A 288358-nucleotide genomic window follows, 5' to 3' on the forward strand; every position below is an offset into this window, starting at 1 on the left:
AAGCAAAAACTCACAACAGAAAAGCTTTACCTTGCAAGTATACTCTGGAAAGAATTTAAATAAAAATTCTATGTCACATTTGTGGTCCCAAACCTCGAATCATCTGGAAAGTGTAATCCAATACGTAATCACGTGCATCTAACGTCTATTCCCTGCCATCTTTTTGTGGATGGAATTGTGGTTCGTAAGCAAATTATCACAAGCAAACATTTCGTCCTAGCTAGATATCTCATCGTTTTCCACACCTGATTCCCTGAGAAGATATTTCAACAACAAAGAAAATGAAAGCATTGCGAAATATAGTACTATACATGCACCACATTTTTCACGTATACGATCTCGTAGCTAATTTATGACAAGAAAAAATATCTATTTGTACGAATGTGCGGACGATAACGTGCTGCATGTAATTATTGCCATCACATTTTTGTTGACGGAAATCGTGTGCGCGCATGGTAATTATTCGTTTAGCAAATTATCACCATAAAAGCATGCAAACGTTCCTTCAGATATCTCTGAGCGCGCGCGCACATATATATATAATTAGCTTTCCTAGGCCACTTGGAAGTTACAGATCAAGAGTTTTGGGCATATCTTCTATATATAAAAAGTGTGTATGAAACGGAAAATCTTGTTTTTCCGTTAAAGTTAACACCGTTTGTTTTAACGGTTTAATTGGCACATAAAATGAAGACATAAATGTTGAGAGAGATAGCATTTAATGTTGTTATATGATTTATTAATCTCAATAATTATAATATTAATAGTTTATATAATAATAAGTAATTAAAGATTAGTTATTATATTTTTCTCTTTCTCCTTAACATATACACGTGTATTAGGTGCATAAGACGTGAATCCCTAAATATAATATACGTGTATTATACGTTTCATTAACTCAAATTATTGAGTATTTCAAATTTAAAAATCTCATATAATATATAATATAAGTGTGTTTAATCAAAGTGTTTTTTTTTTCCCATGGTAGTAGGGCATAGCTTCCGCTAAGTCATATTCCATACGTGGGCTTGCTATGATAGGCACGTGACAAAAGCCGTGATCCTTGAGCTAATCAAGAAAGAGTAAATTCGGCCAACAATTTCAAAATATATTTTATGATTTATATATATGCTATATATAGAAAATATTATACCACAAATTTTATAGAAAGATTATGTTTTAACTTTATGTTGTCCCTGATCGACTCAACCAACAACAAAATAAGAATTTCAATGTTGTCTCTATTGATTGTCTACAGGATGACATAAATTGATGAAATATAATACAAACATCAAACGACACATATTTTGAACTACCGTTTGTGTTAGACTTTTATTAAATTTTTCATATACATCTTTGCTAAAATTATAGATGTTATAAACATGTATTGGATTATATGATACTTTGAACTAATTTTTTTATTTTCTCCAATATGTCTTAAATTATTAAGTGACATCAATAATTTTTATAAAATATATATTATTTTTTACAAATAATTATTTCATAAAATTAGACAAACGTGCTTTGCACGTTACTCCCACCTAGTATATATTATATATGGCTTGTGAAAAGAGCAAGATTATGATATTAGGAGCCACTGGCCGGTTACCTAGGCAATTTCATGGTGAAGGCCAGCGTTTCTCTCGGCCATCCAACCTTTGCTTACGTCCGCCCATTGCTCAAACCGAATATCAACTCCAACGCCAACCCTCCAAAGCTAGGTCTCCTCAAAGAATACGAGGCTTTGGGAGTCACCATTATCCATGTATTATCTTGATTCAGATCCTTCTAACTCACCATCGGCTCCCACTTTGTTAAGGATATGCTGTTTGATCGTCATTTTAGATTTAATCTACATTCTCAATCACTTACATATCATGATATGTCACATATTTTAAATGAGTCTCATTTAGGTGGCCAACATATGAAATCACTTAAAATATATCACATCAATAAATGTAATTAAAGATGATAAAATTTAAGAAGAAAAATAGTATTATTATTCTTATATTGTATGCATGCAATAAGCTGAAAGCTTACAAAGAAAATTGGTCTTTAATTTGGCCATTGTCAAATGTTTATTAATAGAATTATGGAAAGAGGGGGATCCTAGCTAGCAATTAGCCGAATCGTTATGCCCCACTAATGAGGGTCGATATAGATGGATTGGTTAGAAGAATTCTTTAAAAATCTCCCCATAATTTATCTGCACATGCAGAATTTGCAAATTTAGCATGGTAATTCATTAATGTGAAGTAAAGAGTAGGGCTGGCCTAATGGGATATATGGAGGAATATTTGTGCAATCACAAAGCTAGCTAGCTAGCTGGCCGGCCCCCACCCCCTTGAAAGGCCCTAAGATTACAAGTAATAGTAGTACGTACTACTGGCCGCTCTCCTTGTTCCGTTTTAGCTCATGAAAATGATTTTATTATGAAACAGGGTGAATTGGATGAGTACGGGAAGCTTGTAGCAGCGCTTTGTCATGTGGATGTTGTCATTTCTACGTTGGCTGTTCCTCAACACCTTGATCAACTGAAGATAATCCAAGCCATGAAGGATGCTGGAAATATAAAGGTGAGTGCATGCATATTTCCGAGTCGTATAAGCTGCTCCATACTCCGTATTATTTCTAAATATTTTACGTATTGGTTCCATTAATTATCACGAAGAATATGTCCATGCTCGTACGGAAAATGTTAAAATATAATTAAAATTATTAAATTTTTACATTTACATTTGGACCGGAAGAAGATCTAGAAGCACATGATTTTTTTTTTTTTAATGAATCCTCGAGATCACGAAGTACTGGATCAGAACGTCTTTGATCAGTCTTGGAATTGTTGGTGATGTTGTGTGTCAGAGATTTGTTCCGTCAGAATGTAGCGGTAAAGCCACTTTTATGGACTTTTATGGGTCAAAAATAGTGGCTAGTTGAGCTTGCGTTCACATTTGCTTCTGCCATCTTCCACCGCCAAAGCCACCTTTATGGGTCAAAAATGGTGGCTAGTTGACAACCTACATCAAGATTGCGTTCACATTTGCTTCCGCCATCTTCCACCGCCAAAGCCACTTTTATGGGTCAAAAATGGTGGCTAGTTGACAACCTACATCAAGCTTGCGTTCACATTTGCTTCCGCCATCTTCCACCTCCTTTAACTCCTATAAATACATGTTTTTGCTTTTAAAAACCTATCCCATTTTGAAAGAAAAATTTAGAGAAAGAGAGAGAGTTTTAGAGAGAAAAATAATGAGGTTTCTCCTATATATTGTTTTTCCTTTTATAATAAAGAGTGAGTTTTCTCCTTTTATAAGAGAGGGTATTGTCAATTGTGCTCTCCTTATTCAAGAGAGAAATTCTTGTAATCCTTTTGCTATAAGTGAAATTCTTCTACAATTGGAGTTCCTTATTATTTCTTTTATTCTTTCTCATTTCTACTTCAGTTGTAATTGTATGCCCCGTACCACAAGCGCCTAACAGTGGTATCAGAGCATCAGGTTTATAGCCGGTTTTCGTGCTACAGTTAGATCCAGTTAGTGGAAAGGAGGCATCTTCAATAATGGCGACGAAGTACGAAATAGAGAAGTTCAATGGGAGCAATTTCTCATTGTGGAAAATGAGAATAAAAGCAATTTTGAGGAAAGATAATTGCTTGACGGCAATTGGAGATAGGCCCGATGAGATCACTGACGACGGCAAGTGGAACGAGATGGATGACAATGCTATTGCTAATCTGCACCTAGCACTAGCTGATGGAGTATTGTCAAGTGTGGCGGAGAAAAAGACAGCAAAAGAGATATGGGATACTCTGACAAAATTGTACGAGGCCAAATCACTACACAACAAAATTTTCTTGAGAAGAAAACTCTACACCCTTCGGATGATGGAGTCAACTATGGTGACAGACCACATCAACACCCTTAACACTTTATTTTCACAGCTCACAGCAATGGGGCATAACATAGAGACGGGTGAACGTGCTGAAATTCTACTTCAAAGTCTACCTGATTCGTATGATCAACTCATCATCAACTTAACCAACAACATTGAAGTTCTAGTCTTCGATGATATTGCAGCTGCGGTTCTTGAAGAAGAAAGTCGGCGCAAAAGCAAAGAAGATAGACCAGGAGGTTCACAGCAAGCCGAAGCTTTGGTAATGACGAGAGGAAGATCAACGGAACGTGGCCCTAGTGGGAGTCAAAATCAGAGTAGATCAAAATCTAGAAGTAAGAAGAATGTCAAGTGTCATCACTGTGGCAAGAAAGGGCACTACAAAAGGGAGTGTTGGCATCTCAAGAAGAACGAAGAAGCCAAAGGAAAAGGCCCTGAGTTGTCAAAAGCTTAGGGTTGTGTAGCAAGCACCTCAGATGATGGTGAAATTTTATACAGTGAGGCAACAACAGTTACTGAAGGTAGAAGAAGATTCGCTGATGTTTGGCTTATTGACTCAGGAGCAACATGACATATGACTCCCCAGAGAGAATGGTTCGATCAATATGAACCTATCTCAGGAGGATCTGTGTTCATGGGAGACGATCACGCCTTGGAGATTGCTGGTATTGGTACCATCAAATTGAAGATGTGTGATGGTACAGTTCGCACCATTTAGGAGGTACGACATGTGAAAGGCCTGAAGAAAAATCTATTGTCTCTAGGACAATTAGATAATAGTGGGTGTAAAACCCATATTCAAGATGGGATCATGAAAATAGTTAAAGGCGCACTTGTAATGATGAAAGCGGAAAAGATAGCTGCAAATCTGTACATGCTTAAAGGAGAAACACAACAAGAAGGAGAAGCATCCACTGCGTTGGCAAGTTCGGCAGAAGAATTAACAATGATGTGGCACCGTAAGCTTGGCCACATGTCGGAACGAGATTTGAAGATTCTTGCTGAACAAAAGCTTCTTCCAGGGCTCAAAAAGGTTTCATTACCCTTTTGTGAGCATTGTGTTACTAGTAAGCAGTACAGATTGAAATTCAGTAGTTCCTCTGCTAGAAGTAAAGCTATCTTAGAACTAATCCATTCTGATGTTTGGCAAGCACCAATTTTGTCCCTAGGAGGAGCAAAATACTTTGTGTCATTTATTGACGATTACTCCAGGAGATGTTGGGTGTATCCAATAAAAAATAAAGCAGATGTATTTCCAGTTTTCAAAATATTCAAAGCGCGGGTTGAACTTGAATCTGAAAAGAAAATCAAGTGTTTAAGGACAGACAATGGAGGAGAATATACTGGTATTGAATTTGATAGCTTCTGTCAACAAGAAGGTATCAAAAGGCAGCTCACGGTGGCATACACTCTACAACAAAATGGAGTAGCAGAGCGAATGAACAGAACCTTGTTAGAACGAACAAGAGCGATGTTGAGAACTGCAGGAATGACCAAGTCATTTTGGGTAGAAGCAGTCAAGACTGTCTGTTATGTGATCAATCGGTCACCATCAACCGCAATTGATCTAAAAACGCCGATGGAGATGTGGACTGATAAGCTAGCTGATTATTCTCACTCACATACATTTGGAAGTCCTGTTTATGTTATGTACAACGCCCAAGAAACATCAAAGCTAGATCTAAAATCTAGAAAATGTATTTTCTTAGGGTATGCTGATGGAGTCAAGGGGTATCGCCTGTGGGATCCCACTGCCCGCAAGGTGCTAATTAGCATGGATGTTGTATTTGTAGAAGATAAGGTACAAGAAAAAGAAAATAATAGCGCTTCAAAAGAGAAACCAGAGACTACTACAGTTCAAGTTGAAGAAAGACAAGAATTAGAAGTTCCAGATTCTTTTGAAGCAATATCAGAGCACGAAGAACAAGAACAAGCTGAGTGTGCAATTCCACAAGTTCAACTGTCAACTTGGGAGAGAAGAAAACCAACTTGGCACTCAGAGTACATCATGGAGGGAAATGTCGCATACTGTCTACTAATAGAAGATGGAGAACCGTCAAATTTCCATGAGGCTACAAATAGTCAAGAAGCTTCTCAGTGGATGGTTGCAATGCAAGAAGAAATTGAAACTCTCCATAAAAACAAAACATGGGATCTTGTACCACTACCACAAGGAAGGAAGGCCATCGGAAACAAATGGGTTTACAAGATCAAACAAAATGGCAATGATCAAGTGGAGCGGTATCGTGCTAGATTGGTGGTGAAAGGATTCGCTCAGAAAAAAGGCATAGACTTCAACGAAATATTCTCTCCTGTTGTTCGACTCTCAACGGTTCAAGCAAGTCCTTGCGATGTGTGCTACATTTGACTTGTACTTAGAACAACTGGACGTGAAAACTGCATTTCTTCATGGAGAAATTGAAGAAGAAATTTACATGCTCCAACCAGAAGGTTTTGAAGAAAAAGAAAAAGAAAACTTGGTTTGCAGGTTGAACAAATCTCTATACGGTCTCAAACAAGCGCCGAGATGTTGGTATAAGAGATTTGATTCCTTTATCATGAGCCTTGGATACAACAGACATAGTTCAGATCCTTGTGTTTACTACAAGAGATTTGGTGATTGTAATTTCATTATTCTGTTGTTGTATGTTGACGACATGTTGGTAGCAGGCCCCAACAAAGATCGTATTACAGACTTAAAGGCACAGTTGGCTAGGGAGTTTGAAATGAAGGACTTGGGACCAGCAAACAAGATTCTAGGGATGCAAATTTATCGAGACAGAAATAATAGGAAGATATGGCTTTCTCATAAAAATTATTTGAAGAAAATCTTGCGACGCTTCAACATGCAAGATTGTAAGCCAATTTCTACCCCTCTTCCTATTAATTTCAAGTTATCCTCAAGTATGAGTCCTAACAATGAAGCAGAGAGGATGGAAATGTCTCGAGTACCGTATGCATCAGCAGTGGGTAGCTTAATGTTTGCTATGGTTTGTACAAGACCAGATATTACACAATCAGTGGGAGTGGTTAGTCGATACATGACGAATCCTGGTAAAGAGCATTGGAGTGCTGTAAAGAGGATCCTGAGATATGTCAAGGGTACCTCAAATGTCGCATTATGTTATGAAGGATCAGACTTTACTGTCAGAGGCTATGTTGATTCAGATTATGCAGGTGATCTTGACAAGAGCAAGTCCACCTTAGGTTATGTGTTTACTCTTGCTGGAGGAGCCGTAAGCTGGGTTTCAAAATTGCAGTCTATCGTGGCTACTTCTACAACGGAGGCTGAATATGTCGCAGCTACACAAGCTAGCAAAGAGGCAATATGGTTGCAAATGCTATTGGAAGAGCTCGGACACGTACAAGAGAATGTTGATTTATTTTGTGATAGTCAGAGCGCTTTGCATTTGGCAAAGAATCCAGCATTTCATTCAAGGACAAAGCACATACGAGTTCAGTATCACTTCGTTCGTGAGAAGGTGGAAGAAGGAAGTGTGGATATACAAAAAATCCATACAAAACACGATTTGAAAACGAGAATTTGTTTAGCAGCGATTATGAAATTGCTGCTAAACGAGACAATGTGCCCATACCTTTTTATTTGTTATTTTTTACTGTTTTTAACGGCGAGTCTTCAATCGCCGCCAAAACTTGAGTATCGAATTTTAATAACCCATTATTCTTACTAAGTCTCATAAGACCTAGTAAGAATAATGGGTCTCATTAATAGTTCCCAAGCATGAAAATAGGGAATTTTCATGCTTTCACCCAATTATACCTGATTGACATGGGGGAATAATACAATCCATACATCAACAAAAATTTTTGAGACCATTCTATCAAAGTGTTTAATTTCACACAAGTGTCAATTCAATTAACTATCATTGGGTGGACATTCTTACTGATCATATCTCAAATACAAGCTGAGCTATTAATTACATAATAAACTATCATCTGTATTATATAATTGATTTGGAGATTGTAGTATCACTAAAATAATCTATACCAAGTTACACATTAATCTAACAAGTGAGACCTATGTTTGGGACATTTCCCCCACACTTGGGCACTTTGGTTTTTTGAGAAAGGTGGAGAGCATGAACATTTTAGCAGCGGCCTATTTCATATTGCATGGAAGTCAGTACATGCGTATTTTCCCCTGAGAATGAAAACAGTGAAACCCAATCATAATGTATTCAAGTAATTGGTGTATGAAACCTCAAAACTAATATTTAAAAGAGGAAAATGAACTTGATCATAAAATCAATTTCAATGCAGTAACCTTAGTCTTTGTACATAAATGCATCCCGGGCCCATCATTGCTCCATGGTCGGAGTTAGTACAATTGCTCATTTGCTATGCAGTTGACAGGTCCACCCCTGCATGTCAAATGCTTTAAATCCCCTTAAAGCACTCATCAAAGCAATTCTATCCATTTATTTGGATGCTACGTATGTCTTGGAAACACAAAGCAATTCTATCCATTTAACTTCATATATATACAGGTTGATGTTAAGTACCATGAGTATGACTGAAAAGCAATGGATCTCCAAGTCAAGTTTCCATATTATTGATAAAGGAAAAAAGAACGGATCTATAAGTCAAGTCTACGTATCATTAACAGGTGAAAACTCCATGAGCTTGATTAAAAGATTGTTTATATGTGCTTTTGGTACTACATTGAAATATATGATGTTCACCTTTTCCATCTTGGCAAATTCTTGTTGGAGAATAATATTTCACATTTTGAAAGACATTGGACTTCACTGCAAATATTATAGCGCACACACACACATGCAAGTACGGTTATTGGAGGTATAATAAAAAAAGGTTCCAAGGTTAACGGGGAACAAGTCCAAACATATTTCAGCCAAAACCATGTCAGCCAGGAAGCAAAATTAAATTCAGGATATAAAATGACGCCAGAAACAAAGATATGTTGGGTATCTCATGGGCCACATACCTCATAACCATGTGAAGCTACTTTGACCTTATTCTCAAGGCTTTCTGCCTTGGCTTTATCACCATCCATCTTCTTCTTCACATTTTCAAATTCATTCTGCAAAGCTGCAAGCTTCTCTATGTTTCCAACAACACTTGAGAGACCGTAAGCATTACGGGTAGGAAAGTACATGAGATCATTTAGGCAAGTACTGTGTGCTTCAACATAGATAGAAATTCAACATTTGAATCCATACATAGAAATTCAATATTTGGATAATCATTTTGAATCAGGTATAATGCTTACAGGAGAGAGAAGTTCCTGACGTGGAGTTGCAATAATTTAGGTATGGAATTGGTTGAAAGAAGAAATGGTGTAAAAAGTCAATTTGAGGAGAGTTTCTTTTCCTTTTTCCTGAGGACATTAGCCAATTTTAATACTTACAAAACTCTTAACACCCAAAAAAAAAAAATGTCATTTTATATGATTGATGACGAAATGAATTTCAGTTTAAAAAGGCAAACTATTAAATAATATTAAGGCTTTGACAATCCTGTTTACTAGAATTTGGATGACTCACCAAGCACTTCATTCTGGATTGGAGGGACCATCAGGATGCAATGGTCCAAAAATTGTAGATCATATTGAACTGATCTAGGTCAGCAATTAATACCATTATCTGCAGATGATCCCTGTATGAAAAACTTGAAAACGTTTTGGTTAATTTCTGAACACAGATCAATTATTAATTAATACCTGTCCAGGCAGGCAGAAATTAATTAATTAGAAGGATCAGCCGCCCTTCATCCAAACTACTTTTCCATAAAGAATCATGCATCATGTTAATGGTGCTACATGCATGTATACACATTAATGTTGCAGAAAATATGACATATTCTTCTTGGAAAAAGAGAAAATACATGAGTAGTAGAGATCACTAGCTACTATATGAGAGTTGAGTTGCATCATCGTGATTTGAAGGTTCAGTGCGTCTTTATATGTTGAAAATTTTGTTCTTCTTCCAGGGCGCATCAGCAACTAGCTAGCAGTACCTCTTTTTATGATCCATACATACAGAAAGAATGTATGCTCTTCTAATCTAATTGCCTAGCTCATGAGTACCAAGTCTCCCGGCCGGTACTCATAGCATATATATATAATCCATATGCTTTCTTGTTTGCTTTTTAATGAACTCGTTGTAGATCATCGATTATTTTACTGGGTATCTCATGGGCCAAAACATATTTCAGCCAAAACCATGTCAGCCAGGAAGCAGAATTCATATTCAGGATATATACAGTCGCCAGAAACAAAGATATGTTGGGTATCTCATGGGCCACATACCTCATAACCATGTGAAGCTACTTTGACCTTATTCTCAAGGTTTTCTGCCTTGGCTTTATCACCATCCATCTTCTTCTTCACAATTTCAAATTCATTCTGCAAAGCTGCAAGCTTCTCTATGTTTCCAGCAACACTTGAGAGATCGTAAGCATTACGGGTAGGAAAGTACATGAGATCATTTAGGCAAGTACTGTGTGCTTCAACAAATTCATCAAGGGATTGATTTTCATGCCCCATTGCCAGGCGAAGATACCGAGCCTCTTCCCCTATCAAAGTATCAGCTTACTGACAACGCATAGAAAATTGAATTTTAGTGGCTCAGAGCAACCCTTGTCTAACAAAATCACCTCTCTGTTGGTGATGCATGAGTGTGCAAATACACTAATTAAAGAGGTGGTTATGAACAGCAAAAAATGAGCATTCTTAAATCAGCTGGCTCATGAAAGGGACATGCCTGACTGTCAAAAAATGCAGTAACAGATTAAGTCTATCAACAGTGACAAACCACGTTCAGCAGTTCATGCAGATATTGAATTTATTCTCCTCACTAAACTTTTCCACTGACTGTATCTTTCACTTGTAGATCTGAGATATCTAATCTAGACATATGAGAGACAATAATTCTTTTTCCAGTATGCTAAGAATATAGAAAAGCAGTTTTCTTAATACAGCATTAGAGATATGAAACTAGAGTTAAACCAAGAAGCTTTATCAAAGAAGAAGAGGAATGCAAAGGGAGAAAACTTGCGTTTTCAGTTTCCTACAGTCACGTTCACAGAAAATCTGAAACCTTTGACTTATTTTTCATCTCCCTTCAATCCACCTGAATCTGAGTCACTTGCATTGTAACCTAAATGAGTACCAAATGCTAATCAATTATGGAAGCAAGGCCATACCATACCAATTAATAACCAAGCCGGATAGAGAATAATTTGATGTTTATCGCTTACGTTCCAAACTATAACCCGATGTCATTGAAGCTCTATTACTCCAAGTGTGTCCCTTTAAAACCAATGTATAATATATTAATTCACTTGTCACATGTTAACAACCAACGAATGAAATGGTACAACTTCCTCAATCAAGCAGATAAATAAACACAAGTAAAATTAATCATAGCTCAGTACTCCAACTACAGATTAGAAAAACCAGCCTACGCCAAAATCCACTAGAATTCTAAAGAGCACTGTAGAATGCTGAGGATAATCAACAGAGACCGGAATACTTAAACAAATATATATCTTAAGCAAATTCTGGTTAAGCCCCAATACTGTTGTTCTGGTCAACTCGACCACTTGAAGATTGGTCGTTAGAGAGTACTTACCTATTGGTTTTGAAGTCTTTCGAGTTAGGCATGGCAAAGAGGCAGTGGAACCCTCGGATAAGTTTCCCAGAAATCAATGACCGGAATATATGCTCAAAACACTCCTCCAAAAATACTACATCAGGCCGAGAGTTGCTTATCTCCCCGGTGTTGACATAGTTCGTTTAGTATATATATATAGTAATATATATATATATATATATTGCCCAGCTGTCACCATCGACTACCAAAATACCACCCAAACAGGCAAAAAAAGGACCCCCCCTTATGGGTCGGAGGGCTCATTACACTGAGTCTGTCGATATGACTCAGTGAATGACGGATGATCCTTAAAAAAGGACTGAAGCAATCTATCGGTCGCAAACTGATGCTCCCTAAGAGCCCGCATCTCTGATCTCATTTCTTCCAGCTGACTCTTTTAGTCATCAGCATCTTTCTTGTGTTGTTCAGCATCTTTCTTGTGTCTTTCAATCTCAGAAAGGTAGCATTGCATTTTCACTTGGTCACGTTGTCGCGAGGACTCAGGGATGACCATCTCTCCGAGTCCTCGTGCATATCCAGGTCGATGGCCAAGGACCTCCCTAAAGACACTCGATGCTGCCTCACCACAACGTTGCTCTGGTTCTAGGCCATCCAATCTACCTTGCATCTCCTTCTGCACAATGGTAAAACAATAATTAGGGGAAATCGAGTCATGTGCTATGTATGCAATATATTATTATCAGAAAGAAACGTAGAATGCTGGGACTATAACTGTACTACTCACGTAAGCATCTTCAGTAGCATCTGTCATAAACTTATTCTTCTTCTTCGACTAGCGCGTCTCCTTATAGAAGTCAACCAAATTTCCATTCTTAGCGTGCTACATTTGTGAGCATTAAGTATAAGAAGTCAAGACTTTCTGGTGTGGTGATGTATTGGCAACCACATGTGCATTTTATTCTCAAAATCATTGAAATTAACCACAATCACAAAACACACTTTAAGCTCAGGTAATCATATCACCCAATCACAAAACACACGATAGTGTGTGCATGTTGAGGACAATATTTATTAATACTTAAAAGATACTTAAATGAGTACTGGGAGGAATCCTCATACCTTTTGCTCAAGTATTCGGACGAATGACTTACATCCCAATGTGTGATTAATTGCCTGCTTCTTTTGGTTCTCCCGATTTTGACTTGAAATTTTCTGCCATGCACATAAGTCATGGTAGCTTACTTAAACAACTGGATTTTCCACAACAATATTCAAACATATTAAATGGAAGGATTTATGGTTTAATATGAGAAATAACATATATACCTTGAAGGCGTCACTGCCTCACCTACCACACAACTTGACCCATACAAGGGGGTCCAGTAAGCTTGTCCCATGAGCTAATGCTTCTTCATGGCTTCCAAAGGATTCGTAAATCTTGTGCAAGTCATGATGGAAGCTGTTGAAGCGCTTACAAAGTGCCTTTGTCACCGTCAATCGGCGGTTTTCACGTTCCCAGTCAAGCACGAAGTCAGACTACAAGTCATAGCGAACTAGTATTAATGTTTATGTAATATGACATAAACCACTTCCAACTCTTAATAGCAAATTAACCAACCCGATAACTTACCCGAATGCGGTCAATGAGCTCCTCTTTCATGGCAGCCGGGACATCAGTCCATCGCGCATGACTCATGTCACAAAATTGTTTAACAATCCATGATACTCGTGTCGTGAATATAGAAGCGTGTTCACAACACGGGGCTGTCTCACTATCGTTTATCTTTAAAAGCACTTTACCGTGCTTCCTCACCTTCTCAAACTTGATGCATCTAGCGGGCCCACGAGATCTTCTTCTCTGTTACTGCGTTAGTTCGGGCCTCGTGGGGGCGTCCGCAACTGCGTATCAAAATATGAACTAGATTAGTGTATGTAATCAAAAAATGTATCTTTACACTTATAAGCACATATGGAAGGGTCAAAGCATTCATATTGAAAAAAAACTCACCAGTTTCTGGTATATAGCTTTCTTCCATTCTCGATTCTTCTCTAGGAGGCGATTGTTCCCGCACTTGTAAGGGTTCTCGAATAGGCGCAGGTGTGGGAATTAGATTGGTTGCTGGTGGGGGACTTGGGGGCTGTGTCGAGTCATCCGATGATGATTGATTACCCTCCTCAGGGCTATGATATGAGGAGATTTTTGCTCCCCGTGGTCGGTTGTGGCGAGCCGAGTATGGTACATGTTGCCGAGCACGAATACTTCGAAGTCTCCCTCCACCTCTAGAACTGGGTCCCGCTCGGTCACCTGCGTGTGTATGAGTTAATATCATTGTGTTTAAACATTAGGTCCATTCCACAAAATAATCTCAAAGTCACAGACAACAATAGAAATGAATTGATCACTTATCTACCATTTTCAATTACTTCATGGGTAGCCTAACCCATGAAGTAATTGATTTCATGTGTATTTGAATGACAATAACTTAACCATCTATTTTTTGATACCTTGAGGAGTAATAGTGCTCCTCATGCCTCCAACTTGAAGATGGGATTACATGATAAATTGGTCGAGATATGAGGAAGAAAATCCAACCCAAACTTTGTCCACTTCAACCTTAATGCAATGTAGTAATGTTGCTCCCTCACCTGACACAGTAATAATATGATAGACATTAGAAGTCAATCAAATTTAGAGGAAATGTTCATATATGAAAACATAAATGGAAGAAAGCTACATAAACTTTCAGTCCTAATATTCAATAATTGTACTTAATGGTTTTAATAAATCATTCAAAAAATGTATTTCATACTTAATGGTTTTAAGTATGCTATATGATTGAGTTGAAATATTGCATATTTTAGCTATTTAAAATCAATGTATTTTAAATTCATCATGACATAATTATTGGTTTTAAATGAAAAAATGGTTAATAAGAATAAATACAAGTTGTGATTTAAATTAATTAATAGCATGAGTTTATGCTTAATTTTATAACTTGAGATTTCATTGGATAATGTTTATTCATATACATATTTTATTTAGAAAGCTTGGTATGAGATAAATTTTGTGTGTGATCCATATGTTAAACTTTTTGAATAGATTGAAGTCATTAACGCATGCATGACTCAAAACAATGAATTTTGGCTTGTAGGTCCTATACACATGGCATGGAAAGATATATTGAATTGTTGACCACCTCTAGATTGAAGAGTGCCGTATGCACTTCATCCCACCAACTCAACTCAAGTCACTCTCATCAATCATCCACCACCTCTCAAAGTTTCACTTCAAGATTAGCAATACGTGGGGAGGAAAGCACATTCACATGGACTAAGCAACATGTGGGGACATTGGTATTTTCTATTGACAAAAGATGAAATGGTGGGAAACATATGGACCCATTGTATTAATTCTTTTGGACAATAGAATTGCATTTTCAAGAGGAAAGGCACGCACTAAGCCATTTAGTGTGGGGAGGAAAGTCAATTGTGATGTGTATGATAATCATTAATGAGAAGTGATCCCTTTCCCCACCACCTCTTCCATTCACGCTCCCACTTACTCAACCCAATAAGTGGTCCTTTTCTCCACTCAAATAAATCCACCGATTCCCTTCCAATGGGCCATGAAAAAGCACCTCTTTTGGAAAGAAATTGTCTTCCAAGTGGTTGCATATCACATAGATTTAATCCATTCACACGGCAACAACCTCACATGGCAAGCTGGATCCCACGGAAGAAAAAGAAGGAAAGTGTTCCGATTGTGATGTGCATGGTGATCCAAGTGAAGAGGAAGTTGATGCATATGAATTGGCTGAAACATGTGCAAGGTTGGAAGCTGAGAAATCGGCATGATTAAAGGGAAGTTGTTGGCTGAAACATGATCCCATTAAAGTGAAGAGAACTGGTGCATTTGAGCTGCATAAACATGTGAAAAGCTAGAAAGTGGTCTGGTTATTAAATGAAGAAAAAGATGGTCTATTTGAGCTGCTGTCCACCGAATTGTCTCCACCAAATTTGACATTGAAAAAGTCATTGAAGGCTGCTGTCCACTAAATTTGACATTGAAGAAGTCATCAAAGGCTGCTGCCTTTCCACCGAATTGGACAAGAGCTGTTGGAGAAGAAAGATAGCTGGAATGCAAGTGGATTAATTCGGTTTTTCTTGCTTCTACACATGGAGGGACACTACGGAATCATGGCTACACATTCTGCTTTGAATTTTAAAATACTATAGCAGCACATGGAGAGAGTTACAAGACACAAGAGCTGTTGGAGAAAGAAGATAGCTGGAAAATAAGTTGATTAATTCGGTTTCAGCACATGGAGGGACATAGTGGAAGCATGGCATCATGGCTGTACACATTGCTTTGAATTTTAAAAGAACAAAGCATCACATGGAAAGCTCACAAGACAGCTGGATGGTTGAGACACACGGCTATAAAAAGACCTTAGAAAACAAAGGAAGGGAAGAGGAAGAGGGGGCTGAAATACTACTCATGTTCGGCAGTTTTTGTTTGGCTGAAATCTTTAGTTTTTGTTCGGCAGTTTTTTTTTGTTACAATGCTTTGTTGTTTTAGAGTTTTTATTAAGTGTATTAAAAATTGTTCTAGAATTTTATTTCATTAAGTGTAATACCTTAAATTCTTGCAAGTGTGTTAGTTTGTTTCATGAAACAAAAGAATTATTTTAGAAGTTTTAATTAAGTGTGCTAGTTGGTTTCATGCAACAAAAGAATTGTTTTAGAAGTTTTAATTAAGTGTGCTAGTTGGTTTCATGCAACAAAAGAATTGTTTTAGAAGTTTTCATTAAGTGTGCTAGTTTAATTTATTGCAAGAAGGGTTCGGTTGAGAGCTTTTGTTTTTGATTTTTCTGAAACATCATACGTGGGGAGTAGAGGAGTTGTTCTAAAGTTTTCATTAAAGGTTTGGAGATTAATTTTCAAGAGTGATACATGAGAAGTTGTTTCTTTTTGCTTTAGATTTCAATTGAATGGTGAAGGGGAGTTTTCGTCTAGACTTTTCGTTCTCTATTTTATTTAACTTCAGTTTAAAGTTTATGAAATACTTTTGAGATTTTTTTGGCTTAGAAGTTTGGGTAATTTATTTGCTGTTTACTTATTTCATGTTATTTATTTTTCTCACTTCTTTAAGCCTTCATTTAATAGTGATTACAATTGTTATGTGTTATTTTGAGAATTTGTGATTTAAATACAAAGATGAATTCTAGAATCTTGGTTTTGCACATTTTCAATTTCCAGTTCATGTTTTGTCAATTACTTTTTAATTTAGTTTAATTCTTAATTTAGTTTTATTAATTTCTGAGTTTAATCTATTAGTCCTTTACATTCCAATCCGACAATCAAAATCTAGAAACATGAATCTAGTCCATGACTAGTAACCTCTTCCATCCATTGCACATATCATCCTCTTGTTTTCTCTTTGTGAAGTTTTTCACATTTTTCAACGAGTTTAATTTTAGGTAACTTTCCCTAAGGAGACGATCTAGGAATTTATTCCTAATTATTACACGACATCCTCCTGCACTTGGGATAGCATTAGTGCTACTCATTTTTGAGTGAGTCACTATACCAACAATAACGAGGTTTTTGTTTCTAGCTTGTAATTATAAATCTGACACATATTCTTCGTCTGTGGATAGGTCATCATCATCTGAATATTCCCCCTCACTAGTCGCATCTCCAGAACCAGAAGGAATCATATCATCATTAATAAATCCAGATTCTTCTATGCATTGACCATCCACATGCATGACTTCTCGTGCATCAATATGACTAGGTGGTATATCAATCCTATCCAATGGAGTGGACACTAGATCTGCATTATCGCACTGAACTGGTTCATAATAATATGATGACTCACTTTCTTGATCGGCCTCATTAGTACTTGGAAAACCATTAATATCTTCCTGAATCCTCGGCACGGACGGAATGTTGTATACATTCCTATTTGTATAGTTCTGCATAACATCCCAATTTCCTTTCGCCCTTAAATCTCTTATGTAGAAACATTAATCAGCTTGACTCGCCAACACGAATGGTTCATCCTTATACCAAATCCTGTTCATGTTGACACTAATCATATGGTCATCCACCCGCACCCCTTGTTTTCTATCACCAACGTCAAACCAAGTACATTCAAATAGATACACCCAACGCCACTCCATGTAGCGTAACTCGATGATATTTTTAATTGCATCGTAAAAGTCTGCGTTATTTGTGGCGTCATCCCCGATTACTAACACTCCAAAATTTTGTGTACTCCAACGCGATTCACAATGCTTCGTATGAAACCTTTTTTCATTTATTATGCAAGCATCATATGATGCAATTAACCGGTCAGGGCCGCAAGCCAACGCATACAGATCAGCAGATACATCAAGTGGAGTCTCCGTACGATGTTCCTGGATCTATAAAACAATCGAAGAAAATTGACAATGTATATTTTCATCATTCCAAAACATGTCAGAAAAATCAGAGAGTAAAGTCAACGGATATAAGGATGGAGAAGAACTTACACGGTGCTTGAACCAAGTGGGAAATTCAGTTTGATGCATGCGATCGATGCAACTTGGGTGTTGCACTTTACATTTCTTCTAGTGTTCCCTACATTTGGGTGCATGGAATCGCAAACCAACAATGGCAAGACGTTATTGTTGCATATATAAAAACTGGATAAAATTGAATGTAAGTAGATTTTGTAGGAAACTCATTGATGCTTACTGTATATAGGGTCCAATCTCCAAACAATTGTTGAGCACATACCAGATGGCTGCCTTAAAAAGTTTATCTTCTAATTGCACATTGGAAGCTATACCCAAGGGACGAACTTTCTGGTTAAAAATTCTGAATCCATCTATATTTTCCTCTTCATCAGCATCAATATTGCGGTCTGCTCGAGTGAACTTCGTCTCAACATCTTGGAGGTATATGGAGTAAAATGTCAAGCATTCAGTGTGAATGTAGACCTCGGCTATTAAACCCTCTGGTCAAGCTTTATTCTTAACATACCGTTTAAATTTGCCGAGATATCTCTCAAATGGGTACATCCACCTATTTGTACTGGTCCCCCAAGTATGGCCTCACGGGGCAAATGAACAGCTACGTGGACCATGATATCGAAAAAGGAGGGAGGAAATATCATCTCCAGTTTACAAAGAATTGTGACAATATCTGTTTGGAGCTGGGATAGGCGATTCACATCCAGTGTTCGAGCACACAACTCTTTGAAGAAAGTGTTAAGTTCAGTCAAAACCAATGCAATGTCACTTCTTAAAAAACCCTGAGCAGCGATTGGGAGTAGTCTTTGAAGGAAAACATGATAGTCATGGCTTTTCAACCCAGTGATTTTGCAATCGCGTAGAGAAACACAGTTCGAGATATTGGAAGAGAACCCGTCTGGAAATTTGATATCGGTCAGCCACTCACAAAATTTATTCTTTTCATCTCCGTGTAATGTGTACAGTGCATTTGGCATTGTTACATGATCACCTTCATGCCTCAAATGTAACTCTTTTCTATAGCCCAAAATCTCCAGGTCACGCCTTGAATTGATATTATCTTTAGTTTTTCCTGAAATGTTCATTAAAGTGAATAAGATGTTTTCGGCAATATTCTTCTCAATATGCATAACATCTAAATTATGCCGAAGTCGAAGTGTTGACCAATAAGGTAATGTGAAGAATATGTTGGACTTTGTCCATTCAGCTCTTCTGCAGTACGTTTTCTCTTCCTACGAGATTTGCCAAACATCACCTCCCCAATCATCTGCAATTGAGTTAGAATATCGTATCCTCTTATATCCCTTGGTGGCATGCGATGATCTTCTTTATCATTGAACAACCCTTTTCTCCTTCTCCATATGTGATCTGGCGGTAAGAAACGTCGGTGTCCCATATAACAATGTTTTCGGCCATATTTCAACCAATTGGAGTCTGTGTCAGCATTACAAGTCGGACAAGCTAATTTCCCCTTTGTTGACCAGCCGAAGAGATTCCCGTAGGCAGGAAAGTCATTGATTATCCACAACAATGCAGCATGCAACCTAAACGTCTCCTTAGTTGAGGCATCATAGGTAGGTACCCTATTTTTCCAAAATTCAAGCAATTCATCAACCAACGGCTGCAAGTAAACATCGATATCATTCCCTGGTGACCTTGGGCCTGGAATAATCAAAGATGTTATAAAAAATTGGTCTTTCATGCATGACCACGGCGGCAAGTTATACAGGACAAGGATCACAGGCCAAATGCTATGAGGTTTAGCCAAGTTGTTGAACGGAGTGAAGCCGTCACTTGCTAGTCTGAGCCTAACATTGTGAGAATCCGCAGCGAACCAACTATGATGTTCATCAAATTTTTGCCAACACTCAGAGTCAGCCGGATGTCTCATACTGGTATCTTCTATCAGCCGTTGGTCTTTATGCCATCTCATTTCACCTGCTATCTTTGCAGACATAAAGAGATGCTGCAATCTTGGTTTCAACGGAAAATGGCGCAACACTTTTTGAGGTATAACGCGTGATCCATGCGTATTTGGAATCCACCTCAAAGCCTTACATACAGGGCATTCATTAAGAGCGGCCTTTTCCTTCCAGAATAAAATGCAGTCGTTGGGGCATGCATGGATTTTGTTGTAATTGAATCCCAACCCGTGCTCCAAAGACTTTGACTCCTCATATGATTGTGGCAAAAGCACATCAGGAAAGGAAGACCGCAACAGATCAAGGAGCATGTCAAATGACTTAATTGACCATCCACCGATTGATTTGATATGTAATAACTTGAAAATGAATGACAACTTTGTAAATTTAGTACATCCGTCAAAAAGAGGACGTCGGGCATCCTCCAGTAGCTTCTCAAAAGTAGTTGATGGTGAATCTTCGGGTATTGGTGACCTATTTGGTGCAGTAGTGTTGTCTTCAGGCACATGAACAAAGGTGCTTGACCGGATGTCATCCAACATATGTTGCATGTCATCGATGTAATCATCTTCTGGTAAAACGTTGTCACCAACATCATCATCACTGACGTTCAATGTTGTCTCCTCCTCCCCATGAAATATCCACTCTGTGTAATTTGGATTGATCCCTTTGATAAACAAATAGGATTCCACCTCATTTGTTGGTAGCCACAGATTGTTAAGGCATGTACGGCATGGACACCGAATCTGATCCCATCCGCAAGCATGCCTTCGTGCTTGTGTGAGGAAATTTTTAACCCCTTCGGCATATATAGGCGATAAAAGTCTATCAGCCTCGTTCATCCAACTTTTGTTCATCATTGATGAATGCAGATTTTGCTATTAGCACGGGGAAAATGGGGAATACTAATGTTGCCCCGATGGATAATATGGCAGGGGCAAAATGAAGTATGAACAACAATGTTTCATGCAGAAGATGAAGAATGGTCTCATATTTGTGTATAATTCATCCTTATTGGAGAAGCAAGTGTGACATATTTGCTTTCAGGAAACAACCCTTTCTCATTGATATATGGCGAATTGGGTTGATGGTTAAGCAACCCTTTCTCATTGATATATGACTTGATGTGATTTAATGGTGCTATATAAGAATATTTATGTCAGTTGTTCGCTTTCTTATTGAAGTCTCTGGAACATGGTTTTTTTGTTATGGAGAAAACCAGGTTTACGGTTCTACTTGCTGTCTCGTTGTTGATTTCATATATTTGCTCAATGGAGGCGAATCATTTCTTTGATTCTAGAATGAGACTGTTATATTAACTTCATAAGACAACTTTACTAGGTTTTTTTAACAACCCAGGCTCCTCATAGTTTAAATAGACGTAGTATTGGACTAGGAATATCTCGTGCGAGTCCTTGTACTGAATCTCATTTTAAGCAGGGTAACAGCTAGGACTTTTCTTTAGCTATTTAAATCTGAATTAAGGAAAAGTTTTTATGCACCTTCCTTTTTCCTTTTAGAAATTATAATACCTCTTTTTTTGTTTATTAAGTAAGAAATTATGATATTTGTAAAATTATGGAAGTTTTGATATTACGCAGTAAGAATACTTGAAAGCATGGCCTGCTTTTATTTTCTTTGACAGAAAATTGTTTTTCTGTCCACACTTTTTTTTATCATGTAGTATATTGTCGTTCTTTTCACGCCGTAGGACATAAACTTTTCTAGTTTATGACATGGATTCTGGTTGTGGCAACCTTGCCTTTATGTGCTTTTCCTCCCTAATGTGAATTTGATGTGATTCTTTTGTTATCTTTACTGTGTTTGTTGATGATGAGCATACTTTTTATCTTCCACAATCATTAAGTTAATGGTGATTAACGTGCTTAGAATTTGTGAATATATGTTATCTGTGCACCTACTAATTAAGCTATCTGCTGTCTCTTTTACAGATTGCTTCTGAAGGGATCAAACATAGAGTTATTGAGGTATCAATGGCTGATCTTCAGGATGATGAGGATCATGCATACAGAGAGATCAGATTGAGAGCTGAGGATGTTCAAGGGAAGAATGTCATTTTTCCATTTCTGGGTATGTTTAATCATTTAGTTTCATCTGCGCACAACATGGTTAATGCTATTTTAGGATGAGAAACAAACACGGTTTTTTTTTTTTTTTAACAAGTGTCAAACATTTCAGGGAATGGATTTTACCAAAGACAAGTTGAGGTCTTTGGTAAGGAAATGGCAGACAATGATCGAGGCTCATGTGGATGTGAAGCTACTGACAGTTACAGTTTGAGGATGTTCTGCATTGGATTTACTAAGAGGCGGCAAAACCAAGTTAAGAGGACATGTTATGCCCAGTCCAGCCAAAGTAGACAGGTGATATTAACTAGGTTATCATGAAGGTTAATTAGATACCTATCTAACTATTTATCATCAAACAAAGTGCAAAGATTGCACCTTGGAAGACTTATACTGATTTATTCTGTATTGTTTTTGTGTTTTGCATAATGTTCTAGGTAAAAGATTCTCTTACTTACTGGCTTAAATGATTCTGGTCGTTGGTGAAGTTATTGATAAATGCAATAACAGATAATATAAAAGATAAAGTACACTGCCTTATATCCCAACTAATCCTTCTCCTGACAACCAATCTATTGATTAAGATTGGTTGTTAACTCCATCTGTGTGGTGGTTATTTTGATTGTTATCGTTTTAAGTATTTGTCAGACAACTTATGTATGCACATGAAGGTTAAGATAGACAGATGTGGTGATAATAATTACTGGTATCACCACATTTCAAAGGGTGTCTCTCCATGGTAGCGACTCCAGACAATGGCTGGATTCTCCTTTCCAGATTGTACATCAGAAGGTTTGAAGGTAATTACCTTAGAACATGAATTCCTCAGCCAAAAATAACATTAACACAAGAAATTATAACTCAACATGAAAAGAGTCAGTGCATCAATGTAAATATAAGTAGTACAGTAAGAATGAGATATTAAAACCAATAATTTGTAGGCAGCACTCTAGTTTTGCATCTCATTAATAAACATATTATATATATGGAGATTAGATAGCTATCTAGCTGCTGAAGTTGTGGAGATTCACAGAAAAACAGCAGAAGTTGCAGGATAAAGGATACCAATTCTAATTTCTGTACTGAAAGAGAAAATGGAAAAAGAGACTCATGTATTCAAGGCAATTATTGAGGTACTACATATTATATTTATATAATGAATTTGGACAATATATGACAAAACCAAGAGAAGAGAATGGCAGAAAAAATACTACTGCAAAACTAACACAAAGTAACTAATATGGAGGAGTAACCTTTATATATTTATTCACTCATGTACTGTTCATCATGTACATGCAATATATAAGAAAAGCAGGTAAATTAAGAGATTTTAAGTGGAGCCTGGCCTTTGAGATGCATGGCGGGCCAAAGACCCCACAAAGAGAAAGGAAGGGGGAAAACAGCTTTATAGCTGAAATGGAGGGGAGTTTTTCCAGATTGAACTGAAGTAAACATATACTCTTCCTTTTGCATAATCAATTTTTATTGATTGTGCAAAAATATTGATCTATTTTTATATTTTGTTAACCTAATAGGGTTTTTTAGATGGTTCCTTTTAAGAAAACAAAAAAAGAGATAACCAAGCAAAAAAAGGCAAAGGGCATGAGTATGAAATGACACAAGATCGGGTGCACTTGGGGGCAGTGGAAACCTTAAGCTGTTGAGGGTGTTGGCATGGGAATACAAAAGAGAAGCAAATATATATTATAATCAATATTTATTAAAAAATATATATATAAGTGGATTGCAAGAGAGTTTGTAATCATGGGGGAAGCATATTCTGGAATTATATTCAAGTAATTGGTGAGACATATTATTTTTGGAGGAATTGTGGAGTCTTAGCCCTTTCCATAAAAATATGTTCATCTTAACATATAATAAGTATTATAATGGGATATAATACTGCATAGGAAACATATCTATTACTATGTAGTTAAACTATTGCCTACAGTCATATTAAACAATATATCTAACTTTTATTGTTTAGACTAATTAACCTAAAAATAGACATCTCCATCTGACTATAATAACACAATAGCATATTCCTCCATATGTGTCTACATTTATACCAGATAATTAACAACATGTGACCAAGTCAGCCATTCTGAACTAATAGTGGATTTTGCATAGGAAATAGCATCAAGCTGTGTCAAAACTGAATAAATATAAGTAAGCTACCAAAAAGACAGCCTTAGGAAACAGATCTTACATTAGCATGAGCTTTGTTTGAAAAGCCAAAGTGGTCCCTAAGAATGAAAGGAGAGAAAATACAAGAAGTAAGTCCGTACTCCCTGTTCCCTTGATTTTCAAGTAATATTTTCTTCCTTAGGTGAAATTTATAATTTTTTTCCCTTTCTTTCTAAATACCAAAAACGAAAAAGGCGTTGTTGTTGACAGAATTATTGTGTCTAGAATACACACACATTATATACAGTTTACAATCTTTTCACTTGTACATTTAATTTTGTAACTTGGATGATTTTACTTATAGCCATTGTGAAACTACCAAAATAATTTGCATCTCTATGCTGTTTATATTTCTAGCCATGTTTTAGGCCCCAATAAAAACTTAGCTCCATTCATATATTTTTTGCACTTCAAACTTGGCATTCTTCAAAGCCATATAATAGTAAAGAATACCAGCGAGTGAAAATTCATCCAAGTGTGCCACATGAAGATGGCTGTTTAGACTCATCAATTTTTGTCTTCTATTCCTCTGTTTTCTCAGCAATCAAATTGTGCATGAAGAGAAGCAGATGCATGAGGATATTGAATCACAGTAATGAATGTTTGGAATGAATGAAGTTGGCACTGTACTTTTACCTATTGTCTAGTAAATTGCTTTTGGGATTTTTGCTGTTTGCAGCATTGGAGCCTTATCGCCCACTATTGATGCAATAATGACATTGAGCTCCACCAGCCTTTGACTGAGAACTATTTCAATCAGTTTCAGTAGATTTTGTACTTGTGCTAAGTTTGAATGTGACCTTAAATACTAGTAAATGTATGGTTTTGGTAAGAGTTTTGCAGCATTTGTGTAATCTGGCAAGGGAAGTCTAAATCTTAGATATCAAGCTAGTGGCTTTACCCTCCATTACCTCTTTTTCACTATTTTTGCTATATATGGTCACTTTATATATGCAATTCTGGATGTTGAGTTTATGTAGAAAATTTTATATGATTTTTTTTTCTTTTTTAATCGAATGTGACAACTATAACTTCACATGATTGTCATTTCTTAAGCAAATATCCCAGATCTATTAACCACAATCAAATTTGAAGTAATTGATTGTCAAATGGTGTACAAGTTTAGTTGAGGTGCATGCTTTCATAGGTATTTGCAAATACAATACAAAGAAGCCTTGATTAGAGATCCTTACGAGGTGGTTAATCTTAGAAATTGCTCAAGCCTTCGTGACTTTCCTATTGCCACTATTTCATTTTAAATTTCAGGTGAGAATTTCCTTTTATTATTGTTTGTTCTCTCTGGTATTTTAAGACTTGATTTGGTATTTGCCACTGAAATTAAGAGTTGTTATATGTTTCATATATAGTGTTAAAACTGCCCGAGTTGATTGGTTTGGATTATGGGCAACTCACTCTATTGACCATATCTTTTGGGTTTAGGAATGCTATATATTCCAATATAAATTTATGATTTGCAACAATCATTATCTTCTTAGTGATGGCAGTATGGGTAGTAGTGGTGGGTTGTGTCTATTATGGAATAAGGAGTTGGAAGTGAGCCTCATATAATTATTCTACTTGGCATATTAGTGTGAGTGTGAAGGAACCTGAAGTTAGTTTATCATGGATGTTCACTGGATTCCATGGCCATCCATAAACCTCAAAAAGGGTGTCTAGTTGGGATCTACTGAAACATATTAGGCCAGCAACATATAATGTTCAATGGATTTGTGTTGGGGACTTTAATGAAATTACCTGCCAATCTGAAAAAACACTCAGAGCAGCTTTGAGAAGCTATAAATATATAGAAATGTTTTTCAAAGTTTATTCAGCTTGTGATCTTAGTGGCATTTATACTAAGGGGCCTAAATTTACATGGACCAATAATAGAAGGGATAGTGGCTTTAATAAGGAGAAATTGGGCAGACTAGTAGTAAATATGGAAGCACTCATCAAAGTTTCCCTGATTCTTTATACTTGTAGTAGAACAAAAATAACTCTTGCTATATACTTGTTTTTTGTTTAAAGCCTGCATGTTCATGTTGGAGATATACGGTTACATTTTCCCTAATCAATTATTTCCCAGAATCTAGCCCTAAAACTAACCTCAAATGCACATTGTTAGAATCATAGAGAAATCACAGCAGCAAAAATAACCAAAGTGAAAGACCTAATATATTAGAGGTTATATATGGGGAAATTGCCAACTACCACAACTGATAATCAACCAATGAATCCACAATAGCCACAGCATCGACAGATCACAAAAAAATAAAAATAAATATAAAAAAATGACTAATAGTTTATATAAAATGATTTGTTATAGTCATCCAACAATCCAAGTAACCCCTCAAATGGCGCTATGTTCATGCATGTATGGAGAAAATAATGACTTCCAAATAGAGTTTCTGAGTAGAAAAATACCTTGGACACGCTGAGCAGCACCCGAGCAGTGGAATTTGGCCAACCGAGGGCTTAGAATGGACTATTCATCCTCGCACACAGGATGCTTGGGATAATGGGATTTTCGGGGGATTTCTGGTAGCTCTAATGCACAACAGAGGGCGATTTTGGCAATTCTCGCCGTCTGTCCATATGCATTCAACAGAAGGGGGAATCGATTTTTGGTAGCCGAAGTATTGGGTGGCCGAAGTAGAAGAATGGAAGGGGGTTCATAGAATGCCTAATGGGTAAGCCGTAAGATGGAGGCAAAGCTTGGGTTTTGGAAGGAACGGATGAGAAACCTTCGCCAGCACAAGCTGAGCTATTGTAGTGGAGGCGTATCGATGGGGCTTCGGGAGCGTTTCTGGAATGGGGATTACTACTCTCACTACCACGTATGGCTTCGCCAGAACGGATTTTTGAAATCGCTGATGGGCAATCGATGACAAACACACACGGAGAGCAGAGAGGGTACTGTGTGAATTACTCGCGGGGAGGGAAATAAAACTCAAGTTTGGCGCCTGAGATGAGTTATGACATTTAGCAGCGACATTTTTCGCATCTAAAAGGTTAAAAAATTGCTGGGATACTCCAAGTGACAATTCTCGCCAGCTAAACTGAAGTTTACTCCAACGAGTAAGAAATCGCAGTGATAAGTGATATGTTACGGCGATTTTTAAATCGCTGCTAAAAGTCCAGATTCTTGTAGTGACCAAAGAAGAGCTTGACACTTAAAACTGTTCCTTATGAAAGTGCAAGTGGTGAAGATGAGGAAAATGACGACGAAGATGATGAAGAAGTTGCGATAATAACAAGAAGAATTAAGATTTTCTTAAAGAAAAATAAAACTCTTCCGAGGAAATCATTCAAAAAGTTTTCCAAGAAAGATTCAGGTAAAAATGACACTTTAATTTGTTATAAATGCAATAAGTCTGGTCATATCAAGCCAGATTGTACTTTGCTAAAGAAAGATCGAAACAAGGGTAAGAAAGTAATGAAACTACTTGGGATGATGATTCAAGTAGCTCAGATAGTGAAGACAGCAATGAAGAATCAGCAAATCTTTATCTTCTGGCTAAAGATGATATTGAGGTAACAAATCTTGATAATATTGAAGATCCTTCATATGAAAAATTACAAAATATTTTATAAGAGGTATATGAGGAACTTGAAAAATTGGGTATTAAGTATACTGCTTTGAAAAGGAAAAATTTTTCTTTAACAAACGAAATTGATGTTTTAAGAAAAGAAAACATTGTTTTGAAAAATAAAAATCTTGAGTTGAAGTAGAAGAAAACTGATTTCGAAAATATTGTTGAAAACTTTACGAATAGAAAAAGAAATTTTAAAAAATTTCTTAGTAGTCAAAGATGTGTTTTTGATAAGGCAGTCTTGGGATATATGCCAAAACAAAAATACAAATCTTATAAAAACTTTTTTGATAATCCTTCTACATCAAAGTCTAGTATTCAAAATTCTTTTCATAAAAATAATTTTATCGAAGAAAGATACTTTTATAATCACTCAAATTCTTCATGTATGTCACATGCTATTCGCAATTTTTGTAATAGATATGATCATACAATGACTATTAGAGTCATATGAGTACCTAAAAATTTTGTTTCTTCTAATAATAATAAATGAAGAACTCAAAGAATTTGGGTATCAAGAAAAATTATTTTAATTATTTTTATAGGTATGCATAAAGTACTCCATAAGCAAAAATAAATGGTTTTTAGATAATAGATGTTCAAGACACATGAAGGGAGATAAAATTAAGTTATTTGATCTTAGATATAAAAGAAGAATGACACATAACATTTAGAGACAACTCGAAAGGGAAGATCGTGGGAATATGTCAAATTTGTAATGAATCTTCTCTCATAATTGAAGATGTTCTACTTGTTGAAGTCTAAAACATAACTTTTTGAGCATAAGTCAATTATGTGATAAATGATTTATAGTTACTTTCAAAATGAATAAGTACATTATTTTAAATGATCGATTACAATGTTTGTTTTATTGCTTTTAGAAATAACAATGTTTATGCAATCGATTTTGAAAAAATTACCTTACAAGATACTATTTGTTTTTCAACTCAAAATAAAATTAATTGGCTATGGCATAGAAAACTAGGTCATGCTAATATGAAACTTATTTCCAAACTTTCAAAAAATGATATTGTGAGAGGTTTACCAAAAACAAATTTTGTTAAAGAAAAAATTTGTAATGTATTCCAATTTGGTAAACAAACAAAAACTTCTTTCAAAATCAAGAAACATATTTTCACTACTAGACCACTGCAATTGATACACATAGATCTTTTTGGACCAAATATAGTTGCAAGTCTAAGAGGAAAATATTATGCATTTGTTATTATTAATAATTTCTCTAGATATACTTGGGTAATCTTTTTTACTCATAAATATGAGGCACATAATGTCTTTACCAAGTTATGCAAAAGAATTCAAAATGAAATGGGTTATACTATTTCAAGTATCTGAAATGATAGGGGAAAATAGTTTGTTAATAAAAATATTGAAACTTTTTTTTGATGAAAATGGTTTTGTACATAATTTTTCTGCTTCTCAAACTCCTCAATAAAATGGGGTAGTAGAGAGGATAAATAGATTTTTTCAAGAGATGACAAGAGCAATACTCAATGAAAACAACTTGCCTAGTTACTTTTGGTCTGAAGCGATAAGTACTATGTTACATTATAAATAGAGTTATGTTAAAATCTAAACTAGATAAAACCCCATATAAGTTTTGGAATGAGAAAAAGTCCAATAGTGGTTACTTTCATGTATTTTGATGCAAATATTTTATTTTGAATGATAGGAATAATTCAGGCAAATTTGATGCAAAATCTGATGAACGTATCTTTCTTGAGTATTCTACTAATAGTAAAACTTATAGAGTATTTAATAAAAATATTTTGACTATACAAGAATCTATGCATGTAGTATTTGATGAATCTAATTCTCTAGTCTCTAAGATATCCGTTGATGAAAAAACAAGAAGTATAAATAACACCAAAAGTCTCAATCTCAACAAAAAGAACACAATAGAGGAAGTCCAACATGAAGACATCAGGAAATATCATCAAAATTTAATACAAGATGCAACCAAACAGTGAAAATTTATGAAAAATCATCCAATTGAACAAATTCTGGGAGAACCTTCACGAGGTGTAAGTACTCGGTTATCGCTTAGAAATATTTCTAATTATACTACTTTTCTATCTCAGATTGAACCTAAAAATATTGATGAAGCACTTGATTTCTAACTATGCAAGAAGAGCTGAATCAATTTGAAAGAAATGATTTTGGACACTTGTTTCTAGACCTAAAAATCATACTATTATTGGAACAAAATAGGTTTTTAGAAATAAGAAATATGAGTCCGAAGTTATTATTAGAAATAAGGCTCAACTTGTAACCCAAGATTTCAATCAAGAAGAAGGAATCGATTATGATGAGACATATGCATTAGTCGCAAGATTAGAAACTATTAGAATGCTACTTGCATATGCTTGTTATAAAGATTTCAAACTTTTTCAAATGGATGTTAAAACTACTTTCTTCAATGGTTTTATAAATGAAGATGTATATGTTGAGTAACCTCCAGGTTTTGAAAATCATATTTCTCCAAGTCATATTTTTAAACTCACAAAAGTACTATATGGATTCAAACAAACTCTTAGAGCTTGGTATGAGAGACTTAATAGTTTCTTGATTGAAAAAGGTTTTTCACGAGGAAAAATTGACACAACTCTTTTCATTAAACACGAAAATTGTGACGCTCCCAACTTCCGCATACGGACACATGGAAATCGAGGTGTCGGGATGATGACAACACGGGTTACACATCCCATCGCCAAGTGTCAAGTGTGTATAAACAACACGTGTATAATAAAATTAACACAACGGGTAATAAAGTTTTTTAACTAAGTACCAGGATTTTATTTAAATACAAATTCGCTTAAAACACAGGCATACCAAAATATTACAAGTTTAACATCATTTCAAATCCAAATTTATATAACATAAAAGCAAGTAGAATAATTTTCCAAACGTAAAACAACTCCAAGTCAATATTCTGGCGAAATCACCTCCTCGGGCTTAGCCTTCTCCTTCTAAAACTCTGCATCAAAATCTACGGTACCAAAATGGTGCCGTAGGGAAGTAATAAACCAAACAAATCTCAAGATAAAAATATATCCATGCCACAACAATATGCATGAACATGATGCCATATGCATATGTCCCAAAAATCTACATTTTCCACGCACGTCAAAAATCTCATTTTGGCCCAAGACATTTCCTTTAACATATCCTCACCATTATTCCAAATAATGGCCTTGATTACGCCCAAAGAATAACGCGGTAGTTGTAGCACAGCTTTGGGTATTGATTCCATATGGAGACAAATTAAAAGAATAGCAAGAGGAACAAAGAAACTAAAGAAAAATATTAAATAAGTAATAGAGAACAAAGATTAATTTTAAATGTAAATTCAAGTGAAGCAAAGTGATTAACAGAAAAAGTACTCAAATTTGACAAACAGTAGAGCGTCGTGAATCCCTTACACAAATCTGGTATTTTAATTATTCTTAATTCATTGGATAACTCAATTAGAAACTCAATTCCCGCAATTCCCAATCGGAAAGTATAGATTTATAAACCAGACTTAAATAAAATGTAACCCTTTGAAAAAACCTTCACCACTTTTAAAAAACGTGAATTATTATCCCTATTGATAAAATATAATGACGACAATATACTCAGAAAACGATATTGCAGCAAAAAACTAAATCAATATAAATAAATAATTGATCCAAACATAATCAAAGAACTAATCCATTCAATAGAAAAAACATGACTGAATCCATAAACATAATAAATTCTATGATTATTCGGAGAAGAAAACATTAACGATGAATTGAGAATGATAAAACAAAAGAGTTTTAGTAATTGAAAATCAAATACATGAATTAAGAACAAATAAGAAATACCATCTAATGTGCAAGTTTATTCCTAACCCTACCAGAGAATTTAGTTACCCATAAATATACTGGACAACAAAAATCTCTAGAGAAAATTGAAGCGAACGATGGCCATGGAAGTGATTTTCTCCTCTCTTCAGATCTGCCTCTTGTGCCTCTTCCTCCCCCCTCCATTTCATGCTAATGATATGCTTATATAGGGTAGGAAAGAAACCTTAATGTCCTCTTAATTTTCGCATAAAAAAATCGCCTAAATTTTAGGACTTATCTTAACAGCCATGTATGGCCTTCAGAAATTCGAATTTGGAAATCCTTATTAGAGACAAAGTTATAGCCCTTTAAGATAGCTTTCCAATGTATTAAGAATCGCATCAATCCAATATATGAGTAAAAAGATACAGTCAAAAGACTAAAGTATGTCCAGACTATCTCCTAGCGAATTTCGGACTTGGACTTCTTGTGGTTTCATTTTGTGATTTTTTTCTTTTTCTTTTCTTCCAAATTGCTCTCAAACCCCATGAATGTCCTCCTTTGAATTTGATTGGGCTTGACTTGCTCTTTTATAAACTCTGAAATTAGACATAAAAAAACTGTTTACGAGTATCCCAACGTAAATAGAAATTCAATTTAAGAATACACATTAATTCCTATGATTTCTATTCACATTTTAGCATTTTAGTCCAATAATAGGGTATATAGAGTGCACTTTCGCACACTCATCAGGCCCAAAAACCAATCTCAGAAAATGGCCCATTAACCAAACCATCAGAGCACTGTAGGCAGGAATTGCAGGCAGGACTCTACCACAATCCCTGCTCACCACCATCCCTATGCGTGCACCGTAGGCGGGAATTACATGCGGGATTCTACCACTGTCCTTGCTTACCACCATCCCTACAAATCCGTCTGTAGGTAGGAATCGCAGGCAGGACTTTACCACTATCCTTACTTACCACCATCCCTACGCCGCGTGCACCGTAGGCCCGAATTACAGGTAAGACTCTACCACCATCCCTGTTCACTACCATCCCTACACGTGCCTCTGACTCAGACCAATCAATCCAATCGTTTTCATATACTAAAAAATCATTTCTTACTTGAAAATCTAGTTTTCAAGTTCCAACACATGTACATGCATGCAATGACACGAAAACCCAATTTTCCTTTTTAAACATGAACATGCATGCACTATGCAATGAAAACATCAAGACATAAAATATCTAATAAATCTCAACAAAACATAATTAACTCCATCCTCAAATTCATCCGACCCCTGACTCCTCGGATTTAGTCCGGAATAACCAACCAGTCACAATTTATTGTTAAAACAAAAATATATTTAAATCTAAAAGAAAGTTTGAAAAATACTTACAGCACTATATAATAATTTTTCGAGAATCAAAAAGCTGCAAAAGGCGGAAGAAAGGCAACGTAACAATGCAAAAGCACTGTGGTCGTGAGTTGTAAAATACCCACTTTTGAATGGGGACGATCTAATGCTTGGAATTGATAGAGAATGACTTAGAGGAATTACTCAAGAAGTTTGGGATGTGATGAGTGTGCGAAAGTGCACTCTAAATACCCTATTATTGGACTAAAATGTTAAAATGTGAATAGAAATCATAGGAATTAATGTGTATTCTTTAATTGAATTTCTATTTACATTGGGATACTCCAAAGCAGTTTTTTTTTTTTTTTATGTTTAATTTTAGAGTTTATAAAAGAGCAAGTCAAGTCCAGTCAAATTCAAAGGAGGATATTCATGAGGTTTGAGAGCAATTTGGAAGAAAAGAAAAAGAAAAAAAATCACAAAATGAAACCACAAGAAGCCCAAGTCCGAAATTCACTAGGAAACAGTCTGGACATACTTTAATCTTTTGATTGTATATTTTTATTCACATATTGGATTGATACGATTCTTGATGTATTGGAAATCTATCTTAAAGGGCTATAACTTTGTCTCTAATAAGGATTTCCAAATTCGAACTCCTGAAGGCCGTACGTGACTGTCAAGATAAGTCCTAAAATTTAGGCGATTTTTTTTATGCGAAAATTAAGAGGACATAAGGGTTTCTTTCCTACCCTATATAAGTATATCATTAGCACGAAATGGGGGGAGGAGGCACAAGAGACAGATCTGAAAAGAGGAGAAAATCACTTCCATGGCCACCGTTCGCTTCAGTTTTCTCTGGAGATTTTTGTTGTCCAGTATATTTATGGGTAACTAAATTCTCAAGTAGGGTTCGGGATGAACTTGCACATTAGATTGTATTTCTAATTTATTTTTAATTCATGTATTTGATTTTCAATTGTTAAAACTCTTTTGTTTTATCATTCTCAATTTATCGTTGATGTTTTCTTCTCCGAATAATCATAGAATTTATTCTGTTTATGGATTCAGTCATGCTTTTTCTATTGAATGGATTAGTTCTTTGATTATGTTTGGATCAATTATTTATCTATATTGATTTAATTTTTTGCTGCAATATCGCTCCCTGAGTATATTGTCGTCTTTGAATTTTTTCAATAGGGGTAGTAATTTACGTATTTTAAAAGTGGTGAATGATTTTTCAAATGGTTAAATTTGATTTAATTTTGGTTTATAAATCTATACCTTCCGATTGGGAATTTCGTAAATTGAGTTCCTAATTGAGTTATCCAATGAATTAAGAATAATTAAAATACCGGATTTGTGCAAGAGATTCGCGACGCTCTACTGTTCGTCAAATTTGAGTACTTTTTCCGTTAATCACATTGTTTCACTTAAATTTACATTTAAAATTAATCTTTGTTCTCTATTACTTATTTAATATTTTTCTTTAGTTTCTTTGTTCCTCTTGCTTTTCTTTTAATTTGTCTCCCTGTGGAATCGACACCCCAAAGTTGTGCTACAACTACCGCATTATTCTTTGGGGGTCATCAAATTTTGGCGCCGTTGCCGGGGAGACGGTAGAAGAATTGTGAGATAGTTTTTCTTTTCAACAGTTTGTAAAGGCGGTAACTTCGTTCCCTCTTTTAGCTTGCTGCATCTTTTTTTTATTTTCTTTTTCTTTTTGTAGTTTTTTTAGTGTTGCGTTTTTCTCTACCTTGCATGCACAGGTATAGAGACGCCTTGGGTCAGTTTGCTTGTAGACCTGTGTTAGAGTCAGAGTTTAATTTTTCTGATAATTTGTTTGATAATTCTTCTAATTCTGAGAAAATGAGTGAACACGAAGATCAACCCACTAGGACCCTTCAGGATTACCTCCACCCTACACGCACAACCACACCATCATGCATCATGTTTCCAGCTAATATTCGCCAATTAGATTTTAAAATAGGGATGATACAGTTACTCCCTACTTTTCATGGCTTGGAAAATGAAAATTCATATGTGCACGTTAGGGAGTTTGAGGAAGTAGTTGAGACTTTTCATAGTCAAAATGCAACTGATGACATTGTGAGACTTAAGTTCTTTCCTTTCTCTTTTAAGGATAGAGCTAAGAGTTGGCTATACTCTTTGAGACTACGATCTATTGGGTCATGGAATGAGATGATTCAAGTCTTCTTTAATAAATACTTTTCCCAACATAAGACCAATGCTTTAAAAAGGCAAATCTCTACCTTTGTACAAAAGGACAGTGAGACTTTGTATTAGTCTTGAGAGAGATTTAAGGAGCTATTGAGTATGTGTCCTCACCATGAGTATGAGAATTGGCGCTTAGTGAGCTATTTTTATGAGGGACTTACACCTAGAGAGCGTCAATTTGTAGAGATGATGTGTAATGGTGAGTTCTTACAGAAAGATCCTGATGAGACCATAGAATACCTCAATGAGTTTGCTGAAAAAGCTCACACTTGGACTGGACCTAGTGCTACTGAGAGCACAAATAGGTCACGACCTGCAGGAAACCTAAATGGTGGTGAAATTTACCATCTCATGGAAGAAGATAACCTAAAAGCTAAGGTTGAGATGCTCACTAGGGAGCTAGAGGTGTTGAAGAATAAAGATTTAAAGCCAACACACGTGGCTAATCATGCAGAATCTTTTGGACCATGTTTTGTATGTGGCGGGGTAGATCACCTTGCCCAAGAGTGTCCCACATTTGCTGAGATGAGAGGGATGTATGAGGAACAATGTAATGCCTTAGGTATGTACATAAAGCCTGTTGCACCGTTCTCTAATACCTACAATCCTGAGTGGCGTAATCACCCCAATTTTAGTTAGAAATCTGAAAACCAACCCCCTGCACAACCCCCTAGATCATATCCTGCACCATATCATGCACCTTCATCTTCTAGGAGTCCTTTAAAAGACACTTTGCATGCTTTTATTGATGCACAGAGTAAAACTAATAAAAAATTTGAATCTTTGATTATGCAGGTTGTTGAAGAAAACAAAGAAATAAATAGTCATATATCCAAGATAATGAGCTCCTTGAGTGTGAATGAGCGTGGCATGTTTCCTTCTCAAGCTCAATCCGCATCCCAAGGTCAGCATATGACACAAAAAAATTTAAAAGAAGTCAATGCCATTATGACAAGAAGTGGTAAGTCCTTACACATCCCAACAACTGATAAGCAAAAGGATGTTGAAGAGGAACAAAGCAATAATAGCACCGAGTTCCCCAAGGATGCCGAGGTAATCAAGAGTCCAGTTAAGGTACCATTTCCTTAAGCCATAAAATCTGGTATGCGAACTTTGGATCCTAATAATGAAATCTTAGAGAACCTCAGGCAGGTAAAGACTAACCTTCATCTTTTGCATGTTATTAAACAAGTTCTAACTTATGCAAAAGTTCTTAAAGATTTGTGTACAATTAAGAGGAAGCACCATGTTAAGAAGACAACATTTCTGACAAAGCAAGTTAGTTCTCTAATTGAACAGCGAATTCCTCCTAAGTACAAGGATCCTGGTTGTCCAACCATTGCATGTAATATTGGAAATTATGAGTTTGGGCAAGCCTTGCTAGATCTAGGAGCTAGTGTTAATTTGATGCCTTATTCCATTTATTTGCAGCTTGGTTTGGGTGAAATTAAGCCTACTTCTGTTGTGCTTCAGTTGGCTAATCGTTTAGTTAAGAAACCGAGAGGGATAGTTAAGGATGTTTTGATCCAAATTGACAAGTTTTATTATCCTGTTGATTTCGTAATTTTGGACACTCAATCAGTTGTTGAGTCAAACTCTAAGGTTCCTCTCATATTAGGTAGACCTTTCCTTACTATGGCTAATGCACTTATAAATTGCAAGAATGAGTTGATGAAGCTATCTTTTAGAAACATGACCATGGAGGTCAACATTTTCCATATTGAGAAACAGCCAACAGATGATGATCAGTGCCACCAAATGTACATGATTGACGCACTCATAGACAAGGGAGTTCACACAACTCATAATTCTGATCTCCTTGAATATCCCCTTGTGAATTCTGAGTTTGATACTATTAGTGATTCATCTGATGTTATTGATATTTGTATTGTTTTTTATAAAACTCAGGATTATGACACACAGGCTTGGCAATAGAAATTTGAGGAGTTGCTTAAGAACTGCAAATGGACCATGAACTGCAAGCAATAGTGCATCATGTACTTTTTCTGTTACCACATTAGCACTATCATTTTAACAACAAAGTTATTAGAAACGTCAAACATTAACGATGGTATTAGAGTGATATGAGATGAGATGATATGAGAATTTATTAATAATAAGATAATTATGAATAATAATAAAATATTTTGAATTGAGTATTAGAATTTTAAAAAATAAGAAAGAAAAATTAAATAAAAAAATATTATAAAATTAAAATATCTTTATAATATTATTTTTGTTTAAAAATTTAAATTATTTTTTATTTAAAAGTTTAAAAAAATTATAATGATTAATTTAAAATTTTTATATTTAAATTATGTTTAGAAGAAAAAGATAATTAAGTAGATAACATTAAATGAAATTAAATAAAAATTTAATGTCACATTTGTGGTCCCAAACCTCAAATCATCTAGAAAGCGTAATCCAACACGTAATCACGTGCATCTAACATCTATTCCCTGCCATCTTTTTGTGGATGGAATTGTGGTTAATTCGTTAGCAAATTATCACAAGCAAACATACCGTCGTAGATATTTCAGCATTATAGGAGGTGTATATATATATATATATATATATATATATCTCAGAATAATATATTATATATTAGCTTTCCCAGGCCACTTGGAAGTGAGAGATCAGGAGCGAGCTAGCTAGGCATATATGGCTTGTGAAAAGAGCAAGATTCTGGTATTCGGAGCCACTGGTTACCTCGGCAATTTCATGGTGAAGGCCAGCGTTTCTCTGGGCCATCCAACATTTGCCTATGTCCGCCCATTGCTCAAACCGAATATCAACTCCAACGCCAACCCTCCTAAGCTAGGTCTCCTCAAAGAATACGAGGCTTTGGGAGTCACCATTATCTATGTATTATCTTGATTTAGATTAATGTTCTAATTCACCATCGGTTTTGATCACTTTGTTTAGGGCCCAAGGGATGGAGGAATATTTGTGCAATCACAAAGCTAGCCAGCTAGCTGGCCGGCCCCCACCCCCATGAAAGGCCCTAAGATTACAAGTACTAGTAGTACGTACTACTGGCCGCTCTCCTTGTTCCGTTTTAGCTCATGAAAATGATTTTATTATGAAACAGGGTGAATTGGATGAGTACGGGAAGCTTGTAGCAGCGCTTCGTCATGTGGATGTTGTCATTTCTACGTTGGCTGTTCCTCAACACCTTGATCAACTGAAGATAATCCAAGCCATGAAGGATGCTGGAAATATAAAGGTGAGTGCATGCATATCTCCGAGTCGTATAAGCTGCTCCATAGTACTCCGTATTATTTCTAAATATTTTACGTATTGGTTCCATTAATTATTACGAAGAATATGTACGTCCATGCTCGTACAGAAAATGTTAAAATATAATTAAAATTATTAAATTTTTACATTTACATTTACATTTGGAAGAAGATCTAGAAGCGCATGATTTTTCTTTTTCATGAATCCTCGAGATCACGAAGTACTGGATCAGAACGTCTTTGACCAATCTTGGAATTGTTGGTGATGTTGTGTGTCAGAGATTTGTTCCGTCCGAATTTGGAAACGAAGTTGACAGAGTGAGTGGATTACCGGCTTTTGAGGCTCTGCTTGAGAACAAAAGGAAGATCAGGAGGGCTACGGAAGAGGCCGGAATTGCCTTCACTTACGTCTCTGCGAACTCTTTTGCAGCGTATTTCGTTCACCACTTGCTTCATCCTCACGAAAAACGTGAGGAAGTAGTTGTTTTTGGAAGTGGGGAAGCCAAGGGTATAAAATTTTCCTTTCCTTTCCTTTTCTTTCCTTTAATTCCTTTCTTGTGACGTCTGACCAACTTTTATTTTTGTCATTCTGTAATTTGCACGCAGCCGTGTTAAATTATGAGGAGGATGTTGCAGCCTATACCATAAAAGCAGCCACTGATCCAAGGGTAGCTAATCGGGTCATCGTACTTAGACCACCGGGAAACATTGTATCTGAGATGGACTTGATTTCTTTATGGGAGAAAAAGACAGGACGCACTCTGAAACGAATTTATGTCCCCGAAGAGGAAATAGTAAAGCTCTCTGAGAGTAAGCAATTTTGTTAATAGATTTGTACATCATAAATTTGTATATATATATATAGCATTACTCATCATTAGGTAAATATATAGTATTATCCAAAGGGCCGGATATATCGGATTTTTATTTTAGTGAAGTTATCATGATCACATGCATTTTTCGTTTGTATTTTGTAGCCGCACCATTCCCGGATAACATACGTATGGCTATCCTTCACAACATCTTCATCAAAGGGGACCAGACGAGCTTTGAACTCACTGACGACGACCTAGAGGCCTCCAAATTATTCTACGATCACAACCATACTTCCATCGATGCCCTCCTTGACATTTTCTTGTTTAATCCTCCCAAACCCAAACTGGCATCGTTTTAATTAATGTTTAGTCCAAGAATAATCCACGAGTGCCACTATTCATCCTGTTATATATCGTCATATATATATATATATATGTATTATATACGTGGACAATAAATTAATTGGCTGCTAGCTGTGTCGTCATGGCCTGGTTCATTGCTAACTTCGATCTGCTGCCCTCATGGCGGCCTGACTGCTCTCATGCATGCCTGATTTGTACTGAGAATTATTAATTTATTCATGTCCAGGTTGTTTTACTTGTTAATTTGCGGTCGGTTTGCCAGCAGTAGCGTACGTTTGTAATTTTCATGGCCTGATGTTATATATGCTTGCTAGCTTTTGCTGCATGTTTGGTGCCTGGTTACATCACTCTCATTGGATTAACTAAAGCTAAAAGATATTTTAATGAATATAAGATGAATTTAATTTTTAACTATTTTATTTTCATTTACTCTCACATTAGATTAGCTATTATTTTATTATATAATAATAAAATAATACAAGATAAATTTAACTTTAGCTATTCACATCAAATTCTCATATTGAATTATCTATTTATCTATTATATAATTAAAAATAATTAAAAATTAAAAAATATTTATTTATTTTAATTATTAATTTATTTTATTTTATCATATTTTACCATTTTCCAGCCAACTTAAATAGACATGAAAATGGTTGTGAGAAATAAGAAAGAGAAATAAATCATGAAATATGTATTTGATGTATGTATAGTGACTTCCAAGTTTAGAAATATTTTTGAAAGTTACTATAACTAAAGTCTAAATATTTAAACTTTAGCTAATTCAATATGATGTTATTTAAAGATCTATTAGCTAAATATGAGATAGATTTAACATTAGTTAATCCAATTAGAGTGCTCTTAGACATTATCCTTATCTATATTATTTATCTATATTAAAACAGTGTCAGTCTAGATCATCCATGTAGCAACCCATCAACCAGAACCATTAGCTTCCGGATCGGATACCAGAAGTCAACATAGATTATATATGACAGAAGCAAATTCATTCAAACCAATTAACCCATCCTAAGAGGATGGGTCTCGATGATTTTTATTTTTATTCTTTTATTTAATGATTAAGAAATTATGTTTTAAATAATATTGTGAATTTTAAAAAAAAAAATTAGTTAAGAATGTTAAAAAAATGAATTAAAAAAATTATAACTTGTCGATAGCCACAAATAAAATATCTTTTTCCAAAAATATCTCAATAAGTCAATGCAAAAAAAGACATGTCAAGTCACTACCACATCGTTACATGACATAGAGTGATCCCGTGGTTTCCACGGGAGAAATACTTTGGGACTTAAAAAAGTGTTTCGAAAGATTTTTTTTTTTATTTGGTAATTAAGGATGTAATTTTTAATGATATTATAAATTTAAATATAAAAAAAATTAAAAATAATAATAAATAATGTCTTCTTCGGTTGCAATTCGGGTGCAGGCCGGCTCTTCCCATAGTATCGGAATATCACTAACTAAAAAAAGAGAGAAAAAAAAAAGACAAGTCAAGAGTCGGTACCACATGGACCAGTTAGGGCTGTAAACGAGCCAAGTTCGAGCAAGCCTGGGATGTGCAATCAGGCTTGCTCGAACTCGGCTCGTTCACTACTCGAGTCGAGCTTAGGCTCGGCTCGTTTGTCAGCCAGTCTATGAGCCAGTTTGAGCTCGACTCGTGTAGAAGGGAAATGAGCTCAATCTCGGCTAGAGCTCGATTATGTTAACAAGCCAAGCCCAAGCTCGACTCGAGCTCAGCTTGCTTATGGCAAAATATCACTAATTAAAATTAAAAATATAAATATAAAAAATTATAAAATTAAAATAAATGCATCAGTAAAATAACAAATTAAATACAAATTTACATCAAGAGTATTTGGCTATGGACCTATGGTACAATATTAAATGAAATTTTACATCTTAATGGAACAAGTGAATAACAAAATTAATTACAACAATAAATTATGAAATAATATACATTATATTTCAAAACAAAAAATGGGCTGTTAAATGACTAAGTCCTCAATCTTCATGGAATCATGAATGGACCCAAAAATCTTAACATTGTTGCCCTGCATACACTAATACACTAAAAAATTAGTGTTATTTTTAATCCCTTGTTCAAGTACTATTAACTTAGTAATAGTGTCAAGGGATATCCCACAGAAAATGCAAAACTTAATTTGTTTAAAAAATCAATATCATATCTCTAACAAGTTACACAATACAATTATACAAGTAATATCATAAATAAATATGTGCATTGGAGATTCAGACAAGTTTTGAAATCTGATATCACCATGATAGAGTCACATAAGTCAGCAAGTTCCCAAAATTTGATAGAAAAATGTGCATCAGTGATTCAGCCAAGTTACTAAATGCAGTTATCACATAACAGATCCAAAACAACGACCCAACAATAGGCAATAGGCATAACACATATCAGCCAGACAACAAACTGTGAGGTAGACAAATTGACAACTTCAATAGGCATAGACATACAAAATACTCAATACTCAATACTTTCATACCAGCCACAAAATATCAATACAAAATATATACAAAATGCAGTTAGTAGTTACCAGCCACAGGCCCACAATACTCAATAGGGTCTAATATGTTCTAAACACAAAATCCAAAATATACAATAAGCATATAGACACTGACCAAAAATAAAACAATCTTGTCTTGGTGACTTAAGGTGCCTCCAGAAACAAGGATACGAAAAGATGTTAAAGTCAAAATAATTTGACTTCAACAGTTTTGTTATACAACCCTGCCTTGATGGCTCAATGTGCCTCCAAAAGGCAAGGTTAATATAATTGATTAATATAAACTAAAATAAATGTTAAAGTAAAACTAATTTGACTGGAACAGTTTTAGTATCTCGCCTTAGTGGCTTGATGTGCTTCCAGAAGCAAGGCATTTGGACAACATAAACATAGGACAAAGATAAAATTTATAAAATATATATATATATATATATATATATATATATATATATATATATATATATATATTAAACACAACACCATTTCATACTTGAAATTAGAAAATAAATACAAAACAGATTGAATAAGATTAATCAAGCAAGACATGTTAAAGATAACATAATTAAATACTTAAAACAAGAACCACGTATAAATATTTATAATCAACCAAAATAGATTCAAGAAAGCATATTTAAATACTTGAAATTAGAGCATAAACATAAAACAGATTGGATAAGATTAATCAAGTAAGACATGTTAAAGATGACAACATTAAATACTTAAAGTAATCACCATATATGATCATTTATAATAAACCAAAATAGATTCAAGAAAACATTATTTAAGTCTTGAAATTGAACATTAACACAGTTACACAACTACAAGACAGATTGTAAAAGATGAATCAACCAATACATGTTAAATAAAACATGCACTACTACTTAAGGCCAAAATCACCATAGGATCAGATTAATCAACTCAAACATGAACAATAAAGCATCATTAAATAGTTTAAACAAGAACATAAAGTATCATTAAATAACAAATAACCTGAGAGGCTGAGAGAACTCACAGCAGACTGGAAATTTTTCTTCAAGCACAACTCAGTAGGCAAGCTTAGATATAAAAGTTCAAGCTAGAATACAAGTTTGTAAAATTATAAACAACAGCAAAATAACCAAAACATGAAATTAACACTTAACGGCCTAAGGTCTAATTTCTAACGGGGCATATTCAACTATTACAAAATAAAAAAATAAATAAAATAAATAAAACATAAACTTAACAATCAAAGTGATGGATATTGGATAGTCACAGTCTCAGTATCTCACAGAAGCCTGCATTAGCATGTACTACTGCTGAGTGATCACGATTCATAAATGACAGTGTACTTAGATGATTTCATCTAGATCTACAACTTAAAAATACCATAAATCACAATATAAAAAAGAGTTAGGATAGAACCAGAAAGGGGCATCAAAAATACTTAGATAAAACTATAACTAGATAAGATCAATCAAATCTGCCAACATTCCCAACCAAATGCGTAGAAAAAGGAAAATAACTTGGGTAATCAACTCGTAGATGGACGAATTGATGAACTACAGAACCACAAACCACAAAATCAGGGAAATAATGGTTGGGAGTCATAAATGCATGCATTTAATGACCCATTTGTCGAGGACCGGCTGCTTTCTCAGAGGCTGAGATTACAGCCATGGCTTCCAGAAAAATGGCCGCCGGCTACATCTGTTAGGGTTTCAAGTAGAAGCAATCGTTTTCACTCGAGGCCCCTCGAGAACAAATGAAGGCAGTGCACCAGACAAATCGATTACATTCAAATCGAATGATAGATTATAGGAGATAACTAGTAATCGGTATAACCATGTAAGCATAAGAGGCTAGATGAGAGGCTAGTGTTTCTCGATAGGTCTGAGACTGAGAGAAAGTGAAGCATGAAGGACAATCGAGTGAAATTGTGAAACGGCGCAGGAGTAAAATTCAGAAAGTTACAAGTTTGTAACTTGTTGTAACCCTAGGGTAAACCGTAAAATAGGATTAGGAATCAACGGCTCCAAAGTCCCACGAAAAAGTAATAAAATATCCTACGGTTGAAATTAATCTTGCTTTAATACTATTATACTAACATACCATACTAATTGAAATATTATTCTATTTTAAAAAAATACTATAGTCTATGCATTATAAATTATAATACATGTTAATTTTTATATACTATAATTTTTAAAACTAGTAAGTAGTGACTGTATTGTTGTAAAAAAAAACTATATTTAATTATACTATAAAATTGTCTAACATTATATTTTATCAAGCATTGTCCAAATTGTACTCATAATATAAATTTATAGTTATTTTAATTAGTATATATAATAATACTATATACTAATACCGTATATTAACCCAAACGAGTATTCTATTTTAGAAAATATCATACTCTATAAATTATAATACATGTTAATTGTTATATAAAATAATTTTTAAAACTAGCAAGTAGTGTTGTGAAAAAAGACATATTTAATACTAAACATGTATATTACTATAGTTTATATAATCTTATGAATACTGAATACATTATTATGAGTTTAGTGATTATTGATTAATCATATATAAAGGAATAAAATTAATAACTAGTGATAAGTTATTAATAATACTTTACAGAATGATAGAATCATGAGTACAATGTAAATTCATAGAATATACAATGATATAATCTAAAAATCATTGTTGATAAGTATTAAATAATTATGTTATGATAGATTAATAAAATTATTGTAAAGTCTTCAATAGTACTTCATATATTGATATAATCATGAGTGATAAGTTATAAATTAATAAGTTATGACTATAGCTTATAGCCAATAGCCTAGAGCCTTATTAGCCTATAAGCATAATTTTTTATCAGACAATTCACTATTTGATAAGAATAAGATAAATATATCAATATGATATATTAATATTATAAATTAAATATATAGACTTATAGTATATGTAGAAGAAAGTCTATAACTATAAGTCACTGTAATTCTATATGCATAATGAATAATACATATATAATTATTGGTTATTATATATATATATATATATTATTTTACTATATATGTATAAATATATATAAGTCGAGCTTCATACGAGTATGTCCACGAACATTAATTGAGTCGGTCGAGTTTTATACGAGTTTGTATCATTTAATAATTGAGTCTATTTCTATGTTTATGAACGATCAATTTAATATTTGATTTGAGCTAATTTCAAGTTTAATTGAGTCGAATTCGAACTGCTTATTGAGTGACCTGTTCATTTTACAGCCCTACACATGATTACGTGACATAGAGTCATCTTGTCGTTTCTCACAGTATTGAAAATTAAGATATTTTAACAACAAAGATATTAGAAATGTCGAACATTAAGGATGGTATTTGAGTGATATGGGATGAGAATTTATGAATAATAATATAATTATGAATAATAATAAAATATTTTGAGTTGTGTATTTTTTAAAATAAAATTAAATAAAAAATATTATAAAATTAAAATATTTTAAGATTAATATAGTTTTATAATATTATTTTTATTTAAAAATTTAAAAAAGTTTTAATTATTTTTTATTTGTAAATTTAAAAAACTTATAATGATTAATTTTAAATTTTTATATTTAAATTATGTTTAGAAGAAAAAAAATAAGTAGATAACATTAAATGAAATTAAATAAAAATTTAAGGTCACATTTGTGGTCCCAAACCTCAAATCATCTGGAAAGCGTAATCCAACACGTAATAACGTGCATCTAACATCTATTCCCTACCATCTTTTTGTGGAAGGAATTGTGGTTCGTTAGCAAATTATCACAAGCAAACATTTCGTCGTAGATATGTCAGCATGGGTCCTAGCTAGATATCTCATCGTTTTCCACGCAGAATTGTGGTTGTTAGCAAACAATCACAAGCAAACATTACGTCGTAGATATGTCAGCATGGGTCCTAGCTAGATATCTCATCGTTTTCCACGCCTGATTTCTTGAGAAGAGATTTCAACAACAAAGAAAATGAAAGCATTGCGAAATATAGTGATATGCATGCACCACATTTTTCACGTGTACGATCTCGTAGCTAATTTATGACGACGAAAAATATCTATTTGTACGCATATGCGGACGATCACGTGCTGCATGCAATTATTTCCATCACATTTTTGTTGATGGAAATCGTGTGCATGGTAATTTTTTTTTTTTTTGAAAGAGTGTGCATGGTAATTAGCATGCAAACGTTCATTCACATTTATATATATATATATATATATATATATATATATGTTAGATATATCTGAGCACGCGCGCATATATATCTTTATATATATAAAATGGTTATTTAAAAACTAGTTAGTAGAAATTTTTATTTTTTGTTGTGAATCAATCAAAATAAAGAGAGTTTCAAGAGATTGAGAGAGAGCGAGAGAGGTTAAGAGAGAATGAGAGGAGATTCTCTTATTGATTTGTTATCAAAACTTATCAATTTCTTAAAAAATTCAACTATATATATAGGCGTACAAAGGGAATTATGCTAGCTTACTATGCTAGCACTATGCACTATGCATTTGACGACTAGATAAATGTGGTCATACAATTCAAGATAGTTTATAACACTTCCCCTTTGGATGACCATATTTAAAGAATATGTCTCGTTAAAACCTTGCCAAGGAAAAACCATGTGGGAAAAAAAACCAATGGCGAAGGAAAAAGAGTACAGTATTCATATGTATTGCCGAGTGCTTTAGGATTGCCTCACTAAAACCTTGCAAAGGGAATCCTAGTGGGATAAAACCTTAGCGCAGGAAAAAGATTACAATCAGCACAAGTTTTCAAGACATTACTTCCCCTGAAAAGTGCATGATAACAGGTCTTCAAACCTCCGCATTCCAATGTTCTGCATAATCTTCTTAAATGTTGCAGTTGGTAATGCTTTAGTGAATAAATCTGCCAGATTTTTACTTGACCGTACCTTCTTGATATCAATTTCAACTTTCTTCTCATGAATTGCAATGATCTTCTTGTGTGTATCTGAAAGATAACTCGCATTTGTACATCCAACTAACTGTGGACTTGATCCATGTTGATAAAATAATCACAACTGGATCTTTCTTCTGATCACTACTCTTCTGGAGTTGTACTCTTCTGGAGTTCTTGTAAATAACACAGTTAGTGGAGAATTCATCAACATTAAACTGCTAACCTCATTTTTAATAAAAACGGTGGCCAGCCTTTTAAGATCAGACAAGCACCGCAGATTTTCAACTCCTCTGTAGGTGTCATGCGTGCTGTTAGGTGCTGCAGCTGTCAGGCGTGCTGTCAGGCGCCTCAGCTGTCAGGCGTGCTGTCGGGCGCCGCAGAGCTATGAAGCTATATTTCGTCTCTTTTCTCTTACTTCACGAGAGATGTTATATCATAATTTTCTCTATAAAAGAGATATTCAGCTCATTTTCATTCACATCTCATCTTCTTCACTTTTCTGTAATCATACTGCATTTTTACTCTGCAATCTCTTTCTGCATTTTTACTCTGCAATGGCTCAGCGATCTTCTCATGGCCAATATATGAGGTACTCTGCACCTCGTTCATCAGCTGTTCCTCCTTCTACCACAGGTGCTATCATGCAATATAATGATCTGACTCGTAGGGCAGATAATGAAGCTATCTATGAGCTTGTGAGTCTCGGTACCCGATACTCATCATCCATTGTCGCATTTTCTCAGCGACTGCAATCCAGAACTTGTGGAGTTGACGATCTCCACGAGAATATTACTATACTTCAGCGACTTCTTCTGGAGTCCAACATGAAGATAGAATCAATAAAGCAAGAGAATAGGAATTTAAAATCTTTGCTTAAATCTTCTTTTCAATTGCCCACCGCTTTAAATAGGGATGCCATGCAGATTCTTGAAGAACAAGAGCATTTGAAGAATGAGGCAAAGTGCCTTAAATTTCTGTAATTCTTGCTTCAAGATAATAAAATAATATTTCACAAATATTCATATTTGTGTTTCTATCTTCTGGTAGATGTTCTGTGTGCTTCATTTTATTTCTTCTTTAATAATGCACACTTCTTATCAAACCTATAATATGAATCTGAAATACTAATTGTATTTAAAAGATGGTATTTCATGACTAATAACATCATCCATCTTCCCCTTGAAGCCGCAAAGGTTTCAGATTTATATTTCAAATATGTGCAGTTTCATGAGCTCTTCTGGAGCCTCAATGACATTTAAATCATATATATAAACTGCAATAATAGCTTGTTTGCGTTTGGATTGCTTTAGATCATATAAGGATCTCTGAAACTTGATAGAATACATATTTCCAGATGTATTCATATTAGAAGCTTCAGACATTTTTTATCCTTCAGGGATTTTCATATATATATATATATATATATCATGATCCAATGATCCATATAAATATGCAGTTAATCATGCATATCCAAATTCTCGGTAACTTTCAAGCTAATAAAAATCTCAATATGATTTCAACCACTTTAAAATCATATCAATATTGTTTTTTCGAGAAACTAAGTTGTGATTTCTATATCACATTTTCATATTAAAAGTTTCAGGCTTTTTATATCATGTATATAAATATACACTGATATTTAACAAAAATCACCTCTTTAGGTGTTTGGACTTCAAGTCCATATTTATCACATTTTACTTTGTGATATCAATTCTGTAGGAATTGAGAAACTGATTCGTGATTTATATATCACACTTTTATTTCCTTTCTATAAATACCCACTGACATTCAACAAGCATCACCTCTTTAGGTATAAGTCCCGATGCATCATATTTTACTAGTGAATCAATTCTGCAGGAATTGTTTCTTTCAAATTTGGCCAATATTTTACGTCGTATTCTTCGACGATTCTTGTTTCACTTTCATCATTACTTCTGGTAATGTCAATTGCCATCTCATATGGAAATACGTTGTCGACAACGATTTTATTTCTATCCATAATTTCTCCATTATTCATGAAATGTAACGAGATCTCGTTATTATCAGGTACATGTCCCTCTTCAAGGGAAGACATTTTCATGAAAAACCTCTTCAGGAGGCACTCTTCAAGAGTTTATATAAGAGAATTTTATACAGAGAATTTGGATGGACTTTATTGCTTGTTTTGTGGGAATGACCTCTTCAGGAGCACCAAATTATTTATGCCTTTCTCTTTTGAGATACTCTATCTTTTGTATCGATAAGTCTCACATGCCTTTATACATGTCTTTAGACTGCTGAATTTCTTAATTGTCCTACAGGGACTTCAATCCTCGCTGGGATTTTAGCAGTTAGAATATGAGATATTTTTATCTTATTGCATCCAAAATTTAATTATCATCTGAACTTCTGGTTCACATATGATAATCAAAATAACGTCGAATTATTTCATCTTATTTGCTTCTGGCAAATTTTTCTTTCCACTTCTGGTGGTAAGACTTTATAGTAAAAGAATCTTCTGGTTCTTTTATGGACGTCCATATGAAAATCATTCGACTTATCGTAATTGATTTTGGACGATCAAGATAACCATGAAAAGATACAAATATTTTGAATCATATCACCTTTTGATGCATCATAATATTTGATTCAATAATTTGTATAATATTATCTCAAAGAGAAAGCTTACAGCTTTTCCAATACGAGCTTCTAGCCAGAAAAAATATTCATTATCACGTTCAATCTCTTAGTTTCTTTGAATGAAACGCATCATTCTTTTCACTTCAGGGAATAGAATGATATAAATTCATTATCATTCACTTTAGGGAATAATGTAGATCTAGTAAGACGTGACTAATGATTCTTATCAAAAGCTTATTATTTTTGCTCAGTCACTGAAAGACCTGATACAAATTTAGAATATATTGTGAACGTTTGCATTTCATATTGCTACTTCAGGAGCATACTTGATATTGCTACTTCAGGAGCACATTCGAGACGTTCATTCAAATATATATATATATTTTTTCATAATTTCAATTATACAACTTCAGGTGTATAAAATCATAATGAGCTTTTGATACAAGTATCACTTATATGAGATACTCAATAAAATTATTGATTTAGGGCGATCTTTCAGGGATGCTCCATTTCCATTCTCAAATAAATCATATCATCAATAATTTATAACTAAGTATATAAATAAAACTTGTATAGAATTTATGTGAATAAAAATTAATCACAAATATAATTAAAATGTGAATTATAAAAATTTTAATTCACCAATACTGCTTTAAATATTTCAAATAATATATTAAAAAACTTACTTGAAATAGAAGATTACTATCTTCAGTATCATCAAGACCTTCGTGTACTCTAAAAATTAATGTGATAAAAAAAATCACGATATATAACTCCTGTAAAAAAAAAACAAAAATAAGTAAGTTTTATGTAATGGTGTATAAAGTAAAGCTTCTTTTTCAAACTTCCACGTCTCCTTAGTAACTTTGTCGCATACAGCCAAAATGATAAAGGTTCACTTTTGCAAATTGCATGTGAGATCTATTGTCAGTGAAGTTGGCCAGTCAAATCTTTGTCTCCTTGTCCCATTGTCATCTTTTGATCATGCCTCCTTCTACTGATTAAACTAGGAGCGTTCCTAGCCAGCTAGCGAAGTCAAAATTAGCTGTTGAAATTTGAACAATCAAATAAAAAAAACTTTAAAAGAAAACAAGGAAACAAGGGCATGATACAACCACGAGCAAAACCAATCTCAAACAGTGATTTTCCTGCAGTGATTTAACCCCAACGCAGAGTTATCTTCAAGCCATTCTGTTCCAGATCCGAAGCTGCCGAGAAGACCCATGAAAGAGGAAGCCATCCCGATTGTGGGTCATGGATCTACGAAGTCTATGAGCAGGCACCTCGCACGGTCTGGTCGACTAACAGCAACAGATGTTCCACCATTAGATCCTCACACGCTGGAGGCTACCGAGTTGTATGGCCCAGTTGTTGCCGGCTCCAGACTGCCCGAAGATGAAATTATCGGGCCTAAAGATCTGGCTGAATAGACCGGATTGGACAAAATCCATGGTCCCCGGTTCAAACTTCCGTCGAATGAGCATGGATCCAGTAACAGCCTGCACTCTCCTTCTCTATGCCAAAGAAATCGAGCTCAACGGTTACCGTCGACATGTTGTGTGTCTTTTTCCGGACGAGTTAGCTTCGGATTGTGAGAGGAATGTTGAGGCCGACGAGTAATGTTATTTTACTGTCATTGGATCAACCTGAAAAGAACTTTTCATGTATATGGCGTTGGGTAGATTTCCATGGATTTCTTCTTAAAGGCCTTGATCACGGACTTCCAATGCAACCCAACATGGCTCTCTCGGAACTGAGGAGTCAGCACCGGTTTCTACGTGGGAGAGATACACGAGCTGAAACTGCTGCTCCCTGTGTGGTCCAATTCCGTGGCACATCTCGAACGGGTGTTCCCATTTGCAGCACACATTTCGCAGCGTAAGCCGGTGACGCAATCCCCCACCAACACCACGAAATACTCGTCCCTCTTTTACGACAGCATCGAGTGGGTGATCGGAGCCGATGGAGTAATCTTCTGGTGCTTGAGAGCAAGTGGTGGTACTGCCGGATCTGCTGTCATAGTGAATCTGACGGTGGTGGGAGATCAAAGCCAATGAAGGGTCGGGTTGCAGCCACGTGGCCGGCATAATGTCTGGTTTCCCGTGCAAAAGTTGGAATACAAGTGTAAAACCTGTATCTGCATGGTTGTCTTCTGTTTGTTGGGAGGGACTTTTCAAGTGAGATATATATTAGAAAAAGGATTGGTTTTGCTGGTGGCCTTGTCTGATCATGGTCTTTCTCATGAGAGAGAAACTTAAGAACCATGCGGCAGAAGAAAGATTTTTCACGTATCGTGCTGATAACGTGTTGTGAATCAATCAAAATAAAGAGAGTTTCAAGAGATTGAGAGAGAGCGAGAGAGGTTAAGAAAGAATGAGAGGAGATTCTCTTATTGATTTGTTATCAAAACTTATCAATTTCTTAAAAAATTCAACGATATATATAGGCGTACAAAGGGGACTATGCTAGCTTACTATGCTAGCACTATGCACTATGCATTTGACGACTAGATAAATGTGGTCATACAATTCAAGATAGTCTATAACATTTTTCATCTATTTTTCTTATTTTTTTGTTAATTTTTAACACCATTTGTTTATACACATCAATAGACAGAGAGTTAAGAACAAGACATGCTTTGTGCTTTGAGAGTGTTGAGAGAGAGAGAGAGAGAGAGAGAGAGAGAGAGAGAGAGAGATTAGTGACTCTTCCACTGAGAGAGAAGTTTTGTAAGGGTTGTTAATGGTGATTTGGTCGAAGTTTTGCAGGCAATGAAGTGAGAGTTTGAGGGAATCTGGCACCTCTGGGCTTGGTTTCGTTAATAGCCTAAGAGAGTGTTATTTTCGGGGTTGAAGTTTCTTTGCTGTTGCTTCGACTATCTCGTTGTTTTTACAAAAAGAAGCTTCTGGTGCACTGATATAAAAGGAGAGAAACTACACTGTTCAAGAGAGGTTGTGACGCCCCCAAATCCCACGTACGGATACGTGGAAATCGAGACATCGGGATGATGACAACACGGATCACCACCCGATTGCCAAATGACCAAGTGTGTGTACATGCAACAAGTGTGCAATAAAAACACGCAGTGAATAATAAAAGTCTTATAACTAAGTACCAGAATTTTTGTTTAATACAAACCCGTTTAAAACATACATAATAAAATATTACAAGTCTCAAATACTGGTTCAAAACCAAAATACAAGGCATAAAAGCTAGTAGAGATATTTTTGGAGATAAAAACTCAAAGTCAATATTCTGGCGAAACCACCTCTTCGGGCTCAGCCTCCTTCTCCTCAAACTCTACATTAAAATCTACGGTTCCAAAATAGTACTGCAGGTAAGTAATAAACCAAGCAAACCTCAAGATAGTAAATACATTCATGCCACAACAATATACAAGAAAATGATGCCATATACATATATTCCAAAAGTCCACATTTTCCACGCACGTCAAAAATCTCATTTTGGCCCAAAACATTCCCTTTAAACATAACCTCGCCATTATCCCCAATAATGGCCAAAAACCAAACCATCAGAGCACTGTAGGCGGGAATCGCAAACGGGACTCTACCACCATCCCTGCTCACTACCGTCCCTACGCGTGCACCTTAGGCGAGAATCACAGGCGGGATCTTACCACCGTCCCTGCTTACCACCATCCCTACTCCGCGTGCACCGTAGGCAGAAATCGCAGGCGGGACTCTACCACCATCCCCGCTTACCACTATCCCTATACGTGCCTCTGACTCAAACCAGTCAATCCAATCGTTCACATATATCATAAATAATTTCTCGCTTACAAGCCCAGTTTTCATTTTACAAACTTATGTACATGCATGCAACTACACGAAAACTCAGTTTTCCCTTTTAAAACATGAACATGCATGCACTATACAATGCAAACATCAAGGTACAAAATCTCCAACAAATATCAACATCAACCAAATATAAATAACTCCATCCTCAAATCCATCTGACCCCCGACTCTTCGGACTCAGTCCGGAATAACCAACCAGTCACAATTTATCGTTAAAGCAAAGATACATTTTAATCTAAAAGAAAGCTTGAAAAATATTTATAGCGCTATATAATAATTTTTGAAGGATCAAGGAGTTGCAAACAACGGAGAAAAAGCAACGTAACAGTGTAAAATACACTGTGACCGTGGGTTGTAAAATACCCACTTTCGAACGGGAAAAAAGCAAGACTTGAAATTGATGGGGAATGGCCTAGATATGTTTATGAAATTAATGGAAGTGAGATTTGGTTGTGGGTGGTGGTGGAAGCGAAAAAATAGCAAAAAGGAGTTGAGCTCGTGGGAGCTTCTCTGGCAATGGATCGGGGCCAGAAATGGGTGGTTTAGGACGGAAAGAGGTAGGTGATAAAGTGGTGAAGAGATGGTGTCCGGAGGTGGAACGACGGCGGCGGAAATGCACAAAAACCGTGCGGCTTGGAGGGGCTCTATGATGCAAACGGCGGCTCGGATGGAGGTGAAACTTGATGGGGAGGTTCACCGGTTGGAGGGGAAGAGAATTGGGTGGGTGGTGTAGGCCACGTCGCTGGCGAGCGGCGGTGCTGGGCTGAGAAGGAAAACGCCGATAGTGAGGAGAGAGAAAGGGCGTAGCGCACGGGGGGAGAAACCGGAGAAGAAAAGAAGAAGAAAAAAAAGAAAGAAAAATGAAAGAAAAAGAGAAAAGAAAAAGAAAAGAGAAAAAGAAAAAGAGAAAAAGAAAAGATGGAGAAAAGAAATGAGGTCCAATCCTTACCTCTGGAGTCCAGAAACTGATCCAACGAAAACAATTTTAAAAACTATAAAACGATTAAAATAATTTAAACACCACATCAAGCTAAAATATAATAAATAACTAGTAAAAACTAAGAACTAAATTTTAAATTTAAAAACAAACTAAATTAAATTACATAGCAATTTAAATTCAAAACGATAATTAATATAAAGAAAGCTCCACAAAACAAATATCACAACTAAATAAATCCAATTAAAATACAATAATTTAAAATAAAATAACTAATATTTTAATTAAATTAAAATACTCTTTCAGTGAAAATACACGTAAAAAGGGGATGTCACAGAGGCAATGCTTTAGGAGCTTTTGATCTTCCAGTGCTTTGTTTGTTTTCCTTTTGTTTTTCCTTTGTAATTGAAGGAAGACAAGGATAGAGATGGAGTGGCCCGCTTGTGTGGACGAATACAAGAAGCTTGTGATCTGGATGAACACTCCCAGGTCAATTCCTTTTCCTTCTTTGAATTCCCAGCCTTTGGGTCTGGATCTCGACCTCTTGTTCACACACACACACACACACACACACACACACACACACACACACACACACACACAGAGCTGGGTTTCTAGTTTTGGCATTTAAAAAACTGGTTCAATTGTGCCTGATTTTGCATTTTTCTTCTAGAGCTGGGTTTATGGTTTTGGCATTTAAAAAACTGGTTCAATTGTACCTGATTTTGCATTTTTCTTCTCGGTTTGGCCTTGATATTGAGATTTCATAATAGACAAGTTCTTTCATTCGATGCATATGTTTCCTTTAGGCTATAGACTCCTGAGCTTGCTTTTGATTTGGTCTGAATTATTTTTTACATTATCAAAGTGAATGTCGTAGGAATTCGAACGATTTTATATTTAATTTTTATTTGTGAAATTTATACCTTTGAAAACGTGGTACTCAATTTGAACTTCATACTCTTTGGTTTCCCATCTAGAGAACCCTTTCTTAAGAAACACGCTCGAGATTCAGTTTTCTCCTTAATTAATTTATCTAAATAGAATTCCTTAGTATTCCATCAGTTTAACGTATTTTTAAGACTCATGTTTATCTGTAGTTCCAAAATTTTGGAAAACCAAAAAGTTTGCCTTTGACTTGACCTTTCCACCATTGCCCAGGGTCGTGATCGACAATGCTATCTGCCCAACTGTGAGTTTTGGTCGTGGTGAGCCTTCCGCTAAAACCTCAAAAATCATCTTCCAAAAGAACAAAGAAGCTTCCAAAATAGAGTGACTAAAATCATTGTTTTTCGGTCATGCGTGATTTACAAGTTGATAGCGCTAGAAGACATGGGATTTTACTAGAGGCCGTGTAGGTTTTCACTGCATTTCTTGCAGTGAAAAGCAGATATTAGAATATTTGAAGTAGAAATTAACTATTACATTTCATTCTTTCCTTTTATTTGTGTAATTTTTAATTACACTTGTATCGAAGATTGTTTGCCTCGATGTTGTTAGGTTGATCCAGTGTTGGTAAAAGCGCAAAACCCCAAGGACAAATGCAACTATTTCTATTTTTTTTCTTCCTCACCTTTAGAACTACTCAAGTCTCATAATAACATTGCAATGCCCAGCTACTTAAGCAAATACCCTGAAAAGTTGATTGTTGGTCAAACAATTCTAAAATGTAAATTTAGTTTAAATCTTGTGCCTGAGTTTTGTGAGAATGGTTTAAGCACCTTGGAAGAAATATATATTTTTTTAAGAGGGCTACTACAACCACAAAGGGATCCCACACACTTACTTGGCATAATGCCACATTAGATATATATATATATATATTTTGTAACCTACTGTGTCATCCATCCCGTCCTGTTCAGTCTTGTTCAACATCCTTTCAGTTTCCCAGCCATTCCGTTCAACTTCCTTTCCCACTTGCATCCCGTTTCCAGCCCCTGCGCTGGCCAAAAGCCCCTGCATCCCATTTCCAGCCCCTGCATGAGTATCCCTTTCACTCTCATTCTCACATATGTAGGACCTTCAATAAATGTACCTCTCACAATTCTCTCACTCTTACCATTTATTCTCTCTTTTTCTATTTGTAGGTATTGACGAAATCGTCCCTAACGTCATCGCCGGAAGTTACAGTCCCCGACATCCTCGCATGGCAAGTATACATGAAGCTTTTTATACGCACATGGCTTGCTTTGGTGTATATGCATTTTACGCACATGGCTTTTGGCATTTACGCATATGGGTTTTTTTTTTTTTTTTAACATCTCTAATCTTACACTTTGATTCTGTAATAAAATATTCAACAAAATTTCCTAATTATTCATATAACAAACATAATTTAGAGCAATTTGTTTCTTCTAACTTTAAAACTACGTTTGGGCAGAGCAATGATATTGGTCAACTAGAAAAAAAAATCTTAAGTAATCTTACAAGTACGCAGAAAAAAAAAAATACTTTGATTGGGTTGATGGAGTGTTTGATCTGAAACCCAATAGCGGTATAACTGATTTTTGGATTCCAAGTCAAGCAAAGAAAAAACCTAGTGGGATCCCTTTGTAGGATATTTTATTCCGTAGCTGTACTCATTTGTATAAAACTAGTTTTGAAAGCCATATTTATTTATATATTGTTTTTATTTGGGAGCCATGTCCAAAATATTATTTTTGTTTGGGAGCCACCCAAAACATAGTTGTTTATATATCTATATATATATATATATTCTTTTGTAGGTATAATCAAGATGGAACCGAGTCCATTTATATTTTCTGAGGAAGAACATGGTAGTGATGGTCCTAATACTCCAAGAGGTTAGACTTTTATATTCTACACATTTTAATGGAATTTTTTTATGGACTCTTATAAATATTGATTGTTTTATGGCATTTTTAAAGGATTTTAACTATATCATGGCCTTTTATGTTTTTGTTAATGTAGACCAACAAGAGCAAGTTGGATCTCAGTATATAGAAAATCAAAAGGTTGAAGAATAGAAAGTGTTGTGAAAAAACAATGACAATAAATTGAAAAAGAATATGGAACGAGAAAAATAATCACACACGACACAAGATTTACGTGGTTCGACAAATTGGCTACATTCACAGGAGCTACAGAGGATTTTATTATTGAGGAATATCACACTACAATGATGGATCAATCACTATCGTTCACAGTGTTTCTACGGTACGGCCATATGATATAATAATCATATATATAGTCAAACGGCGAAAAAACCCTAAAAATGCATGTTCACTCGAGCGGCGCTTCGAATGAACTTCCTTCCCGCATCCGGTCGAGCTCACTGTCGAGCTGACATCGAGCATTCAACTCTGCCTGACTTGGCTCGAGCGGAAACTTCCTTCCGCCTCCGCTCGAGCTCACTATCGAGCTAACATCGAGCGTTCGAATCTGTCTGACTTCGCTCGAGCGGCCAATGCCTCCACTCGAGTAGTGTGGACCAGACTTCACAGTACTCAACAATTCTCCCACTTGGAGACTGGTACACTCGTTGTATCACCGTCTTCCTCAAACATGATATCCTCCACCTCTGCAACTCACTGCCCCTGTCTTCATGCTACAAGACTAACTGAAGTTGCGCACAACTTCAGTTTCTCAAGTGTAACACCCTTTGTCAACATATCAGCAGGGTTCTTGCTTCCACAAATCTTCTCAAGTAACAACTGTCCGTCATCTAACAATGATCGTATGAAGTGATACCTGATTTGAATGTGCTTGGTCCTGGAATGAAATGCTGGAGTCTTGGCAAGGAATATGGCACTCTGACTATCACTGTAGAGAGTGCCTTTCTGACTCTTTTTACTCAATTCTTCCAAGAAGCCCTGTAGCCATATCATCTCCTTTGCAGCCTCTGACACTGCAATATACTCAGCTTCTGTAGTAGACAAAGAAATTGTTTTCTGTAGATTAGAACCCATGACACTGCAGTACCACCAAGTGTATAAACAAAGCCCATGGTACTCTTTCTGCTATCAATATCTCCAGCTAGATCAGCATCAACATAACCCGTGGTACTCTTTCTACTCACAACTCCCACTGCATGAGCAATATCCGGTCTTGTAAAAATCATCACATACATAAGTGAACCAATAGCTAAGGCATAAAGAACCTTACTCATGTAATCTTATTCTTCCTCTGATTCAGGTGACTGATTCTTGCTGAGTCTGAAGTGACTGCTCAAGGGTATGCCAACTGGTTTGGCCTTATCCATATTGAATTTGTTGAGTACCTTTTTCACATACTCAGCCTGTGAGAATCTCAACGTACCTGTGACCCTATCTCTAACAATTCTCATGCCAAGGATTTGCTTTACAGCTCCCAAATCCTCCATTGCAAAGTGCTCTGACATCTGCTTCTTCAGATTATTGATCTCATCAATACTAGCCCCTGCAATAAGCATGTAATCCACATACAATAACAGAATAATATAAGAATTGTCAAAGTGCCTGACATAGCAACAGTGATCTGCCTGACATCTAATGTACCCTGCACTGTGCATGAAATTAACAAATTTCTTGTACCACTGTCTAAGAGCTTGCTTCAGATCATACAAGCTCTTCCTCAGTTTGCAAACTAAACCTTCATTTTCCTGTACCACAAACCCCTCAAGCTGGTGCATGTAGATGTCGTCTTCAATGTCTCCATGAAGAAAAGCTGTCTTCACATCTAACTGCTCAAGAAATAAATCTTCAGTAGCAACAATAACCAGTACCATCCTGATGGTTGTGATCTTCACCACAGGAGAAAAGATTTCAGAGTAATCAATACCCTACTTCTGCTGAAAGCCTTTTACAATAAGTCTGGCCTTGTACCTCTTACTGCCATCATGCTCAGTTTTCATCCGATATATCCACTTGTTGTGTAATGCCTTCTTCTCTGATGGAAGTTCTGTCAACTCCCATGTCTAATTCCCTAACAGGGAATCCATCCCATCTTTCATGGTCAGCTTCCACTTGCTAGAATTTTCATCTTACAAGGTTTCTTTGTAACTCTGCAGTTCTCCACCATCTATCAATAGAATGTAATTCAAAGTAGGTGAGAAACGCTGTGGAGGACATATAGTCCTAACTGACCTGCGAACTGCAACTGTAGGAGTGGACGGTTTTGAAACTGCTTGCGGAATAATAGGAATGGGTGCACTGGACCCACTATTGTAACAGCCTGCTAGAAATTCAATTGTGGAATTTCTATTGACTTTAGGAACCTCGTGAAGACTCTATAAGCTTTCACGAATCCATTAATCATATAGGTTTTAGTCTAACTACATAGTGTTATTATTCATTATGGTATAAGAAGTGTGTTATTGATTATTGGAGATAGTTAGAAGTGTCTAAATGTATTATGATTTGTGTCATTAGACTCGGAGGGTTATTTAAGGTCTTATGGCGCAATAACATTTTTTCATATTTTCGGACGAAACGTCTGTTTAAAATTGTGAATATTATTGGATAAAAATATCTTAAACTAATTTTGTAGATATTATTGGATAAAAATATTTTAAGTTAATTTCGTGGATATGATTGGGTAAAAATATCTTGAGTTGATTTTTGTAGATATTATTAGGTAAGAGAGTCCTACACTCCACTCTCACTTCGAGTAAGAGAGTCCTATACTTAACTCTCACTCCAACCTCATCTCTTCCATATCTCATCCATAAGTATCTCCAGCCACCCCTCCCCATGAAATTATCTTCATTTTTACTTTCCATTGAAAGAATATCAAACACTCTCTCTCGGACAGCTTTTAGGTGTTCTTTTACATGCCCATTTTGAAGCTTTTGTAAGTGTTTTATCATAAAGTCTCCTTCATATAAGTTGTTCCTTTTTTAGTCTAGTTTACGTGGATATCTTATTTGTCCCATTTGAAAATCATTTGGTCAGTCAAATATTATGTAAACTATAAAAATGTCATTCTGGGAGATAAACTGAAAAATATGTTATAGTTTGGAGTTTTTGACCAAGCTAATGGATAGATATTGGTCCGAAATTTTTATGGAGTATTTTTAACATGTGTATATGATTATTGTTTGAGGATTTTTGCATGATTAAAGGTTTTGATGAAAGATTTTCTTAGATTTAGAAACTTAAAAACTGGAAGAGCAAAAACAGTTTCTGTTTTGAGAAAGTTTAACTCTTTGATGGTCTAAACCTATTCCAATGACTTTGATAATTTTATTAGAGGATCCTAAGCATCTTATATACATGTTATATTATTATTTTGAAGATATTTGATGTTAGTTTCAAAGATATAAAATTTTATGTAAAGAGATATTCAAATAAGCCAAAGTGTGGATGTTCTTGGCTAAATTTATGTTTTCGTTAATTTTTAACCATGTGATCTTGAATTAGAAGCTTATATATGTTTTAGGACATCTTTTTAAACCATGTGATGGTTTGGTTTGAAAATCACATCTTTATAAGTCATAGATCAAAAGGTTAATCAAAACAAGTTAGAAACAAAAATCAATGGAAATAGCATATGAGAATTTCGGCCCTATGGAGTTTTAATAGTTGTGATTAGTTTTAAATTTTTCTAAATTGATATTTGAGTTGAGGATAAAATTTACATGAGGCATGTAAATTTTGGTGATTTTTGGAGTTAGTATGCAAAATCCTTAAGTTATGGGTAAAACAGTCATTTTCCTACATGTAAAGAGTAAAATGGAAATTTTACTCTTTAAGTTAGTATTTTCCATATTTCAAGTTATTAGTGATTTAGTGCTAACTTTTAGAATCACTAATTACAGTTCCTCGTGATCGCGCTTGAGGTTTTATAAGAAACGCGGAGATTGAGGTAAGTTAGCTTTTAACTTGCTAGCAGTCTACTGTGTATGTGTGCTAAGTAAAGGAACTACAGTGTATGTATGTGTGTTATCATATATGTCATGTCATGCCAAGTTATCACGTAATTGTCTATTATACAGAATTTATTCTGTCATCAATTTTTATCTGTTACATAATATATTCTGTCATGTATTACTGTACCTTACAAGTACGTCATGCTAAGTATGCCATCTATTACATGTATGTCAAGTCATGTAATATTCATTGTTGCAAGTATGTCATGTTAAATATGTTGTCTATTATATGTTATGTCATGTTACGAAATGTTTTTATCTCAAGTTTTTCATGTATTTCAAGTTATGTTCAAGTCACGTTATATTACGTCAGGGCTTCAGTCATTTCGTATTACAATCACGTTTCATCTTGATTACTTATGTATGGGGTTACAGCAATTGTGGCGCATACACTACGTGAGACACAGCCATTGTGACACGTAAAATACATGGGGCCACAACAACTATGGAGTATGTATTTAAGCAGTTAAAGAATAAGTTTCCGTAGAATACATGGAGCCACAACAACTGTGGAGTATGTATTTACATGTAGAATACATTGGACCACAACAACTGTGGAGTATGTATTTTTCATGTTAAGTCAAGTTTGTGTAGAATACATGAGACCACAACAACTGTGGAGTATGTATTTTTCATGTTAAGTCAAGTTTGTGTAGAATACATGAGACCACAACAACTGTGGAGTATGTATTTACACGTAAAATACATGTATTTTTCATGTTAAGTCAAGTTTGTGTAGAATACATGGGACCACAACAACTGTGGAGTATGTATTTTTCATGTTAAGTCAAGTTTGTGTAGAATATATGGGGCCACAACAACTGTGGAGTATGTATTTACACGTAGAATACATGGGGCCACAACAACTGTGGAGTATGTATTTTTCATGTTAAGTCAAGTTTCAGAACAAATTCATGATAAGTCAAGTTTCATATCACGTTCATGTTAAGTCAAGTTTCAGAACAAGTTCATGCTAAGTCAAGTTTCAGATCAAGTTCATGTCAAGTCAAGTTCAGTTCATATTTTAATTTAAGTTATGTCAATTATGTTATGTTGTATGCCAAGTTATGCTTTAATTACTTATGAATTTGATTATGCATTTATACTTTTACTGTCATCCATGCTTCATTAGCTTGTGTGGAAGTTTTTTTGTTAACTTACTGAGATTTATAATCAAATCTCACTTTGGTAGTTCCAACTACCATTCCCCCCGAATGGTGGATCTCCCGAATGGTAGATCTTGTTACAGGACCTGAAGGAGAATCAGGAGCTGATCAACTAGACACAGTTGACTAAGCGACAGTGCGACGTCAAAGTTAATATAGTAGTTAACGTAAATTACTACTTGTACGATGGAGTTGCATCTCTAGTACTTTTTAGATCATAACCATTTTGGACTAGTGTTGTGATCTGTTCAATGGGTCTTTATATATGAAGTATGTTTTAAGCATTTGGGATATTTTTAATTTAGTGCATAGTATTGCTAAAAAAAAAAAATTATCTGCTGCGAATATTGCATAATGTTATATGCATGTTAGGAACATTGCATCTTATATGTCATGAACGGGGGTAGGTAACCTTGTGTTGCATGTCTCGACGCTTCAAATGTCCGTCCAATCCCAAACAGAATTTGAGGGCGTCACGACTATCCTCGTCACTCACATCTTTACACTGCACTGTGACCTCTGGTAGGTCATCTAGTCTTACAAACTCGGACTCCTAAGGAGCTACTACAGAAGCTGTACTAGACTTATCCTTTTGCATAATTTTCTCATTAAAAATCACATTCCTGCTTCTTATGATCTTCCAACTCTGATCATCTCAGAAACGATAGCCAAATGCCTCGTCTCCATAGCTAATAAAATAACATTTCTTTGACTTAGCCTCAAGTTTACTACGAGCATCAGAATCAATAAGCACATAAGAAAGACAACCAAAAGTTTTAAGGTGAGAAAATTTGACCTCTTTCCCGCTCCAAACCTCATCAGGCAGTCCACAATTCAGTGGAACTGATGGCCCTCTATTTATCAAGTAAACGGCAGTGCTGACTGCATCTGCCCAGAAAGTGGGTGGTAGTCTAACATGCAACCTCATGCTTCTAGCACGCTCATTAATGGTTCTGTTCATACACTTAGCAACTCCATTTTGCTGTGGTGTCCCAGGAATGGTCTTCTCCATTCTGATACCCAGATCTGCACAATACTCCTTGAACCCACCATCGACATACTCACCATCATTGTCAGACCTCAAACATTTCAGTTTCAAGCCTGTCTCTGTCTCAACCATGGCTTTCCAAATTTTGAACACATTAAATACATCAGGTTTATGCTGCAAAAAATAAAATCATACCTTCTTACTATGGTCATTAATGAATGTCACATAGTAGCGAGAACCTCCAAGAGATGCCACTAGGGAAGGACCCCACATATCTGTGTGCATAAGATCCAGTCTTCCTGTCTTAGGCGTTCTGCTACTTTTCAAGAAGCTGGCCTTCTTTTGTTTCCTCATAACACAACTCTCACACATACTGAGATCAACTGACTTCAGTTCTGGTAGCTTGCCTCTAAACAGAAGTTCTTTCATACCCATTTGACTCATATGGCTAAGCCTGCAATGCCACAAATCTGCTGTGCTCTCTGCAATGGTATTAGTAATAGTGTACTAGTTTTCTTACCCCGAGCCAATACCAATGCCCCGTTTGTGACCTTCCAGGTGCTATCTAAGAACACCACTAAATAACCACACTCATCAAGCTGCCCAACAGAAATGAGGTTCTTCTTCAACTCAGGAATGTACCTGACTTTTTGCAAGGTCCATTTGTTCTCGCTAGGGAGTACAATATCAATGTCTCTCATCCTCACTACGTTCAAAGTCTCTCCATAAGCCAAATACACCTTCCCAAAATCACCTGCAACATAGTTCTGCATTAGTTCCCGGTGGAAAGATGTATATAAGGAAGCTCCTGAATCCAGTATCCAGTCATCGACTGGACTATGAACTGCAAGCAATAGTGCATCCTGTACTTCTTCCGTTACCACATTAGCACTATCATTCTCGATCTTCTTAGGATTTTTACAGTTTTTCTTTATGTGGCCAGCTTTGCCATAATTCCAGCAAATTGCCTGCTGACCAGACCTCTTCTTGCTTTTGCCCCTGTATTTTGATTTTGATCTTCCTCTGTTTGAGTTCCTATCTTGTGATTTCTCTCAAGAATCAACATTTAGAGCTAAACTCAAACCCGAGGCCTCGCATGAATCTTTCCTGTATAGCTCCTTAGCCAAAATTAAATCACAAATATCATCATATTTCAATTTAGATTTACCAGCAGAATTATTGACAGCTATTCTCATGGCTTTCCAACTATTTGGCAGTGAAGCCAATAGTATCAGTGCACGTATCTCATCATCAAATTCAATTTCAACAGACGACAATTGATTTGTGATAGTATTAAAATCATTCAGCACAGCAGACGTACCATCTGTCATCTTCAAATTGAATAACTTTTTCATTAAATGTACCTTGTTATTCGCTGATGGCTTTTCATACATACCTGACAAAGCCACCATGAGATCCGCAGTCGTCTTCTCCTTGATGACGTTGTGTGCAACGGATCTCAACAGGGTTAATTGAATAACCCCTAGAACCTGTCGATCCAACAGGTTCCAATTAGCATTATCCATATTTTCCGGTTACTTTCCCAATAGTGGAAGATGAAGTTTCTTCCCATAGAGGTAGTCCTCTATTTGTATCCTCCCGTATCCAAAATCCGTGTCATCAAACTTCTCGATCCCCCATGCCTTCAATTCATCTCCAGCCATCATTTTTTCTCATACCCAAACATTGGCTCTTGATACCAATTGTTGTGAAAAAACGATGACAATAAATTGAAAAAGAATATGGAACGAGAAAAACAATCACATACGACACAAGATTTACGTGGTTCGACAAATTGCCTACGTCCACGGGAGCTGCAAAGGATTTTATTATTAAGGAATATCACACTACAATGATGGATCAATCACTGTACGTCTACAGTATTTTTACGATACGGCCATATGATATAATAATCATATATATAGTCAAACGGCGAAAAAGTCCTAAAAATGCATGTTCGCTCGAGCGGCGTGTCGAGCGCATGTCTAGCAAACTTCCTTCCTACATCCGCTCGAGCTCACTGTCGAGCTGACATTGAGCGTTCAACTCTACTTGATTTCGCTCGAGCGGCCAATGCCTCCGCTCGAGCGAAACTTCCTTCCGCCTCCGCTCGAGCTCAATGTCGAGCTAACATCGAGCGTTTGAATCTGTCTGATTTCGCTCGAGCAGCCAATACCTCCGTTAGAGCGGTGTGGACCAGACTCTACAGTACTCAACAAAAGGTTGATATGATGTTTGGGACTCAAGTAGATGTTATTGAGTATTACACAAAGTATGCCAAACAAGAGGGCTTTAGAGTGTCAAAAAGAATATCGACTATTGGAGATTATGGAGAGGTAAAATACTTCACCATAGCATGTAGTCGCCATCACAAGCCAAGAAGCAAGTCATCAAAAATTGATCAACCAAAACCAGTAGGAGGGACAGATTGCAAGGCTAAGATTAATGTAAAGCAAACAGATGATGGAAGGTATCAGTTATTCAATGTCGTCCTCGAACACAATCATGTTGTGAGCCTAAGTAAGTCAAGACATATTGCTTGTCATAAAAAATTATCAAGTTGGTCGAAAAAAAGAATTGAGATGATGGATAAAGCCAAAAGGATACAAAACTATGGTTGTTGAAGTTGGTGGATATGAGAATCTCACTTTTGGAGAGAAAGAGTGCAAGAATCATATCAACAAAGTTCGTAATGAGTTGCTTGGAAAAAGAGACGTAGAGCCATTTCACAATTATTTGGTGCGGCAGCAAGAGAAAAATAATGGCTTTTTCTATGCAATGTATCTAGATGAAGAAGGGAGATTGAGAAATGTATTTTGAGCAGATGCCCAAAGTAGGACAACATATAAATCATTTGGAGATGTCATAAAATGCCATTTGCCACAACGTATTTGACAAATAAATATAAAATGCCATTTATCCCTTTTGTGGGAGTCAACCACCATGGCCAATCAATACTTTTTGGATGTGGCCTTATATCAAACGAGGACACAGATACATTTGTGTGGTTGTTCGACTCATGGTTGAGGTGTATGTCAGGACAGGCTCCTAATGCCATTATAACAGACCAAGATAGGGCAATGCAAGTGGCAATTGCAATAGTTTTTCCAAGGGCCAAGCATAGATTCTGTTTATGGCATATTTTATGCAAATTACCTCACAAGTTAGGATCTTATTCACAAACTTTAAAGACCCTTTATTAAATTGTATATATGACTCTCTGAGTTGTGAAGAATTTGAACAAATGTGGCTCAACATCGTTCAAAGTAATGGTTTAATAGACAATGTTTGGTTGAGTAAGTTGTATGAGGAGTGGAATCAATGGGTACCTACATATGTGAGAAGTACATTTTGGGCAGGAATGTCCACAACCCAGCGTAGCAAGAATATGAATTCATTTTTTGATGGCTATGTAGATGCTACCACGCCATTGAAAAAGTTTGTTGGAGACTATGATAATGCTTTAGCCAGGATGGTCGAGAATGAGAAGATAGCTGATTTTGGTTCATTTCAGCGAAAGATTCCTTGTATTACAATTCATGCAATTGAGAAGCAACTTCAAGAGGTATACACTAATGCCAAGTTCAAAGAGGTACAAATAGAGTTTAGAGGGACTATGGATTTCTTGTCCTTCCTTAAAAAAAAAAAAAAAACTGAAGGCACATATTGACATACGAAGTTGTTGACCATGTAAGCATATATGATGATATTGTAAAAAATGTGAAATACTGTATATATTTCAATGACGATGAATGTGAAGTGATGTGCACTTGTAGACTATTCAAATTCAGGAGAATTTTATGTAGACATGCACTCATTGTCCGTACAATGTGGAAGAAAGTCATGCAATTGCCATCCAAGTATATTCTTGATTGTTGGAGAAAGGATTTGAAAAGAAAGTACACGATAATACAGAGTAGCTATGATGACCTTGGTGACAATCATGAAGCACAAAGGTTCAATGATTTGTGTAATGATCATTGTGAAATTGCTTTACTTACTTCAAAGGATCATGAGACCCACATAAAGTGGAAGAATCATATGCGCAAGTTTAAGGACAAAGAGTTGAGTCAGAATAGTACAAGGAGTGAGTATGTTGTGTCTCATGACAGTCCAAGTGAAACCAAATAACAAAATTTTGGGGTTTGTAGTCTTGCTGGTATTAAAAGTAAGGGTACACCTCCATCCAAACAGTGAGTCTCTACAGTAGAGACAATGTTGAAAAATAAAAGAAAAAGTAAAAAAAGAAACAAGATAAAAGAGGTATCGTAAAATTGTGCGACTAACAAAAATTTCACACTTTGTCATGGCCAAGCTTCTAACACTCCAACCTTCTTCTTTTTTTTGGTGATCTGCAGGTGAAGGACATACATGCTGGAGTAGGGAGTCAAGATAATATACTTACCCAACCATGACTACTATGTAATTTTGGGGTTTTAATGTAATTATTGGTTTAGACTGTAATTTTGGGATTTGAATGTAACTTTGGGATTTGAATGTAATTTTTGGTCTTGGCATTCCACAATTCGATATTGTACACAAAAACAAAGAAATATATTTAGCAACAGTGTACAACTTCTTTGCTATTTAAATGCTTCTTTTTCTTTTCATGAAAACAAGAAAATATATTAAGCAACAGTGTACAAGTTCCATAGTACGAAATCTCATTTCTATTTAGGCATTAGGAATTATTGTACAACTTGCGTAGCTACAATTATGTCTTACATACTTAATAACAAAATACAATGTCAACAACTTCATTCATTACAGCTCAAAATATAATGTGTGCAACTAATACACAGTACACCAAACAAAATGCCTATCATATTCTTTGTAATTTCCAACTTCTGTTTAATTGCCTTGATTTCCTTTTCAACTTTGTGATTCACCTTCTGCTTAACTAGTATATACATATGGTTGGTAGTAGAAGGCTAACTGCTCATTCTTTTCTTGAAGACGCTTAATCAACATTTTTGCATAGTCAGGCATCTTGGGATCAACTCATCTGAAAAACTTGCAAGAATATATAGACTGCAAAATAATATCACAATAAATTTTCAGAATGCAATAAATTTACTTCATTAAGGAGTAGATGTAAGAAAGTCGTTGGCCAGGTTGTAGTATTGCACATGTAAGGAGCATATATAGTATTTACTGCAGCATACTTGTGAATTCAATTTTATTTTAACACATAGTAAGGAGCATATATATGTAAGGAGCATACTTGTGAATTCAATTTTATTTTAACACATAGTAAGGAGCATATATATGTAAGGAGCATACTTGTGAATTCAATTTTACTACAATATACTTGTAAGGAGCAGATACAATAGTTACTACAACATATGTAAGGAGTAGATATAGTATTTACTGCAACTCTTTTGTGGAGCAACTCAGACCACTCTGGATAAAGCTGAAACTCACAAAAGAACACAAATACCCATTGTGGGAGAGTGGGCTAGTATACACAATTTATATTGGCATATTTATTAACTTCAAGAAATTATGGACTATTGGGACCAAAAACAGAATGGGCTAGTATTTTCATACAAGTATTTAGAAAGGGAATTTGTGCAATTCTTGCAATCAAAAAGAAAGAAACGAAAAAAAATGTGGGCTAGTACAACTGTTATGAACAACCAATTGAATAGCATAACAAGGAATTAATTATTTAAGATACTTACATAAAAGTTCTTCCATATTTGTGGCATCCTAGCCAAGAGAAGAATTGCATGCTGAGATACCTGTAATAGATCATTTTGACATTAGGCAAACTCCATATGTACAGAGCCTTCAAATTCAAGAAAAAGCAAAAAAGTCTAAACAAGCCTGACATTTGAGATGCATGTACTTGAAAATCAGTACCTCGACAACGACCACAAATGAAAGGGAATAAAGATAACTGTGACAAACTCTAAAATTTGAAAACCAAAAATAAAAGATTGTATTGACATATAGGACTTCAAAGAGAACCTGATCAATTTCACTAGCTCTAAAAACTCTATGTATACAAAATTATCTGTATCGATTGCTTTCAGCTTCCTTGACTTTTTTTTTTTTTCCTATCAACATTCTCCTGGTTTACGTTCAAGTTATAGCTACAAACTAGATGCCTATTAAAAAAAAAACTAGATGCCGATTAATGGAAGTAAGAAACCTTGAGAGATTTGTCTAGATTCCCAAACAGGGCCTTTAAGAGGGACGACTTTCCACAACCTCGAGGGCTAACACAGCAGAGTTATCCTGCATAATCCACCAAAAATCCAAAAACTCTAAAAATTTGAAAGTGTTATTGTGTTAGGGAAACTCAAATGTGGAGAGAGAGAGAGAGAGATATATATATATATATATACACCTTTGGGCATTGATAGTGGCTGTCGGAGAGTGAAGCTTCGGTGAGGGCTGTCGATGAGGGGTTGTGGGCGACAAAGAACACAACAATCTTCGTGCAGAGTCTAGTAAGAAAAAGAAAGGTGGGGGGAAAGGGAAAGGGAGGAGAGGGGGGAAGGGAAAGGGGACTCTCATTTTCATAATTTAAAAAAAAAAATAACGTGACACTATGCCATGTCAATGTGTGGGATCCTTTTGTATTTCTAGTAGTTTCCTTTTTTTAATTTTATTTTTCTTGGCAAGAGTAGAGATATAGTCTATAGGAGGGATATGGGAGATCAATATATTTTATCTCTGATATACTTCTCTTATTAGAAGGTCACAAAACTACTAGTTTTACTGTATGGTTCATATATTTGTGTTTTTGATAAGTAAAAGTGTATAGTTCATATGTTAGGGACAAGCCTTATATATAAAAGTGTTATAAAGTGTATAAAGCCTATCATGGAATTCAAGGGATATTAAAGAAAGGTAGGACATAGTAGAAGAGGTTATAAATATTGACACTACTTGATACAATTGAGTTCTTGTTTTGACTGTGACCCAACTTTCATGAACCTATTTAATATATATTTCAAGATTGTTTGGCTTATAATTTCTTAATAGAACTTAAGAAGTGAGAATAAAGATTTGAGAAGGAATGGACTTTCTTTTTCTGCAGGGGAGTTTCTCATTTTTTTTCCTCTACCTTTGATGAAATGGCCTCAAATTTTAAATGAATAAAATATTTCTATTTTGGAGGCTGTTGTTGCAAAATTCTTACTTTGCTTCTGGATCAATTGATATACAACTTATGACTGAAAATAGGGAAAAAGAGATAAAAGGAGACAAGTTACTCATTCCTATACCTTCTAAGTCTTCTGTACAACAATTAGAAAAAGATGTTGATGGTTTATTTTATGATGACAAACTTGATTTGTGGTATGTGCTAGATTAAAAATGTGAGAGCAGCATAGGAATAAAAGACTATATTTTTTCAGTGCTCCCTGGGGCATCTTGAGTATTGTGGTTTATTAATCATGAATTTTGAAAAGTATCTGTACTGGCCATCTTTATGACAACGAAAGAAAGAAACCATAACATGCTTATGACCAATCGAGGAGTAGAGAAACAAACCATCTTACAATCATAATTGTGCTTGAAATGTAGAAGTGAAGCTGAATGAGTGCAATACTTTATTGGTAGATTCTACAGTGACAGTCAAAGTATACTAGAAGTTTTTATCTTCTTCTAGTAACTAATTAATTATTTGAACTGTTTTGTTTAATAATTGATGTACATATTAAAAGTTTGATTTCCTGATGTTTATATATTTATTAATATATTTCTTGTTTTCACTAAAACCCAAGCGATCAACACGAATAATGAAAGGCATGATACACCAGTTGAGGAAGTGGAAAAGTGATACTTCAACTTTAGCCGACTTTCTTTACATGCATTAAAATAGGATATTCAATGCATGTAAATTGTACTTGTTCTCGTGGTGCTTCCCAGTCTGAAAAATAGAGAAATCCTACTTGTACTCTTTTCCTCTCTATGATGGGGCAATTTCATTGAGCAAATCTGTTGTAACCTTTTTCAAGAATCATGTCATGTCATAGTCACGTATCTATATGGTAGTAGACTATTTAAATAATTTACAGTGTGACCTAATCTTAACCCACAATGCATTGAAGTGGAGCAAGCAAAGAAATTTGAGGTATTGTAATATATTGAAATATCAATTTAAACATATATGTTTTTTCGAAGCAAAACATACATATCTATGGGCACAAGTACTGAATATGGTGTGTTGTTGGGTGGAGGATCCAAATTCAAAGGCTTATAAGTGTCACCTTTCCAGAATCAAAGATTATCTATGGGTGGCTGAAGATGGAATGGAGATGCAGGTTCCATTTCAATAGCACTAGAAACCTATCTGAAGTTGCTTTGAAGTGTTCAACTATTGACATCAGTGTTAATGTTTCAATAAATGGGATACAATGGTTCATAATAGCCCCTGCAAATTATTTTTGGGGCCCTAGAGAAACCCCGAGAAACTAGAAAATACAATGAGTCGATGCAAGTCTGCGTAGTGTTGTTATATCTCTTGCTTGCACATCATTTGAGTGTTTCTATAAAGAAGTTGCTGACATATCTGACGCTTCCTATTGTTTTTTGCCTTCCATATTTTCACCCTCATTCTTGTCTTATGCCATAGTGGGTCAACTTTGAGATTACATTAGAACACCTTTTTTCCTTGCAAGGCAGGCATTCAGAATGCAATGGAGTGTGAGAATTATGCTTTGGCTGCAAAGTTACGGGATGAAATTTCCAAACTCAAGGCAGAGTCCTTGGCAACATCAGCAAAAGCTCTGGCATATGAAAATGCACAATATACATTTCGTTTGGAACAGAAAGTGGAGCACAAAAATTTCGGTATACAACCATTATGCCATTTTCTGGATTATTTCTACCTTAGTTTGATTTGAGCATAAGGTTAGTTGTAGTGTTGCTATGAGCTGTAGTAGTTTTGAGAATGTTATGATTAAGGAAGCTTCAGAAGGAAATTAATTTTAACTGCCTTGTCCTTGTATCTATTTCTAAGTAGGTGCTTTTTGTTGTATATGTCATGTTTACTTGGGCGCTATGCCTATTCCTCCTTAAGTATTAATAAAATTTCTTTTCACTTATAGAAAATGCCTTATATTATCTGTAACTGGTAGAGAAGCCGTAAAGAATCCAAGAGAAATCAGTAGAATTAGGAGTAGGCTCCTCACATTCTGATGAGTGACCAATATTCTCTCTTCACTTTAAAGTTGTTTCCATGCTGATATGCATGTGTATGATGACTAGGCACGTATGCCTCCCATATTCATAGGCAACATGGTTTAATACCTTCAGCTATGACTTGGATACAATATTCTTATCATTCAGGATACTCATTTTGTTATATGGTTTCTCTACAACAGATCCAAGTTGGTGGTTCCCCAATGTACAAAATAGACAGGAAATTGTGTAAATGAGGATTTGGATAAGTGTATGTTGATCGACGTGTTGGTGCTACCAGTTCAAACGAAAGAATTGGCCCTAGAGCTGTTGAGGTATCAAATATTTGTTATATGATGTATGTGCTCACTTTGTAATTATGTTGGATAATAATTTCTGTGTTAACCTGTATGAATGATCATTCTAAATTTTCAAGTAGCTTTAAAATTTAAGCATAGGAGTAGTAAAAGATGTAACTATGGACCGCCATACGAGTGGCAAGTTTTGCAAGTGAGGCCCCTATCAGTGCTAGTATTCTATTTTTTAGTGCAATGCTTTCTCACTTCGAACTTCTTACTCTATGTATGGTTTTAGCTAACATTTTTAATTATTGATGTGCAGTGTACTTGGTGGCAGTCATGGTGTTCCACGACTTCAGAAACCTTCTTTCATTATTTAAACATATTTGCTAAATTAATTAATTATTATTATTATTATTATTATTTTACGTTGCTATGCATTAAATCATTCACTAATCAACTCTTCTTATTTATAAAAAAAAATTAATATTATTTTTGTTAAGATCCTATTTGACTCAACTAGGTAAACGTGCTTTGCACGTTACTCTGACATAGTCATTATTTTATATGTGATTATTTAGCATAATGATTTATAATATACTAATTTTTATATATACTTAAAAGTATAATACTAATAGTAATATAGTATTAGACTATTAGCATTTAGTATTAGGTCATAAAATGTAAATTGTAATTATATAAATTATATACTAATATATATTAATATTATTAATCTACTGGTGTCTTATGTACTTATATACAAAAAAAATAGAGTTTATTAGTCCATCAAAATTTAGTAATAATATTTGAGTGATTTTTTTCTTTTTTGGTTCTTACTTCTTATGATAAAATATTATTAATATATATTATAATATTATATATTTAAAGTATATGATTAATTAAATTTTCATATTTAAGATTAAATTTTTATTTTATAAATTATAATAACATTATCTTATATATAATTATAATTTATATTACTATATATTATATATAAAAATTACTATGTCTAATTTCTATTCTTAGGTTTCAAGAATATTAGATACAAATCTTCAATATTCTTGTTTATTAGGGAGGATGCTCTTTCATAGAGATTAGCGTTTTTTTATTTGACTTTGTTTGTAAATGTTCTTTCTGGTATTGGGGTTGCTTTTGAGAGGGCCATGTTTCTTTATTTGGTTCCCACGGTTTTTCTTCGGGAAACTTCTAAACAGCCCATTTGGTTTTATAAAAAACCAGCCCTCTAATCCAAACGTGACACGTAAGCAATTATAAAATTAACAGACCAAAACATAGGAGATTAAAAATAGAAAGAGGAGAAATTGGAGTAGCCCTTTGCCCAAAACCAGCAACTATTTTCACACCGAAACCAGCAAAACTCCCTGCCGAAACCAAAACTATGAAGGGTCGTCGCCGCCACCAAATGGAGATCCCATTCCTCAATCCTACTACCTTGCTATCTTCATCAATAATTTTCCTTTTTGTCAATAATCTTAGCAAAGACATCATCATAAGATGCAGGTGTAGTTTCTTATCTTGGTTCAGATTTCTTTCGACTGGAAGCAAGTGGTCTCAACCAACTTGGGAGACCGCTAAAAATGAATTATCAATAATTTCATTTTTTATATGATTCTTCAGGAGTTGAAGATCAAAAATTCATCTTATAATTGATAAATTATAATTTCTTACCAGTTGACTCTTCTCAATAATTTTATTTTTTATTGAGATTCTCAATTATAATTCATCAATTATAAGATGAATTATTGATCTTCAGCTCCTAGAGAATCATATAAAAAATAAAATAATTGAGATTTCTTTCGACTGGAAGCAGGTGGTCTCAACCAACTTGGGGAATTGCTACAAATGAATTACTAATAATTTCATTTTTTATATGATTCTCAATTATAATTTCATTTTCAACTAACACAATTTCCCTCCCCAACTCCCCACCCCTAATTTTTTTAAAAATTATGACTTTCCTTACCAAGTTGCACCTCCCTTACTCCCCACCCCCAATTTTTTAAAGCATTATGACTTTCCTTACCGAGTTGCAAGAGTTGTGCTTTCTCTTTAATTTTTAGCGGTCCTCCAAGTTGGTTGAGACCACCTGCTTCCAGTCGAAAGAAATCTAAACCAAGACAAGAAACTACACCTGCATTTCTTGATGATGTCTCAACTAAGATTGTTGATAAAAAAATAAAAATTATTGATGAAGAGAGCAAGGTCGTAGGATTGAGGAATGGAGTCTCCATTTGGTGGCGGCAACGACCCATTGGAGTGTTGGTTTCGGCGGGGAGCTATATATAATTAACTATCCTAGGCCACTTGGAAGTTAAAGATCAAGAGTTTTGGGTGTATATATATATTATATATGGCTTGTGAAAAGAGCAAGATTATGATATTCGGAGCCACTGGTTACCTCGGCAATTTCATGGTGAAGGCCAGCGTTTCTCTGGGCCATCCAACCTTTGCCTACGTCCGCCCATTGCTCAAACCGAATATCAGCTCCAGCGCCAACCCTCCCAAGCTAGATCTCCTCAAAGAATACGAGGCTTCGGGAGTCACCATTATCCATGTAATTACATCTTGATTCAAATCCTTCTAATTCACCATCGACTCCCACTTTGTTAAGGATATGCTGTTTGATCGTCATTTTAGATTTAATCTACATTCTCAATCACATATCATGATATGTCACATATTTTAAATGAGTCTCATTTAAGTGGCCGACATATAAAATCACTTAAAATATGTCACTTCAATAAATGTAATTAAAGATGATAAAATTTAAGAAGAAAAATAATATTATTATTCTTATATAGTATGCATGCAATAAGAAAGCTTACAAAGAAAATTGGTCTTAATGTGAAGTAAAGAGTAGGGCTGGCCTAATGGGATGGAGGAATTTTGTGCAATGATCACAAAGCTAGCTAGCTGGCTGGCCGGCCCCCACCCCTTTGGATCAGTGGCCGTTTTAGCTCATGAAAATGATTTTATTATGAAACAGGGTGACTTGGATGAGTACGGGAAGCTTGTAGCAGCGCTTTGTCATGTGGATGTTGTCATTTCTACGTTGGCTGTTCCTCAACACCTTGATCAACTGAAGATAATCCAAGCCATGAAGGATGCTGGAAATATAAAGGTGAGTGCATGCATATCTCCGAGTCGTATAAGTTGCTCCATACTCCGTATTATTTCTAAATATTTTACTTATTGGCTCCATTAATTTTTACGAAGAATATGTACGTCCATGCTCGTACAGAAAATGTTAAAATATAATTAAAATTATTAAATTTTTACATTTACATTTGGAAGAAGATCTAGAAGCACATGATTTTTCTTTTTCATGAATCCTCGAGATCACGAAGTACTGGATCAGAACGTCTTTGATCAATCTTGGAAGTGTTGGTGATGCTGTGTGTCATAGAGATTTGTTCCGTCAGAATTTGGAAACGAAGTTGACAGAGTGAGTGGATTACCGGCTTTTGAGGCTCTGCTTGAGAACAAAAGGAAGATCAGGAGGGCTACGGAAGAGGCCGGAATTGCCTTCACTTACGTCTCTGCGAACTCTTTTGCAGCGTATTTCGTTCACCACTTGCTTCATCCTCACGAAAAACGTGAGGAAGTAGTTGTTTTTGGAAGTGGGGAAGCCAAGGGTATAAAATTTTCCTTTCCTTTCCTTTTCTTTCCTTTCTTGTGACGTCTGACCAACTTTTATTTTTGGCATTCTGTAATTTGCATGCAGCTGTGTTAAATTATGAGGAGGATGTTGCAGCCTATACCATAAAAGCAGCCACTGATCCAAGGGTAGCTAATCGGGTCATCGTACTTAGACCACCGGGAAACATTGTATCTGAGATGGACTTGATTTCTTTATGGGAGAAAAAGACAGGACGAACTCTGAAACGAATTTATGTCCCCGAAAAGGAAATAGTAAAGCTTTCTGAGAGTAAGCAATTTTGTTAATAGATTTGTACATATATAGCCTTACTCATTAGGTGAATAGTATTATCGGATTTTTCGACTTTATATATATAGAAGTTTTAGTGAAGTTATGATCACGTACATTTTTTGTTTGTATTTTGCAGCCGCACCATTCCCGGATAACATACGTATGGCTATCTTTCACAACATCTTCATCAAAGGGGACCAGACGAGCTTTGAACTCACTGACGACGACCTAGAGGCCTCCAAATTATTCAACGATCACAACCATACTTCCATCGATGCCCTCCTTGACATTTTCTTGGTTAATCCTCCCAAACCCAAACTGGCATCGTTTTAATTAATGTTTAGTCCAAGAATAATCCACGGGTGCCACTAGTCATCATGTTATCGTCATATATATGTATTATATATATATGTGTGTGTGTGTGTGTGTGTGTGTGTGTGTGGACAAGACAATTCTCCATTTGAATAAAATTACCTGGAGTACTAATTAAGGACGTTGTTGTCCTGATCAACATGTGTAATTTGCTGCTAGCTGTGTCGTCATGGCCTGGTTCATTGCTTACATCTGCTGCTCTCATGGCGGCCTGACTGCTCTCATGCATGCCTGATTTGTACCGAGAATTATTAATGTATATATTCATGTCCAGGTTGTTTTGCTTGTTAATTTGCAGTCGGTTAGCTGTTAGTAGCCAGCGTTTGAAATCTTCATGGCTATGCTTGCTAACCGGGCCGGCTCAATATGTTGTTCGGCTTAAGGTGAAAATTTTGAGTGAGATTTTTTTTTAAAAATATTTTAAAACAATCAAATAAAATAATTTTAAATTTAAATTTAATTTTTACATTACCTTTCTATTTAAAAATAATTCCTATCATTTTTCAAAGTAAATTATTGAGTATAATTTTATATCACATTTTCAATTAATAATCAACTTAATCTTTATTAGAAAATTATCAATTTAAAAAAGATTTGATCTAATTTAATTTTACAATACATGCTTTAGACTCTTAGGGCTATTTTGGATTCTGAGATAAGATGAGATGAGATGATTTTAGATAAAAGATAAAAATTGAATAAAATATTGTTAGAATATTATTTTTTAATATTATTATTATTTTGAGATTTTAAAAAATTGAATTGGGATTTGAAAAAATTGAATTATTTATTAAATTTTATACAAAAATTTGAAAAAATTATAATAATGAGATTAAATGAGATTAAATTTTTCCTTTTAATTAATTTTACTTATAATTTTTTTTTTTTTTAACCTTCTTGCAGTAGGAGCCTTAGACAATTGCCTAATTGAATAGCCGACCCTGCTTGCTAACTTTTGCTGCATGTTTGGTGCCTGGTTCGACGTTGTCCTTATCTATATTAATATTTATGGTCTTGCCTTGTTGTTTAATTTGCTCGATCGAGTAATTAGCTAGTTCAGCTATTTGCTCGTCATCATGCATGTAGGTGTACATGTTGGGTTGATTTTATTTGTGGTACTGTTGGTTAATTGTCCTATGTTTCTTTCTTTTTTTTTGTTAGGACCTACGTACATAATTATAAACCTCCGCCAACCCACAAAAAATAAAAAATAAAAAATCAATGAGATGTAATTCTCTTGCTATAATCACTTTTTTTTTTTTTTTTCCATTGTTTGATATCTTTATAATTCATCAACTAATTGATACTCTTTCAATATATAAAAGATAGTAATTCATCATCATCACACACAACATACTTTACATATTTTTATATTATTTTATAATTAGTTTTTAATTATTTTTTTAATTTTATTTTCTTTTATTCTTGTTAAACTAATTGAGTTAATTTACTTATTATTCACACACCACATATTTGTTATAGGAAAAATTAAAAAAAAATGATATGTAGTCTATATAAATGATAAGTAAAATTCTTTCACGAATAACTCAAATATAAGTTATAAGTGCACAAATAAAAATAAATTCCGTTTTGATTATACATTTACAAAATTAAAAGAAAAAATTAATCTTAAGAAAAAGATACATTTTACAAAATTTACAAGTATCCAAATTTAATTATTTTTAAACTATGAATTGTATAAAATCCAAGAAATACATAAATAAAATGATATTTATTTCCATATAAAACTATGGTTATGATTTTTCCTTCTTTATCATTTATATTTCAAGTTATAGAAACCTAAAATATAGAAATTTGAAAATAAATTAAATTCCTAGCTTGTTCGTATTTTATTTTTGCAACTTACAAAAACCTAAAATGTAAATTAATATTTCTAAACTTTATAATTTATGTCATATTTGAGTTGATTTTCTTTTAAATATATAATTAATTCATAATATCAAACAAAAATAAGTACAAAAGAGTTACTAGTCTATTATCGTTTAGGGAAGGCAGTCCCGTGCCTATATTAATTTGTGAAAAAATGATAATTACAGTCGTGAATATGTAGATATTATGTAATAATTTTGAAAAAGATAAATAAATATAAAATTTATATAAAAAATTTTAATTTTTAATAATAAACTCTATTTTCTTTTTAAATAATTATATGATATATACATATTTTATAAGTACACTTAACATTACTATAATTTACGTTAATGCAAGGATGCCTAGATATTTTGATATATTAATATTTCATCTTTTTTTTTATAGGAAATGCTTCACTGCATATATTCATAGGCAAAGTTACAACTGTGACTTAACAAACTGGAAAACCAGACCATAAGCCAACTAACGCATCTGTTCAGGAGCTCCCCCGTCAACAAATTTCTTTGTGACGGACAGTGTCTAAAACTTCTATACCTCCTCTCTTGACAGCGGTCAACAGAGAAAGCTCTCTGATAAACAGAGATAAACGACCTCTCTTCCGAAGAAGAGGGGTACACCACACTTTCTCCTCCCACGGAGGAAGAGTACCCAAACCTACATTCCTCCAAAAGAGGAGCAGGACAAAACCCACATTCCTTTTAAGAAGGAGTGGGACTCTAGGCAGTATATAAGATCCCTAAAACTACATAAGACAAAACTAATATTACATAAAAACCACTTCAAAAACACAAAATAGAAATTACTAACAACTGGACCAAAAACCTTGGGCCCAGCCCGACTGTGATGACCCGCTTTTAAGTGTATTTTCGCTGAAATAATTGTTTTTATTTTAATTAATATATTAGTTATTTATTTTAATTTATTCGCGTTTTAAAATTGGGTTTTAATTTAATTTAATTTATTTGAGGTTGTGTTTTATTTCTTTTAATTGTTTTATGGTTTTAATCTCTTTTTGGCGGTTTAGTTTTGTTTTCCGGATGAGGATTAGATCTCCTCTTTTCCCTACACTTCTTTTCTTTTTTCCTTTCTTTTTTCTTTTTCCTTTTTCTTTTTCCTTCTTCTTTTCTTTTTCCTTTCTTTTTCTTTTTTCTTTTTTTCTTTTTCTCTCTTCTCTCTCCCCGCGTTCGGACCCCCCCGAGCTCTCTCTCTCCTCCCTCTCCCTCACGCCGGCGTCCCCTTCTTCAGCTCAGACCGCCGCCGTCCGGCCACCGTTCGGCCCCCCACCGGTCCCATTCTCTTCCCCTCCCTCCGGTGCACCACCCCACCCAAGCTCACCCCCAACCGGCCGGCCATTTGGCCGAAAAAAGCCCAACAAAGCCGCACGGTTTTGGCTCCGATCCGCCGCCGTCGCTCCACCTCCGGCCACCATTTCTTCACCACTTCATCACCGACTCCTTGCCGTCCTAACCCACCCATTTTCGACCTCCAACGACCACCGGAACAGCTCCTACGAGCTTAGTTTCCGTTTTGGGTATTTCGGCCATTTTCCGGCGATTCCGCCGCCGCCCACGGCCGTTCATCACTTCCAATAGCTTCACAACCATCCCTAGACCATTCCCTATCAATCTCGTGTCCTAGTTTGTCCCCGTTCAAAAGTGGGTATTTCACAACCCACGGCCACAGTGAATTTTCACTGTGACGTTGCTGTTTTTCCGCCGTTTGCAACGCCGCTTGTTTTCTAAAATTACCGTATAGCGCTGTAAGTATTTTCCAAACCCTATTTTCAGATTTTAATATATATTGCTCATTCAATTATTTACTGTTGTTGGTTGTTGATTTCGGACTGAGTCCGAGGAGTTTCGGGGGTCGGATGGATGGAGGTCAGAGTTGCCTGTTTATTTGATTTATGATTGTTGGATTATTTTATTATGCATTATTATGGCATTACATGGTGCATGCACGTGTGTTTGAGGATTTGTGTGAAAAGCCTGTGTATTGGCGTGAGTGGTTTTAGGGGTGCGTGTGTATCACGAGCCCAAGCCGGGATGGGTTATTATCTCGGTGGAGCTCCTCTGGTCACTCGGAAGCGGAATAAACTGAGTGATGTCTCTTGAGTTGTCGAGAGCGACGATGGGAGCGGGGCTAGGGGATGCTTGACTACGAACGCGCCGGGCGCGGAACCGGGCATCGCCCTACTCACCGACTCCGTGGCCCTTCGCTGGTGAGGGCTAGAGGATGCTTGGCTACGCACGCGCGGGGCGCGGAACTGGGCATCGCTCGTTAGGTGTCACATGCGTAGTGGTACTCTACGGTGTGGCACTGGAGCCAGGGTGTGCGGATGACCCCTAGGGGAGGTCATGGTGCATACGATTAAAATTTGGATAATGGTTTACGAGGTCAAATGGGACTTTTGGCGTGGGCCGGATGGACTTCTGGCGAGATATTGGGCCAGATGGACTTCTGGCGAGATATTGGATCAAATGGACTTTTGGCGGCCAAATGTGACTTTTGGCGTGTTTTTCGGAAAGGATGTGTTTTCGGGCCAAATGGGTTTTTGGCGTGTGTGGAAAACTTGTGTTTTATGGGCTTTGTGCATTGGGCATGGTTCATGCATCTTGTTTGAGTTTTATGTGTTTTTATCTGGTAGTGTTTGGGTTTTACTTACCTGCGGTACCATTCGTGGTTCCGTAGCTTTTGGTGCAGAGTTAGAGGACGAAGAGGAGGAGGCTAAGCCCGAGGATGCAGCTCCGCCGGGTTGCTGATGCTATCTTTTATATTTGTTAAAACTGTATTTGTGTTTTGTAATATTTTATCTATGTACGTTTTAAACAGCTTGTATTACGTTAAGAAAAATTCTGGTACTTAGTTATGACTTTCGTTATCCGCTGCGTGTTTCTCTGTACACATTTGTTGCCTTGCACACACTTGGCACCCGTCGATAGGATGGTGACCCGGGTTGTCATCATCCGGACGTCTCGATTTCCCCGTGTTCAGGCGTGGGGATTTGGGGGCGTCACACCGACACAACTAAAAAGCCCTAAAACCAGCTGTCACAATGTTTTTTTGGAATGCTGTCACAATGTTTTTTTGCTGAAAAAAATTTAAGAATCAAGCTTTGTTAAAAAAAAAAAAAAAACCCAGGTCTAGGCCGGAACCCGGATTTCCGGGTTGTAAAAACCCGGATCAATCCGGGTTCCAGCCCGGGCTCTAACCCGGGTGTATCCGGGCCGGACTCCGGCCCGGATTTGGAATCCGGGTTCCGGGCCGGGTATACCCAGATACCCGGTCCGGTACCCGGTTGCCCAGCCCTACCAGCAGGAAGCCCACGGACCAAACGGGTTGAAGGGAGCACGACCGGCTAGGGTTTCGTCTCTAACTCCCCCGCCGCCCCCCTTCATCTTTCAACTGTTGTGCAGCACTGATTTACCATGCCGACCACACGGTTTCATGCACACCGATCCACTGCCACAAACAAAGAGAAGGAAGGCCAACAACCTTTCCGCCGCGCACCCGCACCTCTGCTCACACCTTCAGGTCTCTGTTAAAAACAGAGCATCACACCTCTCGCCAATGAGAAGCCCTGCCGTAGCCTCGCCTCGCTTTAGACCACCGCCGTCAGCTTTGTGCCCTCAAAATAGGATGGCCAGCCTCTCACCCCTGACCAAAATCTCAGCCCTCGGCGAAAACACCGTGGCTCTGTTCGCGTCTCCTTCGCGATGTGCCACCTAATCGGTGTTGCACTCGGGAGCAAATCCTCTTTGGTTGCAGGTGATCCTCGCCTCGGGGCAGCTCCGTATAGAGAACAAGAACTAAGCCTCCTTAACCACACAGCAGCAACTGAAGACAACAGCCAAGACCCACCCAAAACCCAGACAAAGTCTGGAAGAAAGAAAACAAAACCAAAGAAAACAGAAAAACTAACGAAAACAGAAAAACTAACGGGGGGAGGGAGGAAGGAGCTGAGGCTCCCACCTCCCTCTAGATGTGTTTCTGATAAGCTGTTTAGAGAGAAGGGAGAGATTCTCTCTCTAGAAGAACAAATTGTAATATTAATATTTCATCTTAAAATTTAAAATTCTTACCTTAAAATTTTAACTTACCAAATCAGAAGACAAATCGGACGCACCAAAACCTTGTTGGCATGTTGCCGACCTCGTTTTCATCGAACAAAAATCAAGATTCAGTATCATTTGGCGCTCCCAGCATTGAAAAATTCCGAGATCCAGAATCTCCCAAAAGCTAGTGGGGGGCGTTTACGTAATCTCATCAATTCCACGCGGAGAGACCGGATTGGACCTCCTTCATTCCGAAAAGGCGAAGGCGTGTTCGTTGCGTTTTTAAGGACAGTCCCGCCCTTTTTCCCATTTCTTTCCGTTAAATATATATAATATCTATTACTATTTAATATTAATTAAATGAATGGTAAATCAAAGCCAGAGCGGAGGACACCCCCTCTCTCTCCTCCATATTCTTTTCTTCACATCTGAGGAATTTCCTCCCCTCAATACGCACTAGTGTTCTTCTCGAGGTATACTTCCTTTTTTTTAATCTCTTCTTTTTCATTTTCAGTTTTTATAGATTTATTGGATTATTTGTTAATCGGATCTGAAATTGCACGGATCGAATCTTTTTTGTTGTTGTCGTTGTTGTTCTTCCCGCAGAATGTGATTCCTGTATATTCATTCCGTGGAATACGTTTGAGTTTTGCGCATGAATTTGGTTTGCTTATTAGTTTATTCAATTATCTTTGCTGAATCTTGATTTTGGAGGAAAACAATGAAACATTATGTGAGATGGCCGCGGATATTTAACTTTCATCCTCCGATTACTTCGTTTCCCTGGTTCCTTCTTTCTGCAATTTTCTGTTCTGGGTCTTCGCTCACGGAATGCATATTATACCCTATGGGAGATGGGCATGGATATTTAGCTTTCGTTTGTTCTTTTATTGGGTTAATCTGACCCTCTGTTTAAAGGAAGACATAAGACAATTGATTTCTGACTATTTATTGCATTTCATCAAGGAGACGATTGCCATATATTGTTCGAAGTGACCTTTTTCTTTATTCTTATAGGTGGGATCATACTAATTTGTCATCTTGATCTCTTTATATGTCTTGGTTTCTTCTGCGACAAACTTAGAAAGGGCTTTGAGAGGTTTCCCTTAATTATTATTATTATTATTATTTTTTAATGAGTGTTACGTGGTTTTGATTTGAGATTTTAGAATGATATACATGTTCTCTAGACATAATAATCAACTAGAGCTTCTAGGGGTTGGCCCAAGTGTTAAGGCCTTGGTCTTGGTGGTTTGCTCTCTCAAAGTCTAAGGTTCGACTCCTCTTAGATGCAAACAATTTCTAGGGGTCATCAGATTGGTGGAATTTTCCCTTGAATTACCCAATGTGCACTTGTGGAAAACTCCTTGACGAGGACCTGTGCACCTAGGTTTAGTCGAGACTTTGATCTTGGACACCCGGTGCCAATAAAAAAAAGAATGATCAAATTGTCATACTAATTGTTAAGTTGTTTTCAGTTTCATACGGTGATTGAAGTCTTTTAGCTTGATTCGATGGTGATGGTGTTATATTAGCATATGGTAAGTGCTAAAAGAGATAGCTTGTTGTGATGTACAAAAAGCATTTTGTGGATAATAATTTTCATATATGATAGGACTGAAGATATTACTATGAAAGATATTCTACATTCAGGTGATGTTTGAAAAAAGATAATCTAGATATCTTGGCTAGTGACTATGTACTACATCATGTTTACTAGCAATGTTTTGCAAATGGTGATCTGTTCTATTTGCCTGATTCGTGTGATGGGGGCATGTTACATGTGTCCAAGGTTTAATCAAGTAAAAGACATGTTGTGTTTGCTCGGTCTCCAAGACTCCTCATCATCAAAAAGTGATCTGTCCTAACAAATTTCTTTTCCAAGAAACTATAAATAAAGTTAAAAGGGGTTTAAGGTGAGATGTCAAGTGTCCAGCATTAAGCTTTGAAATTTGATCTATATTTCCTTTTTGAGGTTTGATACATGGACTTGTGAGTAAAACTCGCTTTAGCACTAATTCACACCCTCTTTTCCTCTATATAAGCATTTCTCCACTTCCACAGTACATGAATCTTTGTGTTTGGCCAAGAAATTTTGGCCTTGCATCCCAATCTTATGGAGAAACAATGTTAATTGTTTACGTGTTAATTAAGACTGAAAGGTAGCTCATACTTTGGATTCAAATAAAAGAAAGAATTGGTTGCCAGTCACGATATCTTTTGTGCAGTTACAGTTGTAAATTCTTTGGTCCTATTATTTATGAGCTTTCTATTTACATAGATTGGTGTATGTTATTTCTCATGAATAGTCTTCTTCTTATAAGATTAGGTTTTTGGATGCATAATCTGTTTGGAGCTGGATATCATCAAATCCGTCAAGTGAAACAATACTAAAAGTTGACAATGAAAAATTAGGCTCATCATGATTTATTTGGGCAATTTACTTGTATGGTTGCTGACAAGCTGCCATGCTTATGATCCATTTGTTTTCGGATGGCTGGTCACTGGATTATTTGGGCTTCTAGCTGCCATATATGCATTTCTTAAGTGGCAAAAAAGAACTTCTCTTGAATGGATTAAAGCTGCTGCAAAAGCAAAGAAAAAAGTCAGGAAGAATCTAAAAGCTCCTCTATCACACCATTTGTGGATGGAAGATTTTGCTTATGGTGAACAGCCATCCACGTGCTGCGTCTGCTTGACTTCATTATTTCCTCAAAACTTAGGTACAAAGGACTCATCACTTACTCCTGTCCATCGTTGCTCTGTTTGTGGTGTGGCAGCTCATTTCTATTGTTCTCAGTCCGCAGTAAAGGATTGTAAGTGTGTGGCACAAGCTGGCCATAACCATGTTCAACACCACTGGTCAGAAAGATGGGTTACCATGGATGATAATCCTGAGATTTCTGCGTTTTGTCTTTTCTGTGATGAACCTTGTGGTGTTCCTTTTCTTGATGCATCTCCTACATGGCATTGCCTATGGTGTCAGCGCCTCATGCATGTCAAATGTCATGCTAAAATGGCTAAAGAATCTGGTGATGTTTGTGATCTGGGTCCTCTTAAGGACATTATTCTTTCTCCACTCTTTGTCAAAGAAGTTGATAAAAAAAACACTGGAGGTGGAGTGCTTAGTTCAATTACAAAGGAAATTTTATCTTCCTCTGTCCGTGGCCAGATTAGAAGGAAGCACTGTAGTAAACATGGAAGTGGTTCTTATGTTAATGGTAAGTTTCAAGATCTCTCGGTGGCTGATACAGCTGTGAATTATGTGTTTAATGGCCTTGCTGGCTCGAAGAGATCAAGTGGTGATTTGAGTATTGACTACCTAAAGAAGAATGGCAAAGCACTTGGTGTAAAGAGCATCCATAATGGGTTAATACGAAGAAAAAATGGAATGACCTCCAATTGTCAAGTTAAGATGTATGCTCTGGTCGATCTTCCTCAGGATGCTAGACCTCTTCTGGTTTTCATAAATGCCAGGAGTGGATGTCAACATGGGCCCACTCTTCGGAGGAGACTGAACATGCTATTAAACCCTCTGCAGGTGATTTTTGAGCTCATTAGTGGCTATCACATTTATGATTTATAAGCAATGACATTTGAGGAAAACTAATTGGTGATCGTTAGTTATTTTATGTTTTCCTTGTACCCTGTCTTCTGTTATGAAGATGTCATAATTCCCAGGTTTCACAGGTTGCTTATACTGTTGTGGGCTACTTGTGTCATAAATAAAGAGCATGAATGTTGTAGCAAATTATCTCTTCTGCTTGTTGAAGAGCCCATTTGGCTCCAGCCTCCATGTACACCATCTTTGCTTCCTGACAAATACAACACATGAGCAATTTACAATTTTTTGTTCTTTACCCTACATGTTTTTAACTGCAGTTTGATTATTGTTACAATGCTGCTAAGGATGGCTAGTACATTTCTAGAAACAACTGAATTGATTTTGTTGATATTTTATAAACTGTTAGGTCCACACATAAATTTTTCTTTGGCTCTTTGAAAATATGATATGAAAAATAATAAGTTGGTCCCTTTTAATTCTTCCTCCTACTCATCTCATTACGTTTGAATTTGAATTCTTAAACTGTCTCATTGGACCATTCTGCGGTGCCATGAAACCACTTTTATGGTATGAATATATTGCCATGTCATTCTATGATTTAGGTAGAGTATCTTAAATGCTTTAAAGTTTTGTTTTAGAAGGCACTCCAATGGTCTTTTTTTTTTTTTTTCTTCCAGTGGAAACATAAATTTTATTATCAAGTTATCTCCTCATAAGGAGTCTGAAAGAGATGTAGAATCTGTTCCTCTTGTACTATTTCCTCTCTATCCTTGTGTGGTCTTTTTTTCATTCAATATTTTCTTCCACTCCTACCATTTGCAGATTTTTGAATTGAGTGCTTCTCAGGGCCCCGAGGTGGGTTTGGATTTGTTCAGTGACATAAAATATTTTAGGGTTTTGGTTTGTGGTGGAGATGGCACCGTTGCATGGGTCCTTGATGCAATTGAGAAATACAATTTTGAATCACCCCCACCAGTTGCTATTCTTCCACTCGGTACAGGAAATGATTTGTCAAGGGTACTGCAATGGGGTAGCGGTTTCTCTACAGTTGATAGACAAGGTGGCTTGACCACACTTTTACTGGATGTTAATCATGCTGCAGTAACAATGCTAGACCGCTGGAAAATAAATATTAAAGAAGAAAACCCGGAAGGCAATCTTAATAAATTGCAATTCACATTCATGATGAACTATTTAGGTATCTATCTGAAGTTACAATATCTAGCTCTTGTTTTTTTGGATCTATTTGATCTTTGCTAATTTTTATTTTCTAGGTATTGGATGTGATGCGAAGGTTGCATATGAATTTCATGTTACTCGGGAGATAAATCCTGAAAAGTTCTATAGTCAGGTATCATTTCTGGTTGTCTTATTTCTGTTAAATAACTAATTTTGATTCCGTGTTTTATTATTTCGTAAATTTTGTTCATTTTTTGTGTACTTGTATAAATAACAGTTTGCCATTCTGCAGTGGTTGTGGTTTATCTTTTATTATTTTTTATTTTCCTCTATTCAGAGAATTACTATAATTTAAATATAGTATTTCACATACATGCCTGTATTTTCACGTGTTTTTCGTGCTTTTTTATTTGCTAACTAAAATTTTACGAGCAGTTTGTGAATAAATTGCGATATGCCAAAGAAGGAGCAAGGGACATAATGGATAGAACCTGTGCCGATTTACCATGGCAAGTTTGGCTTGAAGTTGATGGGAAGGACATTGAAATTCCAAAGGTACATATACCAATGACCTTTATTTTCATCATCATCATCACTCTTATTATTGTATAATTATTTTCATTTATGTTGTAATCCTGGTTTTTCTAATCCTCTTCCTGCACCAGGATTCTGAGGGTTTGATTGTGCTCAACATTGGCAGCTATATGGGTGGTGTAGATCTTTGGCAAAATGACTATGAGCATGATAATGATTTTAGTCTGCAATCCATGCATGATAAATTGCTTGAGGTTGTATGTGTTTCTGGAGCATGGCAGCTTGGCAAACTTCAGGTTTGAGATCCTTCTTATATTTTATGCTTCACAAAATAAGCATGTTTTGTGTTAAAAAAATCTATATGTGCTTTATTTATATAATTTTATACTCTTATTTCTAATCACTGATGTTACAGTATTAAGGATTCTTCCATGAGCTGATGAGAGATATAAGCATTGAGAATAAACTCAGTTTTTCTCGTGAAGTGGTTTTAGATGTTACTTTAAACAATAAATAGTAATCGACCAATTAATTTATGATGAGGATTGTGCATGCTGTTTATACACCTTTTTGTTATATAGGAAAATGAGATGGGTTTTATTGCTGAAAATATTTCTTGGTAGTCATGTTTATACACCCTTTTGTTGAATATATTTGCTTGAGTATGAAACAATATTTCTGTTTGATGGTAGTAGCAATTGTTATTCTGTACAGGTTGGACTTTCCCAAGCCAGAAAACTAGCTCAAGGGCAAGTCATAAGAATACATTCTTCCAGTCCTTTTCCGGTTCAAATAGATGGGGAGCCATTCATCAAACAACCTGGCAGCTTAGAAATATCACACCATGGGCAGGTATTTAGTGTTTGTAGTGGGATAACTTTATACTTCTAGCATTTTAAATGGTCATTAATATTTATTCCATTTAGAGTCAAGAACAATCTATTTCTGTCTATTTGTAAAACTGATTTGACATAGTAGAAGTGGTCTGCCCATACCTGCTGCAATAACCAAAGTGTCTGAGCCTGAGATGTTGGGCTGGGTTTGATCTGTTGTTGAAATGCACGGGTCGGTCTTTTATTTTCCTACCATATGTTGTCAAAGAAAGATTACTCAGGCACAAACTTAATTCGTAGCATACACTACAAATAGGGGCAGTTGACCCAAACGGAGCCTTGATGAATCTGAGGGCATTGGGGCAGTTGCCCCCAATGTTCTCTCTCTCTCTCTCTCTCTCTCTCTCTCTCTCTCTCTCTCTCTCTCTCTCTCTCTCTATATATATATATATATATATAATATACAGAACTTTGTAAATATGTAAATTTTTATTTCTTCAATTGTTTACATTATTATCATTTTTTCAAGAGATTCTATAAAACAATTCTGCTACCTCTCATATAAAGGACGTTTTAAGAAGATACTAGTATTTCACCTTTTCATAGATAATTGTGCTGTGATGGATGGAATATAGATGTTTCTCCCATTAATGTTTTGATTTGGTTATAAATTAAAACTAAGTTTTGTTATGTATATGCTCAGGTGTTCATGTTACGGAGGGCATCTGAGCCCAGAGGGCATGCAGCTGCAATCATGATGGAGGTGTTACTTGATGCTGAGTGTAGGGGCATCATCAATGCTTCTCAGAAGAAAGTACTTCTCCAGCAGATGGCCCTCCATCTCTCTTGATCTTTATCTCTATACACCCCGCCTTTCTCTTTGTTCCTCACATCTGATCCGGCTAAAATAATTCTCCTTCCCCCACCCCCCCAGACAGAATAGGTTCCACCAATACTCTGCCTTTTTTGCGGTTACCCCTTTTTGTAGGATTGGTACTTGAATACCAGAGAGAGAGAGAGAGAAGTTTTGGATGAGGATTTAAATTACAGAAAGTGTTAAAATATACTGATATTTAATTGTTTTCCACTGAAAAAAAAGTAAGATGTTTCTGAGTTCCAATCCCATCTTTCAACAATCAAGTTTGTATTATGCATTATTCATAGTCGATTCTGTTCCCTTGTACATATTTACAGAATATCGATTACGGATACATATATAGCAACTGCAGTCATCTTTTGCCTGTCATGAAATCTAATGTGCAATGATGAGGTTAGTTTTCTGTCACTATATGTTACTTGATCAATTTATTATGATTATCATATTATACACCAATTAATAATTGGAGTTAGACCTGTCAAGGGCACGGAATTTGGTATTCATTAATTTGCTTGTTATGTATGCACAACCCAGGTTTAGCCTTAGGGGAGTCTATGGCCCTGAACTTGTATGATCGTATTTCCTTACCTTTGGGTCTAACTTTGGCCACTGAAATATGTGATTTTTGATCCAGTGTCCTTACGACACTGCTCTAGGGTTTGGCATTTCGATTGGATTTGTTTACAATGGATTTTTGCCATGGCTTATGCTCTGTGTTACCTTTTCGACTTGTTAGAGCTATGCATCTCGATCTACTTTTCTTTTTGAATCCCAGCGCTTGGCATTTCAAAAGATTGTTCGTGATTTTGGGATTGTTGGTTATTCACTGTGCTTGTCATTTCGAAAGATTGTTTGTGATTTTGGGGCTGTTGGTTATTCACTGTTCTAGGGTTTCTAATATGGCTAGAGGAATTCCATATTTGATTTGTTTGTTCTTGACCTGCTGTGAGCAATGAAGAAAATTTCGTTGTTGTTTGGGCATGGACTTGTGCTGAGTTTGGACTTCTTGTTTGTTCTTGAGCTGCTGTGACCAATTTCATTTCAATTGTTTATTGTTTGGGCATTTCATTACAATTTTTCAAACTCAGTTTGTTTGGCCCCTGTTTTATATAAACTGATACCATACTGCTATATACTTTTTTTTGGACTTCTTCAAACTCAGTCCTTCGGCAGCAAGTTGGTCATTTGAAACTGCTATGTATTTTTTATTTGAACTGTTTTCAATCTTCAAACAAGTTAACCATATATATCTACATTTTGTTTTGGAGGTTCGAAGTAGAGCATGCAATTGACATTTTAAATTGCAATATTATGGCATCCGTTTGGCGACGGACTTGTGATCAGTTTGTGCATCATTATTAATTATCATGACATTTGTGAGTTGGATTCACTTGTTTGGGCAATGTTGGTATTACCTATTAAATCAATTTGTTTATTATTAATTAATTATCATTATTAATTATTATTCAACATAATTAATTGTATTGGTTGTATCTCTTCTATTGTTACCATTGACTTATTTCCTGTTAGTGTCAATTACCTAATTTGGACAAAAAGACAAGCTGTTATGTTGATTTATACCCAATGCCTTTGTATGCATTCATACACTTTTTGTTACTGATTTCTACCCAAGGCTGTGATGATGGTTCATATAATCCCATGAGAGCATTAATTTACAAGTATTTTTAATGGGTTCCATCGATATGGCAGGATAATCCAATATCGATAAAAGAAATTATGAACGAAAATGGTTTTCACAATATGGTAACAATCCGATGAGGGTATTTGTCTCCCGAGTTGATGATGGACAGAGGAATTGCAAGTGTGTTTATCATGCACAAATGATTCCTATTTATAGACCACGAGAGAGTGTTGGTTGGCAAAAGAGCACAACCATTGATAAGGGACAACCGTTTGATTAAGTCGGTTGTGTCCAAAGTGAGGCACTGAGGGTTGACAGACCTCTTTTTGTCTAAATTTCTGTAGCTAATTTGGGAATGATCTTGAAGGTTTGACAGTTAATAATGACAATTTAATATGAAAATGAGTCTTATTTGCACATTATCAATCCTTTAAAACGAAACGACTATGACGAGGAAAGTTGCAAAAGAAATATATATCTGTAAAATTATCATTAATCTCAAAAAGATTAAGTTGATGGAAAGATGTAGATTTGATTATTTATATTTTATCTTCATATTTCTTCAAGTGTGGGTTAGACTTCTCTTTAATACGTGGGTTTAATATTTAAAATATTTAATAAAGCGAATTAGAATGTAGAATCTACGTGAGTTTAATATTTAAAATATTTAATAAAATAAGTTAGAATGTAGAATCAAGATTTTAAAACTTATGTTATGGTAATGTATAAAATCATCATTTATTTAAAAAATAATAATAATTAAGGCGGTGGGAATAGACAGATTTATTTTTTGTCACCATGGAATTAGATAGCCTGAGCCAATAATTTATCAATGACTAGGCTATAATTTAGAGCTCAGCCTTAGGATCGTCAGCACCTGAGCACTACTTGGTTTTGTTTCATTCTTTTGTTTTGTTTCATTCTTTTCTACAAAAAGAAAAGGATAATATTATATATTCAGTTATATGATTTTGTCCTCTTATTTTGATTACTTATTTATTTATTTTATTTTATTAATAATTAAGAAAATAACTATTAATATTTTTTTTAATATTTAAATATATTTAAAAATATATATATAATTGCATGAATGATAATTTTAAGGAGACTTTAATCTGAGTAGCATTACCTGAAAGAAAATGTCGTGACACTCGTCTTTAAGCAGCAGCCCATTATACGTAAAGTTTGTTCGGTTTGCACAAGGAAGAATTCCTTTTCACAACAGGAATAGGCTTTTGTCTCTCTTTTTAACGTGTTGAATCCTGTGCCATACAGAAAAGCAAGTGATTTGGAGACCTTTGGGTTCGCGCGCCACGCGGCGCCCGGGGCGGGGGGGGGGGGCGGCGGAATTACCACTAAAGTCGAAAAGTAAAGGAACCCTGCTACGGCCACCGCTGAGGGTTCCGCTAGGCCAAAAAAAAACTTTTTTTTTTGTTTTTTTTTACATCATTTTTTTAATACTTTTAAATATTTAAAAAAATATAAAAAATTTACAATAATATTAAATAATTTTTTCTTAACTACTAAAAAAAATATATCACTCCCAGTGGGATCCCCTAGCAGGGGATCTAGGATTATTCAAAGTAAAGTGATTTGAATCTTTTTATGCCTTATTTAGTTAATTAAAATTAAAAAACTCATCTCGTCTCATCTTATCTTAATTTATTATTATAATTTTTTAAAATTTTAATAAATAATTTAATTTTTTCAAATTCTAATATAAATTTAATATTAAAAAATTATATTATAATAATATTTTATTTATTATTATTTAAAACATCTCATCTCATTTATGTAATCAAACAGAACCTTAAAATAGTCTTTTACTCGTTGAGTCATTATTATAAAATTGAAATTATTTTTAATTAAATTATATAATTACGTTGATTGATTGAATTTATTTTTTTAAAATTATATCAAAAAGTTGTATTCTAGAATTTTTAATTTAGATTTAAATAGTAAAAGGAAAAAAAATGGATAATAAATTATAAATATATCATTATCCATTAAACATGAAAAAATAAAGCATTTGCACGCATGTTCCACCAAAAGAAGAACGAAGTCATTCTCCATATTGAAGTATTGGATGCTAGTAATATACCACGAAGTATAGTGCGCAACCCAGCCCAAGCCGGGAAGACTAGCCGAAAGTACCATGCCCAACGCAGGCCTGAGAAATAGAGTTAGCCCAGTTCGCAAGCCGAACTCAACTCGATCGCAGGGGAGAACTCAGCAACATGCATGCATGGTGGTCACTTGTTACACACACGCACACACAGAGTCACTGCAGCGTAAACAGAGGCTAGCTAGGATAACCTGCATCCCCCTCGACCTTTGGTTTAGCAGGCCAGCATGGCTCTACTGCCCCCATGCATCCCTTTATGGACTAAATCATTTGTGCGCAGATCTCCTTATGCAGTTTCAGACCACTTGGAAGGACTAGGTCGTGATCATCTTATATCTACTGTTCCGCATTGGTTGAAGATCCTAAATTAAACATTATTCATTCTCCAACTGGTATAAAAACGTGGTTAATTAGCGGAATTAAAAACCTAACATTTCTATTTTAATTTCCTCTTTTTCCTCGACAGTACTTGTTTTTGTTTCTTTTTTATTTATTTGTATAAGGTGTCACTTTTAGAGGCCAGGGTCAGTACTTTTGTTGTGGATCGAAAGGTCACTCCCCCAATATCATATTATATATATAATACCTTTGTGCACGGGAGCCAGATTAGTACTGACTTTAGGAAGACTTTTGAGTGGTACTGCGCCATGACCTTTTAGAGAAATGAAGGGTTAACTTAGAAAATGGAAGTCCACTAGCTGGTGAATAATGCAACTCGTCTCGTTTTGTCGGCATTGACATCAACAATTTATAACACATACTTTTTAATTCCTCGACTATGATATATAATGATTAATATGCTATCTTCTGAAATACTGGGGGAAAAAAAAACCGTTGCAATTAGGTATGGCAATTAATTACATAAATTCAAACATATTTTTATAAGATCAGAGATTCTTTGCATAGTTATTAATAGTCATGATTGCATACCCACGCGCGCGCATATATACATATATATATATATATAGCATATATTGTTCATTTTAATTTTTAAGTTTTGAAAATGAACATTTTAGACTAATGATAAACTATTTCTATGAGCATGATGTTTCTTTGACGTATATAGAATTGGTCTGGTGACATAAAATCAAACTATCTCATCTCATATAATTATTATAATTTTTTTAAATTTTCACACAAAATATAATAAATAATTCAATTTTTTTAAATCTCAAAATAAAATTAATATTAAAAAATTATATTATAACAATATTTTATTTAATTTTCAACAAAATATCTCATTTCATTTCATCTTAAATACTGTATAACTAAACGATGCCTTAATTAATAAACAAAGATTAGATTTATATCTTATAATAAATGAATAAAATTACCATTCATTCATGCAATCCTAGAGTATTTAGATGATTTTTTATTGAGCAAAATACTCTTTAACGAAATAATTTAATCCTTGAGCCAAATAATATTTGAAAAACTACTTTTCTAATAGCTAGCTGGAATTAAGAAAGATCGACCTAGAAAATAAGGGAATCCATTAGCATAATATATGCTATAATATGCTTTTATAGCGTATATATAGTTTGAGGGAATAATGAAAAAAGTTATAAAAGTAGTCTTGAGAAGTTCTCAAATTAAAAGGCAGAATTAGGAAATAAAACAGGACAAGTAGTACTACTGCATGGATGTTGGCAAAAGTCGGCCAGTTTTTACATCTTGAATAAACCTATATATAATGGCCACAGCAGACCACAGTACTTCCTATTTGCCATTATTCGTGGCAGCCTCAGTACTCCTGTAACAATTAACTTCTATCATTTTAGTCTTGCCACAAATGAAAAGATACATCCGCCAAGCAGCAATGAATTAATACATGAGGCCGCCAATAATCACAAACAATATATACTTGGAGCAACAAATATTAAAAAAATTGCTTTCTTTTTATCCAATTCTGATAGGTAATTGGCTCTTTGATGGTGATTCCCAGGCAAATCAATCCTCTTGATCAACTTTCACCAAAATTAAAATATGAGCGGGAAAAAGAAAGAAAGAAAGAGGATTAGAATGATGTTCTGCATAACATTCTACATGATCTTCATTGCCCTTTCCTTTTGTCATTACAGGACAGGACAGCTTCCTCGATCTGGATAATTATGTCAGAAAGTACAAACTAAAAGTACAGGGAAAAGTACCATATTTGATTAACAAAATTCATCTCAAACATTTTTTTTTTTTTTCTCTCCTTGTGAAAGTTAAGCCTTCTCTCTGAGAAAAGAAAACTTGGCGTGATATGTATATACTACGTACGTATATACAATACTCAGATGATCAACAAGAGTGGAAGGACAAAGCACCGGAAAGATTAGAATGATGGCTGCCGTTGTGATTATGGTGATGATGATTAGGCTCCTTCTCGATCCGCCACCGGAGATGAAGGAAATCGTCGGCCGAGCACGGTAGCCTAAGAGGGCCGGTGGTGTGGTACCCATAAATCTCATGTGCTTTCTCCAAAAGACTCTGGAATAAAGGATGGTAGAGATAGGATATGGGAATCACAAAACGTTGAAACTCGCCGTCTTCATCTTCTAATCCCACTTGAACTGCTAGCCATCCTTTCTTCACCTTCATCTTCTTGTCCTCCTGCATCTCTTCTGATGATCTTTCTTCGTTTGAGGGAGCCTTGAACAGGAAGATCAAATAGAATATTGTAGGTTAAGAATATCGAGAACCAGCTTAATTGGAATTAGAAGCTCGTGTTCTTGTGGAGGAGGATGTGTCAGAATGAAGTGAAGGTGGTTATATATATAGGAGTTGATCATTTGGATTTGTTTTAGACTTATAACTAAATTAAAATAGCTAGTTTTTGTGTGTGTCAGTACTCCAACAACCTTAATTAATTCGGATTAATCATTGTATATTGGAATTATTTTTTTCGTAGGTCTCTTTTCTACTATAGTACATTGATATTGATGGCATGATTCCTTGCTCTGCCGCCTCCCTCCCTTTTACTTTGGACGGTTCCTGTCAGTGCGGGGTGTGGGGCACCCACGTTTCATGTTTTTCCTCTTCAAAAGTTTCCACTCTTTGCAATTAGGAATCCAAACGTACCCTACCTTCTCGGGTATAAAGGATTGGAGAGGAGAGGACGCGCGATGATGTTTTTGACCTCCTAAAATTCTATGCGGAAGACTTTATATGACAATCTTTACTTAATTAATATGTAATTTATCTTTTCTGACATTCTATTTTAATACTTAAATATATGTATGTTTAAATAGAATGATAAAAATAATAAATTATATGTTGATTAGATAAAAATATGTGTTTAAGAACGTACTTATAACATGTCTCTTTTAACCTCTTCAATGTATTATGAACGTATGAGACATGGTGATAAGAATGTATTAAGAACGTACGTATGTTTATATATAGTTTGTACATTTGCTTTAGCCTTTTGGCCCTTTTATAGTTAATTATATATATATATTTATATATAGTAGTTCTGGTGGGTTTCTACTCATATAACAGTGATATTTAAAATGAAGTCTGGTTAAAGAATAATTTGCTTGACAAATGCCGTCTAGTTAAGTTAATTAAGGTCGAATTTCAGTTCAAGAGACTGATCCTTTTTTGTTTTTGCGTGATGCTCTCATGCAGCACAGCATATCTCCTTTTCAACGTTTGATAATGGGAGAACAAGTTGCAAAATACCATCTCTTTTTTTTTTTTTTAATTTAATTTAACTTTATTTGGACCCTACTGCTCAGGTGGGGAACACAACGACCTTTAGCACTAGTAGTAGTACCTTCTTTGAGGAGGAATTGATTTTTTTTTTTTTTTAGAGGAGGAATTGATTTGATTGTGACTTTTTTTTTTAATGGTTAAAAAAATATTTTTTTATAAATTTGTGATTTTTTTAAAAAAAATAATTGAAATAATTTGAAAAATATTTTTTAAAAAATACACAAAATTAAAAAATATAAAATATATTTATTGGTGGACGGTGTCGGTCGGAATAGTTCTCGGTGGGCGAGCACTGCTACATTTCAATATTATATACAAAGAGAGAGACAGAGAGAGAGAGAGAGAGATCGAAGTACTGGTAGTCGACATATCACTGTACGTACGTGCTCTTTATCTCCATTAACTTTGTTTTCTAAGTTTCGACTGCTTTTCTCGATCTCTCTCATTCACACAAAAACCTTTTCTAATTGGAGCTGCACGTCGATTTCTGCTAATTAATTAACCGTGACAGTTTTTTTGGTTAAAAAATAATTCTAATTATAGTGACTAAAATACAAAAGTGCTGTGTGCGTACTTACCATATAAGAATCGAAGTGCAGCAAATGGAGTGTCCACTGTCCAGTATGTCTGTAGTGTATTCCTAAAAGAAGAGATCTTCCATTTCCTCGAAATCTTAACAGCAGTAGTAGTACTTACTACTTGTAATTATATCGAATTGAAGGTACTAGTTAGGGCATAATTTATTAAAAAAAAAAAAGAAAAAAAAAGAAAAGAAAGAAAAGTGTACATACCCACTAGAGGAATAAGTCAAAGCTGTGTTAATTAAGGATAATGCTAGATCCCGCTGAGGGATCCATTGAGAACTACCACTCTCAGTTTTTTATTTTTTAATATTTAAGAAAAAATTATTTAATATTATTATAAATTATTTATATTTTTTAAATATTTAAAAATATTAAAAAAAATAATATAAAAAAAAAAATTAGCCTAGTGGGAGCCCCCCAACTGTGGCCGTAGCATGCTCCATTAATTAATATTCCTAATCATCATCCGTACGACTTTTCAGCATTAATGCTGATAATTAAAGTTCTCTTTAGTTTTAATTTAATCTAATCTATATGTGACACCGAGGAAGAGAATATTAATTAATATTACAATAAAAATTAAGAAATTAAACCTTATGAGATCAGATATTCGATCAATATTAATAATAATGTTGTCAGCTATGAAATTAACACAATTTTTTACGGATTATATATTACGAAAATAATTATTTATGATCAAAACAAGTTCATTTTAATAAAAAAATATTTATTTTTATATAAAATAATTGACCACAATTAAATAATTTTTTTGTAGTGTAAAGATGCGATCAATGCAAAAGACTTTTCTAATGACCGATCGATATTTTACGTCTCAGAAACATCATTGTTCCATGCATCAAAATTAGTGCCTATCTATATATTTTAATGCTGTTTTTAGAGTGTTGAAGGATTTGTTTAATTAATGGCCACCTCTCCTAGTGCAGCAGAGTCGTTTTAATGGGTGCCTAATTATAAGCTGCAGGCTGGTAAAACTGGTGGAGTAGTGCTGTTTGTTTTGTACCATTACACTGTACCAGGGTTCATTTTCGCAATATGTATTTTTTCCAAATTTTTGTACCTGTTCTGTGCTAGCTAGCTTCTGATCATGTCCTAGCTAGACTTGATATTTTGATCATGATCAGCAAAACTGCCAGATTTTGGAAATCCAAATGCGTTCAGGAAAATGTTTGAAAATATTAATCCTTTTCATGATGATGAGCGAGTGATCATGAAGAGTTCATAGTTTCAAATCTCGGAAAAATTTTAAAGTCATGTTTTGACCTTCAACCGACCTATATTAAAAGAATGGCATATATGTACTCTTTTTTTTCTGAAGTCTAGAAATAGGTCGATGTAGCCAAGCCACATAATGAAGTCAAAACGTGTCAAGTTCAATGGCCCAAAAATCAAAAAGGGGAATGCAGATGTACGTACATGAAGGGCGCACGCACTCTGATGATCAAGTGTCAACTTAGATGAGGGGTTATATGTATATAGCAGCAGCAAGCTAAAAAGGAGGGTGGGCAAGAAATATTGTTAAGATTGTCGTCGATCTAGATCTTAGGAAAAGGAAGCGCAAGAGGTGGGTTGAGTCTCTATCATGTCAAAGATTTTGTGGGATTTCAAAAGGTATATATATATATTAAAAAAAAAAAAGGAATGGATCAGTTTAGTAAACTAAAAGTGGTGGCCTGGTGCATGTGCTAGCTGGGACCATAACGTCCTAGCTAGTGTGTTTGTGTGTATGTTTTGCTTTGTTTTTGCTTGCTGTCTTTGTTGTGTGTTTTGGGAGCTGGCCTGGGATGACTCAAGAACTGCATGCCCATTGGTCCGTAGTGGCGCGCGCACTAATGCCACCGTATATACATCGATCTCTCCTTGCTTAATATTATCCACAAATATCATCAAATTGTGCTACTGCCCAGTACCCGTATTTTAGAATCTCTCCTTGCAGCTTGTGGGCCTGTGGCTTGGTTGACTCTTCTTCATCTTCTTCTTCTTTTCACTTACTAAATTCACTAGTACAGCATCTTATGATGAATTCGTGCATGACATCTCAACTTTTCAGTAGTACTATTCTCGGTCGATCCCATTAACCACAGTATCTCCCATCGAGAAATATTATGGGTTCAATATCTAAACTAATTATATTTTTTCTCGGATCAAAGTTGTCCCTGTTGGGTTTAATTATGATGAGCTTATTTGGATAATGAGATAGGATGAAATGTTTTTAGATAAAAATTAAATAAAATATTATTAGATTATTATTTTTAATATTATTATTATTTTAAAATTTGAAAAAGTTGAATTGAAATTTGAAAAAATGAAATTGTTTATTATATTTTATATAAAAATTTAAAAAATTATAATGATAAAATAATATAAGATAGATCTAGCATACTAGTTGCATTGGATTTAGAATCAGAACTAGCCAAATCCTTTTTTTTTTTCTTTTTTTCTTTTTTCTTTTTTTGATATGGAGATTTGGAGAAGGGATCAAACCCCGGACCTCACTTTTGGAGGTGGGGCTTCATGCCATCAGGCCGTTGGCCTTTGGCAAACTAGCCAAATCCTTAAAATTGAGATTCACGAAGATAAATCCAAGCGAGATACTTGCACTGGAAGAGATCCACGGCCAAATCATACTCGTAAAGGATTCACCAAACCCCTAGAATTACGCTCCCAAAGGGGTCATACCATGTCGAGCTCCCCAATCCCTATAAATAAGTAGCCACGTATGTTTTAAGATGGACTCTCCCTAGAATTTCTTCCTATTAATTAATAGAAATTAATCTATTGTAACATCTTGTTTCTACTGCTGACAATGCTACAAGTCGTTCTGATGAGACAGAAGCTACATGTTGTCTTCCTTCAACTACTTGTCGTGTTCATGTAGAAGAAGCCTCTCCTTCTATGTGTCGTTCACTCACTTTGAATCAGAAGCATAAGGATAAATTAGATTAATTTGGAATCTTCTTTCCTTTTCTATTTTATCTCACTTGCTATGTTGTACAATTGTAATTGGTCCTATTATTTTTGTTGTTAGTATTGGGGTGGCAGATTCTGTTATGGAGGTAGCTGTCACTGCTGTATATATTTTAGTTCTTTGTACAGTTTGAATTCATTCGATTCATGGTGAATACATGAGAAATTCATTTTCCATTGTTTCTTTTCCTTTCTCTTATATGGCATTAGAGCTCAGGCTCACTTTCTGTTCTTGATTTCCCTTTATTCTTTTTCTGTAATAGAGAGACAAGAAGAGACTCCTAAGAATCCTCATTCTTCATTTCTCAATTTCAACGAACCAAATAACCCATACAGAGTTGATAGTGGATGTAATACCACTATTGCGCTTGTTACTGATCTTCTAACATCAGAGAACTATGTGACTTGGCCTCAAGCTATGCATAGAGCACTCAAAGCAAGGAACAAATTGGGTTTTATTAATGGCAGCCTTTCACTACAAGAAAAATGGTCTTTTACGACCAATTTAATGCAACGAAAAGACTATTAGCAACCAATTTTGGTTGCTAATAGTCTTTTCGTTGCATTAAATTGGTCGTAAAAGACCATTTTTCTTGTAGTGTTTGCAAACAAAAGCATCACTGAAAATTGCTTCAACTCACATTAAGTTTTTGTTTAAATTCAAGAGTCTTAAATTGAAAAGAGATAGACATATAAAATAAGTTTACAATAATAAATAATATTATTGTAAGATCCACTTCATGCATCTCTCTCCCACTTAAGGACTTGAGGGAATCATTATTAATCATCTTTTGACTCCATTTTGCCGTACTTCTCCTTTGCGTTGATTCTTTTTTTCATATGTTCTTGATATTGAAAGATCAACAGATCATGTTAGTACTGTGCCAGAATATCTATATTGACAGGGAAATTAACATCAGTACCTATTTATTATCTCGATCAAGGAAGACCAACCGGACCCGATGGAGCAAGTATGTCGCGCGACCACCGATCATCGAATTAAGTAATTACGACAAAGTGATCTTGCTTCAACTTATAACGGTATTGAACCAACCAAATTATTAAATGGATTCGGAAAATATAAGATTATTTATGATTAAAGTGTCATCATGTCGACTGATTCAAAGGCATCTAGGTCTACTGAAACTGTGTGGAAGTTGCTTATTATATATACATGTGATACACGAAGTACTACTGTCGTTTACTAATTCATGTTGACCGTTCCATCGAGCCATGCACTAATTATTTTTGGATCTAATAAATATATATATATATATAGAAATTTATCTAATAAATATATATATATATATATATATATATATATATATATATATATATATAATAGTCTGTATCCTACATATTGTAACTTATAAAGAGTATTTGTGTCAAATTATTTGTGATGAGAATGACTATTTATAATAAAAATAAATTTATTTTAATAAAAAATAATCATTTTAACAAAAAATAACTGTTTAAAAATAAATAATTTTGTTATAGTAAATTATAATTCACGCACATTATAAAAAAAATAGACTTTTATGATTAAAATTTAGTGATTAAACTGTAAAAAAATAATCTTTTTAATCATTAAATTTTGATCATAAAGTTCGCTTATCTTGTAGGGGGATATCAAGTTAGCACGATTCCCTCGTGGACTAGCTACCTAGCTGATTGTGTTGCACGCCGTTTATGTGGACTGCGTGTGTCTGATCTCTCTTGTCAGCTTTGTGAATTATGCTGCATGCATTAATTAAGATCAGGATCACGTTTAGTAAACGCTGAATTATTATTAGTGGTACTGTATATTAACTAATTAATTAATATGGTGATCAAGTGTTTGAATATTGAAGATTATCATGATCTCTTCGACTGACATGATGTTGAATGAATTAAAGATAATATTTTTTAAAAGCTAGTTAAAAGCATGTTTGAGATGGAGTTTGAAAATTTTGAAAATAATTTTAACTATTTAAAAGTTTTTTTAAAGAAAAAAAATGATATATTTGATAAATTTATAAAAAGTATTTTAATTATTTAAAAAAGTTAAAAGTCTATTTTTAAAAAAAATATAAAATTAAAACTTTTATCGAAAAATTCCTGTAGGTAATTGTATATTTTTAAAAAATTAATGTAATTAATTTTAAAAGTACTTTAGATACATGTTTATTAAAAAATAAATAATTTTTGAAATATAGAGTTTATTATTTAAATTATAAGTTATATAAGTCCTAAACTTATAATTTATATTCCTCACATTTCAAATATGCACTAACAACATGATCATGATGATCAGTACCCTCTTGAATTCTTCCAAATTAAATACATTAATTCAACCACAAAATCGATCGTTCAACAAAGAGCAATAAGAATGATAATCCCTACTCTCTCTCTCTCTCTCTCTCTCTCTCTCTCTCTCTCTCTCTCTCTCTCTCTCTCTCTCTCTCTCTCTCTCTCTCTCTCTCTCCGTCCAATCAATCAAAAATGCTATATACTGTATGCAATGGAGAATCTTCAAAAATAATGTTGGTGTATAGAGTTATCCACTACATGATTATCGCGTTTTAACAGTTTTTTAGAGTACCATTATTTGTCAAGAAGTCATGAAACACGGCCGGCCTTCAGCTTATATATATATATATATATAGGTCAAATATGCATGCATGCTTGAAAGACTTTTTGGCAGAAAAACTTCAAAATATTAGTGGATTTTGGAGTACTACTTACTCATCAGTTTATAAGAGATCATTTATCCGTATATGGTCATGACCAGCTTTAAACTAGCTATATATACTATCTATATAAGTATCATAATATATATATATATATATTAAGTGGTCATGCAAGGAGATCAATTACCCTGATGAAGTAGTCCATGTGCATGTTTAATTTCTTGAAGTACATTAATAAGCATATATTTGAATAAATATTATTTTTAAAGATTACTGATAAAAAAAAAAATACAGTTATAGGATCCGCTACATATATATAGATAGGCAAAGGAGAGATCATAAAGGATTTTAATTTCTCAAAATGCAGTGCTCAAGGATGAATAGAGTTTGTGAGGTTATGGGAATCCTTCCCATGGTTGAATATTACTCTATATGATGAGGAAGACTTGCCTGTCATTTTATTCAGATCATGATCATGTGATGGTCATCTTATATATCATTCTCATAGAAAAGAAGCTTTGACTTTTTGTCATTTTTTTTTCTTTCAATGTGTTTGCTATTTAGCTACCATACTATTTGCTTCTTCATATGCTTATTTATCCTTCATCCCAATTTGATCAAGATCAGTCGATCTCTCAAAAAAAAAGATCAGTCGACGAGGATCACTTTGTACTATCAGAATGCTTGACTCTAATTGGCTAAAATAATTATTTTAATATATTTGTCTCGAGATTCAAGATAAAATGTTTTGATAAAGAATTCTGCTATATAGAGTCACTTTTTAGATATTTTTTATACATTCTATTGATATAATTAATCAAAACAATTGTTTTATATTTAAAAAAGTGATTCAACTAATATATTAATAGAGTACATAAAGAACATACAAAAGTTACTAGACATATAGTTTTTGTTTGATAAAATCTATTTTTGAGAATATTTTGATAGAAACATGATATTTATCGTAATAAGTGAATAAGTGCTGTGCACTAATTTTCAAGAAGGGTATGCGATACTTGTTTGTATAATCGATAATTATATATAACATTACTTATATATAGACGTTTTAACTTACATGGACCATTAAAGCCCAAATGACTCCAACCTGGACCCAATAATACTGCGGAGCCCGAATATTTTAACAACCTAAAAGATTTTGAAATTGGGATATGGGCCCAAATTGAAGAGAGAAATTTGGAGTCGGACATAACACAGTCCGGATCTAGAATTAAAAGACAAGTTCAGTGATTCCAAATAACGAACCGCAAGGGCTTGGGGATTTCAGCAAATCAAACCAGAGCCAGAGGAGGATTCGACAACAACGCTGCAAATCCCTCCTCCTCCCCTCCTTCGATTCCCTCATAGGTTCACTCACTCCCCTAGTCTCTGGCTTCTGTGGCTGTGCTTGTTACTTTATGATTCGATTTCATCTTTTAGTGAGTTATGGGTCTTATCTATTGGTAATCAAGTTCTGATATTTTGATGCGATTTCTACACTTCGTGCGTATGGTTCTACATTGGATAACTTTTTTTTGCATGCTTATTACTTTTTTGACTGAGTTCCAGAGGCAGTTTGCCCTCCTCTCACAGATTAGGAACCAGGACCCTGAACCCCTTATTTTGCCGAAATTGGGCTACTCTTTCTTCCTTTTTCTTTCTGCACCGGAAACTACTCTTCTCGATTGCGCTACCACTTGTGAAGTTATCGTACACCCCACCCTTCAGCTTTGTCCACTGACTTTATCAAGTTTCTTTTTCCTTTTACATCTACTTTTCCATTGCTCCCAGAATCCCGTGGCTTATTTTGTTACACTTAATAACGAAATATTGCTCAATTGACCTCGGGAATATAAACTCTTAGCCCTTTGCACACAATGGTTGAAGATAATTCTTTTTCTTTTTCTTTTTCTTTTTTTTCCTTTTTTTTTTTTTTCCTTTTTTTTTTCCAATCTAGGAAATTTTTACATGATATGAAAAGAGGAGCAAGCAAGAGCTTAAATCTCTTGATGCAGTAGAAAGATGTTACCACCTTTCTGTTCATTTGATGCAAAGATAGGAAGAATAGGAAGATTCTCGAATCAACAAAAAGTCTGCGGATTTTTTTTTTAGTCGGACATTAAAATTATGAGTTTCAGGGTTATAAAGACCCAAAGGAGTCCTCAAACCTGAGTTTTAATAATTAGATAGGAATGTTTGCCGTCCTATTTCGGGGGGAGGTTTGGGAGTCAGAAAACTAAGGGATTTTAATCATGCTTTGCTAGGCAAATGGTTATGGAGATTTTCCAGGAAACCGGAATCTTTGTGGAAATGTTTGATTGAGAAGAAATATGGGGGCCTATGGGGGGATTGGTGTACCAACGAGGTGAGAGGGGCATATGGAGTTGGTTTATGGAAACACATAAGAAGAGGGTGGGGGCGTTTAGTCGCTTCACTAAATTCCATTTGGGTACAGGTTCTAGAATAAAATTCTGGAGCAATGTCTGGTACGGAGACAAGGCCTTGAAAGATTTGTTCCCTTTGCTCTTCCAGCTGGCAAGTGCCAAGGATGTCTCGGTAGCGGAAGTCATGGAAGCAGCGGAGGGACAACTACTTTGGAACGTCAATTTTAGCAGGAGGGCACAAGACTGGGAAATGAGCAGTTTCGCAGCCTTTTACAGCCTTATCTACTCTGTTAGACCAAACAGACAACCAGAGGATAATCTGTGGTGGTCCCCTGCATGTAAAGGTATTTTTACCGTGCGATCATTTTATAAGGCCCTCACCCAAGAGCCTATTATTCAGTTTCCTTGGAGAAAGATATGGCATCACAACGCCCCTCCCAAAGTGTCATTTTTTTGTCTAGACAGCCTCCTTAGGTAAGATACTAACCACCGACAATTTGAGGAAAATGAGGATTATTATCTTGGACTGGTGTTGCATGTGCAAAGGAGCCGGTGAGTCGGTGGAGCACCTTCTCTTGCATTGTGATACAACAAGGAGTCTCTGGAATGAAGTCTTTGGACGACTGGATATGGCTTGGGTCATGCCAAAAACCGTGGAGGCAGCCTTGGCTTGTTCTTGGCTTGTTGGGCAAGCTTGAGATGTCAGCAACCTATTAAAGCTATATGGGAGATGATCCCTCTTTGCATTACGTGGTGTTTGTGGCAGGAGCGCAACGAAAGGACTTTTGAAGACCAGGCAAGATCGTTGGAGGAGCTTAAAGCTTTATTTTTTAGAACTTTATGTAGTTGGGCTATTGCTGTTGACTTCAATGGCATGGCCCTTCAAGAGTTCCTTGTCTCTATTGTGCCTACCTAGTTAGGGCATCTTGCCTATTTGTAATACTGGCTTTTGCCATCCGTTTTTGATTAATAAAATTTGTTTATTCATAAAAACAGGGAGTGCGTACAGGGCTCTTAAAGGACTATTTATTCTAGGCTGTGTCCACCCTGCAGTCTTAGACCTTGATCATGGGTGCATCAAACCTTAGCCTTCAAGTTTTTCTAAAAGCGACATGATACTCGCATGATCTTTTGTTTATTTCTGAGACGTGTTTCACTTTGCTATCATTCCGGGAGTTCTCAGATCTAGTTGGAGTCTGTATTGTTTTTTATAAAATGATATTTGCTATCTTATTAACCTTTAGTGTCTTTTAATCATCTTTTGTTTACTTATGCATGGTAGGGTTGCATTATGTTATAGTTTTTTTTAATGATTTTATCATTTGTAAGAATAAAAATAGAATTACTTGAGTTACTCTTAATGGTCAAATTATTTATTTTGTTGTTGCAGCTGATAGATATCCAGTCATGTCTTGGTGCACAATTGAGTCTGATCCTGGTATGCTTTGAATACCACATTATATTTTCTTTATTTTTTTTAGAGACTGCGCATGAAATTTTTCGTTGTAAGATTCTTTTCAAATGAAAAATAATCAATTTATCGAATTGAAATAATCTTAATCTTGCTGAATTAAAGTTATGGTAAATAATTATTGTTGTTTTATTTTCTTCAGGAACTACACAATACCTTTTCACATGTTCCCTGTAGAATAATTCAATTGTTTCTTTCTCCTTCAATACTCAAGCCATGTCTAATTTGGACTCTATATTTGATGGATGTCTAGACTCAGGAGTTTCTTGTTGCTTGGATAGAGATCCAAATATTTGTGCTATAAAGTTGGTGTTGAATTTGTGTGTTGTTAAGTTAATGTTGAGACACGCATCATTTTAGATGGCATATAGCTGACTTCTAATCACGTGTGGGAGTTTATTCCTTTGCTTCTTACATGCTGATTAGTAATGGGTGTGGATAATGAATGAATTCAAAGAACTAAAGAACCAAACAGAGAGTTAACCCTTGCTTTCTTTTCAAGAAAAATTATCCCTGATTGGAAAGGCAGGCGTGTATTTTTTAAGGCGCTATTGTTTATGCTTCACTCAAGCCTTTAATTTTGGGAATTCTTCATTAATTGCACTTTCCTTTATTCTTTTTGTTACTACAATAATATGTAATTGTTTTGTTCTATGTTGGTACAAGTCAAGCCTTCTGTAATTGTTTCAATGGCTCAGGTAAATCCAAAGTCAAGTAAAAGGAGAATCCAAAATCAACGCATGCGTAAAAGTTGCTTACTAAAAGAACATGTAATTGTTTGTTCTATATTGCTAAAATTCAAGCCCTCCTTCATTGGCTCAATAGTAAGGTTACCACTAATTCAAAGCATAGCTGCATAAAAGGTAACAAGATCTAGGAATCCAGAGGTGGACTCTCTTTTGTGATATAAAAGTATTTGAGTTCTATGTATGATGTATTGTTGTTTCATAGAACTGCCATATATTACATATATTTATATTGTCCGGCATATGCTAGCTTTCAAATGGTATCTCTTATTGTATGTACATAAGGTTTTTTTATTTTTAATGGGAACTTTGTTGTGAAAATTCTCCTCTCGTATTCCAGGCGTTTTTACTGAACTTATTCAGCAGATGCAAGTAAAAGGCGTACAGGTAAGTGTTTTGCATTTCTATGATATCTTTGGGTATAGCTCAATTATCTAGAGGCAATAAAAGGTATTAATGTCCTGGCAAGCTCATCTACCGAGTGTCCAAATTGATTTACCACCATGCTGTGGTACTGCCTATTTTTGAGTAATAATTCATTGTATGTGGATTTCAAGAATAGAAAATTGAATAGGATTTATGTGGCAGAAAAAATTGATATAAACTGGTACCATGCAGTGAAATGTTCTCTAATGGAATGGAAGAGTTCACTTCGGGGTTTAGATCTTTGGCGGAGGTTAAAAAGCCTTGTCGGACAATACCTTCAAGATAATGTTTATTATTCTATTTTTTGCTTTTCTATGGGGTGTCCACCAGTTCTGACCAAATAGTTGAGAATTGATTTTGTCCCATGCCAACTTACTCGCCTTTTCATCAAGGTCCTTTCGTTTTTGAATTAGACATCTTGCCTGATAGGGTGTCATTGTTTAAACATGAGTATGAATCACCACTTGTTTTATTGCCCTTCACCTTCACAGAAGCTCTCTCCACCTAAAGAGGATTTTTGAGCTGCTCCAATGATGGGTAAGGAGGATGTTCATTTGTCTTAGATAATCAAGGTCTTGATTAAGAAAGGACATGGTATGGACATTAATCCTGTTTGCATCTTGGTCGTTTCTTTGTAAAGGAACGGTGACAGAGCATTTGGATAGGGCATCAACAATCAAATTTGGATTCTAAACAATTGGGGGTTCTGTATGATTAGCTCCTTCATGAATAACTTTAATAATCCTTGATGCCTTTTCTTTTTCTGTTTTTCAACAGTAACATACCTCTCTTGTAAACAACCCATGTATTTGGACTATGCCTATTTTCTATTATGTCAGTAAAATTTCTTTTACTTGTCAAGAAAATTAAAATTTTATAATCCTCAAAATTTTGAGGAATCAGAGAGCCAGAATCCGAGTTCAGATCCCAACTAAAAAGCAATTCATAAATCTCACTTTGAAGTTATCTATTCACTACCAGCATGGCACTTCCTCCATCACCATTGTACTTCTATAATGATGCTATTCATCATCATCATCCCCATTGAACCACCATCATTATCACCAGGACCGCTTCCTCTCTTTTCCCTACTCCAGAAAAGAAAACAAGAGCCCAGCTTACCTCTTGGTGTTTTTAAAACCATGGCTATGCTTGCCTTGAGACGGAGGTTTGTGAGGCTCACATGTAGTACACCAGGGACCCTACCAAGCAAAGCTTCTTGGATGAGATGCCTCATAAGCTCATATCATGCAAGGATCAACATGCTGAACAGCATTCTTATGTTTCCTCTCTTATAACTTTTATGTCTTTTCTTTTCTATTTCTTATATCTATAGGAAGCCTTGGCGCTTAATATTACTGACACCACTGCATAGCATGTCATTGTAGTTGGTACCGTCACTACCACCTACTGTGTCAGTTGAAACTTTGTGTCCTCATTTATACACAGTTTTGGATGAAGGAATTTATCTATTTGTTCCCATTTCTTACTTCTCAAGGAAATCTCAGATGCTTCATATAAGCATGCCTTAAAATCAGTGTTCATCTTGACCCTCTTGTTCCAGTGATTTTGTGTTTATATATATATATATATATGTTCATGTTAGGTTATGAGCTATTTATATGTCTGGGTTTTCTTTTTTCTGGATTACAGCTTGTACATCATGTTTATACATTTTTTATTATTACCTAGCTTGATACAGTAATCAGCCTAGGTAGATAAGTTGTGGCTGGAAAATGCCAAGAGCCTGATGATTTGATAGCATATGACCCGGTTCTCCAAATAGAAAACTTGGATTCAAAACCCCCACCCCCTTTGCATCACAAATAGAAAACCTGGATTCAAAACCCCCCACCCCCCTTGTATCCAAAAAAAAAAAATTATCTTATGGTTATCAAAAAAAAAAAAAAAAAGTTGGGGCTGGAAAACTTTAAGAGAGAGATACAGAAATTTGAGTGAAATGATTGTTTTATCATCAACTTCTTTTTGTTCAATAAGTAGTAAAAAGTTGTGGTGACTTGGGTATTTTCCATGTCTTGGATCAACAAGTTGGAAGCATGGCATTCGCTTGGTCCTTGGCTTAATATGATGGCATAGATGCCAAAGAAAAAGTTGTAGCTGGGGGCTATATTTGGAATGCCAATTTGCATATTTTGTGATGGCGATTTGGTATATGCCATTAATTGTGACAATGAGTTGGAAGCATGATGTTAACTCAATGCTTGGCCTCAAAGAATAATAGTATAGATGATAAGGGTAGAAATGAAATGGTTAGTTCGAATGCCAATTGCATTATTTCATTTTATAATTCATATTTGTTAACTGTGAGTTCACAGATTTGCCCCAGCTTCTTTTTTTCATTATTTGTATTATTTTTATCTATTTGAGGGCGATGCCTTGATGTGTCTTCTTAGGTGGAGGAGTTGTATTCATTGGACATCGATTCTCTGAATAATTTTAGGTTAGTTCTGCTATATTTATACTACCTCAATGACCTCTCATTTGATCCCTTATAGTGGACCCACATTTTTGCTGTAATATATGATTTTTCTTTTTATATTTGGTGTTTTTTCCCTTTAAATTACAGGCCTGTATATGGGTTGATTTTTCTTTTCAAATGGCGTCCAGGGGAAAAGGATGACCGTGTTGTAATCAAGGATTCAAACCCTAACTTGTTTTTTGCGAGTCAGGTTAGTTTCCCTGAGATTCAGTTTTGCCCAGGATTGAATTTGCAACTTTTCCTTGTCTAAAGCTTCTTTTGATCACTCGTAGGTTATCAATAATGCTTGTGCAACACAAGCTATCTTGTCTATCCTCATGAACTGTCCCGATGTTGACATTGGCCCCGAGTTGTCGAAGTTGAAAGAATTCACCAAGAATTTTCCACCTGAGCTCAAAGGTTTAGCAATCAATAATAGTGAAGCTATACGGGCAGCCCATAATAGTTTCGCAAGGCCTGAGCCTTTTGTTCCAGAGGAGCAGAAGGCAGCGAGCAAAGATGATGATGTGTACCATTTTATAAGCTACCTACCTGTTGATGGGGTTCTGTATGAACTTGACGGATTAAAGGAAGGACCCATCAGCCTTGGTCTGTGCTCTGGTGGGCAAGGCGACATGGATTGGCTGTCAATGGTGCAACCGGTAATCCAGGAACGCATTGAAAGGTATTCCCAGAATGAGATAAGATTCAATCTCATGGCAGTCATCAAGAATAGGAAAGAGATGTATACTACAGAACTGAAGGAGCACCAGAAGAGGAGAGAGCGTATCTTGCAGCAACTGGCTGCCCTACAGCCAGAGAGACTGGTGGGCAATAGTAATGTTGAAGCGTTAAACAAATCTCTCTCGGAAGTGAATGCTGGAATAGAAGCTGCTACTGAGAAGATTTTAATTGAGGAGGAAAAGTTCAAGAAATGGAGAACAGAAAATATTCGCAGGAAGCACAATTATATCCCTTTTTTGTTCAACTTCCTTAAGATTCTTGCTGAAAAGAAGCAGTTGAAGCCCCTAATTGAGAAGGCCAAGCAGAAAACAAACAACTCTAGATGAATCATATTTCTTGTTTGTTGTAACCTCAGTTTTATGGAGCTATATTGATTTTAAATCAACATCCAAGGATTTCGTGGTCAGCACTTGTTTTCATCATTGTTTCCTGGTTAGCTTTAGACTTGTGCATTTATTTTGAGGTATAACTACTCCCATACTTATTTGCCTTATCCAGGCAATGAAACGTGCTCTCAAATTACATTCTCGACATTTTAGGATGATGTGATAGGGAAGTGGGGATACCAAGCCATGAAGATGAATCTGTGTCTGGTCTGGAAGCAAGAGTATGGTTTATTGGTGAATACGTGTATGGAAAAGAAACAATTGATGTTTACTGCAAATGAGTGGAGAACATAAAAGCAAATCATGTCATGTCAATGGTATGAAAAGTTTGTTTTTAACACCACTTGCAAATAAAGTTTTACGTATAAAAAATATTCAAGAAAACAAAACGTGAAATAGCGCAAGAAGCTGTGGATTTGCTTCTTCAGAACTGTAACGTCAACAAATGGAGATCATTTGGCATTCTGGGGTATAACCCACATTGCCATTTTTGCCATATGAGAGCTTATCAAGCACATAAGCGAGTGAGTTGACTAGCCAGTCCTACTCTGGATCTCACATATATTCAGAAGAAAAGAGCTTTGTCGGCTCTTCCTTTCTTTTACCATTTCAGTTTTTCTGTCTTTTCTGTAGTGGATCGAGCATATTTGTTAGGAAGTCATATGTCAAAGCAGTCGGTTAAAATAGAATATAACCAAAATTATAGCGCTTCTTATTATACATGGGACAAGATAGTAACTGTAGAAAATGGCTTTCGCAGACACTGCTGTAATGTCAATAATGAGATCAAAATATACATCCTGTAATTTACTCCATGAAAAGCCTGCAACCTTTCCGAACCAGATGATCGTATATAACTCTTACAGAAGGAAAACATCTAAGTTGCACTTTCACTTTGAATTAGATGGGCGGATCTATTTATGTTTTTGAAAAAGTTATCTAAAATTTGAACAATTTTTTGTGAACCTTCAATACTAGTCGACATGTCAATGAGATTCTGGTGGTAGTTCTATGGATGGTCTTAAGATCTTGAGTTCTGATTATTTCAAGACCTCCCTCGGCGCCTAATAGTGGCTGATCTTCTATAGAATGTTTCAGAGCTTCAAATTCATTTACAGCCTGAAAGAGAAGAATGTGAGGAGTGAGGACACAATCCATAATGGACATTTCAGTTCATACAGAAATAAGTTCAAATTGAATCATAAATATTGCATTTGAAAGCAAAATGTTATGTCTGTCTCATGCCATTTCTCATTCGACCGAGTCAAATCCACCCGTCTCATAATCTTACCCCTGTATATTGTTGTACTTCACTATCTTTTATTCCGTGCAAGTAATCTGGAACCATTAGCACAAGATTTTCAAAGTTCTAGAAATTAGGAAAAGCCTAAATAGACACAGGCGAAAGGTAACCAAAAATACTGACCTGAATATGCCTCATCCTTGAATATCAGTAAACTGCGAGGCATCAATAGAACAGAAAATGGGTGGTGATTATCTAGGCATTCATCTTTCTCAATGTCAGAAGTTGCTCCATTAGAATTATCTTCCTTAACATTATTTGTGCAGAGGCTCAATCTTGAATGGGGAGTAAAGTCCATCACAACAGATGATCCTAGTGACAGAATTGCTACAACTGGAAAGTAAGCAGGACCATCCTGGTGTGGCTGTATGCCAGACAATCATGCAGATAAGGTGGGGTTTACAACCATTATGCCGCAAAATGTCGTAGCAAAGTACTTTATAAATTCACACATTATGCGAATGTATTCAACATATCAAATGGTAGTTGTAAACATGAAGCAATAAAGGTCTCAAATGTAACACATCATCACTAGAATTGTATTACAAAGTTGTGGTTAAAGACTAGAGAATAAGAACAAAACAAACTATGACAGAAGGGCTATAAATTATTATAATTGAACTAAGGCCGAAAATAAATTTTGAATGAATGACTATAAATGAACTAATAGGGATTCTGTGCCAACCATTATGCCTTGGTTAGGAAGGTATTCATTGATAAGCACATGATTAATCGCTGAGGGGAACAGCCCTGATTCTTCATATATCTTTTCTGTAATCTTTGTTAGCCAGGGAGGCACTGCAAGAAAGAGTGAGAGAGAGGGTCATTTTTGCATCTCGCTACCTTTATCAGTGATGAGCTTCAATAATTTTCAATAGACGAAAAGCTAATATTAAGAAGAGTGATAAGTGCATCATGTTTCAGTCCTCGCTATAACATTTTATCAAGCTTCTGCTTCTAATTATTCTTCTAGTTTTTTTCCTCAATTTCTTTTCTGCATTCCATGGTATGTTTCTTAGAACAAATAACGCTATGCACGAATCCACATATCATTTCCTTCATGTAAATTCTACTTTTTTCCTAATCTGGTAAATCTTGATTTGTAAACCTCAGCACATAGTTTCCTTTCTTCTTGCCTCAATTGTTCATACTCACCTCAAAATGTGCAACTTATTCGATTTTTTTTCAAAACAACAGCAGGATTCCTACTCTTCTGTTCCATAAATTACAGACGTCTTACATTTTCCCAATTTAGTCAGGTAAGAATTGGTTAATTAAACTTGGACCAATCAAGCAAAAATAACTACTTAATATAATACACTATTTTCTAACAAAGTGGCCTGAGGAACATCATTTGCTTCAAACCAGGAGAAGGAATTTTACAATTACTTTAAACGGACTGGCCAAATGGAATATTTCAGGCTGTTTTGATGTCCGTCTCTAGAGGGTTGGAAAAGCAAGTTTGAAAGACGCACATTTGCATTGAACACTTCTTAAGCATAAAACACAGACATTCCAAGTGCTACTAGTTATACTTGATGAACACAACTCAAAGCCTATGGAATGTCCAAACAACCCTGCACATGCCTGAAGCCTCTGTAATGTGCACCATGCACTACAGTGTTTCACACCTCACTCAAATGTCAGACAGAAAATATAATTGTCTGATGCAATAAAGGCGAAGAAAACGCAATAAATCATAGTATTTTCCAACTTACGATCTTGTGGCAGAAGACCCTTTTCATGGACAACACCACCTGTCAATGAGCATAGATCAGATAACAAACCTCAATCAATAAGAAAGAAATAAACAAGACGATTTTAATGCATGAAATGCCAACATACCCCAATTTTGCAGTCTCCTATTCTTCAAAGACTTCCACTTTGACATAGAAGCGCCATAAACCTATGAAGCATGGGTGAAGCAAGATGCATAGTGAACTAACAAAAGGAAACTAAACGTTGGGAATGAAGAACATGGCAAATGTAAGATAAAGATGGGATTTTTACATTACTTAGGAGCATGGTTTGTTCCGTCTCGGTGATGAAGTCCGGAATGTACATTACGGTGGGCAGAGACCCAACTTTGAAGTTTTTCAGAGTCTCTTTTGCTTCCATTGCTCAGTGATTACCCACGTCCCAAATTTTACTGATGTGTAAAGAAAAAAACAAAAGATTAAAAAATCTATTGAAAGCTTCTTTTTTTTTTTCCTTTTAAGAAAAAAATGAGCAAGATCAAGTAAAAGCTGATGAAATTTTGAAGGATGCAAATCCCCGAAGAATCATGGACAGAAAATGCAATGCTAACCAAGTGAGCTAAATCTTACACGGTCGAACGCTAAATCTTATAAAATTCAAGGGTTGGTGTTTCGCCTTCAATATGTAAAACTCCAATATGCAGGAAAGACCCAAATGAGGTCAATAGTAAAGATAATTGCTTTGCCTATGCAGTTCAACGCAGGGAGGCAAACTCAACGCATAAACAAAATGACGGCAAACCCAGCTCTTTTACATTGATACACAATTCTATAGAGATTGCAAACATATACACGAATAAAAATACCGGAGACTTTTGAAGACGAATTAAAAGGAAAATTACAGAAATAAAAGAAAAAAATTGGTTCGTACCTGCAAAACTCTTGTGAACAGGTTTTCTGCTTGCCAGTGAAAAAATGTTTATTCATGCGCCCCTTCACTGGAAATCCAGCACTTGGGTTTGAGTCCAACGCTTTGATATTCTTATCCAGTACACTATATAGAGACCGTTCCGTCGGGCTCAAAAGTGGCTTAAGAAAGTAAAAGATGATGGCCCCAAATCCAATTGGTAGGAGCCCGGATGAATATTTCGGCCCAGTTGGTTATTCATATTTTAAAAAAATTAGAAATTAAAATTAAAACTCTAAGTCTATGTTAGAAGATTGAACTGAATTAAGTTGAATTGAGATAAAAATTAAATAAAATATTATTTTTTGATGTTATTATTATTTTAATATTTGAAAAAATTGAATTGTTTATTATATTTTATGTTTAAATTTGAGAAAATTATAATGATTAAATGAGATGAGTTGATATGAGTTTGGGATCCAAACTGGCCGTAAATGAAATAAATCATGCAATTCCTCTCGATAAGTTAATGAGAGTAGATAATAGCTATAGATAGTATAAACAAAATCTCAACTACACTAGTTATTCTCTATCATTAACGTTCCGATGAAGTTGAGTCAGTCTCCAGTGCACCGGTGTGGTTGTAGTTAGGCTTTATTTTATTTTATTTTTATAAAGGAAGTGAGGGGTTTCAAATCCAGATTTTCCATTTGAAAAATTGAATTGTATACTACCAAGCCAACAAGCTCTTGACGATTGTGGTTGAGTTTGTAACATGTTTATCGATATGCGTTTGGTTTTCTATTCGTAGAGTATGCTCGTTGTTTGAATGTTTAATGACACTGCCGTGCTCATTGAGGAAGTTAACCAACACAAAGCTATTTTGCTGAAGTTTGGGATAGACCATTTTGTTTCTTTGTGTAGACTACGTTCTATTATGACTGTAGAGCACATGTTGTATGGGTGATCTAACATTATCAATAACAAAAATTTTATTTATCATCCTCTATCACATACACCAATATGTGATTTAATTTTTATGATTTTATTTAAATATACATATTTACATATTAATATTTGTGTATTTAAATAGAAGAATAAAATTGACAAATCATATATTGATGTTTAGTGTGGAGATGATAAATAGCATTTTTTTATTAATAATTTAATGCGGTTGTTTTTATTAAGAGTTTTTCTATTCAACAACTCTACACCAAATACCTACTGAGAGGAAAAAAAAATTAAAAAAAAGAAATGTGTGGTGAATAAAATTTTTCATTAATTAATCATTTACCATTCTTTCGATTTTTTGAGAAAAAACAAAATGGGCCCATGTACAATTCTTGTCTACAAACTTGTTGTTCCCCGAGTTTTCACCCCGAGAGGAGAGAAAGGTCTTCTCGTTGCCACTGAAGATTCAGGACTTGGGTTCGGCCACCCATTTTATACTCTCAGTACAGTAGATGAGGCCCATTCCCTCAATCCCAATTCGGGCTAAAAGAATGGTGTTGGGCCCAACAGCGAGGTAGCCAGCAGGTATGGATATTTCATTTTCAATTTTTTTTTTTTGTTTTTTTGGTAAAACCCGAAAACCTCTCTCTCTCTCTCTCTCGCTCTCACTGTGTCGACTCTCGAGAGTTCAGACAACTCTCCCTTATTTATCATCTGCTTTTCTGTCTGTCTCGGCTCCATTGCGGAGTCTCTTATCTGATTCAGTTCCCATTTCCGTGAGCGATTCTTCCTGGGGGTATTCGCTTTCTGTCTCTATGTAATTCTCTTGCAGACAGGCTGAAAGTAGAGGGGCATATTATCTTGCTAATTGTACTGCTACGATTATCTGTCTGCATATGCGCTCTCTCGATTTCTTTTCATGGTTTTCTACTATCATATATCGCGCACCTGTTATGGAGCATGGCCTTTTTTTTTTTTGGTATGGAGCATTATCAAATTGAGTGACAAAGTGGTTGAATGTGTCGGTTTGGAGCTTATTTGGAACTTTCCCACAAAGCTGAATAGGGAAGACAAATATGGAAATTCAATCCCTTGAGCAGCTATACTCAGGTACTCCGTTCCCCACCCTCCCTTACAGTATCATAACTGCTCTCGCTCTCTCTCCCCATTTTTGATCCGCAGTTATTTTAATGTCTAATGCACTCTTTGGTCTTTGGATAGCCCAACATAATGTTGTTTAACGCGGAGAATAAGTATCCTACAAAACAGGTAATGGAAGGCTATGCCGCCGCCTTGAGATTGACATACAAGCAGGTCCGGGGATGGTTAGTGGAGAGGAGAGATAATAGAGAAAATGAACTGACTGTACAGTCGAATTCTTTTCCGATTAGGAGCCATCAGATTCTTAACAGACGGAATGGGTCTGCCAAGAATCTCTCGGTGCGGACCACGAAGAGTTTTTCGTCTTCGAAATTCAAGCGTCCATCTACGGCTGAGAACAGGAATGCTACGAGAAAGAAAACGCGTTTTCTTATTCAGTATCTTTTAACTCCAGACTACATTCCGAAGAAGGCGTTTCGCAAGGATGGCCCTTCCCTGGGTTTGGAATTTGACTCTCTTCCGTCGGGCGCGTTTTGCCGTCCTACAGGTATACTCCAGATACTTGGCTCTTGTATTGCTTTACTATAAGCACGATTATTTGTGTAACAGGTAGTTCTTGTTTATTCATAGTTTTGATGATCGTTAGGTGAATTATTACTTGTTCTACCTGATAATTGAAGTTGAAATTTCATGAGTGTTGTTAGGGTGTCCTCGTATGATTCTTGATGCTTGTAAATTGAACTTGTTAAGATCTCTGTTTTCTTTTTCTTTTTTTTTTTGTAAGTAGACGAAGATCTCTGTTTTTCTACTGGGGATAGGATGGCAAAGTTATCATGTTATAAGTTTACAAGCATCAAATTCTCTATTTTTGTACTTGGGGTAGGAAGGCAACGTTATAATGTTATAAATTTACAAGCATCAAATTCTCTATTTTTCTACTCGGGGTAGGAAGGCAAAGGTTTCATGAATTACGTCTTTTAGCTCAGCTGCTGCTTACCAAGGAACCAATTATTTTCAGTACAACATTGTAGTGCAGCTTGTATCCTCTCGTTGCCTTCTTGATTGGGTTTTGAGGTTCTATTTCTGCTATGCACTTTTCTTTTCGGTTCTTTATTGTATCCAATTTGCAGATAATTGTCTACTGTATCTCCTAGAGGACAAGCCATCACTCTCAGAACTTCCATTGCATTCATTTAACATGATATGCAATATTATAAACGCTACTTTTTTCGTAATGATAACCATGATGAACTGCAGTAGAGAAAATGATCAGGAGTTTGCTCGGACAATACCTCAATAATTCATTCCAACTTGAAGACGGTCTTTAGCCACAATAAAAGCTTTAAAATCTCGTCATTATACATGTGGCAGGTGGCATTGATTCAAGCCAGTATGTTTGCTCTGCTCTGTACATGGCAAGCCAAGTGGAATGGAGCTACTATGGCTAACATGTGCATTACTCTCACCATATGACCTATTCATGTTATGTTACATTGAATGAATCTTGATCTTCCTTTATTATTGTAGAAATTAGAATTTCTAGGCAATTGATTCGCATTATGACCGGTTCAAAAAGGTTCATTCCACTAAAATATAGATGTTCATGGATTGGTGATCTGCTTCCAGATTTTTGAGATTGCAGCACATATACATACAAATACTCTGAGCACATGTACAGAGGAGTGCACTGGTATGTATCGATTCATACATAAATGTTATTTATTAGAAAAATTCTGAATGCAGTCGCCTAACGCAAACGGCCCACAAATGATTGTGCTGATGTGTCAAAAATTGCTACGCACCGTTTTAGCTTTAACCCTTTCGCCATTTCGTTTTCAGACTATGAAACTTAGAACCATTTCCCTCTGATTCCCCCGCCCCCCTTCTTTGCTCCTCTATTGAGTGACTGAGTCTGAAAAACAGAAGATTCATGTAAACTGCGCTTCTCTCCTCTCATTCGATTGCTCTTCTCACCACTACGGTACTCCCGTGATTTTCACTATGTTCGTAAGTCCTCACCATGAAGATGACCCCCTGAAGATGACCCACACCCTCACGAAGATGAATCAATAGAAAATACTGGTTTTCTTCTGAGTTCTTTTCTTCAGCAATCCTTCTATGTATAGTCGAAAATACTCCCCCACGAAGATGAACAAGTAGAAAATACTAGTTTTTCTTCGGAGTTTTTCTTCAGCAATCCTTCTACGTACAATCCTTCTTCAGCAATCCTTCAGAGTTTTTTTTATGCGAAGATGACCCACACCCCACGCAGATGAACCAGTAGAAAATATCCACAAAAATACTCACATGAAGAAGAATAACACCCCCACGACGCCACGAAGCTTGATCTGAGAGCACGAAAACCAGTGGAGATTTTTCACACCGACAAGAAGCGGAGGACGAGCTCTGTAAATAGCTTGATCGGTGGGTTTTCTTGTGATGGAAGGGATGATGGACGATAGATGAAATTTGTAAAAGAAACTACCTGAAGAGATGATGGGCGAAACTGTAAAAGAAATGAAATTTATCTCCGACAAGCATGCTCTATTTTGGTTTCTTTTTTCTTATTTCGGGCATTTTCTTTTTTTCTTTTGTGATGTGACGTTAGCCAACTCCCTACCGCTTGTAGCACTCAACCATACGTAGAAGGATTGTATTTATCATATATGAATACGTAAATAGAATATGAAAAATGCTATATCTACCGAGAATTGAGTCCCGATACAGTCTCGACAACTATTTTTTTAATTTTTTTTACTTAATAATTAAAGAAGTATTTTTTAATCATATTGTGATTTTTTTTTAAAAAATGTTTATGCTGATTATAAAAATGCATGAAAAAAGAAGAAGAAAACTAAAAAGTGAAACGCACATATCGGGACAATTTCTCGGGACACTTCTTCAGTGACTTTTTAAGTACTTAAAGAATATAGATATTCTCAACCGAAAAAACCTCGGTAACTTTTTACCAATTCAAGTTTCGGTACTGCCTATCCCTAACCGAAATTTCCAAAAATTGTCAAGGGATATAGATATTACTATATCCAGAGTAAACTTGTATATTGGGAAAAGGAGCTTCCTACCCCTTACATCCTATTCTCTTTGAAAAATGCTATATAAAAAGGCAAAGCTACTATAAAGTAGAAGGCTAACTAAATAGCTGGCTTTTCAATTTGTTAAGAATATGTATGAAGAAGATTCAGGCAGGCCAGCTGGATTGCTTGGTAATCCCATTTGCCAAAAAGGTTTTCTCAGCTTGAGCAGGCCAACCCCAGTTCCAAGCTATTATCTTCGTCAATAAGATCACTGGACTTTGAAGAAGGTATTCTATGGCGCTTCAAAATTGAAGAGGTGGCAATCTTTGCTAATTGATAGTTCAATACAATGACCCTTTCATCATCCAAATCAAGCCTCACGCTCTCTTCGCTACAACTATCCACAAGCCGACATAAATGTTTCAGGTTTTCAATTTCTACCCCGTTGACTTTCTTGACCTGCACATGACATAAATTAACATCTTTCAACATACACTAAATCGGTAACAACGTACGTAGCATGAATTGCAAGTTGACTTTATGGTACCAGGAAGTATGCATAAAAGAAAGCAACCGCTCATAACATCAGTACGCACCATAAATCTCCTATTCCAAAAGTCACCTCTACGAGTGTTGCACTTACCAACAAAAGACTTATTCTCAAAGAAACACCTTATCATATAATCATATCAGTAGATTGACTTTGGAGTTCAAACATAGGAGATTTAAGGCAAATCAAGATCACGGCCAATGCTTATTCTATACAGCTTGTCTGCACGTCTTTTTATTTCTTTTCACCAGTGTGTAAAGAACATAGCACAAATACCCATCAAGTTAACTGACACATGAACAAGATAAATGTAGGCACCTGTAACTCAGCAAGACGTTCATATCCTGCATTGATATCATCCATCAGCACCTGAACAATATAGCAAACGTCACCAAATGCGTACTACTGTACCTTACAAAAATCAATACACAAAAATATAATCTGAAAGTATAGCACACATCACCAAGCATCATATTTATCCTTTCTACCAAAAGTGATGTTGGATAGCTTTTTTTTTTTTTTTTTAATTTTTTTTTTATTGATAGCAACTCATCCATATGATTCCATTTTTCCTTCTGGTAAATATCTCATCTATATGACTGATATTAAAAAAAAAACAAAAACAAAATACAATATATGTAAACTCCGATTTATTCAAACTAAGAAGCGTGAAAACCTGAGAAAGGATGACAAGCTGTTCACCAGCCTTTTTTGGCAATTCCCTGAGTGCACGTTCACACAACCGACGTGGGGAGGTATTATACCAGTCTTCACCGTACTCATGAAGGTAAGGCTGAGTAAGCGGGACAAAGACCAGACCAGCAAATATATAATAACTTGGGAGTTTATCAAATTGATGAACTGGTACCAATGGCTGCAACTGCAATTAAAAAAGAGAAAAACTGAAACTTCAGTTGCATGAAGAGAGTAGTTGCATGACAGACCGTTAAATGAATACGATTAAATGGTGAACAATACATCCATGGAGAACAAAGCCATAGATAATCGAAGCAATGTTATTCCAAAACCACCCTCCACTACAAGATAGCAAACAACCTCCCAATTTAGGCCCAGGAACAAAACATTTTCGCTACATTTTTTTCTTCCACGACTCCAATATTTTGAAATCACACTCATTTGAAATATTTTCAGAATTAATTAACCTCAAAGTTCTAGTGATTTATGTGATATATTATGGAGTACGGATCTAACCTTAGTCTTATTCTAATAACCAGGGGTTGGCTACATGAAACCATATGACCAACCTCTGGTTCACAGTCATGAAACCACAGAAATAACTTCATGAAACCATGGCAGAGCCCTTAGGACTCACCCTTGGAAACCTAAACTCCCGGAGAGACTAGCACAGAAACCCACCGCCGTGGCCTCCCAGGGGAATCGAACCTGTGACCTGTTGTGGCTCTCTTGATTTTGAATATAATTACTTATCCATTTAAGAAAATTTGGAGGAGCAAGGCTTCCTTGAGAGTGGTTTCTTTAGTTTGGATGGTTGCACTAGGGAAGATCCTTACTTTGGGACAACTTAAGAAAGATATATATATTGAGGAAAGGAGAATCTACCTATCCAAAAACAATGGGGGGTTTTTTGTTTTGTTTTTTTTTTTTTTGGGGGGGGGGGGGGGAAGGCGGGGGGACTGTTTTCAAGAAAGCAAACTTCCTATTTCTTATCTATTTATATAGGATCAAGCAACAATGGTTCTTAATAATGCGAATCTACAACATGGTGAAATCATTAAGCATAAATTTGATGCAAAATGACTTACAGGTCGAAGGGTGATGCTAAATTCAGATTCTTCACCATCTCTCAGGACTTTAACTGCTGCTGTTTCATCAGGTTTCTTCATCGACACTAGATAATCGAATGTTATCCGCTCTCTGTTTCGGAAAGGAACTGCATGATGTGCAAATCACAATACATATCAGGAACATAAGAGAATAAATCACATATATCCAAAAAATGATCAGGAACAAAAGCTAAATATTTAAAAAAAATCATTTATAAAAACATATTTTACTGCAAGCAAAACCATCAATCTTCCTCTCATCTCCAACTCTGGAGGAAGGGATGCCACTGAAACAATACATATGTAGTTCTTTGCCCAAGGAATCCCCTCAGTGAGGATGCATCTAGGTATTAGTTTTCTTATAGTGGTAGTCAATTTATTTTACTGAGCAAATGAATTAGCAATTTTCTAACTTTTTTTCTGAGTAGAGACAAAGATGAAAGACCCTTTTAAATCAGAGGAATCACACTTGTCAAGGTAGTATTTGACTCCAAATAATTTTACATTCACTTATCATGAATAGAGTACCTGTTCCATCATTTGCTATAGGCACACCATCAAATGCGAGGATAATATCATCTTTTTTCAGGATTTTGTAGGCATCTGAAAGAGGGTTAATTTTGCTCACAAGTACCCCAGTCATTTCAGGGCGCATTTTAAAGTGGTTTCGAAGTTGTATATTTTCAGTAGGCTGGCACAATAAACCCAGAGAACAGAACCCAACATATTTTCCACTTTGTTCCACACCAGAAAGAAAATGCTTTATTACTGGAACAGGAATAATATAACTGCACAGTCCGACATAAAGAAAAAATTAGCGATAGATAATCATTTGAAATGGTTAGAATCATGGAAACAAATATCTTAACTTTGCGAAAAACCATATATGCTTGACAATTGCTGACCTATATTTGTTTGCCTGCTGATTCGATCTCATTTAAGTTTCTATTAAAATAAATTCCAAACAACAATTATCTTCTACTGATCTGAATGGTGTAGTCCCACATTTATCATACTTCTATAGTCTAAATCCATACACACTGATATCTTAACTAACTTTCATATATTGCTGGGCTATCTCGTATATGTACCGTATAGTTAACCCCTAGGGGTTGGCTCAAGTGGTAAAGGCCTTAGGCTTGGGGGTATGCTCCCCCTAGGTCTAAGGTTCAAATCCCCTTAAGTGCAAACAATTTCTAGGGGCCATCGGACGAGAATTTTCCCCTAGAATTACCCGAGGTGCACTTGCGGGAAACTCCTTGCCAAGGGCTTGTGCAACCCCAGGATTAGTCAGGACGCTGATCCGAACACCAGGTGCCAATCAAAAAAAAAAAAAAAGGTCCCATAGAGTTGGGCTCTTGCCTATTCTTGTGATCAAAAAAATTTTGTTTACCGATCCAAAAAAAAGTTGGTGGACTATAATGATTTCAAACTGTCTTGATGCAGAACCTGGAAGAGGTGGCAAACCATAAGCTTTTAACCTAGGAAGAGGAAGAAAAGTTCCAAGAACTGCCCATCAGAGGGAGATGGAACCAACACCTCTAAATGGATAGCAATCGACCTGTTGAAGATTTGCGCTTTATTTTGAGAGAATAGTTCTCACAAGATGCTTTATTTGGAGAGGGTTTATGTATTACTAGCTGAAACCAATCATAGGCCATGTGTTTTTTGGTACATAAGCACCTTTTTTTAATTCTCTACAAAATTCCAATATCCATAGGGATACTTTATACCTAAACTTACTTTGTTGTTAGTATAGATTGAATTTAAATCAGTGATACAAGCAAACCATATCGAATATTACAACTATTAAAATAAAAAGGCAGAGGGCCTTTGTCACATGTTGACAGTTTTGAAAGGATAACAAGGATGAAATTTGGTTTAGTCTATGAAAAAAAACATACACTTCAGGCATCAGATTTTTTAGCTAGGGTTGGTATATAATGGAAAAAAAAGTGGTAAGACTTCAGTAAATTCTGAGACCACATCCACTGACTTCTTCCACAATTTTAACTATTTCATTTAAAGGCACCAAGGAGGATGCAACCCAATTACAAGCACTACAGAAGAGAGGAGAGCCAAGGGCATGAAAAGAAAAACAAGAAGAAAAATAATCTGAAGAAAGATTTGTCTTTTTTATATATCTTTGATGGGTCATTCCAAAGCATTCCTATATTCCTCTTCAAAGCAAACGTAGAGGAGCAACTTCCCAAACTGATCGAGTTTCCTTATTCCTGAATTTCCCCTCAGATTGAATAGCAAGTCATGAACTGATTTGGGCAGAACCCAAGACATCCCAAATTTGATAACACAAGCTTGAATAGTAAATGGTTTAGGGCATGTTTGGGCAATGAGATGAGATGAAAATTTTGTGAATAGTGAAATGGTTTGTGAATAGTAGTTAAATGGTTTGAGTTAATATGTTTTATTCAGTTTTGGAAAATGAGAGAGAAAAAGTTGAATAAAAATATTATAAAGTTAAAAAACTATTTGAATATACCTTTTTAATATTATTTTTGTTTTTAAATTTGAAAAAGTTGTATTGCTTTTTGTGTTTTGTTTGGAAGTTTGGAAAAGTTGTAATGATTACGTAATAATTAGATGAAAAAGTTGAATATTTGAAATTGAAAAGTGTTTTGTGCTTAAGTGATGTTTGGGAAGGAAATTATGAGGAGTTTTGAGATAAGATGATAACTTATCTCATTTAACTTCCCAAACAACCCCTCAGTGTACCAAGAGGTAGCCATCTCATTGCAAGTGATATATGAACATGCCATATCACCCGAAGTGATAAAGGCTGATACTGAACAATTTAAAACTCACCCAATATTCTCTGCACCTGAAAGGTTTTGAAAAGCTACGCCAGCAACCTTATTGCCCATGATCGCGGGACCACCACTATTCCCTGGATTGATGGCTGCATCAATTTGTATTGCCATCAGCTGGGTTGCACCATGTACATATTGTGTGGGTTCAACCCGGGAAACAACACCTTTAGTAACAGAAATGTTGTCCCCACCTGTATGACAGCTAAAACATCAGCCAAACTTTGGAATTGAGGTGTAAATTTCCATCATTTCTTCATTACAATGAATGACACTTGGAACGATCTACGTATGGTGTATATATACATATAATATAATAATATATATACATCTAAAGTATGGTGTATATATTTATGTATTATACTTAAAAAAAATATCTTTTTAAATTTAGTTTCAACCACATAGTTCTAAACAAAGAGGAAAGATACAAGCTTAAAAATTGTCTCCAAACAAAATGGGGAAACATGGGGTTAAGGCAAAGCTTTGGATGCTAACCCTTGCAGAGGGTTTCGGTCAGCTGGTGAATAATTTGTTTTTAAGTTACGATTTGTAAATGATAAAAAAAGGTATTGCCCCAATACACACGATGAATACATGAGATACACACAACCAAAAAGAGATAATAAAAAGAAAAAGAGGAAAATCTTCAAAATTAGCAATAAAAAAAACCAGAATGAACAGTCATCCAGTGTAAAACAGTTTCAAAAAATAAAGCCTTGAGGTGCGCCACCATCTTTCCACATTTTCCAACGCTCCGGTGGTTTCACAAATACATACATACATGCATGAATTATAAAGGATCGACTGGTTCAGTTCCAATGGAAACCTTGAAGGAATTATCAAGGAAGCCAAATGTAAAATGCAGGCAAAACATTCATAGATTGGCCAAAGGTGCTCATTTGAGTGATATGAGGCACTGATGATCTCAAATAAGTTGAAAACTTTAGCTGAAAAAGAGCAAAATAAGCATATTGATCACCATTGTCATCTCATCGTCACAATCATAATGTAGCAGCAGACTAAAAAGGCTTCAAACTTAGTGCAGAAAATGAAAAAATAAAAAAATAAAAAAGAAGAAGAAGATAAATTAGAGACGATGCCCAATGATCTAAAGAACACTGCCTAATTTAGAAAGGTCATGCAGCAGGCAGGATTATGTGAATATGTCTCACATAAAGCGTGTCAGGTATCCTCATGATCATTCATCACAAAACAGATATGACATAAATCACAAGAATCATACATAACAAAATAAATAATAGTGTTACCTTGAGGATATCCAACAACGGCAACAGCTTCCTGTAGAAAAGGGATGTTTCCTAGTTCCAAAAAGGTCATACCGTCCCAGAACTCTTCACTTTCAACAACCAGAATAGCTAAGTCACACTCATGACCAACAGCTTGTACTTCTGCTCTATACTTAGTAGGAGAGCCGTGCTTTCTTACGAGTACAAACGTGTAATCAGCCACTACATGAGCATTCGTAAGAATTTTTCTCCCAGGGATTACAAACCCTACATTACCATCATAGAGAGAGTTTAGTTCGAAAAGACCGTATTCAACTAAACAACAACTAAACCAAAGCAAAAGGTTTTCAAAATTATACTCGTTCCCAAAATCCTAGTTGGCTCTATCCGTATGCTACTAGCATGAAGATTACAAGTAACTCCAAGTATTTCTTAGTTAAAACCCAGCACAATAACCTTAAACCTTTGCAGCTTTAACGCTTCAATTTTCCGGGAGATGAATGCTGAAAATGAAACCTTTCTTTAAGGCATATAGGTTCTAATTAAAACGTCAGCTCATTTACTTATTACGCCCTTGAAGCCTAAACAACTCCGAAATCTTTGTAACTTTGCAATCCTAGTAGGGAAAGCCATGCCAACACCGAGCATTATTAAATTGGGCATCTTTTTTTCAAGCTTAACTCAGTTGGCAACAATTATAACCCTTCAACCCACTTACGCTTTTTTTATTTTATTTTATTTTATTTTTTAAAGTAGTGCTGCTAGAGGTATAAACAACGAGTATGGAAAGGGAAGAGGGGTGTACCGGAACCCATGGACTCGCGCTGGGACTTGTTCTGCCAGGGAAGGGTGTAGTTGGGGCTGCTGGACACCGTGAAGATCTTGACCACCGAGTCCAATGCCAGCTCTACTGCCGAGTACGCATCCGTATCCGTATCCACCGCCATCTTCTTTAGCTGCTGCCGAGCTCGAACCCATCGTGGCCTGGGTCTTCGGACTGTAGTTCTGCTATTCCTGAGCGAGTGCGCAGCGGTCACAAATGAAGAAGAACACGGCTCAATCTCATTGCTATAGTTAGTTCGATACGCGCAACGACTGGTGTTGATGATAGAAGACGTAGGATAATTGGCTTTTAGCAATACAGAGGAGGAGAAAGAGAAGAACTGCCGTCGAATCGTTCGGAGATTCGAACCCAGCATCATTTTCAGCTCTCTCCCCCTCTCTCTGTGTGCAGAACAAAGAGGAGGAGGGAACAAAGGTAGGTTTCAATTAGGGGCTTAAACATTGGGCCCATGGAACAACTGTTGTTACGGACTTCGCTTCAGACATATTCGGGCCTAGACTACATTATGGGCTGGGAAAATAATGCTTTTTTTTTTTTTTCACATCTCCTGGCCCGAATTCAATTCTAATTTTTAAGATTTTCTTTTGAGGATATTTACACTTTAATAATCCCGATGATTACCATTCATTTTCTAACATGGTTTCTAAAATATTAAGGTTGTCGTTTGACACTCTTAACTCGAAACATAAATTACAAAGCCGCTTTGACGTATAGTGATTATTAAGGATACTTAGAGTTTAAATAATATCGATAATGAATTTTGAAGATAATCTCTAAATAGATTATAATATTGTAATGGAAATGGAGTGTGGAGATTCGATCCTCTAAGATGCTCAGGAGAGTAGAAAGCAGACTACGGCCAAGATCAGGCTGAAAGTTCTTTTTCTTTTTTTTTTTTTTTTTTTTTTTTTTTTTTTTCCAACAAAGTCTACTTCTATTAAGAGAAAATCCACATTACAAACTATTAGTACCTATCAGGCTGAAAGTTCATTTGCTAAAAGGGGTATATTGTTTTTTTTATTTATTTTGAATTTGTTTTAGTGGTCAATTCGATGAGGAGGAGTTGTGTCTTGGAATTGGGTGGCCGGATTGATGTGATTGGCTAAAAGTAATGGTAGAAGATTAGGTGTTGATCAATCCCCAAAAGATGACAAATGTGCACACCCAAGAATCTGATTAATTTTATACCCAAAATACTTTGGGAATTTTTCCAGTACTTGATTAACATGTTGGCTTATGCATGTATGCGGATGAAATTGCCGGCCAAAGACTAGTACTCCTGACCTCCCATGCATATATATGTGTGTGTGTGTGTGTGTGTGTGTGTAATGCTCTAGAGATCAGCAGACTTGATCTTCACATTTGCCAGAAAAACAAAACAACCCATCATGAAATAATTATATTTGATCATTTGTATAAATCTCTTTCAACAGCTAGAGGGTTAAAAAGAACAACGAAATCAAATCAGTAAATCATGAATGGTAAAGGAGGTGGTCATGGCAGGAGGATCTTGGGGATTCCAATTTATGGGCGAAAGGAGAAAGATCATGAAGAACTGGTTCTATTCAAGGAATTGCATAAGCGTGACAAAGAACGCATCCTCAACCTCCTTCAGCCTTTTTCTGAGGACTTTGAATCGCATGCTGCTTTATCTGGAGGTAGTACCGGTAGGTATCCGCTTTCATTTCATATAGATCGATCTTTTCAGTTGGATTTTGCAAGTTCTATGTACTCTGTTTTTAAAAAAGAAAGATCAAAATACAGGAATTTATCCATTCTATAGGATTCCATCTACAAAGAAAGGACCCGGGCTTGAATTTCTTGCTGAGAATGGGAAAAATGATTATGACTGGGAAGCCAACCATGCATGCAATATCACAGTCTTAATGTGTGTGTCAAAGCTATCACTTCCTTGGTATATACTTAGTGCTGCTATATATAAATGAATGCATGCATGGCAGGTTAAAAACACCACCAGCAACCCCATTGTTCCCATCTCTGGAGATGGAAGCTGCAACAGCCCCTGAACTTGTCGTTCAAAGGGAGATACCAATCACCCAACCAGTTTCACGGGTAGGTATATATATATATAGCTCATATATATATATAGCTCAAATATATATGATGATTATCTATATATAATATCACAAAAATTAATATATACTTGAAAAAAAAAATATCCTATCTCGATCTATCATTTCGATCGGCCACAATCCTTTCTTTTTTTATTTCCTTTTAATTGAATATGGGTTTTTGAGGGAGTAGTAGTACTGATCGATCCTTTAATTTATTGATTTCTGGGTGATGGTCTTTGTATCAAAATTTTGATCACTCACTTCATTTAATCAGGAATAGTTACGCCAAGCTGCTTTTGATCTAGAAATACTTGGTCATAGAGAACAATTTCTTTTTTTCTTTCATTAGTTCTTTCTTTCTTCGTTATTGTGCTTGTACACATTGTAATTTATTACATGGATATTTTGATATTGAACTGAACGTGCCACAACCATGCAACCAGTTTGGAACCGTCAATTTTGAGGCGCCAAAGGCAAGCAATATTAATGGAAGACCAAAATCTCCACGTCCAAATCTAAAATTCCCCCAAAGATCCACCACTCCAAGCCAGAGACTTAATCTTATCAACTGATCATCAATCTTCGACCAAAGCCACCAAAAAAAAAAAAAAATTATTTCTTTCATTTGCTATATAGTATTTGTTTCCATATATAATCCGAATAGATCAAAAGGGTTGAGCTTCTAATTACGTACAAATGTCATTTTAATCAATTCTGTAATGTAGAAGACGATTAATTTGCGGTGGAGCCATCAGCCATATATGCATGTTACAGTAGCCCAGAATTCTTAAATTCACTTAAATGCAGTTTGACAATTTCGTTGAATTCCGATTGGCAATTACCAGATGCATGCATGTCATGGCAATATATACACAAGTTTTTTCATCTACCCCGCAAAAAGAACCGATCGATCAATGTCATCATCACCATTAATTATATCCTCAACCAAGCAATTAAAATTATCAAAGTATCATGATATATATATATATATATATATAATTTCAACTTTTGTATATTTTCCGCTAATTTTCTAATGACCGCCAAACTCTCCACTATTTTATTCATTAATTGCAAACAGCTTTAGCCTAATTTCTATATTTGTTTGTATTTTTAAGGAAAAAAAAATATTTTGACCAACAACGCCTGATATTCTTATATACCATAAAGAAAAAAAACTACTATTATCTTGTAAATATTCAAACTGATCACCAATTACAAAATTTAGACGTTATACCCAAAATTAATCTAACCAAGTAATAGCATGAATGATCTGATCCCCACATGCATAGGATTTCTTGCAACACCACTCAATAATGCAACTTTTATCTTCATCATCAGCTAGATATTAACTGATGGGTCTTCAAACCAGGTTATATATTCTTGTAAATATCCTGCGCATATGCATGTTTATATTCCAATTAACTAGATCTCATGATGCACTCTATGCCTACTCATGCGTAGGAGATAAAGCGAGATTGCACTAATTCCAGTCATCACGGTGTTGTTCTGAGAAGAAGATCCGGCAGAGAGTAGCTAGCTTCATGAAAACGACTTTTCCAGCCTTTCTTGAAATAAAATTGCAAAGGAGTGAGAGAGCGATTGATGATTAATCAATTGGCAATCATCATATATATATATATGTATAAACTTTTTGGCATGAATTAATGTTTCATAATTAGTCACTGATTATAAAATAAAACATGTTAAAAAATCCTCACAAACAGTACTATTGTCAGGCCCACAGTTTGGCACTCTGCATTACGAGTTCTAATTTTTTAATCCACTTACCAATGCCCTTTTCTGTTTTCTATCCGGGATGATGAGAAGAATGTTTTCCTTAGTTTGCAATCAATCGCGAGTGCATGATTTCTATGATCTCCTGTAACGTCCAAGTTCTTTATCTTAAGAGAGAAGAAAAAAACAATGAAGCCAACCAAAAAGTAGAGCGCGACCTCTTCAGGGTAAGACCCATGAACTGCCTCATTCTTTTTATTTTTGAGAGAGAGAGAGAGAGAGAGAGAGAGAGAGAGAGAGAGAGAGAGCCAGTTGTTTGCCACAATGCAGTGCAGCTTGTATCCTCTTGTTGCCTTCCTGATTGGGTTTTGAGGTTCTATTTCTGCTATGCACTTTCTTTTTGGTTCTTTGTTGTATCCAATTGCAGATAATTGTCTACTGATCTCCTAGAGGACAAGCTATCACTCTCAGAACTTCCATTGCATTCATTTAACAAGATATCTTAGATATGCAATATTCTAACGCTACCTTTTTTGTAATGATAACTATGATGAACTGCAGTAGAGAAAATGATCAGGAGTTTACTTGGACAACACCTAAATAATTCATTCCAACTTGAAAACGGTCTTTAGCCACAATAAAAGCTTTAAAATCTCGTCATTATACATGTGGCAGGGGGCCTTGATTCAAGCCAGTATGTTTGCTCTGCTCTGTACATGGCAAGCCAAGCTAGAATGGAGCTACTATGGCTAATATGTGCATTACTGTCACCATATGACCTATTCATGTTATGTTACATTGAATGAATCTTCCTTTATTCTTGTAGAAATTAGAATTTCTAGGCAATTGATTCGCATTATGACCGGTTCAAAAAGGTTCATTCCACTAAAATATAGATGTTCATGGATTGGTGATCTGCTTCCAGATTTTTAGATTGCAGCACATACACATACAAATAGTCGAGCACATGTACAGAGGAGTGCACTGTATGTATCGATTCATACATAAATGTTATTTATTATATATGAATAGGTAAAAAGAATATAGATATTCTCAATCGAAAAATCCTCAGTAACTTTTGACCGAAATTTCCAAAAATTGTCAAGGGATATAGATATCACTATATCCAGAGTAAACTTGTACATTGGGAAAAGGAGCTTCCTACCCCTTACATCCTATTCTCTCTTTGAAAAATGCTATATAAAAAGGTACAGCTACTATAAAGTAGAAGGCTAACTAAATAGCTGGCTTTTCAATTTGTTAAGAATATGTATGAAGAAGATTCAGGCAGGCAGGCCGGCTGGATTGCTTGGTCATCCCATTTGCCAAAAAGGTTTTCTCAGCTTAAGCAGGCCAACCCCAGTTCCAAGCTGTTATCTTCGTCAATAAGATCACTGGACTTTGAAGAAGGTATTCTGTGGCGATTCAAAATTGAAGAGGTGGCAATCTTTGCTAATTGATAGTTCAATACAATGACCTTTTCATCATCCAAATCAAGCCTCACGCTCTCTTCACTACAACTATCCACAAGCTGACATAAATGTTTCAGGTTTTCAATTTCTACCCCATTGACTTTCTTGACCTGCACAAGACATAAATTAACATCTTTCAGCATACAATCAATCCATAATCACATATATGGGCATAAATAGCAAGTTGACTTTGTTTCTATGTTACCAGGAAGTATGCATAACAGAAAGCAACCACTCGTAACATCGGTATGTACCATAAATCTCCTTCTCCAAAAGTCACCTCTACGAGTGTTGCACTTACCAACAAACGACTTATTCTCAAAGAAACACCTTATCATATAATCATATCAGTAGATTGACTTTGGAGTTCAAACATAGGAGATTTAAGGCAAATCAAGATCACGGCCAATGCCTATTCTATACAGCTTGTCTGCATGTCTTTTTATTCTTTTCACCGGTGTGTAAAGAACATAGCACAGATACCCATCAAGTTAACTGAAACATGAACAAGATAAATGTACGCACCTGTAACCAAGCAAGACGTTCATATCCTGCATTGATATCATCCATCAACACCTGAACAATATAGCACAAGTCACAAAAAGCGTACTACTGTAATGCACAAAAATGTAATCTGAAAGTCTGGAAGTATAGCACACATCACCAAGCATCATATTTATCCTTTCTACCAAAATTGATGTTTGATTTAACTGAGACAGCATAATGTTTTTTTTTTTTTTTTTTCCTTTTTTTGATAAGTTGAAAGACAGCATAATGTTGGATAACTTTTTTTTTTTATTAATAGCAACTCATCTATATGATTCCATTTTTTCTTCGGGTAAATAACTCATCTAAATGACTGATATAAAAATAAATAAATAATAAAAAATAAAAATAAATAAATAAATAAAGAAGAAGAAGAAAGAAAGAAAGAAGAAAACTACAATATATGTAAACTCTGATTTATTCAAACTAAGAAGCGTGAAAACCTGAGAAAGGATGACAAGCTGTTCACCAGCCTTTTTTGGCAATTCCCTGAGTGCAAGTTCACACAACCGACGTAGGGAGGTATTATACCAGTCTTCACCGTACTCATGAAGGTAAGGCAGAGTAAGCGGGACAAAGACCAGACCAGCAAATATATAATAACTTGGGAGTATATCAAATTGATGAACTGGTACCAATGGCTGCAACTGCAATAAAAAAAGAAAAAAACTGAAACTTCAGTTGCATGAAGAGAGTAGTTGCATGACAGACCGTTAAATGGATACGACTAAATGGTGAACAATATGTCCATGGAGAACAAAGCCATAGATAATCGAAGCAATGTTATTCCAAAACCACCCTCCAGTTCCAGATAGCAAACAACCTCCCAATGTAGGACCAGGAACAAAACCTTTTCACTACATTTTTTTCTTCCACAACTCCAATATTTGAAATCACACTCATTTGAAATATTTTCAGAATTAATTAACTTCAAAGTTCAAGTGATTTATGTGATATATTATGGAGTACGGATCTAACCTTAGTCTTATTCTAATAACTAGGGATTGGCTACACGAAACCATATGACCAACCTCTGATTGGCAGTCATGAAACCACAGAAATAACCTCCTGAAACCACGGCAGAGCCCTTAGGACTCACCCACAGAAACCTAAACTCCTGGTTAGCACAGCAACCCACTGCCATGGCCTCCCACTTAAATTGCAGTTTGATTCCAGGGGGAATCGAACCTGTGACCTGTTGTGGCTCTCTTGATTTTGAATAGAATTAATTATCCCATTGAAGAAAATCTGGAGGAGCAAGGCTCCCTTGAGAGTGGCTTTCTTTAGTTTGGATGGTTGAACTAGGGATGATCCTTACTTTGGACAACTTAAGAAAGATATATATTTTGGGTGACAGAATGATGTAAATGCAAGAGGATATCCAAAAAAGAGAAGAAGAGGGGCGGAGGGGAGGGGAGAGGTAGAATCAACTACTGCTGTCTTCAAGAAAGCAAGCTTCCTATTTCTTATCTATTTATATAGGATCAAGCAACAGTGGTTCTTAATAATGCGACTCTACAACATGGTGACATCATTAAGCATAAAATCGATGCAAAATGACTTACAGGTCGAAGGGTGATACTAAATTCAGATTCTTCACCGTCTCTCAGGACTTTAACTGCTGCTGTTTCATCAGGTTTCTTCATCGAGACTAGATAATCAAATTTTATCCGCACTCTGTTTCGGAAAGGAACTGCATGATGTGCAAATCACAATACATATCATGAACATAAGAGAATAAATCACATATATCCAAAAAATGATCAGGAACAAAAGCTAAAGATTTTAAAAAAATCGTTTATACAAATTACAAACATATTTTACTGCAAGCAAAACCATCAATCTTCCTCTCATCTCCAACTCTGGAGGAAGGGATGCCACTGAAACAATACATATGTAGTTCTTTACCCAAGGAATCCCCTCTGTGAGGATGAATCTAGGTATTACATTTCTTATAGTGGTAGTCAATTTATTTTACTGAGCATATGAATTAGCAATTTGCTAACTTTTTTCTGAGTAGACAAAGTTGAAAGACCCATTTAAACCAGAGGAATCACACCTGTTAAGGAAGTATTTGACTCCGAAGAGTTTTACATTAACTTATCATGAATAGAGTACCTGTTCCATCATTTGCTATAGGCACACCATCAAATGCGAGGATAATATCATCTTTTTTCAGGATTTTGTAGGCATCTGAAAGAGGGTTAATTTTGCTCACAAGTACCCCAGTCATTTCAGGGCGCATTTTAAAGTGGTTTCGAAGTTGTACATTTTCAGTAGGCTGCCAAAATAAACCCAGAGAACAGAACCCAACATATTTTCCACTTTGTTCCACGCCAGAAAGAAAATGCTTTATTACTGGAACAGGAATGATATAACTGCACAGTCCAACATAAAGAAAAAGTTCGCGATAGATAATCATTTGAAATGGTTAGAATCATGGAAACAAATATCTTAACTTTACGAAAAAACCATATATGCTTGATAATTTCAGGCCTATATTTGTTTGCCTGCTGATTCGATCTCATTTAAGTTTCTATTAAATTAAATTGCAAACAACAATTGACTTATCAAAAAAAAAATTCCAAACAACAATTATCTTCTACTGATCTGAATGGTGTAGCCCACATATATCATACTTCCATAGTCTAAATCCATACACACTGATATCTCAACTAACTTTCATATGTTGGTGGGCTATCTCGTATATGTACCGTATGGTTAACCCCTAAGGGTTGGCTCAAGTGGTAAAGGCCTTAGGCTTGGGGTTATGCTCCCCCTAGGTCTAAGGTTCAAATTCCCTTGAGTGTAAACAATTTCTTGGGGTCATCGGATAAGGGGATTTTCCCCTAGAATTACCCAAGGTGCACTTGCGGAAAACTCCTTGCCAAGGGCCTGTGCACCCCCAAGATTAGTCGGGATGTTGATCCAGACACCCGGTGCCAATAAAAAAAAAAGATATGTCCCGTATAGTTGGAATCTTGCCCATTCTTGTGACCAAAAAAATTTTGTTTACCGATAAAAAAAAAAAAGTTGGTGGACTATAATGATTTCAAACTGTCTTGATGCAGAACCCTGGAAGAGGTGGCAAACCATAAGCTTTTAACCTAGGAAGAGGAAGAAAAGTTCCAAGAACTGCCCATCAGAGGGAGATGGAACCAACACCTCTAAATGGAGAGCAATCGACCTGTTGAAGATTTGCACTTTATTTTGAGAGAATAGTTCTCACACGCTTTATTTGGAAAGGGTTTATATATTACTAGCTGAAACCAATCATAGGCCATGTGTTTTTTGGTACACAAGCACCTTTTTTTAATTCTCTACTAAAATTCCAATATCCATAGGGATACTTTATACCTAGACTTACTTGGTTGCTAGGATAGATTGAATTTAAATCAGTGATACAAGCAAACCATATCGAATATTTACAACTGTTAAAATAAAAAGGCAGAGGAACTTTGTCACATCTTGACGGTTTTGAAAGGATAACAAGGATGAAATTTGGTTTAGTCTATGACAAAAAACAAACTCCCGGCATCAGATTTTTTAGCTAGGGTTAGTACATAATAAGAAATAAAAGTGGTAAGACTTCAGTAAATTCTGAGACTACATCCACTGACTTTTTCTACAATTTTAATTATTTCATTTAAAGTCACCAAGGAGGATGCAGCCCAATTACAAGCAATACAGAAGAGAGGAGAACCGAGGTCATGAAAATAAAAACAACAAAAATAATCTGAAGAAAGATTTTTCTTTTTTTATATATCTTTGATGGGTCATTCCGAAGCATTCCTATACTCCTCTTCAAAGCAAACGTAGAGGAGCAACTTCCCGAACTGATCGAGTGTCCTTATTCCTGAATTTCCCCTCAGATTGAATAGCAAGTCATGAATTGATTTGGGCAGAACCCAAGACATCCCAAATTTGACAACACAAGGTCGAATGGTAGAATGGTTTAGGGCATGTTTGGGTAATGAGATGAGATGAGAATTTTGTGAACAGTGAAATGATTTGTGAATAGTAGTTAAATGTTTGAGTTAATATGTTTTATTTGGTTTTGGAAAATGAGAGAGAAAAAGTTAAATAAAAATATTATAAAGTTAAAAAATTCTTTGAACATACCTTTTTAATATTATTTTTGTTTTTAATTTTGAAAAAGTTATATTTTTTTTGTGTTTTGTTTGAAAGTTTGGGAAAGTTGTAATGATTAGGTAATAATTAGATGAAAAAGTTGAAGATTTGAAATTGAAAAGTGTTTAGTGTTTGAGTGATATTTGGGAAGGAAATTATGAGAAGTTTTGAGATAAGATGAGAATTTATCTCATCTAACTTCCCAAACAGCCCCTCAGTGTACCAAGAGGTAGCCATCTCATCGCAAGTGATATGTGAACATGCCCTATCACCAGAAGTGATAAAGGCTGATACTGAACAATTTCAAACTCACCCAATGTTCTCTGCACCTGGAAGGCTTTGAAAAGCTATGCCAGCAACCTTTTTGCCCATGATCGCGGGACCACCACTATTCCCTGGATTGATGGCTGCATCAATCTGTATTGCCATCAGCTGGGTTGCACCATGTACATATTGTCTGGGTTCAACCCTGGAAACAACACCTTTAGTAACAGAAATGTTGTCCCCACCTGTATGACAGCTAAAACATCAGCCAAACTTTGGAATTGAGGTGTAAATTTCCATCATTTCTTCATTACAATGAATGACACTTGGAACGATCTACATATGGTGTATATATACATATAATATAATAATATATATATAAAGTATGGTGTATATATATACATATTATACTTTTTTTTTTTTAGAAAAGTAAGAAGGTATATTAAAAAAGAATAGGCAAAATGCCACGTTCAGTACAAAGAATGTCCTACACTATGTAGGGTCAAAAGAAATAAGAAACTCATGTAAATTTTGGCCATTAAAACTAACAGCAGTAGCCCAAGTACAGAGAGTTCTAAAAAAGAAGACTTTCAGCTCCTCCATTGGTCCCTCTTTATCCTCGAATGTCCGTACGTATTATACTTATAAAAAAATATCTCTTTAAATTTAGTTTCAACCTCATAGTTCTAAACAAAGAGGAAAGATACAAGCTAAAATTTGTCTACAAACAAAATGGCGAAACATGGGGTTAAGGAAAAGCTTTGGATGCTAACCCTTGCAGAGGGTTTCGGTCAGCTGGTGAATAATTTGTTTTTAAGTTACGATTTGTAAATTATAAAAAAATGGTATTCCCCCAATACACACGATGTATACATGAGATACACATAACCAGAAAGAGAGAATAAAAAGAAAAAGAAGAAAATCTTCAAAATTAGCAATGAAAAAACCAGAATTAGTAGTCATCCAGTGTAAAAGAGTTCTTTCCACATTTATCAAAGCTCCGGTGGTTTCACGATTTCACGAATACATACATACATGCATGTATTATAAAGGATCGACTGGTTCAGTTCCAATGGAAACCTTGTAGGAATTATCAAGGAAGCCAAATGTAAAATGCAGGCAAAACATCCATAGATTGGCCAAAGGTGCTCATTTGAGTGATATGAGGCACTGATAATCTCAAATAAGTTGAAAACTTTAGCTGAAAAAGAGCAAAATAAGCATATTGATCACCATTGCCATCTCATCATCACAATCATAATGTAGCATCAGACGAAAAAGGCTAGTTGTCAAACTTTGTGCAGAAAATGGGAAAAAAAAAAAATAGAAGCAAGATAAATTAGAGACGATGCCCAATGATCTAAAGAACACTGCCTAATTTAGAAAGGTCATGCAGCAGGCAGGATTATGTGAATATGTCTCACATAAAGCCTGTCAGGTATGAGGGCCTACTTTTTTTAGGGTTAGGACACGTGACCATTCATCACAAAACAGATATGACATAAATTACAAGAATCATACATAACAAAATAAATAATAGCGTTACCTTGAGGATATCCAACAACGGCAACGGCGTCCTGTAGAAAAGGGATGTCTCCTAGTTCCAAAAAGGTCATACCCTCCCAGAACTCTTCACTTTCAACAACCAGAATAGCTAAGTCACACTCATGACCAACAGCTTGTACTTCTGCTCTATACTTAGTAGGAGAGCCGTGCTTTCTTACTTGTACAAACGTGTAATCAGCCACTACATGAGCATTCGTAAGAATTTTTCTCCCAGGGATTACAAACCCTACATTACCATCATAGAGAGAGTTTAGTTCGAAAAGACCATAGTCAAGTAAACAACAACTAAACCAAAGCAAAAGGTTTTCAAAATTCTACTCGTTCCCAAAAATCCTAGTTGGCTCTATCCGTATGCTACTAGCATGAAGATTACAAGTAACTCCAAGTATTTCTTAGTTAAAACCCGGCACAATAACCTTAACCCTTTGCAGCTTTAACGCTTCAAGTTTCCGGGAGATGAATGCTGAAGATGAAACCTTTCTTTAAGGCATATTGGTTCCAGTTAAAAGTTAAAACTTCAGCTCATTTACTTATTAACTTTGCAATCCCAGTAGGGAAAGCCATGCCAACACCGTGCATTATTAAATTGGGCATCTTTTTTTCAAGCTTAACTCAATTGGAAACAATTATAACCCTTCAGCCCATTTACGCAATCGTGCACATTTCAAAACTCAAAAGAGAGAAACTTCGAAGGAAGGTTTATTTATTTATTTATTATTTTTTTGTTTTTTAAGTAGTGCTGCTAGAGTTACAAACAACGAGTATGGAAAGGGAAGAGGGGTGTACCGGAACCCTTGGACTTGCTCTGGTACTTGTTCTGCCAGGGGAGGGCGTAGTCGGGGCTGCTGGACTCCGTGAAGATCTTGACCACCGAGTCCAATGCCAGCTCTATTGCCGAGTACGCATCCGTATCCGTATCCACTGCCATCTTGTTTAGCTGCTGTCGTGCTCCTGTCTCTCTCTCTCCATCTCTGTCTAGGCAGTACAAGGAGGAGGTTGGAACAAAGGTAGGTTTCAATTAGGGGCTTAAACATTGGGCCCATGGAACAACTGTTGTTACGGGCTTCCCTCCACACACATTTGGGCCTCGACTACATTATGGGCTGGGAAAATAATGCTTTATTTTCACATCTCCTGACCCAAATTCAATTATAATTTTTAAGATTTTCTTTTGAGGATATCATACTTTAATAATCCCTTTGATTACAATTCATTTTCTAACATGGTTTCTAAAATATTAAGGTTGCCGTTTGACACTCTAACTCGAAACATAAATTACAAAGCCGCTTTAACGTATAGTGATTATAATATTGTAATGGAAATGAGTGATAATTTATTTTATTTTATTTTATTTTTTAAGAGAAATCAGTGTGGATTCGATCCTTTAAGTCCAAGTTGGATTCGGAAAGCATCTCATCGTATCTCATCATTATAACTTTTTTAAATTTTTACACAAAATATAATAAACAATTCAACCTTTTTCAAATCTCAATTCAATTTTTTTTAATTTCAAAACAAAAATAATATTAAAAAATAACATTATAATAATATTTTATTTAACTTTCATATTAAATTTAAAACCATCTCATCTCATTTCTAAATCTAAATCAGTCCTAAGATGCTTAGGAGATTAGAAGGCAAATTACGGCCAAGAGGCTGAAAGTTCATTAGCTAAAGGAGTATGAGAAATGATATTTGCAGTCGTGATTGTGCAAGCGGCGTGCAGTCGTTTTGAAAAAAATGAATTAATATGGGACCCACATGAAAAAAAAAACTAATTTTTTAATCGTGGACCCCACTCTTTTTCAAAGCGATTGCGTAGCATTTACAATTCCACAATTGTATGTAACATTGCTCAAAGGGGTATATAGTTGGAGCAGGGAGATCATGAGTACTACTACAAGTGTCGTTTTATATTTATTTTGAATTTGTTTTAGTGGTGAATTCAATTAGGAGGAGTTGCGTCTTGGAATAGGGTGGTCGGATTGATAGTAAAAGATTAGTTGTTGATCAATCCTCAAAAGATGCAAAATGTGCACACCCAAGAATCTGATTAATTTTATACCCAAAATACTTCGGGAATTTCTCCAGCACTTGATAACATGTTGGCTTATGCATATATGCGGATGAAATTGACGGCCTAAGACTGGTACACCTGATCTCCCATGCATATATATATATATATATGTAGAGTTTTGCTACAAGTACACGGGGTTGCGTACCTTTGGTGGAATTGGCTGACGTGGCTGATTTACTTTAATAAAAACACACACACAAAAAATACAAAATGAGAGGGAAACGTTGAGAGGGAACCTTGCTTCTGCTCAAGAGTGTTGTCGCTCGAAAAACACGATCTAAACCCAGCCGAAGAAAGCTAGCATTTGAGAGAGAGAGTGTCGTCGCTTGAGGATCGGATTTGGGCCAATGGTCGTCGTTGTGGGTAGCCGAAGTTGCATTGGTGGTCGTCATCGTGGGTAAGTTGTTTAGATTTTCACATTTCAAAACCTTCTCTGTTTTCTTACGGCCTTATCTGCAATCCCATCTCTTCTCTTCTTTTATGTTGCCCAAGATAAATAGCTTCATGCCCAGATTTGATCTCCTCGATTCTTGAAGAACACCCGATTTTGGTGCCTAAACCTGTCACTTTTGACTCAAGCTTTAATCTCCTAATCGGTGCCTACAATATTACTCAAAATTCTCATTAGAATCTACTTATCTCTTCATATGTTAGAAATGAGGCTTTTGGGGAAGTCTCTCTCTGTCTATAAAGATGTGGTGGATGAGGGGATTAGACTGGATGATTTCACTTACCCAGCTATTCTCAAGGCTTGTAGTGAAAACTTGGATTTGAGATTTCTTGTTCATAAGAATAAACGAGGATATTTGCAAAGGAGGGAACTTTCTTCATGTTAGTGACAAAATGCCTTAAGAAGTGAAAATCTAGCACAATAAAATAAATAAATAAAAAAAGGTCTAGTTTTCATGGTGGGACCAAGTTTCTTTACTTCCTCAAAAAACAAAAACATTAAACACCAACACATGACCTCCTCATCCAGAAGACCCACCCTTGCTCTGTTCGTGGGTAGAAAGAAGACAGACCTTCCCTGTTTGTGGTTTCGTGTTCTACCGTTTGAGTTAAAATCAAAACACACCGTTTTAATTTTTTCACGTGGAGGGATGGGTACGTGGGGGGTACCTCACGCCGGGTGCAAGTAAAGTTTCTCATATATGTATATATGTATGTATGTATGTAATGCTCTAGAGATCAGCAGACTTGATCTTCACGTTTGCCAGAAAAATAGAACAACCCATCAAATAATTATATTTGATCATTTCTATAAATCTCTTTCAACAGCTAGAGGATTAAAAGGAACAAGAAAATCAAATCAGTAAATCATGAATGGTAAAGGAGTTGGTCATGGCAGGAAGATCTTGGGGATTCCAATTTATGGGCAAAAGGAGAAAGATCATGAAGAACTGGTTCTGGAGGGCCCATTTTGTATTTAAACCTGATATAAAAGCCCTTTATAAGTAGGCTAGAATTGAAGAGCCCAGGCCCAACAAAGATCTACACACTACACACCGCTTTAGTTGGGAATGAGCAAGTTTCATGCATATATGTGCTTATTTTGATTGCTTAGAGATGATTTAAGTAGATAAACATAGTACAAGATAGACATCACATGAAGGTAATCTCATAACAGTGCTGATCTAATCTAATAAGAACCCTTTATATATACCAGGTAACCCCAAAGATGATTCATCTTTGAATTCTAAATTACTTGAATAATATACTTACTGACTTAAGCATTAGAGTGTTCACAGGCCTAGCATGCCGGAGCCTTCTTAACATTTGCAGTTGAACGATTACATTTATGGTAGTGGGACACGTCCTTAACATTGGTGCCATATGTGGAATCATGGAATTTGGTCTCTCATTACAGACCAACGTGGTTCTCACATGCCGACTATAACATGTTCCTTAACAAACTGAGAGATGGATATATAGCCAACAGACATGGAAGCATGACTAGTAGCAACTGAGAAAAAACTAAAGAAGGCATTGGAGGCCATGAAAATCCTGAAGTAATAAAATGACGATTTGCAACGGAAGAATGGTGAAATCTAACGACACCACCATAACTGGTCACATCAGTGTTGTACCAAATCATAATGAGCAAGGTGAGGGAGAGACTCAGTGTAATGCAAAGTCAAGCCTAGGAAGGGTGAAGAAGAAAAAAATGCACAACGAATTGAAAGAACTTGGGGGAAAATACGAAGAGATGGCACTGAGGATGAGGGATGCCCACATCACGCTCCTTGGTTTTTTAGGGAAGATTGCATGTTGAGCTTTCCCTTTGACCCTAAAGGGAACAACGAAAAGGTGGTTCAGGACCCTCAAGCCAAAATCAATAAACAATTTTGAAGAATTGGCTAAACAATTCATAACCCAGCCAGAGGCGTCAGCGCCTAACTGGCTACCTACTAATAGTAAAGCAGAAAGAAGATGAGAACTTGAAAACCTACCTTACCCGTTTCAACAAAGAGAGGCTAACAACAGACTACTAGACCCTCGCCACCCTCCTGGGCAAGATATGGCCATGAAGTCCCTTTATGGCCATGAAGTCCCTGTCCAGAAAGACTCCTTCTACCCTTAGGGAGTTCATGGATAAGGCGGATGGTGGATCCTCAAAAGGAGGACAAGAAGGTCAAACGGAAGAGTGGACAGGTTAACAGAAAAAATGGTGTGAGTCAGCAAGTAAGGAGGAAAGAAAAGTGACTAGGCCACAACCCCATATTGATGCATAGTAATTTAAACATATGGAAAGAAGAGAATGAGAGTAAGGAACAACATCAACTTAAGACAGGTAGTCGCTACTGTAAGTACCACCAGATAGGGTCACACTAGATTGAGGGTTGCTCGACCATAAAGAAAAGAGTAACCAAACTGGCGGGAACGGGAGAATTGGAACAAATGGTGGCAGAACGATCAAAACCCAGAAGACGCAAGGAATCTAGGCAAGGTCCCAAGAAGAGCATTAGCCCTAATGTTTGCCAAAATGATAGGGACATGGTGCTTCCAAAGGGTGAGAGGAACAGGGTGCCCATAGGAGAAATTCAGACAATAGTAGGGGGCTTTGCTGGGGGAGACGTGTCCACATCTAGCAAGAAGGCTTATGCACAAAGGGCAATGTATGAAGAGATATATGTAATAGATAGAGCCCTTAAGCACCAAAAGCTTAGTAACCAGATGACAATATCGTTTAGGGAGGAGGACCGAGAATGAGTGTTGTATCCGCATGATGATGCTTTGGTGGTCATCATTGTGATAGCAAACTACATGACCAGGCGGGTACTAATTAACAACGGAAGCTCTGCAGATATATTATTCTGGGAATCGTTTGCAAAAATGGGTATCAACACCAGTAAAATAAGGCCCTCCCCAACGCCTCTAAAGGGTTTCTTTAAAGATACAATACAGCCCGTTGGGGCTATCACCCTTCCAGTAACCACCAGGATTGGTACGCAGACGACCACCACTATGATCGACTTCTTGGTGGTGAAAGCTCTGTCTTCCTATAACGCAATATTTTGAAGACCAACACTCAACCATGTCAGGACAGTGACATCCACATACCACCTCAAGATGAAGTTTCCAACTAATAATGGGGTGGGAGAGTCGTGAGGTGAACAAGTTCTAGCACAAGAATGTTATGTGCAAGAATTAAGAAGTGGCCAAAGTGAAGTTTGTGTCATAGCAGATCAAAACGAAGTACTGACACCCCCCTTCAGCGGTGGCTTTAGAAAAAGGCGTGGGGTTCAGAGACAAGTAGAGTCAGCAGCATGCCAAGATCAATGAATCGATGGAACTTGTGATGTTATATCTAGACCGCCCCAGAACTACTGCACGTATTCGGACCCAAGTCCCACTGAAGGACAGAGATGCCCTGAAGCTGCTATTAGTAGAGCATAAGAATGTGTTTACATGAAGTCACGAAGACATACCTGCCATAGATAACAACATCATCGAAAACCTCTTGTGCGTGGATCTCGCCAACAAGACAATAAGTCATAAAAGAAGGCTGTTCAATGCAAATAAATATGCTGCCATTAACAAGGAAGTAAAGAGACTACTCTTGGCTGGGTTCATCAAGGAAGCTCATTACCCAGAGTAGTTATTCAACATTGTCTTGGTAAAAAAGGCAAATGAGAAGTGGAGAATGTGCGTGGACTTCACCAACTTGAATAAAGTTTGCCTAAAGGACAGTTTTTCTTTACCACACATTAATGTTATCGTGGATGCAATAGCAGGACACCGTATGCTGAGCTTCATGGACGCATACTCGAGTTATAACCAGATACGAATGCACATAGCAAATGAGGAGAAAACCTCGTTTATAACGGATCGAGGGCTGTATTGCTATTAGGTTATGCCGTTTGGATTGAAGAACGTAAGGGCGACCTACCAAAGGTTGGTTAATTGCATGTTCAATCAGCAGATTGGGAAGTCTACGAAAGTGTACTTAGGACTTGTTAGTGAAGAGCAAGGAGCTCGCCAGACACCTTGACGATCTACGAGTGCCGTTTGGAATCTTATGTCATTATAGAATGAGATTGAACCAAGCAAAATGTGCTTTCAGAGTTGAGACAGGAAAGTTCTTGGGATTTATCGTATCCGAAAGAGGAATTGAGGCCTTCCTAGAGAAGATAGAAGCCATACTCAACATGAAATCGCTAAGAATTCTGAATGAAATTCAAGAGTTGTCAGATAGGGTAGTTGCCCTGAGTAGATTCATAGCCAGGTCGACAGATAAATGCCTCTCATTTTTTCGAGTACTATGTAAGATGCATCCTTGGAACAAAAAGTGTGATGATGCATTCGAAAAGTTGTAGAACACCTAGCCAGCCCGCCTCTCCTAAAGCAGCCAGAGAAAGGCAACATATTTTGTGCATACCTAGCAGTTTCTCCACATGCAGTATCCACTGTCCTAATAAAAGTGGATGAGGTAGCCCAGAATCTTGTGCATTACATAAGTCAGGCTCTCAGAGGAGCAGAAGTGAGGTACCCTAGAGTTGAGATGTTAGCCTTTGCCTTGGTAACGGCGGCCAGAAGACTCTGCCCATACTTTCAAGCCCACACAATAAGGGTGTTTATGGAAAGCCCGTTAGCAAAAGTCCTAAGAAAATGTGACAGCTTAGGAAGATTGGTAGGATTGTCGATTGAACTAAGTGAGATTTAGAATATGTGCTAAGGAAGGCGGTAAAGGGGCAAGCACTGGTAGACTTTGTGGCAGATTTTTCAGGCTTCCCCCAAGAAGACATAGTAGCTCAAATGTGAAAGCCATGGTTACTGTTCATATATGGCTCATCCTGCCGGGTGGATGGGGGCTTGAGGATGCATTTATTGAGCCCCAACGATAAAGAGCGACACTACATGGCAACGTTAATCAAGGTAACTAACAATGAAGTTAAATATGAGCGCTCGTGGCAGGACTTTCTATAGCCACCAAGATAGGGGCAACTGAGATAGAGGTAAAATCTGACTCGCAGGTGGTTGCATCTGTGGTGGTAGGACATGTCCTTAACATGTTCTATTCAAGAAATTGCATAAGCGTGACAAAGAACGCATCCTCAACCTCCTTCATCCTGTTTCTAAGGACTTTGAATCTCATGCTGCTTTATTCGCATGTAGTACCAGTAGGTATCCGCTTTCATTTGATATAGATCATTTTGTTTTTGTTATCTTTTCAGTTGGATTTTGCAAGTTCTACGTACTCTATTTTTAAAAAAGAAAGATCAAATTATAGGAACTTATCCATTCTATAGGATTCCATCTACAAAGAAAGAACCCAGGCTTGAATTTCTTGTTGAGAATAGGAAAAATGATTATGATTGGTAAGCCAACCATGCATGCAACATCACAGTCTTAATGTGTGTGTCAAAGATATCACTTCTTTGGTGTATACTTAGTGCTATATATAAGTGAATGCATGCATGGCAGGTTAAAAAACACCACCAGCAACCCCATTGTTCCCATCTCTGGAGATGGAAGTTTCAACAACCCCTAAACCTGTCGTTTAAAGCAGATACCAATCACCCAACCTGTTTCACGGGTACATGTATATATATATATATATTAGTAGAAATGAAACATCCAATGGACACTTGTCCAGTGGACGTTTGTCTAGTGGAGGCAAAATATATATGCTAATTATATATATATAGTAAGTAAAGGCAACGTGTTTGTAGTGCACTGATGAATTTTTGAGTTTTTTATTTTTTTCTTTTTTAATTTTTATTTTAAGGCTCGTAACGCTGACCTTTAAATTTTAAACTTTTTTGAGTGACTCAAATTATGTTGATTCACTACACATGATTAAAAAAAAAAAATCAACTTTATCTAAAAACAATTTTACCCTAACTAACTTAAAATAAGACCTCATAAAATAGCATATCTCTTAAAAGGGAAATGCTACTTGCCCGGCACAGTGATCCCGTTGAGATGTCCCGCTTGACATGGACACGCCACCTAGTTTGTCGTTTGATTCATTTTTTTTTTTTCTGTTTTCACCGCAACACGAGACCACCTTCCATTACTTGCTTTTCCATTTCCATTACTTGTTTTTTCTTTTTCTTTTTTTCTCCTTCCTTGCTTTTCCCCCCAATCACCTTTGCCCCATTCGACCTAACCATTTTCCCACTTTGAATGATCGAACCCCCCCATTCGACTGAATCATTTTTCGACTCCATTTCATTTTCCGTCAAACCAGTGCCCACTGCACCCAAACCCATCCCCGACCTCTACATTTTTTATCCTTCCAGTGGGGCTAGCATTTTCTTGAAAAACCCTCGACATCGGGTACCATTGCAGAATCCCAGACGGTGGGGCTATCATTTTTTATTGTAGCACGGTGGGCCTAGCATTTCATCTCATTCAGGTGGTGGTTGATTTCTTCTGCTTTTGGTAAATGGAACTTGAGATCATTGTGCGACGGTTGAAATCTGTATTTGGGATTGGTCTTGTAAATGAGTTTTGTGTGATGGTTGAAATCTGTATGTGAGATGGGTCTTGTAAATTATTTGAAATTTGTATTTAGGATGGGTCACCGTTAAACAAACTTATTTACAGAGCACTAAGTGCTCGACAAAATGCCACAATGGATGAACCCTGCACTTACCCAAAACCATTGGCTACTTAATTTTTCACAAATCTTATATGGGATGGGTCAAGTGTCATGCATATTGATCTAAACATATATATATTTATGTACTTAATTTTTGCACTAAACTTTAAGCTCATGTTTTTTCTATATATGGAATGAATTTAGAGTCATGCATGTTGATCTAAACATATATATTTATGTACTTAATTTTTGCACTAAACTTTAAGCTCATGTCACTTTTCTATATATTACGTGCTTCAGAAAATACGTGACAACATATATATATAAATATGTTTCTGGACTAACTTTCTGCACTAACAAATTTCTGCACTAACATATATATATATATATACACCTTTCAGCACTAACAACATATATATACGTGACAACAAATTTCTGCACTAACTTTAAGGACATGTAATTTTTCTATATACTACGTGCTTCAGAAAATACGTGACAACATATGTGTGTGTGTGTGTGTGTGTGTGTGTGTGTGTGTGTTTCTGCACTAACAAATTTTTGCACTAACATATATATATGCTTCTGCACTAACAACATATATATACGTGACAACAAATTTCTGCACTAACTTTAAACTCATGTAATTTTTCTATATATTACATGCTTAAGAAAATATGTGACAACATATATATATATATATATATATATATATGTTTCTGCAATAACTTTAAGCTCATGAATTCAGGGGCACATATCCTGCAAACATATATATATGTTTAAGCCGAAGCTATTTGTTTTGCCTGTGATGCATACGAGCCATTAGTTTTGCATGATATTTGCACCATACACTAATAACTGGGTTTCTAATTATGTTACTTGTTATGTTGCAAATACATAGTGGGTCTTGATTGATTACAATGTCTGAAATAGGTAGTAGTACTAGTAATAACTCACGCTCAAAAAACTCTTGGCAAAATAAATACCTAATATGCTTTTGTGGTATTAAAACATGTCGACGAACTGCGCATACAGAAGATAATGAGGGGCATCGATTTTTTAGTTGCCAAAACTTTGAAATATGATATTTCACTCTTGTTTATACTTGAAAAAAATAAGATATATATATATATATATATATATATATATATATATATATTTGACTCTTGTTTGCTAAGAAATTAACGGCAATCCTTGTTTGATAATGTGTTGGTTTATTTTGCAGACTGAGCATTTTTGCAGATATTTTTGTTGGTATGATCCTGAAGTATCACCATATGATGAGAAGAGAATCAACCGTTTAAAAACCAAAATTCAAAAGATACAATTGGTAGAATCATAGTTAGCAATTTCTTCATTTTCTACCTTCCTCCTAAGGGTCGAATCATACTACTCAACAAATTGTTTCAGAGTTATTCTAGAGTGAACATAATCGTCAAAAAGTGCATTCATTCCTTCACTCTGCTGTATAGTTGACATTCCTACCCAAAATATGTCTCATACATAAGCCGACACCCAAAAATGTCAATTATTATACAGTGATTTCAACGATGCATTATCATGCAAACCATAGGTTTCTAGCATATTACACCAATGTTCCTCAAATTCATGCTCACTGAAAGAGTCATAAATGCACTTATGTAAAATACTCTTGATTTTTCCATATAGACAATGTGATCCAAATTTCTTAGGAAGCTTTTTCATTATATGCCACAAGCAAAAACGATGTTTTGAAGTTGGAAACACCCTCGAAATTGTAATTTTCATAGCCTTGTTTTGGTCTGTGATGATTGCATTTGGCGATCAACTGCAACCATGACTTTAACAGCCACTCGAATGTATATACATTTTCACTAGATATCAATCCACACACGAGTAGGATGGACTGCCCATGATGGTTCACACCCACAAACGGTGCAAAATTCATTTTATCCACATTAGTTAGATATGTTGTATCAAATGTAATCACATCCTGGAATGATTCATATGCAGCTCTACTCTGAGAGTCTGCCCAAAAAATATTTTTTAACCGCATCTCATTGTCAACGTCTATCTTATAATAAAATTCCTGATTTCTTTTTTGCATATCTTCAAAATAGTTATATAGAGCTACACTACCTCCAACCTCGAGGTGAAGTCGTCGTGCTTTGTCAATATAGTTTCGACACACCTTCTCCCCAAATGGTATATTCTAATAACTCTCAGCCTCAATAACCACAGACTTGAAATTTTTTGATAACCTTATTCCCGCCTCGTCCTTTATTTTGAGCCTTTTTAGCAACACGAGCATCGACCTTCTTAAAGCATATGAAATGTCTTACATTTCCCAGACTACAAGTGTGTGTGTGATCCAATATCACTTTGGATATAGTATATTCACCTTCATCATTGAATACAACATTAATCCTAACCATACACCCCATCTTCACTGTTTGTCTTGGTTTCATAACATTGGCAGCCGTACTTTTTGATGTGCCTCCTCACACGCATACTAAGTAAACCATCTTACATTCTCATCGTCATCCTGTCTAGAATTCCTTTTGGATACTCCAAACCCCTTCTTCTTACCATACTTCATATAGTAAGCATACACTTCTTCTATAGATAAAAATTTCATTCAAACCGTAGGTTTTTCAACAGTTTCATCACCTCCAATCTCCTCATTAATTCCTACCTCATTACACTCATTATCTGAATATTCCATATTAGCATCCATTGCAACGTTCGAATTATCTATAAAAACACCCCAAACTTGTTTGAAAGAATAAGCAAAAATAGTTTTAAAAATAGTTTTATCATTTTAAGTTGACTCAAATATAGTTTTTAAACTTCATTTACTGGTCGGAGTTTTGTCAAAGATAGTTTTATCATTTTAAGTTGATTCAAAAATAGTTTTTAAACTGAAATTTACTGGTCAGATTTTTGTCAAAGATAGTTTTTAAACTTAAATAACTTCAATAATATTTAAAGTTCTAAGATGGTTAAAGTTTTTATATAAGTTTTAATATAAAGTTTTCAAACTAAAATAACTTCATCAGTTTTTAACTAAGTTAAATTATATACACAGTTAATTAGTTTTTAAACTGAAATAAAGTATATTTTTAACTAAAATATACACAGTTCATCAGTTCTTTTAGTATCCAATAACTATGTTAAATTCATTTCCAAAAAGTGGTCTGAGTGATGAATATTTTTTTTGGTAAACTATAAAAAGTTGATTCCATGTACGTGTGTGCAAGCTAATTACAACTAGATTTTGCAAGGAGGTTTATGCATACTCTGCGTCAGGTAATCAAAAAGAATTATTACACATGAATGTGTAAGCTTACATTTTGCAAACACAAGAACTTGTAGGACGCTAGAGGAACCCAAGTCCACCTGCGCACAAATTCATCCATTGGTTCAACCGGAGGAGGACGATGAAGGGTCACTCTGTCGGTGGCTTGGAGGAGGACAGTGGAGGGGTCTAATGGAGCATTCTATGTTGGGGGTCTCTGTTGGGGGTCGGTCATTCAGAGTGGGAAAATGGTTAAGTCGAATGGGACAGAGGTGATTGGGGGGAAAAGCAAGTAACAGAAGGAGAAAAAAGAAAAAAAAAAGAAAAAAAAAAGCAAGTAATGGAAAGTGGTCTCGTGTTGGGGTACTGAAAACAGAGAAAAAAAAAAGTCAAACGACAGATCAAGTGGCATGTCCATGTCAAGCAGGACATCTCAATGGGATAACTGAACAGGGCGAGTAGCATTTTCCCTCTTCAAAACTGCACACCCTTCCCATTTTCTTCCTACACATCTTCGACCAAAGCCACCATCATAGGAACATCAATTATTACAAAACACAAACCAGTGACCGATGCCATGAGTAAGAGAACAACAATGCTAACCAACACAGCTAAATCCAACATCTAAAAAGAAAGCAATATGGAGATCCTCATCACCTCAAACCCTTCCAAAAACACAGCAACTGATCCTCCAAAAACAAAGCCTAGAAGTAGTAGTAGTACTAGAGGTGTGTCGCCTCTAGGAAGATCAAGAATTCCAGTTCAAATTCCAGACTTTTTCAATGAGACAGCTCCTAATCTAAGAACAGATAATGATCGTTCAATCGCAGCTACAAGGGGTCGTCCAACCAACCCATTACTTCCAGTTCAGCAAAAATAAGACCCCCCAGCAAATCCAAGGAGACAATCATGCTCACCAAGCGTAACGAGGGGGTCGGAAGGTACTGGAATCCCAGCAAGACATGAGTAGCCAAGGGAATAATAATGTGACTGTTCAAAGAGGAAGAACTACAATAACAGGAAATGTCCTGTGAAGTAGGATGGTAGATAAGGTAATGAATGCCAGAAAATCAGGGGCTGAAGGAAGAGAATCAAAGCGAAAATCTCGAGGTTTCAATAATAAGGCTGCAGATCAAAGCTCTGGCATTGGAAGGATATTGATGCCCAAGACCACTTCATTGGATATGGCTATGAAACACACGGGGCATGTTGATTTTACATTATTACTTATCTAATTTATTATATGCAACCAGGAAGTTTTAATTAAACTACATATAAATATTCCTCTTAACCGATTTCATATTATTTCTTTCATTTCAACCAAAAAAAAAAAAATTATTTCTTTCATTTGCTATATAGTATTGGTTTCCATATATAATCCGAATAGATCAAGGGTTGAGCTTCTAATTACGTACAAATGTCATTTTAATCAATTTTGTAATGTTGAAGACGATTAATTTGTGGTGGAGCCATCAGCCATATATGCATGTTACAGTAGCCCAGAATTCTTAAATTCACTTAAATGCAGTTTGACAGATCGTTGAATTCCGACTGGCAATTACCAGATGCATGCATGTCATGGCGCGCAATATATACACAAGTTTTTCCATCTACCCCACAAAAGAACCGATCGATCAATGTCATCATTACCGTTAATTATATTCTCGGAAATAATAGATGCCTATTCATGTGTAGGAGATAAAGCGAGATTGCACTAATTCCAGTCATCACGGTGTTGTTCCGAGAAGATCCAGATCCGGCAGAGAGTAGCTAGCTAGCTTCATCAAAACGACTTTGCCTGCCTTTCTTGAAATAAAATTGCAAAGGAGTGAGAGAAAGATTGATGATTAATCAATCGGCAATCATCATCATAATTAATATAAAAAAAAAAAAAATGTAAACAATCCTCGCAAACAGTACTATTGACATGCCCACAGTTTGGCACTTTGCATTACGAGTTCTATAGGAATATTCAAATGTGGGCATGTGATTGGAACTTTGGAATGGGGATAGTACTCTTCCGCATAATTCTTTTGAGTACCCATTAATCCAAGCTTGGTTTTACCTTAGCACGGTTACAAATCTCTGATCGGAGTAATTATATATTCTGGGATTGTTAAGGTTTTTAAATCAAAATCTTTTATCTGTAATTTTCATCATGATAGGGTAATGTTTGGCTATGACGATAAAGCCAAAAATGTGGGACTCGGTATACTCATGAGATAATTTAATTAAGCTGCAATATTTTGACTACTTCTTTTAATGTATAAATCGGGTACTTTAATTAAACGTTTCTTGAATTGGAAATTCTTACTATTTCCATTAATATTCTAGATCTGTATAACTGAGACGGACGGTCATCATGGAAAGGCCTTCCTTTCTCGAGTCGAATCCTCCTTGAAATCATTAACTTTGATTTGACAGCTACGTACAGATCTAAACATTGCAATCTCCAGCGGATTAATTTATTCCGTTAATTATTATTTACGATATATCTACGATAATGGAACAAAATATATTAGGATAATTATTAAACGATCGAATTAATTATTTCACATATTGCAATATTTCTTTAGAATATTTATAATAGAAAAAAAAGAGAAATTATTTTGTTGATATAGTTAATAAATTGAAAATAAAAATTTTATATATTCACTTTTATATATTCTTTTATGTATTTTAATAATATGATTTGTTATGTATTTAAAAAAATTAATCTAATCAATTATATTAATAAAATATATTAAAAATACGTAAAAATAACTAAATGTAATATTACTCAATTGAAAATAATATCGTACGTTCTTCTTCTTTTAAAAAACAAAACAAAAGAGAAAATTGAAATGATACTAATATCGTACATTAATTAGTTGACTATAAAAATAATTATAATAAATTGGATAAATATTAATTAATTATTCTATCCATATTCACTTGGTACGTAAGTAGTACTAGATCTCCATTCGAGTATACCTAGGTAGCGATAAATTAGAATCATGACTTCTTTTTCTTTCTTTTTGGAAGAATCATGAGTTTAATTGTTAATAAGAAAAATGATATATTTATCGACAATTTTTTTATTTAATAATTAAAAAATTATTTTTTAAGGGTGTTGTAATTTTTTTTATTTTTTTAAAAATGTTGATGATGATTAAAAATACATAAAAAAAAAAAAGAAATGACCACTCCCGAACATTTTCGAGACATTCTTTCAAAGCAAGACATTCTGCCAATACAAAAAGGAACGATCTTTTCTTGAATTTACAAATTAAAGCATGATCCCTATCCATTTGTGTACGGTAACTTATAAGGCTGTGCATAAATTTGAGACATACACTTAAACATGACCACGAGAATGTCTTGCTTTGTTGCTTGGGCTTCAGCGCCTCGAAATATCCAACTTACCCTTTGAAAGTTGATGAAACCCTAAAAATCGGGTCAAAAAGGGTAGACACAAATTAAAATTAATTTGCTCCAGGGGGATTGAAGGCAAGATAATTAGGGTTTTTCCTTTTTCAATGCAAGAAAAAGGAAATTGATTGTAATACAGAGAGTAGGGCAGACAGTAGGCGACAGAAAGCACAACCTGAAAGCCTAAAAACACTCAAGAAAGAAAGATGCTACGCCCATAGCTAGACTTGTTAATTAGTACTGTCAAGATGAGTCATGTCAACTACAAAACACAAGCATAGCTACTTCGAATTACAAATATCCCTGATGATCATGAGATAATAGTGTGTATCTGTGTCTCAAAAATATATAAAGGGCGGTGATAATTATAAAAACAACCACAAAGCTAGCTGGCAGCCACTCTTCCCCTTCTCTCTCTCCGAGTCTAACTCACGCTGTGTTTGCTTTCTCCGCGTCTCCTTAGCCTCTGCTTCTGGGGGACTTTCCCCCGCCTCGCCGATACATATTACCTCTCTTACCCACCACTATCTGCTCAAGGAACGACATTCTCTCTCTTATTTTTCTCTCTCTCTCTCTCAGGGCTATAGCTGCTGCCTTGTGGTCATCATCATCTTTATATGCGTGATCCCTGCCATTTTTTTTTCTCAAACGGAAATGTAGAAGCGATAAGAGCGCCAAAAAGAAGACAGATTTTGCATGAACAAAAAGCTTAGATATCTAGTATTAATATTGTTACTTCAATCGGCTTAAAAGGAGGCCAGGGTCTCGACTCTCAACTACCAAGGAAAAGCTCCCTCACGAAAGGGGAAAAAAAAGGAGGGTATCAAGGAAATAGAAAGAGGAAAGAGATGTTTTAGTCTGTTCAAAGGACGTACAGCCAAGAAAGACCGAATCAGGGATGGGAAAAAAAGAGGAGCCGACTGCGAGAAGCTCCCAGGGCTTTAGCAGATTATGATCCATCCCACATCTATCATCATCCATATCAATAATAGCATATCAGTAGTTTGAAGAAAGAAAAAGATTTGACCGAAGAAATCGAGGCCAGAAGTAGGACTACTCTTCCTCTCTTTTTGTTCTTTATTTTTATTTTTATTTTTATTTTTTAATGTTATTATATATTGTAGTACTCCAAGACCAAAGAGAATAAGAATTAGAGGAGGTGGAGAAGGAGACTTCCATGATTCCAAGATCTCACCTCAATCAGAATCAGACAACTCTTTATTCTCTTCCCATCTCTCCCTTTCATTATATTTTTTTTTATATTTTTTTATAACCATTTGCTTCTTTTACTACATATACAAATAGAATCGTGTATGATATCATGTGTAGTACTGTGCTTTGGTTCATTCCAAGCTCTCCCATCAAAACCACTCTTAAAAGTCTCATATCTTTTAAGCTAGGAAGAATGGAGTAAAATATGCATAGTTCTATGAAATTCAAGAAAGATTTGCTTCCCAACTTTTCATAGGAAAAAGTGAAATATACATAAGCTTGCTTCTTCACGAGATCCAATCCCTCAATCCCTCCATACGTTTACACAAAATATATCCACCTTTCTTCCTTCTCCCAGTGCTTTCTGCTGATCCCTCTCCAAACACTACAATATTACAAAGGTACTCAGACCCCCCCCCCCCCCCTCTCTCTCCTTTTTTCTCCCTCTCACTCTCTCTCTCTCTAGCCCGTTTTCAATCTGAAGTACAGCCTTGTATCTCCACCGCTGGTTTAGGGTTTCTGGTTGGTGAGAAATGGAAATATAGCCTGATATGTGTAGTATCTTATTCATGGGTTCCTTTGTGTAGTTGCTTGATTTATGCAATTTGACCATGTATATACGTACCACCTTCACCTTTTACAGCCAGATCTCTTAAACTCTAGCCGAAAACCCGAGAACATTTCATTTTGATTCCTTCTGAAAACAAATCAGGAAAGAAAATCAGTATCATTACTGCAGATCCTGCAAGAGTATATATCTCATACCTATTTTTATTGAGTAACTGTATTTTTATTCAGGGAAGTTATTTCCCATTTATAAGACCGGCCGTCACCTTATGCTTGAATCCCTTTTGTATTATATTTTTAGGGAAAATGTTAATTTTTTCTAATATTTACTTGGTATAAGATCATCTTGCAGATTTTAACTTTGGATGGTGATGCTTACCCTTTTAGACACTACAATTACAGTCGCAGTACTGCCATCATGTCGTAGCCTGTCCAGTATTTTCAGCAAACTTCTAGGATTCTTTTCATCGTTTTTCGTTAAACAAAATTGTTTGGTGAAATTCTTCTACTTTAATTTCTGATCTATTCATTTTTTGTTTTTTATCTTATTTCTTCGTCGCCAATATTCAAATCCTCGACATGTTTCACTTGCTTCGATGCTTTATGGTTTCTGTTTATCATGAAATAATTATACAACAAAAATTCTTTCATATATAAAGATCACTTTTTTAGTTTTCCTGAATTTCTAACTACCTTTCTTTATTATACTATTGTCGCATTTGATGTTGGATCCTGTTTGATTTGCAGAGGAGAAAGCGGAGTATGGCATCATCATCGAATTCTCCATGTGCAGCGTGCAAGTTTCTGCGGCGTAAATGCCAGCCAGAGTGCGTTTTTGCGCCGTATTTTCCCCCCGACCAGCCCCAGAAATTCGCAAACGTGCACAAGGTGTTTGGTGCAAGCAACGTGACCAAGCTTCTGAACGAGTTGCACCCACACCAGCGCGAGGACGCCGTGAATTCTCTCGCCTATGAGGCTGACATGCGTCTCCGGGACCCTGTCTACGGCTGCGTGGGAGTCATCTCTCTCCTCCAACACCAACTGCGGCAACTCCAGATGGACCTCAGTTGCGCCAAATCTGAACTCTCCAAATACCAAAACTTGGGCATCACAAGCCACGGCCTAATAGCCGCCGCTGCCGCCGCCGCCACGAATCACAACCACCAGCAGAACTTGGGGATTAATCTGATCGGTGCCGGCCGCGACCACCATCACTACCATCACCAGTTCTTTCCGAGGGATCAGCAACAGATGATAAGGAGCTTTGATTCGGGAAACAACTATGATGCAAGCCTTTTAGCCATGAACGTCTCAGCAAGCATAGGACAACTGAGTCAGTTTCAGCAACCTAGGGCTGCTACTGGGGACGACCGACGCACCATTGATCCCTCTTAGAGTTCCTTTACTTCCATGGATTAAAAAAAAAAAAACACTTGCCCAAACCCATAATAGGTACATTTCCAAACTCTTACGATAACCATGACATGAATCGGTATTGTTTTAATTATTAATGTTATCCTTCATGTTATTGTGGTAATAACAAAAGTACTACAAATGATAATAGTACTTATATCTACTGTTATTAATTATTATGGTAATTATCCTGTGATAATAACTATTTCGGTGCTAGCGTGGGAGTTTTATCATGAGTTATGACTAAATTTTTGATATTCTGACCGGCCCTTTTTATGTAGATTGCAAGGCAGAAAAGAAGGGTGGGTTACTTTTAGTTTAATGTTGGGATTAGGGTCCTGAAATTATGCTATCTTTTATGTAGTTAAAATATATTTATATAATTGATACAAATTAAGCTTGAAACAATGTAAATAATTAACACGAATTATTTATATATTAGAGAGCTCGATCTTCTGATGATTTCATATATAATACAACAATGTGGGATCATCGACTGAGCTCTCTCTTAAAATTAAAAAAAGAATTAAAATATGCAGACACAATTTCCATTACTGTTGAGGTGTTGACCAAACACCTAGAAAACAATTAGCTAGCTAGCTAGCTGTATAATATCATGTACAGATAGAGGAAATGGCTCTGAAATAATGTATCCGCGCGCGCATGACTAGTTTATTGTCCTGATCAGTTGAGACTGTGTGGTTCAGCGTCCTGACTCTAGACTCTGCAGTCTTTTTTCTTTATGATGATACAGCCTACAATACGCACGGTTGTGTGACAATATATATATACTCACTGCCATTTCAGTGTCTCATACAATTGAACCTCGGTATACATCCCTTTTGTGCATTCATTAAGAATTAATTAACTCGGGAATATATTATTAACTCGAAAATATATTGATCTATCGTTAATATTAATTAATTGTTTTTCTTTTGGTTTCAGATGCAGGGTTTGGACCTCGAAGCTAGGATTCAACTTTGAAAGAAGATTTAGGAGAGAGAGAGAGAGTTGGGTTTTTTTTTTTTAATCTGAATTATTGATACACTTCTATAGATAATTTTGGCATATCTAAGCTAGTTTGGATGTCACTTAATTTAGTTCGTACTTTCAACTATTTTCTGATAATCGTGTTATAACTAGCCAAAAATGTACTAGCTCTTTCCATTTTGCACTGTAATACCAAAGAGTCCGAGGGGTTTGCCTCTTAAAAAGTGCCATGGCAGATACGTACTTAGTCTCTTTTGTTTCGACTCCTTTGAACTTTTCTGATCCTGCACACTTCATGTACAATAAACCGACAGCTATATTAGCCACAAGTTGAAGCACGAAATGTAAGAGCTAAATGATGAACCTGGCATATATATATGTGCACGCATATATATATATATGATATATATATATATAGTCTTGCCCTTTCCAATTAGGAAAACAAAATTTAGTTTTGAATATAATAAGACTAAGAACAGAAAAAATATTTAAATTTAAAAATTTTATATACAGTTATTTTTATATAATTTTTATATATTTTATTAATATGATTCACTTTGTAAATATAAAATAATTATTTATAAATAAAGAAACTAACTCGTTATGAAATTATGATCCGCAGTTAGTTTATTATCTAACCCTAATCTAAAAGTACTGCCTCGAAAATGATGACTTTTCCTATCTCAATATTGGTAACTAATTATTAAAATATGAAAGGAACCCTAATTAGATGGTCAGATCAGGAGTTTAATTAAGGAAATCTAAAACTGGATTGGTGCCACTTACGCACGCATGCACCTTGCTCATGTCACGATTAATTAAGCAGGTAGTACTGATATTAATTAGCGCAAAGGACATGATGAACAAATTAAAAGGGTGACGCAGCGCTAAAAGTGGAAGTACTTACTGAGGATAAGATTGCTGATCTAGCTTCTTGTACCAGTACTACTACTACTAGCTAGCTAGCTAGTACTAGTGATATTATTCATGTTTCATCTGCGAAAACAATGATTCAAATGAGCTTGAAATATGCAACGTACAATAATATGGTTCAATAAATTAACCATCAAGCTGAATGAGATTAATTTGTTCCAATATTCAATATTTGAAAAAAGAATATATATATATATATATAGCATTGTTAAAGTTATAAATTAAGCAATATTTTGATATTATTCCAATAAAGAAAGCAGTGTTTGCTTAGGAATTAATGGGAAAGAACAATTAATATTAGAGATTTTGGTCCAGTTTGAATACAAGAGGTATTAATAAAAATATAATAAATTATTTAAATTTTTATGTAAAATATAATAAATAATTTAATATTTTTTATCAAATCATAAAATAATAATAATATTAAAAAAATAATATTCTAATAATATTTTATTTAACTTTTAACTTTTATTTCATGCCAACTAACCATTCAAATGGTACCTTTATTGCAGTGCTGGCTGATCTACTCTTAATAAAAATATTATATAAAACTTTTTCTTATAATTCACATGTCCCACGCCCATCGATCTTCTATAAAATTGGCATTTAAAAATATTATGGACTCTATAAGGTTTATTGCCAAATGATATGATATTGTCTCGATATGTAGGAAAGAAAATTCACTCGCACAAGAAAATGATGTGTACATATATACATATATATATATATATATATGTGAAAAATGATATTTGTAATTACGGTTGTATTAGTGTCGCATAGTCTCTTTGAAAAAAATAATTAATATGGATCTATATAAAAAAAATTAATTTTTTAAATCGTAAATTTTATTTTATTTTTAAATAATTATGTGGCATTTCTACATTTCGTGACAATACGTAGTATTATTCTATATTATATATATACACATGTTATATTAATTCTTTATAAATTATTGCAATATTTTCATCTTGCAACATTAATATTGCAACCAATTCTTGAGCAAAGTGGAAAGAAAAATAAACATGCATGGATATCTAATCGCATGGCCCGTAGCCATAGGTAGACCATGCAAGTTGCATGCTTATAAATTTGATGCATTTCGGGTCTATGATTTGTTAAAGTTGAAAATATGTTTTCTTAATTAATACGATCGAAGCCGTATAGTGCATGATATTGTCTGGGTGATTGGACAGATGCAGCAAAAGGAATGATTCACACTGCATATATTGCCATTGATAGATATTAAATGCTTGTGCTGATCACTTGTTTCGAGCTGTACTAATTATAAGCGTAAGGCATGTATTTCCCGATCGAAACAAAACAGAAAACGAATAAGGACAAGAGACTGCATGGGCGAAAGGTGGGTGGGAAATTAACTTTGGCAATCCTTCCATGCCATCTCAGTGTGCCAGAAGTATGAAAGGCCGTTGCAGAGGAGATGTCAAGGCCATTTAATGCTCTCACTGTAATGCTATAAGAAACTCCAAATCCAAGGTGGCGAAGAAACAGTACAGAAAAGATGGGAGGGAGGGAGGGATGGACGGACGGAAAATGCTTTTAAGTTGGTAATAATTAATGATCGATCAACATGAAATCAGAAATATTCTTAAATATCAATCACCAATATTCTATCTGATTCAAAACAATTTTCAAACAATAAACGTAGTCAGAATAATACATAAACGTAATTGCAATTGCATGACAATGATGACGTACTTGTGCAATGATGACTTTGCCTTTAAATGCACTTGACAGTAGTGTCTCCCATCTCTCTCTCTCATATTCATCAACAACCAGGCCCTAGTACTACTAGAGCTGACGCATGCATGTATGCCTGACTTTTTTGTCTCGCATGCATGCCTACATGCAGACATGCATGTGAGCATGAGAATGCTAGCTAATATCATGAGGTATATGACCATCAGGATATCGTGCTATATATCATGGCCATGTTATATGTATATGTATATATATATATATACATAGGCGCTTACCATTGACGTATCTTATATATAAGGCTAATATGACCGACTCTATCAAACATGTCAAATTCTGTTCATGGTCAAATATTTCAGCACTTTTCTGAAAAAGTTCATTTGTGTGTATAAGTTTTTTTCCAACCCCAAAGAATATATAAATATATATATATATATATATGTATATGTATATATTAAGAAAAGTTAATAAGATTGGAAAAAGAAAATCAAAAGGACAAACAAATATTCAGTATTTATTGGTAAGGGTGGAACATCATTTGCAACAACAATATATAATAGAGACATGGTCTCTGTCTTTTATTTCTTTTTTGGAGCCATATATATAGACATGGACTTTTTCATTTTCATGAATTGATTAATTCCCATGGTTAATCATTGCTTTCGTTCTATTCCCTTGTCCCTTTAGAAATAGCCTAACCAACCAACCAATCGTCCAAGAAGCCCGTGCCGTATAGTTTTTCATTTTTATAAACCCATGCTGCAGGAACCACCTAATTGCTCTAATATCTAGTATTTGGTATTCTCATTTATATATATATATATATATATATATATATATATATATATTCATACACAATTTACACGTGATTTGAGCATCTTTTACTTGCATTGAAGTTCTAGCTACTTTCATTTTATATATGATTCATTCATGCACGACTCTGAATGCACAAGCAATTTATCTGGGGAAAAGGCATTCTCTGCAGCCAAACATTGTCTCAATTATCATCAGTGCACAAATGTACTGTTGAAGAATATATATATGCACACATCGAACAAGATCAATGGTCAGTGCATGAAACGTTAATGACGTACGTATACGTAGAGGCTTCGGACCTCTCCTTACTTACACGAAACTAGAGTGAGATCAATGATTCAATACGATGAAGAACATGAGCACGAGTATTTCATTCATCAAGAAATTGGAATTCATTTTATTCATGAGAGACAGCTATATTCACACACATCAGTTTAAATGCCACAGCTACCCTAGCTAGGTACATCATCAGTTCATGAATATATACTTCCCATCTCTGTTGAGACATTAATTCAATGTACCTTCAAGAAGGGAAAAATAGTTTACACCTTAGAATTGAAATGGGATCCAAGCCCCTCCCCATATCTAATGTTGGTTACAGCTTCTTGTACTGATTTCTTTGGCGGGACCTTCTTGTACTAGTTGATAATTTTGAATGAAGAAATACATCATATTGAGTAAACCCTAAGTTGAATTCATTTTATTCAGAGACTTTGTCTATATTATATTCACACGCACATGAGATTCAATATATATATATATATATTTTAATGTAACCCTATTTTTTATTTTTATTTCTTTTTGGGTTTGTTTGAATGGGTGACATGAGGTGAAAGGAACGGTTTTAAAGGTAGCGGGATATACCGACACAAGCACGCCTTACGGAGCCAAGCTTAAAAAGCAAATTAAAGGGTTTTAGCATTTAGTTCTGGTTGTCCCTCTGAGACGTAGTAGTACCATACCCATCCCCTCACAACCCAGATACAAAAAAATATTTACTACTCAATGCAGCATCCGCATTTATTGGACAGTGCCAACACCTGATCACGCTATCCTCTCTCTCCTCTCCTCTCTCTCTCTCTCTCTCTCTCTCTCTCTCTACGCCCATTGGTATGAATATGAATGTATGACTTGACTTATCCTCACTCTCTACAATCTGCGCAGGGCCCTTGACTATTCTTCCTTCTTTCTATTCCCCATTTTACGAGTTTGGCATTACACACTTTTCAATAGTCCTTTTTTTTTTTTCCTCTTCTCTTTTTAAGTATACAGAGACAAATAACAGAGAGAGAAAAAGAGTGAGAGAGCAGGTCAGAGAATAAAAAAAATAAATAATGATAACCATATCATTATTTTATTATTTTATTATATTTTTATTTAATAATTAAGAAAATAATTATTAATAAAATTATATATTTTTTAAATTTTATTTTAACAATTAAATATATTAAAAAATTTAAAAGAAAATAAAAAAATAAATATATTATAAATAATAAAATGGTGATAAAATAGTGTAAGTCTATCGTTATCCCAAAAAAATAAAGAAAAAGAGAACATTTCAGAGCAACACCTGTTACATCTCTTTCTCCACCTTACTGTCTTCTTTATTTACGTGCTTTTTGTCCCCCTCTCCCCCTTTTCCCCCCCGGCCCAATTTCCCACCTTTTCCTTCTAATAAATCAAATCAACACCCTTTTTACTACCAACAACACATACAGCTCGATCACCTCTGGTCGAAAGTCCACAAAGCTTGCTTTACAAAGGCTATTTCCCTATGCAATGACGGTCGGTGTACGTGGTGTTTATTGTGGTGGCAAGTCGTGTAAAATTCTAAGTTTGACTGGTTTAACATGTACAGGTTCTGTGGTGAAAAATGAAGATATATAGTAGATGTAACGTCAGGTCTTAAAGGCTAGCTGTGTATCAGGTTATCAAAAGGTAATAAAGAGTACTATGCACTGTGATAGTTGATCTGAAAAATGCATGCGCAGATTTACAAGCTGTAGGAAATGATAGATGAAAGTTTGATGAACATTATAATCAGTTATGAAACAGATCTCATTCATTTAAGTGAAAAATAGCTAGCTAGCATATATATCGATCGAGTAACGTCTAATTAGGAGCTAAACGATCACGTTACTCGAAAATGAGTAGCAGGATCTTTGGGTCAGGATATTATATATGTGTGTGTGAACAAGAACGAAGACAAGCAGAATTAAACAGGATATATGTGTGTGTGTGTACACAGACACTCAATATATCGACCCATGCCCTGGCCCCTGGAAGTGGAGTTCTGCACACAGAAATGCCTCTTGTGCATGGGGTTTCACTTTCTTAAAACAATTCATTTTCTGCAAGGTGGTTCTATTCAGCCCCACTTTTAGCCACTCAAGTGGGGGTGTGTACCCCAAGTACATTTTGGGTTTTGTTTTGTTTTTTTTTTTTTTAAATGTTAAAAAACAAAGACATAAATACACTAATGATAATTACTTATTTAAATATTTTTCAAAAATAAAATGCACTAAAATAAATTTGTCATACACTAGAAGTGAGTGTATTTTCTTTTCTAAAACAGCACTGTTATAGCCATAAAAAAATTATAAATAATAATTTTATAATTTAACGTAATTTCATATAATCTGTTAAATTTATTTTAAAATAAAAATAATTTTATAATATAACAAATTAAATAAAATTATATTAATTTATAAATTATTTTTATATAATTTATTTATAGTTAAAATATTTCTATTTTTAAAAATATGAAGTCAAAGTGTTTAATTTCATCTTTCTGAAGGAAAAACTCAATCGTTGCCACATGAATGCCCATGATTGCCTCTCTAATCTTAATCAAAATGAAAATTTTTAAATTTACAAACTAAAATGACTTAACATGATATATCACATAATTTTATTTACAATAAATTTTCTTTTTAATAAATCATATAAAATTATTTCAGTTTATAAAAATTTTATCTTGTAAACCATGAGAGGAAAGTTGACCGGTAAAAGAACACTTATGATCCGTATATAGGGTGATGAGAATCACCTTTGCACTCGGGACAATATGATAATCCTATTTCTCACCCTTGGATTGAGCTTTGGTGACTTGTGCACATAATTATATGAACAGAACATGGAGAGGAGAAACATATATTCACTTTAGGACCATAACTTCTGATTAAAACAAAGGATTCAAGAAACGATATTCTGAAGGAAAGTATTTCATCCTTTAAGCAAACGTGGAAATCAATTACCAGAAGCGCAGAGAAAAGAAAATAGTTAAAAAAAAAAAAAAAAACTCAGGCGATACCTGTTCTGCATGCTGGGTTCAGTTCAATAATCCTCTTATCTACTACATATGTCTACAGCTACAAAGAGATTACACAAAGTAATCCCATAAACTATCGTGAAACTAACGTGATTTCATGTGGTCGGATAGATCTACTTTACAATAAAAGTAAGTTTACAAAATGAAAAACCACATCAAACCAAATGAATTTGTGAGATTACTTTTGTATAATCTTTTTGTAGCTAGAGTATTTCCCTCCCTTTATCTATGCAAATGTGTGTAGCAAAGTGCACAAAAAGATAAATACTACGTACAGGTGGTATATGAAATTGTCATTTCAAACAGATGAACGAATATGAAAGAAATAAACCAACAGGAGATTAGTAAGCCCAGAGGAACAAAATCTAACAAATTGCCTCTCATCTCCGAGATTCCTCCCATACAGCCCATCCCATTGTGTCATAGGAAAGATTCGACAGAATAGAGGCACTGTGCCAAGAAGCAAGCAAATTCCACTGCGCTAGATCTCAGCCGCCAAAAAATGAAAGAGTTTCAGTAACATCCACTACCAGATCCAGACGTAGAAGCCAACCTTCCTGACCTCTCAACGATGATGCACACATGCATTTACTGGGATCGACCTAACACCATTGTCCAATTGATGTCCATTGGGACTGCCTTCAATAGAAAGGAAGTCTCCTTTGGTGAGTCGAATTCCATAAAGTACAAATTGACCAAGAACAAGTTTTGTTGGAGCTTCCCCTCCGCCCCTCAGCACCAGAACACCGTCCGGCTCAGAACATGGACCAAATAAAACTTCTGATCTAAACCCTCACATTGGCTATTCTTGTAATATTTTCAGTAAAAGTAATGGTCTCTATGTACTTCCTTTCATAAACTTTTAACTTCACAATAACTCTGGAAAAAATAAGCTGGGCAGATCTTGGACTGCAGACAATTTTAATTAGTCTGTACTGCCTCAATTTGAACTATATATCATCTTCTCTTTCACTTATTGTAAATCGCTGAAAAATTGTTGATTCCTCTCCATTCCATAGACATTCTTTCTGTCTCCCGTCCACTGGCAGAAAGGATCTCTTAAAACTCTTGATTCCTATCTATGCCATATACATGTTCAGATGGTGACTTAACTTTTATGTAATCACAGTCCCCATTTTTTCACTGACTTCTACTGCTCCACCCAACTAAATAATGTACATACCCAAGGTGGAAAGAAGACACGGAGTGAAGGAGCCAGTGGACAATTAAGAGTCTGATCTAGAAGCTGTGAACGATGAAAGAAGACCTGCAGCTTGGGCAGGTAAAATGTCACCAAATGTCAACATGGCAGCTGCTGATCTATCCTTGAATATGCCACTTGCCCATCTGTAAGCATAGATCCGAATTTCAACGTGCTCTCTCCGAATCTGCTTCCAACCTTGGCCATTACAAGGAAAACAGTTTAAGCTTTGGTTCCCAAACTGCAAACACAAATGGAAAACAAAACATTCACCCCATACTTACACAAGGCCGGTAACCATAATATATTTTTTTTATCAATAAATAAAACTTTATTGATCATAAGAATAAGTAAAAGACTAAGCATACAGGACATATACAAGAGCATCGCCTATGTGTTCTGGTTTAGTGAAGGCCAGTACCATAATATATACCTTCACTGAAAATAACAATCTGCATAACCCCTTACAGGATTTCCATCTCGGTTCACTTGTTACATTAGACAAGCAAATTGATACTAATGTAGTGCTATTGCTTGAAATTCAATGCCCAAATCTTATACATAAGAGATTGTGGGCCACCAAGAGGTGACCTCGCCAGGGCTAGTTCAGGGAGGTGGTTGTTGGATACCTCTGTGGGTGGCCCCCTAGCAAGTCCTCACCCAAGGCTACCTCCAGTGGGTGTTGCTTCTTGAAACTACATGGACAAAATTGAGCAAATTCATATATAATCTAATTGGAGCAAACTATGACCAAAATTCATTTTAATCAGGATGCTTCTGTGTCGGATCTGTTGGCATTTTCTCATGGTTCTTAGTTCTTATCAGTGGGATGTTCAATTTACTAGAGACGTTTGTGATTGGGAAATGGGCACTGTTTCTGAATTTTTCAGTCTTTTATATATATATATATAGAAGTAAACGATTGTATTAATAAGAATAAGCATAGCCCAAGTACACAAGTTCAGTCTTTTATATTCTACGGGAGGCCTAACGGTACATGGGGTCCTGGGGATAGGATGCAGTGGAGGCCTAAAGGGAGCAAACGGTTTATAGTCAGATCTTATAACAAGCTGCTGGCATCACATGGTTATGTTCCTTTCTCGTGGAAGAGTATTTGGAGGTCTCTTTGCCTTCGTAAGCAGTTTTCTTCATATGGACTGCCTCTCTTGGGAAAATTTTGACCACGGACAATTTGAGGAAGCGGGGTTTCATTGTTATGGATTGATGTTATTTGTGAAGAATGGGGAATCGGTGGATCTTTATAATTGCATTATGAGGTGACAAGAGTATTTTGGGATGAGATCTTTAGTAGAATTGGCATGGCTTGGGTGATGCCTTTGAGAGTGGTGGATTTAATAGCTTGCTGCAAGGATATTCAAGGCTGTCCTCAGGTAGTTGCAGTTTGGAGGATGATTCATTTATGCATTATGTGGTGTATTTGGATGGAAAGGAATGATCAGTGCTTTGAAGATATATAGGGAGCGCACAGTGGAGGAACTTTGGAACTTTTTTGTGCACACTTTATTGCTCTGGTTTTCAGCCATTGTACTTAATGGAACTAGTGTTCATGACCTCATGTTTTTAATTTCTAGCTCCTAGAATGTATTTAGGTGTTATTTTGTATACTTCTCGTTTACATAGGCTTTGCCTACTACATTCATATCAGTAAAATTTTCATTCTACTTATAAAAAAAAATCATTTTTGCCTAACGCTCAGTACCCTTGGAGGAAGATCTGGAGACACAAGGCCCCTCCCAAAGTTTCTTTCTTTGTATGGACTGCTTCTTTGGTAAAGATTCTCACCACTGATAATTTGAGAAAAAGGAGGATCATCATTGCAGATTGGTGTTGCATGTGCAGAAGAGGGGGAGAGTCGGTAGAGCATCTACTTTTGCATTGTGATACAGCTAGGACTCTATGGAATGAGGTTTTCGCTAGATTGGATATGCCTTGGGTTATGCCGAAGACAGTGAAGGCAGTTTTGGCTAGTTGGTCAAACATAAGAGGCAGACAACCAATAAAAGAAATTTGGAAGATGATCCCTCTATGCATTATGTGGTGCCTGTGGCAGGAGCGCAATGCGCAGACTTTTGAAGATCAAGAGAGATCGTTGGGGGAGCTTAAACTCTTATTTTTTAGAACTCTCTGTAGTTGGGCTATTGCTGTTGATTTTAACGGCATGGCCTTTCATGATTTTCTTGTCTCTAATGTGCCTACCTAGTTAGGGCATTAGAGTTGTGTACTGACATTGCCATTTTTTTATCAATATATTTTATTTATTTATCAAAAAAAAAAATCTTGTCAAAACATATTATTAAAAGACGAGGACAAAAGTTTGACATGCATCCAATGTAAGAGCAACCCCATAAACAGAAGCTTCAAGCTAACCACGAGAAGCTCAAATCCTTCAATCTCTACCAAAAGGGCCAGAGGCTTCACTTTAATAATCTTGTATCATCATCATTATTATTATTCTTATTATTTTGGTAAGTATCATCATAACATTCAACTCTATCCAAATACTAAGTGTTCCAACTATTCACGAGGTCTACCCATTGTTTCTTTACAAAATAAGATAATTATCAGATAAGCTAAGATTTGCACTCCTCTTTCATTGGGAGGTTTGGGGATTAGAAAGCTGAAAACTTTCAATAAGGCACTTTTAGGGAATTGGTTGTGGAGGTGTCATCAAGAAGAGAACGCTCTTTGGAGGATTGTTATTGATGCCAAGTATGGGAGTACTTGGGGTGGCTGGCGTTCCAATGCATTAAGAGTGGCATATGGTGTGGGAGTGCGGAAATTCATTCGTAATGGATGGCGGGAGTTCTTCAGAAATTTCAGATTTGAGGTGGGTAGGGGAAACTGGAACAGTTTTTGGCATGACTTGTGGTGTGGGGCTGAGGCCTTGAAGAATGTTTTCCCTTCTCTCTTCAGAATTGCTTCGAATTAAGGTGCTTCCATGGCTGATTACATGGATAATACTGCTGGATTTATTCAGTGGTCAGTAAGCTTTATTAGAGATGTCCAAGATTGGGAAGTGGGGGGGCATAACTGATTTTTTCAGCTTACTTTATGCTTTAAACATAAACTCTGGAGGGGAGGACAGATTACTTTGGAATCAGTTTGGTAATAAGAAATTCTCAGTTAGATCTTTATACAAGGTCTTGGCGTCACATTTTTCTACTGACTTTTTTCCTTGGAAAAATACTTGGAGATGCGAGGTGCCCGTTAAGGTGGCTTTCTTCAGGTCATCGGCTTCTCACGGGAAAATTCTTACCATTGATAAGTTGAGAATGCGTGGTATCTTTGCAATGGATTAGTGCTTCATGTGCAAAAGATGTGGTGAATTGGCGGATCATCTTCTTCTTCATTGTGATGTGTCGAAGGTTTTGTGGGATGAGGTCTTTGATAAGGCGGGAATTGCTTGGGTGATGCCCAAGAGGGTGGTGAACCTCTTGGCATGTTGGAGAGGGATTCTAGGAAATCGTCAAATAGCAACTGTTTGGAAGATGGTACCTCTTTGTCTTATGTGGTGTATTTGGAATGAGAGGAATGGGTGCTGTTTTGAGAATAACGATCGGTGGAAGGGATTAGAGATTTCTTTTTTCATAATTAGCTGATTTGGGCTTCGGTTATTGTTTTGGATGGGAATAGTCTTGTGACTTTTGTACGGTTTTTCAGGGTTAGCTTGTAATTAGGTCTCTCTCTTGTACACTTCCTGTGTATTTGGGCTATGCTGAATTACATTTTTTAATAAGTTTCTTACTTATCAAAAACAAATTGTTTTAGCTGCCACCCAAATATTTCATCAACAAATTGCCTCTCATGAAAGTGCATGTGACATCTTAAAATGAAATGCTTTACATGCGACACTGAAACCCTTAGGTAGGAATACCTTCTACAATTAAAAAAAATATATATATATATATGTATATAGATAGATAGATAGCAGTCTTACCTGCATGAAAGACTTCAATAATGGTGCTGCTACTCCAAAGCTAGAGTTATCATCCAAATCCATCTTTCGGGAAAGCTTGCTGTTTGCATAAGCTTTCCAGGACGTTCTTGAAGAGATATCATCTGAAGATGTTGAAATAGATGTCTAATTACTTGTGCCTCTTGAAGACAATACTGGAGCACTGGATAACAAAGATGGATTTAAAAGTCAAATAGTTTTTCGAAGTATATACAAGTTGCACATCAACTCTATGTACACATAAGATTGATTTCAAATCCTCAGCTCAGGTTTGGCAGAAGTTGTTAAAATAAATTAAAGCACGTACTTACACACAAGTGTACCTATGCACATTCACACATAACATAACGATTGACAAAAAGAAAGCAGAACACTAACCTGATTGGAAGATATTTGAAGCGAGGAACTGTAGAGCATCTCATAATATTGGACTCTGAATTAGCAGGGAGCTTCTGAACAGTATCCGTGTACATTCGATTAAGTTGCACAAAGAATCCAAAGAGGACAGCATGCCGTATGTATGATTGCCTCTCATTCTCCCAGAGGTATGGCTCATACCTGAAATGAGTTAAAATAAGTTAGGAAACAATGAAAAGATATAACCAGTTAATAGTCAACAAAAATGATTAAAAAAAAGTATGTATATGTATTCAATTAATGAATCAACTAGTAGGAAAACCTTTGGAAAACAAATAAAGCCTTTGGGTGTTTTTAAGACAAAGACCTACTCTAATCATCCTTGGCAATGCACGGATAAGCACGCTATTTTATCCTTGACTAATCAGGAATTTTTTAGCTATGCAATTCATAACATAAGCAAACTATTTTATCCTTGGTTCTAATTATGTCAAACAAAAAAGGATCCATTCATCAGATTTTAATCATTTGTCCAGCTTCAAAAGAAATTTCAATGCAACCCATTGAAAGCAAAGATGTTTCCCTCTTTAAAAAAGCTTGAGTAAAAGAATTTTGAAACATCGTATGTCAGTCAAACTACAAATCAAGTAAAACTCAACAGACCCCACAAAATAACCTTTAAAAGTTTTAATATCAGTGGTAGCACCCATTTACTCATTAATAAAATTATCCTATTTATCAAAAAAGTTCAGCATCAAGAAAATCAAGAGTGTTTATTGCATTGAAGCTGAAGTGAGCTGAAGTGATCTACATATGAATTGATTAAATCTGTTTGTTGACAAATATCTCATTGGGTATGTTGGCTCAAAGTATAGATAATTGTTGCAACCAGGCTTCTCCACACTTTTCCAAGCAGTACTCCAACTTATTTTTCACGATCATATGCCAATTATGCCTGGGTTTCAAACTGTTCCACTTGGACTTGACATTCAGACATTTAAATTAACTTTTCAACTGAAAGATCTGAAAGTTCGTGGTGAATATTTATAATCCCTTGAGGATAACAGTGAGGTACAACGACATAAGCAACACGACCCCCGTCTCTAATCCTAACTTCGAAGATGATACTGTTAGAAAATCTCAACATGTAAATGAGTGCAAAAGAATAGAATTCAAACATTTTTTTTCCTTCACAAGAAAGAAACTTACGTAAGCCAGTCTATTGGATCCAATCTTTGCGAAAGGCGGTTTACCAATCCATCAACACGCTCTCTGATGACTGACTTCTTCTGGCCTTGATCCTGCTTCCGTCTGAAAGGCAGCTTTGGCTTGAGACCAGTAGAGAACTCCTCATTCATACAGGACTCGCCTCCAGAAAGAATATCAGCAGCAAATCTCAAGTCCACTAAAATCTGCAAAACTCCTTTTTCTGACAGTTGAGATCCACCAGCCCTTCTAGTAGAGAGGAAGTCCCCATAAACGTCAATGACCTACATGGAAACAATGCTATCAATACACAAATGATAGTAATTCAGGGATGCTTTTGAGATCAAGGAATACTCCAATGGCATTACTAAAATAACGGCTGAACACAGCTAAAAATGTTAAAACTTTACTCTATTGGTCAATTGTAATTGATTTTAATGGCACGACCTTTCATGAGTTCCTTGCATCACTAAACTAGCATGCATAGCCCATGCTCTTGTATATGTCCCATATACTCCAAGCCTTTTTCTATTTTATGATCAATAAACTTTTGTTTACCAATAAAATAAAATAAAAAAGCTAAAAAAGTTAAAACTAGGAAGAAAAATCATTTAAATTTATAGAAGGATTTTGATTTCCTTTCCTTAATCTAGAATGTATTTAGGTGTTCTTCTGTATACTCCCTATGTACACGGGTTATGCCTATTTCATTCGTATGAATAAAACTTACATCTTACTTACAAAAAAAAAAAAAAAAAACATTTATAGAAGGAACTGCTTGCAAGGTATTCATTCTTTTGATAAGAGAAGGGCTCTTATGCAGCTCAGTAAGGAGCTTGATTAAAATACTTAATATCTATAACATAAAAATATGAGAATGTAGGTGTGCTTCAGATTTTAGACGTTGTGACAAGCTTAGTTAATAAATTAGTAAAAAACACCAAATCCTATCAAGAAAAGCTATCTGAAAGGATGTCAAAGAAGGCACACCCATGTGAATCTATCATTGGCTAAAGTAAAAGCAGCTGATCACTACCTGATCATGGAGCCTCTTATATGGTGTTCAATGGAACACTCAACTGATTGGAATGGCAGGTTTTTAATATCAACTGGAATTGAAAAACTTTACCGGGATTTCTTATGGAGCGGGATGGGGAACGAATTCAAATTCCACTTAGTTAAGTGGGACAAGGTATGCAGACCACTCACATAAGGTGGATTGGGAATAAAGAACTTGAAGACGTTTAACCGAGCACTTCTTGGTATACAGCTTTGGAGATGCAATATAGAACCGGAAGCATTATGAAAATTAGTCGTTGACTGTAGACATGGGAAAACAGGGGGTGGTTGGTGTACTAGAGATGGGAATGCCCCCTATGGGGTGGGGATTTGGAAACACATCAGACGAGGATGACGAGTGTTTGCTAACCGCACTAGATTCTTGGTGGGGGAAGGGACCGGTATAAAATTTTGGAGGGACATCTGGTGCGGGGAGACAGCGCTGAAGGATGCTTTTCCCACCGTGTTCCGTGTGGCATGTGAGCCAGAAGCTTCGGTGGCAAATTTTCTGGTTCGTTCAGGGGATCAAGTCCAATGGAATGTCACCTTTAGTAGAGCAACTCAAGATTGGGAAGTAGACAGTTTTGAGGCTTTTTTCAGCTTAGTGTATTCAATGAAGCTGAATGGTATGCGAGAAAATAAGTTGTGGTGGACACCTGCAGGTAAGGGGAACTTTTCGGTTCGCTCATTCTATAAATCCCTTATAACCACACCAAATAGTCAGTTCCCTTGGAAAAGATTGTGGAGGAATAAGGCACCACCCAAAGCACTCTTTTTCGTCTGGTCAACGACCCTGGGTAATATTCTGACGACAGATAATCTGCGAAAACGCCGAGTAATTATTGCATACTGGTGCTATATGTGTAAGAAAGCCGGAGAGACTGTGGATCATCTACTGCTACATTGTGAGACAGCGAGAGCCTTGTGGTGCGAAGTGTTCAACAGAATTGGGTTAAACTGGGTGATGCCCACTACAGTGACTGAGTTATTGGCCAGCTGGGGGATGCCGGGTGGATTACCACAGATCAAAACCGTGTGAAAAATGGTTCCAATCTGTGTTATGTGGTGCATATGGCGAGAGCGTAATGAGCGGATTTTCGAAGACAAGGAGTGGACACTAATGGAGCTTCGCCCTCTTTTTTTCACTTCTATAGTCCTTTGGGCCATTGCTGTAGACTTTAATGGCCAAAATATGCACGATTTTCTTTTGTCTTCTTTAGCAACTTAGATAGGTTTTATCTCTTGTATAACTTCTTGTTTTACTTGGGCTATGCCTATTCGTATTAATACTTTTTTTTTATAGGTAAGCCTATTCGTATTAATACTATCGTTTACCTATGAAAAAAAATATCAACTGGAAGGTATCAATAAGCTTTTTGGATATATGTTGATACTTGTCATACAGGCATTCCACATGCCACAAAATAAAACTAGTATGTTAAGTAAATATAAATTTCAGCTGCTAAGTCACTAGAGTCACAAAACCATGTTCAGAGGCAGAAAATCCATTTAGTGCCCATCACGGGCATTAAGGAACATATTAGCACACCCATAACATTAAATCTTGTTGTACATCTAATGAACTTGACTTTAAAAAAAGGAACTAGTAACAGGGAAATGGGAAGTTGTCAACAGGACCTAATTAGAATCCAAAGAAAAGCACGTGTGCTCAGTCTAGGTTGTGTACGAGGGAGAAGCAAATAACCAAATTATCCAAATCTCAACAGTGAACTCAAAAATAAATGTGTAAATAAAAGTGCAATGAACCATCACTTCAACAATGATAAAGCCCAGACATTTACAGATAATGACAATGAAAAATATGATACTACTTCTCCAAAAAATACACATACGATATACTAGCATGACACTTAGGAAGAGCAGGTGAATGTTCACAGAAAGTTGCATACCTTTTCCAATAATCTCATTGAAAATTTTTCCAGAATATTTTTGTCAAGTACATGACCACTGTGATGAACTTCTTCACATGCTTGGAATAAAAATGCGATAACATAAAGAGAAGGCATGGAAGGCAGAGATATTTTCATCTCCGATTGATCCTCATCAGCCCGTTCTTGCTTGATTACTGTTTCTTCCCAACCCTGCCAAAAAAATCAAAAGATGATCTACCTCAGTTTACAAAATACCAAGTATACAGGTATATCACAAACAACATTGCATAAAAAATCATAAACTCCTTTTGAAATACAAAAGAAAAGTACTCATAGACCCTCGCGACCCTATTTTCTACAGGGAAGGAGATGAGGGCAGCTGACCATACCATCACTCATTTTTTTGCACAAGTTCATTTTGCTTCAATGTTGAGTTATTCTATTCTCAAACCAGTGTGTAAAGTATACCATCCACATCACTTAAATTGTAAGACTTGATTTATAAGATTCAAATTTTTAAAATTTATCTTCCAAATCACATTATGCCATGTAAGCACTTTATTAGGTGTGCCCTATACACTGGCTTGAGAATAGAATTTTTCTTTCAAAAAATCAGTATCATCAAATGAATCCATATTTGGCTGAACTAACTCAAAGACCCTCATAACCCTTTTGGCTAAACCAACATATAATGTTTAGTTGCGGTCTTCTTATTTGGAAGATTGCATTAAGGAAGACCCTTACCTTGGAGAACTAATGGAAGAGACATGTTGTGATAAGGAATGGTGCTGCACATGCAAAAGGGCTGGGGAAAATGGATCATCTCTTACTTCATTGTCAAATAGCTAGCACTTTGTGGAAAGCAGTTTTTTGGCCTCTTTGGGTTGGTATGGGTGATGCCAAGACAAGTGGTAGATCTAATAGTATGCTGGAAAGGCCGATTTTTTTTTCTTAATAATTAATAAAGTTTATTGATCTTCAAATTAGGTATAGCTCGAGTACACAGGTGGTATATAAGAGAGAAATGCCTAATTACATCCTACAGACAAAAAAAGACGCATATAAGTCACTAAAATTACCCCCATCTAATACAATAGTCTTGGCTCAAAGTAACACAGTTTGAAAAAATGAGTCTCTAATCCCCCCCCAATGAATGTTCACTATTTTCAAAACATCTTCCATTCCTCTCATTCCATATACAATGCAGAAGAAATAAGGGCACCATCTTCCAAACATCTGCTACTTGACGGTTTCTCCATGTTTCGCTCCAACAAGCCAATAGGTCCACCACCTTTCTGGGCATCACCCAAGCAATGTCCAGCCTTAAGAAGACTTCAACCCATAGAGCCTTTGCCATATCGCAATGGAGAAGAAGATGGTCCGTCAACTCGCCACTCTTTTTGCACATGAAGCACCAATCCATTATGAGAAACCAAGCTTCCTCAACTTGTCTGTGGTCAAAATTTTATCATGAGAGACCAGCCAACTGAAGAAAGCAACTTTTAGGGGCACTTTGCTCTTCCAAATGCGCTTCCAAGGGAAATTCTGAAAAGAGTGGGTAGGCATAGCCTTATATAAAGAACTAACCGAAAATTTCTTGTTCCCAGGGTGTGTCCACAGCAGTTTGTCCTCCATGCCATGTTCCAAATTCAGTACATACAAGGTGCTGTAGAAATCAGAAATGTCTCCCACTTCCCAATCTTGAACTGCTCTGGTAAATGACACATTCTACTGTAGTAGGCCATTCAAAGAGTCCATGTAATCAGCAATAGAGGCTTCCTTATGCAATGCAATTCTGAAAAGAGAAGGAAAAACCTCCTTTAGAGCAGCATCACCACACCAAACATCAACCCAAAATCTAACTCAATTTCCACACCCTGCTACAAATCTAAAATTACAAATGAAATCCTCCCAGCCCTTCCTAATAAATTTCTATACACCCACACCATACGATCTTCACCTTTCATTAGAAACCCAGCCTCCCCAAGTACTTCCGAATTTGGCATCAACCATGGTCCTCCATAAAGCCTCACTTTCTTGATGGTATCGCCACAACCATTTCCAAAATAAGACCTTATTGAAAATACTCAACTTCCTAATCCCCAGACCTCCACAAGGTAGGGGAGTGCAAATCTTGTCCCATTTAATCAAGTGGAATTTTTTCTCATCCCCCAATCCACCCCATAAGAAAGCACAGAAAATTCTTTACATCCTATTAGCCACACCAGCCGGGATTGGGAATAATGAAAGGAAGTACATAGGTAGGTTAGAAAACGTGCTCTTAATAAGAGTGGATTCTTCCCCCTTTAGATAGATACATTCTTTTCCAACCCGCCAATCTATTCACAGTTTTTTCAATCACGCCATCCCATATTACTTTAGATTTATGAGGAGCCCCCAAAGGGAGACCGAGGAGCTTCATAGGCAAAGAAGAAACCTTACAATCCAAGATTTCAGCCAAGTTTCCAATGGTTTACCAAGCCAACTGGAACCAGTTCCGATTTAGACAAATTCACCTTAGAGGCCGGAAGTAGCTTCAAAACAAAGCAAGAGAGCTTTCAATGAACAGATTTGATTAGGATCCGGCTCACAAGGAATTAAAGTATCGTCAACGAAAACAAGATGAGTTACAGTGATGCTCCCAAAAGAAGTACCAGCCACTGAAAATCCAGATAAAAAAGACCCATCCACGGCTGCCGTTATCATTCTACTCAGCACATCCATGACTAAGACAAAGAGAAGAGGAGATAAAGGATCTCCTTGTCTCAATCCACGAGAGCTGTTGAAAAAACCCTCGCTTAAAGCTTTATTCCTTTTTTTATTAATAAATAAAATTTTAATTGGTGATATTGATAGGCATGCCCCAAGCATTCAAGACATGTACTAAACAAGATTTTAGGAATATCACCTTTCAAGAATGAGTGATATCCATGCCTATTACAGTATTTAGGGATACAAGCCCATTTACCCTAATTAAACTTGTCAAATGCTGAAAAACCCAAAAAGTGTGGAGAAGAAAAGGGCATCAGATATATATTTTTTCAATAAGAAAAGAGCATAAGATATTACAGGAAGAAAAGACAGATAAAGGATAGAAACCACTATGCCACATACCCTCAAGGGAGTTGTTGATGATAATGCATCATATTGTTCAAGATCCCGAGAAATATTAACTGAAAGCTCATCTGCAAACCATGATATCCATAAACTGTGTGCTCTAATGCAAAGATCTCATGTAATTCTATTAAATTCTTCGAGTTTTGAGCTTGCAGTTTCACTGGCTCCGAGCAATGCTACAGAGGCCAATGATGCTTGTCTTTTAGAGCCTACGTGCAATTGTCTTCCAGGTCTATCAGAGACGGGATAATCAGCAGCAACTCTATATGGTTGTCTCAGCAAGGAAGGTAATTGATCAAAAACCACAGACACAGTTTCATTTCTCCAGAACCTTGGAGAAGCAAGTATCACTGGAATGTGTTTTGTGTGGACCTGGAATGCAAACAAGAGTCGCCCAATGAAAAGGGATCTCTGAACAGTTATAGCAGGAGGAACAGGTTGACCTTCCTTGTTGGCCTTTTCCATGGCCGCATATAAATTATCAAGTTCACTCCTCAATTGAATCAATATAGCAGACATGCTCTCATAACACTTGTTTTGTAGATATGGTGCCAAATCCCTTATCCTTAGAGACGCCTTTGGAGATTCTAAGAAACTGAGAAGGTCCTCAAGAACGCTCTGACAACAGCTGTCTACGGCATCTCTAATTCGACTAACTTGAGGACCAAAATAGGCCTTCAGAAAAGTCTGGAAACCATTCTCTTCCGATGGTGCTTTAGACACAGAAAGAGCACCAGCCTTCTTAGCATTGGATTCAAGAAACCAAAACCCACCACCAGCAGAAGGTCTGTTCAAGTAGCCCTGGAAATTCGTCTGTACACCAGAATAACTCTCCCCAATGGCAAGAACTGAATCTGCCACATTCGCATCCCTCATCAAATCCTCAAACACCATGTCTATAATCATTTTCATCCTCCTCACAAAAGCATCCTCGAAGACCTGATCCCAGAGATCAGAGTCCTCCCCCAAAACAAGCTCCCTTATCCTAGTCCAAGGCAACTCAATCTCCGACCCAAAAACATTCTTCAACCAGTCCAAACTCCCTGATAACACCGTCTTACTCTCAACCGTCTCCCTTATAGACTTCTCGGCCAAAGCAAGCTCTTGCCCAGAACCGATAGCGTCAATCAAGTACCTTCCATTAATCTTATTGACAAGCTCTCGCCCACATTCCCTTAACCACAGAGAACAAGTCCTGGCAATACACTCCTTATCAAGCATTACCATGACGGACTCCAACTTATCCCTAAACAACTTCTAAAGCCGGACCTCCTCATCCGGATTCCGAATCCCTACAAATAATTGAGATGCAGGAGGCGAACTCAATACGACTTTATAAAACGTCGGCATATCATTTCACACTTGCAAGAACAACTGACCAACTTGACCCACAGTGATCTGAATTATACTCAAACCCTCACAAAACACGGACACGACGACGTCACAATTAGCATCGTGATTGTGAATACGCGTACCTAGTGTCTGCGAAATCCACGACTTCCTGGTGTCGAGAAAGAGCGACAGAACCCGCTTGGGGTCCACCTCGTCAACCACTGCCACGCTGGCCAACGCATCGGCGTAGGCCGAGATCGGGAGGCCCCGCTGTTCCAGCAACTGTTCGCGACCCCGCTGCGAGATCTGCGCCTTGAAGCTCTCCACGATCTGCCATTGGTGCTGGAGTAGAGAAAAACTCGTCAGGATCGATACCTCTCCACGATTCTCTTTGTCTATCAGCCTGTCGTGCACGTGCTTGGTACGTACGTACCTTTCGGCAGCTTCCAGAAACATGGACTCGTCGAGGCAGCCCCATATGTTCTCGGGCGTGTCGACGAGGTACTTGACCCGGAAGGCGATCCCATAGGTCCGGGATCTGGTCAAATTGGGGTTGGCAATGAAACTTGGGGTCTCGGGAGAAAGGGAACGAATGGCATTGTTGATGGAAGAGAGATTGGAGGCAATAGAGTGGGAGTACTTTTTCATGAAGATGATGGAATCGGCCGAGTCGATGAGGTCGCGGTATTGGGTTCCGACGAGTTGACGGAGCTCCTCCTGCTTGAGCTGGATCTGATTCCGGGTGGAAGCCTCCACATTTCGGATCTCCGATATCGGTTTGGAGCGGAAGAGCAACACGGTATCGGATTCAGCTGAGGACATGGTGCCCACTCTCTTCAATTTCAATAACTCATTCAAACAAAATTCATTTCTCTGTCACTCTGAGTTGAGATCATTCGAAGAATTTGATCGTGCCGGAATTGCAGTCTGCTCTGGCTGGTGGGAGACCTTGGAAACGTAACGTTATCTCCGCCGACTATAGTTAGGCCTAATATAGCCTATACAAACCCATACTGGGCTGGAGTTTTGAGCTCGGCTTGGGCTCTATCTCTAACAATATCACGTGGGAGATCTACTGAAAGTATATATTGAAAGAAAATGCCTGAGATATGTGATTTATTTTTTAAGAAATGTTACAAAGAGCTTATATTAGATATTTCCATCTAATTAATATATAATTTATTATTTTTATTATTTTATTTAAATAACTAAATATTTAAATATTAAGATAGAATGATAAAAATATAAAACTTGGTTAGGCAAAATTATGTAGCGTAAGATTTTTACCTAGAATTTTTTTTTCCTGAAATTTATTTTTTTAACCTTAAATTATGTAATGTAAAAATTCAGTCCGGATGAACGGTAATAAGTATCAAGGGTAAAAAAATAAATTTCAGGTGTTACCAATTCCTTTTTCTTTTCTTTATAAATTTTGAATGTACGTATGATTTTATCAAAGATAGAAAGTCCAAGTTTCTTGAATATAAAAATATAAGAGCATTAGCAATGGAGTATTCATCTTCATCTTCATCCTTGAATGTGAAGATTATGCCTTTAAAATGTCCTGCATTGGTATATGCATATCTATAATTTTAAATAAATTGTTACAGTGTTTATTCAAAGATAAATAACCACTTTTCATCTTCAAATATTATTTTTATTATTCTTTCTCTCTCCAAACTCCCAACCGGTTCTCTCTTTCTCTCTTTTTCTTTCTTTTCTTTTTTCTCTTCTCTCTCTCTTTTCTCTCTTTGAATATTTTATTATTATTTAGTCAAAAAATACATAATCCAATGTGGAAAATTTTGTTCATATTCAAAATCAATCTTCAAATCATGAACATTTGTATATGAAGATGAATAATTCATTGCTGTTGCTCTCGGGGGGCCAAAATTTATATTTGTGTTGATAGATTATTTTTGTAAGATGAGTTGATATAATATGTTAAATTATAAAACTATATTTATTATAAAATAGATCAAACATTCTTATATAAAATATTTTTACAGTAATAACACTTCTCTCATACAATGTATGCAAGGATGCCTAATTAGTGCACGTCAATGGTGGCCGGCCGGCAGGCTATGAACTACAGATAATAGTTGTTCTCTCGGATCAAGAAAACGATGAGGTTTTAATTTTCAAAAATGCTAAAGCTCCCAAATTCGAGAGCCAAAAAATCTATCGAATCCCTTTTTATTTTTTATTTAGTAATTAAGTAAATTTTTTAAAGTGACATTGTGAATTTTTTTAAAAATATATTTAAGAATATAAAAAATTGAATAAAAAAATTAAATATATATATATATACTAATTTGGTGGGAATTCAGACTACATCCTTCAATAAATGTAGCACCGCTGCTTAATTTTTTATTTATTTCTCAAGTGTGATTGCGGAGAATGAAAAGAAATTGGTTGAATGGAGAAAAATAATATGTTATTAGTTTAAGAGAAAAAACAGCTTTGGACATTTAAGGTTCTGCTTGGCCACTGAGATTTTTCAGATGAGAATTTTGAGTTTTAAGATTAAATATTAAAATATTATATTTTAATATTATTATTGTATTAGGATTTGAAAAAGTTAAGAAAAAGTTAAATTGTTTATTATATTTTATATAGGGATTTGAGAAAGTTGTAATGATGAGATGAGAATTTTATGTTTGAGATGAAAAATCTAAACAGCCAAACCGAACCTTAGAAAGTTTTTTGAATGAGAATTTTGTGAAAAAATAATTTGCATTTTAGTTAACATTGATATCAATGATATACAAAAAAAACTTCAGATTTTTTTGGAAAGATTGGTATGGGTTTTTTTAATAATTTTTTAGGATTAGCTGTTATTTAAATTTATTTAGTACATATTGAGGTAGAAAATATAGTTTATAATTTTAAGACTTATAACTATTTTTTTTAAAAAAAAAGAAGAGTAAACTTTATTAAAATATCATAAAAACGCATTACAACCCTTGTTTGCCTATTCAAATAATAGACTTCACACAATCGGGTATGAACCCTTCCCATACAATCAAGTCCTCAATATGCCAAGCATATTTAGCTAATTTTATTATTAAAAAGTTATTTGTTGTTTGATAATTATATGTTTAAAACACTTTTAAACATGTTACGTTTGTTTAGAAATAAATTAAAAAAATACTTTTTAATGTAAAAATTATGATTATTTAAATTTTTAAAAATTATGACTATATTCTTAAAAATTTGAAAGTTGTAGTTATTTGAAAATTGTATGGTATTTCCGTCCATTAACAATCTTTTTAAAATTAGAATTGCATTCCACGTTATTCTGAAAAACACGTTTAATATTTTTTCTCAAGCGTACTTTTTAGCTAATTTGAGATTAAAAGTGTTTTAATATGTAATACCTAAATAACCTAATTTTTTCATTAAAGAACTTTTAAGATTATTTAAGTATGTTTTATGGACCAATATAATAACTCATATTTTTTATTTGTTGGATTTTGGAGGGGGGAAGAAAAAACATTTTGAAACTTTTTAGGATATATAGCAATAAGCAATGGATTTGATGAGCTTTTGTTATATGTATACAAGTACTTAAACTATAGCCGCTTAAGCCATATTTAGAGCCAGATTGGAGTTGTGTTAGAAGTTTAAAAAAGTACTTAAATAAATTTTTAAAAAAATTAATAAAAAAATAGATTGTTTGTATGTTATATATTAAGTACTTTTCCTCAAACATGTTTTTTCAGATAATGTGGAATGTAGTCCTAATTTAAAAAAAAATGTCAATTGATGAAAATTATACTCATACAACTTTTAAATAATTATAACTTTTAAAGATATGACCACAATCTTTCAAATGAAAAATATGCTTGTATGCCAAAGGTAAATATTCAAAAACAAAAAAAAAAAATGCATTGCCGGCCATATGCTTTTGACTTTCGAGCATAGTAGCATGACCTCTTTAAAAAAAGAAAAAGAAAAATCTAGTTATAAACGATTCTACTCACCAATACGTGCACCCATTTGATTGGTTAGAAAATAGATTTTATTGAAAATAATGCCAATTTGAATTATGAATATGAAAGCATCAACATTGATACGTAAATTAGTACGCGAATTTGTTTCTACATAACAAAACTCTAAAAAAATGTCAAATAATCTTTAATGTTATTTCTATACCAAAAGCATTTTTTTTAATTTGTTTCTAAATAAATATAATATTTTTAAAAATTCTTTAAGTGTATGGGTACCAAAACAGTAAATAACCTTTTGATAGTAAAACTTATTATTTAAGGTATAAACTATAAGATCTGTAATTATAAACTATATTTCACACCACAATCATAAACATGTACTTAGTCATATATTTCAAAAAAATTAGTCAATAATACAATTGAAATCTTATTGGAGTCATTATAAAAAATAATAACTTCTCATTCCCAAGTAATGAAATTATATATACCACTTATCCTTATCAATGAATATGAACTATCACATAACCGGTGTGTTTTTGTGCTTTCCATGCTTTTAGGAGAAGTTTGAACAGTGAGTTAAGTTGAATTGAAATGAAAGTTAAATAAAATATTGTTAGAATATTAGTTTTTAATATTATTTTTATTTTGAGATTTGAAAAAGTTAAATTGTTTATTATATTTTACTTTAAAATTTAAAAAAATTATAATGATTAAATGAGATGAGATAGTGTCTCAATCTAAACAGGACTTTTAACTTTAAGCTTGGTCAAACATAAAATACTCCAGTCGAAGCGTGTATCTTTCTGTAGCTCTCTTTCCTCGTGCCAAACTCTCTCTACCTCTAGACATGTTAATTTATTTATGCCAAAAGTTCAGTCAATTACGCATTCACGTGGATAAATTTCTGCTTGGCTACTGAGAATTTTCATATGAGAATTTTGAGTTTTAAGATTAAATATTAAAATATTATATTTTAATATTATTATTATTTTAGGATTTGAAAAAGTAGGAAAAAAGTTAAATTGTTTATTATATTTTATATGATGATTTAGAAAAGTTGTAATGATGAGATGAAAATTTTATATTTGAGATGAAAATTTTGTGTGGCCAAACAGTACCTTACTCTTTCTTTGCACTGACTGTTTGAAGTTATATTTAATGCCTTTACTTTTTTCGTTTAAATCATGTCATTTAGACTTTTGATTGCATAATTTTTGGTTGAGTGGATGTTGGATAATTGTAGAGCTGTCATTAGTTTATTTTGAAAGCCAAATTGATGTAAAAGGTCAAGAAAAAAAGACTTAAGAGGAGATCGTAGAGAGACGGACCCATGCAGGAGTCCACCACCAGGCCCTTTTCTTGCTCTCCATATCAATGTGTTCCGTAAATTTGTGATGTTTTATCATTCCACAATCCACCCATGTATCAAATTTACTGCATGGAAACCTTTTCTCCTTTTCCATAAATAGCCGTGATTTTGCAGAGAAAGAAGGAAGCTTGAAGAAATTGATATCAACTGCACCATGTACACAGAGAATTGCTGGGGATGCTCAGGGGAGGAAAAACAAGTACATGGATTTTGGGAGCATTGTAATTCGTAAGGCACTCAAATGGATATTAATGGGGTTCTTTCTCCTGGCTTCATTTGCCATTACAGCCCCCACCATCATCTTCAAGTCCTGGCCCAAGCACAAGCCCCGTTCTCCCCATCGTGACAATTACCCTATTGCTCTCCAGAAACTCGTCATCTTCTTCAACGCTCAGAAGACCGGGCATAATCCCTGTCATGATAATTACTCTGCTGACCTCCAGAAAGCCATCCTTTTCTTCAACGCTCAGAAATGCAAGTTATCATGCAGTACTTTATCTACCCTTAGCTACTTCTTTTCTCTATTTCGCTTCAAGAAAATCTCATTCTGCTGACATGCCAACTATCGATCTTAATGTTGAGGGTCCACCCCATGTGTTGCCCATGTGTTGATGATGTCCACCCGTAAGATTGTGTTCCTCCCATGTGCTTCCATGTGAATTGGGCATTGAGCATCTCCAGCACGTATCCAGCTCATGTAATGTGGAGAGAGAGAAGTTCAACCTCTCCTATAAATAGGAGATTTATAGGAGAGGTCATCTGAAGGAAAAATTATCCCAAAGAAGAGAAGGAAGTCTGAGAGTGTGTAGTGCATTGAGATAGAGAGTTGTTTTAAGAGTGTTTGTAATTGTGTACAAACACATTGAATATAATGTTTCCGCTCCGATGGACGTAGGCAAATTGCCGAACTACTTAAATACTGTCTCTATCTATTTTGTGTTTATTTTATGGGCAACTCTAAACACAACACGTAAAATAGTCCAAAGTCCAAACCATTTAAGGCTTATGATCATATATCAGGAGATATAATATGATCACCCACGTAACTTTCATACCTCTTCGATTTCTTTAACTATAGCATAAATAAATACCTCATTATATTATTGAATATTCCACTGTATAATGAGAAAAAGACAAATAAACCGAAGTACCAATAATTGAAGCAGGACTAGGTCCAAACTTTGTTGTATCATTGAGTATGAATATTGTAGTTAAAACTAAATTATAAACTAACGATAGGTAAATAGATGTTAATTGGCTATGAATGTGCTGCAGCTGGAATATTGCCTGAAGATAATGGTATGGACTGGAGAGGGAATTCAGGGCTAAGAGATAGGATGAATGAAACCAATCTGAAGGGCGGGCTTGTTGGAGGATACTATGATGCTGGAGACAATGTCAAGTTTCACTTTCCATTGGCTTATGCCATGACAATGCTAAGCTAGAGTGTGATTGAATACAATCACAAATACAAAGCCCTTGGCAAGTATGACCATGTTCGGGAACTCATTAAGTGGGGCACTAATTACTTTCTCCTAACCTTCAATTCTTCTGCCACCAAAATTGGCAAGATCTATTACCAGGTGATCTTTAGTACACGTTCCATAGGGAAATGAAATTTTTGTTTAATTCATATAAACTCTTAATGATGCTAATCCCCACTCTGAACACAATATGTCAAACTCTCACATGCAACTTTGATTTTGTCTTCTTCTTTTTGCTTTTACCTCTGGTTCCTTTGATATTTGTAGACATATATATGTTGGCATACAATTTACACTTTTGGGTGGGGGAAGAGAATGTAACATGACAAAAACCTTTGACTTCTAGGTTGGTGGACGTCAAAATGGCTCTGTGACACTAGATGATCACAACTGCTGGCAAAAATTAGAACAAATGGAGTATACACGGCCAACACAAACTTGCAAGGCTGAACTCGAACTTGCTGGAGAAATGGCAGCTCCTTTGGCTACAATTTCTATAGTTTTCTAGGACAATGATGCCTATTCCAACAAACTTATCAAAGGCTCCAAAACCCTCTTAGCCTTCGCAAGGGACAATGGAAGACTAAGACCATATAGTCATGGCAACCCTTGTACTGCTTCTTGCCAAAGGCCTATGTGTGACGCCCCCAAATTCCGTTTGGGATCGAACGGACATTTGAAGCGTCGAGACATGCAACACAAGGTTACCCCCGTTCATGACATATAAGATGCAATGTTCCTAACATGCATCTAACAATATGCAATATTCGCAGCAGATAAATTTTTTCTTTAGCAATACTATGCACCAAATTGAAAATATCTCAAATGCTTAAAACATACTTCATACATAGAAACTTATTGAACAACTAATATCACAACACTAGTCTAAAATAGTTATGATCCAAAAGTACTAGAGATGCAACTTCATCGTACAAGTAGTAATTTAACTACTATATTAACATTAACGACGCACCGTCATTCAGTCAATTGTGTCTAGTTGGTCAGCTCCTGATCCTCCTTCAGGTCCTGTAACAAGATCTACCATTCGGGGGGAATAGTAGTTGGGACTACCACAGTGAGATTTGATTACAAATCTCAACAAGTTAACAAAAAACTTCCACACATGCTAATGATACATGGATGACAGTAAAAGTATAAATGTATAATCAAATTCATAAGTAATTAAAGCATAACTTAGCGTATAACATAGCATAATTGACATAACTTAAATTGAAACATGAACTGAACTTGACTTAACATGAACTTGATCTGAAACTTGACTTAGTATGAACTTACTCTGAAACTTGAATTAACATGAAAAATACATACTCCACAGTTGTTGTGGCCCCATGTATTCTACGTGTAAATACATACTCCACAGTTGTTGTGACCCCATGTATTCTACGCAAACTTGACTTAACATGAAAAATACATACTCCACAGTTGTTGTGGTCCCATGTATTCTACACAAACTAAATGTACTCAAGATGAAACGTGACTGGAATACGAAAGGACTGGAGCCCTGACGTAACATAACGTGATTTGAACATAACTTGAAATACATGACTAACTTGAGATAGAAACATTTCGTAACATGGCATAACATATAATAGACAACATATTTAACATGACATACTTGTAATGTACAGTAATATATGACAAAATATATTATATAACAGATAAAAATTGATGACAGAATAAATTCTGTATAATAGACAATTACGTGATAACTTGGCATGACATGACATATATGATAACATACATACATACATTGTAGTTCCTTTACTTAGCACACATACACAGTAGACTGCTAGTAAGTTAAAAGCTAACTTACCTCGATCTCCGCGTTTCTTATAAAACTTCAAGTGCGATCACGAGGAATTATAATTAGTGATTCTAAAAGTTAGAACTAAATCACTAATAATTTGAAATATGGAAAATACTAACTTAAAGAGTAAAATTTTCATTTTACTCTCTACATGTGGGAAAATGACCATTTTACGCATAACTTAAGAATTTTGCATACTAACTCCAGAAGTTTCCAAAATTTACATTCTTCATGTAAATTTTGTCCTAAACTTAAATATCAATTCAGAAAAATTTAAAACAAAACACAACTATGAAAAACACACTATGGCCGAAACATCCATAGGTCACTTCCCTTGATTTTTGTTGCAATTCCTTCCAACTTCAAAACTCATGCTTAAACCAAAATTTTGCAACAAACATCTTCCAATCCTAAGTTACAACTCATACTTAAAATATCCATTTAGAAAAAGCTAATAATTAACACCAAACTTTTTTATAAAAAGATCCAAGCACTTGAATCACAAGTTTTGACCTTAAATCAAAACATCTCCAAGAATTTCAAAAAAATCAAATCTTACTTTTAACATATTCATAATATCATCCTAACATCAACCATGCTTTAAATCATCAAACTTAAGTTACCAAAATCACAAAATAACATTTGGAGTTTTTGGTTTTACACTTAGTCCAAAAACAGAAACCTTTTCCTCAACTAGTTTTGATAAATCTCTTGATCTATGACTTATAAATATATGATCTTCAAACCAAACCATCACATGGTTTAAAAAGATGTCTTAAAACATATATAAGCTTCTAATTCAAGATCACATGGTTAGAAATTAACCAAAACATAAATTTAATCAAGAATATCCACACTTTGGCTTATCTGAATATTTCTTTACATAAAATTTCATATCTTTGAAACTAACATCAAATATTTTCAAAATAATAATATAACATGTATATAAGATGCTTAGGATCCTCCAATAAAATTATCAAAGTCATTAGAATAGGTTTAGACCACCAAAGAGTTGAACTTTCTCAAAACAGAAACTATTTTTCTTCTTCCAGTTTCTAAGTTTCTAAATTTAAGAAAATCTTTCATCAAAACCTTTAATCATGCAAAAATCCTCAACCAATAGTCACATATACATGTTAAAAATACTCCATAAAATTTTCGGACCAATATCTATCCATTAGCTTGGTCAAAAATTCCAAACTATAACATATTCTCCAGTTTATCTCCCAGAATGACTTTTCTATAGTTTATATAATATTTGACTGATCAAATGATCTTAAAATGGGGCAAATAAGATATCCATGTAAACTAGACTAAAAAAGAAACAACTTATATGAGGAGACTTTATGATAAAACACTTACAAAAGCTTTGAAATGGGCATGCAAAAAAACTCCTAAAAGCTATCCGAGAGAAAGTATTTAATATTCTTTTAAATGAACGTGTAAATGAAGATAAGTTTGTAGGTGATGGCTGGAACTACTTATGGACGAGATAAGGAAGATGATAAGGCTGGAGTTGAGAGTTGAGTGTAGTTTTCTCCTACCCAAAATATCTATAAAAGATTATGTCATAATATTCTATCCAATAATATCTACAAAAAATCAACTTAAGATATTTTTATCTAATAATATCTATAAAAATCAACTCAAAATATTTTTATCCAATAATATTCACGAAAATTACCTCAAGATATTTCTTTTTATTTTATTTTTATCCAATAATATCTACAAAATCAGATTAGGCTATTTTCCAAAAGTTGAGAGTATACTTGGAAGAGTAAGGTGGCTAAAATCTTTCCATGTGTCTTATTAAAACTTTCTAACTATCTCCAATAATCAAAAACATACTTCTGATACCATAGTGAGTAATAACATCAACTATACGATTAATAGATTAGTGAAAACTTATCGGGTCTTCACGAGATTCCTAAAGCCAATAGAAATTTCATCGTTAAATTTCTAGCGGGCTGTTACACTATGGCCTGATTTAGCATTACCTCCAGCCTTCAAAATGAAAGTCTAGAGTTCAAAACCTCCCTCTCCAAATGTATAAACATAAAAACCCTTATATTGCTTCTTACTACAGATTCATTGGATACTATGACGAGTACATGTGGGGTGCCACTCGGTTGTTCTATGCAACATGAAACATTTATTATCTTTCACTGGCTATCCACCCTGGGATCTTTAAGAATTCCAAAGAATTTAACATGATTTCTTATTTGACCGTGCTAAGTTGGGATAACAAACATGCTACTGCTAGCAAGGCTGAGGATGTTCCTGAAACCTGGCTACCCTTACGAGGATATGTTGCTGAGGCATCACAATACGACTGGTCGTGTAACAGCCCCTAGAAATTCAATTGTGAAATTTCTATTAACTTTAAGAACCTCGTGAAAACCCCATAAGTTTTCACGAATCCATTAATCATATAGGTTTTTGTCTAACTACATAGTTAGTGTTATTATTTACTATGGTATCAGAAGTGTGTTTTTGATTATTGGAGATAGTTAGAAGTGACAAAATGTATTATGGTTTGTGCCATTAGACTCGGAGGGTTATTTAAAGTCTTATGGCGCAATAACATTTTTTCATATTTTCGGTCAAAACGTCTGTTTTAAACTGTAGATATTATTGGATAAAAAGAAATATCTTGAGGTAATTTTCATGAATATTATTGGGTAAAAATATCTTGAGTTGATTTTTGTAGATATTATTAGGTAAGAGAGTCCTACACTCCACTCTCACTCCGGTAAGAGAGTCCTACACTTAACTCTCACTTCGGGTAAGAGAGTCCTACACTTAACTCTCACTCCAGCCTCATCTCTTCCATATCATATCCACAAATATCTCTAGCCATCCCTCCCCACGAAATTATCTTCATTTATGCTTTCCATTGAAAGAATACCAAACACTCTCTCTCGGACAGCTTTTAGGAGTTCTTTTGCACACCCATTTCGAAGCTTTTGTAAGTGTTTTATCATAAAGTCTCCTTCATATAAGTTGTTCCTCTTTGAGTCTAGTTTCCGTAGATGTATTTTTCGTATCATTCCATGGTCATTTGGTCGGTCAAAAGTATTTTTAACCATAGAAAGGTCATTCTAGGCGTGAATCTGGAGAGTATGTTATAGTTTGGAGTTTTTGACCAAGCTAATGGATAGATATTGGTTCGAAATTTTTATGGAGTATTGTTAACATGTATATATGACTATTGGTTGAGGATTTTTGCATGATTAAAGGTTTTGATGAAAGATTTTCTTAGATTTAGAAACTTAGAAACTGGAAGAGGAAAAACAGTTTCTGTTTTGAGAAAGTTTAACTCTTTAGTGGTCTAAACCTATTCTAATGACTTTGATAATTTTATTGGAGGATCCTAAACATCTTATATACATGTTATATTATTATTTTGAAGATATTTGATGTTAGTTTCAAAGATATGAAATTTTATGCAAAGAGATATTCAGATAAGCCAAAGTGTGGATATTCTTGGCTAAATTTATGTTTTGATTAATTTCTAACCATGTGATCTTGAATTAGAAACTTATATATGTTTTAGGACATCTTTTTAAACCATGTGATGGTTTGGTTTGAAGATCATATATTTATAAGTCATAGATCAAGAGATTTATCAAAACTAGTTGAGGAAAAAGTTTCTGTTTTTGGACTAAGTGTAAAACCAAAAACTCCAAATGTTATTTTGTGATTTTGGTGACTTTAGTTTGATAATTTAAAGCATGGTTGATGTTAGGATGATATTATGAATATGTTAGAAGTAAGATTTGATTTTTGAAATTCTTGGAGATGTTTTGATTTAAGGTCAAAACTTGTGATTCAAGTGCTTGAATTTTTTTTACAAAAAAGTTTGGTGTTGATTATTAGCTTTTTCTAAATGGATGTTTTAAGTATGGTTTTGAACTTAGGATTGGAAGATGTTTGTTGCAAAATTTTGGTTTAAGCATGAGTTTTGAAGTTGGAAGGAATTGCAACAAAAAATAAAGGGAAATGGCCTATGGATGTTTCAACCATAATGTGTTCTTCATAGTTGTGTTTTGTTTTAAATTTTTCTGAGTTGATATTTAAGTTTAGGACAAAATTTACATGAGGAATGTAAATTTTGGAAACTTTTGGAGTTAGTATGCAAAATCCTTAAGTTATGGGTAAAACGGTCATTTTCCCACATGTAGAGAGTAAAATGAAAATTTTACTCTTTAAGTTAGTATTTTCCATATTTCAAATTATTAGTGATTTAGTTCTAACTTTTAGAATCACTAATTACAGTTCCTCGTGATCGCACTTGAAGTTTTATAAGAAACGCGAAGATCGAGGTAAGTTAACTTTTAACTTACTAGCAGTCTACTATGTATGTATGCTAAGTAAAAGAACTACAGTGTATGTATGTATGTTATCATATGTGTCATGCCATGTCAAGTTATCATGTAATTGTCTATTATACAGAATTTATTCTGTCATCAATTTTTATCTGTTATATAATATATTCTGTTATGTATTACTGTACATTACAAGTACGTCATGCTAAGTATGTCATCTATTACATGTAAGTCAAGTCATGTAATATTCACTGTTGCAAGTATGTCATGTTAAATATGTTGTCTATTATATGTTATGCCATGTTACGAAATGTTTCTATCTCAAGTTGGTCATGTATTCTAAGTTATGTTCAAGTCACGTTATGTTACGTCAGGACTTCAGTCCTTTCGTATTCCAGTCACATTTCATCTTGAGTGTATAGTGATGTGTAGAATACATGGGGCCACAACAACTGTGGAGTATGTATTTACACATAGAATACATGGGGCCACAACAACTGTGGAGTATGTATTTTTCATGTTAAGTCAAGTTTATGTAGAATACATGGGGCCACAACAACTGTGGAGTATGTATTTAACTGCATAGTGATGTGTGGAATACATGGGGCCACAACAACTGTGGAGTATGTATTTACACGTAGAATACATGGGGCCACAACAACTGTGGAGTATGTATTTTTAATGTTAAGTCAAGTTTGTGTAGAATACATGGGGCCACAACAACTGTGGAGTATGTATTTACACGTAGAATACATAGGACCACAACAACTGTGGAGTATGTATTTTTCATGTTAAGTCAAGTTTGTGTAGAATACATGGGGCCACAACAACTGTGGAGTATGTATTTTTAATGTTAAGTCAAGTTTGTGTAGAATACATGGGGCCACAACAACTGTGGAGTATGTATTTACACGTAGAATACATGGGACCACAACAACTGTGGAGTATATTTTTCATGTTAATTCAAATTTCAGAGCAAGTTCATGCTAAGTCAAGTTTCAGATCAAGTTCATGTCAAGTTAAGTTCAGTTCATGTTTCAATTTAAGTTATGTCAATTATGCTATGTTGTACGCTAAGTTATGCTTTAATTACTTATGAATTTGATTATGCATTTATGCTTTTACTGTCATCCATGCATCATTAGCCTGTGTGGAAGTTTTTTTGTTAACTTGCTGAGATTTGTAATCAAATCTCACTGTGGTAGTCCCAACTACCATTCCCCCCGAATGGTATATCTTGTTACAGGACCTGAAGGAGAATCAGGAGCTGACCAACTAGACACAGTCGACTGAATGACGATGCAACGTCAATGTTAATATAGTAGTTAACGTAAATTACTACTTGTACGATGGAGTTACATCTCCAGTACTTTTTGGATCATAATCATTTTGGTCTAGTGTTATGATCTTAGTTGTTCAATGGGTCTTTATATATCAAGTATGTTTTAAGCATTTGGAATATTTTCAATTTGGTGCATAGTATTGCTAAAGAAAAGAAAAAAATTATCCGCTGCGAATATTGCATAATGTTAGATGCATTTTAGGAATATTGCATCTTATATGTCATGAACGGGGGCAGGTAACCTTGTGTTGCATGTCTCGACGCTTCAAATGTCCGTCCGATCCCAAACGGAAATTTGGGGGCGTCACAGGGTGGTATCAGAGCAATACGTCTCTGGGCAGTAAATCCACATGTCCTTAGGAAATGCACCAAACATTAGGCTTGAATTTCTTAAGGTATGAAGGGTAGTATGTGGTTTTAATATATATGCTCGTGTGTTTTAAGAAGGGACACATGACTCGTGATAGAATATCTCGGAATCCTAAGGGAGATAACAATCAAGAGGATCAGAAATTCCTGATGGATGAAGAATTAGTTGAGGTAAACATAGTTAACGTTGATCTGATTGCAATTGATGGTAGTATTGCATTATTGTTATTTTGGAGTAGGTCAAGTCATTGGGGTTAGTAAATTGTACATTGTTTGATTCAAACGAGTCATTGTTTCTATTAATTATGGTAGTGCTTGAGAATTCAGCTTGGAAGCTGAATTGTTACCCTAGTGGTAAGAGTAACAATTTTCATTAGAAATATTATTGTTCATATCAATGTAGATATAGAATACCTTTTAGTAATATGAGAAAGGATATGTAGGATTGATAAATGGTATTCCACATATTTGGAGAATTGTTTTAATTCTGAGAATACGATAGAAATTGTGTTTGGAAGAGTAATTTGATTAGGAGAAACTTTAGCCTTAGTAGGATTCATTTATGATAATAGTATTACCACGCCGCCAATAAATGATTTCTGGCAAAGCACTATCTTTATGGATACATAGATCGATCTTCTTTTGAAGACTATTATATGGAGAGTAAAATCTTGGTCTTGAGGATTTATGTGAACATTAGGAACAAATCATTTAGAGTTAGAATAAGTGATAACTTATGTTGGATAAAAGAGTTATGACAATAATAAGAGAGAAAGTCTCAAGTTTAGGTTATTAACTGATCAGTTATCAAAGTACCACCTAGGAAGATGACTGATTGTTGCGATTATAAAGAAATAAGTTAGTCCTAGACCAGTAGAACTCCTTGAGGTTTTTATTAACTTGAAGATTACTGAGAGTTTGGATATGCATGATTAAATGCATATTTATATGAGTCATTGGATCATGTCATATATATGAAAAATCCCTGAAAGAAATAAAATGGAGTACATAAAACATATACCAGAAGATAGAAACACAAATATGAATATTTGTGAAGTATTATTTTATTATCATAAAGCAAAATTACAGAAATTTGAGGCTCTTTGCCTCAATCTTTAAACGTTCTTGCTCTTCAAAAATCTGCATGCCTCTCCTATCTAAAGGAGTAGCCACTCGAAAAGAAGAGTTAAACAAAGATTTTAAATCTCTGTTCTCTCGCTTTACTGCTTCTATCTTCATGTTGGATTCCATAAGAAGCCTCTGAAGGATAGAAATACTCTCGTGGAGTTTGTCAACCCCACCAGTCCTGGATTGCAATCGCTGAGAATATGCGACAATGGCTGATGAGTATCGAGTACCGAGACTCACAAGCTCGTAGATAAGTTCATTTTCTGACTTATTAGTCAGATCATTATTTGATTGCATAATAGCACCTACGGAAGAAGCAGAAACAACTGGTGAACGAGGTGCAGAATACCTCATGTTTTGGTAATGAGAAGATTGCTGAGCCATTGCAAAGTGAGTAAACAGAAAGAGATTGCAGAGTAAGAATGCAGACTAATTTCAGAAAAGTGAAGAAGATGAGATGAGAAAGAAGATAAACTGAATAATTCTTTTATAGAGAAAATTATGACGAATCATCTCTCGTGAATCATTTCTCTACAAGAGACAAGAGCAATGTAATATCATAGCTGCGGTGCCTGACAATTACAGAAGAACAAAGTAGTGTCGTAGCTATGCGGCGCCTGACAACTACAGAAGACCTATAAAAATCATGCGCATCAGAGTTGTCTGGTCTAAAACAGAGGGCCACCGAAAAAAAATAGAGAGAGAGAGAGAGAGAGAGAGGTTAACGGTTTAATTTTGATGAATTCTCTACTAACTATGGTATTTACAAGAACATTTAAAGTATATCACCTATGCTTTTCTAAAGAAGAGTTTCGGAAGATTATTTACTTAAAGTTTTAGATTTGGAGAGTATGTCGTTACAACTTGGCCAACCTTGTGCAAAGAAGTATAATCTAATTGTTGATTAAAGTAAGAGAGTTAAGGAATGACATAATCTCAAAGGTAAATATATACGGGATAGACATCAGGTTGGTAAGCAACACATATTCCTTAACTTGTTATTTCTTACTTACTTCGATTTCGAGGACGAAATCTTTTTTTTAGGAGGGGAGATTGTAACAGCCCCCTAGAAATTCAATTGTGAAATTTCTATTAACTTTAAGAACCTCGTGAAAACCCCATAAGTTTTCACGAATCCATTAATCATATAGGTTTTTGTCTAACTACATAGTTAGTGTTATTATTTACTATGGTATCAGAAGTGTGTTTTTGATTATTGGAGATAGTTAGAAGTGACAAAATGTATTATGGTTTGTGCCATTAGACTCGGAGGGTTATTTAAAGTCTTATGGCGCAATAACATTTTTTCATATTTTCGGTCAAAACGTCTGTTTTAAACTGTAGATATTATTGGATAAAAAGAAATATCTTGAGGTAATTTTCATGAATATTATTGGGTAAAAATATCTTGAGTTGATTTTTGTAGATATTATTAGGTAAGAGAGTCCTACACTCCACTCTCACTCCGGTAAGAGAGTCCTACACTTAACTCTCACTTCGGGTAAGAGAGTCCTACACTTAACTCTCACTCCAGCCTCATCTCTTCCATATCTTATCCACAAATATCTCTAGCCATCCCTCCCCACGAAATTATCTTCATTTATGCTTTCCATTGAAAGAATAACAAACACTCTCTCTCGGACAGCTTTTAGGAGTTCTTTTGCACACCCATTTCGAAGCTTTTGTAAGTGTTTTATCATAAAGTCTCCTTCATATAAGTTGTTCCTCTTTGAGTCTAGTTTCCGTAGATGTATTTTTCGTATCATTCCATGGTCATTTGGTCGGTCAAAAGTATTTTTAACCATAGAAAGGTCATTCTGGGCGTGAATCTGGAGAGTATGTTATAGTTTGGAGTTTTTGACCAAGCTAATGGATAGATATTGGTCCGAAATTTTTATGGAGTATTGTTAACATGTATATATGACTATTGGTTGAGGATTTTTGCATGATTAAAGGTTTTGATGAAAGATTTTCTTAGATTTAGAAACTTAGAAACTGGAAGAGGAAAAACAGTTTCTGTTTTGAGAAAGTTTAACTCTTTGGTGGTCTAAACCTATTCTAATGACTTTGATAATTTTATTGGAGGATCCTAAACATCTTATATACATGTTATATTATTATTTTGAAGATATTTGATGTTAGTTTCAAAGATATGAAATTTTATGCAAAGAGATATTCAGATAAGCCAAAGTGTGGATATTCTTGGCTAAATTTATGTTTTGATTAATTTCTAACCATGTGATCTTGAATTAGAAACTTATATATGTTTTAGGACATCTTTTTAAACCATGTGATGGTTTGGTTTGAAGATCATATATTTATAAGTCATAGATCAAGAGATTTATCAAAACTAGTTGAGGAAAAAGTTTCTGTTTTTGGACTAAGTGTAAAACCAAAAACTCCAAATGTTATTTTGTGATTTTGGTGACTTTAGTTTGATAATTTAAAGCATGGTTGATGTTAGGATGATATTATGAATATGTTAGAAGTAAGATTTGATTTTTGAAATTCTTGGAGATGTTTTGATTTAAGGTCAAAACTTGTGATTCAAGTGCTTGAATTTTTTTTACAAAAAAGTTTGGTGTTGATTATTAGCTTTTTCTAAATGGATGTTTTAAATATGGTTTTGAACTTAGGATTGGAAGATGTTTGTTGCAAAATTTTGGTTTAAGCATGAGTTTTGAAGTTGGAAGGAATTGCAACAAAAAATAAAGGGAAATGGCCTATGGATGTTTCAACCATAATGTGTTCTTCATAGTTGTGTTTTGTTTTAAATTTTTCTGAGTTGATATTTAAGTTTAGGACAAAATTTACATGAGGAATGTAAATTTTGGAAACTTTTGGAGTTAGTATGCAAAATCCTTAAGTTATGGGTAAAACGGTCATTTTCCCACATGTAGAGAGTAAAATGAAAATTTTACTCTTTAAGTTAGTATTTTCCATATTTCAAATTATTAGTGATTTAGTTCTAACTTTTAGAATCACTAATTACAGTTCCTCGTGATCGCACTTGAAGTTTTATAAGAAACGCGAAGATCGAGGTAAGTTAACTTTTAACTTACTAGCAGTCTACTATGTATGTATGCTAAGTAAAAGAACTACAGTGTATGTATGTATGTTATCATATGTGTCATGCCATGTCAAGTTATCATGTAATTGTCTATTATACAGAATTTATTCTGTCATCAATTTTTATCTGTTATATAATATATTCTGTTATGTATTACTGTACATTACAAGTACGTCATGCTAAGTATGTCATCTATTACATGTAAGTCAAGTCATGTAATATTCACTGTTGCAAGTATGTCATGTTAAATATGTTGTCTATTATATATTATGCCATGTTACGAAATGTTTCTATCTCAAGTTGGTCATGTATTCTAAGTTATGTTCAAGTCACGTTATGTTACGTCAGGACTTCAGTCCTTTCGTATTCCAGTCACATTTCATCTTGAGTGTATAGTGATGTGTAGAATACATGGGGCCACAACAACTGTGGAGTATGTATTTACACATAGAATACATGGGGCCACAACAACTGTGGAGTATGTATTTTTCATGTTAAGTCAAGTTTATGTAGAATACATGGGGCCACAACAACTGTGGAGTATGTATTTAACTGCATAGTGATGTGTGGAATACATGGGGCCACAACAACTGTGGAGTATGTATTTACACGTAGAATACATGGGGCCACAACAACTGTGGAGTATGTATTTTTAATGTTAAGTCAAGTTTGTGTAGAATACATGGGGCCACAACAACTGTGGAGTATGTATTTTTAATGTTAAGTCAAGTTTGTGTAGAATACATGGGGCCACAACAACTGTGGAGTATGTATTTACACGTAGAATACATGGGGCCACAACAACTGTGGAGTATATTTTTCATGTTAATTCAAATTTCAGAGCAAGTTCATGCTAAGTCAAGTTTCAGATCAAGTTCATGTCAAGTTAAGTTCAGTTCATGTTTCAATTTAAGTTATGTCAATTATGCTATGTTGTACGCTAAGTTATGCTTTAATTACTTATGAATTTGATTATGCATTTATGCTTTTACTGTCATCCATGCATCATTAGCCTGTGTGGAAGTTTTTTTGTTAACTTGCTGAGATTTGTAATCAAATCTCACTGTGGTAGTCCCAACTACCATTCCCCCCGAATGGTATATCTTGTTACAGGACCTGAAGGAGAATCAGGAGCTGACCAACTAGACACAGTCGACTGAATGACGATGCAACGTCAATGTTAATATAGTAGTTAACGTAAATTACTACTTGTACGATGGAGTTACATCTCCAGTACTTTTTGGATCATAATCATTTTGGTCTAGTGTTATGATCTTAGTTGTTCAATGGGTCTTTATATATCAAGTATGTTTTAAGCATTTGGAATATTTTCAATTTGGTGCATAGTATTGCTAAAGAAAAGAAAAAAATTATCCGCTGCGAATATTGCATAATGTTAGATGCATTTTAGGAATATTGCATCTTATATGTCATGAACGGGGGCAGGTAACCTTGTGTTGCATGTCTCGACGCTTCAAATGTCCGTCCGATCCCAAACGGAAATTTGGGAGCATCACAGGTCGTATCATGTGCTCTTATCTTTTGTACTCGCCCGCATATCAGGTCTTCAACTGGACTCGTGGTATGTACTATTCAGGATCTCAACTCTTCGATCTATATACAATATGGTTCAAACAAAATGTTACTTATTTTATTGCATTAATTGCCTGTTAGTGATTTTGATGGACTGGTAGTACTACATACACATTTAACATTGCCTGTGCAGTGTAGAAACTAGTATATACATAATAGTCTTAGGGGTAAGCGCAATTTGTATAATAATTAGTTCAAACCCTTTTTAATCACTTCATCAGACTCCAATTATAACATTGATTAGTCTTTTTTGAGTATGGACCTAGGTGCGTCACAGGCTTTCGAATATGGTAGTTATTTATTATATTTGAAATTCATAGAACACGATTAAACGATTGAAATTGCCAACAAAATATTTATGTTTAATGAAGTGAGGATCTTAGTTTCTCAAATTGATAAAAAACAAAGGGAATGATCATGGTGAACCACGGAAAGCCACGGCCTCTGCAGTACGTGGCCAATACTGCTTTCTTGGCATCTCTGTTTGTCGATTACATGAATGCCACAGATGCTCTAACTTGGGGATGTGACCCGTATGAACTTTCATCATTACTTCTTCGAGGTTTTGCCACATCCCAAGTATCGTCTTCCTCTTTTTCTTTTCTTATTTTCATTCAAATCTGCATCCATTCTTGTAGGATTATATCCTTTTTTGTGTGTGCTTTTTTTTGGTTGTTTTTAAATAGATGGACTATATCCTTGGTAAAAACCCCATGAACATGAGCTACATGATCGGATATGGCACCAAGTTCCCTAGACATGTTCATCACTGGGGTGCATCAACACCGAATGATCACAAAAATTATTCATGCAAAGAAGGATGGAAATGACATATCAGAAAGGTCAATCTCAACCCCAACACCATTATAGGAGCCATGGTTGGAGGGCCCAATGAATTTGACCAATTTCAGGATGTGCGCAGCAATGATGATTACACCGAGCCAATAATGGCATGAAATGTTGGATTGGTTGCTGCACTTGTATCTCTGACCAACACTTCTAGCAATGGCATCGACGCTAATACTATATTTTCAACACTTCCACCACTGATCTCCCGACTTAGCCCAATGCAACCACCCTCGAAGCCATGACCCTCTTTGTATTATGAGTTATTCTAGTCCAGCGTGTCAACACATCAGAACTGATGTCGATTCCACATCCTAATGTGTAAAAAATATAGACTCGTAAACAAAATTTTTCTTATATTATATACAAAACACATGTTTGCTTGATTCACAATTGTTAAGGTCATGTTTCATATGTCCGGGCTAAGTTCCTACAACTCAAACATGGATGTTTTTACCTGCAATCACAAAGACAGAGGTAGGTTCCGTGGTGGTCCGGGGAGTTTACGATACTAAAGTTAGTATTTCATCTGAGAGAATTGTAAGAGAATAATAGAGTTCAGAGAGCTTCATTTGTATTTGGAGCATGACTTTGATATGAGGTTTCAGGATAATATTCTTGTAACTTGTGTTAAGGGTTAGTGTCACGCCCACGGTTGTCTCGTTCATGGCCTTTAATGCAACGTGGCACCTAAGATGATGCCGTTAATGCACCGTGGCATTTGAGGTAGTGCCTTTAATGCGGTATAGCTCCCCAAGTGGCATCTCGATGGTTGACAATCACAGTCATTTGTCCGCATAGACCCTTTAGTGCTAGGCATCACAAGCTAGTGTTAGAGCCGATACATCCTATTTGCCGCCTTCAACTTGTTTCCCGTACAATATATTTCCTTTTTGCTAACATAATTTATGAGTCGGGCTCTTTTGATGATTCCTGAGCCATGGGAGGACATGATTTAGTTTGAGAAGTGACTCAGTATTTGGCCCAAGCCCAACCTAGAGGGTCAGGAGGGGAATATCCCTTTCGGCAATAATGCATTTATATTTATTTCACATTCTCTCTTTTATTTTCTAGATAATTTAACAATATACTTGACAGTCTGATAGACATTTTTGCCTTGACTTTTGGGATCTAGATTTATGAGATAACCTATCAAGACTTAGGGGTGGGCAGCGGGGCCCCGCACCCCGCTACCCCGCCCCCGTTGGGTAACACCGCCCCGCATGGGCGGGGGCGGGGTCCCCCGCCCCGCATCTAGTCCCCCTAGCGGGGGCGGGGGGCGGGGAGGGCCCAACCCCGCTCCGCATTTCCCCCGCCCCGCCCCCTACATATATAAATATTATATATAAAATATAAATATTTATATATATATATAAAAGCATAAATATTTATATATATTCAAAAGCATAAATATATGTTTATATATATAAATATATTTTTATATTTTACAAATTGTGTATATATAAATATATATATATATATTACAATTTGTTAGAGTTGTTTACAAAGTATGCATTAACAAATTTAAAAACTATATAGTTTAAAACTACTACACTAAAACTTATATAAAATATGCACTAGCAAATTTAAAAACTACATAATTTTTAAATTATAGTCATATTTACAAAATTTAAATTTACAATTTGGATCTAAAAATATATTTTTAATCACTTTTGGATCTAGAAATAATTTTTAAATATAAAAAAAGTAGTAATTTTTTAAAGGAAAAATGAGGCGGGGCGTACCCCACCCCGGGGATGCGGGGGCGGGGGACGGATGGGAAAACCCCACCCCCGCACCATGCGGAGCGGGGTGCGGGGAGGGGGCTACCCCGCACCATACGCACCCCTATCAAGACTTTGTATGCAGCTTGACTTGATGAACCGCTGTTAAGATAGTCAAATTGGTATCCCTTTTTGAGAAGGAAGAAATTAAGTATATGGGTGACCTCTGGACTGTATTATGAAGTATGAATAGCTAATTGAGTGATGAATAATTTAGAAAATCAAAGTTCCACTGCAATTTATATATTTTTCTTTGGACAGATTCCAACCCTAAAAAAAAGTACGAAAGCGATAGATTCTTACATCAAGTTCTAGTTTCGGCAACTCAAATATTCCCCAAATAAAAAAATATCCTGATAATTAAATTAAAAAATATCTACAAAATAAACAACAATTACTTTTTTTTTTTTTTAATTTAAACGGCTGGCAGGCCACTTGCACGTACCATTTTTTCCTCCGTCCTAATCTCCTTTTGAAAGCGGTACCATTGATCAAGCGCTCAGATTTAATTATGAAAATATTGCAGAAACAGCTGGCTGGTTTTCTTCACTTTATTGGATATTCCCACCTCTGCAAATATTATTCGTTATCTTTGGGATAATGGACCATTCATTATCTTTGAATAATGTTATTTATCAAATTTTTTTTTTTTTTATCATCATCATTTCATTGTATAGTATTAAAGAAAAAATCTATTTATAAGCTGGCATGAATAATATATTTAATAAAATATTTATATAATATAATTTGATTTAAAAAAAAAAAATTATAATTTTATAAATCAAATCTTACTATTTAAATAACGTGAATTGTTAGTTCTATACATCAGTTTAATAATAGAATAGCTGATCGTATTAAATAATTGGAGATACGTCAATCATTTATTGTGAGATATTAAAAGCATGAAATGATGATAAAAGAGATGATAAATAAAATTTTTTTATGAACTTTATACACCGACGTTATGCAATAATATTTAAAAAGAAAGAAAGAAATAAATAATAATAATAATAATAAAACCTTCTAGAATAACTAATTTGTCTATTGGAACTTAAAAATATACAGAAAAAGGCTAGCTAGAAGAATTGTGAGAAAATTCTACCATTTAAAACAATCATATATATATATATAATTGAAAAAATCTAATTATAAGAGATTCTGCGCATTAATATATGAATCAATTTAATGTGATTTGTTATAAAGTAAACTTTATTAAAAATAATGTCAAATTTTAATTTTGAATATGAAGACATTAATATTGATATACGGATTTATTTTTATGAAATAAAATTCTATATAATTAGCCTGTATTTTATTAATATATTAAGTTATATAAACTTCTATTTTATATGGAATGTTAAAAGAATATATAAAAGTAATTATGTGTCGAAGAATTCTAATATAATAGGATATTTTTAATCCCTGCTATTATATATTATTTTAGTCTGAAAAGATCATAAACGTTAGGATGTGATCTCTTTCGTCGGAGCTAGGTAACCCAAAATCAGGGCAGAATAAAACAAAACTGGGATTGATTGATTGATAAAAGATGACAACTGCCATCCATGGTGTTTTAAATTTCCCGACAAATATTGAAGCATTCTTGGGGCTAAATGAGAATTATGAACAATATTACCGTTTATTTTTCTGAGCAAAAGGTAATGAAATGATTATATTTGAATTAGGTATTTCATATTTGAATGGAATTGATTTAATAGTAAGGAAACACAATTTGACTTTTTCAAATGAAGTCTGAACAGCGTGAATAAAGGATCAGTGATTGCCGATTGGCTTGGCTCCTGTCTTGGGGGCGTGGATGGATCATGGATGGGTTTGACAATTGAGAAAATATTGAGGGTAATTATTATTTATTATTGTATACTATATATTTTATAAAAAATATCTATATATCTTATAAAAATTATTTATATATTTTAAAAAAATTTATAAATATGTAGTATGTAACATGAATAGTAGCTGCTTTCTAATAAATCTCTTGCCAATTAGTTCAACATCTACCAGCTGGAAAGCCCTGACTTGATCCTTCTCACAACTCCAGTTAAAGCATTTTTAATGGTTTATTTATTCTATCCTTTAAAATATATCATTAAAATTTATTTTTTTATTTTATATATTGACTTTTACAATATATCATATATCAGCTTATTTATTTTTCTTTATATTATTTAAATATTATATTTTTTATTCTTTTTTATTCATTTTAAATATTTTCTCCAACTATCAATAATATCCTCATATATTTTGATATTTGTAAATTTAAACAATATCATATAATTATATTCTATTTTAAATTAACCCAAATTTATAAGGTAAACTAAAATATAAATTAATTCAAAAAATAAAAAGAATAAATTATATAATAAAAATATTCTCAAAACATATTATGAGAAAATTCATTCTTGATAATTGTAAAAGAATATTATTAAGATGTTTAGAATATAGAATGAGGGGAAAGAGAAATGAATTAAAAATATTTAAATTGATATACAGTATCCTCTACATGCAGATGGATCATTGTAGCAAAATGTGAACTAATTTTAAAATATAAAATCTAATAGAGTAATACTTTAAGAGTATTTCTTTAAATTTTGAAGGAAAATATATTATAAAAGAGCCCTTGGAGTGCTCTTAGGGGTCATTATATACAGACAGACTTATGAAAAGTTAAAAACAATATCCCACTAATTCACTTGACGACTTTGTACCAGATGATAACTATCACAGAGTCATACCTGGATGTTGAGAATTTTAATAATATAATATAAATAATAAAATCTAAGTGAATATGGGAAGTATGCTTTGACTTTGTCTTGTGATTATCGTTAATAGACAGAAATGAAAATTTTGTAAATAAGAGTTAAATAATTTGTTAATAATAATAAAATAATTAAAATTAAAATATTTTATAAGCTCTCGAGAAACGAGAGAAAAAATTTTGGAACGAAGGAAGAACACGTCGGTGCATGATCAACAGCTCTGCAGTAGTTGGCAGGCATCTAATTATAAGTAGCTAGTCATGAAGAAGCTGCCCTTTTTTTAAATGAACCGTGTAAGAAAATTCAAAGCACGTTATGGTCCGATTCACGAACTGTGGGTTGAGGCCTTACACAACACAGCAAGTAACTGTGTTTTTCTTTTTCTGTCGTTTTTTTTTTTCTCCTGCTCAGAATTAAAGAAAATTCACAGATAGCTTTCAATTCAGTATATAAAAACACGCAAATTAAAAGGAATGATATTTTTCTGTTCCTCTCTCTCCTCAAGTCAAACTCTTTCTCTCTCTCTCTCTAAACATGTTGATTTATTTACGATCATTGAAATATTATAGGTTCATGAATCAGAAACACAGACAGATTACACACGGCGAGAGACAGGGACAGAGTGAGAACACTTTTCTTGCCCTGCTCTGGCGAAAAATAACACTGTCTCTCGCTCTTATGTATTGACTAAAGTTCTTGTTTTCGATCGCTATATATAGTTGAGTTTATGCATGTATGTTTCAACATCTCAATCTAGTCTTCTCTGTTACTACGTATTGAAAGTTTTATTCAATACAACCTCCCCCCCCCCCCCCCCCCACATCAAACACGTTACTGCGTTTCGTAGTTAATTTGGGGGAAAAAACAAGAAAAAGGATTGAGTCAGAGTTCTTGGTTTTATCATCTGCATGGAATCCTTCTCCCCTTTACCCTGAAAATAGCCGTGATTTTGTAGAGAAAGAATCCCCAAGATATTAATTATTGCCTATTGGGACAAAATAGAGGAGAGAATAGATAAATAACTGCACCATGCACTCAGCGAATCACTGGGGAGGCTCTTTCGAGATAACTAACGTAGACGTGCCGGCGTCGGGAGAGTACGACCGGAGCCGAAGCTCGGAATGGGACGCTGCAGCTCTGGACCATCATCAGCATCTGGATGAAACCCAACAAAGCTGGCTGTTGGGGCCACCGGAGAAGAAGAAGAACAGCTACGTGGACTTTGGGTGCATTCTTATTAGCCGTAAGGCCCTCAAATGGATACTGGGGTCCTTTCTCTTGGCTTTTGTCGTCATTGCAGTACCTATCATCATCGCCAAGTCCTTGCCCAAGCACAAACCCGATTCTCGCCCTCCTGACAAATATTCGGTTGCTCTCCAGAAAGCCCTCCTATTCTTCAATGCTCAGAAATGTAAGTTAATTGCCATTTCTCCATCTGATCTTTAACTACCTCTTTTCTATAGCCTGTCTTAAAATAGTCCAAACCATCAATAAATCCACATATATATATATATATATCTTGTGTGTATGTGGAAGTTCTAAATTTGATTTCTTTCCTAAGAAGCTCCAATATTGGTATCAAAATATGTTCTCTCCCTTGAGCGTTTGGTTTAGATGTGGCAACAATTGGGTAGAAAATTTTGGCAATTTTAAGCCCCTCATGCTGCTGAGCAGAAAGATAAATTTTCTTATACCCGTCTTAAATTAGCCACTTGTTGGTTTACTTGTTTAAGTGGTTTTTGTGGCCTAACTTAAATTAACAAGGAAAAAAGAAATGAGAGGCTGGTTTCAGACCTTAGCAGTCTTGACAAATGACAGGTGGGTATAGACAAACAGAAGTCTAACACCGTGTGGGTCCGGAATTTTGGTAGGATATGAGAATGGAATATGTAGGGTTGAAAGTTCCGGACAAGAGGTTACCTAATGCCCCCTTTCTTTTGCTCCTACACCAATTGCCTGTGTTCCATATTCTATTACCGTTTGCTTTGGGCTTTGTGCACCATATAATATATTACACCTACCCCATCACTACTTACCTTCATCGCTTTGATCTCCTTATTGTTAATTGTAATATCCCATAGGTTGCCGGCTCCTTTCTTATTATATTGACATAATTAAATTAATGTCATGATAATACAATGAACCTCTATCACTTGTTAGCATCAACCTGCAATTGTTTTTATTTCCCGAGTATGTTAACTTCTGCAATTCCGAGAGAGTAAGGATGACCAATACAAAATAATAATGTACACATATATACTATATTTGTATATTATCTATTTAAATTGTCAACCATTCTATCAATTTATATTTTAAGAATAGGAGATCGGTTATGGAGGAATTAAGTAAACTTGGTACCTATTTGAATTCGTCAACCTTGAATACTTTTTTGGGCCGAAAAAATACTACCCCACTATTGAATATTGCGCTATAGGATGTGGAATATTCTGAAGTTTACTCTAAGATGGATCCGAATGATCCTGCCTTGCTTAGCTTAGCATCATAAAAAAAGAATGTTCTACATCAGCAAAGAGATATAAACTGATGTAATTATTGAAGCAAATCTAGGAACAAACTATGTTGCACCATTGAGAATGATTGGAGTTGAAACTTGATTATAAATGAATGATAAGCAATAATTATTAATCAGATTGGCTATGAATGTGCTGCAGCTGGGAAATTGCCTAAGCAGAATGGTATTGCCTGGAGAGGAGATTCAGGGCTAAGTGATGGGAAGAATGATACCGATCTGAAGGTAGGGCTTGTTGGAGGATACTACGATGCTGGAGACAATATTAAATTTCATTTTCCAATGGCTTATGCCATGACAATGCTAAGCTGGAGTGTGATTGAATACCGTCACAAATATGAGACCATTGGCAACTATGATCATGTTCGGGAACTCATTAAGTGGGGCACTGATTACTTGCTCCTAACCTTTAATTCCTCTGCCACCAAAATTGATAAGATTTATTGCCAGGTAATCTTCAGTATATATATTCTCTAATGACATTACTTTTTGTCTAATTCAAATGGCTCTTTATGATGGTAATCCTCTCTTTATGCAACATATGCCAGACTCTTACAACTTTGATTTGTTTCTTCTTCCTTTTTCCCGTCTAATTTCCTTTGATCTATTTTAGTCCATATGTATGTTCTAGAGTGATCAGAATGATACACGTACTGTATATGCTTTATGCTTTTGCGTGGAGGATGAGAATGTATCATTACAAAAACCTTCAACTTCTGCTAGGTTGGTGGACATCAGAATGGCTCTACGACACCAGATGATCACAATTGCTGGCAAAAACCAGAACAAATGGACTATCCACGGCCTACACAAACTTGCAATGCAGGACCCGATCTTGCTGGAGAAATGGCAGCCGCCTTGGCTGCAGCCTCCATAGTTTTCCAGGATAATGATGCCTACTCCAAGAAGCTTATCAAAGGTGCTGAAACCCTCTTTGCCTTTGCAAGGGACAATGGAAGACGGAGGCCATATAGTCGTGGCAATCCTAATATTGCTCCTTATTACAACTCCACTGGCTACTACGATGAGTACATGTGGGGTGGCGCTTGGTTGTACTATGCCACGGGAAACAGTACCTATCTTTCACTGGCTACAAACTCTGGGATCCCTAAGAATTCCAAAGCATTTTACATGATTCCAGACTTGAGTGTGCTAAGTTGGGATAACAAGTTACCAGCAGCCATGCTGTTGTTGACAAGGCTCAGGATATTCTTGAACCCTGGCTACCCTTATGAGGAGATGCTGCGGATGTATCATAATGTGACAGGTCTTAACATGTGCTCTTATCTTCAGTCATTCCATGTCTTCAACTGGACTAGTGGTATGTAGGATCTCACCTCTTCTCATCTGGTTCATTTCTAAATGTGACATAGTTCATTGCATTAACTGTCTTAGTGATTCTGACCTAGCACTTATAGCAGCCAGTGAAGTGTGGAAACTTGCCTAAGTAATTGAATCTAAGGGTAAGAGCAATTTGTATAATAACTAGTTCTAGTTCTTACAACTAGGATTGTGATGAATTGGTATCTTTGTTAAAGGATAAGAGCAATTTGCACAAGGAAGCGTAGAAAACTTTCCCTTTTTCCATCTCTTTTTGCAATGGAGGCTTAGGTACCAATTTTCCAAATGACAAACTCTGCACTATTTGGAAACTCCATTTGCTAGGTAGGCCTCAGATTAAAGGGATTTATCCCTATGAAAGCTCCGATTCTTCTGTAATTGCATTAGAAAGCCTAAGTTTTTGTATGTAGATGATCAGGTGAAATTGTTATGTACCTTTGATTAATCAACAAATTCTGGACATATTGCCCACATTAATAATATTGAAGATGCAAATGAGAATATAATGGTAGTTCTTTCTAATATTTTGAAGCCATAGAATAGTATTAAACAACCCCTAGACGTTGAAACCACCCTTTCAATGTTTTAAGAAGCATATGTTCTTAATAGAGTGTGAGCTTAAAATTTTTCAAATAAAATGCCTGGCATTTTCTTTAAAATTTATCTCAATTATAAAATTGCATGCCTGACATGTGAAAACAGGAGGAATGATCATGGTGAACCGTGGACGTCCGCAGCCTCTGCAGTATGTTGCCAATACTGCTTTCTTGGCATCACTATTTGTTGATTACATGAATGCCACAGGTGTTCCAGGATGGAATTGTGGCCCCGAATTTATTTCATCCGATGTTCTTCGAAGTTTCGCCACCTCCCAGGTGCCATCTTACTCTTATTCTTACACCTTTTAAGTTAATCTGACATCCCTTCGAGCATGACTCTGTAGTTTCTTTGATGTGCTTTATCTAATGTTATAATACTTATTTTGCATTGTTGTTATACAGATGGACTATATCCTAGGTAAAAACCCCATGAACATGAGCTATGTGGTAGGATATGGCACCAAGTTCCCTAGACATGTTCATCACCGGGGTGCATCAACACCAAATGATCACAAATATTATTCATGCAAAGAAGGATGGAAATGGCAGGACAACAAGAATCCCAACCCCAACAACATTACAGGAGCCATGGTTGGGGGACCTAATCAGTTTGACCAGTTCCGTGATGTGCGCACCAGTTATAATTACACCGAGCCAACTCTGGCCGGAAATGCTGGACTGGTTGCTGCACTTGTATCCCTGACCAGCACCGCCGGCAATGGCATTGATGTCAATACCATATTTTCGGGGGTTCCTCCACTCTTCCCAGGAACCCCACCTCCCCCTCCACCTTGGAAGCCATGATCCGAAGATGCAAATAATCATGTTATAGATTCTTATTTTATAATTTTATTCCGCAACTATCTCTCTTTTGTTGTACAAAACTTCTCTCCTTTTTTTTCCATTGATAGTTGACGGTGTTCTTCCAATCTAATAGAAATTTTTCCTTGACTCTCGGAATCTAGATTTCTGCAATGATTGATCAAGACTTTGTATGAAACTTGATCCGTTGTTCATATTAGTTATGACCACCTACCAAATCCACATTACTTTTGTCTGGTTTAGTTTTTTGCTTGTTTGGATTCGTGTCTCACATACTTCTATCTTCCTTAGACCTTTCCATTTTTTGTCTAGATTATTAAATCTTTTCCTTTGGATATCCTTTTTTCTGCTTTCCAAAGTTATTCTCTCATTCAGTACGTTCTTTTTGTAATTAGTATTAATCATTGAAGAACACATATGTATGGACATTTCAAGCATCAATTACAAAGGTAAAACAACATAATGTTTTCCCTAATGAAGGTGTCTTTTGTGGCTCTTCCATGGGAACCTAACACCACCTTACAATAAATCATGGAAGTTTTTTTTGGAGCTTATATTAATAAATATTTTCTAAGAACAATAGACGTGCCCTGTCTTGCAGGAAGACTCTTGCTAACCATTGACTATGGCAAGAGTCATAAGGTTTCCATAGCCGCTCTTCATTTGGAAAGTAACAAAAATGCAAGAAAAAAAAAAGAATATTTATCAATGAAATTTTAGTTAAAATAGATAAAAAAAAAAAAGAAGAAGAATATTTATCAATGAAATTTTAGTTAAAATAGATAAAAAAAAAAAAAGAAAAAGAATATTTATCAATGAAATTTTAGTTAAAATAGATAACAATGGATAGGATCCATATGCAATCATAAAAAACATATACATTTGTGTGTGTGATGCTTGAAATAGTTATCTATATATATATATATATATTTTTTTTTTTTCTATAATAAAAAGAGCCTATCTGCTAATGAATAGTACTTTTTCTCCAAATTTCATTTCCCAGTTTTGTTCCTCATTCATTCTTTTCCTGTTTTTTCCTTGATATTTGTTTTGTTTTATTCACAAATTTACGTTTTTTTTTCCTTCATTTTATTTAAAAATTTAAGTCTTTGCCCCTATCTATCCATTTATGAATAGTAGTTTTCTCCAAATTTCATTTCCAATTTTGTCCCTCTGCATTTATTCTTCAATTTTGTCTACATGCATTTCCAGTCCTTCATCCAACAACCAAAAAACAGAGCATGACTAAGGTTTCAAATCCAAAACCAAACATCCGTGAGACCATACCCACAGTAGGCCATTCCAGAAAAGATCAACATCAAAACCAAAACAATGATAAACCAAAGGCAAACAAGCACGAGAAATCAAAGGCAACAACTACGAAAAAAATTAATCAAAAAATCCAAGACATAGATCTGCATTCCATGACATAGATCCAAAGGCAAACATCATAAATCTGCATTTAGGGTTGTAAATGAACCAGTCTGTTCGATAGCCCGCTTGGTACTTGCTCGGTTAAACTCGAATCAAACTCGACTCATGAAAAAAAAAAAAAAAAGAGCTCGTTCATGAAAGTAAATATCCACTCGATTTGTAAATGATACATATCCGACAAAACTCGACTCGACTCGGTTAAAGCTCGCTCGTTTATACTCGAGTCAATTTGTTAACTCGACTTAATTAAAACTCATTTATATATTGACAAATATATACATACACCTATGTATGTATATATGTATTAGCTAATAATATAAGTATACCACTTTTATAATTAAATATATAATATGTATTCTAATTACTCATGTTTATATAGTGAATATACTTCATAGGTATATTTTATAATTTGTATAATAATTAGTCGATAAAATTTAATAATTTCATATACTAATATGTGAGAACCATATATGAAATAGATATATGCTATCATATTAAGTGTATATATTAATAATATATGTACGCATATAATATATTGTTATTTTGGATAAATATCAACTAATTAGATATTAATTATTTATAAATTTTTATACATTTTATAATTTAATAGAGCTTCTATTTGTTAGTTGTATAAATTCAATATTAATTTTTTTTATTCATTTAATTTATTAATTATTAAATCTTATTCCAAAAAAAAAAAAACCAATTCAAGCTCGAGCTCGGCTCGGCTCGAACTCTTTTGTGGGACAAGCTTGAACTTGAACAAATAATTAAAAAAAATCTTGAGCTCATGTATTTTGAATCGAGTCGAGTCTAACTCGGCAAGCCAAAAACCAACTCGGCTCGATTACGGCCCTATTTGCATTCAATGACAAAGATAAAAAAAACAAAACAAAAAAACATGAAAAAAAAATGTTAATAAAAAAATCCACTCAGATCCCATAGAGAGGGTGAGAGAGAGTGCAGATCTATGAAGAAGGAGACAGAGAGGGAGGGTTGTGCGGTGGATATGGCTTCTCTGCTTCATTTCTTGAGGTGTATTTGAGAGATCGACAGTGGGGTGATTTTGAGAGATCTTGGACCGCTTTGACGCCACCAGACTTGATACTAGTGGTGGTCCACACCATTTCCGAGCTTTAGATCAAAGTTTTGAGATTTGTTCATTTCACCATTTCGGTTGAGGTACTAGAACGAAATATTTCGGTACCGGAATGTTTCGATGTACCGTTTCGAGATAAACATTAAGTGGATAAATTATATATATAAAAACTATATTTCAAAATAGCATCAATACAAATCTTAAAAATATACATACTGAGAAACTTAATAATATTTTTTAATGCAAATATTAAAAATAAACATATATGTAAAATACATATTTATTAATATCTTTATTTTATTTTTAAAATCATACTAAACTTAGGGCTGTAAAACGGTCGGTCTGGACCGGAAAAACCGACTGGACCGATCGATTTGGTCTGGTCCAGACCGGACCAAAAAATATAGGGTTAGGGTTCGGTCCATGATTCTTTGGACCGAACTAGTTCGGTCTGGTCCATGGTCCATGATTCCACGAACCGAAGTGGACCGGACCGACCGAATTAAAAATAAATATTTTTATTTTATATAATTAATTATGTAATTTTCATCTAACCTATTTCCATTTATAATATAAAATTTTAAATATGCAATTACAAAATAATATTCTATTAATTAAGTAGTGTATATTATCAATTAATTATAACCAATTCACCATTAACTAATTACTAACATCTACATCTATATCTAATTAAAGTTATTAGATAAATGTTTTGTAAAATACCTAAATTGTAAGTAAATATAAAACAATTGGCAAATTATAAATTAACTAACCTAATACTAATTCCCCGTTATGTATATATGTATGTAATATATATATTATAATTTATATATAAATATAATTTAGAATTTAGAATATGTATTAAGTATGTATATATAATTTATAATATGTATCATTGACCATATAAAATTTCTTTTTAATGAGTTAGTTACATAATCTACATTAATAATTTACTTAATTTTAATTTAGTAATTTAAATAAAATGTTTAATTGATTTATTTAGAAAAAAAAGAATAAAAAAGAATAATTGGATCAGACCGAATGGGACTAGACCGACGAGATGTTTGGTTTGGTCCGGTCCGGGAAAAATGATAGACCGAAAAAATGATGGACCGACTCGGACCGGACCGTTTTCACCCCTAACTAAACCCACCCAGTTGGCTTGCATGATGTAGATTTTATAAAGCATTATAAATTTAATTTTTGTCCCATTTTTTATCGTGTTGCAAAATTTTTAAACCACATATTATTTATATATATATCTCTCTATAATAATAAGTGTCTATCCCGCTGCTACAGGAATGAGCAGTAAATTCACACATTTGATTTTTTCTATTTATTGCATGGTTACTTTTTTCTTTCTACTTTTTTTCTTGTTGAACCTCTCTCTCTCTCTCTCTCTCTGAAGCTCACGAACCCAGCTCTCTGCTAAAGCCTCAAGATCCACCCCACCCCACCAAAAAGTCTGAACTTTTTACTACCTAGAAGATTACTCACATGCAAAAGCCATGACAATCGATCAGGATATGCGATACCCGGTATTCATTTTTCACGTTTGATGCAGAGCTCAATCTCATTGATTGCTTGGAAGCACTAGGAGGCCACCAAAATGCCCACAAACCTATTGCAAAAGAAAATTCTATAGTTCACAAGCACTAGGAGGCCACCAAAATGCCCACAAAAGAGAGAGGACCTAGCAAAAAGAGGACAAAAGATAACAGCACACATATTGGCCTCCGCATAAGCTTTTGGGCACTCCCTCCACCAGCACCGGCACCGGCACTACCCAAGCATGACTTATCTTCCTCTTCATGGTGCTAATTACAATAACAGATCGCTCGGAGTTCAGGCACATTCTATGATCCAAAAGCCTTCTCACAAATCATCTTCGGTTGGGTTCTGGGAACCTCAGGGCTGGTCAAGACCCCTCGTTGACCAACAACCAGCAATTGGGAATTTTCACACAGCAGTAGGATTGCTTTCACGAGGCAGCGTTGGTAGATTTGGATTGCTAAGAATAATGAATGGTTCTCCAGCCCGTGATGATGAATTTAGTGGATTTTGGTCTGCAGATAATGCTGCTCTTTACAAGACTAATCAAGAGGAGATGAAGAAGCTTGACTTATCTCTCAAGCTTTAAGAGCTGCACGGTTCGTCTTTCTTTTTTTTTTTTTTTTTACGGAAATTAATGTTGTATATTCAAAGCTGCCTTGCTTAATGGGAAAAGAAACTTATTTGAGAAGAAATTTTAAATTTTTTGAAATGAAAATTTGAGAAAAAACTTGAGATTTTTTAAAATGAAAATTAATAAATTAAAATATGTATTTATTTTTATAAAATTTTTGACAATAAAAATTTTTTAATTTTTAAAATTTTTATTTTAATCGTAAAAGTTAACGAGACCTAAACAGTAGCGTGTAGAGACGTGCAGGGCCTTGATTTCAACTGACGGTGGTGCGGGGATCGATGAATTTGCTTTAGTAACGTGACAGGGACGTATGGCATCATAGAATTGACCCCATCAATAACAAAGTGATATATCTTGTGTGAATGGAAGATTTATTAATGATTTCTCAGTACTTTTTTTTTTTAATGTCTATCGACTCAAATGGATTCAAGTTCTTGCCCTCATGACATTAAACAACAAAAAAATGGAAATCTCAAAAATTATGTCTGCCACAATGAAAATGCAAAACATGCCTTCCATAAATCTTATGCATGCGCCCCACCGCATGCAATACTGTACTAGCACAAACGTCCATGCATGCAACAACACAAGGATAGCAAATAAATATTTTATAGCTAATAATTATCGAGCCAATTGCATGCATGTCACATCAGCATTCATTTCGATATAATATAAAACAAATATCTCCAAGATTCATACCATGTGGTTTTGGGTTAACTATTGATTAGTGGACACATATGAAATATTATCACTCCACGTATGAGACAGAGAGAGAGGGATCGAGATCAATTGCCTTGGAGGAGAAATTAAAAAAATTGTAAGGACTTGAAATTATTGAAGTTAAATAATTACATGATCTAATTAAAAATTGATAGATGGAAGAAAATCATGTCTATCAGCATGCAATACTATACCAGCACAAACGTCCATGCATGCAACAGCACAAGGATAACAAATAAATATTTTATAGCCAATAATTATCGAGCCAATTGCATGCATGTCACATCAGCATTCCCTTCGATATAATATAAAACAAATATCTCCAAGATTCGTACCATGCATGCAATACTGAACCAGCACAAACGTCCATGCATGCAACAACACAAGGATAGCAAATAAATATTTTATAACTAATAATTATCGAGCCAATTACATGCATGTCACATCAGCATTCCCTTCGATATAATATAAAACAAATATCTCCAAGATTCGTACAATATAGTTTTGGGTTAACTATTGATTAGTGGACACATATGAAATATTATCACTCCACGTATGAGACAGAGAGAGAGGGATCAAGATCAATTGCCTTGGAGGAGAAATTAAAAAAATTGTAAGGACTTGAAATTATTGAAGTTAAATAATTACATGATCTAATTAAAAATTGATAGATGGAAGAAAATCATGTCTATCAGCATGCAATACTATACTAGCACAAACGTCCGTGCATGCAACAACACAAGGATAGCAAATAAATATTTTATAGCCAATAATTACCGAGCCAATTGCATGCATGTCACATCAGCATTCCCTTCGATATAATATAAAACAAATATCTCCAAGATTCATACCATGTGGTTTTGGGTTAACTATTGATTAGTGGACACATATGAAATATTATCACTCCACGTATGAGATAGAGAGAGAGGGATCGAGATCAATTGCCTTGGAGGAGAAATTAAAAAAATTGTAAGGACTTGAAATTATTGAAGTTAAATAATTACATGATCTAATTAAAAATTGATAGATGGAAGAAAATCATGTCTATCAGCATGCAATACTATACTAGCACAAACGTCCGTGCATGCAACAACACAAGGATAGCAAATAAATATTTTATAGCCAATAATTACCGAGCCAATTGCATGCATGTCACATCAGCATTCCCTTCGATATAATATAAAACAAATATCTCCAAGATTCATACCATGTGGTTTTGGGTTAACTATTGATTAGTGGACACATATGAAATATTATCACTCCACGTATGAGATAGAGAGAGAGGGATCGAGATCAATTGCCTTGGAGGAGAAATTAAAAAAATTGTAAGGACTTGAAATTATTGAAGTTAAATAATTACATTATCTAATTAAAAATTGATAGATGGAAAAAAATCATGTCTATCATTGTCCACGATCAACGAACTTGATCGTGGAAGCCCTGCCGTCCTCCGACTGAGCCAAAAGTCGGTCAATTCCCTTGGCGATCTCGTTCCCTTCACCAACAAAGTATTTTCCAGAAGAAACTCTTTTTATTTTATTTTATTCTATTTTTCAGGTCTCTCGTGAACAACTGTGTTAAAATAAATATGCAAAGGTTATATACAAAAAGATGCGATTAAACAAAAGGAAGGTTGTTGGAGAGGTTTGTTTTGTGGGTGATTGATTATGTATGTCGTGGGACCAGGCTCTTTTCCATGCATGCTAGCTTTGTTTATTTTATTTTATTTTATTTTTATGAATCTTCATGGATAGCAAAAGATCATCATATAGATATAGGTCATGTGTTGACATATATAAATGATGAATAATCAGAGGAAATTTAAAAGGTTTGTGTGTCGGCAGCTTGGATTTTTAGCTTTGTTAAATGCATCAATTCAGGTAGAGAAAAAATGATCTATTCTGGAGGGAGACATTATAACACCTGGGCCCAAAGATATACATATATATATTAAGCGAGTGCACCAGCTGGTTCTTTATAGTCCAATCAAATCATCATCATGATAAGTACCTAATACACAAATTAGTGGCATGCAGTCTGATATGGATTGAGAAATTAGCTCAATTTGTTTGACATTTTGGCCTCTGAATTAATCAAGTAGTATGCTCTTGGGCTAGCTGCTGCTGCTATATATATATATATGTTTTTTTCACCCTTTTATTTACCTAACCAAAGAAAAGACATTATTCAATAATCTTACAGAGCTTGTCTTGTCATGAAGGCGCACGACTTTATATACACATATATTATTGATGTCCACTCCTTTCACTTTATCACCCAATTATTGTCATGGAAGTTTGCAAATAATTACTGCACATGGGTTTGATCATCCGGTAATTTCGATGTACATTTTTTACTTGTTTCAACTTTTTATTTATGAAAGCATGACATAAGAGTGACTCCATCCATGAATTAATATTGTAATGCATGAAATCGTAATTCGTAAAAGGATGACAGATTTTTTATTTTATTTTTTACATTTTTAGATAATTTAAGTAAGATATCTTATTCCCTAAAAGCCGGAGAAAATATTATTACTGTTAGAGAACAGATCTGTGAAATATTTTAGAGATCAAGAGAGAGGCTTTTAAAAATATTTATTTTATCTAAATAAAGCAAAATTATTGTTCTTGCTCGAGCCCTTTAATTGCTTGTCTTTCAGACAAAAATATTGAATTTAATATGCTAAGGTGGATGGAAAGTTTATATCGACAGGGGTCCAATCACTGATGATTTTAACAATTTTGATAACACATTGTCTAAAAAGTGGCTTTAGTCATGTCCAACAAATGGACTTCTTTTATTCATCACTCTCAATACTGTTATGTTAAAAATTATAAATTATGCAATGAACTCCATTTTTTTATGTTTTATTTTAAAAGTTTTAAAAATTGTAACGATTAAATAATATCATTAGATAAAAAACTTAAAGCTAAAAGATATTTTAATTATATTTAAATATTAAAATGAGATAAGATAAAATGAATCAAAAAATTATAATATTTTGCTAAAAATAGAGGTTGACAGTTTTATCCTAACACTCTTTTTTTGTCATTTTATTAAGATATAAGTTTTTTTAAAATTGCCTACTACTTAATTAATTAAATTAAATTTAAATTAAATTATGTCAGCTTAAAAAGTTTACAGCAATAATACTTGCTAGAAATGATTGATTGAAATAAAAAAAAAGCAGGTTATGTACAGATGGATGACACATTGAATTATGGAAGCTTGAGGCAGCTTTGAGATCACAATTGGATTACTTGCCTTTTAGTGCACGTCACCTTTTTCCTGGGGCCTCTCTCTTATATTTAGCAATTTAATTTTACAAGTTGTACTTACGATGTGGCCGGTGCGAATATTTATCAATCGTTTTACTTACTTTGTTGCAAGTTGCTAAAACTTTGTTCCGATGTGCTTGCCAATATTTTAACGTTTTCTATCCATTCATTTGATTTTATTTATAATTATTTTTTATTTTTTAAATCATAAACTTTAGTCGAATCAAAATGTTTAGACAGATCGAAAACGATTGAAAAAAGCAAATACTACTTTAATTATAATGATTACCATCATTTTCCTATATTCAAATTTTGCCTAGCTTTTAATAAATATTATTAAAAATCTAAATATACATATTTTAATGCCAAGTGACAAGTCAATTATTGACAAATTAACACCGCGTATGGTTGATGGATTAATATTCTTTTTACTTTGAGTTAGAATTTTGGATGATAATTTAATGGAGAGACATTTATAAAAAAAGTAATGACATTCTTGACTTATGATTCAACACTTACCTACACAAGTAAAATTAAATCTATGTCATAGATTTAAATAAAGAGTCTTTATATAAAACTTCTTTATCTCAATCAATTATAAAAAAAAATTAATAATAAAAAAACTGCATGTGTATTGTCATCTTCCACTAAATTTTATCTTTTGTAATAAAAACAATAGTGTCAAGTAATTGGGCAGATATCATATAAATATGATTAAAGATATATAGTAATAGATTATAACTTTCGATATATTAAAACTTAATTCAATAATTTATTTCAAGAAGTCGATGTCTAATGTCAACAACTAAGTTAATTTATATTATATAGATATATATATATATATATATAATATAAATCCAACTAATGGATCAAGAAGATTGAACTCAATCAGACAGATAAGATATCACACAGATCTCGAGCACAGGCATATCAATAATGCAAAAGTGGAAGTCTCTGAAGATTTTAGAGGAAAGACGTGGAAACTGTAGAGGCTGACATCGAGATATGTACTGGTTTGTGTCTATGTCATAGATTTAAATAAATAGTCTTTATATAAAACTTCTTTATCTCAATCAATTATAACAATATTAATAATAAAAACACTGCATGTGTATTGCTATCTTCTACTAAATTTATCTTCTGTAATAAAAACAATGGTGTTAAGTAATTGGGCAGACATCATACAAATATGACTAAAGGTATACAGTAATAAATTATAACTTTTGATATATTAAAACTTGATATATTAAAACTTAATTCAATAATTTAAAATGCATGGGTGTGTGCCAGCTATTGATGCTGTCTGTCATCAAATAAAATAAAATAAATGAGAAGATGCGATTAGACTCGGCGACCGAACAAAGCATCTTCACATGGTATCAACTCCAGAATAGTTTTGCGCCTTACGGTGCGCAATTATTGAGCAAAAAGTTGTATCAGAAAAGATTGAATACGATTTTATATATAAAAATATTAATGATTTTTAGAGCTAATTAATATAAAAGTATATATTTTTCTTGCATAACATGAATAATAATTAATAATGAATTGAGTTGATCATGATCAGTTTATTCCAATCTCCAACCAGCACATTTCCTAATCGAATGGGGTCCACTCAATTATTCGAACCCATCTTATAAAAAAGTATCAGTTGCTATTCACGTGTTGGGAAAGAATCCAAAATTGATTGACGTGTTGAATTGAAGATTGCAAAAAATTAATGAAAACCGTTTAGTTATTTTTCTGTCGACTTCTCTCTTATTTTCTTTCTTTAATTTAGAAGTTTAAGCACACTTTTTATTTTTTATTTTTTGCAATCTTTAATCAATCATAATTAATGTTTTTATATTTTTTTTGTTAAGACTAAATACCAATACTGTAATTGAATGATTAATTAATAATGAACGAGTAGTTTAATGTATTAAATATGATGTTATATCATGTTGATGGTGTTGCGAGTAGAGTAGTTAATCTAGGGATCTAACGGGTCGAAGACATACTTAGTCGAGCATCCAAACAAGTCATAATTCACCAAAAAATAAAATCGAAAACCGCTTTAAGGACACCTGGTTTTCATTTGGTGGGAGAGAATCCACTTCTCAGCACAAATACATTGCATGTGGGTTTTCCTTGTGTGTATTATCATGTACACAAACCTCCCACATTCATCTCACGAAATAAAACTGTTCTCCATTGACCCACCCTGACTCCTATCATTTCGCTCCTCACCTTCTCTTTCCTCTCACTTATTTTCTCTACTTTTTTTTGCCCTATCTCATAGAATTTGTATGTAGGTTTCTGTTTTTGTTGATAAAGCTCAGTATGAAGAGATTTTGGCCGTTGTCTTCTTTGGTTTTCTCTTTTTTGCTCTGTTTGAAGGGTTTTCTGATGGAAAACGGTGCGGATTCGACCTCCCGGGATTTTTTCAGCTGTACCCATGTCTAACATCTTCGGTTTCAGTGGTAAACTCTCGATTGCTTTAGAAAAACATAAATGATATACTTTAAGTGTTCTTCTAAATAACATAATTAGTAAAGAATTCATCAAAATTAAGCCGTTAACCACACACACTCTCTCTCTCTCTCTCTCTCTCTCTCTCTCTCTCTCTCTCTCTCTCTCTCTCTCTCTCTCTCTCTTTTTAACAAGAGCGGTGGCCCTCTGTTTTAGACCAAACAACTCTGATCCGTAAGATTTTTACAGGTCTTCTGTAGCTGTCAGGCGCCGCATAGCTATGACACTACATTGCTCTTCTGTAGTTGTTAGGCGCCGCAACTATGATACTACATTGCTCTTCTGTAACTGTCAGGCGCCGCAGCTATGATACTACATCACTCTTGTCTCTTGTAGAGAAATGCTTTACGAGATATAATTCGTCATAATTTTCTCTATAAAGAATTATTCAGTTCATCTTCTTTCGCATCTCATCTTCTTCACTTTTCTGAAATTAGTCTGCATTCTTACTCTGTAATCTCTTTCTGCTTTCTCACTTTGCAATGGCTCAGCAATCTTCTCATTACCAATATATGAGATATTCTGCACCTCATTCACCAGTTGTTTCTGCTTCTTCCGTAAGTGCTATAATGCAATCCAATAATGATCTAACTAATAAGTCAGATAATGAAATTATCTACGAGCTTGTGAGTCTCAGTACCCGATACTTATCAACCCTCGTCGCATATTCTCAGCAACTACAATCTAGGACTGGTGGGGTTGACAAACTCTACGAGAATATTTCTATCATTCAGCGGCTTCTTATGGAGTCCAACATGAAGATAGAAGCACTAAAGCGAGAGAATAGAGATTTAAAATCTTTGCTTAACTCTTCTTTTCGAGTGGCTACTCCTTTAGATAGGAAAGACATGCAGATTTTTGAAGAGTAAGAGCGTTTAAAGATTGAGACAAAGAGCCTAAAATTTCTATAATTTTGCTTTGTGATACTAAAATAATACTTCACAAATATTCATATTTGTGTTTCTATCTTCTGGTAGATGTTTTATGTGCTCTATTTTATTTCTTTCAGGGATTTTCATATATATGACATGATCCAATGACTCATATAAATATGCATTTAATCATGCATATCTAAACTCTCGGTAATCTTCAAGTTAATAAAAACCTCAAGGAGTTCTACTGGTCTAAGACTAACTTACTTCTTTATAATCGCAACAATCAGTCCTCTTCCTAGGTGGTACTTCGATAACTGACCAGTTAATAACTTAAACTTGAGACTTTCTCTTTTATGATTATCATAACTCTTCTATCCATCATGAGTTATCAATTATTCTAATTCTAAATGATTTGTTCCTAATGTTCACATAAATCCTCAAGACCAAGATTTTACTCCCCATATAATAGTCTCTAAAAGAAGATCAATCTGTAATTTCTATAATTTTGCTTCGAGATAATAAAATAATACTTTACAAATATTCATATTTGTGTTTCTTTTTTCTGTTAGATCTTCTATGTGTTTCATTTTATTTCTCCTTTAATAATGCACACTTTCTTACAAAACCGTAATATGAATCTGAAATACTAATTGTATTTAAGAGATGATATTTTAGATCTAATAATTTCATTCATTTTCCCCATGAATGTTCTCTAAATCTCAATTGAAGCTTCTCATTTTACAAATTTTTTAGTTATAGTTCACTTGTAAAATCTTTGCTTGTTAATTAGAAAAATTTCAATGGATCAAGATATCAACAATCATGACAGTCTTGCTGCTCTCCTTCTAAACAGGTTGATTCACATGAATAACCTCAGTTGCTTCAGTATACTGAATGAGATGTACTTATTTCTTCTGTTCTTTATTTTAGGGCATTTCATAAATTTGAATTTGACAATGTACGAAAACTTGCTGCTGAGCTTTGTGGTCGCATTCACCCTCAAGTATCAACAACTATACCCAACCTTGTTATTAGTGCATCTTATTTGGCTCATGTTTGAGACTGTTTGATTATTTGATTATGTTCCTGTTAGAAAAAAATTGTAATTTCAATTTCTCCAAATTTGTATCAGTTTTAACTTATTTGTCTTTGACTTAATACTTTAGTATTAATGTTTTTATATTTTTTTTGTTAAGACTAAATACCAATACTGTAATTGAATGATTGATTAATAATTAACGGGTAGTGGTGGCTTTGGTTTGAGATCTTTGTTGGTCAATACACACAGGTAGGGTTATAATAAAGTATAAGATTTTGAATTAGTTGTTGGACGCTACAACTAATTTGTCTTTGACTTAATACTTTAGTAATAGAAAGTAATTATTACTATCATTATTATCTTTTCATGCATTTTATTTATTTAAGCATTGGTCTTTATTTTAGAAAATTTTGATAATTTTCTGGTAATATTGTATCTAATGAACATATATTTTTCCTTCTCACTAGAGAAATGTGCCTTGCACGTTGAGTGCCAACTAGTATATATATATATATATTTACTAAACAAGAGTGTCAGACATTATGACAAGTCAAAAGCCAAAAGTGTTTTGCAAGGAATTGGAGTCTTGCACACGGAAATGGAAGATTAGATTACAAAAATAAAATTTTATCCTTCATTCTTTATCTTATTTGCAAAAGTGCCACTATTTTAATGTTTATGTTAATTTTGGACCGGAATTTCTATTCTAGCTAGAATACTAGAATCCGGCCAAAATTGATCGAAACTGGCCAGAACGGCTGGTATTTTGTCTGGTACGAAATATAGCACTCTAGCATTTCAATCTCTATACCGGAATGACAAATTTCGATTGGAACTGAATGGTTTTCAAAACTATGCTTCAGATTCTTTAGGCATAATCCTTAGAGACGGAGACAAAGAGTAAGAGAGAGAGAGAGAGAGAGACAAAGGGAAGAATGAGAGGGAGTTGGGAGAGTGCAGAGAGTAAGAGAGAGGAAACGAAAAAGAACGGTACGGGAGAGAAAGAGAAATGGGAGATGAGTGTTATAGGCAGCACGAAGGATGGATAGTGGAGCACTGAGGGTGATTGGTGGGAGAAGGAAGAAACAGCACTGCTAGGGTTTGAAGGTGTCGAAGGATTCTGTTGAGTAATGGAAGAAAAATGATCAGGTGATGTGAAGAGCTAGTCCATGAGGTTGGGTTGGGCTTTAGAGTTCATAAGCCTGTTAAGTAAATAAAAGGGGGCCTATCCTTATAAGTACAATTTATTTTCCAGCATAAATTAGTTAGTGTAGTAGTATGTGTTGCATGCTTTCTATTAGCTGTTGTTTAAGTGGGTACAATCACTTTTAAGCTTTGTATCTCAACAATGAGTTTTGCTACATACAAATAAAGTCATATATTAATCTACGTATCAATACTAATTCTTTTATATTTAAAATTTAAATTAGTATTATTTTTAATAAAATTTACTTTTTGACCAATTACAATAAATTGGTGTACATATTAGTGCATAATTGTGCTTGCAACTAGACTTTTTCTTCAAGAATATATCATTTCAGATGTCAAACCGTTATCACAAATTTCATTATAAAAATAAACTGTAAAAATAAATTCCATTATAAATTTCATAAAAAAATAAATTATAAGATATTCATTTTTTTTAAATATATATTATGCCATGATTAATATTGTAGTTTTATAGGTATATCATGTTTGTCTAATATTTTACAACCATCAACAAATTTAACGAAAAAATTTCAAATATTAACATTTCTATATTATCGATAATGATCGTACAGAGGACTTTTACATGCCAATTACATGTAGATATACCAATCACATCACAACAGTAAAAAAATTTTATAATTCACTTTATATTATTTAAATCTTATAGTTCAGATATTAAAAATCTATTTACCACTCTAAAACAAAAAACAGAAGCCAAAAAAAAAAAAATTCATGATGTTTGTGCAAGGGGATATGTGCCTTGCACATGACACATTATTCACTAGTGTGTGTATACATGTATGTATATATATATATATATATATATATATATATATATATATAATTGTGTTGTTAGAGTGATACCAAGAGATGAGGAAGAAAGGTCACCATTTTCGCCGAGAAAAGCTACGCTTAAGCCCTCTGTTCCGCCCACACCACACACCGCCCCATATGGATTTTAATTTTTTTTTTTCTGTACAATAAATTCACTTTAGCATTCAACTTTCCGTATGCCTCATTGAATCCAGTTTGACTTTCCTGTCCTGTCCGTGAAGATTTTATTTTCTTTTTTTTTGTTTCTTTCCTGTACGTTTCACGTTCGCGTCTTGGGTTTTCACTTTCAAAACTTGAAATTCCCTCCAACTTATGCGAAGATTAGTCCCTTCCGATCGTCTCCTCTCCTCCGAGTTCCCAACTGAACAAGAAATGCAATCAAAGTGCTGGAATTGATTTCAACACTCTCCATTTTATAGCATCTGCAAGGTAATCTATTTTAAGAGTTGGGTATTTGATCTGGGATGGGATTTAGAATGGAGATTTATGGGATGGATTTTTCAATGTGCTTATAGTTTATAGTTTGGCTTCTGCAACCCTATTTTTCTTCTATGGAAAAAATTTTACTTTTCAAGTTATTGTCATATTTAGAAATAAATATAGTAGACCACTGATAATGAGAAAGGCTTTGGATTGAGCTGAGAACTGGTTTTGAGTTGAGAAGCTTGCAATATATGTGGTTCACTAATCTGTGAAAATTAGCATGTGGTTATGTAAAGATTGGGTAATTTGTTTGTCCTCGCGTGGAGAACAGCTTGGATCCTGTATTGTTGGAAGTTAATGTAGGGAGATGTTATCAACAGATGAGACTTTGCTCTTCTTTTTTAGATTTATTAGTCCTTTTTTTTTTTTGTTAGTTTAGGTTCAGGCTTTGCATTAGTTTGACTAGAAGTGGAGACTGCAGATGTCTCTCTATGTTGCTGCTAGGTAGGCAGATCACAATTTAAGATGCTCCAGTCTCTCAGACCCCTTAGTTGGGTCATCCATTCGTTTTCTTTTAAACGGAGAAATGTCAAACAAGTAATTGACTTCAGATCTATGTGGAGTCAACTCTCCTTCCATTTTCTATATTGCAATTTTAGTTTAAAGTGCATGCAACCGAACTAGGTGTTGCTTTGAAATTGTTATAGTTAAAGGTAGACTGCAAATATAGAAAATAATTTTTTTTTTTTCAAATGTTGATGGCTAGATTTGGTAAAATATTTGCAGAATTTGATATTTAAAACTTGAGAGACAAGAGACGATCGTTTCTTAATTAATTCACCGAAGGGATTGTATCATTTTCAATAACGTGATGGACAAAGAAGAAGATAAAAGCAAAGCTGTGCCTTCTACACCAATTCCACCGACTCAGATATGATACGTTGGTAATTCAACAAAGGAAGGTGTCTTGATTTGAACTAGTTACTGTAATTTATATATATATATATATATATTGTATTGTATTGTATTTTAGGGATATTATGGTCCAAGAAATGCCTATTGCCCGCCATTTATGATGCATCCAAATGTATATATGAATTCATATACATACACATGGGGTGGCCAAGTACGTTGGTTCCTAAACTTTCGTGCATTTCTCGATGTGTTAATTGTTACGTATTCTAACATTGAGCTTGATTGCAGTCCCCACCAATGCCACCATTTCCAACAACATTGATCTACCCTTCATCGAGTAATGCGTATGAGTCATGCCGTGTTGAACAAACAAGCCAGGTACGTACATAGCTTTGTAAATTAAAAAAAAAAAAATTCCTTAAGTTATCTATTATCCATTTTAACATTGTGTCTAATTACAGCCGCCACCAATGCCACCGCTTCCAACAACGTTCATCTACCCTTTATCGAGTAATGCGGATGAGTCAGGCCGTGTTGAACAAACAAGCCAGGTACGTACATAGCTTTGTAAAGTTTCAAATAATTTTTCCTAAGTTGGCTATTACCCGTTTTAACATTGTGTCTGATTACAGCCGCCACCAATGCCACCGCTTCCAAAAGGATTCATCTATCCTCCGTCGACTACTGCGAAAGAGTAGAGACAAGTAGGAGATTTCTAACCTTGTATTTTTCTTCCTTACGTGCATTGATACATATTCTAACATTGCTCCTGATTGCAGTCCCCACCAATGCCACCTTTTCCAACACCGTTCATCTATCCTCCGTCGACTAATGCGGACGAGTCTGCCCATCTTCAACAAGTGATCCAAGTAGGCATTTTTCAAACCTTGTATTTTTCTTCCTTACGTGCATTGTTACTTATTTTTTATATTGTTCCTGGTTCCTGATTGCAGCCCCCACCAATGCCACCTTTTTCAACAGCGTTCATCTATCCACCGTCGACTAATGCGGACAAGTCTGGCCGTCTTCAACAAGCAATCAAAGTAATAATTTTCCTAAACTTCTATTTTTTTTCCGTACGTGCATTGTTACATATTCTAACACTGTGCCTGCTTGTAGCCCCCACCAATGCCACCTATGCTAACTAATTTCATATGTCCACCGTCGAGTATCGGGGCGGAGGAGTCGGGACATGCTCAACGAAGGAGCCAGGTACAAATTTCTACTTTAACCTTTTATTTTTTTTATTGGGTGTTACCCGTTTTAATATGAGTTTATGATTACAGCCCCCACCTATGCCAACTATTTCAACAACGTTCATCTGCCCTCCGTTAAGTAATTCAGAGGAGTTGGGGCATGTTCAACAAGCGAGTTAGGTGCAGTAATTTTGCCCTTTTTTTTTATTTACGTTTTAACCCATTCTTTTGCCTTACGTGCATCGTTACATGTTCTAACATCATACGGTACTAAAGCGCCCATCAACTTCATGACCTCTATCGAGTACCAAAGAACAATTGAGAAGCACCGGAGACGAATTGAGAAGCATCGGAAATGATTCAAGTAATGCGGAGACTGCAAGTAATGTTGGAGGTACATTAGTTTCTTGACGTGGCTTTGTACTTTCATATAAATATCGTATTACTTGGAGGGTAATATAAATTTTTACATATCCTAACTGAACATTTTCTTTTTCAAATACATCATTAGACGTAGAGACAGAAGCCGAGGATACAAATATAGAAAACTCTGATAAAGACCAAGTTGAGGAGGAGCTCAAACCTGGTATGGAGTTTGCCACTGATAATGAGCTAATGGCATATTATAAGCGATATACTAAGCAAGAAGGTTTTGGTGTGATAATATAAAGGACGAAGAGAGAGGCAGATGGAAGGATAAAGTATTTGACGATTGGGTGTGCGTGAGGTGGCAAGTACCAACCGCGGGATAATAATATGTCAAGGCCCCGACCAACGATTAAAACAGATTGTAAAGCAAAGATCAATGCTCACTTGGTGAAGGGTACTTGGGTGGTGACCACTATAGAGAATGCTCATAATCATAGTACTGTTAGCCCACAAAAGTCTAGATTCTTTAGGTCGCACAAGTATTTAGACGAATACAGTCAGAGAATGCTTGACTTGAACGACAGAGCAGGTATTCGAATGAACAAGAATTTCGGGGCACTTGTTGTTGATGCGGGTGGGTTCGAGAATCTTGATTTTCAAGAAAAAGACTGTCGAAATTTTATTGATAAAACCAGATAATTAAGATTGGGTAAAGGAGGTGGCGAAACACTTACTGAGTACTTCAAGAGAATGAGGTTGCAGAATAATGGTTTTGTCTATGTGATTGATGTGGATGAGGAGTTGAGACTAAGAAATGTGTTCTGGGCTGACGCACGTAGTAGAGCAGCATATGAGTATTTCAGAGATGTTATCACCTTCGATACGACATACCTAACAAATAGATACGGTATGCTGTTTGCACCATTTGTTGGTGCAAATCATCATGGGCAGTCTATTTTGTTAGGGGCGGGGTTAATTTCAAGCGAGAATACGAGTACTTTTGTGTGGTTGTTTCGAGCATGGTTGGAGTGCATGGATGGTCGGGCTCCAAAAGCGATTATTACAGATTAAGATCGAGCAATGAAGGCTGCTATTGCATTGGTATTCCCAGACACTCGTCATAGATATTGTTTATGGCATATAATGCAAAAACTGCCTGAAAATTTGGGATCACACGCTGCCTTCAACGCAGGGTTGAAGACCTCTATCCAGAGTGCCCTGTATGATTCACAGACATGCGAAGAATTTGAGAATAAGTGGTGCCAACTTATTCAGAAGTATGATCTTGGTGATAATCCATGGCTGCAAGGGTTGTACAATGAGAGGGCATTCTGGGTACCGGTATACCTTAAAGGAGTATTTTGAGTTGGCATGAGCACAACAAAGAGGTCTGAAAGCATGAATGCTTTCTTTGATGGGTTTGTGCATTCTGGTACGACGTTGAAAGAATTTGTCGATCAATTTGACAATGCGCTCAGGAAGAAAGTGGAGGTCAAGACAACAACTTATTTCAATTCTGCAAACCAAACTATCCCATGTTCATCCGCATTCCGCATTGAGAAGCAATTTCAAGCTGTGTATACGAATGCAAAATTTAAGGAGGTCCAACGAGAGGTGTGGGGAATGATTTTATGTAACTGCATACTTATAAGTAAGGATGGTTGCATTTCCACCTATGATGTTTTGGATGAAATTACCACTGATGATGACAATGTCAAGAGTGTGAAGTACACAGTTTACTTTAACGAGGAGGAAGTTGATGTTAAATGCACATGTGCGTTATTTGAGATGAGGGGGATTCTCTGTAGGCATGCATTGAACGTTTTCCAGATGAGTAAGATTCATGCGTTGTCAGATAAGTACATCTTGGATCACTGGAGGAAGGACTTAAAGAGGAGATATACGGTTGTAAAAAGTAGCTATGACGACTTGCGGCAGAATGCGGACTCACGGCGATATGAGTTCGTGGTTAAACGATGTCTGAAATTAGCAACTCGTGTATGCCCAAGCAATGACCATGTTGATGCATTCATGTGCCACTTGGATGAGTTTGAGGTTAAATTTAAAGGATTAACACTTGAGTCCGGTTCAAGTAAGTTAAAAGAGACTGCAGCCCCTACTAAGGATAAGAAAATCTTAAGCCCACACGTTGTTCGAGGGAAAAAGAGGCCTCCAACGAAAAGGAAGGTTCCGCCTTTGGAGAAGGCTGCAACAAAGCCAAAGAAGAAACCGGTAAGCGATTTTATATATATGGTAATTACTTTAACGAGTACATGTATATTTGTTTCTAATGAATAATACATTTTTTGGATGAAATTTATTTAGACTTGTAGGAAAATATTCGATGAAGCATCACATGATTCAGATGTATCAGAAGCTCCAACAACTGATCAGGTAATACATTTACACAAGGATGATGCGAAGCAATTTTTAGGTTCTCAGTGATTTACCAATTTTTTTGTGGTGGGTTTTTATTTATCGCCGCCACCAATTTTTTTAGGTACACAGTGGAAGCAAGGATGATTTTGTTATTCTAACACAGTGCAGTACATTCACAAACCCAACGCCATCGGAAAATGAGAAGAACTGATGTCGTAGCTACTACCAAGTATTTATTTGTATTATGGGGGTATTAATGTAATTTGACATTTTTTGAGAGTTGTGGAGGAGTTGATGTAATTTTGGGAGTATATTGGGCTGTAATGTTAGGGGTTGGGGGTATTGATGTCATTTGATATGAATTTTGTATGATTCAAATATATGTCGCCTTTTATTTTGGACATTTCTACATTGTAAGATTAGAGAGAAAATTCAGGTATTAATGATAGTGGTATTTGTTTTCTTGATTTACCATATAATTTTGGGCTCTATGTCATATCAAGTTGTAATTTAAGCGATTATTTGGTTAATTTATGGAAAATATCAGATTGGTACTTACATATATGGTTATTTGGTACAATTCACCTTTTAAAAATTTTCAAATATCAAGTCATGTTCAACATCCAGGAACCATCAATTTTCATTCAGGAAGCATCCATTTTCATTACCAAAAGTTTACAACTACTAGCCCATAAAATACATTGGGTCATGTTCAAAATACAGAACGTTATGTTAAATGTCAACTATCCATTTACAGCTAACTTCCACCAAATACATTTATGGGTCAAGCCAACCAGAAATGATTACAATCAATAACACCCAATACATACACAAAAAGATGCGTGCACATCTATTCTCTACGATCTGCTTCCCAATTTTCTCCTCTTGCTTGTAAAGAACATTCTCTTTTTCTTCAAGTTTATCTTCTTTTTTCTGAACTTCATACTCGTGCAACAATACATCGTCCTCCTTTTTTCTCACTGCATTCTCTCTTGAGCGAATTTTATCCTCGACTAGTTGAAGTATATCTGCCCATATGAAGAATTGGCACTTTGCTTCTCCTTACAGTGCAGTACAAAAGTTATAATTGACAGATGTAAGTAAAGTAACTACTTGGAGTTCAATACAAAACATAATCAGAATGTCGATGTTTTACCGTGTTGTATTTTAGGCATGCATAAAATTTTCTCCCAGGATTTTTGTTAGTTCGGGAGGTCTTCAATGGGGCTTTCAAGCCACACCAACATGTTGGTGATTCCAAAAAATCATCGACTATACATGATGATGTGCTCGATGCCATAGGTTATCTAACTCAAACAGTCAAAAAAATTGTTAAACCAGTTCATCCATGTAAGTACAAGTTACCATAATGTGATGTTCCAACAAGCTGTGTAAATGTGATGTTAAATGACTACAAAAATTATATGTCGTTTTGACTCATGCATATGTTCACTGTCTACTACAAGCCAAGGTGTGTAATTTTTTCATTACCTTCCTATCATTGGGTGCTATTTTCTTCTATACCACATATACCTACCTAGAAAATAAATATCTTAAAACCACATGTAGAAACACATTGGAATTGATTCCATAATATGTCAATGAGTTTATCTGGTCTTTCCGAGCTAAGGTTAAAAGTAGTGTTGAATATGAGTTTCTTAAATGTTACAATACTCTGAAAGTTTTCTGCAACCTGCAGTGTGGACTAGGGGATGCTTTTCGGTGCAGTACATGCCCTTAAAAGGGTCTTCCACCATTCAAACTGGGCGAGAAGGTACTCCATGAAATTCATAAGCACACCCCCTCCGTTCCCTCAATTTTAGGGATGTATTTAATTGAGAAACAAGCATTATATACTTCTTGTCTCTTTAGATACAATCAAACAATCTTGGATAGGGTTTTTTATTGCATTTCTTGTTCCTGGCAGTGGTTCTATCATTCTTTAATTGCCCAAAAACTCTAGATGTTGTGATGCTGTCTCTTGTTTGGTTTTGAACTCTTGGATGGTTTAAGTCTAGAGTAGAAAAATACATGGCAGAAGCTTCATTCAACAACCAAATCAAACTATACACAACCAATGCAATCCACAACTTTCAACAACAAAATCAGGGGTAAAATCCAACTTTCAAGAGTATAATTTAACAACCTCACAAACCATATCTATATAACCTTAAAAAAAATAAATTACCTAGTCTGACCCACGTGAACAAAAATACATAACAAACCCAACACCAGTGATAAAATACAAGCAAGAAAATGATAACATAGGCCGTCGAGTATGAACAAATCTAACACAAATCCAGAGTGAGAAAGGGATTACCTTACCGTCGTGGAGTGGAGTGGAAGATCTTGCACCGGAGGAGAATGGGTTTTGGAGGAGAGGAGGAAAATGGGTTTCGGAGGAGAGAAGGAGAATGGGTTTCGGAGGAGTACAAAATGGAGGAAACTTTTAGTTGGTTTCAAAGGAGAGGAGAGGAGAGGAGGGTTTCAGTTGGGAGTTCGGATGAGAGAATACGATCCATTTCAGGTGGGTTTCAATACAGTACAAAATGGCGTAAAATAGAGAGTGCTGAAATCAATTCCAGCACTTTGATTGCATTTCTTGTTCAATTGGAAGATCGGAGAAGAGGAGACGATCGGAAGGGACTGATCTTCGCATAAGTTGGAGGAAATTTCAAATTCTAAAAGTGGGTTTCGAATGTGAAACGTACAAGAAAGAAACAAAAAGAAGAAAATAAAATCTTCATGGATGGGATAGGAAAGTCAAACTGAATTCAATGAGGCATACGGAAAGTTGAATGCTAAAGTGAATTTACTGTACAAAAAAAAAATTAAAATCCACATGGAACGGTATGTGGTGTGGGCGGAACAGAGGGCTTAAGCGCACTTTTCTCTTTTCATGCCAATCCTGATAATACCTAACTCTACCTACAAAATTCATGATGTTTGACCCGAAAGTGTAGGACTGTGAATCTGCTTCCACCTCATTTGCCTCCAACAAATCAAAAAAGATTCTTGCATTCTTTCTTCACTTCGCCATTGATTATTGCACTGTAGTTGGCAAATAGGATCCGTATTTTTGTTAACAATTCAAGCTATTAATGTTCTTTATCATCTATTTTTTTATTATCTTTTTATTATTATTATATAATATGATATTAGATTATTAAAAATTATTTATTATATTTTACTTATAAATTTATTATTTTTATTTTTTAATATTATTTATTATAATAGTAAAAAACAAAAATATAAATATTAAAAAATAAAGAAATTTTATCCTCCACGTTAGCACTTACAATAACTTTACTCTCTTACGTGCCCAACACATTGTATCAAATATAATTGTTTCAACAAAAATACAAAAATAAAAATATTTATTTAACCATTAAACACGCTAATAATAATTTAAAAAAAAAACCCTTCTATTTATCCATTAAACATAGTAACTAGTATTAAAGATATTTATATTTTTTTGTTTTTTAATATTTATAATAAATAATACATTTATATAGAAACACATAAATAACATAGCAAATGAAATGACATCAATGATCTCTTTAAATTTATTTTTATTAAAATTGCAATGACATTCTCTACATGGTTGGATCTTGCTTGCCAACAATACAATGCTGGCAGTTAAAGTCTTTAACAGGAGATGTCCTGCTAGTTTGTAAGTGGAGGCAAGCCCGGATCGTAATTACCCATCACTAGAAGGTCAAATATTGCGGCATTTATTTGATTTTAGAGTTTGCACTTTTGGACTTTGGAAACTTTTCCTTTGTACAGACGATGTAACTGGTTGTAGGTAAAAGCAAGACGTGTATTCGGTCGATGAAAGTCAACAAGAAAAAAATTAGTTTTTTTTTTTGTTTTTTTTAAAGGGAAAAAATTTCAATTTAAACATAAATTTGGATAGTTTTATAAATTTGAAATACAAGAGACACCGACATAGGAAAGTATAAAACGAATCTTACACCGACATATATAAAACGACACCGACATATATATAAAACGAATATATATATATATTCTATATATTGGATGAATTTTAAATATAATGTTAAATATTTAAGAAAATAGCCCAAAAATGGACCAAAATCTCCTACAATTTGGTTTTTACCAACAAAAATATATTTTATAATTTTAAGAGATGTGGACTTGAGACTTCCCTATATTTAATATATAAATTTATATTGATAAATGGCATTTAATGTTGGAAAGTCTAGTTTAATTAGTTTTATTTATTTTTTTAAATAATTTTGAGATATTTGACGTGAAATTGAATATTAAAAAAAAATATTATAATTATAAAGAGATTATATAAAAATAATCTTATAAATTAATATGATTTGATATGAATTATCAAATTATAAAATTATTTTTTTATAAAATAAATTTAAAAAATTAAATTAAAGAGAAACTCTACTTGAAACGGGGCTAGGGAACCTAGCGTAACCGAGCACTATTTTTATGAATTTTTATTTTTTTACATTTTCCTCTTCATTTCGTTCCCTCTCTCTATTAATTTTTTTCTGCCCTTTTCTTCCTCTCATTCTCCCTCTAGATTTCACTCTTTCTCCCCTCCCTCCCCTCCAAAAGCATAGAGGTACTTCATTCGTCTTCTCCAAGATTCTTACTCTCCCTCCCTTAGTTTGATTTCCCACTGAAGACGAAGACGCACCTCTCCCTCCCTTCCTCTGCCTCAAACCAGTTTTCTGAGTATGAACGAACCTAGAAGATGAAGGAATAAAGAAATGAAAAGTACCAAATTGTGATTCTGAGTTGCATTGTCAGAAATGGAGGGAGAATGTCTTCATGTGTATTTTTCGAAACCAGAGAAAGAATATCTTTGTATGTATTTTTCGAAATCAGAGAGTGATCGTGGTCGTCGTTGTGGAATGGGAGGAGTTGCACGTATACCATAACATTTAGCTTTGTACATCATCTGCAGCAAGTTGGAAGACCCACTCGATTTACTCCAAAACAATTGCTACCGAGAGTAAATTTGTGAGCTTTGGCGGTAAAGAAATAATGGGTGCCACTGCACACCATCACCTGCAAAACAACAAAAATGATCCTTGCTTTTAGCAACCGAAACAGAGCTTGGCTTTCTCGAATTTACCTTAGCCACTGCCTCACATCGTACCCACCACAGTGATCACCTCCGCAAGCTTCCTCCACCACACTGCTCACCCACCTTGCACCATCTACCACCAACATACACTAATCGTAAATTATAATACTAATACTATAAGTAATACTATACTAATTTATACCATAACTTTTATAATATGTTAATATATTAATATATACTAGTATTATATATTATAGTTAATAGTTATATATTAAATAGTATAATAATATATTGATACTAAATATATATAGTTATAGACTTATAATGGATTCGTAATATATAGACTTTACTAACAGTCTATAACTAATCATAAATTCATAATAACTAAATCATTATAAGTTTATAACTATATATATTTAGTATCAATATATTATTATACTATTTAATGTATAACTATTAACTATAATATATAGTACTAGTATATATTAATATATTAACATATTATAAGAGTTATGGTATAAATTATAATATATCATATATGTATAAATTTATAATATATTAGTATAGATAACTTAATATGTAATATGTTAGTATTAAATCACTATAACTATATAGAGTATTAGTAATATAGTATTTAATATAACTACATAGAGTATTAGTAATAAGAGTATTACTATTATTTAATATAGTATGACATAGAGTATTAATAAATGTGTGGTATTTGAAGAGATATAGTAATACTAGTATATTACATGTAGTATTACTATTATTACATATAGTTATTAGTTATAGTATTAGTACTAGTGTATTATTAGTTATAGCAAATAAGTTAATAACTATTACTAATTTACTATATACTAATAGACTAATAGTATTAGCATATTATTAATATATATAATAGTATACTATATATATATTAAATATATAACAATATAATTACATAAGTATTAAATAAAATGTCATAAAATTTTTTTTTGAAAAAAAAAAGTCAACCGTGGACCGACTGGACCGAATGAGACTGGATCGTCCCGACCCTTAGGGAGTTCGGTCCGGTCCAGGGTGGGGACCAAATAGGTCCTGTCCGGTCCGTAAAACCTCCCCGGACCGGACCGAACTCACCCCTAGGACCACCTGCCATTCTACAGCCCTCAACCACACCTGTTGAGCTACTATCGAAGTCCCTATGACGTCAACTTAGCTAAGCCACCATCGATTTCCACCTTGCCCCACCTTCCTCGGTGCCCAACGCCAGCTCCATCACACCTTCCATCCACAGTTACTCCATTTTGTTGTTGTTCTCTTAGGTAACTCTACTGCCTAAGGAGTTTTTATTCTTCAGGTCTACTGCCCTCTTGTTAAACAACGTGCATGTGATTGGTTGTGATTTGTTTTTTTAAAATAAAAAATTGCCGACGTGTTAGCCAATGCCATGGGTGTTTCCCACTTATAGCTATCAATAAAAGAACTGTAAATTAAATTATGTCAATTTATAAAATTATTTTTATATAATTATCTTATAGATTCAGCATCTCTCAATCAAAATCTTTAAGACATGAATGCCACGTTGCAATAATAATTATGAAAAAATCTAATTATAAATATAATTACATATTAATATATTTTTTAATCTAATATAATTTATTAAAAAATAAATTTTATTAAAAAATTATATTTATTTAAATTTTAAATATAAAAAAATTAATATTAATACATAAATCAATATACCACTCTACTTTTATATATAACAACATGTTATAAAACTATCGAAAGGAGAGAGAGAGAGAGATAGAACTCAAGGAAGTTATGAAACTTATGAATTTCTTAAAGAATTCAACGATATATATAGGCGTACAAAGGGAACTATGCCAGTTACTATGCAGTACTATGCTGGTACTGTGCATATGTACTATGCCAGTTACTATGCAGTACTATGCTAGCACTATGCACTGTGCGATGTCGGCCATTTACTATGCCAGTTACTATGCAGTACTATGCTGGCACTATGCGCACTGTGCGATGTCGGCCATTTACTATGCCAGTTACTATGCAGTACTATGCTGGCACTATGCACTGTGCATTTGACGGCTAGCTCAAGGTGGTCATACAATTTTACAATGTTATTTTACAACACTCCCCCTTTGGATGACCACATATAATGAATATGCCTCGTTAAAACCTTGCCAAGGAAAAACCCTGTGGGAAAAAACCAATGGCGAAGGAAAAAGAGTACAATATTCATGTGTACCGTAAAATGCTTTAAGATTGCCTCATTAAAACCTTGCGAAGGAAAACCCAGTGGGATAAAACCTTAGCGAAGGAAAAAGAGTACAATCAGCATAAGTCTTCAAGACGTTACTCCCCCTGAAAAGTGCATGATAAAAGGTCTTCAAGTCTCCGCATTCCAATGTTCTGCACAATCTTCTTAAATGTTGCAGTTGGTAATGCTTTTGTGAATAAATCTGTCAGATTATCACTTGATCGTATCTGCTTGAGATGTAAATTCTCCTGCATTATCCAATCGAATAGTTTTAATTGGATAGTCAGGGAATTGTGCTCGTAGCTTAATTATTTGTGCAAGAAATTTAGCAAATGCAGCATTTCTAGTGGAAAGTAAACAAACATGTGACCATCGACTTGATGCATCAATTAAAACCATAAAATATCTGAACGGTCCACTTGATGGTTGAATAGGCCCACATATATCTCCATGAATCCTTTGTAAAAAAGATGGAGATTCAAAACCAACCTTTGAGATAGATGGTTTGATAATCAATTTACCTTGAGAACATGCAGAGCATGGATATTCATTGGGTAAGATAATCTTCTGATTCTTTAGGGGATGCCCATACGAATTATCAATTATTCGTCTCATCATTATTGATCCCGGATGTCCAAGGCGATCATGCCAAGTCATAAATATTTTGGGATCAATGCACTTCTGGTGCATTACAACATGTGATTCAATTGTTCTCATTTTTGTATAATACAATCCAGATGAGAGGGCAGACAGTTTTTCTAATACGAGCTTCTGGCTCGAAATTATTTTAGTAATGAGAAGATACTCTTTATCGTCTTCGTTAATGGTTTCAATATGACAACCATTACGACGTATATCTTTAAAACTTAATAAATTTCTTCTGGATTGTGAAGAAAATAGAGCATCATCAATGCAAAATTTGGTGCCATTAGGCAACACAATATAAGCTCTTCCGGAGCCTTCAATTAGATTCGATGAACCGGAGATGGTATGAACATAGGCTTTACTCAATGTTAGATTTTGAAAATATTTTTTATCCTTAAGAATTGTGTGAGTTGTAGCACTGTCAGCCAGACATACATCTTTATTATTCATCTCGGAGATAGAAAGTTCATCAATAAGACTCATGATTCTACAAAATATATAAAACTTTCATTACTAAAAAAAACATTACAGAATAAAAATATTTTACAATAATATAAAAGAAATACATTAATTAAAAAGGAACACTTCCATGATCAACTCTACCACTAGAATCCTCAAAGAAATCAGAAACATCAAGACTTGTAATATCTTCTCCATCTATAGAATTTAAAGCATATGATGGTTCAGCAAAATTTGTTTCAAATTTCTTTGTTTTTTCTTTTATGGAAGATTGGTATAAGTCAACCAAGTGTTTAGCTGTACGACAGGTACGAGACCAATGTCCAGTCATACCACATCTATGGCATTCATCTTCATATTTCTTTACAAATTTATTTTGAGGACCTTTGCCCTTTTCTGAGTTGAACCACTTCTGGTGGTACGGTGTATATCTATTATTTTCCCTTTTAGTGTGGTCACTTCTAGGACCTCCACTTCTATAGTTTTTCTTACCACGTCCACGCCCTCTTTTTCTTTGAAAAGATGCACCATTCGCTTCTGGGAATGATGTAAATCTAGTACCATTCACTTCAGGGAATGATATAGAACCAGTAGGACGTGACTGGTGATTTCTTAATAAAAGCTCATTATTTTGCTCAGCTAATAGAAGACAAGATATAAGTTCAGAATATTTCTTGAACTTTCGCTCTCGATACTACTGCTGCAGGAGCACATTCGAGGCATGAAAAGTAGTATGTCTTCTCTAACAAGTCATCATCAGTGACTTTTTCACCACATAATTTCAATAGCGAGCTAATTTTAAAGAATGCAGAGTTATATTCACTAACACTCTTGAAGTCTTGCAATCTCAGGTGCATCCAATCATGACGAGCTTTTGGGAGGATTACAGTTTTCTGGTGTTCATATCTCTCCCTTAAATCATTCCACAAAATAAGTGGATCTTTCACCGTTAGATACTCAGTTTTTAATTCTTCATGAAGATGGTGCCGAAGGAAAATCATTGCCTTAGCACGGTCCTGCAGGGACCCTTGATTTCCTTCTTTAATTGTATCTCCCAGGTTCATTGCATCCAGATGGATCTCAGCATCAAGGATCCAAGATAAATAATTTTTCCCAGAAATGTCAAGAGCAACGAATTCCAATTTTGTAAGATTTGACATTTTCTACATATATAAATCAGGAACATAAGTATGTTTAATATTTCATATTCATTTTGAAAACTACAAAAAAATATATTGAAAGACTTACTTGAAGTAGAGGACTATTAGCTTCAAGATCGTCAGAACTCTCGTGCTGATAACGTGTTATAAAACTATCGAAAGGAGAGAGAGAGAGAGATAGAACTCAAGGAAGTTATGAAACTTATGAATTTCTTAAAGAATTTAACGATATATATAGGCGTACAAAGGGAACTATGCTAGTTACTATGCAGTACTATGCTGGTACTGTGCATATGTATTATGCCAATTACTATGCAGTACTATGCTAGCACTATGCACTGTGCGATGTCGGCCATTTACTATGCCAGTTACTATGCAGTACTATGCTGGCACTATGCGCACTGTGCGATGTCGGCCATTTACTATGCCAGTTACTATGCAGTACTATGCTGGCACTATACACACTGTGTCGGCCATTTACTATGCCAGTTACTATGCAGTACTATGCTGGCATTATACACTGTGCATTTGACGGCTAGCTCAAGGTGGTCATACAATTTTACAATGTTATTTTACAACACAACACTCAATAATTATTATAAAAAATTCTGTGTTCTCGTAAGTCGTAAACCCTCAAAAGTCTGTTTAAAAAAAAAAAAAACTCTCAAAAGTCTCGACCAACCAACCAACAAACAAACAACAGTATTCACTGTTTTGTCTGAAACTTCCTGAGTCACGAGCACCCTCCTCGATTTCCTCTCCCTTCCCACGCTCTCGCTTTCCAAGTCTCCGAACATTCTCTTCTTCTTTTTCTTCTTCAGCGCACTGGGAGTTCGGATTTATATAAATGGATCGGCCGCTCATCGAGTTAGATGACGACGTTTATACTTCTTGTTCTTCCCCTCTCAATCCAACTTCACCACCGCCGCCAAGAGTCCCTGACCGCTACTTCCAATCCTCCTCCGACGACGACGATGAAGACGACCAATCCCAATACGACGTCGTGTCTTCCAAGTCCATCGAGTCCACCTCCAAGCGCCTTGACTACATGCTCCAATTCCTTGACCGCAAGCTCTTAAACGACGCTACTAACCCCCCAAACGACCGCTCTTCCCTCCCTGAGTTCTTCGCCAAGGGTGGTGCCACCGGGATCTTCAAGGTCCCCGTACGATCAGCCGTCCACCCGGGTCGCCCGACCTGCTTGGAACTCCGGCCTCATCCGCTTAGAGAATCCCTGATTGCCTGCCTTTTGAGAACCATCACCTCTACGGATTCCCAGTTGTGGGCCGGGAGCCAGTGCGGGGTTAGGGTTTGGGACTTCAAGGACTTGTACGAGCCAGGGATTGGAGACCTGAACTCGGGGGATGAATATACGGCTCCGTTTCAGGAGTCCGTGTCGACTTCGCCTACCATATGTTTGGTCAGGGATGAGGGGACCAGAGTGGTGTGGAGCGGGCACGGGGATGGGAGAATCAGGTGCTGGAAGATGACGATATCGGAGCAAAACGGTGAATGTAGGAGTCTTTTCAAGGAGGGCTTGTCTTGGCAGGCTCACCGCGGCCCCGTTCTTTCATTGGTAATCACGTCTTATGGTATGCCTATTCTCTGGTTCATTATTTGCCTGGCCAGCGAATTTGGTTTATGTAAAAAATGAAACGATTGTCTTGGAAATGTTGAATAGTTTAAAAAAAATTGTCAATACGCCAGTGATTAATGCACCTGCATAGCATACGAGAAGGAATTGGAGAGGGAATAGATCGAAGGATAAATATTAGATTAGAGATCAGTGTGAACTAGAAGGTGTGTTCAAACATTCTCTATTAGCTTTAGAGGTTACCAAATGCCTCTTCCCAGAAGAAAATTTTACAAGTACTGGTTCTGACTTCTGACTCTTACCTCTTTTGCTTTTTGTAATTTAATCATTACCAACGAGTCAACTATTTAAGACTTTGGATTGCTGGAATTCATCTATGCGCTTTCGACTTCCTCATCTTGTTTCACTTTTTTTCAGGGGATCTGTGGTCAGGTTCGGAAGGTGGTTCTACTAAAATATGGCCATGGGAAGCTATTGAAAAATCTCTTTCACTAACTAATGAAGAAAGGCATATGGCTGCTCTATTAGTGGAGAGGTCTTACATTGACCTGCGGAGCCAACTCACTGTCAATGGTTTCAGTGACGTAGTAACATCAGATGTTAAGTATCTGTTATCTGATAATTCAAGAGCAAAAGTGTGGAGTGCTGGTTATCTGTCATTTGCTCTCTGGTATGTTTTAATTTCCAGCATCGTTGTTTTATGCAAACCTTAATACTTTTTTTTTTTTTTTTTATAAGTAAGAAATATTTATTAATCTGCATAATTAGAGATAGAGAACATTCGTTGGGAGGGATTAGAGAGTTTTTTTTCAAACTTGATGTCTTTGGAAAAATGTTCTTGTTTTGAATGGGGATAATTTTCATGATTTTTTTTAGCTTCTACTAGTTCCTAGCTCGTATTTAGTTGTTTTGGCTTGTATACTCCCTATGCTGTGCCTATTTACTTGATTCAATAAAACTTCTTATTACTTATAAAAAAAAAATATTAATGCACATATTTAGGCATAGTCCAAGTACATAGGGTGTTGAAGTATATGGCTCATATACTGAAAGTAGGCAGATGCCGGAGCGTAGCGTAGCAGAGCGACTACTAGGGTAAGTATAAATACACATTATGTAACACGGGGTTATTTTTTGTAATTTTCTTAAATACGTCCGTACGGCTAGGGTTAGTATAAATACACATTATGTAACACGGGGGGTATTTTTATAATTTTCTTAAATACGTCCGTATGGCTAGGGTTACTATAAATACACATTATGTAACACATGGGTATTTTTGTAATTTTCTTAAATACGTCCATACAACTAGGGTTAGTATAAATACACTTTATGTAACCCTAATTGATTGATAGTGAATTCGTGCCGCTCACTTCTTGTGGATGTAGGCACATCGCCGAACCACGTTAAATCTCTGTGTCAATTTCTATTTTACTTCTTTTGATTATTTCGTACAATTCATCAGCAATTGCCGCACGTTTCACAACACAAGGAGTATATAAGAGAAAACACCTAATTACAAGCTAAGAGCTAGAAAGAGCTACATATAAATCATGAAAACTTGTCCCATCCAATACAATAGCTAATGCCCAAGTAACAATGTATGGAGAAAAAATCTCTTAAAACACTTTTTTTTTTCTTTTTCTTTTTTTTATGTCGGGGAACCTCTCCAAGGTAGGGCCTTTCGGACCCACCCCTGCAAAATAAAGCCCGGTCTCGTAAACCACACCCTCGAAAGTTTCCCTAAATGGAGAAAAAATCTCTAACACCTCCCAACGAACATTCTCTATTTTTGAAACAACATATGTTCCTCTCATCCCATATAAAGTATAATGGCACCATCTTCCAAATGAAAACAATTTGATGGTTACCCTGAATTCCTCTCCAACAAACCAGTAGATCCACCACCTCCCAGGCATCACCCAAGCAATACCAAGCCTATAAAAAAAATCTCATCCCACAAAACCTTTACCATTTCACAATGGAGAAGAAGGTGGTCTACCAATTCACCATTTCTTTTGCACATAAAGCGCCACTCCATAATAAGCAGACCATGTTTTTTCAAATTATCTATAGTCAAAATTTTCCCATGAGATGCCAACCAACGAAAAAACCAAGCTTGAGGGGCACTTTGCTTCTCCAAATGCACTTCCTAGGAAAATCATTAGAGGATTGGGTTGACATAACCTTGAACAATGATTTGATCGGGAAATTCTTATTTCTAGGATGAATCCAAAGCAATCTATCCTCCTCAATTATCTCCATCTTCAAGCCATACAACATGCTGTAAAAATCTGAGATATGGGGCACCTTCCAATCATGTACAGCATTAATGGACCTCACATTCCACTGTAAAGAGCCATTGGAGTCATCCATATAGTCTGCCATAGAAGCTCCCTGATCCAATGCAATCCTAAAAAGAGAAGGGAAAGCATTCTTTAGGGCAACATCTCCACACCAAATATCATGCCAAAATCTGATCCAAGATCCCCTACCCACCCATATCTGAAAGTGCTAATGAAATCCCTCCATCCATTTTGAATAAATTTCCATACTCCCACACCATACGCACCTCACTTCATTTGGACACCAGCCTCCCCACATTCCTCAAAAGAGCATCCCCTTCCATGTGATACTGCAACAATCATTTCCCTAAAAGTGCCTTACTAAAAATTCTCAACCTTCGAACCCCCAAACCTTCACAAGAGATTGGGGTGCAAAACTTGTCCCACTTAAGTAAATGAAATGTTTTTATTCCCCCAAGCCTCCCCAAAAGAAAGCATGAAATATCTTTTCCATTATATCAGCCAACCCTACAGGCAAAGCAAATAAAGATATAAAATACGAATGGAGGTTTGATAAAATACTCTTAATTAAGATTATTCTTCCCCCTTTAGACAAATAAATTATTTTCCATCCTGCCAATCTCCACCCTATCTTTTCAATAACACCATGCCACATTGCCTTACACTTGCAAGGAACCTCCAAAGAAGACCGAGATACTTCGTTGGCAAAGACGGCACCTTACAACTCAAAATATTAGCCTAGTCCCATTTATTATGTACCAAACCAACAAATACCATTTCAGACTTCAACAATTTCACCTTTAGGCCTAAAATAGCTTCAAAACAAAGCAAAGCAAAGCAAAGCAAAAGGGCCCACAACGAATGAATCTGGTCAAGATCTGGCTCACAAAAAATTATGTGTCATCAACAAAGAGGAGATGTGAGACATTTACACTGCTATTGAAGATCTACCCACCGAAGAACCAAAAAGGAAACACCCATCCATAGCTGCCTCCAACATCCTGCTCTGCACATCCATTATTAGAACAAAGAGTAAAAGAGACAAAGGATCCCCTTGTCTCAAACCATGGGAACTATTAAAAAAACCCACAAGGTGGCCATTTACCAAAACCGAAAATCTAGCAGTAGGTAATACAATGCTTCATCCACTTGCACTACCTCTCCCCCAATCCATACCCACCCAGAAGGTGCAACAAAGAGTGTCAATTAACATGATCATAAGCCTTATCCATGTCTAGTTTGCAAAGAATTCTAGGAGCTCCAGCTCTGATCCTACTTTCCAAACATTCATTAGCAATTAGTACCGATTCAAGAATGTATTTTTGCAATTAAAAAATTACTTTAATATAGTTTTGTCGTTTTTTGAATTACTTTTTTTTATACATTACCAAGTTTAAAGGAAACTGCTTCCTTGAATGGAATCATCTATTGCTGCCAATCTTCTTTGTTCAGTTCTTTCCCATGTGGTTACTCAATCCAACCAATGATCTTATTATCGAGGATTATCCATGAGGTAGTTTTGGCTTGGTAACTAGCCCAATGACTAATATGCTGGATCACCAGATTTTTTTTGTTTTAAATTTTGGTCCATGCATAGCATGCATAAACTATGCTTTTGAAGGTGAGGAGGAAATGATGGTCACTAATTTGATTACAGTAAGTAAAATATGCCACTTTTAATTTGGGGCTGTAAGCCATTTATATCAGTGTGGTGCACGCTTATTTGTGGTGTGGTGTATCTGTGCATGGAATGATGCCCATAGTTATTGTTTTGTAATGATGCCCAAAACCGCCAAATCACCAGATTGCTGCTGTATGGAAGATGATACATTTATGCCTAATGTGGTGCACATGGAACAAAAGAAATGGCCACTGTTTTGAGGATAGGGAACGCTCCCTGGACAGCTTTAGGGACTTTTTCTTCCATACTCTGTTGCTTTTGGCCTCTTCTATTGCATGGAATGGAACGGGTCTTAATGATTTGTATGCTACTATCCGTAGCACGTAGTTTTGTAACTAGGCTTTTCTTGTATACTCGTGTATACTCGGGTTTTGCCTATTTACGAGGATCAATAAAACTTCTTTTACCTATAAAAAGAAAATATATTCCCATGGTGTCTGGTTCAGTTTTTTCTTAGATTTTCTCCATCTATGGATTTGATTTATTTTTGTGCTTTTATTTTACAGGGATGCTCGGACAAGGGAGTTACTAAAGGTGTTCAATACAGACGGTCAAATTGAGAACCGGGTGGAATTTTCTCCTCTACAGGATTTTTCACTCGAACATATCTCTAGTTCAAAAAAAGAAAAAATGCAGGGTTCCTTTGGTTTTTTTCAGCGTTCACGCAATGCCATAATGGGGGCAGCAGGTGCTGTTCGTCGAGCTGCAGCAAAGGGGGCATTTGGAGATGACAATCGCAGAACTGAGGCATTGGTATTGACAGTAGATGGGATGATTTGGACTGGATGTACAAGTGGCCTACTTGTGCAGTGGGATGGCAGCGGCAATCGTATACAAGAGTTTCAGTATCATCCTTTTGCTGTTCAATGTTTTTGTACATTTGGGCAACGTATATGGGTTGGCTATGCAAGTGGAACAGTCCAGGTACTCAACCTCGTTGGTTATCTGCTCGGAGAGTGGGTAGCTCACAGCAGTCCTGTGATAGAAATGACAGTTGGAGCTGGTTATATTTTCACCTTGGCTAATCATGGTGGCATACGTGGATGGAACATCACATCTCCAGGACCTCTTGACAGCATACTACGCTCAGAATTGGCTGGAAAAGAATTTGTGTACACAAGGACAGAAAATGTGAAAGTTTTGGCTGGCACTTGGAATGTTGGACAAGGAAGGGCATCTCATGAGTCACTTATCTCCTGGCTACATTCTGACGTCTCAGATGTTGGGATTATTGTTGTTGGGTTGCAAGAAGTTGAAATGGGTGCTGGTGTTCTTGCATTATCTGCAGCTAAAGAGACTGTAAGTATTTCTTTTGGTGGTGCCCTCTTCTTTTGGTTGAACACTGTTGCCATTAAGTTGAACATAGTGAAACTTAACCAATTTTATGTTTAACATTTGGAAGAAAAGTGAGACATTTCACACGCTTATCATGTACTCTATTAATGTTAAGCCACATCGTACCATGGATTTTGTTGGGGTCAGAAAGTATAGATTCTTAAATGCATTTGTGTAAAAAACATCAGAAGTTCTCCTTCAAAACAATGAAAAGCTTCTCAAATGTACACTTTTGATGCATGTTGTAATGTTTGAGAATACATACTAACAACTCAAGAGGCTCAGGACTGAGACCCCTAGGGGGTGCCTCAAGTGGTAAAAGCCTTGGGTTTGGGGGTATGCTCCCCTTAGGTCTAAGATTCAAATCCCCTTGTATGCAAACAATCTCTAGGGGTCATCGGACTAGGGGATTTTCCCCTTGAATTACCCGAGGTGCACTTGCAGAAAATTCCTTGCCAAGGGCATCTGCACCCTTGGGATTAGTCGAGATGCTGTTTGAAGACACCTGATGCCAGTAAAAAAATAAAATTATCAGTCTTCTGATATTTAGATAGCATTGGAAAATTTTTAGATATCATTACAGAACTTTAATATATTTGGGCTGAGAGGAACTGGAAATGGGTGGGGAAAGCTGTGAACACATTATAGATAGTGGGAGAAGATAGCTTGGCTGAGAGGATATAAATGGAATTTAGACAGCATTGTCTTTGAATTTTGTGAAAAGGCTTCATTTTATATGTTATACCAGAAAACTCATGAAAATTACAAAATCATGCAAAATTTAAGTACCCTTTACATTAGTTTCATTGATTGGCTGGTATTTTTTTTAATGTTAAACAATATTTGTTGAAAAGGAAAAAAAAGATATACAACTAAGTGGGCTATTTCAAACCGATGTTCATGGCCTTATCGTTGTAAATCAAAGGAGAAGGGCTGTGAAAGAAAGACTGGTTTCTTTCTCTCCTTATTATTGAAAACTTTACCTGATCTCTTCACAGTAGGATTTTATCACCTCTAGTTTACTTTTTCTTTTCTCCATATCAACTGTAGGTTGGACTTGAAGGGAGTTCTGTTGGGCATTGGTGGCTGGATATGATAGGCAAAACATTGGATGAAGGATCAACATTTGAACGTGTTGGTTCTAGGCAGCTGGCAGGTTTACTCATTGCTGTGTGGTGAGTATATGTCATGGAAAGATCTTAACTGAGCTCTGGGGGATTATCTAAAATTTATAAATTGAACTCTTTTAAACTTTAGAGTATTTAAGGATGTCTGATTTAATTTCACTGGCTTGTTAAAAATGATATTTGAAACGAGTTTTTCATGGCACCGATTTTAATACACATTTTCTTATCAAAAATGGAAATGCGTTGATCATATTTTTCATCTTAAATCAGGCCATCTTTTCCTTTACACTTGGTAGTAATCTGGCCTTTTTTTTTTTTGATAAAGATCGAAAAACAAAGAAGCAATGCGCAATTTCAGATAGCATTGCCTCCTGAAATGCACCATAAAGCAATGACCTAATTGATTTTCTGTGATGTTCAGCTCCTCATAATGTGTATATATATCTGGGATGGGGTGGTGGAGAATAGAGAAAAGGTTGGTTGGTTGGAAACGGATGTATTTATTGAAAGGGGGTTGTCTCATCCTTATTAAGAGCACTCTTACTAATCTCCCTACTTACTACTTATCCCTATTTCTGATGCCTGTAGGGGTGGTGAATAGGATTGAGTGATTATTTAGGGGGTTCTTGTTTTTGGGGGTTGGGGGGGGGGGGGGGGGGGGGGGGGGGGGGGGTGTTTATGGGGGAGGAGAAGAAATTCCACCTGGTGAAATTGAGGATAGTATGTGCTCTAGTTGTACGGGGGGGTTGGGAGTGTGTGACTTGAGAACTTTTAATAAAGTGTTGCTGGGGAAATGGTTGTGGAGATATCATTCGGAGGAGGCATCCTTGTGGAAGGCAATCATCGATGCTAGATATGGAGCGGCTTGGGGTGGGTGGTGTTCTAATGTAGTGAGAGGGGGATATGGAGTGGGCTTATGGAAGTTTATAAGGAGGGGGTGGACATGTTTTGAAAATCAGATCTGTTTTGTAGCAGGCAAGGGCAACCGTATCAGTTTTTGGCGGGATGTGTGATGTGGAGATCATGCATTGAAAATGGCGTTTCTGGCGCTTTATAGCATTGCAGCGAATAGGGAGTCTTCAGTAGCGGATATGCGAATCTTTTCGCATGGCTCTCACCAGTGGAATATTCTTTTTACTAGGAATTTTCATGACTGGGAATTAGCTATTGTTTCAGATTTTTTCAGCTTACTTTACTCCAAGGGGATGCCTACGACAAGGGGGGATAGGTTGAAGTGGAGGTCCAATAATAAGAAATGTATGGTTAAGGCGTATTATAACATCTTGACAATACAAGACAATACCCCGTTCCCTTGGAAAATTATTTGGAAGTCCTAGGTTCCCTCTAAAGTTGTTTTTTTTATTTGGAATGCTGCTCATGGGAAGATCTTGACTACAGACAATTTGAGGAAGAGGGGTTGTGTTGTGGTAGATTGGTGTTATATGTGCAAAAAGAATGGTGAATCTGTGGACCATCTTCTATTGCATTGTGAGGTAGCAAGGGGGTTGTGGGATGAGATCTTTCAAAGGGTTGATGTTCCTTGGGTGATGCCTTCAAGGGTGGAGGATTTGTTGGGTGCTTGGAGGAAGTTCCAAGGTTGTCATCAAGTGGCGGCGGTGTGGAAGATAATTCCGTTATGTATCATGTGGTGTATTTGGATAGAAAGGAATGCGCGTTGTTTTGACGATAAGGAACGTACAAGGGAGGAGCTGAAGAATTTTTTTCTCCACACTTTATTGCTTTGGTTTTCCGCTATTGTACTAAATGGGGACAACACCCATGATTTTTTGTCTTTAATGCATCGCAGTTAGAATGTTTTTAGGTGTGCTTATGTATACTTCCGGTGTACACGGCTTATGTCTATCTCATTCATCTTAATAATATTTATCTCTTATTAAAAAAAAAAAAATGTGTATATTTCTATTTTTAGGTGTCTATTTCTTTCTCTTTAATCTTGTTTTGGACCTCTGTCATTGTTGACTTTCTCATTTTTGATAGTTGAGATGTTGTATTTCAGGGTTAGAAACAATCTTAGAGTTCATGTTGGCGATGTTGATGTTGCAGCAGTTCCATGTGGCTTTGGGCGTGCAATTGGTAATAAGGTAACCTTGTCCTAGTCTGTTCTATTGGTTTTCATTGTATGATGGTTATTTAATGAGTATGTTTCTTTTTACTGTCATTTATGTCGAGAAAATATTCTTTCCCCATCATACCCATCTTAAAAACCATAAGACATTGCAAAAACAAAAAACAAAAAGAGGAAGAAGAAATTTCCCTCAAACCCTAGCAGCGCTAATACTAGGAAGAAAACTAACAAAAACTTAACAAAAAAGAAAAGGATAAGAATAGTTATATATGATATAATATTTTTTAAGGATAAGAATAGTTATATATGATATAATATTTTTTACTTAGGATGGCTTCTATTATCTTTAGTTCATAGGGCTGTACAAAAGACTGAGAAACCGGCCGGAACTGATCATACCAGCCGCCGGAGTTGGGAACCGGCTAAAACCGGTAGAGAACAGGTCGGCCAGCAGTAGGATTTAAGCCAAACCGATGTCAGCGGGTTCAATTCGCGGTTTGACCCAGGAAAAAACCACTGAACCATCTTACATCAGCTTATCTATATATTTTTTCAAATATACTTATATATTTCTTCAAGTTTCCATCTCTCTCTCTCTCTCTCTCTCTCTCTCTCAAGCGGCGCAGCCATGGCCCATTGCCACTGCCAACCTCTCCAGCAACCCTTCCAGCGGCAACGCAGTGGCACCATCAGAGATTCACAAATCTCTCTCTCTCTCTCTCTCTCTCTCTCTCTCTCTCTCTCTCTCTCTCTCTCTCTCTCTCTCTCTCTCCACTTCCAGCGGCACCATCACAGATCCACATTGTGATAGATTGTATAATGTATTTGTAATTTTGTCGTTTGTGATTTGTTACATCAAATTTATTTATAAAAAAAAAAAAAAATTACTTCTAAGTTTTTTTTTGGGATTGTGTTTTGAAAGCCTTGGTTTATGGATTGTGAAATGTGAATTGTGATGGGAAACCGATTCCCAAACCGCAGAACCGATCGATGCCGACGGATCGAGCTCCGGCCAGTTCCCTTCCTCCCTACGATCGGTTTCGGTCGAGAAAGATGTAGATTTTAGGTGTCGGTGCAGTAACTGCACCGAAGGCATTGGTTTTCAGCCCTATTAGTTCATGTTGCACCTATTGTGTGGTCAAATTATTTTACCTGATGAGGAAGTTAATGTAATATCAGTTTTGAATTCTAGATTAAAAAATCCATGGTGTCATTCTAATAAGCAGACTTCTTTTTACCACTAGTTAGGCATTCTTCATGTATACTTCCTGTGTAACTGGGCTTTACCTATTTCTATGAATATAATATCTTTGATTACCTATCAAAAAAAAAAACGCAGACTTCTTTTTTCTGCTACTGCTGGCTATCAGATTCTTCTAAACAAGTGTTGATGGCTCTTTAGTCTTTTATGACTTTTCAAAAGGTTTCAATTATTCTCTAAGTTGAGAGTGTCTACCTTATATTTATAGACAAGATCAAATGTAAATACTTGGATTCTTTGGTTCATGTGGAACCCGTTTCATTATTCAACTATAGGTTATTGTTGGTTACTCTCTTGATGGGTTTGCTAAATTGTCTGACCAGGGAGCTGTTGGTTTAAGGCTCAGAGTGTATGACCGGATAATGTGCTTAGTTAACTGTCACTTTGCTGCCCATTTAGAAGCAGTTAATCGGCGAAATGCAGACTTTGATCATGTATATCGAACAATGACATTTTCCCGGCCAACTAATCTTTTCAATGCCACAGCTGGTATGGTGCTGTACCTGTGTTGTTTTTCTTGCTTGCCTTCTCAATATATTTAACTTGGCATGTAATAGTTCTAATTGATCTTTTCTGTTGTAGCTGGTTCTTCTTCTGCTGTTCAAATGCTCTGTGGTCCTAATGTACGTAATTGTATCGACTGTTACAGACGCCATTTTCATTGCTAGATTGTTTTTTTAATAAATGATTGTACTCCAGTTTGTGATGAGCCATGATTCCTCTGCAGGCTATTGGTGCTAACACACGCACTGCAGAAGGAATGCCTGAGTTATCTGATGCGGACATGGTCATATTTCTTGGTGATTTCAATTATCGGCTTGATGATATCTCTTATGATGAAGCAAGGGACTTTATTTCTCAAAGATGCTTTGAGTGGCTTAGAGAAAGGGATCAGCTCCGAACAGAAATGGAAGCTGGTAATGTCTTCCAAGGGATGCGTGAAGCAGTTATTACATTCCCTCCCACCTACAAGTTTGAAAGGCATCGAGGTGGTTTAGCAGGTTGGTTTAATCATGACACATATGAATTTTTATATTTCTTGTATTTGCCAGGGAATAAAAAAGAGAAACCCAAAGGGAAGAAGTGACTTTATTGATTTATTGGTTCTGAATTGAGCTGGTTAGAAGAGCATGTAGTGACTACTTTATTCGTTTTTCACTCCATTAAGCATTTGTCCTGTTTTTAAAAGCTTTTCTTTTCTAATTGATATGTTGTAAATGCTTACCAAACTTTTGGGGGGGAGGAACCTTTTGGAAGTCATTGCATATGGATCTCCTCTTGTAGATTGTCCACTTACAAGGGCTGCTAAAAAACTGGTCTCTGAATTTTCTGTAGGGTATGATTCGGGTGAAAAGAAGCGCATTCCTGCCTGGTGTGACAGAATTTTATACCGTGATAGCCGGTCAACTTTGTTATCTGAGTGCAGCTTAGAGTGTCCTTTAGTCTCATCTATATTAAGGTAAGTTTTCCAACCATGATTGCTTTTGACACATTTATAGGGAGAAATTACTCCTACAAACATATCGTACATGATGCTTCAAATAATTTACAAATATCCATATATTGTCAAGAGTAATGCTAGGTACAAGCCTCAAATAGAAAAGTCTCATACAAGCCCTTTGTAAAAAGGTGGTTCCCAATAATAAAGAATAAGTTTTTTTACACTTTTTTTAGGTGGAGTCCACTTTTTTACAAGGGCTTGTGTGGGACTTATCTATTTGGAGGTTGTACAAATCATTTCTCTATCATCAAAGCTATGTTATATGGCATTTTCCCAAGCATTTCATGCTTATAACAAATTAATTTGACTGGACTCTTTTAGCTAATTGATCTGCATAAAATTTCATGTAAATTAGATGGCAACTAAGGTCTCGTTTGATTACATAGATGAGATGGGAAAGCTGTAAATAGTAGTGAGATAATTTGTGAATAGCAGCGAAATAGTTTGAGTTAAGATTTTTATGGGGTTTTGGGAAAGGAAATAGAAAAAGTTGAATAAAAAAAATGATAAAGTTAAAAGAGGGTTAAAATATAAATTTTTAATATTATTATTGGTTTGGGATTTGAAAAAGTTGAATTGTTTTTTGTGTTTTGTTTGGAAGTTTGAGAAAGTTGTAATGATTAGGTAAATGATTAGATGAAAAATTTGAAAATTTGAAATTGAAAAATGTTTGTGTTTGAATGGTGTTTGGATGTTGATATGATATGAGATGGTTTCAAAGGTTTGTAAAACCAAACTAGGCCTAAATCTTTTATGGGACCAGAAAACGTGTAGAAGGGGGAATGTGATTCAATAGAGTCACACAAAAGTTGCCATCCTTTTGTTTTTGATAATGAGGTTTGACTATTATACCTGGTGCAATTTGATCTCGGCATGTGCTCTCTTTTTCTCTCTCTATGTATGTGTTTCTATTGCCTTAAAAATAATCATATAAATTCATCAACTCACAAAAGTTTGTTTCTTTTTTTCTTTTCCTGGAAAATAAATTTTTTACAACTTAATGGCTCCTGTTCGATAGGTATGAAGCTTGCATGGATGTGACAGACAGTGATCACAAGCCTGTCCGCTGCATATTTAATGTCAATATTGCTCGTGTTGATGAGTCGATAAGGAGACAAGAGCTTGGTGAAATACTTGAATCGAATGAGAAGATCAAACGAATGCTTAAGGAACTCTGCAAAATACCAGAAACTATTGTTAGTACAAACAACATAATCCTTCAAAACCAGGACACATCTATTTTGCGTATTACAAACAAGTGCGGTGAAAATGAGGCTTTCTTTGAAGTGATTTGTGAAGGTCAGTCTTCTGTGGAGGAGGATGGACAAGCAATTGATCATCGTCCAAGAGGTTCCTTTGGCTTCCCACGATGGCTTGAGGTGACTTCTTTTTCCTTGATTAACTCTTATCCGTATCCTAGTACTGGTAAAGCAAATCAATATAGCTGGTGATGCATATCTGCCCGGACAATTACGTTAGACCTGACAGTGCCTAGGTTACTGTCATGTGATGTTATGTTATGTTAGTAAAAGTTATGGTGTCCTCAGGATATATATTTTATTAATGTCATTCTACAACTTTAGTGGCTTTCTATTTTTATTGATATCTATCTGTGCCTAGATCTGGTCCAGTGTAATGTTCTTTAGTACATGAAATAGTAATTTACTGTGAATTTATAAGCTAATAGTTCCATCATTAGGCTTCAGAGATCAGATGTTCTGCTGGATCTAGATTTAAAATTGTCTTCTTTATTTTTCTTGCATTTAAACCAGGTCACTCCAGCAGCTGGGATAGTCAGACCTAATCATATTGGAGAGATCTCAGTTCATCACGAGGAATTCCAAACTCTGGAAGAGTTTGTGGATGGTGTTCCACAGAATTGGTGGTGTGAAGACAACAGAGACAAGGAAGTAATATTGGTGGTTATCGTGCGGGGCAGCAACACAACCGAGACAAAAAATCACCGTGTTCGCGTGCGCCATTGCTTTACGTCCAAGACAAAACGGTTTGGCCCTGAACCGAACAACTCTAGGCAAATCCAAGGAACAGCTCTTCTCCGGTCAGATGTTCAACGCCTTAGCAGTTCCTATGATGTGGTTGCCCACCTCCAAAATATGCATAGTCCTTAAAGTAGACGCTAATAACAGGCATTTAGTCAAGTGAGAAAAACAAGACACTGGCTTTAGGGATCCTCCTTTCTCGATATAGTCCTGTCATACAATCACCTCGATGTAAATACTTGAGCTGTCAAGTTGCCTTTTAATTCTTTATTATTTTTTTCCTAGTTGATTTGCATTCATAGCATTTTTTATTTATAGTTCATCTGGTGTCAATTTTTTGAACTGTCATCAGTTTGACGGACAAAGCTACAAGTCCATCTTGTAATTTTCTGGTTTCAAGTGTACAGAAAAGTGAATAAGTCACGCAGCAGGAGGGATTTGGATTTCTATATGATCTACTCTATAATCGATGAACCCATTTACTGTGAAATATTATCGACATCTGTCCTCATTTAGATCAAGTAGAGCAGATACCACAGCAAACTTTCATAGATGGCTTTGAGTTGCTTGTTCTTGTTTTTAGGTTGCTGCTCCTGCTGTATTTCAATGGTTTGAAAATTTGATTTATTAGTTCAACTTCCTGTCGAGAAACTCCATATTTTCGTTTGATTTCTTTATTGTGAATAGACACTCCCATTTATTGAAAATTGACTTTGCTGGGACTATAGCCCAAATAGGCTCGGCTCCATTAATGTCAGGACAAGCTATTCTTTACCTAGATAATATGAGAAAAGAACTGAAACAAAAGGTAAAATTGGGTGAAAACTGGGGAATGGGATTCATAATATATTGTCGGGACCTGGTACATCTAGTCATCGTCAACTACGATATATCGTTTTAACATCAAGTGTTTTGCTTATGTTGAGTCACACCATTCATATTTTCCTATGAATTTAGTAATTTAAGTTGACAATAATTTGGAAGTTTAATGGTTTAAAACTTGGATTTCATCATTTCTAATTACTAGATAATTTACACAGAAATAAACAGGCAGACTGAAACTTTTAAATGCTGCCGTTAGATGATAAGAATCCTTTACTCTTCCAACTTCTTGCTGGAGTTAAAAATAAGTTGAGGTAACTAAAGAAACTGCATGATGTCATAATCTTGCTTGAATGAAACGTATGCATCGGGAGCTTGCGACAACGAATGTCAAGGATATCTGAAGCTTCTCATGTGGCTATTTCAAGCATCTTTGAAGATGTTGACCCGTGACTCTTCTCGAATCTCGCTCATTACGCAAGTCTATAAATTCATTGCTCATTAGTGAAAGCTTTAAAACAGATGGGAGACAAAATCCAGCTTTTATTCATTTGAAGGGTGAGAATTTGAGATGGGTGTCGCGCCAGCCTGCTGTGCAGTGCAGCAGCATTCACTCTAAACTAACACTAGTTGGCCTCCTCCACCTGCTATAGGTGTACCTACATCTGCAACTGATTAGCTTTCTTATGCTGTAATAATCCAAGTTGACATCCTCATCTGCCAGCCCTTCTTGACATATGACTTTGGATGCGGAACTACTCGAATGCCAAATGCAAAGATATAACCATGATGGCTAGAACATGTAATTAACCTCAAAACCTATGTCTTCCTCTATATCATTCATTCGCATTCAGTGTCAACAATTTCATTTGGATTTCTTAGACTGCCTTGTCATTCACCTTTCTTTGGCATGGCCTACAGATTAGATGAAAAAGAATGTTCCAAATGAATATATAAGTAATTTAATGTTTCTTGGTGGTTGATAGGATCTGAAACCTGCACCTAGCCTTTAACAAGCCGTTACTTTAGGCTTATTGGTTCCAAAGTCAATCTTCAAGACTTCAAACAAATCTTAATGATGCCACAGTTATTAGTGTGAAGACAAACAGAATATGTTGAGGCCATGCGGTAGTGACATTGATTGACAATTTGAGGTTTCAAGGTTCTTTCTCTGTGAAGATATTGGCAGCCCCCCCCACCCCATTCCTTCAAGGACTGCACGTAACAAGATATACAAGAGAATAAAAGAGCTTAATCTAAACTCTAGAGTTCAGATGTTTGTTTATATTCATAGTTTCTATTGAAATGCTAATGATTTCTCTATGAGAAACGGATCCATGATTTCAAATGAACCTAACCTTGATGCTGCCCACTTCATAACCTGTTCATTGAATATCCAAATCTGGTCTACATAAATTTAAAAAAAAAAAAAAAAAAAGGAAGCTCTCTGTAGCCCACAAATGCACCTTGTCCTACCACTCACTCCGTTGTCGCACATTTGGACACCTAAAAAGAACTTCAAAATATTATTATGAAGAAAATCCACATTCAGCCGAACTTTAGATGGGTCAAAGTGGGTAGGGGCACTCGGTCACACTCCAAATGAGACAGAAACGACTGCAGAGGAATCTTGGCCCTGTCACTTCACAGGATAACAAAGGTGGGAAACACTCTTGGTCCACCTCTGCTGACCTTACACCGTACAATAAATCTTGTTCAAACGCTTCTCCTAACATGGAAGCTAGTTGGCTTTCCTATTAGAGTAAAATGCTAAAATCCAATTTCAAGCCTCAAAACTTTGATAAAGAAACCACTTGAGGTTGTCAATATCTGAATTTTGAAGTAATCACTCAGCACTTCGCATTTGGAGAAAAAGCTATTCAATTTTAAATTTTTTTTTTTTCCATTTTCTGGTGTGTGTAGCTTGATAATTCTTGTTATTGCTTCATGTTGGCAGTTGACGCTGCAACAAATGATTAATGAGCCTCATGTGGTTGAAGAAGAATTTTTTAAGTTGACACCATAACCTCTCCGTTTTTCATATGAGTTGCATGTTCAATGTATGATTTATCCACTTTATCATAAAACCATATTTTAATCAATACAGCTGTTCTTCAACTGATAATCTGAAACCTTAGATTTATTTTTCTTCCACAGTTCACCAATCTCATACACAATGAATATTTTTGACCAACTGATGGTTGCTTGCTTGATCTAGGATCTACAAACCCATTAAGTTGACGCCACAACCTCTTAATTGCTTGCTTGAGCTGCAAGTTCATCTGATTTAGACTCTGGACATATATTATTTATCATTTTTCAAATCCACATGCAGAACTTTATTGGAATCAAAGTCTATTTAGAAACCTGTTTATTCAAGCACCAAGCACATCACCAATGTAGAAGCCTACTACATCAGCTAGCATAGCTGCATAAAAAAGTCTTTGCGTTTTGAGTGTTTTTTTATTACTATTCTAAGTCCCAAAGTAAGTGGCGTGTTTTACACAACAGATTGAAAGTAACAGAACCCGGTGATGGCAAACATTACTAAACTTGATGTTGGCTGCACAATCACAAATCATTGCTTTGGAGCATGCTTTGCTGAACACAAGTTCTCTCGGCCCTGTTTGACAGTTAGAAGACAGATCACCTGGTAGAATGTCCCGTATGTAAGTATTGTTGGAAGCCTAATGTATGTCATGGTGTGTACATGACTTGATATCTACCAGGCCATTAGCTTAGTTAGTCGCTATATGCATAATCCTGGAAAGACCCATTGGCATGCGGCTAAATGAAAAAATATGGTATATTTTAGTGACTGTAGATCTTGGTTTGAAGTTCGAGAAGAGTAAAGATTGTCTAGTAATTGGATATGTTGACTCAAATTATGCAGGTGATCTTGACAAACGTCGATCGACAACTGGATATGTGTTCACTATAGCTGGAGGACCAATGAGTTGGCAATCAAATTTCCAATCTACAGTTGTACTATCATCCACGGATGCTGAATATATGACAGTAACAGAAGCTGTGAAATAAGTCATTTGATTACAGGGACTGGTAACAGATTTGGACTTTAAACAGCAAGAGGTTACCGTTTACTGTAACGGTCAAAGTGCAATTCATTTGGCCAAGAATCAAGTGTATCACTCTCGAACAAAACACATAGATGTCTGATTTCACTTTGTACGTGAAATATTAGAAGAAGAAGACATAATACTTCAGGGCACTGAAGATAATCCAGCAGATATGTTGACGAAAATCGTCACAAGGATCAAGTTCTAACACTGTTTGGACTTGATCGTTATTGCACACTGCTGAGCACCTTCTGGTGCATTTGATAGCGGGAGTCTCTCATGTCAAAGAATGAAGTGCATTCGTTTGAAAAATGAATCAGTTTGTAAGCAGCTTAGTAGAGCACACTTGAGTGGAGGGAGTGATTGTTGACCACCTAAGTGTGAAAACTATTAAAAGGGGCTGCTTTGCACCAAGACTCTGCACCGTCCAAAAATCTCATGCTCTGCACCGTCCTATATGTTGCAGATCAAACATAGCTGCTGCAGCTCACTAGTTGTCATTAATATTGGTTGATATTTAGTAGATATTTAGTAGATATTTAGTAGAACTTCTCCTATAAAAGGAGAGCTCTAATATGTGAAGTGAGTGTGTGCAAAAACAGAGAGTGGATGTGAGAAACTTTTAAGTGTTTGTAATCTCATACAAACTTATTGAATTTTGACTTCAATGGACGTAGACAAATTGCTGAATTATTTAAATATCGTTTTGTATAATTTTTGGACAGTTTTGATGCGCAACAATATATATATTCTTACTGGTATCATTTCGATATTTCACTGACTGTGCACCAATCCAATTCTACAAAGGTCAATTACATGTGTTTGTCGTGACTGTAATGCATGCACAGTGATTGTTGATAGCTTTTAGTGCTCTCTTTATTTATTTGTCCCCGTCTATGATTATCTTTGCATGGTCTTGGTTAGAAAAGCCAATTTAGTTATTGATGCCTGAATGGATGGAAGTAACTTTTATGCTGCAGAAGAACGATATGGATTTTTTTTTTTTTTAATTTATATAAGCACTATATACAAGTTTATTACATAGAGAGTAAAATGGAACGATGCTAGAATCATCATTCAGAAGTAGAATGATGATCTTTCCCAAAAACAAAAATGTTCCCCTCTGCATCAGGTGGAGCACTTCATGCTGTGTTTCTGCTTTGCTTTGCCTGCATGAATCATGTTCATAAATAAGAGTCAGAATCTTATTTCCGGTATGACTTTATTGTCAAGTTCTATTCAACTTGCAGTGCCTTCGGCGATTTTTAAAAGTGTAAGCATGTAGATTCATCATGAGTGTTAAAGCATGGTGATTTTCAAAGAACTGGGGAGAACCGAAAATTTAAGCATTCAGTTCCAGGTGAAGGGGTTTTGAATTACTACATTGTTTATAGCATGGTTGCTTGAGTGCTGGATCATCGGTTGAAGCTGGAGAATCCTGACCAAATATCATCTCGCAACTCATATCATCAAAATCTGTGCAAAGCAGAAGGTACAGCATAATTGTGTTACCGTTCAAAGATTGTAAGAGCTAGTGATCATATGCTTCTAAACAATTGACTCGCACACATGTGACTAATGTTCAACTTAAGTGCTTTCAGTGGGTGCTTTTGGATTCTTGTGGTAAGTCGCACATGGGATAGCTAATAGAAGGATAATTGGCTTCATGAGAAACAGACAAATTTAGTGTCTTTCATTATACAATGCAGTGTAGAGCACTAATCATGAATGTTTTGATTCACGGTTAGGAATTCAGGTAGTAATCTCACCAGCAAAAATTTTTAATCATATGTTGTTAAGTGCTAGAATTCTCACCAAGCTTGGATGGGTCTACATGCAGTTTTGTACCCTAAGTGGCTAATACTCAGGGCCCTCCATTGACATGATGAGCGTGGCCTCCACTTCTTTAGTGCAGGCAATGCTACAGATCCAACTTGAAGTCGTTTTTCTTTCATTGATCTTTGTTCCTTTTTCTGTATACTAATTTTCCTTTTAAGAGGAAATTTAAGGTTTTCATATCCTAGATGGCAACTTTTACTGTTCTAGTTCTCCTAATAAGAATCCAGTAGAAAAAATAAATAAATCCAACTTCGATATTAACAGAGTGGAGAATCCTATTGGGGTTGTCTCACATCAGTTGTGGAAGGAATTGGTAGTCAGTTTATAAATGCGAGAGAAAGCCTTACCCCTTGAGCTAGCCTTGGGTGTTGAGAGAAACTCAAGACCACCCAACTCTAATATTAGAGTCCAGGTTTACCAACAATCTCAGGCCTAACAGTCTGTGGGAGAAACAGATTGTTCTTGCTCTGATCTATGGCCCGATGTGTGAAGGGAAGATTGTTAAGGTTGTCCTACATCGGTTGTGAAAAGGGCTAGTGGTCAGTTCATAAATGTGAGAGAAAGTCTCACCCTTGAGCTAGATTTTAGGATTGAGAGAGGCCCAAAACCACCTAACAAATCCTTCCTCTCTGTCTATATGCAATTTACCAAAATTTCCCAAACAAACAAGAAGTTGATAATTTGGCTCATAACTGAGTATTTGAGATTGTTCTTGCTGCAAGCATATAGAAGCTAGATGGGGATACTTACTAGGGACCATATTGACAGGCATTCCCAGGGAGTCCTTGATAAAGGCTTGGGATGGCAATTTGCAGAGATTAATACACATTCCCACACAATTGGTCTCCTCCAAAAACCTGCAACGTTGAAGGACAATATTAGAGGATTACGTGGAAGATGCCAAGGCTAGTGAAATCAAGATGATTTTGACATTGGTAAGAAATTTGCTGATGATCATGATGGTCATGATGGCGAGAGAGAAGAATACTCTAGGGGTGACACAATCATTGGAGCAGATTGTCTTACATCGAAGTGTCTTAGGTTGGTGAGGTGGGGCATAGTCTTGAGTCGATATTCACAGTATACAGAGAACTGAGAGAAGGGTGAAGCTAAAGTTACCTGCACTTTTTTATGTGGACTACATTCCTCTCTCTTCTTCCGTTGAGCTCCGACTCCCTTACCTTATTTTGTGAAATATAGAAGGTGACAGTTAGATTCGATGAACAATCTTGCATCAGGATCTTATTTGCAGATTGCTTTGCATTTATGCGTGCATTATGTGTGTGCCTGCACATTTGTTAGTGATTGATCCCAAGAGGATGAAATTCAAACAGTTGAAGGCAATGCAAAGGCAAAAAATTTCAAGACTGGTGCTTCCATGAATGTGAACCAGACCAATATTGACTCTAAGCCTCCTGAACCAGAAATCTGGTTATTGATTTTGAATGATGATGCAAGATAACTATTCACGCATCATCTTAATCACTTGAGATGCCACTTGCCAAATGGATGTAATTTGTGCCCCGCTTAATATTATGAACAGAAGCAAATCCCAGTGGTGAAATGCAATGCTTGGCAGAACCAGAGGAGCTAATCTGTCAAGTTTTCCAAATCAACTCCTCTCCAATCTGATCTACTATTTGAAAAATGCTACTCATCATCCCCGGCGTGGCATCAAATGATTGGCTGATAAGTTAAAAGGAGTACATAATTTTCCAATTAGTTAATGCCATGTAAGAGAATGATGAACAAAATTTCTCATTAATGTTCCAATATCATGAAAAACTATCCTGGACTAATTACTTGTCTGCATTACACACTGTTGGAAATGCATGCCTATGTTGTTTAAGGAGCATTATGTCACAGATTTTAACCTGCCGCCTTGTCAGGCAACTCATTGACATATATTTTTGTTTTATTTAAGTCACTGTCAAATTATACTCATCAATTAATGATGGGTCATGGGTGACTCTCAGGCTAACATGGTGCACGTTGTATCCCCTCCTGTTCCTATTACCTTGTTCGTATTTTCTCACGAGTTTTTCTTAATAAATTTGTACGAAAAAAGGTGCCAGAGTAATTTCACGTATATTTAAAAATAATATTCTATCCTTACCTCGCATTGTCCCACCAGCCAAGCAAAAAACACAGTGGTGAAGGCAGCAAAATATTCCCTTGCTAATTTAGATTGGGGTAGCAGTGTCTTTATCTGTCATCGGTCACAAAGACATCAAGAATGAATGAATCATCATTAACTAACAAAGCATATAAATGTTTCATAATAAAATATAAGAAATTAGCACTATTAAAATCCATGTACTGACTTATATATGAGACATGGGTTTGTGCAGGAATCTTTTCAATCGACGCCATAAATTAAGCACGCATCTTGAAAGCTCAGCCTCAAACAACGATTAATACAAAGCACATATGCAGTTTAATTTGCTGCTTTCCTGAGTTCTCTCAAGTTGGCTTTTTACATTAAAAATGTTAGAATTATGGGTTTCTAGCCTCAAAAAATTGCAACACGTACTACTTGTGGGTACTAAATTTCAATGCAAAAAATCCAAACTAGCTGTTGTGGATTTACAGTACATTAGATTGACGAATGAGTTTTTCCTTTTTCTTTCTTTTGTTTCTGAGGAGACAGAATTCAAAAGTGTTGAACTACAACTGAAAATTGTAATGAACATTGAAGGAAAACAAGATAATCTGGATCGATCCTCCAGTATCAACCTGCACTGAGGTTGAAAATATTGCATCAGCATAAATGGGTTCTGGAAAACGTGATCAACAACATCACCACAAATCCTCATGTAGAAAAATAAGAAGCTAGAGTTGAGTCGAATGCATGAGAATAAATCATTTTCTTCTACACTAATTTGTTGAAGAAATGGAAGAAGTAAATGGACTTGCCAAAGAGAGGATTGCCCTTGGGAAGGCTCTCTCGAGGGCGTAAATGACCACTTCACGTTGTTGAATTGGATTAAAGTTTTGTGATGCCACTCGGGCTGCCTCCACCAAACTTTCATAGCCACTCTTGTTGTTCCTTAACCCTGTAAATATATAAACTTTCACGATTAGTTTTTCTTAGTCCATGCATCTATATCCCACAAAAACTGATAAATGAGACAGAAATGAACCTGTTGCAGCTTGAACACTCTGTGATAGATGGTTTATGGCAATCTGATCGAACCAGTTATCATTATAGAAGTTAGTCTTTCTTGCTTCTTTTGTTACGATTTCCGAGGGCCTCGTGAGCACGGCAAGAACCGGAGAGCGTACTGGTTTACAAGGGTACCGTCTCCGGTGAGCCAAAGTTGAGAGGGGGCTCCTGCTCTGAGCAAGAAGATTATTTGCATCCATTTGAGAGAGAGAGAGAGAGAGAGAGAGAGTCTTAGGATGAAAGACTGAATAGTGAATAGGACGAGTTACATGTAGAACCTCCGAGCAAATAAAAACAAAGATTGCATGAGGAGAATTTCGAGGGAAGCCATGCTAAAGATCCTTTGTTTGGAGTCATGCACACATCATCCCTCGATCATCAATATGTTTAATGTTTGTGTAAAAGATGCTTTTTGGTGCGTAGCATTTTGACTTCTTTATAAGCTTAATTGGTGGCCGCTAGCTGCCCCATTTGCATGTTAATTGCAGGATGAATGTAAAGAAGCTGCCTCCGGATTGGTACAAACAATAATAGCTAGCCAATGGGGTGTATTCAAAATTGTCTTTTCCCTTTGATATATGAGAACAGATACAGGGTAAGATCATTGCCTAGACCCCCATTAACTATAAATGTATATACATACATGCATGCATGCATGCGTAGATACAGGGGTTGAGCTGTTGAGGGCGGCTTAAAGGGTAAGAGTGGAGGGATCCCTTTCGCATCCTAAATCAAGCAAAGAGAATCATGGAGGGGAACCTTCATGATTCTTAATACAATTATTATTAAGAGATTTGTATCTCAATTACAATTATTACTAATTGCTTTATAAATATAAACTTATATGTTGTATTGGATCTCATTAATACAAACAATAATAAAAAAATGAAGCCTTCAAGATCTTTACATGATAATGAATATTGACTCTTGCATTATTAAATCTTTTGTCCTCCTTTCATTATCAACGTGTTTTATACTTTATATCTTAAAACAATCAAGGATATTTTCTTCCCTTTTAAATTCATCTTTTACATTAAAAAGAGGGGGGGGGGGGGGGGGGGGGGGGGGTGAGGGGGAGGACCTCTTCATGGAGAGTAGTCACCTCCTAGTAGAAAGGAACACTTTGAATAAGAGAAATTTCTTTTCTGGGATTTTTTAATAATGCTCTTATTTCATTTTGTAAATGTTCACTTTCCATCATTCCGAGATCATTTCTTTGTTTTTTAGAGAGGGGAAATGGAGGGTTTAGAAACCCCAGATGAAATGATATGTCTTGGCAAAAAGAACCTCCCCACCGTTGAAAGTGCTTATATATATAAATACTTAGATAGATATATATTATATTGTTTTGTTCGTATGCAATTGCTTGGGTTTTATTCCGTTTAATAATCATGTTTGAAGTTGGGTTTTCATAAGTATGGAAAGGTCTCCCTTTTAAGTTTTAAGCGTTTATTTTTCTTTTCCTCTTTGTCACAGTTGGTCCATTTTTACATATATTTATAGAATTTTGTCCGGAAATCACCTCAATTTAAACATGAATAATGTTATATATAGTTGTATAATGTACAAACACCGTACAATTATTTAAAAAAAAAATAAAGTCTACGATTAAAAAAATTAATTTTTTTTTTTCATATGAATCCTGTATTAATTTATTTTTTTCAAAAAGACCATACAACACTTGTACAACCACGACTGCAAATATTATTTCTCATTTAAACATATTTTCAACATCAAAATTATATTCTTGCTCAAAAGATTTCTGCATTAACTTCATAGTGTTTTTGGTTCTTTTACTTGTTATCGTAGTTTTACTCTAATTATAAAAAAATTACATAAAAATAATTTTACAAACTGACGTAATTAATATAATTAATTAAATTATAAAATTATTTTAATTATAAAATAAATTTAACAAATCAGATAAAATTATTTCAACTTATAAAATTATTTTTATATAATTATTTTGTAAATGCAGTTGTAATTATCTTTGTAGTTCCAACAGTTTTCTAAGTTATTGTAATTTTCTCGAAAACAAAGTAAGAGCAGCCCAAGAAGGCCCTTAAGTTAGTAACCAGGCCATAAGGCTTTAAATAGTCACTAAAAAGATTGCCCAAAATGGATTAAAACAGTAAAAGGGTCTTAAAATAATTTATAAAAATACTTTCATTTTAAAACATAAATATATAAGAGAATGTTAAAAAAATAAAGCTCGAGTAAAAATACCGACTTTGATTCCAACTCCAAAAGGTTGTAAAAGAGCCAAAATTAAAGACCAACTTGAAATCGAAGTCAGGAATCTTGGGTTCAGATCTCAATAAAGCTAAATTGCAATCGAGCAGATCAAATCTCTTAAGAAAATCAAGAGGATGCATACAGAACTCACAAAAGTTGTGGTCGTTCTAGGAAGGAAAAACAAAGACAACATGCAAGCAAGAACTGAATAAAAAAGACCCAAAACAATTTATGATTAGCACATTCGGCATCCTTGTCCAAGAAAATGCTTTTACAACTCTAATTTGAGAGGACAATTGCAGAACCAAACAAATTAAACATGAAGCAATCATTAAATATTAGATGCAGAAAACATGATTCAGACTCATAGGTGATAGTCAAATGTGGTTAAGATAACCGCATTCAAGACCCAATTCAACAAACAGCAACTCCTACCTTAGAACAAACATGAAAGATTAGCCCATGTATATACTAACCTAGCTAGCTGATCTAAACAGACATCGAGAATGCTGAAAATGTCTCACAAACCATAAACATTAGCCTACAGTTAAAATCATTGTTGTAAATCAGCTACAGATGGACCTAATCTTTAGAGGTTTTGTTGATGAGGGATTTGTGGATGTGGGGGATGACTCCACCTCCAGCAATGGTTCCTTTGATCAGAGTGTCAAGCTCCTCGTCTCCCCTAATAGCCAGCTGCAGATGCCTGGGTGTGATTCTCTTCACCTTCAAATCCTTGCTTGCGTTCCCAGCCAGCTCGAGCACCTCCGCAGTCAGGTACTCCAAAATGGAAGCCAAGTACACAGCAGCGGTGGCCCCAACTCGCCCATTCGCAGAGATCCGGGTTTTCAGGTGCCGATGAATCCGGCCCACCGGAAACTACACGCCCACGATGCAAAAGCAGAATAGACACCATGAACAAGATCAGAAACATACCATGGAAACCAAATAATTCGTTTCATTCATTCTGGAAAATACTCTATGCAGAACCGATGTGAGGCAAATACCAAAGAATATTACGATATTAATCAATTAAAATTGTCACGGAGGAAGAAGAAATGCCTGAATCCCGGCACGAGACGACTTGGAAACGGGTCTTTTCTTGTCTTTTTCCTTATCCTTGTCCTTGTTAGCTGCTGTAGTTTTTGCAGCCAATAGCCCCTTCCCTCCTTTACCCGCCATTTCTCACCTATTATTTCGGTTCGTTTTCAGATTTGCAAACAAAAATAATAAACTTGACATTGGTATATAATTTTACCAACGAAAAAAAAAAAACCATCTAAATTGGGTTTGACTGTTAGTCTACCAGATCTGGATGCGTCAATCAACCCAACAAAAGAAAATCAAAACAGAGTTGATGAGTTGCAGAATATAGGTAAACGCAATACAAAAGAAATTTGTCGTACAAAGTAACCGAAGTGAAGGGTGAGAAAGCCGTGAACATGAAATGTAAGAGGGAAGTTGAAATCAAAGTCTCTGACACCCGAACCTTTGCACACAAAACCCATAAAGAAAAGAAAATTCAAAACAATAGGAGAGAGAGAGAGAGAGAGAGAGAGAGAGAGAGAGAGAGAGAGAGAGAGAGAGAGAGAGAGAGAGAGAGAGAGAGAGAGAGATTGACCTGAGAGCACTGGAGAACGAAGAAGAGGAGGTAGGAAAGTGTAGCCGTGGGAGGAACCGAAAATGAGAGAAGTGAAAAAAGTTTAAAGGTATTTATTTATATTTTCTTCTAAGAAAATATCTAATATTTGAATGCGATGAGATGGAAAGGAAGCGCGGTCTGTTTTGGGTGGGAAAAACCCTCATTTTCGTTGTTTTCAAATTTTCAACGACTCTTTTTAGCACGCGCCACGTATATTATCAAATTTTCAGGCCCTAAAAAATAAAAGTAAATAGGATAGTTTTTGGCAAGAATAAGTGGAATAAATATAAAATTATTATCTCATCTTATTTTATTATTATAATTATTCTAAAATTTTATATAAAATATAATAAATAATTTACTTTTTTTAAATCTCAAAATAATAATATTATTAAAAAATAATATTTTAAACTTTTTTCTAAAATTAAAAATTCTTATCTCACCATCCAAACTTATCTTAAATTAATATAGTCATAAAAAAACCTGACTCATGGTACTGACATAAGTTATAACAGTCATCTAATTAAAATAAAATAAAATATTTTTAAAACTTGATAGGTTATTAAAAATACTTGAACCCTTTAAAGTTTAAAGAGTCAAAATATAATTTTAAAATCTTTAAAATTTGTGTATTTAACTTTTCCTAAGAGCATTTACATTGGTTTTATCAAAGTCATTTCAAAATTTGATAAAAAGTACAAGTTTTTTATAATTCTAAAATCTTTCTATCCATAATTCCACATTGGATTAGCCATTAGATTCATCAAAATAATAATATAATATTATTTTTTTCATATTTTGCAATTAAACCTACTATATTTACATTAATAATTTAATTTGATATTTAAATTATTGATTTCCAACTTATATGGATATATATATATTTATTTATATTGAAGGCAGTATATATTGTGCCTTTTATTAACTTATATGGATATATATATTTATATTAAAGGCAGTATCATTTCAGATCCACAATTAACTTATATGGTAGTTAAATTTGGTATAAGCTCCATCTGGACAGTATTGCATCACAAATAATTATATTCCCTGTATGATTAACAAAGTTCCTGGAAGCTAGACAAATCAGAGTTTTTGATCGCTATACAAATAAACTTCACAAATACAGCTTCTTAAGTTAAAAAATACAGCTTTTTAAGTTAAAAAATACAGCCTCAAGTCAAAAATTCATCTTTGTTGCTGTTGCCCATCGCTGTGTTCTTCCAACTTGCTCATATTTTTTTTTTTAATCTCTTCAAGCTGCACTGAAACTTCAATTGTTCAGAACGATAATTGCAGAAGTTAAAAGCTCTTCATTTCTGCAAAAGCTCTTACACTCAAACAGAGGCGGCAAAACAACTAATTGCATAAGGTCCTATTTCAGAACAAGCAAAGCTTAAAATCATAATTATCACACAAACTTTTTCCAACCCCAATCTTAAAATCAGAATTGCCAAGAATCTGCGGGCAGCAGGAAAAATTTTTCTTTCAAAAGAATAGAATTTGCTTAAATAATGAAGCAGAAGGGCAACTACATGTAATTGTTTTTTCGGAGTCTAATCACGTGAGATGTATTTCATCAAATTAAAGCAAACTATTTGGAAATAGATAATGATGAAAGTTCACATAGAAAGGATTATATTCAAAATAAAGTGACACAATACCTTCATGAAGTCCGACAAAACTAACAAAGAATCCTTTGTGTAGCCTGCTTCCTCAAGGACTTGGGTCAGAACTTGCTGTAGTAGACATCAACAAAACCACACATGCAAAACAAGATATTCAGCAGCACAATTGATTTTATTCAATTTCCATTAGAAATTTTAAACCTTATTTCTCACCCTAATAGATTTACAGAACAGGTGATATTTTATTACTCTAATGGGATCTAACTCAAATGGATCCTCCCCTGAACAAAAAAAGAAAAAAAGAAAAGAACATATTGTATTTCTTAATGTCACTCGTCTCATAAAAAGAGTAAAGAATTTAAAGTATTTGGCCAAAGTGCATCAGCATTTAGAAAAAAGTGCTAAATTAGAGGAATGCAGAGTCATTCAAGATTTGCCATATTTATACAAGCAAATAAACATTCAAGAACAGATTTTGTATTTGTTCGAAGTCCTTTTTCCTATCTTCCTTTTCTGTTGATATTGTTGAAAATCTCCAACAACCATATCACTTTCAAAGCAAACTTGAACCCTATGTGCACATATCATGCAAATGAAGACTGCTATGATATCCCTGTATTTTCAAGTTCAAATATTCAATATTAAAAAAGGCCACTGACGATAACCAACACAATAAGGTTTCACGTATATAGCCTTTTAAACTGTTTGCATTGCACCTTTTGCCTTATTATTAAAGATTTCTTACTTGTAAAGGGAAAAGAAACCTTTAAACTGTATTACCAATTAAAAAGAAAACGCATATGAATTGCATAGCCCGAAACCTTTCAAATAAGGCCACTAATCAGAAGATTCATCCTTCAAACATTTTGTAGTTAAGAACTAACCTCCCTCTGTTGTTCAGATATATATTGTCCTGTCAAGTCCCGCAAAACTTCGAGCATGTCATTCATCGCAACGCCTCCATTGCCATCCGAATCATAAACTCTAAAAATAACTAGGAATAAAGAGACGCCATCACCCCAATAGGTGAAAATTCAGAGAAGATAATTTCTAGAAACATGACATCACAAAAACTAAAGAGTCATTACACTCAATTTTATGTTGTAAAGTCGCACGGGGACTGAATGCGGACAAGAATGCCACGAATTCCTTAAAGTTCAATCCGTCCAACATCCTCAACAATCTCTGGAAGATACACGTTGCAGCACATTATCTCAGTAAGCAAATTGCACAAAATAAGCGCATACAACCATAACCTACGTAATTACATATGTAACAAGACACACATACATGCGTAAACGAATTGAACCAAAATAAATAGTTTCATCCTCGTTTATAAGCGTATAATATATGTTATAGATATAAATGTAAACACACGCAGAGAAAAAGTAGGACCTGGGAGAGAGGGTTGACGGCGAATTCAGGAACGGACATGAACTCCTCAGAAGAGATGAAACCACCGCCGCTTCAATCGAGCTGACAGAACCTCTGGTGTTTGTGGGGGGTCTAATTGGAGCTGTGGAAAGCCCGATGACGTTAGAAGAAGATGGACGAAATTGGGGGAAACGACGTGACCATCTCTGAAACTACCTCGGTGAGGTCGCTGGTCGTTGGAGCGTGTGTAAACAGCTCGTCGTTGGTTCTTATGTTGTGCTATACAAAACCCAAGATGAACCTGCTCCAAGAATCGAAGGAACGAAGAAGGATAAATAGCTTGAAAACGAGAGAAAGAGAGAAAGGGGAAGAGAATGTAAGAAAAAGTTATAATGAATAAAAAGATCTATAGGATCTTTTACCTCCGGCCATTTGTGCTTGATAACTGGAAAATTTCAAATCTACAAAAGAGACTAGAGATTTTGCAGGGAATGGACTTCTAGTCTTTTGCCTTAGAACTTTTTTTGGGTGAGTCTAATAGAAAACACAAGTCCCTTTATATAGGCAAGACTAGGAACCCTCATTTATTACTCCTACAACCTTTAGGCTACCCTCATTATTCCATCCATCACAAAATAACAAGGGTCACCACTTTATTTATGAAGGGCAATTACCTATGCTTGATAGATGAAGTGTATCATCTTAGATGAAGTGAACCACTTTAGGGAAGACAAAAGTTTTCTAGGAAAACCAAAAGTCTAACATTCTCCCACTTGGTTCACTTAATAGGTAAAACTGAAATGGCCAAAATAATGCCCTTAATTCTGTTAAGATATCCTATATACGAACCATGGTGGTATTGCTCTTTATAGTAAACATTTCCCTTCCATGTGTCACAATACATAGTATCCCTTAAAAATACTTTATGAACAACTATTAAAAGTCATTCGGGTCCTACTTAATCACCCAATGGATATGACGAATTCTTTACTTTATGCGCAAAACTAAAACTAAATTCAACTTTATTCTATATAGTAACATGAGAGATTACACTTTAGTTAGGCCCATACGATCCACATGACCTTGAAACTGTTTTACCGGTAAACCTTTGGTCATTGGATCAGCTAACATCAAGTCTGTATTGGTGTGCTCAATATACACCACATTATATTTGATACTCTCTCTCACACTTAAATACTTTATGTCAATATGCTTGCTTCTGCTTCCGCTCTTATTGTTCTTTGAGAAGAACACTGCAGCGGTATTATCACAAAAAATCTTTATTGGTCTTTGAATGGAATCGACAATTTTAAGACCAGAAATAAAATTCTTCAACCATATGGCTTGTGTCGTTGCTTCATAGCACGCAATGAATTCTGCCTCCATAGTAGACGTAGCAACTATAGATTGCTTCGTACTCTTCCAAGATATAGCTCCTTCAGCAAGAAGAAAGATATATCCAGAAGTAGACTTTCTGGTGTCTACACAACCGGCAAAATCCGAATCTGAATAGCCAACCACTTGTAAATTTTCTGTATGCCTGTAGGTTAGCATGTAATTCTTGGTTCCTTGCAAATACCACATCACCTTCTTTGCAGCTATCCAATGTTGAAGTCCTGGGTTACTTTGATAGCGACCCAATAATCCAACTGCTAGACATATGTCTGGACGGGTACAAACTTGAGCATACATCAAGCTACCCACTGCAGATGCATAAGGTACACTTTTCATCTGCTCTTGTTCCAATGCATTTTCAGGTGATTGTCCTTTATGAAATTTATCACCTTTGATTATGGGAGCTACAGAGGCTTTACAATCTTTCATACCGAATCTCTGTAAAACTTTTTCAATGTAGGCCTTTTGAGACAGTCTTAAGACTCTTTGTTTCCTGTCTCTGTGAATCTCTATGCCAATAACATAAGAGGCTTCACCCATATCCTTCATTTCAAAGTTTTGGGAGAGAAATTGTTTAGTCTCATGTAACAATCCCAAATCACTGCTTGCAAGAAGAATATCGTCTACATATAGGACTAAGAAAATGTATTTGCTCCCACTGACTTTAAAGTATATACATTGATCAACAAGATTCTCGATAAAACCGTATGAGATAATAATCTTGTGAAACTTTAAATACCATTGACGGGAAGCTTGTTTTAGTCCATAAAGAGACTTCTTCAATTTACATACTTTCTGACTGTCGTTACTGAAACCTTCAGGTTGTTTCATGTATACCACTTCATCAAGATCCCCATTAAGAAAAGTCGTTTTCACATCCATTTGATGTAACTCTAAATCAAAATGAGCTACTAAAGCCATGATTATCCTCAACGAATCCTTCTTAGAGACCGGAGAGAAGGTTTCATGATAATCAATGCCTTCCTTCTGAGTGAATCCTTTAGCGACAAGTCTAGCCTTATATCGTTCGACATTACCAGAAGAATCTCGTTTGGTTTTAAAAACCCATTTGCAGCCAACTGTTGCAAAACAAGCTTCCCGTCAATGGTATTTAAAGTTTCACAAGATTATTATCTCATACGGTTTTATCGAGAATCTTGTTGATCAATGTATATACTTTAAAGTCAGTGGGAGCAAATACATTTTCTTAATCCTATATGTAGACGATATTCTTCTTGCAAGCAGTGATTTGGGATTGTTACATGAGACTAAACAATTTACATACTTTCTGACTGTCGTTACTGAAACCTTCAGGTTGTTTCATGTATACCACTTCATCAAGATCCCCATTAAGAAAAGCCGTTTTCACATCCATTTGATGTAACTCTAAATCAAAATGAGCTACTAAAGCCATGATTATCCTCAACGAATCCTTCTTAGAGACCGGAGAGAAGGTTTCATGATAATCAATGCCTTCCTTCTGAGTGAATCCTTTAGCGACAAGTCTAGCCTTATATCATTCGACATTACCAGAAGAATCTCGTTTGGTTTTAAAAACCCATTTGCAGCCAACTGTTGCCGCCCCTTCTGGTAATTCGACGAGATCCCAGACTTGGTTCTTATAAATGGATTCTAACTCATTTTTCATGGCATCCAACCAAAATGTAGATTTATCTCCACTCATGGCTTGTGAAAACGTAATTGGGTCTTCCGGAAGTCCAATGTCAAAATCAGACTCAGTTAGGTATACAATGTAATCATCTGGAATAGCAGGCCTACGTATTCTTGAGGATTTTCTTAGAGCCATTACTTCATCATTTGGAGATGACTCAATTGGCTCAGACTGTAAATGCGGAATAATTTCAGATTGAACCTCATTTACGGGAGCATGTTGTACTTGAATTGGTGTCATTACATGATCTTGCGATCTATTTTGCCTTAAGACAACCATTCTTTCTCCAAAAGAAAGCAAAGTAGCATGTTCAGGTGTTTCCTCAAAAGTGACCTCTTGAGGATTCACACTCCCACTAGGTTCAACATCCTCAAGAAATTTTGCATTTTTAGATTCAACAATTCGAGGGCTATTATTGGGACAATAAAATCTATATCCTTTGGAGTTATTTGAATACCCAATAAAGAAACCGCTAGTTGTCCTTGGATCTAACTTCTTTATGTTAGGATTATAAATCCTAACTTCAGCAGAACAACCCCATATGTGTATATGATTTAAACTAGGTTTCCACCCTTTCCACAACTCGAAAGGTGTCTTAAAGACAGATTTGGATGGAACCCTATTCAATATATACACTGCAGTTTTAAGAGCTTCACTCCACAAGGAAAATTGCATATTAGATTTACTAATCATGCTCCTTACCATATCCATTAGCGTACGATTCCTTCTTTCTGCAACACCATTTTGTGATGGGGTACCAGGCATTGAATATTGGGCAACAATGCCTTCTTCCTGAAGGAAATTTGCAAATGGACCCTTAATTTGTCCATGTTCTGTGTACCTACCATAATATTCCCCTCCTCTATCAGATCTTACGATCTTGATTTTCTTTTCACTTTGATTCTCTACTTCTGCTTTATAGGCTTTGAAAACATCTAGTGCTTGAGCCTTCTCATTCAGAAGATAAAGATACATATACCTAGAATAGTCGTCAATAAATGAGATAAAATATCTCTGACCATTCAGGCAAGGGGTAGAAAATGGTCCACATATATCTGTGTGTATAATCTCAAGAACACTTGAGCTCCTTCTTGAACCTTTAGAATTATTGATGGTCTGCTTGCCCTTTATGCAGTCCACACAATTCTTGAAGTCAGTAAAATCAAGATCCTGTAGGACCCCTTCTTTTACTAACCGTCTCATCCTCTCTATAGAGATGTGTCCCAATCTCTTATGCCATAATAGAGAAGATTTTTCATTCAAAAGGTTTCTCTTAATGCCAACTGAATGCAGAGAGAGATAATTCTCTTCAAAATCGGGATGAATATCTAATTTAAAAAGGTTATCAACTAAAGTTCCAGAACCAACATGAATTTTATTCTTAAAAACAGTCATAACATTTTCAAAAAGGAAACTGTATCATTTGATAACAAGTTTGGAAACAGAAATTAAATTTCTACAAAATTCTGGAATATAAAAAACATTATTTAAATCCAAAACATGTCCCGATTTGAGAATCACTCTAAAAACTCCAACTGCAACAAATTGTGAACGCCCTTTATTTCCGGTGAAAACCCAAAGTTCACTTGTTGTTGGTTTCCTTCTGGTGAGAAAACCCTGCAATATATTCACAATATGAATTGAAGAACCAGAGTCAATCCACCATGAATTTTTAGGAGCATCAATGAAAAAAGATTCATGACACACAAGAGATATAGAGCTACCTTTCTTTTCAAGCCACTCTTTATACTTGATGCAACTCTTCTTTACATGTCCCTCTTTCTTGCAAAAGAAGCAGGTCACCTTTTTGCCATTAGATCCATTGGATTTTGATGGCACATTATGCTTCCTTTTCTTTTGAGGTCCACTTTGGCCCTTCTCGGTCTTAACTTTATCATTCACGACCATATTTGCACTTTCAGGTCGATCATGCTTCATCCTTTCCTCTTCTTGCACACACATGGTCAGAAGATCCGTAACTGACCAGTTTTCCTTATGTGTGTTATAAGAGATCTTGAAAGGTCCATACTCAGATGGCAATGAATCAAGGATGAAATGGACCAAGAATGGCTCAGATATCTCTATCTTTAAGCCCTTAAGTTGAGAAACAATATCTCTCATTTCTGTAATGTATGCACGCATACCCTTAGAACTGTCGAAAGCTTTAGTAGTGAATTGCCTGATAAGAGTGCTAGCTAAAGCCTTGTCAGAGCGAACAAACTGTTCCTTAATTGCCTGCATTAATTCCTTAATTGTAGCGCAATCACCAATAGAACCTCTAATGCTCTTACTCATGCGAGACTTTATGAGCATTAGACTTAGGCGATTAGATCGCTCCCACCATTGGCGATTTTCAATAACTTCCTGTGCATCCGTATCCGTGGCAGCAGGTGGTTGCTCCACACAGAGTGCATAGTCAAGATCCATATACCCCAAGGTAAATTGAACCGAATCTTTCCAGTCAGAAAAATTAGTACCATCAAGTATTGGAATAAAATAAACATCATCAGCTAAAGATTGTGGTACAACAGCTGCAAAACCAAGAAAAACTTTAATGCTATGAATTCAAGTAAATTTTAACCTTCCTGTGGGAAAAGGTTGCAAAACAGCATAAATTTACTCATCTTTATTTATAAGACAAATTATTCCAAATATTAACAAATAAAACTATCTACACCTGTAGGCAGAAGATAAATTTAACTGTTAATACCGAAAATCATTTTCTTATACTAATTAAATCACAAAAATTAAAGATTTCCCTGTAGGGATAAATCCTTAAAACCTATGATTTAATTACAATGAGATTCCATTTTTTTTTTTATATGTATTCTTTTAAATAATAAGGATGCTGTGGCATTACCTTCATTATTAAAAGAAATACAACTGGACATCTCCTTAAAAAACTGTAAATTAGCCCAAAGGCCCAACAATATGAATTGAACTTGAAATTGAGCCCACAAAAGATTGAAATCATGACCCGGCTCCTCTCTCACAATATAGATTATGACAAAAAAACATTAATCATGCAAAGAACAAAACTAGATTTCAAAAGCCCATTAAATGAACAAAAAAAAAAATACTAATAATTCAAACACAAAGCTGAAAGGCAACCGCTCTGATACCAAATGAAGAAAAAGCTATAATGAATAAAAAGATCTATAGGATCTTTTACCTCCGGCCATTTGTGCTTGATAACTGGAAAACTTCAAATCTACAAAAGAGACTAGAGATTTTGCAGGGAAGGGACTTCTAGTCTTTTGCCTTAGAACTTTTTTTGGGTGAGTCTAATGGAAAACACAAGCCCCTTTATATAGGCAAGACTAGGGACCCTCATTTATTACTCCTACAACCTTTAGGCTACCCTCATTATTCCATCCATCACAAAATAACAAGGGTCACCACTTTATTTATGAAGGGCAATTACCTATGCTTGATAGATGAAGTGTATCATCTTAGATGAAGTGAACCACTTTAGGGAAGACAAAGGTTTTCTAGGAAAACCAAAAGTCTAACAGAGAAAACTTACGGCCAGCCTTGGAGAAGAAGCTCGTCTGAAAATCGGTCCAGATCAGAGTGATTCTTGTGAAGAATCCAAGTGCTGTTTCAGTGGATTGATGATATCCGTGTGCTGTTTCGTGCGAGAAATGAAAAAGAGAGAGGGGGAGAGAAAACGCGGGAGGAAAATGAAGAGGGAAACTGGGAAAGCTGTTCGGTAATGAGAATTAAAACTAAGTAAAATAATAGGAAGATGAGTGTGCAGTAGTCCTTTATATTTGAAGGAAACTATCAATTTACTGTAGGTCAAAACTTGTCATTTACGATTTGATGAATCCAATGCAGTGACTTTTTACACCTTTTCATCATTTTATACATTTGCATTGGCTTTTGATGATGCCAATGCCAATGTTCTAAGAATTTTGGATTTCTCAATGATTTTTTATATATAAGAAATATTATAAGTTGTTTGTATAGTGAGATGAAATGATATAGTTTTAGATGAAATTTAAATAACATATTATTAAAATATTATTTTTTAATATTATTATTATTTAAAAATTTAAAAAAATTAAATTATGATTTTAAAAAATTATAATAATAAAATAAAATAATACAATCTCTCAATCCAAACAACCATTATTCATCTTTTAATTAGGTGGTTGACGTGACTTTTTGTGCAAAGTGTCGTTAACATGTCAAGTTTTCACTTTTCACTAGTAAATCTAACAAAAGTTAGGTGGGAGGATTAATTTAAAAAAAAAAAAAAAAAAAAATCGAAAGCCCAATTCTTGATTGTTTTTAAACAGAAGATGTTAGAAATTCAAGGAGTTTTTTTTTTTTTTTTAATTTGCAATCACATGAAAATTTACGAACTAAAACTCCATTTAAGACCAAAAAATATATATATTTGCAATTCTTGATAGTTTAAGTTTATTTAGTAAAAAATGAAATAAGAAATGTTATTTGAAGATCTTTATATTACACACCATTTATACTGTATAATTTGATTTGTACAAAGTAAATTTTAAAATTCAAATGCTTTAAATAAGAGATAAATAGACACATAAAATAAGACATACAACATTCATTGTTAATTATTTAATATTGTTTGTGTAAATGTTATGGCAATACATTTATTTATATGTTGTTTTATTTGATCCTTTTCTCATGTGACAATTGAATGATGTACATATGGCTGATTCTGAAATCTTAAAGTTTAATGTATTGAATTGGGGGACCACGTGACCAGCATGTGACTTGTAAGCTGATCAGATAAGAGTTAAGCTTGAGCCGCAAGATCTCTACACGTGGAGGCATCTGTTTACTCTATATATACATTATTATCCATTTGTAGTTTTGTAACCCTAATTCATTTTGTATATTATTTAGCCGGTTTATGAGTGAGAGAGAGAGAGAGAGAGAGAGAGAGAGAGAGAGAGAGAGAGAGAGAGAGAGAGAGAGAGAGAGGGGTGAATCTAGGATTTCACTTTGAGAAGAAAATCTGTGTAATTTTCTTTAGTGAGATGAGGGTTTTGTAAATACAAGTGATTCTGATACTTTTCTGTGAAGGACATTGATTATCAATAAAACTCTAAGATTATTCCTGTCATGGACGTAGACCATTAGAGTCGAACCACATAAATCGATTGTGTTGATTCTTTCCTTTCTTTCTTCCAATTATTTCTTTGGTTATTGATCTTGTTATTGCTCTGGTTTTTGTTATTTATTGTTATATTTTGCGATTAGTATTATTTTGAATCTAGTTGGTTTTGTTCATGAATATTTTTCATATCAGTCATAGTTATTTGAATTCTATGTAAAGGACTTTAAATAATTCTTAATAGTTTGAAATATTTAAACGGGCAACAACAAATGTTGTGGCTGCGTGCGTTCCATTTTTCATACTCATGATGACAAATAAAAAGAATGTATTTACATATAACATGAGCAATGTTACTATAGTCTCTAAATAGGAACGGCAATACAGAATTAGGTAATTTTATCTTTAAAATGTTTAAAATTACAAAAATACCCCTCCTAAAATAATATTTTTTTTCATTTAATAAAAATTCTACACATACCGTCCCCACTTGGAGACCGCAAGTAAAGTTTCTCAAATAACATATACATATATACACACACATAAATTAACATGGCAACTCCACCTTACATTAATCTACCTTTATCATGAATCGATATTCCTTAATTTGAATTTCGGACAATAGTCTTTTTGAGATTCTAACAACCAAGTTTTCAAGGCTTTCTCTATTATCTTTCTATTTCTAATTAAATCTTCATCTTATTTAAGTCCTTATATTTTTACGTTTTTTAATAAAAGCTTCAAATAGTTATATAAAAGAGTATTCGACAAAATTAAATAGACATGCACCAAACATCAATCTTCCAACGAAATAAAAGGAACCTTAAATTTAGCGTACATAAACATGAGAAAGCTGGCTGCATGCAACTTATAGCTAGCTAGTGATTTTCAAATTGTTTGTGCTGCATGTATGTGGTTTTAAACGAATAATTAGTGTCATTCTAATAACTTTCTTGATAAGAAGAATTTAGGAAACAAGTAATCATGTGCCCTTGTGCTCCTGCTCTCTTGTATTAGAAAAGAGTAGTGCTATTTAAAAACGTTTACACCATACATTATTTATAAGACATTATTTGATTTGTAAGATTCAAATTTTAAAATTTATCTTTAAAATTAAATTATATCACATAAATAATATATAGTGTAAAGACTTTTAAATATAATTATTTATAACAAAAAATAATATTATTACACTTTCTACGTAATCATGAGATGACATGAAGTCTTATAAATAGTATTGGTCTATATAAACAGTATTTTTTACTGTTCACTCAACTCATCAAATTAAGCCCATGTAAACTCTGAGTCCCAAATTTCGATTTAATTTGGAATAGTACTGCTTCTTGGGCCCGATATAATGTTTTCGTGTAAGATGTCATATGATTCCTGTTCTGAACAGGTCAATAACATTTAATTCACATATAGTGCTATAGCTAGATAGTGGTACGTCTACTATATTATTTAAATGCACAATATATAATATTTGAAAGTCCTATTAATTTCAAGTGTGTCTCATTATACGTACATTGTTGCATGCATGGCTCGTTTATCGGCCTACGTACCCACTTTGCAGATGTTGTTGCGCAGCATGTCTGGAACAAGATTAGAACTTAGAAGGTACGTACGAAGGTGATTAATTTGAGGGGTGTACGCGCGTACGTAGTAGACTAAGCCATGTCAAGAGGCAATGTTACTGGACTTTTAAGCAAACAAGCAATTTGTACCGCTTTATTAAAAGAAAATTATTTAGATATGCAAGAGCTCCTAGGACGGAGTTTCTCGTTACAACTAGCTAGTATACATGATATATATCCCACGATTTAGGGAAAAACTAAGGGAATGCCTTAATTAATGACTAGTTTTTACAGTCGAGTAGCTGAATTGTGGTGGCATCGTTGGAGACTGTGACCGGTTGCGTGGTGGTGTAATTTTTCGCTTTGAACTATCTGTAGGAGAGACCCGGCCGTTTCCTCGTCCTCGTCCTCGCAACTTTTGATGAGGGTACGTAACTGGTAACACGTACAATTGAATAGGTAGTATTAGGTCATCAGCGGTCCAAGTTGGCAGTGGTCGAATTCACTCACTCGCGAGTCGCAACTACATTGGCATGCACATGCATATATATGTTGGCTTGGCCATGCACTAGGATGCCGAATCCATTAATTAGTGCATAAAGCTTGTGTTGCTACCAGAAATGCCGACCCACGTACGATAGTTTGCGGGCTAAGCCCTCGAACCTCAAGCGTTAGCTGTAGCCAGCGGGTGCTTATTGTAAAAAAAGAAACAGCATATTATATCGGAATCGAGTTTGAAGAAAAGAAAAGCCAAAAAATGGGGAGAAAAACATGCTACTCGATGGAAACGGAAGAGGACCGAGAGGGAGGGAGCAGCCGGCGACGAGTATTTGTGGTTTATTGGGAGGGTCCGGTTAGAGAGAGTCGGCCTCTCTCTCTTGAAGATTTTTACTTCAACCAGCTGTACTTTTAGCATATGTTTGACGATTTAGTGCATGGATATGTTGGACTGAGAAAACTCCCTATTAAATTTGTTTTTATTTTTCTTGTGAAAACCGTGCTACGTGACACGTACAATATGCTAGCTTAATTTATACTCGATTAAAAAACATGATGCATGCATGTGTTTCATTATTGGTATTCAAATTGTTTATTTTTCGTTTCTCAGTGCACGAACATTATATATTGCAAAGAATATATACAGTGTATATTCAGCCTTTGAAGATCAACTTGGAAGAAAGTATTCAGTATTCAGACGCCATCCCAAGGGGACTGGTATTAGACAATATACGTGAAGCCCAAAATCCATCCGCACAAGCCCAACCTCAAGATATCAAAGCCCATAGTCAAGCTGCCAAATGCTTCCAACTTCCAGCATTTGCAAGTCGCCAAGACAGCCTACTCTATTGGGATAAAGGATGAATTTACTTGTATTCATTTTATTATTATTGTTGTTGTTTTATTCTTGGAAAATATTTTCAGATGAGTTGCATTCTATTTTAGGTAAAAGCATTTGTTAGGAAGAAATGGAAAAACTTGTGTATAAAGGAACACTACTGTACACTCTCTACTACTGAATAGACAGAGCACCAAATTCATTTAGGCCCTTCCATGCGCATTTCTCTCGGCGCCCCAGTGTATTCGTCCTTCTCCTTACTTCCTTACATCGTATCAGTTGCCTAAGAGAATACCTCCATGGAAGACCCACCTGAAAACTTAGCTAATTCAACCTCCCACCACTCCAACCCTTCGTCCATCCACACAAACCCAAATACAAACACCTTTCGTGCCAAACATACGACTCATTTTTTGAACCTCAATAACCCCAACAACCCCTTCTGCATAGACAATAGTGATAACCCAGTCATGATCCTCGTCACTGACCTGCTCACCACCGACTACTACCCCACATAGTCGAATGCCATGCGTCGCACTCTTCATGCCAAAAACAAAGTGGGTTTTGCCATTGCTGCTATTCCGTGACCACCAACCCAACTGACCCCTTGCTTGAACTTTGAGAGCGCTACAACAACTTGGCCTTTTCCTAGATTCAAAACTCCATCACTTCGTTTATCAAATCCATCGTGGTCTTCGTCAATGATGCATGGGATATATGACTCGACCTCCAGGATCGTTTCTCCCACCAGAATGGACCACGTATTTATCAACTCAAGAACAACCTTGCTAGCCTCCTTCAAGAACACGACTCTATCAGTGTTTATTATGGTAAGCTCAAAACCTTATGGGATGAGCTCTCAATTTATGACCCTATTCCCGTATGCAATTGTGGTACCATATCTACTCTCTGGGATTGTTATCAACGTGACTATGTTTTCCAATTTTTGATGGGTTTGAACGATATTTACTCTAATGTACAGGACCAAATAATGCTTATAGATCCCTTATCCCCTGTCACTAAGGTGTTTTCCCTCATAAAACAACAAGAATGCCAACATTTGCTTACCCATCACGCCCCATCTCCAAACTCAATGGCTCTTGCCATTAAGAAACCCTTTTTCCCTCAAAAATTTCCATCCTAAACACGACCTAACAAAAGAGAGACAGACCCTTTAGTGCAAAATTACGAGTCATATACTTGATACATATTTTAAAGCTAGCAATGTTGAGGCACCTCTCTGTTCTCATTGTCATTTGTCTAGTCATATAATAAACAAATGCTACAAATTGCATGGATAATCCCCGGGTCACAAACTTTTCAACAAAGCCACTAACACTACGGCTTTTGCTACCCACTCCTCCATACCCCCTTCCTCACAGCTTGAGGAAACCAACGATGACAAAATGGGTTTAACTAAGGCACAATTTCAACAACTCATGTTTTACTTTAGCCCAGGGAGTCTTCCATTGCTGCTCAACATTCTGCTAATCAGATTCAGTCCAAGTTCCATTCTCCTCCTTCAAACTTCTTTGGTATTTTCTTTCACACACCATGCACTATAGTCCAACACATTTTCTTGGATAATAGACACTGGCGCAGCAAACCATATGGTCTATTGCCCCTCTACCACATCACTTGTTTCTCACTCTGTGAAATTACCAAATGTGACTGAAGTACCTGTCTCACACATCGGTAGTGTTCAGCTCATGGCTTCCATTTGCCTCACCGAGATTTTATGTGTTCCATCCTTCACCTTTAATCTCATCTCAGCTAAGAAATTTGCTACTTCACTCACTTGCTATCTCATTTTCTTTTCTGACTTTTGCTTTATTCAAGACCTTCTCTCTTGGACAACAATTGGGAAGGGTGAAGTGAGAGATGGCCTCTACCACTTGCTACGAACTGAAATCTCTCCTTCAAGTCTAGCCACAACACTTTCATACCTTTCAACTCTCCCTTTTACTATTTCAGCTTCTGTTTTGAACAATGTTGGTGTCACCGACCTTTGGCATTGTCGCCTAGGTCATCTATCCTTTCATTGTCTTAGTTTGATCAATGATCCTATTGTAAAGAATCATATCTCTTATATTAATACTAAGCCTTGTTGCACGTGTCCAATGGCTAAATTGCATCGACTACCATTTCCTACTAGTCAACATAAAACATATCTTTCTACAATCTTGTTGGGACTTAATTTAATCTTAAAATTCAAATATTACGAAGTGACAATGGGGGAGAATTTCAAATGACTGAATTTTTCAATAACAAGGGCATCATTCCCTAGAAAAGTTGTGTTGCCACCCCATAACAAAATGAGATTGTAGAAATAAAACATCAACACCTATTAAATGTGGGTCGTTAAAATTTCAAGCTGGTCTTGCAACAGAATATTGGAATGACTGTGTTTTAAAAGCCACCTATTTAATAAATAGGACCCCGTGCCCACTCCAACATAAAACACCATATAAGCTCTTATTTAACTCTCCACCAACTTATGCTCATACGAGAAATTTTGGCTCACTATGCTTTGCTTCCACTCTTTCTCAAGATAGGAAAAAGTTTGATCTTCGTGGTCGTATATGTATTCTTCTTGGATATCCCTTTGGAATTAAGGGATATAAACTCGTTAATCTTGAAACCAAGACTACTTTCATTTCTAGGGATGTCATGTTTCATAAGTCAAATTTTTATTTCCATTCAATTCCCTCACTCACTTCTTCCATCACTAATCATCCAAATCTAGTTTTTACTAAATCATTACATGACTCCCCAGATTTTTCAGCCCCCACTCCAATTATTTACCCTCCCTCACATGCAACTCAAGATGCAAACTCTCCACCCATTTTACAATCTGAGTTACCCCTCAACCAAACCATCTTTCTCCTATTTCTCTATTTTTTGGTTCCTCTCCTACCCCACCCCCTTGCAAGTCCACTAGACTAAGGAGAGCACCTTAATACCTGCAAGACTTCCACTGCAAGCAAGCCTCCCTTCACAAACCAACTCAATCCTTGTCCAAGCCCTACACAGAACTCATGGGTATTTCTCACCCTCCTGCTTACCATCTATCTTATAAAAAATCTACTCCCTCTTTTAGTGCTTTTTCAGCATCCATTTCCACTACATCTGAACTAGCCACTTATAAGCAATTGATAAAACACTCTGGTTGATGCCAAGCTATGGAAACTGAATTACATGCCTTAGAATAAAACCACCCTTGGATCCTCACTAGCTTACCTCTTGAAAAACAAGCTATTGATTGCAGATATCTCTACAAAATTAAATTCAACTCTGATTGGTCAATTGAGAGGCTGAAAGCAAGACTTGTTGCTAAGGGGTTTACGCAACAAGAAGACATAGATTACACAAAAACTTCTCTCCCGTTGCCAAATTAGTAACTGTTTGGGTCCTATTATCTGTGGCAGCAATAGAAGGCTGGTCCTTACATTAATTTGATGTACATAATGTCTTTCTACATGGTGATTTAGACGAGAAAATTTACATGAGAAAGCCCCCGGGTTACACTAAAGGTGCACCCCATCAAGTGTGCAAATTAGTTAAAAGCCTATATAGCCTTAAATAGGCTTCAAGGCAATGGCACTCCAAGTTTTCCTCCTCTCTCCTTACTTTTGGATTCAAGCAATCTAGAGCCAACTATAGTCTCTTCACTAAAGTAGATGGAACCTCTTTCATTGCTTTATTAGTATATGTTGACAACATTATTGTGGCTGGTAATTGTACACAGTCCATTAATTCTGTCAAAATTTTTCTGCACACTCATTTTAAGATAAAAGATATTGGTTGCTTACA

General features: G+C 35.4%; 19 protein-coding genes, 1 long non-coding RNA gene, 1 other non-coding gene and 1 pseudogene across 34 annotated transcripts; 13 read left to right on the forward strand and 9 right to left on the reverse strand.

Moving 5' to 3' along the window:
• The first annotated feature begins 1621 nt into the window (after positions 1-1621).
• Positions 1622-5930, forward strand: LOC122304944 (isoeugenol synthase 1-like). The gene is made up of 5 exons (XM_043117205.1): positions 1622-1765; positions 2442-2576; positions 2863-2887; positions 5601-5692; positions 5805-5930. Exons 1-5 carry the CDS (start codon positions 1622-1624, stop codon positions 5928-5930), a joined length of 522 nt encoding a protein of 173 aa, XP_042973139.1.
• A 14729-nt stretch (positions 5931-20659) lies between these two features.
• On the forward strand, positions 20660-22483 carry LOC122304945 (40S ribosomal protein S3a-like). Its single transcript, XM_043117206.1, has 5 exons — positions 20660-20706; positions 20862-20952; positions 21879-22017; positions 22126-22310; positions 22451-22483. The coding sequence occupies exons 1-5, from the start codon at positions 20660-20662 to the stop codon at positions 22481-22483; spliced, it is 495 nt and encodes a 164-aa protein (XP_042973140.1).
• Positions 22484-35229: 12746 nt separating this feature from the next.
• Positions 35230-35337, reverse strand: LOC122305867. Its single transcript, XR_006241293.1, has one exon. It is a non-coding gene; the product is annotated as a small nucleolar RNA R71 (small nucleolar RNA).
• Positions 35338-37807: 2470 nt separating this feature from the next.
• On the forward strand, positions 37808-39960 carry LOC122305244 (isoeugenol synthase 1-like). The gene is made up of 5 exons (XM_043117620.1): positions 37808-38083; positions 38310-38444; positions 38737-38965; positions 39064-39267; positions 39435-39960. The coding sequence occupies exons 1-5, from the start codon at positions 37880-37882 to the stop codon at positions 39629-39631; spliced, it is 969 nt and encodes a 322-aa protein (XP_042973554.1). The 5' UTR covers positions 37808-37879; the 3' UTR covers positions 39632-39960.
• Positions 39961-66906: 26946 nt separating this feature from the next.
• On the forward strand, positions 66907-67676 carry LOC122304946 (protein FAR1-RELATED SEQUENCE 5-like). The gene is made up of 2 exons (XM_043117207.1): positions 66907-67137; positions 67383-67676. Exons 1-2 carry the CDS (start codon positions 66907-66909, stop codon positions 67674-67676), a joined length of 525 nt encoding a protein of 174 aa, XP_042973141.1.
• Positions 67677-75130: 7454 nt separating this feature from the next.
• Positions 75131-77486, forward strand: LOC122305770 (isoeugenol synthase 1-like). Its single transcript, XM_043118321.1, has 5 exons — positions 75131-75557; positions 75990-76124; positions 76410-76638; positions 76728-76931; positions 77071-77486. Exons 1-5 carry the CDS (start codon positions 75354-75356, stop codon positions 77265-77267), a joined length of 969 nt encoding a protein of 322 aa, XP_042974255.1. The 5' UTR covers positions 75131-75353; the 3' UTR covers positions 77268-77486.
• A 6086-nt stretch (positions 77487-83572) lies between these two features.
• On the forward strand, positions 83573-90616 carry LOC122305245 (diacylglycerol kinase 2). 2 transcript variants are annotated; one of them, XM_043117621.1, is made up of 8 exons: positions 83573-83727; positions 85584-86795; positions 87642-88017; positions 88094-88170; positions 88434-88553; positions 88664-88828; positions 89247-89384; positions 90069-90616. In XM_043117621.1, the coding sequence occupies exons 2-8, from the start codon at positions 85677-85679 to the stop codon at positions 90213-90215; spliced, it is 2142 nt and encodes a 713-aa protein (XP_042973555.1). In that variant the 5' UTR covers positions 83573-83727; positions 85584-85676; the 3' UTR covers positions 90216-90616. The 2 variants fall into 2 exon arrangements, with proteins under 2 accessions (XP_042973555.1, XP_042973556.1); XM_043117622.1 differs by having other exon boundaries at positions 83581-83727; positions 85579-86795.
• A 14543-nt stretch (positions 90617-105159) lies between these two features.
• On the forward strand, positions 105160-112602 carry LOC122305246 (ubiquitin carboxyl-terminal hydrolase 2-like). Of its 3 annotated transcripts, none has more exons than XM_043117625.1 (7): positions 105203-105314; positions 107721-107768; positions 108500-108664; positions 108888-108934; positions 111388-111434; positions 111561-111663; positions 111746-112602. In XM_043117625.1, the coding sequence occupies exons 4-7, from the start codon at positions 108914-108916 to the stop codon at positions 112520-112522; spliced, it is 948 nt and encodes a 315-aa protein (XP_042973559.1). In that variant the 5' UTR covers positions 105203-105314; positions 107721-107768; positions 108500-108664; positions 108888-108913; the 3' UTR covers positions 112523-112602. The 3 variants fall into 3 exon arrangements, with proteins under 3 accessions (XP_042973557.1, XP_042973559.1, XP_042973560.1); XM_043117626.1 differs by having other exon boundaries at positions 108500-108571; XM_043117623.1 differs by lacking the exon at positions 108500-108664 and having other exon boundaries at positions 105160-105314.
• A 671-nt stretch (positions 112603-113273) lies between these two features.
• On the reverse strand, positions 113274-116646 carry LOC122305247 (alpha-ketoglutarate-dependent dioxygenase alkB homolog 6). 2 transcript variants are annotated; one of them, XM_043117627.1, is made up of 8 exons: positions 116514-116646; positions 115896-116034; positions 115731-115791; positions 115604-115642; positions 114571-114683; positions 114009-114249; positions 113874-113920; positions 113274-113701 (listed from the first exon to the last, which is right to left on the reverse strand). In XM_043117627.1, exons 2-8 carry the CDS (start codon positions 116001-116003, stop codon positions 113522-113524), a joined length of 789 nt encoding a protein of 262 aa, XP_042973561.1. In that variant the 5' UTR covers positions 116004-116034; positions 116514-116646; the 3' UTR covers positions 113274-113521. The 2 variants fall into 2 exon arrangements, with proteins under 2 accessions (XP_042973561.1, XP_042973562.1); XM_043117628.1 differs by lacking the exon at positions 116514-116646 and adding an exon at positions 116213-116430.
• A 1278-nt stretch (positions 116647-117924) lies between these two features.
• On the forward strand, positions 117925-120212 carry LOC122305250 (homeobox-DDT domain protein RLT3-like). 3 transcript variants are annotated; one of them, XM_043117631.1, is made up of 3 exons: positions 117925-118550; positions 118662-119088; positions 119672-120212. In XM_043117631.1, exons 2-3 carry the CDS (start codon positions 118671-118673, stop codon positions 119839-119841), a joined length of 588 nt encoding a protein of 195 aa, XP_042973565.1. In that variant the 5' UTR covers positions 117925-118550; positions 118662-118670; the 3' UTR covers positions 119842-120212. The 3 variants fall into 3 exon arrangements, with proteins under 3 accessions (XP_042973565.1, XP_042973567.1, XP_042973566.1); XM_043117633.1 differs by having other exon boundaries at positions 117928-118550; positions 119799-120212; XM_043117632.1 differs by having other exon boundaries at positions 118009-118550; positions 119913-120212.
• A 1234-nt stretch (positions 120213-121446) lies between these two features.
• On the reverse strand, positions 121447-129255 carry LOC122305248 (protease Do-like 10, mitochondrial). Its single transcript, XM_043117629.1, has 8 exons — positions 128809-129255; positions 128025-128270; positions 126755-126950; positions 124460-124719; positions 123911-124038; positions 122803-123006; positions 122445-122495; positions 121447-122035 (listed from the first exon to the last, which is right to left on the reverse strand). Exons 1-8 carry the CDS (start codon positions 129203-129205, stop codon positions 121793-121795), a joined length of 1725 nt encoding a protein of 574 aa, XP_042973563.1. The 5' UTR covers positions 129206-129255; the 3' UTR covers positions 121447-121792.
• A 4392-nt stretch (positions 129256-133647) lies between these two features.
• On the reverse strand, positions 133648-141621 carry LOC122305249 (protease Do-like 10, mitochondrial). Its single transcript, XM_043117630.1, has 8 exons — positions 141422-141621; positions 140616-140861; positions 139119-139314; positions 136793-137052; positions 136240-136367; positions 135118-135321; positions 134654-134704; positions 133648-134238 (listed from the first exon to the last, which is right to left on the reverse strand). Exons 1-8 carry the CDS (start codon positions 141561-141563, stop codon positions 133996-133998), a joined length of 1470 nt encoding a protein of 489 aa, XP_042973564.1. The 5' UTR covers positions 141564-141621; the 3' UTR covers positions 133648-133995.
• A 15179-nt stretch (positions 141622-156800) lies between these two features.
• LOC122305253 (protein ASYMMETRIC LEAVES 2-like) lies at positions 156801-160879 on the forward strand. Of its 3 annotated transcripts, none has more exons than XM_043117634.1 (3): positions 156801-157492; positions 158972-159676; positions 160583-160879. In XM_043117634.1, exon 2 carries the CDS (start codon positions 158987-158989, stop codon positions 159617-159619), a length of 633 nt encoding a protein of 210 aa, XP_042973568.1. In that variant the 5' UTR covers positions 156801-157492; positions 158972-158986; the 3' UTR covers positions 159620-159676; positions 160583-160879. The 3 variants fall into 3 exon arrangements, with proteins under 3 accessions (XP_042973568.1, XP_042973569.1, XP_042973571.1); XM_043117635.1 differs by lacking the exon at positions 156801-157492 and adding an exon at positions 157499-158058; XM_043117637.1 differs by lacking the exon at positions 156801-157492 and adding an exon at positions 158066-158407.
• A 6500-nt stretch (positions 160880-167379) lies between these two features.
• Positions 167380-182610, reverse strand: LOC122305252 (annotated as a pseudogene).
• A 25302-nt stretch (positions 182611-207912) lies between these two features.
• LOC122305254 (endoglucanase 12) lies at positions 207913-212968 on the forward strand. Its single transcript, XM_043117638.1, has 5 exons — positions 207913-208845; positions 210107-210414; positions 210688-211285; positions 212008-212180; positions 212307-212968. Exons 1-5 carry the CDS (start codon positions 208464-208466, stop codon positions 212706-212708), a joined length of 1863 nt encoding a protein of 620 aa, XP_042973572.1. The 5' UTR covers positions 207913-208463; the 3' UTR covers positions 212709-212968.
• A 4083-nt stretch (positions 212969-217051) lies between these two features.
• Positions 217052-217399, forward strand: LOC122304948 (zinc finger protein 3-like). The gene has a single exon (XM_043117208.1). It carries the CDS (start codon positions 217052-217054, stop codon positions 217397-217399), a length of 348 nt encoding a protein of 115 aa, XP_042973142.1.
• Positions 217400-232190: 14791 nt separating this feature from the next.
• Positions 232191-233264, forward strand: LOC122304949 (protein FAR-RED ELONGATED HYPOCOTYL 3-like). The gene is made up of 2 exons (XM_043117209.1): positions 232191-233051; positions 233145-233264. Exons 1-2 carry the CDS (start codon positions 232191-232193, stop codon positions 233262-233264), a joined length of 981 nt encoding a protein of 326 aa, XP_042973143.1.
• Positions 233265-233820: 556 nt separating this feature from the next.
• Positions 233821-235950, reverse strand: LOC122305255. Its single transcript, XR_006241061.1, has 2 exons — positions 235519-235950; positions 233821-234505 (listed from the first exon to the last, which is right to left on the reverse strand). It is a non-coding gene; the product is annotated as an uncharacterized LOC122305255 (long non-coding RNA).
• Positions 235951-243464: 7514 nt separating this feature from the next.
• Positions 243465-258134, forward strand: LOC122305256 (type II inositol polyphosphate 5-phosphatase 15-like). Its single transcript, XM_043117639.1, has 11 exons — positions 243465-244388; positions 244808-245060; positions 248884-249676; positions 250763-250887; positions 252857-252941; positions 254510-254675; positions 254769-254809; positions 254914-255187; positions 255522-255645; positions 256706-257066; positions 257460-258134. The coding sequence occupies exons 1-11, from the start codon at positions 243644-243646 to the stop codon at positions 257814-257816; spliced, it is 3324 nt and encodes a 1107-aa protein (XP_042973573.1). The 5' UTR covers positions 243465-243643; the 3' UTR covers positions 257817-258134.
• Positions 258135-262714: 4580 nt separating this feature from the next.
• Positions 262715-266791, reverse strand: LOC122303901 (beta-carotene isomerase D27, chloroplastic-like). The gene is made up of 7 exons (XM_043115896.1): positions 266569-266791; positions 266342-266481; positions 265542-265634; positions 264545-264606; positions 264176-264282; positions 262970-263062; positions 262715-262755 (listed from the first exon to the last, which is right to left on the reverse strand). The coding sequence occupies exons 1-7, from the start codon at positions 266789-266791 to the stop codon at positions 262715-262717; spliced, it is 759 nt and encodes a 252-aa protein (XP_042971830.1).
• Positions 266792-269031: 2240 nt separating this feature from the next.
• Positions 269032-270600, reverse strand: LOC122305257 (histone H2A variant 1). Of its 2 annotated transcripts, none has more exons than XM_043117640.1 (3): positions 270448-270600; positions 269889-270015; positions 269032-269705 (listed from the first exon to the last, which is right to left on the reverse strand). In XM_043117640.1, exons 2-3 carry the CDS (start codon positions 270006-270008, stop codon positions 269409-269411), a joined length of 417 nt encoding a protein of 138 aa, XP_042973574.1. In that variant the 5' UTR covers positions 270009-270015; positions 270448-270600; the 3' UTR covers positions 269032-269408. The 2 variants fall into 2 exon arrangements, with proteins under 2 accessions (XP_042973574.1, XP_042973575.1); XM_043117641.1 differs by lacking the exon at positions 270448-270600 and adding an exon at positions 270233-270365.
• An 839-nt stretch (positions 270601-271439) lies between these two features.
• Positions 271440-280259, reverse strand: LOC122305258 (calcineurin subunit B-like). 5 transcript variants are annotated; one of them, XM_043117643.1, is made up of 7 exons: positions 280064-280258; positions 273687-273771; positions 273492-273612; positions 273185-273281; positions 272981-273090; positions 272133-272207; positions 271440-271728 (listed from the first exon to the last, which is right to left on the reverse strand). In XM_043117643.1, the coding sequence occupies exons 3-7, from the start codon at positions 273528-273530 to the stop codon at positions 271657-271659; spliced, it is 393 nt and encodes a 130-aa protein (XP_042973577.1). In that variant the 5' UTR covers positions 273531-273612; positions 273687-273771; positions 280064-280258; the 3' UTR covers positions 271440-271656. The 5 variants fall into 5 exon arrangements, with proteins under 5 accessions (XP_042973577.1, XP_042973579.1, XP_042973576.1 ...); XM_043117645.1 differs by having other exon boundaries at positions 271440-271733; positions 280064-280257; XM_043117642.1 differs by having other exon boundaries at positions 271718-271929; positions 280064-280259.
• Between the last annotated feature and the right edge of the window lie 8099 nt (positions 280260-288358).

This window comes from Carya illinoinensis, chromosome 3 (genome assembly GCF_018687715.1).
Source record: "Carya illinoinensis cultivar Pawnee chromosome 3, C.illinoinensisPawnee_v1, whole genome shotgun sequence".
In the NCBI taxonomy this organism is placed as follows: Eukaryota; Viridiplantae; Streptophyta; class Magnoliopsida; order Fagales; family Juglandaceae; genus Carya; species Carya illinoinensis.

Coding starts and splice junctions, on each gene's coding strand:
- LOC122304944 (XM_043117205.1), top strand. CDS start 1,622: ATGGTGAAGGCCAGCGTTTCTCTCGGCCATCCAACCTTTGCTTACGTC. Junction 1,766..2,441: donor TGGGAGTCACCATTATCCAT/GTATTATCTTGA, acceptor ATTATGAAACAG/GGTGAATTGGATGAGTACGG. Junction 5,693..5,804: donor TTGTATTTGTAGAAGATAAG/GTACAAGAAAAA, acceptor AAGCAATATCAG/AGCACGAAGAACAAGAACAA.
- LOC122304945 (XM_043117206.1), top strand. CDS start 20,660: ATGGACACCGAATCTGATCCCATCCGCAAGCATGCCTTCGTGCTTGT. Junction 20,707..20,861: donor AAGCATGCCTTCGTGCTTGT/GTGAGGAAATTT, acceptor ATAATATGGCAG/GGGCAAAATGAAGTATGAAC. Junction 22,311..22,450: donor AGTCCAGCCAAAGTAGACAG/GTGATATTAACT, acceptor ATAATGTTCTAG/GTAAAAGATTCTCTTACTTA.
- LOC122305244 (XM_043117620.1), top strand. CDS start 37,880: ATGGCTTGTGAAAAGAGCAAGATTCTGGTATTCGGAGCCACTGGTTAC. Junction 38,445..38,736: donor AGGATGCTGGAAATATAAAG/GTGAGTGCATGC, acceptor GTTGTGTGTCAG/AGATTTGTTCCGTCCGAATT. Junction 38,966..39,063: donor TGGAAGTGGGGAAGCCAAGG/GTATAAAATTTT, acceptor ATTTGCACGCAG/CCGTGTTAAATTATGAGGAG.
- LOC122304946 (XM_043117207.1), top strand. CDS start 66,907: ATGTCCACAACCCAGCGTAGCAAGAATATGAATTCATTTTTTGATGGC. Junction 67,138..67,382: donor CTAATGCCAAGTTCAAAGAG/GTACAAATAGAG, acceptor ACAATGTGGAAG/AAAGTCATGCAATTGCCATC.
- LOC122305770 (XM_043118321.1), top strand. CDS start 75,354: ATGGCTTGTGAAAAGAGCAAGATTATGATATTCGGAGCCACTGGTTAC. Junction 75,558..75,989: donor CGGGAGTCACCATTATCCAT/GTAATTACATCT, acceptor ATTATGAAACAG/GGTGACTTGGATGAGTACGG. Junction 76,639..76,727: donor TGGAAGTGGGGAAGCCAAGG/GTATAAAATTTT, acceptor ATTTGCATGCAG/CTGTGTTAAATTATGAGGAG.
- LOC122305245 (XM_043117621.1), top strand. CDS start 85,677: ATGATTTATTTGGGCAATTTACTTGTATGGTTGCTGACAAGCTGCCAT. Junction 88,018..88,093: donor ATTCATGATGAACTATTTAG/GTATCTATCTGA, acceptor TTTATTTTCTAG/GTATTGGATGTGATGCGAAG. Junction 89,385..90,068: donor AAATATCACACCATGGGCAG/GTATTTAGTGTT, acceptor GTATATGCTCAG/GTGTTCATGTTACGGAGGGC.
- LOC122305246 (XM_043117623.1), top strand. CDS start 107,738: ATGTCTTGGTGCACAATTGAGTCTGATCCTG. Junction 107,769..108,887: donor CACAATTGAGTCTGATCCTG/GTATGCTTTGAA, acceptor CTCGTATTCCAG/GCGTTTTTACTGAACTTATT. Junction 111,664..111,745: donor ACTTGTTTTTTGCGAGTCAG/GTTAGTTTCCCT, acceptor GATCACTCGTAG/GTTATCAATAATGCTTGTGC.
- LOC122305247 (XM_043117627.1), bottom strand. CDS start 116,003: ATGGAAGCAAAAGAGACTCTGAAAAACTTCAAAGTTGGGTCTCTGCCC. Junction 115,643..115,730: donor TAGGAGACTGCAAAATTGGG/GTATGTTGGCAT, acceptor GCTCATTGACAG/GTGGTGTTGTCCATGAAAAG. Junction 114,250..114,570: donor TTCCTAACCAAGGCATAATG/GTTGGCACAGAA, acceptor TCTGGCATACAG/CCACACCAGGATGGTCCTGC.
- LOC122305250 (XM_043117631.1), top strand. CDS start 118,671: ATGTTGTTTAACGCGGAGAATAAGTATCCTACAAAACAGGTAATGGAA. Junction 119,089..119,671: donor CGCGTTTTGCCGTCCTACAG/GTATACTCCAGA, acceptor TCCAATTTGCAG/ATAATTGTCTACTGTATCTC.
- LOC122305248 (XM_043117629.1), bottom strand. CDS start 129,205: ATGATGCTGGGTTCGAATCTCCGAACGATTCGACGGCAGTTCTTCTCT. Junction 122,496..122,802: donor AGCTTGTCATCCTTTCTCAG/GTTTTCACGCTT, acceptor TATATTGTTCAG/GTGCTGATGGATGATATCAA. Junction 122,036..122,444: donor AACGTCTTGCTGAGTTACAG/GTGCCTACATTT, acceptor TGTCATGTGCAG/GTCAAGAAAGTCAACGGGGT.
- LOC122305249 (XM_043117630.1), bottom strand. CDS start 141,563: ATGGCAGTGGATACGGATACGGATGCGTACTCGGCAATAGAGCTGGCA. Junction 140,862..141,421: donor GAGCAAGTCCAAGGGTTCCG/GTACACCCCTCT, acceptor ATGGTAATGTAG/GGTTTGTAATCCCTGGGAGA. Junction 139,315..140,615: donor CGTTGTTGGATATCCTCAAG/GTAACGCTATTA, acceptor GCTGTCATACAG/GTGGGGACAACATTTCTGTT.
- LOC122305253 (XM_043117634.1), top strand. CDS start 158,987: ATGGCATCATCATCGAATTCTCCATGTGCAGCGTGCAAGTTTCTGCGG.
- LOC122305254 (XM_043117638.1), top strand. CDS start 208,464: ATGCACTCAGCGAATCACTGGGGAGGCTCTTTCGAGATAACTAACGTA. Junction 210,415..210,687: donor TTGATAAGATTTATTGCCAG/GTAATCTTCAGT, acceptor AACTTCTGCTAG/GTTGGTGGACATCAGAATGG. Junction 212,181..212,306: donor GAAGTTTCGCCACCTCCCAG/GTGCCATCTTAC, acceptor GTTGTTATACAG/ATGGACTATATCCTAGGTAA.
- LOC122304948 (XM_043117208.1), top strand. CDS start 217,052: ATGACTTATCTTCCTCTTCATGGTGCTAATTACAATAACAGATCGCTC.
- LOC122304949 (XM_043117209.1), top strand. CDS start 232,191: ATGAGCACAACAAAGAGGTCTGAAAGCATGAATGCTTTCTTTGATGGG. Junction 233,052..233,144: donor CAAAGCCAAAGAAGAAACCG/GTAAGCGATTTT, acceptor AAATTTATTTAG/ACTTGTAGGAAAATATTCGA.
- LOC122305256 (XM_043117639.1), top strand. CDS start 243,644: ATGGATCGGCCGCTCATCGAGTTAGATGACGACGTTTATACTTCTTGT. Junction 255,188..255,521: donor GCATCGAGGTGGTTTAGCAG/GTTGGTTTAATC, acceptor AATTTTCTGTAG/GGTATGATTCGGGTGAAAAG. Junction 257,067..257,459: donor GCTTCCCACGATGGCTTGAG/GTGACTTCTTTT, acceptor CATTTAAACCAG/GTCACTCCAGCAGCTGGGAT.
- LOC122303901 (XM_043115896.1), bottom strand. CDS start 266,791: ATGGATGCAAATAATCTTCTTGCTCAGAGCAGGAGCCCCCTCTCAACT. Junction 265,635..266,341: donor CAAGGGCAATCCTCTCTTTG/GCAAGTCCATTT, acceptor GACCGATGACAG/ATAAAGACACTGCTACCCCA. Junction 264,607..265,541: donor GGCTGGTGGGACAATGCGAG/GTAAGGATAGAA, acceptor TCACAAAATAAG/GTAAGGGAGTCGGAGCTCAA.
- LOC122305257 (XM_043117640.1), bottom strand. CDS start 270,008: ATGGCGGGTAAAGGAGGGAAGGGGCTATTGGCTGCAAAAACTACAGCA. Junction 269,706..269,888: donor CGTCTCGTGCCGGGATTCAG/GCATTTCTTCTT, acceptor GTGGGCGTGTAG/TTTCCGGTGGGCCGGATTCA.
- LOC122305258 (XM_043117642.1), bottom strand. CDS start 273,530: ATGTCCGTTCCTGAATTCGCCGTCAACCCTCTCTCCCAG. Junction 273,282..273,491: donor CCGTCAACCCTCTCTCCCAG/GTCCTACTTTTT, acceptor TGTATCTTCCAG/AGATTGTTGAGGATGTTGGA. Junction 271,930..272,132: donor TTTTGTCGGACTTCATGAAG/GTATTGTGTCAC, acceptor TGCTGCCCGCAG/ATTCTTGGCAATTCTGATTT.